This window comes from Taurulus bubalis, assembly GCF_910589615.1.
Source record: "Taurulus bubalis genome assembly, chromosome: 9".
In the NCBI taxonomy this organism is placed as follows: domain Eukaryota; kingdom Metazoa; phylum Chordata; class Actinopteri; order Perciformes; family Cottidae; genus Taurulus; species Taurulus bubalis.
The window spans coordinates 12,443,153-12,650,109 of record NC_136597.1 but is presented as its reverse complement, the minus strand read 5'-3'; the positions used below and the strand labels follow the sequence as shown (position 1 = coordinate 12,650,109).

At 40.2% G+C, this 206,957-nt stretch overlaps 15 protein-coding genes across 20 annotated transcripts; 6 read left to right on the top strand and 9 right to left on the bottom strand.

Annotated features, from left to right (window-relative positions):
- Nucleotides 1-219: 219 nt before the first annotated feature.
- On the top strand, nt 220-4,202 carry LOC306740913 (NAD-dependent protein deacetylase sirtuin-3; the record flags this gene model as incomplete). Its single annotated transcript, XM_079223156.1, has 7 exons — nt 220-455; nt 1,402-1,620; nt 1,810-2,042; nt 2,508-2,608; nt 2,709-2,870; nt 2,981-3,193; nt 3,636-4,202. The coding sequence occupies 7 exons, from the start codon at nt 220-222 to the stop codon at nt 3,831-3,833; spliced, it is 1,362 nt and encodes a 453-aa protein (XP_079079282.1). The 3' UTR covers nt 3,834-4,202.
- A 648-nt stretch (nt 4,203-4,850) lies between these two features.
- Nucleotides 4,851-18,176, bottom strand: ric8b (RIC8 guanine nucleotide exchange factor B; the record flags this gene model as incomplete). Its single annotated transcript, XM_079224183.1, has 10 exons — nt 4,851-7,513; nt 10,582-10,701; nt 11,091-11,235; nt 11,412-11,556; nt 11,811-11,909; nt 12,790-12,940; nt 14,642-14,736; nt 17,029-17,658; nt 17,743-17,790; nt 18,093-18,176. 10 exons carry the CDS (start codon nt 18,174-18,176, stop codon nt 7,408-7,410), a joined length of 1,623 nt encoding a protein of 540 aa, XP_079080309.1. The 3' UTR covers nt 4,851-7,407.
- A 3,470-nt stretch (nt 18,177-21,646) lies between these two features.
- Nucleotides 21,647-39,565, bottom strand: rfx4 (regulatory factor X, 4; the record flags this gene model as incomplete). Of its 2 annotated transcripts, none has more annotated exons than XM_079223758.1 (18): nt 21,647-21,919; nt 24,426-24,564; nt 24,647-24,812; nt 24,923-25,090; nt 25,651-25,770; nt 27,539-27,656; nt 28,176-28,270; nt 28,629-28,773; nt 28,882-28,940; nt 29,063-29,163; nt 29,981-30,144; nt 30,286-30,363; nt 30,846-31,059; nt 31,632-31,693; nt 32,947-33,070; nt 36,757-36,817; nt 37,048-37,134; nt 39,523-39,565. In XM_079223758.1, 18 exons carry the CDS (start codon nt 39,563-39,565, stop codon nt 21,647-21,649), a joined length of 2,217 nt encoding a protein of 738 aa, XP_079079884.1. The 2 variants fall into 2 exon arrangements, with proteins under 2 accessions (XP_079079884.1, XP_079079885.1); XM_079223759.1 differs by having other exon boundaries at nt 24,923-25,087.
- A 2,910-nt stretch (nt 39,566-42,475) lies between these two features.
- Nucleotides 42,476-67,745, bottom strand: polr3b (polymerase (RNA) III (DNA directed) polypeptide B). The gene is made up of 28 exons (XM_079224003.1): nt 67,680-67,745; nt 67,322-67,354; nt 66,868-66,924; nt 66,720-66,784; nt 66,518-66,593; nt 65,942-66,042; nt 63,366-63,457; nt 63,138-63,255; nt 61,870-61,978; nt 60,896-61,018; nt 57,879-57,995; nt 57,658-57,792; nt 56,381-56,542; nt 55,413-55,613; nt 54,679-54,841; nt 53,029-53,182; nt 52,666-52,740; nt 52,452-52,550; nt 52,208-52,335; nt 50,484-50,693; nt 50,192-50,350; nt 49,507-49,624; nt 49,236-49,378; nt 46,797-46,900; nt 45,491-45,657; nt 43,784-43,897; nt 43,491-43,664; nt 42,476-42,855 (listed from the first exon to the last, which is right to left on the bottom strand). The coding sequence occupies exons 1-28, from the start codon at nt 67,719-67,721 to the stop codon at nt 42,726-42,728; spliced, it is 3,369 nt and encodes a 1,122-aa protein (XP_079080129.1). The 5' UTR covers nt 67,722-67,745; the 3' UTR covers nt 42,476-42,725.
- A 1,735-nt stretch (nt 67,746-69,480) lies between these two features.
- Nucleotides 69,481-72,428, bottom strand: endouc (endonuclease, polyU-specific C). Its single transcript, XM_079223831.1, has 8 exons — nt 72,375-72,428; nt 72,080-72,136; nt 71,886-71,985; nt 71,692-71,803; nt 71,467-71,588; nt 70,420-70,532; nt 70,085-70,235; nt 69,481-69,973 (listed from the first exon to the last, which is right to left on the bottom strand). The coding sequence occupies exons 1-8, from the start codon at nt 72,383-72,385 to the stop codon at nt 69,695-69,697; spliced, it is 945 nt and encodes a 314-aa protein (XP_079079957.1). The 5' UTR covers nt 72,386-72,428; the 3' UTR covers nt 69,481-69,694.
- Nucleotides 72,429-73,843: 1,415 nt separating this feature from the next.
- ppfibp1b (PPFIA binding protein 1b) lies at nt 73,844-95,247 on the bottom strand. 4 transcript variants are annotated; one of them, XM_079224218.1, is made up of 27 exons: nt 95,112-95,247; nt 88,830-88,911; nt 88,228-88,433; nt 87,314-87,403; nt 87,110-87,223; nt 86,563-86,694; nt 85,626-85,718; nt 84,187-84,304; nt 83,949-83,993; nt 82,063-82,124; nt 81,877-81,961; nt 81,086-81,225; nt 80,551-80,648; nt 80,055-80,115; nt 79,542-79,707; nt 79,119-79,151; nt 78,381-78,522; nt 77,999-78,130; nt 77,604-77,754; nt 77,352-77,463; nt 77,094-77,182; nt 76,667-76,789; nt 76,428-76,553; nt 76,154-76,342; nt 75,231-75,395; nt 74,890-74,955; nt 73,844-74,789 (listed from the first exon to the last, which is right to left on the bottom strand). In XM_079224218.1, exons 2-27 carry the CDS (start codon nt 88,891-88,893, stop codon nt 74,706-74,708), a joined length of 2,886 nt encoding a protein of 961 aa, XP_079080344.1. In that variant the 5' UTR covers nt 88,894-88,911; nt 95,112-95,247; the 3' UTR covers nt 73,844-74,705. The 4 variants fall into 4 exon arrangements, with proteins under 4 accessions (XP_079080344.1, XP_079080341.1, XP_079080342.1 ...); XM_079224215.1 differs by lacking the exons at nt 88,228-88,433; nt 88,830-88,911; nt 95,112-95,247 and having other exon boundaries at nt 78,381-78,519; nt 87,314-87,973; XM_079224216.1 differs by lacking the exons at nt 79,119-79,151; nt 88,228-88,433; nt 88,830-88,911; nt 95,112-95,247 and having other exon boundaries at nt 87,314-87,973.
- LOC306741831 (guanylyl cyclase inhibitory protein) lies at nt 92,175-100,086 on the bottom strand (the record flags this gene model as incomplete). Its single annotated transcript, XM_079224148.1, is given in 7 exon segments — nt 92,175-92,189; nt 98,407-98,549; nt 99,085-99,151; nt 99,155-99,256; nt 99,332-99,391; nt 99,393-99,465; nt 100,025-100,086. Coding segments are annotated over 7 exon segments (522 nt in total).
- Nucleotides 100,087-100,377: 291 nt separating this feature from the next.
- On the bottom strand, nt 100,378-114,370 carry bmal2 (basic helix-loop-helix ARNT like 2; the record flags this gene model as incomplete). Its single annotated transcript, XM_079224147.1, has 17 exons — nt 100,378-103,316; nt 103,441-103,540; nt 104,201-104,291; nt 104,448-104,562; nt 104,691-104,761; nt 104,871-105,021; nt 105,334-105,440; nt 105,626-105,869; nt 106,552-106,701; nt 106,858-106,975; nt 107,420-107,512; nt 107,810-107,889; nt 109,311-109,468; nt 110,047-110,088; nt 110,185-110,247; nt 110,345-110,474; nt 114,313-114,370. The coding sequence occupies 17 exons, from the start codon at nt 114,368-114,370 to the stop codon at nt 103,159-103,161; spliced, it is 1,929 nt and encodes a 642-aa protein (XP_079080273.1). The 3' UTR covers nt 100,378-103,158.
- Nucleotides 114,371-119,340: 4,970 nt separating this feature from the next.
- slc17a8 (solute carrier family 17 member 8) lies at nt 119,341-129,392 on the top strand (the record flags this gene model as incomplete). Its single annotated transcript, XM_079223863.1, has 12 exons — nt 119,341-119,441; nt 121,229-121,484; nt 121,729-121,847; nt 123,092-123,206; nt 123,492-123,579; nt 124,226-124,312; nt 125,658-125,800; nt 126,174-126,323; nt 126,441-126,573; nt 126,947-127,057; nt 127,438-127,565; nt 129,069-129,392. The coding sequence occupies 12 exons, from the start codon at nt 119,341-119,343 to the stop codon at nt 129,390-129,392; spliced, it is 1,755 nt and encodes a 584-aa protein (XP_079079989.1).
- Nucleotides 129,393-134,020: 4,628 nt separating this feature from the next.
- Nucleotides 134,021-144,707, top strand: nr1h4 (nuclear receptor subfamily 1, group H, member 4; the record flags this gene model as incomplete). Its single annotated transcript, XM_079223903.1, has 10 exons — nt 134,021-134,112; nt 135,844-135,881; nt 137,108-137,485; nt 139,608-139,748; nt 140,859-141,001; nt 141,112-141,210; nt 141,498-141,597; nt 141,704-141,850; nt 144,245-144,358; nt 144,469-144,707. The coding sequence occupies 10 exons, from the start codon at nt 134,021-134,023 to the stop codon at nt 144,705-144,707; spliced, it is 1,491 nt and encodes a 496-aa protein (XP_079080029.1).
- A 1,597-nt stretch (nt 144,708-146,304) lies between these two features.
- Nucleotides 146,305-147,336, bottom strand: c1qtnf13 (C1q and TNF related 13; the record flags this gene model as incomplete). The annotated part of the gene is made up of 1 exon (XM_079224206.1): nt 146,305-147,336. One exon carries the CDS (start codon nt 147,334-147,336, stop codon nt 146,305-146,307), a length of 1,032 nt encoding a protein of 343 aa, XP_079080332.1.
- A 2,952-nt stretch (nt 147,337-150,288) lies between these two features.
- On the top strand, nt 150,289-154,799 carry ube2na (ubiquitin-conjugating enzyme E2Na). The gene is made up of 4 exons (XM_079223155.1): nt 150,289-150,388; nt 153,246-153,492; nt 154,110-154,250; nt 154,410-154,799. The coding sequence occupies exons 1-4, from the start codon at nt 150,359-150,361 to the stop codon at nt 154,454-154,456; spliced, it is 465 nt and encodes a 154-aa protein (XP_079079281.1). The 5' UTR covers nt 150,289-150,358; the 3' UTR covers nt 154,457-154,799.
- Nucleotides 154,800-159,581: 4,782 nt separating this feature from the next.
- Nucleotides 159,582-171,247, top strand: nudt4a (nudix (nucleoside diphosphate linked moiety X)-type motif 4a; the record flags this gene model as incomplete). Its single annotated transcript, XM_079224318.1, has 5 exons — nt 159,582-159,680; nt 164,722-164,832; nt 168,478-168,522; nt 168,841-168,928; nt 170,858-171,247. 5 exons carry the CDS (start codon nt 159,582-159,584, stop codon nt 171,085-171,087), a joined length of 573 nt encoding a protein of 190 aa, XP_079080444.1. The 3' UTR covers nt 171,088-171,247.
- Nucleotides 171,248-172,728: 1,481 nt separating this feature from the next.
- Nucleotides 172,729-188,126, top strand: eea1 (early endosome antigen 1; the record flags this gene model as incomplete). The annotated part of the gene is given in 32 exon segments (XM_079223946.1): nt 172,729-172,755; nt 172,759-172,798; nt 172,801-172,820; nt 172,823-172,873; nt 175,303-175,380; nt 175,498-175,610; nt 175,721-175,775; nt 175,865-175,930; nt 176,055-176,085; nt 176,163-176,267; nt 176,544-176,665; nt 177,034-177,189; nt 178,201-178,317; nt 179,606-179,944; nt 180,135-180,284; nt 180,616-180,735; nt 181,369-181,572; nt 181,874-182,074; nt 182,218-182,331; nt 182,477-182,632; nt 182,745-182,884; nt 183,095-183,425; nt 183,567-183,668; nt 183,760-183,954; nt 184,117-184,299; nt 184,493-184,678; nt 184,772-184,903; nt 185,375-185,560; nt 185,672-185,910; nt 187,462-187,582; nt 187,728-187,826; nt 187,933-188,126. Coding segments are annotated over 32 exon segments (4,302 nt in total). The 3' UTR covers nt 188,056-188,126.
- Nucleotides 188,127-191,240: 3,114 nt separating this feature from the next.
- On the bottom strand, nt 191,241-204,107 carry plekhg7 (pleckstrin homology domain containing, family G (with RhoGef domain) member 7). Of its 2 annotated transcripts, none has more exons than XM_079223772.1 (17): nt 204,014-204,107; nt 202,625-203,378; nt 201,745-201,767; nt 199,335-199,453; nt 197,954-197,994; nt 197,481-197,582; nt 196,860-197,009; nt 196,504-196,599; nt 195,645-195,743; nt 194,840-194,953; nt 194,344-194,518; nt 193,248-193,363; nt 192,866-192,953; nt 192,692-192,771; nt 192,460-192,613; nt 192,185-192,282; nt 191,241-191,510 (listed from the first exon to the last, which is right to left on the bottom strand). In XM_079223772.1, the coding sequence occupies exons 2-17, from the start codon at nt 203,258-203,260 to the stop codon at nt 191,400-191,402; spliced, it is 2,202 nt and encodes a 733-aa protein (XP_079079898.1). In that variant the 5' UTR covers nt 203,261-203,378; nt 204,014-204,107; the 3' UTR covers nt 191,241-191,399. The 2 variants fall into 2 exon arrangements, with proteins under 2 accessions (XP_079079898.1, XP_079079899.1); XM_079223773.1 differs by having other exon boundaries at nt 199,350-199,453.
- Nucleotides 204,108-206,957: the final 2,850 nt, after the last annotated feature.

Genomic DNA, 206,957 nt, shown 5'->3' with positions numbered 1-206,957 from the left:
GGAAAGCAAATCGTTGAAAACAAGTCAATATCTAATTAGTGGAGTAGACAAAAAAGGGTATTTAGAATATTTGTTTCATTCAAAGGACATTTGGACAAATCTCACTTTGTGCTGATAACAGTGAGATTTGTCCAAATGTCCTTTGAATGAAAAACACGTATATAACGGCTAATAAACAGTGATTCATTTTTAATTTTCTTGCTGTCAACAGGTGTTGAGATGAACAGGTCCAGGTCCAGCTGGGATAAAAAAGTCCCCCAGCCTCCAGTCACTAGGATGACCCGCAGCTCCAGCTCCCAGACCAGGCCCACCGAGCCTGCTGAGAACCGGGACGCTGAGACCCGGGATGCTGGGCCCGGTCCCTATGGGAAACAACGAAGGAAGCAGACAGACTCTGCTTTGGCCCAGGACCTCAGTCAGATGAGAGTGAGCAGACAGGACAGCTTACCTACAAGGTGGGGACATATTGCAGTGACTTTTACTTAGTTTTCTATAGATGTATAAATGATAAGGATTAGGAAACATTACAGCAATCAAATATGAGAACATACATAAGAGCAGATGGCCACTCTGACCAACAAAAAAACAAAAGAAAACACATGCACATTAATAAGAACACGCACATACATATACATGAATACCCACAAACATGTGTACATACATGCAATAGACCAAAGGTATCTCGGGTACAAATCCCATGGTTGGACTGGAAGCAATGTCTAGTCCAATATATATTCAAAATGGTTCCAGATTTTTAAATGAACATAAGCTTTTAAACATATGTCATATGTGCCAGATAGCTAGACACGCGTTCTTGTCCTCAGTTCGCCAACATTTGCTAATTGGCACCAAACACAAAGTGCAGCTGAGACTGATGGGCATGTCAATATCTTTTCAGCTATCTGGTCTGAGCCAGGGTATTGGGGTATTGGACAAATCAAATGTTGGCCTGATGGTGGCACTAGAGGAAAAAGTCAAGGAACCACAACAGTCAATAGGATTCATCATCTGGTAATATGTAGCAGGAGGAAAAGATTTGAACAGTTTTTTTTCTCAGCCCAGCAGTTAAACCCAAGGTATTGTTTAGTTCATGTGAGATCTCATGACAGATTTCTTACTATATTTGAAGACAAGAAGCAGTGAGTGAGGCTACAACTCTGAACGTTGTGGACATTGACCCTGGTCCTATTACACTTTTATAAAAGTGGATTTCATTCAGGCATCAACAGTAAAAGAATGAAAATCAACAAGTAATGTTCTTCTCTTCTTTATACAGTACAATCCTTAATTGTCAAGTATCCACAAAATAAATATTCTTCTGGGGGATTATGCCTCTGTTTGTACATTAACTATTTAATATAAAGTAATTATGTCGTTATCTTCTCTTGTCCTTCTCTTCAGTAAAGGAAAGATGCCCAAAAGTAGCAGTGACCCTCTGCAGGCTGGTCAGTCCTCTGGGTCTAGATCTGGTCAGGGCTGTCCGTCTGCGTTAGCTGCCAAGTCCTCATCCCAGGGCGGTCTAGCCTCTGTTGCTCGGCTGGTGAAGCTTGGCCGCTGTAAGAACGTGGTGGTGGTGGCCGGAGCAGGAATCAGCACCGCCAGTGGCATCCCAGACTTCAGGTTGGTGTCTATGGAATGTGGTCCTCTCTTCACCCTCATCCTCACCTTTCTCTTTACTATTAAATTAATCTTTCTACCGAATGTGTAAAACCTGTGAAGTGGATATAGCATCGTCAGGGAAAATATATACTGCTCTTTAATAAAAGCATCATCATAATACCCCAAATATCTGTATTTCCACATTTTCAGAACTCCAGGAACAGGTCTTTATGCCAACTTGGAGAAGTACAACATCCCTTACCCAGAAGCTATTTTCAACATTGATTACTTCTCCAACGACCCGCAGCCTTTCTTCTCCCTGGCCAAGGCTCTGTATCCCGGCAGCCACCGACCAAACTACATACACTACTTTGTCCGCATGCTTCATCACAAAGGCCTGCTGCTCCGAATGTACACCCAGAACATCGACGGACTGGAGAAACGTGAGTTCAGTGAGATCTTGATGGGAACGAAAACTAATAACAAATTAAACTCCGGGCTAGCTGAAAGTGCCTACGTTTTTCTTTACGGATACAAACACCCATAGAACAGTGTAAACGTAGCTCCAAAAGCATTGCCATCACCCGAGTACTTATCTACAGTGACATTGTTAACATGCATGTAACCAAACAGAAATAATTACTTTTTTTTAAACAGGGACAATATACCAGTTATTAACCATCAATGTAATAAAAATATGACCGCAATCCTATCTACAGTATGTCCCCGAACGCACCACCAGACGACATACTGGATGTGAGCAATGTTTTTCTTCCTCACATCCAGTAGTTGTGCAGTGATGATAGCTACTCTATCCATGGCCTGATGTTAGTCCGTTTTGTTTCTCAAAATGGATCTCCTTGTTTGCTCTTAACCTCCGGTGTAATATTGAATAACTTTGTTCCCAGTGTGCGGCATCCCAGATGACAAACTTGTGGAAGCTCATGGTAGTTTTTCTACGGCTGCCTGTCACCTGTGCTACACTACGTTCCCTGCTGAGGAGGCTAAGGTATGTCTGAGCATATTGCCCAATAAACATTTAAATGGAAATCAGTAATTCACTGCATGTGATAGCGGAGTAGCGCCTTATTCTTTTGTTTGTTTCGCAGCATTCCATAATGAATGACAACATCCCTATATGCACTTTCTGTGCTGCAACAGTCAAACCTGACGTTGTATTTTTTGGGGAGGACCTTCCTCAGAAGTATTTCCTCCACACGGTAGACTTCCCCAAAGCAGACCTGCTAATTATTATGGGCACATCTTTGCAGGTAAGCATTTTCTCATATCTGTATTTAGTACTTCAAATGGGTTCTTGTACATTTGGTGAGCAGATAAACCCTAAGCTCAGCGATATCTTTACAAAATGTAATTGTTTCAGATTGAGCCATTTGCCAGCCTGGTGAACACGGTGCGCTCCACGGTGCCACGACTCCTCCTGAACCGACACGCCGTGGGTCCCTTTGAGAAGGTCCCACGGCGGAGAGGAGACCACGTGGAGCTTGGTGACCTAGAGGATACAGTGCGAAGGTTTGCTGAAATGCTCGGCTGGAACTATGAGATTGAGGAGCTGATGAGGAGTCAGGAAACACTGGTGGGTTACATTTTAAACAACAAATGTGTTGCAGGTTATGCAAGAAGTTTATTAACCTTTAGCTTTTGTGCACTCCAAAGGGCAAGTGGGGACCACGCCGCACTGGTGATGTTTACGTATATAGATACTTAGGAATACTCCACTGATGTAGCATTACAATCTTATAACATTGTCAGACTCAGTGCAGCAGAAGCATCCTCTTTTTCATTCCACATATCTTTCCTTGGTGACGACATCACTCATAATACAAGTCAAATAAGGTCACTGTGTTATGGCAAGAGTGGCCATTGAAGGCTCAAGCTAAAGTTTCCGATTTCAACCAGATTTCACAGAAAGCGTTATACAACTTTGTTCACATATGCACTAGTACTACCAATCAGACTTTGATGTGTAAAATCTGTGGAGTTTTTGCTGACTGTGGCACTAATTTAACTTTCTGCAGAGCATCCCTACATTGATTAGCAGCCCGTCAGTGAGCGGACAGACATCTTGTCATAACAGAGGAGCTCCAGAGCCTCCGGGTGGAATGGAAACATCCAAGTCCAGAACAAGAGGTCAAAGAGCATCGAACAGCGGCGACGAGGAGACGGACTCGGAGACGGACAGCAAAAGCTCTGCATCATCCTGCCAGAGCAACTGATGCTGCACGTTCCATAAACAATGGCACTGGAAAGGTTTGAGACAGTTTCTTCTCGCCTTAGTTCACGTTCAGACTGTACTCCGGTAATTGTATACACACGTTACTTTTCAATTGGTTATTTTCAGCTCGTGGCAAAATGTTTTTGTTTCACATTAGAGTGAAAGTGCATCCTACCTCTTCATCTGGAAGTCGCAGTGTGTTATGGTTATGCTATGTTTATATGTAAACCAAATAATCTGTTTATCAAGCTACCAACAACCATATTTAAAGCGTGTGCGTGTCCGTCCCCCCTGTAACAAAAGTCCTGATATTTCTTCAGGTGTTTTCTACGTCCCATCTCGGTAAACTTGTTAATGTTTTATATCAGCACAACACTGTATTTTAAACAATATTTAATAAAAGTATTGTGTGAATTAAATCTTTTTGTCTTGAAAAAATAAATAAAAAAATGTATAAAGTGTATGTAGTTTGGGTCCTGTGTGTGTGTATATATAGAGATAGATAGATAGATATATAGATATATATAGATATATAGATATATGGTTAGGGTTTAGGTTTGTGACCCTTGACCACAATTATTCTAATCGGGTCACCTTTGAGTGGACATTCATGGGTGATTTTAGAATAGTTCCTGAGATATTGCGTTCACAAGAATAGGCCTCGAGGTCACAGTGACCTTGATCTTTGACCACTGAAATCTTATCAGATCATCGTTAAGACCAAACAGACATTGGTGCCAAATTTGAAGAAATTCAGTCCAGACGTTTGTGTTTTATGTCTAAATAAACATATGGCAGTCGCAATGGCATAAAAACATTTGATTAGTTGCATGAAATCCTGAAATTCAAAAAGGTGCGTAAAAAAGTATTTTCTACTTGTGCTAACTCCAGATAGTTTAAATATTCCTTTTATTCTACTAAAGTGTGTATTGCGTGTGTGAGAAGTTAATAGTTGGGATTCACAGGTCAGCTATTCACTATTAAACAAATGACGTGTCATAGTTCTCTCTGGTAAAAGCAATATTTATTTACTCTGGATTGTAATCAGCAATTTGTTATAATACAACAAACTGTTGTGAAGTTGTAACAAACATGCAGCTTTTTTCAGAACTGGCAGCTTTTACATAAAATAAAATGTAACCAACAAAAAGAAATATTAATCAGTTTATACAGACAGTGGGTCTGTATAATATAAATACAATTTATACCTGTGGATTTGTATAAAATTAGCAAAAAAAATAATCTAGAAAAAAAAACAGAACTGATTTAACAGCATGCAGATTTGGAAAAAGTAAAATGGATTAGAAAACAATCATTGCAGTTTACCCTGTTTGTCGAGTCCACAACAGACAGAGATTCAACATTCGTGGCGTTTGATCGTAAACAGTTTGTTTCTGATCATACACTTCAAATGCTGAATCTCTCTATTTATAGTCATCATTTTAAATGAAAAACACACCTCCCAGTGACGCAACAGTAAACCAACAGCCCTCAATTCAGCAGGTTTGCGACTAACTGATAATTATACAAACAACTAGCCCTGTTCCCATTCGATGTAAAAAAAAAAAAAAAAAAAGGTTATGCGAACTTTTGAAGCGTCACAGAAAGAGAACAGCAAATCAAGAGTTTCCATTAACTGGTTTGGAGCAAATAAACTCAGCTACAGCGTAGTTTAGTCAGAAGTTGGCTGCATAGGCTACCCAAGGCTATAATCTGCCAGTAAACAGAGTAGAAGAGGAGTTTTAAGAACCCGGAAACCAAACCATTCTCTTTGGCCATTGAACCCACCAACAAGAGAAAAGGTAGAACGAGAAACCGGAATTTGTTTTATATGGGCACGCTTTAATTGTTCCATCATGTCAGCTACTATTGCCATGTTTTATGATGTCCATATATGAAAATAAGTATTAACATGTTATGGGAATATCCAAGAAGATGCCGACGATGGAAACAGCTGTAATTTGTGTTAATTATGTCCAAATTTATTTCGAAATAGTTTTTCAATGATCTATTTACCAAATTGATTCCATTCCGACAAGGTAGAAACAACCTCATGCAAGTGTAAAACTTGACTTAAAGTTTCCCATCAGCTTTTCTAATGTGATAATTCAAGATGTAAATAAAAATATGTGAATGGAAACGATACTGTGAGCTGCAAGTTAAATCTGTCCACAGGGACTCTGATCTCTAAATATACTGTACATCCATCCTTTGGTCCACACTGGACACAGGCCCCATGACTTTACTAATCATCATGTAGCAGAAAGAATGTAATGTAAAAAAAGAAAAACTAAACCACAAGTGAAGGAATGACTTTCAGACCGAGTGACACTTAACAACCCATTACAATAGTGCTTTCAGTGAGACACATACGATCCAGCAAAGAATTATATTATTACCTCTTTTTTTTTTTTTACTTGGGGAGGGGAAGGTGCATGGAGGCCTCCTGTGCAGCATGATGCCACTTTCTGCCGCACATCAAGTCCACTTCCACTTCAGGGAATGTCTCACTGCTGCAACAGGGCCTCTACAGTGTCCTGGGACATGATGAGCTGTGTCCCAGTTCAGAGCTGGATCACCAGAAGTCACATTTCTAGACTGAATACGGAATAACGGGCCGATATATTATACATGGCTTGAACTAGATCCGACTTAAACTTGCAGATAAATAGAAGTTGTATGGATACACTACTTGCCAGTTGTGCCGCATTTTGTACACAAAAACGTTTGAAATGTTAACTCGGGTATCACAAAACTTGTACCTTTGTCAATTTAGGGCGACTTCCTGGGGATAGAAAAAAGCAAATCCTAAATTCCAGCATTACTTTGGTTTTCTGTAAGAGTAGTCTAAGGTTGTCCCTGACTAAGAATTGACATTGTCAAATACACTCTTTAGTCGACTGATTGTAGAATCATGACTTTTTCTTGCTTATTGATCCCACTCTGTTTAAATGTACCCATTATGAATCTATAGAAACAAAGTGTAGCTGCGACGCTGTATGTAGAACTGACAAGGAGCGGAGATCGATAGACAGAGATATGTGGTTTCTGTTTGAAAACAGAACTTTTGGTCCCAATTTATTTTTCTCCATTGTGGCCATCCACAGACAGAATTGAAAAGACAGGGAAGTGAAGGGACAGTGAGCGGGAGAGAATAACACATGGCTGTTTCTGCACATCTCATCCAGCTGATTTTAGAGAATCGTTAGTAGTTAATGGTGCTATATTCTGGGTTTTATAAATGATCTGATTCATTACCACATTTTCCCATCACTGACGGCTCCAGGCTCATTAGATTAAATGGTGGACTATTCGGAGTCACCCCTTAAATAGTCTTGACTAGAGATCCACACATTGTACTGATAACTGCATGTTTAAGTTAATAGAGTATAATTTATTGGGAGGCATCGGTACAGCGTGTGGATCTTTTGACTGACTTCTGTTACTTTTGCTCAGTAACAGTAGACTGAGCACCTTCCTTCAAAAAGGTCCAAACCTTGAAATAGGACACAGCTCCAGATGTGTTTGGGCCAAGTGGGCTTAGCCTGGAAAATGTGGCCTACATGTGAAGTGCACTAGTCAGAGTCTGATCCTGAGTCCTCAGCTGGATCGCAGAGCGTTTCTTCAAGAGGGGCTAACGTCCCGTCGGGCCTGACCCCCATTGGCCGGATCACGTTCTGCCTGTGGACACAAAAAGAAAAACATCAGATATCCCCCCGAAAAACATCAGACGTGCTGGATAGAAAAAGGCTAGATAGGAAGGTAAAACGTATCAATTATATTTCCAATGTAAACAAAACCCAACTTTGTTCAGGACCCTTTGTATCAACAAAGTCTTAAGAGGGCTTTTACTTTTACATCTTTACTCTCTTACATCGAGAACTCAAGGGTCCCCCCATTCCACCTCAAGGACACTTGCCCCGGTCTGGCCATCCTCGCTGCCCTCCTCCTTTACTCCTCTCTCTGGCAGATTAATTACAGGATCAGCACTCAAACTAATCTCCTCAAAGCCACGGCTACCCCTTCATCCTAATCCAATTATACCTGTTCTGTGTGTCACCACTTCATCTAAAATGATTTATCAGAGAATTACCTACCACAAATATAAAAAAGGACCCATTTGCATTAATTTGTAAAGATATTAAAAAATAAATGCCCATGTAATTCCCACTGATTCCTCCAATTAAATTTAACTCATCCTTGGAAAACTGCAGGTTAGTTCTAAATTCTGGAGGAGACTTGTGGTGTGACTAAATCAGAAAATGTTTCAGCATTTAAAAAAATAAATAAAAGAACTCTGATAAAACCTACAGAGAAGCCCCACCAGTCCACAGCCGTATATCCCTGGTTAAAGTCAGCAAGTAAAATGAGGACAAACAAGACAAACAAAAACATGTAACTATCTCACCCAATTAGCGCACAAATATTCCCTCCTGTCCTACTCAGCAGTGACAGAGGACTGGCAGATGTGAGAGGGGGTGGGCAGAATATGTGCTAATTGGAGGACCAGTTAAGCAGTTAAGGGAGCACATTCTTACAGGGCTCTGACTGATCTCCTTAGAGCCCGTACTGAGGAAGCCCCTCTCCGTCATCATCAGGAGGAGAAGAAAGAAGTTGCAGCCTCGGAAAGGAATCTTCCTCTTCTGGGCACACGTGCCTCATTACAGCTCAACCCTCTATTTGGCTTAACAATAACGAGGTCAGCTTACTTATGTCTGCACATTTGTTCCCCCCTGTCTTTTCCTCTTCGTCCACCCAAACTGCTTTGTTATTAGTTGTACCTCTGTCTCAGCCGTCTGACTGGCTCCTCAGAAGGACAACAATAAAGTCAGGACACGCGTGTCATCGAAAACCTGAATGTGGCAGATAAAGGAACCAGGACCGTCAAGCCGACTTTGTGTCCCAATTAGGTGATAATTAACAGAGCTGTGGTAATGATGCTGCGGTGGCGTGCCGGCAGCTTCCATTTACTCCGGCTGAATGCTGCGGCGTGCTGGAGGCCCAGGCCTAATTGAAGCTGCCGCTAACGGCAAGAGATTCTTCCTTTGACGAATCAGTTGGCAGGGAGCACACTCACTGTTACCTTTGTACAGGCATTGTGACGAACGTGAGCCTCTGCTCAGTAAGGAAAGGTCAACACAAATACTGCAGCGCTCTTTGCAGAGGAAACAAAGAATAATATGAATAATTTGAACAGGGGAAGTTGCTCAAACTGAAAAGGTTAATGATCTTAGTAGGGCTGCAACAACGAATCGATAAAATCGATTCGCAAAAGTGTTGGCAACGAATTTCATTATCGATTCGTTGTGTCGCGCGATTATTACGGCAGTCATAAAGTCGCGGAGAGAAAAAAAAAAAAGAGCGGAGCAGAGCAACTGGCCTGCCAGCGTGTCTGAGATTGGAGTGAGAGACTGAGAAAAGTTTAGATCGGGATCTTAGCAAAAATAGAACATCTTGGATGTGACGTGTCGAGTCTTGGCCAATCAGCGTCAAGATGCCTACAGCGGCTTCATTTCCCCCAAACTTGTTTTTAATGGAAGCTAGTCAGCTTGCTATCGCGTTAGCTAACGTGTTTGGTTGTGTATTGTCGTTAAAGTTACGTTATGCTCTGTTACAGTTCAGTCTTGCTTGTAGAAAACCGTAACGTGGTGAAACATGCCGTCACCCCCCGGTCTGGTTCAGTTCGCGCTGTCACTCGTTAATGGCACACTGGCGGATCTGGCTGCAGGTTGTTTTTTTACTCAAAGTAGAATGAAACAAATCACGTAGTTGGGCTTAGCCAACAACGTCATTTCGTGGTCGTAAGAGGCCCAGAATGAAATAGTTTAAGGAAGAGGACGCTCTATATGTAGCACAGCTTGATGCAGAGCTGAGATGAGGTGGAGCTGAGCCTGGAGGTTTCGGTCAAAACAGACGTAAAAGGAGCAGTACAGCTTCCCTCTGACCCAGTATTTCATACATATTGATAAAGCAGGGCATGCTAAAGCAGCCTCTGCTCCAAGGAGATCAATTACAGTAAAAAAAAAAAAAAAGACTCACATTTGGCAGATGTAAAGCATAGATGTGTATGTTTTTAGTGTTAGTCCATTATAACTATTTTTTTTTAATTAACAGCTCAGGGATGTTCAAGGAGCAACCTGTTAGTGCAAAACATCTTCAGAAAGCACAGTCACTTCTGTTTTTGAATGAAGGGTTGGAAATGAATGATTTTTGTTTTTTTTATCCGATTCATCGATTAATCGAAAAAATAATCAACCTATTAATCGATTATTAAAATAATTGTTAGTTGCAGCCCTAGATCTTAGTCAAGCCTTTGACAAATAATTAATTGTGTTTGATTCTATTGATCAGATTTTATTGAATTTGCTGTTATACAGACGCCAGACCGTGTTAAATAGAGCATCGAAAACTCTCAAACTCGTCAACCAGATTCAAATTAAATTTGCAGAACTTATATTTCTTGACAAAACTAAACTCTTCCACCTTTTTTGTCATGAACTACAGCTCTTATTAGGAGACTGGTGGGAGGTTTAAGATGCTGACCATCGTTTTAAAACATTTCGGATTCGATCGAGTCCAAGCGGAGAACTTTGTTGTATTTCATCCCTCCTTTTATTCTCCTTATTTCCTGTCAATTCTTGTCCACAAAAAAAAAAAAAAAAAAACAGTAAGATTTACAGTATTATTACTGAAATTAATTCAGCAGTCCCTAAAGAGGTATTTTCTCTCATTTATAGTTGTGTATTTACCTTGACAACTTGTCAAACATATTGACAAGTTTCTGGGCTTCGTACTCCTTCTGCTCTTCAGTCATCTCTTCGATGGGGTTCGGCATCGGCTCCTCCACATGACCGGTGATAGGATTGATGCTGGAACAAGCAGATGAGCAAGATTAAAAAGGTGCACAATCCGAGATTAGGAGCAATTTGATTGCCTCTCAACATGCAGCCGTGAGCAAACCAGTGGGGTGGGCTCACATGCACTAACATGCACTAATATGTACCAAATGCATGTCAACAAAGCAAAGAGAAGCTTGGATAACAACACCGAGAAGGATAGCAACTTCACACACACAACTCCACTATATCTTTACAAAGCAAATAGTTGTTTGCTGCTCTATTGTTTAGAATCTTAAATATAGCTCAATAATGAAGAGCTGCAAACAGATTCATACTCAATCAATGTATGCATATCGATATTTAACAAGTTGACACCAAATTGCCAATGCTTTATTCTCAGACCTGTGCAGAGCACTCACAATGGTTTAGCAGATTTGTATTCCTCTGTATCTGAGTCTTCATCTTCGGAGTACTGAGTCTCTCCTCTCCCTCCTGCGAGAAGTCCTCGAGCCACCAGGAGTCCAGCTGCGTTTCCATATCCTGTGTACTTCAACAGGTTGTCCACTACAAGACACCAAAATACCAAAGGTTGTGCAGTTACATATGCATGTTCATGTGTGATAACTCCATCATTTGCACCCAACTGGAGACATCATTCCTGCTCTCTCATTCCCTTTTTTTTTTTTTCATCTGATGCTTTTTTTCATCTGATGCTTCTTCCATGACCGGCCACTGCTCACCGCTTTCTTTGCAGAGGACAAAGAGAAACTCTGCAGCCGTCTGCTTCACACCCATGTCAACATGCGTCATGAGGCGAACCAGCTTGTTTCTGGTGGTGGTGCCGATCTCTGGTCTGATCTTTACATCTTTCAGTGGGGGAAGAACCTGAAGGTATAATAAAAAGTTCAGGTTATTGGTTTTCTGTCATATTAACCAACCTCTGAAACATAGTAACTGGCTAATGAACACACACATTACATAGCTAGAAAGTAACTCAAATATAGGTAGCATCCCTGTGAGCATTCAGTGCAATCCTCAAACACAGATGCTGGTCTTCCACATTAAAAGAGCAACTTGATAAGAAATGTCAGACGCTGTTTTATAATGATCTCTTTTAAATATGTCTGAAGCAACTGTACCTGAGCTTTGATAAATCTGCGGATCTCCCTGTGGTGCCTGGATCCTTCAGTCAAAAGGCTGAGCACCGGAGTCAAACCTTCTTTGTAGTTGGAGCCCTGCTTGGAGTGACACAAACCACAAACACTTCACAAGCTGCACAAGCTGTGGATAGGTTTTATTCAGCAGAGCACTAATATGTAACGAATAAGGGGGTAAAGATAAGATGGGTAAATGAAAAACTGAATGAGATGCAGTAAAGCATTGTGCTATGCTACACTAGTTAGCCAAGCTAGCTAGGCCAAGGAGCCTCCCTGTTTGCTACATTCTGGTCTGAGAGCTACCAGGTCCAGCACTACTTTCACATGCATACAAGATGTCACAAAAAATGTGTACCATAGCCGGCTACAAGTGAGCGTAGTTATGTTTTAAATGTATGCATCTTCTTAATTTATATCTAACAGGGTTCATACGCATTTTGACCAACGGATTTCCATGACTGAGCGAAATTTCCATGACCAAACATTTTGTGAAATCTCGTTGTATACATAAAAAAAAGTGAGAAAATGTAGTAGTATTTAAACTAACAATGAGAATTCCAAAGCATACAGTATAACTTACATGACACAAATTAATAGTTTGATTAAAAGAATAAACATTTCTATAAATGCCTGTATGTATACCTGCTTATATTTTGAGCGTCTTTCTTTTAAAAGCATATTAATTATTTCAAACTCAGCGTAAATGAACGTCATGAACATTTGGGATTTTATTTTTTTCAAGGACTTTTCCAGGCCTGGAAATAACCATTTTAAAATTCCATGATTTTTCCAGGTTTTCCATGATCGTATGAACCCTGATCTAAGCTTGTCCTGCAGTGTCAATTGTAACAAGTACATTTACTCCACTATATTGTAAAATATGTCAACATTATTGAATGTAATTTTCTGTGTTTACCCAGCCAGCTCTCTCTATGTATTTGCTGCAGAGGATGAACTTTACCTTGTCCATCCTTTTCGCCATGAAGTCTATTAACATCTGGACTGCATCCATATTTTTCCCACCATATATCTCTAGTCCGCCCTGGACAGGCACGTCGATTAACACATCCAGGCAGGACACAGGCAGGTTATTCAGCAGGTTGATGGCATGGCTGGAAATACATTAAAAAAAAAATCCTAATTACGTAGACCTTTACAAAATATTTGATATTTAACAGTTGAGTGATTAAAAGGCACTCAGAAATCAGTAGTTACTGAGATGAGACAAAGGATCTGTGGGGTTGAAGAGGTCAATGTTTATAAGTGAAGATGATGATTTAAAGATAAGACTTGGAATATTTAGCTTTAGACGAGTTGTTCCAAAGTCAATGACCCCTAAGGCAACACTTCTTGTTTTTAATCTACATGTTGGAACAGGTGATGGCTGCTAGTTGACCTCAGGGTGCAATCTGGTTCACAGGTGGTAAAAGTTGTTTTCAAGTAAAGATTGATTACATTTTACTTCCATCTGTGCCACACTGTTAAATCTACACACATCTATATTGTCAGGAGAGCAATGTACAGTAAATAAAGTTGTATAATTGAAGTGTTCACCACTACCAAAACCCCCAGCTGTGTTTAGTAAGTAGAAATATCTACCTTCATAAAATATAATAATGTGTGAGAAAACTTGCAACAGCCAACTAGCAACAAATAATAATTAGAGGACAGAGAACCTCTGAAATGGTGAATTTGAGAGGACAAAAAGCTGGTGTCTGTAATAGCTGGACAGCACAGATGGAGTAAAAAGCTTATATGGCGACTACTGCCAACGCCAAATATCCCAGCTCTTCCAATGTGCATACAGAATTGTGAGGAGAACAAAGTGGTGTGTAGCTCCGTTTTAAGAGAAGATCTCAGAAATCTGAAACGTTTTCTTACTTTCTCAATGGATGCAGACTGATTATAAAGTTGGTTTCTCAATTCTAGACAACTAATAAAACAAATTAATTCCAAAGTAATATACCAATTACTTTACCCAAAATAAAACATCAGAAACTTGTCTGATCAATATTTGAATATTGTATTCAATGATCCATTTTATTAAAACAACCAAATGTAACCATACAGAAGGTGCAGAAAGTAGCATAAACATGGGTTGATAAAGAAACGGTTCGAAAATCAAGTTTAAAAGGCTTCGAACAGAAACACGTTCTATGTGTTTGTAATCCTAAGACATCAATGATGAAATTTATATTTAAACACCTCAAACCTGCCTTAATGTGGTTTTGCCGTTTTCTCTAAAAATACAACTTTATCCATTCACACTGCACTACTCCACTTAAACCGGTTCGGTCACATATTCACATTCAAACAAATAACACTAGTTAGGTTGATCAATAGCTCAAATACCCATGACCAGTTCTTGACAGGTCAAGAGAAACATCAGTCTATTTTAGATGACACTGCTTACATTTCTGTCTATGAATTCTTGACATTCCTGCATTAAATTACCATGAGAAGAAGATACTGCCGCAGTATTGCGACAGCTAAGAGCATCTAGAAGATCAACCACCCAGAAAGGCTCCAAAGGCTCTGTTTTTCCCACGCAACCCCAGTCTGCTATCGGACCATGTGCCATCAGTCTTAATTTGCAGGGGCAGCTCTCTCACTCACAGTGCTTACATGCAAATCACAGCAGAACATGGACACAAGTTATTTGACTGACTAGTGGAAGCACTTTGTTAGTATGTAGAAATGTTCTATGCAATTCAGTTTCACAGGGTGCAAAGTGCAGAGCGCCTTGAATCAATGTTCATGATGTAGCTTTCTTAAATAGTTAAAATAATAAGAGTGAAGGACAGACTTCTCACCTGTGAGCTTCCTCTGTTTTCTCCTCGGTCTCAGTCTTCAGCATCAATAGATGGCGCAAGATGGCAGCGATGAGTCTGAAATGGTGGTCATCCTCCTATTAAATCAAGGATGGACAAAAAAGTGAATTCCAATGCATACCGTTCAATTGTTTAAAAGGTAAAGAAAAACAATGAGACGGGAAAAAAAAACCTCAAACTACAAGGATAGGGACCTGGAAGCAAAGGCCTACCTGCAAAACAAGCTGCCTTAAAATGTTGTGAGGCATCACAACCAGTGTGCGAAATACTTGATCAAAACCCGACAAACCCCTGAAAAGCTACATTTTGGGGGTTTCAGAAATAATTTTTAAACTATTATATAAAAAATGCGCAAGATACGCAAGATTGTCCCTAAAAATGACTTTCAATGCGAATTTTTCAAGCAAACTGCAAAACATTTATTGTTTCCTCGGATGCCACCCGTTTGTTCCTCGTAAGGCCTTTTTATGTCAGTGGTGGGGTTGCGAAAGTTGTGCAGTACAAATGTTGTACAGTTTAGAAAACCTTATGTTTCTCTGTGCAACCTGAGAAGCAGTGGATTGTTTTTCTGCTTCGGCATCATGGTTATACTTGGTTAAAAATAGGAACTCTGTACGCATCAAGTCTGGGAAATATGTCAAAAAGAAAGCAAAGTTCATTACATGTGTACAATACATTTTTTAAGTAAGATACTTAGCCTGCATGCATAAGGTTGTACAGTGAGACAAGTGTGCGTGTGTAGTTGCATGGTTGTGGGAGTGACCTTGTTGTAACGATATTAGCTTTGGTAATGTGTGTGCAAAATGTGTATAGCCTAGTTGACTGCCTCGACTTCCATCAAATTCTGTAGGTCTATATTGAGTCTGTCTACGAGTTCAGCACAACCCTGGAGCACTCGGTGGGGGGCAACCCCCGATTGCCACAGGGGATTTCGCACACTGGTCACATCCAGTCTGAGCAAAAAGAGGAGCGCTAAGAGATGGAGTGACATCAGCGCTATGAGTCTAGATTAAAAAAAACAGAGGAGGAGAAGGAGGAAGAGGAAGTTTGGATTTCTAGCGTCAAAGAGGAGAGCAGGATCTAACTTGAGAACTAAGACCTAAATGTAGTGTCATTAAGACTTACACGTTGTCAGATGCAGCCTTGTGTCCCCTTCAGTCAAAATTGCATGAAATGTTTGACAATAATTTTCAGAAATCAGCCTTAGATAAAAAAACTATTACATGATAACTACATCATGAATGACATGAATCACAACTAAATGTAATACTTGACACATGGTCTAAAAGCGTATGTACCAAATATCTTTCCATTTTATTCACAGGTGGTAGCGTTTTGGCATGTGCGTAGCCTATGAAAGAGAGACATGTTGTCACAGTAGGAAAAGCAAAGGTGTGAATACTTAAATTATTGACGGCGCAGTGCTGATAGACACTATGCCATGGGTGAAAAGTATTTTTGCTTAAGTAGGTTCCTAAGTAAAATGACCTGGAAGAATTAAGAGGCAGCAATAATGAGCTGTTTGAATCATCTAAATGCTAAAGAAAGGTGCTTTAATGCTACCTTTCTTATCTTTCCTTTAGCATAGGGTACACTGGACCGACCTTTACGAAAGGAAAGGAGATAATGCCGCCCTTGCAGCAGCAACATTTAAAGCAATGCGCAATTCAGCCTTCAAAACATTCGCCGTTGCTGTTTAATTGTACACTATGGATACATTTAAATAAAACATCCTTTTTAAGAGGTGTGATTCTGTGTTGGGACAAGAATCCTTCCTTGAGTTGTCCAGCCTTGAGTTTTTTACTGTAGCCTACTCATCATCTATGTGTCATGCTTGATATTATTGTTATTAAAGATGCGTGAAAACAAAACAAAAACAAAACTTAGTCCGTCATCATGTAATTGCAGTTGGAGTAGTATCGCGGTTGTCTTTTCCTAAATCTTTTTGAATTCTCCTTCACATCTCCCTTGACCTCATGACATTTTCCATCAAGGAAAAGTGGTTAGAAAAAGATTTGGATGAAATTCTTGACTATTCGATCACAGCCTTGGGAGTGGCCAGCAGCCAAAAGGACATTTTGAGTTGTCTTGCACTGGCCCTTTAAATGCCACACTGGTCACAGGTCATCACAAATTGCATTTGTGTTCCTGACAGTGTAAATTGATGCAGTTGATTGATGTTGACAATCAAGATACTATTTATATTATGTCACATTTACACTGAAATGGTTATATATATATAGTCATAATGTGGCTGTTGTGGGACAGCCTGATCGATAATTGACCAATTGACTGAGCCAGAAACATGCATTCTTGCAAGATAATGAGAAAGGAAACAAACCCAAATTACTAACTTGCAACACACTCACCTCACCACCAGTGTCAGACAGTGTGAGGTTGAATAAGGCTTTGAGCGCCTCCATTGCTCTCTCATTGTCCTCTGCAGGCATGGGCAGAGCCTGTGGATCTGGACTGGCAGCTTCATAGGGACCAACCCAGCTCACATCCAGGGTGTGCTCCAGGACCTCCGTCAGTAGTCTCACAGCATGCCTTTCTCTCCGCAAAACCCCTCTCACATCAGGTCTTAGTGCAGACACCAAGAAGAGAAGGCGCAGTGTGAAGAGGCCCACCTCGTGGTGCCATGTACGGGCTGTACGCAGGGTGGCACAAAGGCCATGAACCAGCTGCACGTCTACACTAACCTGCTGAGCAGCAGGACTATTGTACACCACATTGCAAAGGCACTTCAAGGCCTCCACCACCACCCTTTCCTCCTCCTCTGACAGGGTGTCTTCCTGAAAGATGTTTTGGTTGTCATCGCCTTCCTCTCCAGCACTCAGCCTCGCCAGTCCTCCCAGAATCAGCATGCCCTCCCTGGTGGCTACAGGCGCGAGGACACGCTTGTCTCTGGACAGGATGCGGAGTGTCTCGAGACATGTCTTCTGACAGCTAGGCTTCATCCGCCTCCCGAGGACTGACAACACACTCTGGCACAGCTTCTGAAAGGAAACAAGTATCGATAATAACGTAACTGGGCCACCCTGGTCGCATAATTACCGGCTGCTCAGATAACTAGTACTTACACTGCGCAGGGGTTCTTCTTTCTGGTCAAAACTGAAGGTGTGACTGTTCTGAAACAGATAAGATGCTCATTGTGGACACCGAACAACTCAGCCTGACATATCACACACCTTATTATAAATAAACCCCGGCCTCTTTAAAAAGGATTTAATTAGTTCCCAAATACCGCCAACAAAGACTAAAGTGTGCTAATAGTGTTATTGAAAGTGCAGTGACGTGATTTGTGAGCAGCAGTCGGCTGCGAAGATGTTCAGCTAACTCAACGCTAGTTGTTTAGCTCGCTAGCTAACTCACGTTAGCACGGCTGTTTGTTGTGGTTGGCGTGAAAAAAACGAGCAGAGCTGCGATTTACCTCTCGAATATATTGCCGCAGAAACCTCTCGATGTCTTCCTCGTCGGCAGTTTCAAGCTGTGACAACATAGTGTTCAAGTCCATGGTGGATATCGGAGGATAGAGGAGTTAGCTTGGTTGGGACGGGACCAATGGGTGCAGCTATCTAGCTAACAGCTAGCTGGCAGCAGGCAGCAGGCTCACAGAGGGTGTCAGCGAGCTCTGCTTCTGTCAACAGGGAAACTCCCCTCACTCGCTCACTGGCTCCATCACTTCAGGGCTGCTCTTCACTGACTGGGATTTCGGGACAGTAAAAATATAGTTATCTAATATATATTCATATATAATATAAGCCTGTTGAGGGACTACATGTCAGTTTTATATGTGTGAAACATTTATATTTATATTGAATGTATAAATATTTCATTATGGCAACAATTTTGAAATATATTTGACAGGAAACAAGCAGGGTAAACTTTTAACTTGTATGCAACATATGAGATTGAAGTGATTGGACAAATTAACATAAGTGACTATAATGATAATTTGGAATACCAATGATTGCCTTAAGTCGTACACCCAAAGTCATCACCACATGCTGAGTTTCCTCCCTTCTTTGTCAGGCCTTTACTGCAGCTTCCATCAGTTGCTGATTGTTTGTTTGTGCCTTCAGTTTTATCTGAAGGAAATGAAAAGCATGCTCACTTGGGCTGAGATCAGGTGACTTGCTTGGCCATTGAAGAATAATCCATTTATTTGCCTTGAGAAGCTCTTGGGCTGATTTCACAGTTGCTTTGGGTCATTATCCATCTGTACCGAGAAGCGCCGTCCAATCAGATTTGCAGCATTTGGCTGAATCTGAGCAGATAGTAATACCCTAAACACCTCAAAACGCATCCTGCTACTTCTATCAGCTGTGCCATCATCAATGAACACCAATGGCCCAGTTCCATTGGCAGCCATACCAGCCCATGCCACAGCACGTTCCTCCATGTTAACCAGATGATGTGGTTTACTTCGGATCAGGAGCCGTTCCTTTCCTTTTCGTCACTTCTCTCTTCCTATCATTCTGGTACAAGTTCATCTTGGTTTCATCTTCCAAAAAACCTTCATCTAAAACTCATCAGGCTCATTTAGATGTTTTCTGGTAACGTATAATCTGGCGTTCCTGTTCTTCAGTATTACCAGTGGTTTGCACCTTGTTGTAAACCTTCTGTTTTCAGACTCATGAAGGCATCTCTTGATTGTAGACTTTGAAAAAGACACACCATCCTCCTCCAGAGTATTCCTGATCTCAGTATTCATGTTATGAAGGGGTTTTCTTCACCAAGGAAAGAATTCTGCAATCGTCTACTTTACATGTCTTCCGTGGTCTTCCGGGCCTTTTGGGGCCATTTTTAGGAATCTACCAAACTGTTGATTTGGTCAATCCTAATGTTTCTGCTATCTGCCTCATAGGTTTGTGTAGTTTGTCAGCCTTGTAATGGCCTCCTTCACTTGCATTGACACCTCTTGGTCCTCATGCTGAGAGTTCCCTGGATCAGCTAAAAAATGCAAATACGTTTTTTCAAATCATCTCTATCCTTTTTATCCACTTCATTTGTCATGAAATAACAAGGGAACAGGCCACACCTGGCCATCAAACCATTTGTAAGACAATTGTCCAATAACGTTGAGCCTCTGAAAATGTGGGGTACTTTGTAAAAATGGTTATAATTCCTAAACGGTTAATGCAATAGTTTTGTTATATCCATTAAATTAAAGCTGAAAGTCTACACTTCAACCAAATATTGACTGCATCATTTCAAATCCGTGTTAACCCGTTTTGAAAGTTGAAATTGAATTGTTCAATAATTGTTTTCTTTCTTAGTTTCATTTCAGAAATATGCTTGAATCTGTAACTTATAGACACATTTTAAAGCGCATAAAAGGGACCTACTTGTTGGAACTTGTTCTTAATAGGTTTTTGTGAATTCAAAGTCTCAGTTGTGAATCTTGCAGGATTTTGGAGATGTAATTCAGAGGATCTATGCTCCAATAAAAAAAAAATCTTGGCAGGGGTCGGCGGTCAAAGGTTATTGGACTGAGGTACAATGACCCCAGCACATTCTCGCTATACAAATGTCTTTCTGTAGTGTGCTACTGGCCCAACCTCCCACTGTGTTGTCACTGCATGGAGAGAGAGAAGTAACAATCAGCTCAGACTACTTAAAAAAAATGCTTTTCCTTTTCCAAAACGTAGACTGGAGATTCAATGGGTGGTGAACATGGAGTGATGCCTTTTCCAAAAAGTACACATATCAGTAGTTATAGTCAACATGTTTTGCAAATGAAATCAAACTTATCAAAAAAATGTACCACATAGAAAGTAAAGAAAGTGCAGGACTTAATCGATCAATGAGCAGATGTTGCTCCAGTGCGGACATCGATTATGAATAGACACAATAATGTGTTTTAATTAAATTGTGTTAATATTTTGACATCTCTGTGGAAGATTTGTGGATTTTAACAGAGAAAGAATAAATACATAGTTGAAAAAGAAAGACAATTTGACAAAGACTTTAAATTGTCACGACAGACGGTTTCCAGTGCTTTTATTTACAGAAAAGTGACTAGACTTCATGTTACTGTACACTTTGATAATTTCCCTTTTTATAAATACCCATAGGGTAATAGGTCCTCAGTAGCTTTGAGTGCATTATAAAACACACAACCCTAGGTTAATGCGTCTTTCACTAACCATACAAAACAGAGAACAAAGTACCAATTGTAACATAGAAAATAAAGGATACACCATGTTACAAAGTTACAGAAAATACATACTATATATATATATATATATAGTCACAGTAAAACAGCAAAACATCTTGCAACAGAATGCACACGCACAGTTGTTTTTGAGTCATTGCATTCAATCATTTAAAAAACTATCAAGATGGAGACACCTTAATACGCCAATCAAGGAGTTTATATCTGACATGTGTTTTGGCTTTGTGCCACTGTATGTAACTGGTGTCCCAAAAGAACTTTAAGGCAGTACAGTTCATCCACATCCTGCAGCAAACAAAGCTGCTGCAGCGAGTTCATGACAAGATGCTGCACAATGCTGAGCAACAAGAGGAGACAGCGGTGTCGCTGAGATTGTACTGGTGTCAGTGAAGGCTGACAGCACACTGATCCATCAGTCACTGACAAAACTGAGGGTTGGTGGGTTGATCTGTGTGCTGACTTGTGAGACTGACAAGGGAAATAGAGGTGTACATTCCTTAAAACAAAGGCACAGCTTGGCAGCAGCATTGCACTCCTAAAATGATTTTGCTGCAAGTTCATTCTATATGATTTTCCCCTCCAGCAGTGGGTAAAAACATCTATTTTAATAAACCTCCACACAAGTTACATCACATTCATCAGTGATTCAGAGACTTTTCAAATTGTCAGTACGTCCATACCATGATTCCTATTACCATGCACTCTCTGCTCCTCCGTTTTCATGTACTTGATTGGAAGTGTTCAGAGACTTTGCATCCACCAGTTTGGCAGGCCTGGAGCTTTTACCCGGGTGTCCAGAGCATTGTTTATTTTGCCCAGCCCGTGGTGGCCTCTCCGTTGATGTAGGCAAAGCCGGGGAAATGCTGCGAGTGTTCATACTCTGAGTTCCTTCGTGGGCCCAGGGGAGAGTATAGGTCCCCAGAGGTGGCATAGCGGGATGAATGCATAGGTGGGCTGGTATAACAGGTGTTAGCTGGCGACACATCTGGCCACCGGGGGGCATTGGGTGCAGGGTGTAACCGGGGAGTGCTGCCCATCAAGCAAGGCTCCATTCGAGACATCTGCCCATTGATCTGGTACTGGGAAAGGGAAGAAGAAGAAGAAGAAGAAGAAGAAGAAGAAGAAGAAGAAGAAGAAGAAGAAAGACGTTATGGTGATGCAGCAATACCAACTACTCTTAAGGGTTAAGGGTCTTGCGGTCCATCAGGACCAAGACCTCACGCCACACAAACAATTTTTTCCCGTCGGCAGTCAGGCTCATCAACAGAGCCCAGGTCCCCCACTGACTGACTCTGACACCCCCAGACAATTTTCTACCGGTCACTCCCCTGCACATCCCTCCATCCTTCATATTTAAATACACTTGTCACTTTCACATTACACTTGTCACTTTCACATTACACTTGTCACTTTCACATTACACTTGTCACTTTCACATTGTATATTTCATGCTCCCATTTCTTGCACTCTGTTTATTGTTCAATGTTATGCACCTTTCTTGGATGTGAAAACAAATAGCTATAGTGGCTCTGTCCCAGTGCACATAACCCTCTGTAAAAAATTACTATCACATTTTGTGTTTTGTACTAATGAAACAAACAAGATGTTAGAGGTACTGGTAAGCCATCTCTGCCACCTTAGGACCGAGCCACGCTCCCCATTTCTTCCAGTCTCCAGTCTTTATGCTGAGCTAAGCTAAATCAGATGCTGGCTAGAGCCTTATATTCCATGAACAGATATGAGAGTGGTATCAATATATATATATATATATATATATATATATATATATATATATATATATATATATATATATATATATATATTTTTTTTAAAGGCAAAAAAGTAGATTTCCCAAATTATCAATCTATTCCTTGAGTTAAGGTGAAAATGCTGCAAGGAATAAACTGTTGGAGAAAAACAGAATCATGTATTGACTAATTAAGCTAAAAGTAATCAAACCCTAACATGCTGATTATAAAATACTGTTAAGAACAGTTCTCAATTAGCGTATATAAAATACCCACCATGTGTAACTTTTTAATTGTAGTATCTGAACTCACTCCAGGTGGCTGCACCAAACACATTCCCAGAATATGTACAAAGGACATGACCTCGGTGTCTTCAAAGGTAGCTATAGCCCTCCTGATATCATATTTGATACTGCGTTAGCCCGGTAGCGGTGTATTGTGTGAACTGACCCTGCCGATGCTAATTTCCTGTCAGGGGAAATTGCTTCACAAGTTGAACCACAATGGTCAAAATTGAAAATTAAGTCACTTAAGAAAATTAGACATCAGTGGTTTTCTTGTGTTATTTTTGTTGCCTATGGTGACTGAATACAAACCGCTCTGACTAAATCTGCCTGTTGGCAGAAATATTTTGGACAGATGGGGATCCGACAATGTTTTGTGTTAGTCTCAGCTCCATCCCCAACCTCTCACACGGACAAAGCGCAGGCATTGTGCCCGATTTAAGCTCAGACAGGCTTAAAAAAAAGAAGTGGAAGTAGGACCCTATTTCCCTTTTCTCACTAAATATAAACACAACAGTCGATTCCATTATGAGGGATCACGGCATGGAAAAAGACAGTCAGTGCAGGTCAGAGAGCAGAACAGACGGCTCAGCGGCCTCTTATTCACAAGCAGAAAAGAGACCATTGAAAAACAATATTTTAATAAACGCCCCCTTGCCCTGCTCTGTGGCTACTGGCTCGAACAGATGAAGAGACTATTGAGAGCTGGAAAGAGGAGTAACAGAGCAGGGCCCCTCTTGGCCCCGGCCGAGCCACCTTTCACTGTCTGCTTCCGCTGTGTGGAGAGGGTGATTCTGGGACTTTTAGAAACACTGCGACTGCTGAGGCCCAGCTGATCTCCTCCCACTATGAAGGCAGCAGCGGCTGGAGGGCCCTTGACAGGAAATTACCATCAAAAGAGTAAACTCACACCAATCGCGACACAAGCTGTAACATCAGTGACTCCGTCTCATCCTCACAATCATGTTTTCTCAAATTAAAATTTCCAGACTTCTACTTACTTACAAAGTGTACCAAGACGTGCTTCAAGCATCTCACATGCCTATTAACTATGTACTACATATGTATGCCCTCTTTCTGGGCATATTTATGCACACATGCTTCTTCTTACAATGTAAATAACCAACATAGCACAGTTGTACACAGCTCTATATTGTGGATGCATACAGTTAAGTTACAGTTTACACACAGACACACACACACACACACACACACACACACACACACACACACACACACACACACACACACACACCCTTTGTGTTGTAGATGAAACAACCCAACAGTATGTCAAGTAGTTAAAACGTAGTCCACCTTGACCAACTGTAACTTTAAATTACAAATCATATGTTATGTATCAACAATACTAACACGCATAATAAATAAAACATACTATTCTAAAAAGGGCTCATTTTGCGTAATGATTATCTTGACTTTTGAATGTTAATTTGGAATAATACTAGGTTTAAATAGTATGTAGTATTAGAACATTTCTTAATCGAATTACATTAATTAAAAATGCTATTAAACCTCAGTTCTTGACTGGGACTGACCTGTGCAGACGACCGGTGGTAGGCCGAGTAGTGGAGGGGGGCCGTGATGGCCGGATCATGGGCCAGACTGGGATACTGGCTCTGGATGGAGTGAGGATGCTGGTTGGCATAGCTACCATAGTTGTAGCTACCAGTATACCTAGAATGGAGGAGGTAGAAACCCCATCAAAGAAAATCTCCAACAAAAAGAAAATTAATCTTAATACCAAAATCATAATTACCCATGCTCCTCTCTGTAGACAGGCAACCGGTGGGTGGAGGACGGTGATGGTGGTGGGACTGGAGCGCTGTTCCTCATACAGGCCAGCTGCTGTCCGGCCTCTGGAGTGGAGCCGCCGGCTGTTGTCACTGTGTATGTAAGGGACCAGGTATATGACTGAACAGCGCCTGGTAGACACATATATGGACACAAAGAGAATGTGTTGGCTCAAAGAAACTATGTGCAGTGAGACTTCTGCTTATTTAAGATGTCTGTGTGTCTGTGAGGCATGTCTTACCTGTGGTGGTGGTGGTGGTGGCTCCAGTGTACTCCGGGGACACAGCTGCTGTGGGGGAGCTGGCCGAGGAAACGCCCACAGAGTGGACTGACCGAGCGGGAGAGTAGGCTCCTGGAGACGGGGAGGTTGGGGTGGTTTCTGTCTGCGTGAATTCCTCCTCTCTCTCTGCTGAAGGTGTAAAGAGAGGACAGACCATTACACAATCTCATACAGTAAGAAAATATGCAGTTATGTTGGAAGCGTTGAACTCCTTGTCAGTTGGACCTGAATGTATACAAGTACAATCTGACAACTAATCATTATTAGATTTGTTATCATGCATTTATAAAGGTTAAATAGCCGCGACTTATATCAGTATCCACATGAATAAACAAAACTAGTACAACCTCGGTGGAGCACTAAACATACAGATCAATGTTTTAAGTGAAGTTACAAGCGGTACAATGAATATATTCGTATACGTGCCCACAGAGGTTAATTATTTCTTGAAAAATATATGAAACAAAACAGTAACAAAAGATTATTTCCATCACTGATTACTCTGCTGCTGATTTTCTTAATCAACTGAATACTGCACCAGCTTTATCCCACCAGAAACTGAAACCTGGAACTGAATGCTTTAACGATTAAAACAAACAACAGTACCTAATCCTTGGAAATCTCTAGTGATTATATCTTCTACTGCACAGTCATTATTTACTGATCAGACCCCCAGGTAGCAGTCTTACCTGTGCTGCCCTCTGCCTTCATGGCCCTCATGAGGTCGTTGGATCTCTCCTGGCAGTGCAGGGACTCCAGCAGGTAAAGCACATAATCATCAAACATGAGGTGGATCAGGTGGAAGGACCCTGCGTACGGATAAGACAGGATGAGTTTTCCTCAGATAAAGAAAACTCAGAGGTGATATGGAAGTTATTGTGAGTAAAAACATAAACAGTGAGACTTGGTTATGTCGAAAAAACCAAAGGGCTACTTAGGTTTAGGGATGAGACATAAAGGATGATGACATCACATCCTGCAGACTGACAGGAGGGCCGCTGTTATCAAAAAGTGAAGTGAGTGCGCTTGTTTCCGTGTACCGAGTCAGTGCCAGAAATATGTCAGCTGACCCCGGGGGTCGCACGGAAGATGAGACCGTGGCATGTGAGGAAGTGTCACAATTGTGTCATTGTGTGGGTCGCTGTTGCCGCCGTGCGCACAATAAACACTTGTGGCTATTCAAGGGAGCGGGTTGTAACACTGACCGGTTATAAAATGGAAAAGACAGGCAAACGCATGAAGAGAGGGGAGGGGAGGCTTTTGTTAATTAGCTGTTTGTGCACAGAGACCTGCTTTATCAAAACACTGCAACCAGCTGTGTCTTTGATATTCACAGACAGGGCCAAAGGACACAAGTAGAGGAAAGAGAAGCCATTTTCTTTTCGTTCATTTTTACAACTCTTCACTTATTGCAAACTTGGGGGGTGCACAACAATCTAATAAAGTGGCCATTTTACTTGTTTTTCTGCTCTTTTTATTTTAGACATGAGATCCATACTTGAGAGGAATCAAGAAATGGTTATTTAGTTGCACTAAACCCTGTATTAACTTTACAAACCAGTTTTCAGTTCAGTGATATGGACATCAATGTCAGATGTTTTTGTGAACCTGTCTGAACCGCAGCGCACTAGAATATCGATAACCTGGACATTTTCCATGAACATCTCTGGAATAGGGAGTGCAGAATCTTTATTTTGGTTTGATTTGAGTGATTTCTTTAATGTGTGTATTATTCATTATGCTTAGCGCAAATTATTCCTCATGTGAAAACAACGGAATTCTGCCTTATGTGAAGCAGGAATTACCAAAAACAGGCAGGTTAAATGATATGATATATATATCTATATCTATATATATATATATATATATATATATATATAGATATATATATATATATAGATATATAGATATAGATATATATAGATATATACTGTATTCATCCCCATGGGGGAATTTGTTTGTGGCAGCAGCAAGCAAAGTCACATAGGAGACATATAATATTAAGTATGAGAAATACTCAATATATACAATACAATAGCAGAGCGTATTACATTTAAGAAAATTTAATAATAAAGAAAGTGCAAAAATGTAAGTATATACAGTGTATATGAAGTGTATATAAAGTATATACAGTGAAATAGAAGTATATACAGTGACTAACTAAATGACAAAAGCGGTGCTGGGGTTATTGATGTTGATTCAATTAAAGAAGGATCTAGCCAGAGGTGACTTATTATAAAGTCTTATAGCAGTTGTTCGCTTATGAAGTCATTTTCATGTTTTTTTAATTTTTGCATCGTTATTTAAGGACGACACTTGGAAGATGAGTTCATCTGGATGGATATTAATAAAAAAGCTTGAGTTGTAAGTTAGGAAAGGACCATATATATACTTTTTTGCAATGTAAGAAGTTATGTTTTTATCAAATGTTTCACAGTCTGTGTGGACCCTTGTACGTGCATGACACAATAAACTACAATAAATAACTTTTCCTTATACTCATGAATCATTGTCGAAGTTGTGTATTTCCACCTCTCTGTTGCATTAAGGGATGATAACAAAGCATTAGCAGCTCACCAAAGCTGGGCGCGCTGTGGAGGGTCATATCCCGGATGACTCTGGTCCCAAAACACGACCACATCAGCAGGAACTGTTGGGCCACCTTCTTCAGGCACCCGGGCCTCTTCCCTGCCACCTAGAGAGAACATTTCCATGTGAAAAGAGGGGGAAGGGTCGGGATTCCGGGGTAGAATTAACCCCTGGGTCCACATTGGGGCTTAACCCTCAGGAACGAAAAACATGTCAACAAGTCAACTATTTAATTTGCCCCTAGAGACACGCCCTCCTATTGAACTATTGTCTGGGCAGTCCAAGACGTTGTCAGGGCGACCAAATTTTACAAGCCCATATCTGGCACATAATGGACGCAAATGGGAAGCTTGAAGACATCATTAACTAAGAGGATTGCACCGTAAGTGCCTCTGTAAGAAAGACACGCAGAGACGAGCTTTAAGCCGCAGGTGTATTTATAAGGGAAAAATAACTTCTGCTGCGCAAACACTTGAAACATTTAGTTAAAATCACCTCTAAGCATCAAACATAGAAAATACAGAAACTGTATCGGCGACATATTGAAATATTTTGCAAAAATGCTGAGTCAGTTTTAAAGACCTATTTTTCCGAAATGAGTGGAAAAAAGTAAATGCTGTCTGACCTTGACGACACAGCGATCCACCATCAAGTCCAGCCACTCGATGTACGCCTCGATTGGAGACTGCTCCTCCAATAGACGGTCAAACTCCTGATACACTGCGGCAGGAGGGACAATGTCAGGTTATATTGTACTTATATTGTCACTTGAAAACAAAGAGACAGAAAAATATGAATGCAAATGGCGTCTTTATGTGACAACTGCAATGTATCAGTGACCTCTGATCCTGTCAGGACTGATTCAGAAGAGTGAGATTGGAGTGAATTGAAGATACACCGCAGGGTGTTTCAGAGGAGTGTGAACTTGTTTAACCTCTTGGTCTCCATCATTAATGCTTTGACTCTGCTGGTCGTGGGAATGATTGTCCCTCGTTGGGCCGTTTGCGTGGCAGTAAAGTGTAATTCTCCCTCTGGCTGGGTGTGTTTGAGTGGAAGCAGTTTAAAAGAAAGGACTTACAGTTGATAATAAGCTGCCTGTGCTCCTCTTGTGAGTCCTCCATGGTGTAAAGTGTCTGCTTGGTGATGCTGTTCAAGTCCACATTCCTCCAGTCCTCCAGCATTTGAAAGGTGATGTCGGCACTGTTTATCACAGTCCGTGATGCCTGGGGACAGATAAATTGACAATATTACAAGAGCATACCCATATCCCTTATCAGCTGTGTTTGTTCATATGGATTTTATTAAAAAAACATTCAGTCCACGATAGGCACCTGACATAGATGGTTTAATGATGTTTGCCGCTTTAGAATCTGAGAAAATCTTCTGGATACTGGAAACAAAAAAGGAGAATGAATATGGTTAGTCCTGTGAGTGTCATCATTTAAACTTTGATTAAAAATAGCATTCTCAAGATGTAAACTATTAATGATGAGATGTGGATTTTATACTTACATTCAAATTTGATATTCCTCAGGTTTTCAGGAAGATCATGAAGTGCTATTTTGAGCCACTCATCAAGCTGTTTGGCAAATTTTCGAATAACCTGAGTCAAACTATGTGGATGAGAGAAAACAGGAGCATAATTAGTACATTGGACACCATGTATTATTACCATTCATATCATATTACACAAATTAATCTTTTAGTCTATAAAATTTATAAAAAATGTCAAGTTCACAGAAACTAAGGTGAGGTCTTAAATTACTGAGCAACTGAGCTTTATTGATGAAGCAACTTCAATCTGAGATGTGGTGGAAAAGTGAGTGGATTAAAATAGACAAAAATGAACTTTTACACAAACAAGATATTTATAATTTCGTATGTGACAGAAAATAACAAAATGGTGTGTTTGGGAAGCTGGAACCAGATCATTTATGGTGTTTTTGCCCAATAAACTATAGGACGATTAGTCAATTTTGTCATCTGACTAACTGAAAAATTGACCTATCATATCAGTCTTACAGTTAAATTACAATAAATAAAAGCTACATTTTAAATTGTGCTTAAACATCCAGAACACAGCAAATACCTTAACCTATTCATTTATTAAAGTGAACCTCACTGATGTGCAGATATTTAGGCAAAACCTGCAGTGGAACTGCAAAAAATAGTTCTACACAATAATACTAAATTATGCTGTTAATATGGAATTATTAATTGTTATTCATAACACAATAACTTACAACGTAGCCTAACAGCTTTATTCACTGAACTAAATGATAACTATGACAGTGTTAATGTAGCAGCTTGAATTCACACTGCAAAAATAAACATCTGTTGTAATGTCAATGCAATAAACAAAACATGCCATCCCATGTCATTTCAGTAACAACAGAGAAGAAAATGGTATAAATTCAAACAGGTGCTCACCTGTCAGGCAGTGCTTGCAGGACGGTGGGCATCAGCACCCCAGAGATGGCCTTGTAGAGGATGGAGTCGCAAACCCCGACTATGTTCACCACGGTGGAGGAGCCGAGGACAGGCAGCATGTGGGGGGGCATGCCCTGCCAGAAGTGCAACAAGAAGCTTTGGACCTGAAAGTGCCACACACAAACATACCATTTAATGTTACAGGACATTAAAAAGTAATTTGTTTAACATTTTAAAAGCTATAGTAACTGGTTTGATGCAATCAAACTTTTTGTTAAAAAAAGTCTAAAACAAAAGAAACTTGCCTCATCAAAGTTGGCTCGGATAACAGTGTCCAGTATCCTCTGACAGTGCGTTCTGTACATCATGATGAAGGTTGACACCTGTGGGCAACAACAGAGTATTAACGTAATTGCATCCCAACGTAACTGTTTTTTTTTTCTCTTTTGGGGAAAGTTAAAAAAAACTAAGTGGCACAAAAACAAGAGAATAAATCTTGTACAAAGCATGTGAACCAATAAATTCATGTTACAGGTCTAGGCAAGAGCGGAGTAATATAAAACAAGCTTTAGAGATCAGCAAAACACAAACCATTTAAAATCATGGCCCCTCTTTAAAAGCCAGACAGCTAGTGCCTGTCCTTTGTCCATTGCTAGATCTTATTATCTCCCCCAAAAGATTAAGAGTTAGTGAAGAGCCAGCATATAAATCCTCAAGGTCCTTCTCTAAATGCAAACCCAGTGAAGGTCCCAGGCAGATAAAAGGCTGGAGCCAGAGGGGGCGCAGAGATGGTGAGATGGCAGGGAGATGTGGGAGGGGGGAGGGGTGGTGGCTGTAAGGATGGACTTTTAAAACTCCTGTTTACCCTCTCTTCTGACAGGCTGGCAGGCAAATTTAGGTCTTTGACATTTGGAAACTCTGGCAGGAGCGTTCCCAGTTTGGAGCGCGGTGAATACGCCACTGTCTGTTTCGTGACCTCTTTCTTCCCCGTCTCGTTCACCCACGCCGCTCCCTTTTTGGAGTACATCACATCATAATACTGAGAGGTCTCCTTCACGGCTATGCCGTAGTAGTGGTACCTGAGGAGAGCAAAGGGGGCGAATGGGTGAATAACGTCTTTTAAGTACAAATACATGAAACTAGAGCTATAGAAAACTGTGAATGAAAAAAAAACACATTTTATAAAGACATCGCTTAAAAAGTTAGTTCAATCAGATCATAACATGTTTTTCTCTGATTTTGTGTTTTGTTTATATAGTTTGAAAGGTATATGCAGTCAGTTCTTTACTACCATCAGACTACTATCGAATGTGATGAATGTTTTGCATCAGGTTAAGAAAGTGCAGATTTCCTTAAAAATAAGTAAAGAAATTGATTCTTTTGACTTTTTTGATAAAAACTCAAGAGTCTCAGAAACTCAGGACCACAATGAAATTAAGTTATTTTAACTTTTAGCGTTTTATGCTTCAATCTCATTTGTGTTATATGCCGTTTATACGTTGCTTCATTTAGTGTACTCTTTTCCTGCATGGCCATGCTCCATGTTTGCCTGAATTTCTCTTTCGTTTGGTTTGTTTTGGGAGTAGAGGGTTTTGTGAATGTGTGTGCAACATTTAGGTAGTTTACGAAAGAATAAACCAAACCAACTTACTTCGACTGCCCTCTCGTCCCAAGTCTTCTGGTAGTTAATGCTGGAAATTGTTGCCTTATGATCTGTTCAGTGTAGGAGAGAAAACATTAGTCAGTAGTCTGAAACTTTTGGGGTGTTATTTCAAATAAATAAAAGCATTTCATAGTAATTAATTTGAGTAAAGAGAAAAAAAAGGAAATGTAAACAGGTGACACAAGGGACCAAATAAGATCTCTATAAAATATTAACTTGTGTGTATTGTTCAGGGGGAAAATAGAACAACACGAAAGTCTCATAGCCGTTTTCACAGGGAGGTCTGTGAGGAGTAAAAAAAAAAGCTTTGAAAACCATCCATTTATGACATCCAGGGGTATTACTTTTTTTTGTCCTATATCAACAGTCTCCCCTCATCTATCCACCCACCCATCCTCTCTCCATCCTCACTCTCTTTCTCCTCTCCACTCCCTCCTTCTTCCTTTCCTCTCTTTTTGTCCAAAGAGATTGGCTCCTTGGTCCAACTCCTGGTGCAGAAACTTTAGCAAACAGTGTAGCTCTCCATTGTGTGGGATGAAAAAAGAGGCCAAGCTGTGAAGTTTCTGTCAGGCCCCGCTTGATAAATGAGCAGACAGGGAGGCAGTCCGGGCCCTCTCTCGTTTTTTTGTCCTGAATCAATGAAGCCTTCCTAAAGGACACCCCACACTGCTCCAGCCACTGATCTAACATTCCGCAACATCTCACCCTTCCAAATTTCCTTTAATTACACATTAATCCAGGCCCCTTCTCTTTTTCAATATCTTCCGACAGGAGCTGCGGAGGGGTGGGGGTGGGCCGGGTTGGGGGTTGGGGCCGGAGTCCAGGGTACAGGGGATGGCTGGGGGTAGGAAAGCTGAGGAACTTCTTGGGGTTGTGGGAACAGACGAAAGCACATCTCCTTTGGCTCTCGATTATGTGTTCAGTGAACGGCCGCAGAGCTTTGCTCGCTTCACACTGAGCTGCAGTTGATATTACTTCAACAGCAGCCAGAGCTGCAGCACAAAAACAACTACCCAGGCATGAAATGGTCAGACTATACATGATTTAGTGCATGAAATTATTGCTTTCATCCACATGTTGTTGTTGTATCTTCTTCTGTCGAGTCATTTGGCTTTGGTTACTTTAAACTTACCCTGCATGTATGAACGTAAATGTAAAACCTAAAAATACTACAGATGTAGTTTGTGGCTTGCATGCGTTTTCAAGACAATTCAACAATTATTTAGAGATGAACTGGATTCTGGAGGGAACAATAAATTGCCAGACTGTTTAACCTTCATTTCCACTGATGTTTGAATCCTACCTTTCCGAAGCTGGCTGCGTTCACAGGCTGTGTGTCCTGCTTTTCACTGAAGTCTAGGTAATGCATGTAGAGGGCACTTCGGGGAATGCACACACCCTCAGCTATCTCATAGTTCTCTTCTAGCCTGCGGATGATAACGGGAATTATCAGTGCACAAAAAAAGCTAATATGGTTGTGATGTATCTGGGGAAAAAACTAAAAGGTGAAAAATGAGCAGTAATGTAAGGTGTAAATGTGTAGGTAGCCAGATTACATTCATTCATGATAGCTAAATTAATAAATGTAGTGAAATGAGACTAATTGATCAAATACAATTATTTGATGCTAAAGTATCTATCAATCAATCAGCAGGTGTACTGCAGCACACAACTTTACATGTGTAATATTTACCCGACACTAAGCATGACATCACAGATACCACAATTACACAGACATTAACAACTGCTCCTGGGGGGAATGTGTACGCGTGTAATAGACCAAAAATCCAAAAGATAATTTTCCTTATGATAGAAAGCGATCTTGTTAACAGCCATACTGTAACAATTATGATAAATTCTAGGCAGCACAAAATGTTTGATGTTTTTGGGAGTTGGAGTTGTTGCAGTTATATGGATGTCACCATTTGGCTACCAGGCGCTCTACATACCTTGATTTTTGTGTAATTTTCCCAACATAAAGTGGTTGTATTTCATTATAGCTTTACATTGATTTGTTTAGCTTTGTATCCGTTTTCAGTTCCTGTATATAAAGGGTTGCGTTGGTTTTAGTGTAGTCTTGCATGACTGTGTCCACTAGGTTGAAGTCATTTATGAGTGGAAAAACCTTCAGTAAATGGTTTCCGATGCACATCATATGTCAAGTTGCTGTATAATTGATTGGCATTTAAATACTTAGATTATGAACTATTTAAATTGCCATTAAGTAATACATTTGAATTTAAAATTGAATAAAATTACTCCCTGTGAGTAATGTGAAAGGGTTGCTGGTACTGAAGATCTCACTGAAAATCCAAAGACAACTTTCTGTATTTGTCAGTGTCTCAAAATTGCATTTTGCGTTCTCTGCTGGTCGTGTATGTAGGCTACTGTTTGCTAACGCATTAGCTGTCATCAGTTGTCTGAAAGGCCATGTTGGCATCAGTGTGGCCAACAGGTCCCTCTATTTAACCTTAGAAAAACATTTCTCTTTTGCGGGGTCCCCCAGGGGTCTAGGGCCCGTTTTTATTAAGCATGTGCAAGTCATGCAAAGATATGATATTGTTTTTCATTACAAAGGGGAAGATACACAACTGTTTGTCCCTGGTACTTGTAATGTGTAGTTGATCGTGTTCTGCCTTTGTTTGAATTAAAAACTGAATGTTCAAAACATTTATTTTTTTGTATTTAATATTTTTTTGGCTTCATGTTTAATGTTTTGTATTTGATTAAATTTGTATTCTTTGTTTTTACTGTAAAGCACTTTGTACCTTGATAATACATTAGCATGTCAATGCTGTATTGCTTTAAGTTTGTATTTGAGTATTTTAGCTTAAAGCCTCTTTGCTGCCAATAAATCATCAGAACGTTTATCATAGTTTGCTAATACAAGTATACATCTTGTGTACAACTGACAAGTAACAACAAAAGGTCAAATAACTAAATAAGAATGGACCTACATCTGAGCCTTGAGGTACACCAGCATCATTACCAGTGATTCCTGATGTGGCATTAACCCTGACAACATATTATTCCCTGTTTGAGGTAATATCTCACCTGTTTTGAGGCATATTTTGACGTTACGGTAATTCGATTTTTACCATTTATACTATTGAAAGCTTTTTTTAAATTGTGATCAATAAATACAACCCCTAACACACATACTCTACTCATGCTAGAATGTTATATATTTTTTAATTCAAATGTCAGATAATGCAATGACAAATAAATAGTGCCAATAGCTCCATAGGTGTTATTGATGACAACAATGTGGCAGCCATATTGGAAAATTAGTGTATTGACTGTTTTCCAAATGTTTGGAACTCCTCCTTCACTAATTAATTAACAGTGGAAACCATCATGTGCAGTTTGTACGAGGTCACTTCCCTGATGGTCTGAACAGAACACTTTCTGTTTAAATGAGCAACAGATTGATTATAAAGAGCAATGAGGTCCCATTTGATCTTCACAAGGTCAAACTACATATTGAATCCTGCATCATTACCAAAATAAATGTATATTTTCTATTTTTAAAACACTGACAAATTCTCTGTTGATTTCTTCAGTTGTTATCACATAGATTTAGCTTGTACCAACTTGCGTCACTTATAATGTTGACTTATTTGACTTTCTGAGCCTTTGTAACCTTATTTATCAGTCCTAAAGAAATGCCTCACTGAACATTATTCTTGTAGAATTTATATGGCTACTGTGAGAGCCTGGTCCTGTTGTTTTACGAGCCTGACTGTATTGTTTCAGTGAGCCGTGGGAGATGATCTCTATGACCTGACTGACATTTCCTTTCACTCAGAAAGCTGTTGTCTGAATTACATTCATAAAATAATTATGGCCATTTCATTTTGAGTGAAATAACAACCATTCTACTTTATTTAGAAGTAACTGCATTTTCAAGACTGGATAGTTCACTAATGGCTGTTCTGTACTGCTCTGGTTTAAATATAAAAAGCTAATTGTAGTAACTTCTCTGAAGATCAAATGCAAATTGTGGCCCAACAGTCCTATGACCGAATGTATTATTCCTGGTTGAACAATGAAAAACAAATAATCAATACAAAATTCATAATTATGGTTACTTTTGCTGTTGCATTGTGCTTAACCCTTGTGTTATCTTGGGGGTCAAAATGACCCGTGTACGAGTGTATATGTATGTGTGTTGATGGGTCATTTTGACCCCAAGACAACACGAGGGTTAAATGTAAGTAAAGTATTTTGAAGATTTCCCTGGTAAGAAAAAAGTCTCCATATGCACAGTGCAATTATTACAGAGGCCAATTACATTATCATTTATGTCTATAATGCTTCTTTTTAAAATAGTACATTGACCCAACTAATGTTCCCCACACTGGGTTTCAGCCCCCCACAGTGCAGCTTAAATCAGTATAAATATTCATTTGAGATCATGTTGAATGCTATTAAGTGAATGGGGTCATTGGTCATGGGGCTGTGCAATAGGCAGGCACTTTATAACTGGAGGTATGTGTGGGGTTGGAATTTTATACATGCGGAGGATATGAAAGATCTGTTGCATGTTGAAGCTGCACCACTTTTTAAATCTGTCTGTGTTAGATGTCTCTATTGTGTGGAGTCCAAATCTAATTTCCCCGGGAGGACAAATAAAACATACAATCTAATCTGATCAGTTTATCATGATCAGATACATTTGAAATAAACATGAATAATATTTTTTTTAAATGATCATATATGTTGTTACTATAAAATACAACATTTGTTTAAACAAAAGAGAAATAGACAAACATTTAATGTCGTCACTTACATCTGTGTTTGTGGCTCAATGGCACAAAGTAAATCTTCCCTTTACCGATGTATTAAGACCAGAAATGTAACCAGTGTGTAAAGAAACTGGTGTTCATGTAGAACTATTCAAATAAATGCAATTTTTATGTCAAATGTGAACCGATAAATGAAATTGTAGAGTTGATATTCAGTTGTTTTAGGTTGCACATGGCGAGTGGTTTTACTAATGATTATGACTTTTTTAGAACACTCGCAAAATAGCTTTTACCTTATTCTCAATACTGGCATTTGATTAGCCGAAAGAAAAAGAAAATATACAAATATATTTAAGATAACTTACCATTCCAGAGTAGCCGGTGTCGAATGTGGTTTAGAAGCTCTGTTGTTTTCTTTTTCTTCATCTGTAACATACAACACATTTTGGATTTTAGGGGGAAAACTAATGAGACATCCAAATGTGGAACCACTGAAAGTTGATATAACCAACACAATAATGGGCAAAACCTTTTTTGAAAAACTGCCACCATTAAATTACATTTATTGAACTAAACCCATTGACTATAAGATTGATAAATGATGTTCAACAACAGTTAGGTCAGTAGGTTTAGTGTAACAGTGCTCGCCTGCTTACGTTCATCGTTGGACATGTTCCCCAGAGACGTGTGACTGGAATATCGCTTGCTCTCACTCTCGTTGAGGCATCTTTCAATCCAACTCTCTAAAAAAGACATGATGGACCACAGATCACAGAGTTGGACAAACCCTTTTAGTACAATTCAGAAAAAAATATATTTTAGTTTGGACAGAAGTGATTATGAAAGAATATGATTTTTAAATATGTAATCGTGGGCCTTTTAATTGTCCTTTAGCTAAAACATAAGTTTGTAGCAGTTTGGGTCCATTTCTTTGTATTCATGTTCATTGTAAACAGAAACAGTTTGAAGTGAACTCGTTTTGTTCTGCAGCAGAATACAGCCGAAGCTGTATTTACATAAACAGTGAAAATCACCGCCTATACGGGACACTTTAAATGTCACTAATGTGACAAGGCGAGCGGACTACAATCGATTGTGTGGGCAGCGATGCAGCCATGGCTCTATTTGAGATGTTTTCACCAGGACGGCAGGAATCCAGCATTGTTCCCAGGACACTACGAGCGTACACACTTGCTTAAAAGAGCCTGTGCACATTACTGAAGCTTTCTGGTGGAATAGAGGCCATTGTCCTGCTGTAATTTCTACTTAGAAATAGCTCAACATGTGTGCTTTCTGTGACCGAGCAGCAGCAAAACACCAAAGCTTTCATGTAGAAACAGCCTGATACGTAGAGTGGAGAACCATTTAAAATACTTGTAATTCTTTCAAGAAAGGTATTCAGTATATGATGAATGTAATTAAGAAAGATGTTGCACATTATTGATATTCATCTTGTTCGTTTTTCTGAGTTTTAATAATAAGCTACATCTTCTTTACTCACCACTAAATGTCCTCAGCAGAGCAATGGAATAAAAAGTTAAATATTACCCCATAAACCTGGTGAATAAAAACTTTATCAAACCTCAAATAGAAATGAGCAGTCAAAACTACCTTAGAAGTTTACACAATACGCAGGTAAAACTTCTTAATCAGTTAATTTTAACAAAATAAAACTCAACTAAATATTTATTTAAAATGTGTAAATCTTTATTTTCCTGTATGGGAACTGACAACAACAGCAGCCATAGCAGCTGTTGCTAGGACAGACTGCTGGCAGGACGACCTGTTGGTGCCATGAGGGGATTGAGAGGAGGTCACAGATAATCAAAAGTTTTAGAAGTCTTCAGGCGATGAGGAATCTACACCTCCGTGTAGATAGTAAACGTCCGACTGGAGTTCAGAGTCACATCATGGCTGCAGACTCACGGCCCTCCGAATGGACGAGGAAGGAGTTTTATTTTCTACGCTGGAGAATATTATCATTAGAAGCTCTTTCATGATCTCAACTGCTGTGACTATGATTAGCATCGCCTTTAATATTACCAACTGAGTAATAATACTCTACATGTCAATTACGATGCTTGTTACACAATAATTCAAAAGAATGTCTGTAAATTTAAATTTCAACTCTGAATAAAAGAATCCCAGTGTCACTGACGGCTTTCTGACGTGTCTCATTATTTACCGACAGCGTTTGCTTTTGTCGAACTAAAAAACTAGAAATGAAAAAGTGAATCCACTGAGGTGAAGCTAATTCTCCACAGAGGCTCAGATCTCAAGCTTCATTTGCCACAGGAACAGATAAGTTGGGGATCTAAATAATTGGATTAAATTTGATCAACACTCATTTATTTACACACACGCAGGGCCAAACTAGTCTGCACTGCTGCACCTGCATACCACAAATACAATTATTTAACCAATGATTTAATTCTATTAATCATATTTACTCTTATTTGAATAAATGAAGATAAAAAGAACTGTTGCACAATTTGTTCATTTCAATCTTTTAATCAGATTAGACCGTAATAACTTATGTTTCGGAAAAACAAATAATGCTACGTTTACCAGATAAAATAGTAATATTTTACTGATAAAGTCTCAGTAAAGTTCAGTTTTGAAATTAAATAAAAGCTTTACTTTTCCAATTTTAAACTAAAATCAAAAAGAAAATGTTGTCAAGAGCAGATACACAATACTTTAAAGGCCACCAAGATGTGCACTTTGTTATTTCTACTCTCCTAAAGATGAATCCAGAATGTTGCAATTTGTTTATCTTAAAACAGCACGAAGCTACTTGACCGAGCCAATCATGAAATGTGTAACTTTTCTTGAATCAGCCAATAAGTGACACACATGTGACGTAACAGCACTCCTCATAAATGTGCACGACCAAAAACACACATAAGCATGACTTCATAAATTAAAAAAATTATAATAAGTGATCAAAAGGTTACAAAAATAAAATGAACAGCCGAGCATCCAGACACTTCCTCTGTATGACCCAAGAGAAAGTTTGGGACTTCCAGAGCAGCAGCAGAATCAGAAGCTCACACAGTGTTTGTGAACAGAAGCTGGTTTTCCCAACACATCCAGACAAAGCAAAGCGAGCAGAGATTAACAGGACTGACCTGTGGAATCCATATCAGGCTCCTCCAGCAGCCCGCAATGCATCCTCTTCCCATCAACGACACTGGTTCCTCCAAGAAAATGGCTTAGTGCACGTTTCCCCCTCCTCGGCGGCTCTCCCCTTGTCTCGCTCAGTGTTTCCGTGACCACTGCCCGTCACAGGAGATGTTGAGGATCTGAGGTTTGCCCAGAGAGGGATGGTGTTGGCGGAGGAGGAGAAGGGGGGAGGTGGGAATAAGGGAGGAAAGGGGGGTAGAGACTCCAGAAATCCAGCGGGGGGAAAGCCAGACCCGTCAAAATGTTTGCTGATGTTTCATGGGAAAGGGGCTGATTTTATAGGAGCCCTGATGGGGACATGTCATTGATAGGCTTGGAAGGCTGATGAATGGCCCCAAGTCAGATGGGGATGTGGCAAGGCTCACTGGAAGTCTTTTGTGGGGCTGTTTTGAATAAGAAAAGCTCCCTCCCAACGAAAAAAAAAGAGGCTTAGATCTACGCAGTCCTAACACTGTGGCCTCCCCGTCTCCCATTATGGCATTTAATACGTTTTTATACACCCCAGAGCTCCATATAAACATACATCCCTACACAACCGCCGCGCCTGCCTTTGCTTCTCATTTTAACTCCCATTTCACATGGCACGGACACTTGTTGCTGCATTTGGTGTACTTTTCATCTCACTCCACCATTAAAGCATCTTTGTGGTAATTTCGTCAGAGATTTGACATGTTGTGCGCTCAGACACATTCAAACATGCTAACAAATTGCACCAGTGTGGATGTTTTGGTGGATTTCTCACCTGTTTTTCGCTCACTCTTTCGCTGTGGCAACCTTATTTTTGGTGTGCCTCTGAGAAGAGGGAACGGTCACAAAGGGGGGGAAGTAAAAGTGCAAAGCCCGAGGCTGGGAGGGCTCTGATGGAGTGCCTGAGAGCTGGAGAAGCGAAAGCTGTGATTAGAATATGAATGGAACCACGGGAGAGGGGGAGAGGAGAGGGGAAAGAAGAGGGGAGAGGAGAAAGGCGGATTATGGCTGAATTACTCACCACACCATGGATAGCAAAGGAGGACTTTCTCCACCAGTGTGCAGGCGTGGGCACCACTGCTACTACTCACCGACGGATACCGTGCAGATACCTGGGAGCTGTGTGTGTGGGACGCTGTGCACGGGTCACACTTTAGAGCAGGTCTGTGCGTCCATTCAGACTCATGTGGAAGAAAGAAGCTGCTCGGATGAATGAAAAGGTCAAAAGGAATTTGGATTTTTTTTTTTTTTTTAAAGAAGCAAAAAGAAACCCAGCATCATAATAACATTTTATTCATTTTGACTCGTCTGCAAAGACTCTTCATGCTTCAGATTAAACAATAAATACACTTTAACAACCCATTAATGACAAACTATTTCAAGGCCTACATGGGGGCTACTACAGAGCTGTGACCTCAAAGGAGGATCTAATTAATTTCAGTCAAATAAGGAGAAGGTGGAGTCTGCAGTGGATGACATCCTTTTTTCCATCCTGTTATCTGCTTATTAGAGCCTCATAAAATAGGACAGGTGCAGCCACCAAAAGAGCCTCTTCCACTCTTCCCATTCTCACAGACTCTGCCCGCACAAACGGATGTGTACTGCTTTTGTTCAGTGAAAAGGCCCCAATTGAGTTGTGTGTGTATGTGTGAGTGGGGGGTATGGTTACGCTACATACTACATGTTGGTGGTATTAAGGCTTTAGCTTAAAAGAGGAAACCATATGACTCAGAGACTCTCTCTTCCTATTGACATGAATGACTGTGTCGCTCTGCATATTTCCATTTGTCCTCACTGAACATCATGTCGGCTCATCACATGAAATCTACACGAGAGAGATATCTTCTATGAAACTAAAATTATCTCAAGTTTTAAATACAAACTAACTACATTTATTCTGATGGTTTAATGAGCATCTAATTAGTTTCTAATGGACTTCATCAGGACGCAAATGTGAAAATATTTCAGCTGAGTAGTTTGATATGAGCAGTATTAATGCTCATTGATATTTAGGAGATTCATATCATGATGATGTTATCTAATGTTATCGCAAGATGTAAAATAAACAAAGTGCTGCAATGATTAGTTGATTAATCTATTAGGCAACAACTTTAACAATCACTTCCAGTCTTTTTAAAGATTTGAGCTTCTCAAATGTGAAGATTTACTGTTTTCGTTGCGTTTGTTCCTCCACAATTTGTAACTATTTTTAATTATCTTTGGGTTTAGGGAGTTGTGGCCAGCCAATGCTTTGTGAAACAGACGACCATCTATCAAAACGCCGCGACCTAAATTCTAATAAATTAATCAAGCAAATAATCAATACATTAAATGCTCATGAAAAATAATCATTAGTAGCAGGCCGCAAACAAAAATGAGGTACAAACATTTTTGTTTTACACAAATGGACTCATGTAGTACTTTTTTTTGCCAATTTGCATTAGAAGCAGAGAAGCAGACAGGAAATAACATGAAACAAAGATCTGAGGCTGGATTAGAAGTGTGTGTGTGTGTGTATGTGTGTGTGTGGGGGGCGGGTCGTCATCTTGACGTCCCAACAGGAAGACGACTTTGGAAAACAAGATACAACCTCTTTGCTACAAAACATTGGGTGCCTGAATGGTAAGAAAACTCATTTAACAATAAAACAAACACTTGTTTTTTTTTTTTAAGATTGACTTAACTGAATTTGTAGCATTAAAACGCAATAAAAAGGTGATGATTTTGTCTTGTAAGAAACAAAAGAAAAATAAGTGTTTATGGATTATTGCTGTTTTTGTTTTTTTAAACTGTGTCTTATTATTTATGCTTAAACAGAAGTTGTATTTAGGTTTTATTTTCCAAAAATCACCTACTTAAATATTTGTAATCAAACAGGAAATGCTGAGTTAAAAGTAACCAAATAGCAGCACACACAGCAGCTGATTGTGAAATAATCTTTTTTGTTTATTATATACACACATAGAAAAACAAAATGGTGAGAAAGTATAAACATAAATGAGAAACTTCTCATTCTTTTGGTTTGTAAACACCAACAAAAATGTCAATAAACTAATTTCTTAAAGGCTTAAACCTGTTACTTCTCATTCACAGCTCTAATAGCGTTAACAATTACAGTTTCAGACTATGTAAATGAAACCTCTGAACCGTTCACTCACACAGACGTGTGTTTCTGTGCTGGTCAGTCGTTGTAGCGTGCCAGTTTGAGTCGGGGGATGATGTTCATGGACTGCATCTCCTGGAACAGCAGCTTGCAGGCGTACGGGATACGCAGGGAGGAAACGTGGCAGGAAGACTTACAGTAGTGACACCTGGAAGATTGAAACTGAGAATCAGACTGTGGACTCGCAACTGAACTTCCATCAGATCTGAGGACGAGAGCAGGTCAGAGAATTGGCAAGAATTACCTCATTTCTTATTATTAAGAGATTCAATCTGTAACCCCTCCTGTAACTATGTCAGACATTTTAGATATTTACAAACCAACATCCAGGCTCCACGAACGCTTCTGGTCTGCATTACAATATGTGCTAAAACATCTTGTTTTACGTATGCTGAACTATTTAAGCTTTAAAGACATCATTGCTTGTTATCAAGAAAATGATCTGTCCTAAAATTTAACTAGTAACTTCTCAGTTTACTGTCAAGCTTCAACTTGTGGTGAACACGGACCAGAGTTTCAATGCAAGTGATGAGTCATTTAATAAAAGGATGATGTGAATTATTATTCATGCTAAACGTTTTCCTGAAAACGACGACGCTACATGAACTTTCTTGCTCTTTCAGTACACAGTAATGTACACCGGTCCATGAGAGGGAAAAAAGCTGACGTCCATTGCTCCAGCCAGAGGTGTCTTAATGGCTCTTCAGATCTCTAAAGCTTATCCTATATATTGGCTTCCAGGAGAAACAGATCTGCAGTTGTTGACAGAAGTGTTCAACTTACCACCCGGAGTATCCTAACAGGCCGCATTGCCCGCACACGTCCACCTCAAAGGCGTCACTGGAGATCATGAGGCGCTCCAGCAGCAACATACTCGCCCCGTAGCCGATCAGACAGTCACGTTCCATCTCGCCCAGACGCAGACCTCCGTCTCTGGAGCGGCCCTCCGTCGGCTGCCTGATAACGAAACAGATGCATAATAATATTGCCAGAGTTATAGAGGTATTGGTATACGAGAGCAGCACAGTTTTATTTTTGTTATTTCTATGCGTTTACAATGAGAACATTGATTTTACCTGGTGAGAACGGCTCTGGGGCCACGGGCTCTGGCGTGCATTTTGTCAAGCACCATGTGTTTCAGTTTCTGATAATACACCGGTCCAAAGTAGATATAAGCCTCCAGAGGTTCCCTGAGGAAAATACGCAGATTTCAAGCTAATGCATCCGTAAAGATCTACGTCACTACAAAACAGAATATCTCAATTAGCACTCAATTCAATAACATAAACATAATTTATCAAGTACAAATATCAAACATTTGGTGTTTCAAAATATATATTTGTGCGGGTTTTGACTGTTGGTTCAACAGTTTGAATAATTTTTTGCTCTGTGAAGTTCCGAGTTGCATTGGTCATGACTGGTTTATACTGAAGGATTTGTCTATTAATACAATGTACATTATTGTCTTATTGTCAAGCCGGAGGGAGCAGAAGCTGCTTTAAAATGACTTGATGCTGAAAACATCATGAGGGCGATGGTGCATTCAGGTGTATCTGGGAAGCTCAGGCATCCTGCAATCGACAGTCAGCTGCCAAAATGCTATACTTTGACAAGCTGTGTTGCTGGAAAATCAGAACCAAAAGACAACAGCAGGCCTGAACTGTAGTACTACGAATCAAACAAGCCGACAGGTTGGAAACACTAAATAAATGACAAGTGCTCACATGCAGCCAGCACCGAAAAACATGTTCCAGTCTTATGCAAATATGGACATTGTGAGAGGGATAACTTTCTTTCTCTTGCATAACGTATTTTTAAGAAACCATTAAGGAAAAGTTATCAAAACAGTTGCTGTTGTTAAGATGCCTCTATAAAATAATTGTTAAACTGGACTCGGATCACTTTTAAAATCTGGAATAAAATAGTCAGAGCTGCCGAAGCTAGTCTCGTCATTAATAAGCATTAGATGTGAGACGTTTACACTTAACAATTTAGATATTGGCTTCAGAAAATGGACAGACCATTGACTTTTTTTTTTGCAGCTGGAGACGATCTTAATTTGAACAGTTGAAAAATTACTTTGATAGATTTCTTTAGATACAAGGAGTGAAACAATTCATAAAATCTACTCCCATAGGAAACCTCTTCATTATATTTTGTATCTAGAAATCCTCATAATTCCCTTCAGATAAAGCAAAGATGGGAAGCAGAAACAAACATGGTGACATCCCAGGACACCTGCATTGAGGAGGCGTGCACTGAGACACACCTGGTTAAAAACACATGAATTTAAGGAGCCCTGTCATATCTTTATTAATACCATGAGGATTGTTCCCCAGTGGTGCTCAGCCCGGGCTCACTTTCACATTTCATGGATACACATATCACACAGCAGAGTAATATTATGATAAATATTATTAGCTTGGAGTGAACAATCTTTTTTGTTTATTATTATCATCATTGATTGTTTGTTTACATATGCATGTATACCGCCACTTTGTTGTTTGATCTTGTTTAATACTTAAATATTATGCGTAAAAATGCTATATACAGCTGACAAAGGAAACATTATTGTATGACAATGTATATATTGTTTTGGCAAACTCAATACAAATTTGAAATCGCTCTGAGAAAAGGGTTTTAATATATGTCAGATATGATGATGTTCTATCAAAAGATAGTTTTATGCCTCTTAGTAAAAGAAAGAAACATTGAAAAAAGCCATTTAGAAAGCAGCCAATCATGTGAGTTGTGTTTAAGGGGATGCATGAGCTCTTTGTTACCCAGTGATTCCTGAGGTGACGTAGTCTTTGCCCTGGTAGTTGTATCCATAGCGGATGAGATCCTCGCACACATCCTTCACCTTGCTGCCTCCGAACGCCGTACCGTAGTGAAACTGTCCGTCCAGGACTCCAGCTTTCCCGGCCAGCAGCTCAATCAGCTTTCCCACCTGGCAGAATCAGACACAATGGCTCTGTTCATAACATACATCTTTTGTGTTTTACACTCTCTCCTGGCACCAAATGTTGATATTGTGGGTCAGAATAGATTACACATGTACCCCGTGGGGTGGGACCGGCAGTCTAAGGATGACTGATTTCAACAATTCCCTCAAAGGTCCCACCCAGAGGACCCCTGACCCCATCACATAAAAGGAAACACCTACTCTCATTTCACTCTCAGGCCACAGAGACATCTTCCCGAGCCAAACATTTCTGAGTCTTTTCCATGACAACCACAGTGCGAAAACACACTGGCACTGACAACTTCAGCAGTAAAGATCATTCAAGTTTTTACAGTGCAAGGGACAAAAAGCTGGTGGAAACGGGGCCAAGTTTCATGTCATTCACATTCAGCACCATCCTGCAGTTTAGATGTACTGTGCATGTTTGATAAAACGTCCACACGCTGCTACAGGCGGCCGTCTCCACAGCAACAAATATCTGTTTGTGAACAGTAAGATTGCTGCTTAGTGCCGTCAATGGACGTGTGCTCTGGAAGCCAACAATAACCCCGAGAGCAGAGGAACGGGGAGAATGACGGTTTTGTCTGAGAAGAGTCGACACAAATTTATGAAGAGCAACGGTCAACGCGGAAACGGAGGTGATTCAGACTGAACTTTGGATTCAGTGTCAAATTACAGAACCTTCAACAAAATAAAAGTTGATTTGATCCATCTGACAAATATTTCATAGAATATTATAGATTAAATAATTATTATAATAAAGAATATATACTGGTTCAGCAGCTCAAACGTGATAATTTGTTTCTTTTTTAGTCCTGAATGATAGTAAACGGAATATCTTCGAATTTTGGACTGAGGTCAGACAAAGAAAGACATTTGTAGACGTCACCTTGTGCTGTGGGAAAGTATACCCGCTAAATATTCAAGAAAACAATCTGATTAATCAAGAGTAAAAAAAAAAATCATCAGTTGCAGCCCTAATTACATCACCTTTTTAAAAATTGTTATGGAACTTTTATTATTTAAACAATGAAATGACCTGTTGAGAAAATACAGCAATGTAGTTTCTCCACAGGTCATTGTTAGATTAAACCCAACAAAATATGTTCTTCCACAGTTCGTACCGTCATTCTGGAGGGATATCCGTGAGGGTTCATGATAATATCTGGACAGATGCCTGTGTCACAGAATGGCATATCCTCCTGTGGAACGATGAGGCCACAAACACCTGATACACACAAAAAAAATGACAACATATTAGTCAATGCACATATCTGTACACACAGCAGAACGACTATACGTTTACAGGAAATGCAGATGAAGCACAACAAGCATTTTAAAGTGATTTATGTTAAATTAATATTGCAAGAATTTGTCCTAAAGAGGAATCATTCGAACAAGAAAATTCTACTAAAATAATCTAAACATTTACTTGATTGTTTAGGTCATTTATCAAGCAAAAATGTCCAATTTGATGATATCTTCTTACATGTGAGGATCAGATTACGTTCTGCATTCATCATCATTGTAAATTTCATAACTTTTTTGAAGACGCCATTTTGGGCTCTTAGAACTCATGATGAGCATTTTTCATTAAGACTTAATGATTCATCTGAAAAATAATCAATATAAAAGTCAGGAATATAATAGGTAGTTTTAGCAATGTCTTCAAATGTCACCAAAAAGTCAAACCGGCTTTGCCCTAACTGACCAAACAGTACCGACTAAAAATATAAGAAAACTTCCAGTTATATTTTTTGCTGCAACAAGGCCCGGTGTGGACCTCTGACAGAATGACATTTCCATACTCATGTGGACAGACAGGGTCCTCTTTTGATTCACATGATGTGGGGGACAAGCGCTCTGGTAGCCAGGAGTTTAAGTGTGAGTGCAAATGTTTGCTGAGGGGCCGAGGCACTCTTCCCTGGCCAGGGTAAACAGATTGTAGGCCCATTTGCAAATGTAAAAAAGAGAGAGAAGAGGAGAGAAGAGAAGGAGAGCAGGAAGTGGAGAAAGGTGCTTAGCTTGACAGGGAGACCGGGATTACACATCCATGACTTTCAGTTTAACTCTGAGGAAGTGGAAGGGATCAACTGGAGAGGAGAAATTGAATCCGTGCACGTGGGGAAAATTCACTATTAGCCGACCAGTCAGCAACACAGCAGACTGTTGATGCCATACAGGATGTAGTAGCAGGATGTTGACTGGGAACAAGTAGAGCCATTTGCTGGAAAGTCATCCAAGAGCAGGAAGAAGGTGAAAAGGAAAAGAGAAAAGGCGAATACGGCTGAGCCAGAAGAAAAGGTAAAAGGGGAAAAGAAAGAAAGAAAAGGCAGTAAAAAGAAAAGTTTGAAAATCAGGGTAAAAGTAGGATAAAAGAGGAAAGAGAGGAGGAGGAAAGAAACTGGAAAATGGAGGAGAAGGTGATTAGAAAGATTCAGAGAGAGAGACACTAGTTCCCATAGCAGACATCCTCGGTGTTGTTTGTTTTGTGTGAAAGTGAATGATAAAAGAGGCATGAAATCAGCAGAGAAAGGCAAGACAACAGCAAGGGTCCAGAGCCCTCCATCACAGCTCATACAGCCCCACGCTGGCGGCTCGCACAATGGGCCCCTACTACTGACAACCCCTCCACCTCCTCCCCCACCTCCACAGCTGTGTGTGTGTGTGTGTGTGTGTGTGTGTGTGTGTGTGTGTGTGTGTGTGTGTGTGTGTGTGTGTGTGTGTGTGTGTGTGTGTGTGTGTAAATAATTAACTTATTCTGCTCTGCTGACCAGGACTTATGAGAGTAGCTGTAAGATCTATTGCTGCAGCCAAATTCCAATAAAATAATATAATTCAGTTTGAAACATTTAGGTGGCTAATTCTACATACAAATACAAGTCCACTATAGCAAAAAAAAGTTTCCCCGAGCATTTCTTAATTGTATAGTGTCTGTGAACCCCTCAACATGACAGTAGGGAGCTTCGATTAACCCGACTAGCCGTACATCAGTTGCACATCTGGGAGTTTCCATCCAGGTCTCCAGCTAACCCCCCGACGACCTCTCTCTTCGTCACTATCTGAGACAGAAGACATTGTCCCACCCTGAGCTGACCGCTCAGTGGCCACTGCGTTAATGAGGAGAGTAAATTATGCATGGCGCCAGTTAGCTTTTTGATTAAAACATCATACAAGCCCTCAATAGGGGAGGTGCTGCAAAACAATGGAGGTTGTAAACACTTTTTCTCCAGCAGCAGCAGAATACTGCTGGGGTGTAATAAATTTGCATAGTCTGGCACAGGACAAAGAGCCAATTAATTGAAAAGAGCTCTTGAAAGATGAGGACAGGGGGGCAGTGACAGAGCAACAGCTACTGGGACTTGACTCAACAAATGCTCCGGCACAGAGACGACCAAAGTTCTTTCCCCCCAGTCATTTACAGTCTCTCATGACAGGTTCAACTTTGGGGCTTTAAGTGGTGGGTATTAGTACAGTGCTCTTTATTCTGCACATTTAGGTTTGAGCTCAACATGCTGCCCCTTTTTAGTGAGATTACGTTCCGTCGGTGCTGAGGTTGGCACCTTTCTGTCCGTGTCGACTGCTGAATTTGTCTCCTATCTCTGGCCGCCTGGTCTGCCTGAGGAGGATCTTGATGAGGAAAGCATCTTCGGCGTTGGATGAAATCATGACCTTCTCGACGTACGAGTCTGTTGAGCCCTTGTAGCTGCAGAAAGAAAAAGGAAGCATACGTGATTTTCTTTACAGCAGGATTTGCAAGAAATCAAAAGAAAGTTGAGCTGTTTCTGCTTTACATACAGAAGCTGAAGAGGTGGGCAGCAGAAGTGCACTCACCTGATGGGCACGTCTCTGTACTGGGGCTGGCCTGGCTGGGTACTGCCCTCCAGTGGTGCCTGGGTGACAGTTGGCATGGACTTGTTCACCAACACCTGCTTGTTCTCCACTTTCTCACCTGTGCCCCACACAAGACGCATTACGTCACAGGTTTACGATGGCCAGCACAGGCCATGACATGCACTTATATTATGTGACTCTTACCCACCACTCTTTTTTAGGAGGACGCTTGTCACTCTCTAAAACTAAAACAAACACAGTCTAAAAACTAGACCAAGTTTTTAATGACAAGAAGAACAGACATGCACCAGGATGTGCAGCTACAAGTGCATTACATGTATATTTAAATCATTTGTAGTCTGTATATGAATCTGTTCCAAACAATTAATTCTACGAAATTCTACGGCCCATTAAGTGTGCTAAATAACTCCCACCTCAACATGTTTTAACAGCAATTACATCACATTAAGTAATGTGATAATTTCATGAGGCCATGAACCTAAAACATTTGCGTAGAGTAAAACATCAGTAACAAGCCAATGCCAGCAAAATAGACTGACATCCTGTAAAAGACTGCACAGCCAATTATACCTCAAATTAATGAAGTTATAGATGAAACCGGTTGTATTATTAATAATACAGTCAATCACAGTATTGGGTCTCTTCCAGTCCTGCTGGTACTCACCGGGGGAGCAGATGCCATCAGCATCCAGGATGCTGTGCCTCCAGATTGGCTTTCGTGTGGTAGCGTCTAGCATGGGCCCCATCACCTTGTCAAAGGTCTGGTTGGTGTAACGCCGCAACGTGCACTTCGCGTTTTTATAGACGAGGCACCTGCCAAATCCTGGAGGGAAACGTCAGGATTACTCAGTGTCTTGTGACCTGAACAGGTTGTTGTTACACAAATATATTGTAATATAGATTTTTTTTAAAGTAAAATCCAGTTCATAATTTAGATTAAAAAAAACACTAAAAACCTCTGTCGAGCGAGGCTTTGTTGAGAACCAGAGCGTCCTCAATGTCGTAGCCGCTGTAGCTCATCACGGCCACAGTGGCGTTCTGACCAGCAGGCAGCTTCTCAAAGTCAATCAGCTCGATGGTTTTTGTTTTGACCATGGGCTTCTGAGGGTACGCTAGCAGGTACATCAGAGTGTCGATACGGTTCCTCTGGTTGTAGCCGATAGTACCTGAAGAGAGCAGGCAAGGAGATGAAATACTTCTTCTTTGGCATGGCGAATTTACTTCTGCGACTCACTGTATGGTTATATTCAAGGATATATGGAACTATCTTGTTAGTGTTTACTGCATGTGTATCAATGTTTTTAAAGTTCCCGTGTCAATGTAGGGATTTGCAATAATCAAATATGATAATTGATCATCTTTAAATATAATCATATTTTGATTAAATCATATACCGAGATACACAATTAAGTCATCTAAATTGATAATAACAAGCACATACTAACAAAAGGCTCCCAGATTATTTTGCACTAAAGTTACTAATTAAATTAGAAACATACTCTGTACCTTTCATTTGTCAGTATAAAATTCACACAAGACTATACAAAACCATGTGGTTATTTCATCTAGACTATTTATTGATATACCAGAAAAAATGCCATGTAGTGATATATATCATTATCGACATATATTACCTGTATTCTGATAGAAGAAATTGTCCCAGCACTATGTAAATGCACACAATTTGTAACTGTCTATAAAACAATTATGAGTGGATTATACAAGTTAAATCCTCCTGTTGGGTGGGTCGTGGGTCGGGGCTGGGTCTGGTTAGCACCATCTCAGGGCAGCGGAGTGGAGGAGCGGGCTGTGTTATGGTATAAAGCCCGGCCTCCCTGGAAGCCTTGACATTTGTCAGATGCTATTACTTCACAATCGGGCTACAAGCACAGTCTGTGATAATAGGCCCAAGCCACACAAGCAGATTTGCACATGTATAGGGCTGACCACACAAAACAGACAAGGCAGAGGATATTGGGCCAAATATAGTTCCAGTCTGTGTTTTTGTAATAACAGGGGGAAGGGAGGAGGTGAAGGACGGAGGTAAAGCGGCGGGGTGGGGGTGACCGCAGCTCTTACGAATGCTAGCAGGGCCGTTTGGGGAAGTTTTGGTTACCAAGGAGCTGCGGGTGCGCACTCTGTGGTCTTTCGCAGCTGAGCACACTGACCCCCTGAGCACAGCCAGAGCAGACACAATGAATTGCTAATGACACTCTGGGTGACTGGCAGGGAAAGGGCCTCCGCACACACACAGTACAATAGAGGACCTACGCAAGCGCCCCATGTTTGATGTCCATGCGCATACACACACACCGACGCACACACATACACATAAGACAAACACTCAATCACACATACAAATGTATTCTGACAAGAAGTAGAGCAGGAGCAAAGTTTTGGGGGAGACGAACCAGCAGGTTGCTTGTATCTATACTGTTTGTTATTCTAATGTGCTTTTGAATGATTTTAACTTGTGCAAATAAAACTCTAAACTCTGAACCAGCAGATTTAGGAGGCTGATGAATAGTCTTGATGCAAGATTAAATTACTGTCAGTATCTGTGCTTGTGTGTATGCATGCACAGAATTAAACACTGTCGCTGTGTGGAGGAGGGATTTGAGATCTTTACAGTTTAAAGACCTGCTTGCTGACTGAGGCTACCTGCTCAGCTGAGTCTTACCCATGGCCTGCTTGCCCATAGCACACTGGTATGTGTTCCTGGGTGACTGGTTGTGATGCGGGTAGGGAATGAGTCCTGCACACACCCCGAGCAACGTGAAGGGCTCGATCTCCAAGTGTGTTGTGACTCTGCAGAAAAAAAAACAAAGAGGAGGCAGTGAAACCAGTGCGTTGAATGACAGAAACAAATCAGGAGAACCATTTCCCATTTTCTGAGTGTGTCAGGGGAACCAGGTGCTGCTCACTTGCTAATCATGTGTTCATAAAGGGCGATGTGACAATCATTCTCCTCGTTGACATCCAGGTACTCCACCAGGCCCTCGTGCAGAAAGTCTTCAAAGGTTCTGGAGGCAAGAAAAGTGTTTAAGTTATATATAAATCAGCTCTTTAAATTGTTATCATTATTATTATCTGCAAGCAAATAGGCTCTTAAAAAGTCCTCCTGACTCCCAGCCTCACCTGTAGCCCTGTGACAGGTCTTCAATGTGTTTGTTTTTCACCGTGGGCTGTCCCCTCTTCACTATGATGTACGGCCTGATGGAGAACAACACAGAAGGAAGCAGAACGCTGTCAAACTACTAAGGAGAGAGAGTTTACATATTCTTTGTTATTAAACACCACCTCATTGTTATGAAAGATTAATACATTTTGTCATTTTAAATTAATAAAATAATTCAAACTTCCTGTGTAAGAAAATGTGATTGTGCTGTACAAACACCTGGCTGATGTAGACATTTTGTATTACAGAATGTGTACCATAGCAGAAATGTGTCTTGCTTTTTTTAATGCATTGTGTATCAGTCCAGGTTTAAACTTTCCCACCTGCAAAGACGTCCTCCATCAGAAGAGATGTAGACACAGCGGTCGGTCAAGTTGGTGGAGATTGAAACAAACTCGTTGATAAAACCGGCCCTGCGCATCAGTCTGAAGGTGTTGATCAGCTTGTGATTATCTCGAATCACACCGAGAATGTTACCTGTCGACATTATACAGACAGACAGAGATCATGCACATACTTTAACTACACAAACCCTCAAGTACTGCTACCACTTCAACATATCCTGGTATCAGTCTTGGAAATGAAGATATTTTTTGTCCTGCAATGTCCTTTTTCCATTTCAAAATAAAAGCTCTTGTGTGTTTCTGTGGATAGAATCCCTTCAGTTGTTAACGCAAGGCTTTTATTTTGAATTATTTGCAGGACAGTGTGTGGAAATACAATGACTTGCACATCTCAATAAACTAATAGAGTACCGACTTTTAATTATGGATTATTATTATTATTATTTGCAAATGAGCACACTCTTTAATATTTTTCTTTCTAAAATCAAGTAAAACTAACATTTATAATTAAATTAAACATTATGTGAGGCAAACAATCTAAATAAAGAAAGGGCTGGTGGCAGCTGCAGCGCGGTCTGTGTGAACATCACACGCATGAGAGTTGCAGCACTTCAATGAGGCAACTGTCCCCGACATAAATTAGGGTTGTAACTATTATTTTCTCAATTAATCATCCTGTGTATAAAATGTCAGAGAATGCACATCAAAATGTCTCAGATCTCTTGTTGGACCTCAGATCAAGTAAAAAAAAAACCGAGGGTTGGTGGTTCGCGCCCTGGCCCCGGCTCTGCTAGTCCATGTTGATGTGTTCTTGAGCAAGACACTTAACCCCTAATTGCTCCACGTTGCCGTGTCTACGATGTATAGAGCATAAATGTAAGTCGCTTTGGACAAAAGCGTCAGCTAAATGAAATGTAATGTAACACAGACATTTTTGGTATGTGTGCTTGTAATATGACTTGCACTATTATTCTAAATTGCATAAAGTCAAAAAAAAGATTCATAAGAAGTCCAAAAAAGTTGCAGCAGATAACTTGTAATGAACAGTGGGCAAATTCTACTTATGTTTTAAATTCTGAACTTCCATTCACAAACTTTAAATGGAAAGAAAAAGAGAAACAGCATGTGTATACAGTGGTGTACTCGGCTGGTGAAAGCAGAGCTCAGGCTGCTTGCAGGGGTTTGCTCATATCAAGTCTGACAGACAAATGGGTGGAGAACAGAGGAGGCACTGTGCTCTGCCTCTGTGTGAGGGCACATTTGCAGTGAGCACACTCTGAAGGGCTTTGACACCTGCTGCTACTAACTAATTAAATGGTATGGCAGCTAATATAAATTTGACAGTTATCAGTGGCGAGACAAACATATACAGTAATTAAGGGGCCAAGTTCTGACTCAAGAATATTACCTACTGCTGCCATGAAATTAATGACTTATCAGCCTCCCAGCAAAACACAAAATTGCTTTCTGTAAACTAAACAGAATATTTCCCCTTCATGTTCAGAAGCAATGCATTCAAAACAGGGAGGATTAAACTTTCTTTTCAATTGATCTAAGCAACAGCATCCACTGTAAGTTCTCTTTGTGTTTATTTATTTATTAGGCTACACTGGTGCAGAGGAGTTTTACCGTTGAGGAAGACAAGGAAGACGCTTGGGTAGGAGAGCTCCTCTCCACACAGCAGGTTGACGTCCTCTACTCCCAGGTTGAAGGCCAGTTTGACGATCGGACCGTCCTCCATGTCGGTGGTGATGTGGGTCATCAGAGCCAAGTTCTTCACCAGACCACAGGCCTACAATCCAAAACGAGGATAGAAACCTTGAACAGTTACTATATTATATAGAAGGTTACGTTTCTTTGTTATTACACTAGAGACGGCAATATAAATAAAAATCTTCTTTCACGATAAAGGTCGTTTTCTAGTAATTCAATAAATAAAAAGTCTATGAAATAATTTCTTGATTTGTCTACTCTTACTTGACAAATTAAGTATTTTCTCATTAAAAGGGAAAAAAACAAAACATTTTAGTTAGTATGTACTTGGTATTTTCAATTAAGACAACGTAATTGTGTAGCACAATATCTTGATGTATGATTTCATCACAATTTTCATTAATTAACATCATTAATTATCGCCCAGCCCCAATTTACATGTTACGCCCAAAACAACACTGAACCAAAGATCTTTGTGAAAACCACACCCATCTACCACAATATTTAGTGGACACCTAATGCCGTTTGTACGATGCTGTTCTCCACAAAAAGAGCTGTAACATGGTACCTTGTGGCTCATTCAGCTCTGCGTGTTCCATACAAACTCTGATTTCAGCATTTAGCCGATATTCAGCGTGCAGCTCACTCACCTCTCCCTCAGGTGTGTCAGACGGACACAACATGCCCCACTGGGACGGCTGCAGGGAGCGCGGCCCGCTGACCTTCCTGGTCTTCTCGAACTGGGAGGAGATCCTCGTCATCATCCCGAGGGCCGAAATAAAAGAGAGACGAGACAAGACCTGGGTGACGCCCTGACGGTCCATCTTGAATCTCTTCAGAGACCAGTTACCCTGTGGACAGAGCATTCTCTATTATTAATTAACCTGCCTATTAATACATTTTTAATGAACAAAAAAAATTAACTCAAAGATTTAGGATTATTATATTAATTCCACAACAAATATTCTGGCGCTTTTACAGCTTTTCAATTGGAGGGGTACAGCACGCACGTTTTTATTTTGATATGAATCAATTTCTGTCTACATTGTGTATTTAAAAACCAAACATAAACACATGTACACAGTTACAAAATGTGAAGGTTACTCTTTTTTTGCTTTACCTCCTCCACAGGTAGTGTTGGAGTAACTTGGTAATTATTTAAACTATCTTGTTGCTTTACTTCTACCTGCTACTAAAGTTAGGCTTTCATTATCTATCTAGCTCATGAGTAATTTCAAATAAATCAATGATCAAAGGACAGAAAGAAGTTTTGCTTTTTTGGTGAATCTGAAGTATGCACTATATTTGTATTTTTGTGAAAACTATACTCAATGTACGGTTACTTAGCAATTTCAAAATCTTAGTTCCGAAGAAGATTAAAGTAAAAGATCATTTAAAAAGGTATGTGGTATTAGATTATGGTTTGTAGTAGTAGTCTAGGCAATACATGTTCATAGAGACAGAGCAGACAGGGACTGTGTTTGTTGCGTACAGACACTTCAGGAGGCCAGATGTTTGTTGGCAAAAGGTTTTAAATCTGGTTCATCCATGGGTGTGGTGCTTCCTTTTTATTTAATGATTTCTCTATAATTAGGGTGTGTGACTGGCGCACACTCACAGTGGATATGGCATTGACCATGCCGTTGGTGATCTGATCCTGCCGCATGTGCTTCACCACATCAAACTGAGCTGCTCTCTGCTTGGGGATGATCTGGTCAGCGATTTTCTTCAGCTCAGAGTTGAACTTCTTAAACAGATCTTCAAACAGCAGAGACAGGAGCTGAGACAGAGAGGGACAATCATCAGTCAGAACGTTTCCGATTGATTTTATTCCCTTGTCACGTCTCCAGCCAGGATGTTGAGTAAGAACAGTGACTTCAGAGAGTTGTCATTGTATCTTCATCGTCAGACTCTCAGATCTACTGGCACCTCACATATGTTGCTGCCTTTAATACCGAGTACTGAGGTGTGTTTGCAGTCAGATTTAATAACCAGGTGTGCCGGCTCACTGATAAGCCTGACCTGGTCTCCATCCCAGGTCCCTGTCCTCCTCCGCCAGGCCTACAGGAGGCAACCTCTCTCACAACCCCCTCCCACCCTGTGCATTAGCATACATCAAAAACAAGCAGACAGCGCTGCTTAAAATTAATAAAGAAATTAAGCTTCCGTTGCGCAGCCAGGCCAATTAGTTGAATGTCAGGGAACCATAATTGGAGAGTGAGGAGAGATTGCTGGCGTTAGTGTGTAAGCCCCCTATTGAAAGAGGGGTCTGTGCACCCCCTCCTCCATCTCCTGCTCCTTATACAGAGCAAGTTGGGGGGGAAATTAAAGGCCTTAAGACAGCAGTAATTACATTATCAGAGCCGGGCCTGCGGATTAGCTCAATCGCTCCAGTCAAGGCAGCAATTCTATTGTCACGGTGCTGAAAAATCCCCATGCTTCCACAGCCTCTGGATTTTGGTGCCACTGCATATCTCTCTCCTGACAAAGCCAGGCTGAAATACAGGCGGGTGGGCGGGGGGTGAAACAAAACAGGGAAAAACAAAGCTGAATAGAAATAATGAGAGTCTTATTAAAAGAAGGCGGCAGAAACAAAGATGCAGGTGAGAGATCGTGATATTTGTTCTTTTCTACGCATGTATTATTAATTAACATCAAGCCCGTTTTGTTTTCTAGTGAGTAAAGAAAAGGTAGAAAACACCTTTCAGTTAGAAACACCCAGTTCAACAGGGTGCCTTTTAATGTCAGAACGGATTTCCTGTTGATTCGTTGACAAATAAATGAACCTGCATGTCTTTGTCATGCAATGTGAAATGTATAAGACTGGGTGAATGGCAGATTAAATATGGCATTACCCCAACAGTAAATGAGACCACATGGAGCATAGAGGCTTACCTGTCCAGCCAACTCGAGACGTTTGTTGCCATAGTAATCTCTGTCGTCCACTTTGTGTTCCCCTTGAGCCAGAATCACCCTCCGAACCATCACAGCCAGGTAAATACACTTTGCCCGAAAGTTAAACTCTTTGACCTGCAGACAAAATGCACAATGATAACACTTTGCGGTATTTACTGAGTATACTCTGTGACTCTTGTTCCGTCTGATAACTAACGTACAGGCACATGTGTGAGGATGAGAGACGCCAAAAGCTCTCTGGCCTCCTCCATCTTGGTCTTCTTGGGGCCTCCCCACATGCGCTGTCTCCGCACTTTATTCCCCAGGTACCTGAGAGCCTGAAACACAGAGCAGCAGATACAGACGAGGTCAGGAAGAGCCGAGTGCTGATGTTAGTAAACATGTAATACCATAATAACAATAATATTGTTTTAGTTTGGGAAGTTTTCTTTTTAACACAATTTATTTAAAATGTTTAATTTGCAAAAGGACATCTACCCACACACCTGCTCCCTCCCACCCAAATACAACCTCTTGGCTATAAGAGCTCGACGAAGAAATAAACAAAAAGTTAACAAATAAGTAAATAAAAAAAAATAAAAAAAATGTAACCATCAGCGAAGGGAAGAGGATGTGTCGAGGATTATACTTAATTTGGCATATACAATGTGTTAAGGTTCACTACCCAGAACTGGTCAATAGGTCTGCATTAAAAGGCATTTGGTGGAAGTGTGTTTGAGACTGATTGAAAAATAATTAACATATGTGGAATTTTCTAGAAAAAGAGCGCATAAAAAACATGTCCTGTGGGAGGTCAAGTGACACACACACACACACACACACACACACACACACACACACACACACACACATACACACACACACACACACACACACACACACACAGAGAGAGAAAAGGTCAAAGGATAATGAGGCTGAAGACTTTTTGCAAGACCACCCACCCTGGTATCCGCAATAGATACATTTTGCTCTTTATACATATATATTATATACACATAAATACCCTGATGTTGACTGTGTAGAAGTTATCGTCTAATTCAGAGAAATAAAAAATGAATTACATATATATACACACACGTACATACATATTGTAATATCATAGATTTATACTGATGAAATCTTCCAATCTGATTTATAAGTATGTGTGTGTGTGTGTATATATATATATATATATATATATATATATATATATATATATATATATATATATATATATATATATATATATATATATATATATATATGTGAGTGTATTTATTTTTAATTTCTCTGAATTAGACGATAACTCCTACATATATATATATATATATAACTAGAAACAAAGATGACAGGCAAATATAGTTTAAGCAGATTACTTATCATAATCTGATAACAATGTTTCTAAAGCCTTATCTGCCTTTAATTATATAGATTTAGGCCTCATTGTGCACATTACAATGACCCAATGAATACCATGAAAAGACATCACGGAGGCTGGCAGACAGAGGAACATGAGAGCTGCGCAGACCGGTTGCTAGGAAGCAAATATGGCCTCATCAATGCATCAGTGGTTCCTCTAACAACATAATCTTTATGAAAAACAAATTGGGCGATCGCATTCATCTGTAGATGTCAAAGAAAACACGCGAGCCTCCTGAATAAACCACCCAAAGCATTACTTGACTGGCTGTAAGACAAAACCTTCGTCATCTGATCACAGAGAGACAAAGAAAATACCTTCCGTCAGCAGACATGAGCTGCTTGTTTGTGTCTGAACAATAACATCCTCAGACAGACTTAATGGGCATATTATGGCCGGCTGATAATTCAATAACGCCGTTTGTTGACTTCCAGCTTAATCATACTGTAATGATGTTATCGTTCTACCTATTCTGTTGTCCAATTTAATTACACTGAGCACACTGTAACTTAAACCTCAGAGAAATATGCTTGTTTTACACAAAACGCTCACTAGCTAGAGAGTCCCATGTAATGCGTAACAGAGGGACAGTCATTGCTTTCCAAATCATGATATGTACTTTTTCTTATCCTCAATATTTTGACATTTTCAGACATATGCTTATTCACTTTCTTGTGTCAGATAATGAGATGATCACTGTGATGTCTGTACGCTAAATATGAAGGCGGTTAGCTTAGCATACAGCTAGCCCGGCTCTGTCCAAAGGTAACATTCTGCCTACCAACACATCTGAAGCTCACTAATTAACACACTACATCTGGATTATAGATTAATACAAAAACCGAAGAGTGAGAATGACAGTTAGTGGATTTAACGGGGTAATGTGATTTCCTGAGTCTTGTTGTCCCTGTGAGATCTCCAGGCGACCAGCAGAGACTCCAATTAGTAAGCTTTATGCTGCGTTCACACTTTACTAGAGTGACTAAACAGGCTACAAGTCATTTTTAATGGAAGCCATCAACATGGAGCTACAAACTGACGCTCGACACTTATCGGTGTGTGGCGGGCTACAAAACGGTGCTACGGTGAAGCGTCAACCAATCACATGTTTTTGGTAAAACAATCCATCTCCAGAAATGCCTTCAGCCCGTTCCCAGTGCTATTCAACTACGTCAAAGAGCACTTGAGCAACACTCAAGTGCTCACCAACAATGTAGCTTGCCACACTTGGCCGTTTTGTTGCTTTTGTCGCTTGTAGTGTGAACACAATTAGAGGTGCTGGGAGACAGATTTTCTAATCGTTGGCGAGAACCAGGCTAACTGTTTCCCGTCTTTGTGTAAAACTAAATGTATCAGCTGTATGTTTATATTTACTGCACAGACATGAGTGGTATCAATCGTTTCATCTAACTCTCAGCAAGAAGACAAAAGTGTATTTTCTAATATTTTGAACAACTTCTTTCATAAACGGGTTTAAAAAAAGGGATACAAGTTCAAAATCAATGCACGTTTAATTTGTGTATTTACTGGCCTCTCTTTTTTTCTTCTTATTTCCATGTAGATAAATATTTATGGATTATTAACTATTATATATAGCAGTTGTAATTTCATAATTTGCTCATATTTGTTGTTTAAAAAATGCTCAATTAAGGCTTGTATGTTTTGTTAGCTTTGTAAATCTAAATAAAAAAGACAATTGAAGACTAAAAAGGATTCCCTTGAACTAGTAAATTGACTATAAGTGTAAAATCAGTGGAGTATTCCTATTTTCCTAGTTTTATGACAGTTACTTCACCACGCATGGACCACCTGAGGTACCTGAGTCTGTGTGAAGATCTGGGCCTTCTGACACTCCTCCAGGCTCGGGGCAAAGCTGGCCATGACGTGCTCCTCCGTACCGATCATCTGCACTATCTCCTGGTCACTCTCTACGCCCATACCCTGTGTGAACGACCAGCAAAGAGTGTGTTATGGGAAGTGAGATGAGAGGAACAAGTGTGGACTAATAAACATATCATTTATGCAACTGTATAAAAACCTGAGGAATTAGACAAAATGTACACAAAGTAGACTGCAACTAGTAAATGGAACAAGAGGTGAGCCAGGAGGCATAAGGAGCAGCAGTGTGTGTACACGGAGGGAGGTGTGGACTGGAAGTCAAAAGGTTGTCTGACATTTGTTTATGGAAATGTGAAGCTGTGGGAACTGATCCGTCTGTCCCACACTTCATCGAAGGTTGTTTCTGCAGCCAAACACGGGGAGGTACGGGGAAGAAGTCACCCAGGATTTACAAAAGCACTGCAAACAGAGCGAGCATGCAAACGGTGTCCTGCGGATAATGACTTCAGCTCCAAACACTCGACGATCATGAGTTGACATGTTTGGAGAGATTGGTCCTCAGTGGAGAATGGAGTTCATGATTGCCAGCTGGCTAGCTGACATTTTCATTGAGAGCAAAGGGCAACATATGAAAATTAATCTGATGAAGAATTACTGAAACTACTGACTTCTAACTGCACACTAATCTGCAATTAACAAATCAAAAAATGCAATATGCATCGTTTATGTGGTGTGAAATCATGTATTGCAGATAATTCAGGAGGCTGCAGTAAAACAGAGCGAACCAGAAAAAGTTATTTCATCTGATGAAGTTGCTTTGGAAAAAAACTGAGCTTTTTTGCCTCAAGCAACAACATCAGTACAAACAACTCATCTAGCTGTCTTGTAGCACCCCCTAGTGGAGGTGTTGTATCACTTTGCGGTGTCATTTTAATCATGAACAACTGTTGCACCTTGAAAATGATGGCAATGGGGGCGTCCTCCGACAGCGTGTTGTGTTTCAGGTAGAATCTGCCTTGTTTGACAATCATATTAGTTCTGCTTTTCTTCTCATGAGTGGAGCTGAAATTGAAGACAAGATTTAAAAAATAAAATCAGAGCGGATGAAGAAGAACCAGGAGGGTTGACAAAGAAAGCGAAATGTTTCACAAAAACATAATAAATGGAAACGTACAATATGTAATTCCATCTTTCTTGTAAGTGCAAAAATAAAACAGCTTCAGATATTAAAAGATGTTATGTGGAGTATTTGACCTTTGGGGCGGTCTTTAATGAGTAGATCCCTGCTTTGTTTATCGTGCACATTCTAGGGCGTCTGACACACATTCCTACCAAAGGTTTCCCATTACTCCACTGAAATACAGACATGGATGCAAACAATGCAGTTTGCAAAATGTACAAAAAATAAAACTGGCTTTGCAAATGCTTTGAGGAAAAATTGCAATAAACAAGTTTGTTAGACATCAAAGATACACACAATAGGTTTGAAGCACTGCATCTATACAGACACTTGTTTGTTGACAAGGAAGGTTGGGCTTAACTCCTGGATCACAAAGCCAGATCAGTTTTATCAGGTGTGGATCACTAGGGTAAACTTTGACATTTACCTGCAGCCATGCAGCAAAGAATTAGGTCAAAACCTGCCAACAACCCAACCACTGATCTAAAAAATAAAGCACTGACTTTATAGCAGTGACAAGTATACAGAACTATTTTAAGAAGTCTGAATCATCTCTTTGTGGTTCCAGGCTTTTCCATTCAGATTTTAACAAATTGAGGGAGAGTTTATGACACCGAATACATAATGGCAGAGAGATGCATGTTATTTGCTCCCGACAGTGTTGATACTTTTACACTCCTTAACTTTAAGCATTACTATTTATGTATTGATGGTAAATCTACACACAACTCAAACAATCTGCCTCTTAGACTGTACAAAATCTACTGAGTTCTGTTAACATTTTCACAGACTTTTTGGATGTAGATTATTAGGAACGCAAATGGAGCAAAGGGCAAAAATGAATGACCACATTTTAAGAACTCATTTAACATTTGAGACTGATATTGTCTGTTGACTTCTTTTTTTTGTCACGGTTTTGCGTGTTTCACAAGCAGTTGCCTATAAAACCTGCAATCTGCACTAGTATTAGTAATGGCGATGTTTTTTAAAAACTCTGTCACTGCACTGAATGGATGACGAGGGGAGAAGTTATTACAATACCTGGTGACTGAGGCTCCAACTGCACCCTTCCTGTCTTGCTCCACAATGATTCGATTCTTTGACAGCTGTTCCTGGATCAGAATAACTTTCTCCTGACCTTTCACAATGAAATAACCCCCTGTAAAGAAATACCACATGGAGCATATAAACCACTAATACAAAAATAAAACTGTATTGATAATTGTGAGGATGTGTTATTGCTCTCGTTCTGTGTCATCCTTTGTGTACCTGGATCCAGAGGACATTCATTGAGTTTAGAAACCTCCATGGGCGTCTTTCCTGTGAGAACACAGTTTGAGCTTCGCAGGATGATTGGCATCCTGAGAAAAGCAGAGTTAAATATATTAATACCAAGAGCCTATGAGTGACATGATACTAGCACTTTACATGTTATTATCGTATATTGTATATGTTTGTAGATTAACTCGTTAGTGCTCCTCGTACTAATGAGTAATTCATCAAGACTTTTCTCAGTTTTTTTTTTTAATAAAAAAAAAATTGCATGCCTTCAGAGTGAAAAACTTAAGAATTCAAGGTAACACAGGGTGAGTAAGTGATATACAAATGGTCTATTTTAGAGTGGAAGTATACATTTAAGATGAATTAAAAGGAGACCATAATTAACGGCGAGTAAAAGATGTTGTATCCAGACTGATGAAATGGCTCGTAAAGTTTTGACTACCGTAATTTCCGGCATATAAACCGCTACTTTTTTTCACATGCTTTGAGACTGCGGCTTTTACAACGATGCAGCTAATTTACTACCATAGTGCAGTGTTTTAGCTTTTAGAACAAGGCCTTCAATGACGTGTGTCCACATCAGATGCAGACTGGGGAAGAAAAAAAAAAAGTGTCCCGGGAGTTCCTGTCTGACCCGTGCATGTATTGAACACGGCGCTGCCGCGCTGTCCACTACATGGCGCTCTGCCCACTACACGGCGCGTTCATACAGACTGTCATGTGTGGACAGCAGACGCTCACATTTCTTTGCACTATTACAGGCATGGAGGGCACACGCTGTGGACCGACCTGCAGAGCTGTTTTAACCTTTTAAGCACCAAGACACATATGGTTTACCATTTTGTATTTCCCCATATTAGCAACTGTAAAGTCACAAAACGCGCCGCGCGCGCCCCCGTGAACAGCGCACCCTCCGCCTCTCCAGCGCCATCTGCGTTCTCAGATGCAGCGCCCCCATCTGCATCTCCAGCAGAACCTCCAGCAGAACCTCCAGCAGAACCTCCAGCAGAACCTCCAGCAGAACCTCCAGCAGAACCTCCAGCCAGCACAACCCGTGGCTGGAATCATCGGGCTCTGTTAATCCCTTTGACAAGAAGAAAAGGCGCGGCCACTGTTCCATGACGCAGCGCTCGCCTCACGATGTTGTGCACCCATGTTGTCCAAATAACCACCAAACAACCAGTCACATTTAGTAATAACGAAACAATTAAACATTAAAACACTGCAGTGCTGCACTCACACACACACGCACACACACACGCACACACACAGACATCTCCAGCTGTCTGACCAGTAGCAACAAAAGCGCTCTGTATGATTAAATATGACTGCAGATTTTTTTTTTTTTAAGTAACACAGCAAGCATTTAACTCACCACATGCCCGTAATCCTCTGTGCGAAAGACGTCATCAGTAAATCCACCAGCAAGGTAGCTTCTAGGTTCTAGGTAGCAGCTAGAAGTTTCTAGTAGCTTTGTGCCCCTTTGACCAATCACAGCACATGTTAATGGTCACGCTGGCGCGCTGACCAATCATACATCTACGCCACCTCGCAGGCCCTGCACGTCAAAGAATCCGCCCAGTTTGTCAAACTAAAGATCTGATTTGTTGAAGACTCTGGCGTAGTGTAACGTCCGCAGGAACGACTCGCAGACGTTGGTTGCGTTAACTTGCAGGTTTATTGCACGAGTGTTTACAGAGTTGGCAACAGGCTCTTCGCTAACAGTAGCTCCGGCGTAACAGCTAACAAGCTCAACTAGCAGCCCCACTCTAGCATAACATCAACAACACAACGTCACTTCCTCCGACGAGCGGCGAGAAATCCTTTACAAAAACTGGCCGCATGCGAAGAGCAACTTTTCCTCAAGTCTGCCAGTGGATCCTAACAGCGTGGAGCAATGTCAAAGAATCCACCATCACCAACGGGTTCCGAAAGGCTGGACTGCTGCGTGATGAGGAGGACAGCACAAGCGGATTTGCCTCGGGAGGAAAGTGACATTGAGAGCGCAAACGAAAGAGAGACTGAGTGCAAAGAAGCAATTCTGAGGCTGTTTAATTCCGACACTGAAGAAGAGGACTTCAATGGCTTTAGTGCACAGGAGGACGATGGCGATAGTGATCAATGACTTTTTCTGGTAGGTTCCTATATTTTCGCCGAGAAAATGTGTGACGAAGTAATTACAAAGCTTCAGGCTGTTCAATTCCGATATGAAGAAGACAACTTTAGTACTGTTCTGAAAAAAAGCATTTGCCGTATGTATGTACTAGTTGTGGATGTTGCCAGCATTTATTTAATTAAAAGTTTTAAAAAATCGTTCCTGTAACATCTTGCTGTGTTCATATCTCATGTTTCAACGGGGACACCTGCGGCTTATAGACAAGTGCGGCTTATTTATGTACAATTTCTTTTTTCTTTTAAAAATGAGCAGGTGCGGCATATATATATATATATATATATATATATATATATATATATATATATATATATAGGTGCGGCCTATAGTCCGGAAATTACGGTACAAAAGGTCATAAATTAAATCTGGGCAGGATGTGACACTACGATACCTTCCGATGGGCAGTGCATTGCGGATGATTCTCTGGCTGCCACGAGTGTACTCTATGTCCACTGTGATGGGCGCTGAATAGGTCATGTCTCTGAGACGACACTGTAAAAACAACAGGAACAATGAGTGAAATGTTCTTTTGCGTTTGATGTCGTGATAGGTTAATATATCTTTGCATTATTATCAAATATCCCAATGACGGATTTTAATTATTCAATTCATCACAGAATCCATGAAATATCAAAACATAGTAAAAAATGTCTTTCATATTTTAAGTTTCTGGAACCCAAATATTTTGTAACCACATTACTTTTTTGTCCGTTTAAAAGTTAAAATACAGAAATGTTATTAATAATGAAGTGATACAGAGAAAGTTATCACATTTGAGAAGCTGCAACTTGCAAATTATTGACATTTTTGCAATTATGAAATTTGTTGACCATGAATTATCGTGGCATCAATTGGCAAATTGTCTCTAATTAGCAAAAACTAAGATGTTGAACTGCAGCGGCACAAACGTTTCTGCCAACAAAGGTTGCGAATATTTTCTTAGTATTACACAACAAACTAAGCTCACTTCATGAGGAGACACTGGTCTGGTTACGTTGAAGCTTTCTTCAACATCAGGCATGCCAACGTAGATATTGAGGTATCTGCAAGGAAATCATTCATAAATATTAAAACCATCATTCAATATTCTCAACAAAAGCTCCTTCATGCATGTCTGCGGTGTTAGATTACTGTCGGTTCACCCAAACAAAGATGTTCATGTGACTTACTTGAGGTACCACATTGGATCAGCATCACTTGTGATCTTCTCGTTTGCTTTCATTATTTTCTTTATCTGGAAAGCCAGACATAAACAACATGAATATATTGACACAAAGATATAGCTGTACACACATTCAAATTGGAGTTGTGTATTACCTCAACATTGATAAAGTAGTTAAAGGAGTCGATGTGCTGCTTCACCAGTCCTTTCACCTGGAAAACAAAAAAATGAGAGGGCAAGCTTAACAATGTCCATGGTGAAAATAAATACAGTTTGTGATGTATGTAGTGCTGAAACAATTAGTCCTGTTAGTTGATGAACAGAAATTCAAATGCCGTCAATTATTGCATCTATCCCTTTAATAATTGAGTGTGTGAGGCAAGGTTGCAAATCCATGATTTTAGTGTAATTTCTCCATTAACGTGACGCATTTCATTTACTAGACAAAACACAAACAGACTCTATTCTCTGAAAATGTACAATCTTTTCACAACATAAAATGATGCTACATCATATATCGTGAAAGAGGATTTATAGACTGCATGTAGGATATAATTCAATATGGGATATTTGGGGTACACAGCAGGTGGATGACGGTTGGCATGTTACCTTTAGAAAGGCTGGTAACAGTTTCCATTTTTCCTGTAAATAAAAAGACATAAAACAACACATCAGGTTTTACTCTTTACTATTGTCATCAACCAGCAGTGAGAGCAAATTGCTTGAAACACATATAGGGCAACCGCAAGTTAAGTGATCAAAATCTCTTCAATTTGTCAACTGACACTTCCCCCGACCACATGTGGATACGTGTGGCTCTACAGCTGCCACACTGCCTGGGGTTTAGGTTCATACAGCACGCCACAAGCTGGTGGTTGTGTTTTGTCTGTCGTGATAGCCGAGGTGCTAACGCTCGCTTCTCCACTCGTGGTGTGAAACTTTCGGTCTTTACGTCCTCGCGACTCACCGCTATGGTGTTGACAGGAGCCGCCAGCTCCTGAGGAGTCATGTCCCCAAACTCTCCTCCAAGTACCTCCATGCTTATCTCTACTGTTCAACAGTAAACACATAAGACTCTGCTCATACTGTCAATGTTGATAATATTGTGTCGTCGGAAGTCGCTCCAGCGTGCGTCCCTCTCACGTGTTACACTGTAAAACGTCCGTGTGCGCGGGCGGAACAAAAGAAAGTGGTCCGTCTTTCGTTATTTTCTTCTGCTGAAAAAACATCGGGTTTAATAACATATTATTCTGCAATAATCGGGTATAGAAATCCATGTATGCATGTTTGTCGGTTTGACTATCTGGCACGTGTCTGTGAACATCAGTATAAACTCATCGCACAAACAACATTGGTAAATCTAAGCACATTTAGACAGGTATAGTGGATTCAAAGTACTGGCACTTTATGTGTGTATTTCTATTTGTGGGAATGTATTTGTTTGTTACTCAAAGTAATTTGGGTTCAGAGCCTGTATGATGAGCCCAGAGTAATGGTTCACCTTTCTACCAGTAGATGGCAGTATACGTGTATGTAAACCATACATTTAGTTAATTTACCTGTGTCTTTGTTAATTAACTAGGTTGTTGATACAGATGTATTTAATGCCGTTTATTTCTTCTGATATTTAATGTTCATGGTTAATTTGCAGCAGTGGTGGGCCGGCAGGGCCTGCTAAGCCTTCTCTGCTGGCCTAAACAGAATCACAAAGTTATAGATATTTTATAATTGAATTGTTTTTCACAAATACACTACATGTATTATAATAATGTTTCCCTAGGGTAATCAACTTATTTTCTCATTGCAAAGCTCCTGTCTTCCTCTGTTGCTCTGCCTTCAGCCTTCAGCCTGCAGCACTGCTTTCAGTGCAGCTGGTTCTGAAGGAGAGTTTCATCCAATCAAATTTCCCCCTCCTGTGTATCTATGGAAGCAAAGCAGTTTAAGTAGGCTTTTGCAGATTAAAGTACATGGAGAGTGGCCATTGTCGTTGATTGTCATAGACTTCAACAAATCAGATCTTTAGTTTGACAAGCAGGGTGTATTTTGACGTGCAGCGCCCGCAAAATGGCGTGGACGTGTCATTGGTCAGTGGCCCAGCGACGTGACCATTAACATGCGCTGTGATTGGTCAGTGTGTCAACAGGGAGCTACCTTGCAGCATAGCTCAGTAGAAGCTAGAATAATTCAGGCTGAAACAAGAGAAGTTATGACATGTTTAGTCTTTTGCTTGTTTTAATACTCAATGGCTGAAGGAGGAGGAGAAACGGACTTGGTGGCGGATTTACTCTATGCCTTTCTCATGGAGGGTTACTGGCATGTTTGGCAGTGACGATCCCCACGTCATTGACAGTCAAGGAGACGACAGATGCATCCTGCATCTTGCCTATAAATAAAGTGCATTAAGAAACTGCAAACGTGTTGCCCTCTTTGTGCTGCCCGATACTCACGAGGTAACGAGAATCATTACATACATATAACTGCAGCATTACAATTTTGCTCAAATGTTAATGTATCAATAATGTCACACTCTTCCTCCCAATCCTTCCTCAAAATAAATAATTTGTTGGTACCTAAAAACACAGTATACCAATTATTTACAATAATATAATTTAAAGGAGTACTTCATCATGTTATTGACGCTTTTACGGAAGAAAAGGATTTGAGTGTTTCGTCCACATACTCACGACAACTAAATTCATTAAAACAGTATAATAAAGTGATTTAAATGTATTACAACAGTTAAGACATTTAATAAATACACCAAATAGTTGACTTTCAAAACCATCAATTATTTTTATTGAAATGTATGACAAAGTAATCAAGTTCACAGTGATCTTGATAAAAAATTACAGATGTTTACATATATATGTCCTATACTAAGAAGGTCTGTGGCGTCTCTACTAAACCACAGTGCATTTCTGCGTCAGCTTGTTGGGCATGAACATTATAATGTGAGTATCTCTTTGTGTTAGATATTCCACATCACTGTGAGTGCTGCGGCCTAACATGTCTGCTGTTGCTGCTGAGCAGTTTTGGGTACGCTGTCCCGAGGGAGCGTCCATGTCGGATGACCACCAGCTCCAGCCGACACTGGTCGATGTTGACCAGCACCGTGGTGCTCCTCTCTGTGTTAATGAGGAAGACGATGGTGAAGATCGCCATCTCAAACTCAGGGCTTGTTCCGATGAAGGCGCTGCCAACAGGCTTCACCAAACCGTGCCAGCTGAACTGGAGGTTCAGAACGTGGTCGTCTTGATCGGGCTGAGGGCAGAAACACATGAACGTTCATTTCATAGGATGAAGGATTATTTAGCCGGTTATGTTGCGACAGAAAGAAAGGCCTCTCTTTGTCTGATGGACTGTTATACTCACTAAGTCTTGGTCCCTGGCCTTGTATCCTTTGTAGTCCAAGTGACTGCTTTTTTCTTGCAGGTAGAACTGGATCCAGTTGTGGAAACCGATGATTTCTGATCCAGATTTTGTCTCCCCAACAAACACATGCTCGAATCCACAGGAGTCCAGGCTGGTGAATGTTTTAGTTTAGAGATACCAACAAAAAACAAAAATATATATATATATTACTTAGAAACAATTACATCACTTTTTACTCAATCAGAGTAAATCCCTTGATTGCTTTCGGTACACACATATTCTCTGATGAATTCAACAACCAGACAGGATCATCTGCTGCTGTTTGGGCCTCTCACCCTGCGTTTCTCTTCCGGTGGTAGAGGTGGAACCAGATCAAAAACAGCTGACTCTTGAAGCGCCTCAGGTCAGAGCTGGACTGAGCTTTGCTCACCAGGTACTGATGAGCCCTCTGTGGACAAATCACAATTATGACTTACGGCTCTATTGAGCTGACCAATACAGAGAACAGGCAGGCATGGACAAAACATAATCCATATTTAGATGCATCTTATATTTAATTATGTCTAACCTTATTATACACTTTTTAACTTCGCTCTTCACAAATCTTTTAAAACCAGTAAAAATGTTTGTGTAACATTTATACTAAATCAAAGGCCTTTTAATGTTACAAAAGTCACATGATTTAAAAATGTATTGAACTTCAGTGTATATTTAACAGTATTTAGACACAATACTGCTCTACTACTGGTACAGTGCCAGAGCTATTATCACTTTACTTCAATATGTGTATATTTACTGTCTGTCTATTATCTGTTTAAAATGTTTTAAATGTCTCTCTCTTGGGTTAGACCTGCTTTATACACAGTCTCTAAAGAGATGGTTACTAAGTACTCCACTGCACACTCCATGATTGTGTATGTGACAAACATTGTTGTTGTGAGAAGATCTTCTAACAAGCTTGATTAACAAATACTAAAATATTTTATTGTACTCTGCAAGAAAGTTAAGTCCTGATGTCATCTACAGCCTTCAGGTCCATCTAACAAGTACAGCATGTTTTTCCCAACCGATCCTCTTTGGGGAGCAACACAGCATTCCACAGCTGCACACAGATGTTTTTCTTGCTCTCACATCCTGAAGTTATGTTCACTGCTGAAGTGTGGCTCACAACCACACAACATGGGGAAGCAACACACTGGAAAGAGTAGTCAGTGGGGAACAAAACTACTTAGAAAATATTATATACATTATATACATTATATTACTACTCCGAGAAGACATCCAGACAAAGAAAAAAGGTGCAAGGAATGAAGTGTTGTGCAATATAATTGTCAAAACATGTGGCTGGGTAGATACAACTGGTTGTAACATGTCAAATGTACCTTCATGACTTCTGTCTCTAAAACGGCATCCAGGAAGAGATTAATCTCTGCCAGCTCCTCTGTTGTGACTCGTTCAGCCACGCCTGTGGACCGCTCATAGTTGTCCAGGAGTTTTATCAACACTGCAGGAAAAGAAGTTGCAACACAATGAAGTCTGCAAAAGAGCTGCGTTTTTATGCCCAGAAAGAGAACGTGTAGCTTTCTGTCCGCTGAGGAGACACTTACGGGAGAAGGTGGTTGTGTTCGTGAGTTTGCTCTCGTTAACGTTGGAGAACAGAGGCTGTGCAGCCCGATCATGCACAACATGGCTGCCTTGGCTTACAAAACCGGCTCTGCCCTGGACAGTTCAAACACAGAATATATCTTTGTGAAAACAGAAATGGAGCTGAGTGTTGTCAGAATAACAATGCGCTTCGTACCTGAACAGAGATCGTGTAGTCGGTTTCAGGAGTCAGGCGATTCACATCCAACGTCCACAGCTCATTGAAAATATTGGACAGCTCCTGGTTCACAGCTGGCCTGTGACACAAAGGTGTGACACAAAAACTGACAAATACTAGCAAACTCAATAAAGACAGTAACTCATGATAAATGTTCTGGTTGGCTACTGTACCTCGATGCGTCCAGTCCACTGAGACACACAGCCAGAAGGGCGAGAAGTCCACAGAACCTGTACACCACACGTTGGATTTTATATAATATATTATTAAATATTTTCTATAAATACATCAGTGAAAATAAAGGAACATTCATTTGATCAAATGTATGTGTAAATATGTATATTGTCTACAAAAAAAAACCTGTTGTTCTACAGGCATAAAATAACTTAAGAAACTTATCTTGACTACAGTGAGAAAATTAATGTATTACTAATTATTTAAAAAAAAAACACAAAAAAAACAACACACCTTGCAGCCATGATGCTCCTTCCAGTCCTTTAGCTCAGACTGCAGAGTGCTCTCTGGTCTGTTTCATTAATACTCTCGTCTCAACCCGCTCTTCATATCCCGCAGGGGTTGTACCGTGTCCAATAAATGTGCATATCTGAACCAACGCGCTCTGGTGTAAACGTTTTGACTTTCTAGCCACCAGAGGGCGCGCTCTCATTGATTTGATACACTTCTGCCAAACGTGTTCATAAACTGCACATATAGGCGAGTGCTGGTGCTGCAGTGAACACAACTTAAAAAAGATAAAGCGAATGATCTTCTGTTTTTACACAGCTTTCTTAAACGGCTGGCACATAGAAAGCCCGGTTTTGACACCAATCTGTGTGAATTAATCTGCTTCACTGGCGCTCAAATGCAGGGAGGGACAGCATTCACAACTTTAATTCGGGCTCTTGTTAAATGCATCAAAACAATGGAGAAAACTGGAAGCCAGCAGGCCCTGATGCTGTCCCCCTACAGCAGTGGTTCTCAAACTTTTTCTGTCATGCCCCACTTTGGAAGATAAATGTTCATGCCCCACTGCCCCAAAACAATTGTAACAAAATGGTCCATGCTGAATTTTTATTGAAATAACTTTTTGTGACTCCATCTGTGCTTTTTCAAATAGAATAATGACAATTGAATCCCTTTGAAGTAAACCAGATTGCTCTATCAGACAAAAACAAATACAATGTGCAATCACTTTGTTCGCAAATAAAGTTATATCTGTGCAAAAAATAACTAATATTTGGCAAAAGAATTGCCTATTGTGGCTGCAATTAACCTGTTTTGCACTGAATATCTTTAAGATAATAACGATAACATGCAACCTGTGCAACACAAAGTGGAGAATGTGTGAGCCATTACATTTTATTAGTGGCTGCAATGAGCCTCTACAAATCTTTTTTTAAACGGGGTTGCAGGCTTGAAAGGGCCACTCTTAATTCATGCTCAATGTTGAGCTTAGATTTGTATTCTATTTTGAGAGACGCAACAGCAGAAAAGCTGACCTCACGGAGATGTGTAAAATGCAGAGAATTTCTCTGTAATACCTCCCCACAGTTTGAGAACCACTGCTCTATGGACACAAGAGAAACCTCTGATTAAGGTCACCCTCAAAGCTTGTGCTCACATGCAGGATATTCCCAATAAAGTTGTCTTTCATTAAATTGCCACAAACTAACAAATGGCATTGGTTGATCTGGACTCAATGACAACTTTGAGGCTAGAAATGTTTTCAAAAAAAGGACCTGATGATTCCCCAGCAGTTGCTATTTTTTGGCTACAGGCGCATCATTTAGACATGATTGATAATAGTTTAACATAAATATTGTATAACAGTTTAATAATCAGAAGATTTCTACTTTCAGTCTACGATTTCTGTGAGACAAACACCAACAAGCGATTTTTTTTTGCAGCTGGACCACTATTGTTGACAAAAATCCAAACTGATTTAAATAATTTTATTGATCTAAGAAATGAATAAACGTAAAAGAAAAAGAACATTATTTCGACTACATCTGACATGTTAGATTACAAATCTGAATTTGCAACAACGCTTTTCCAAAAATACAGGTTCAGTTAAAAAAACAATTTATAGTAAAAAATTCAAAATAAACATAAAGAACATATACACTGTAAATGTGTTGAATTCCAATACCATGCAATGATATTCTTTAGGCGTTGTATGATATGCATTGGTGCAAATACATGTAGAATATTACTGTTGAGTAAAAACCTGTAAAATGTTCAGTGTAGTATAAAATATATGACAATTCCCATGTAATTAGCAGGGTTTAGTTATTTAGAAAACATAGCAGCTGTTTCGGAGTTATTACTTTACACCAACTTCTAAAAATGGGAAAATCTTCTCAGCAAATCACTTCTTTTTTCAATATTTCTACAGTCAGAAAGAAATTTAAAAGACATATATTAAAATCTATATAGGCATATTTCTTCTGCTGGTTGACACTTGTGTTCTATCATATATAGAAATGTGCCAGTACACAACAGAGTCCAAAATATCTCCAGAAACCAGCTGGTAGGCAAGCAGTGGTGTTGCCCTAAATGTTCCCTAGCTGTCCACAGACGACAAAGTTCAGGAGTGATAGTGGCTACTGGACTGTAGGCTGTCACAACGCCATGGTTTAAAACTAAAAATGAAAGCAGAAAAACACGGTAATACTTTTGGCTCATCTTTGAATGTAACACTAAGAAGAAATGTGGAAGCATTGTTGGGGTTTGTTGAGACAAGACTGTGTGCGAGTGGAGAGGATTGGCACAGAGTTATATTCACAGCACGACCAGGTCTCACGCGTTGGAGTCCTCATCTGTTACACTGAGGTTTGGTGAATTTGAAGCCTCTTGGAAGAATTCATCATCTTTCAGCATGCTCTGATAAAAGGCACAAATAAATAAATAAATAAATATATACGCATGTGAAAACAATATTAACAACGAGTACAGCGTGCCCTGGTCATTGTTCAATACTTACCGTCAGGTTTTGAATACCCTCAGAGAAAGCTCCGATCTGTCTGACAGTTCCCTCAGAGTCCTCCATCTGTGAAACAAGAAGCAGCTTTCAAAGTCAATTAACTGAAACCCCCAATAGAGTATGGAAACTTAAGTTGTACAGACTACTGAGAAACACCTTTCAAGCAAATTGGTGACAATTTACACACAATAAAAAACGACAAAGGACCAAATTGGGAGAGTTTTTTTCTCTCCATATAATGCACAAAATACATGTCTTTGACATATATTTCAGATATACTGTACATGCAATTAGTTACATAATTGTTCATTGTCTATAGTCCCTTTGAAGAACAAGCTCACCTGTTCGAGTCTGTCAAGGTCATCCTCGTAGATTTGGAGCTCGAAGCCTTTCTGAAAGCTTCGTCCCTTTGGCATCTCCACATCCATCGGACACACGTACTCCTCCGTCTCATCTTGCTTTTTCCTCCTCAAACTGCCAAAGTTACCAAATGACAGTTTTCTTGGCTGGTATGAGCGAGGAGAGAGAAAACAGGGAAAGTATGTTTTGTAAAGCTACACTCCTTTTTGACAATTACAATCTTAAACCTTTCAATAACTAAGTTGCCAGGTTTTAATAAAGCAGTATAATAAAACAAACTTTTTAAAAAGTTAAAGAGAAAATGTGCCACCTTTTATATGCATGTCTAATCGATGTTGATTGTAAATGTATTTAAATGAAACAATGAATTCCTGCTAGTGCTACTATATTGCCAGCAGTGCTTAGACGTAACAAAATGGATTGGAGGGGTCCCCGTCATCATATGCTCTGGCACAACTAGCTCTCACATGCATTTTTTCAGCTGCATAATCTGGCTCAACTACTGAATATATTGACTGTATGATCCAGCCAAACCGCTGTAAAACGTATCCTCCATAACATCTTCTGCACTATATTTTGGGAAGCCATTTTTGTAGTTGGAAACCTAGCTAGTTTGCAATACAAGCTGAGAGAACAACAAAGTTCATCCACTGATCAGACATTGTATAGGTTTAGAGGAAGTAGACAGTTTAAAGAGCCTGTAAAGTCTTTAGGTAGTCTTTTGTATTTTATTTGAATTTACCATTTATAAGATGTTTATTGTCGTGTCAAAAATGTTAAATCATTATGTAAAATCCAAAGTTGGGATTTTCTTACAAGCTAACCTGTGTAACCACTGGAAGAGGCGTTCTATCAGTACTATTTTGAAGCACAGACAGTCTATCCTCAAGCACTCTTGCGTTACCTTGACCTTGGTGGTGGCAGTTAGCAGAGTGTAGTCAGGGTTTTCTAAACACTCCTGTTTGAGCTGCTGGGCCTCTGAGCCAATGAGCAGGTGGAAATGTGTGCCGAGGTGACGGCGTAGCAAAGTCTTGTTGGGTGGGATGTTCAGCAGCAAAGCCATGGTCTCCACGTTGAACCGCGGCTCCAGAACCTGAAGAGAGAAGAAATGTATTAGGAGTGAACACTTTCAGAAGAGAATCTCTGTTCCTCAGGAAGACTGAACGCCAGACTCTCACCATCAGGCCTCCGTGCACACCGCTGCCTCTCAGGTTGGGAGCGTATTCAGCAAGGTCTGCAGACCGCAGCCACTCCATAACCCGATGGTTGGTCCATTGGGAAATCTCTGCTGGAGAAATATTGTTCTGCGGAAAGGGGAGAAAATAAATAAAGTAATTAGAATTGGAGTATGATCACACACACAGCTATGTAATATAGAACAGGCTGCTTATTACTATTATTGTTAAAGTGAATGCACCTCGTCAGACGGCCTACGACGCAAGCAGTTGGGCTCATAGTTGTTAAGTCGGAGCACTTGGATAGCTCTCTTGATACTGAGGTGATGGAGGACACTCCCCACTTTCAGAGAGAGCAGGTCATCCTGAGGAACAAAGTAAGACATCAATCACTTACTGTAAAATTAAAACAATAAAAGCAAAGTTCAGCTGTGACAAAATATACATTTTAAAACCACATTATAGACTTTTGCAGTAATATGAAAATTTCCTGAAACCTCTGAAGAATCACAATGTGAACAGAGGTTTACACTGTGGTGTGATGTCAAGATTGTCCCAAATAGGGAGGGAGAAACCAGGCCATCCCCAGTGGAGCTCATCTGACTCTGAATGCAATAACCCTAATGAGAGCTGTCAGACCGTCTACAAAGTCTGTGCAGAGACACTCACCACTGTCATGTAGTGCAGCATGCGACCGTCCACCTTCCCCTCATCAAATTGGGTCTTATACTGAGGCAGACCAATGTCATCCAGCCATCCTGACAGTGAACAGAAAGAGCAAAATGTCATAAGGAAGAAGTCAAGTTAACAGTCAAATATAATTCGACGCAAAATTAGTCAAGAAGAAGAAAAACAACGAAAAATAGCCCAAAAAGGATTTCGAAGTTCCTCTGACCAGAAGATCATGGATAACTCGCTGGTACTCACTCGTCACCCAGTTGTAGTCCAGCTTCCCCTTATTATCCTCCTCCTCTGAGCCCAGGGCCTGCAGAGCCAGCTGCAGCTTCTTTCTGTGCAGTGGATGTTTGATGCCCAGCTCCTAAACATCCACCAGAAGGCAAGTAAAGATTACACAGACATCATCTGACGGACTCCGTTCTGTAGTAAGTTCAACAACAAGAATGCTTTGGCAGTTTGCCAGCTTTGCTAAACTTATTAAACTCTTCTGCTTCGTCTCACCCTCTCCAGGTCGTGCTGTGAGGCCTGCAGCAGCGTCTGTCCATTGGAGATCCATACACGAGCCATGTTCACATAAAGGCCGAGACCCTGCTCCTGCAGCCAGTCGCACACCTGATCCTTTGACCAGCGTGCAAAAGGAGCATCAACATCACTAATAAAAAACAAAACAAATGAATAGAAAGTCAAAACTTTCAAAAAGGTATGCAGGGACACCCTTGTAGTAGTCTGAAAAGGAAACCAACCAATGCATACAAGTTTAAATTGTGTGAATAGTATATGTATTTTGTTATCCAAACAAAAATCATCTCCTGGTTTCTGAATTTCATTGTACACCAGCGGTTCAAACAAGCAAACCACACCAAGTCTCCTCAGTCAGGCTGAATGCACAGACTTACTCATTTGCCGTTTTGAGGTCACGAGACCAACCCAATCTGGGTCCTGCTGTGGCTCGCACTCCACCTCTCTTGAAATCCCCTTCTGGGAGGTTGTCATCCAGGTTAAATGTGGTAGACTGACTCCTTTTTAGCCTTAAAGATACAACGTTCAATGTTACATCCTCACGATCAAATTATGGCCTTTGGGATAGAATTCTCTGTACATTTTTTATATTTCCAACTGAATCTGAAAGTGTCATATATACGTAGTATATGCACATTTATAGGCATTATTCTAAATGTATTCCAAAAAGTTATTTGTATTACTTAATAAAAGAGTTATTCTTAAAATCAAGAGCGTAAGATTCTATATGTTGTTTTCTAGATGTTATTTTCTACTCACTTCCCAAAGAGTTTCTTTATTCCTTTGGACTTTTTCCTGCTCTCTGGGGTCGTGGACAACGTGTTGGTGCTGTCACCGTTAGCCGACCTCTGTGGCAGCCCGGCCAGATCCAGATGGTCAGTGCCCCGTTGCTCTGTTTCTGCTGTACAAACAAATGCCCACAGAAAATAAAATCAGCATCGTGAGAATCCGTGTGGGAGACAGAGCTGCTGCACACAGTGTAGAGACCCAGAAAACTCAGACAGACACATGATGTCTCCTAGACCTAGACAGAAAGAGAGGTTATGGTGGTGGGCATCAAAAGCAATACCCTCTCTAGTATGCATGCATCAGACACACCTGACGTCTGACTAAGTCTGGAATAAATATAGTCGGAATTTATTAGATTAAAAAGAGGTTCATTAGTTTTGTTTTAGATTGTTTTGTCGGATGCCTTCAAGATTCAAATAAATGATTTGATCTGATAATCTGGATCTTGAAACAGATGCGTGTTTGGGGAAGGGTTTAACACAAAAAAAAGGAAGAAGAGTCTAAACAAATACATGCAGGCACACAGGCAAATGAACACACTCTCTGTGTGTTGGACATTTGTGCAACAATGGGTAGTGAGCAGGGTGTGGCTGTTGAAGCACTGAGACGGGATGATACAAATAAGTCAGCTGGATGGATGAGTTTAGAAGGGGCAAAGGTGTACTCAGTATTTCCTTTTCCTTCAACGACCTGTGGTCTATACTGTACCTAGCATCGGCGCACTTGCACTCCGGCTGCGGTCTTCATGTGTTACAAAGCCCACATTACACACGACACGGTCCAACAGAAAAAGAACAAGACAAAGGGCAGACATTATGATTGAAATGAGAACCGGATTGTAGAGGTGGAACAAACACAGACAGACATACATGTGTAAAGTACACAGAAAAAAACACATGAAGGAATGAAGGGCATCCATCAGCACAGAAACAGACTTCCATAATTAAATGGGGACCACAGTTTGTGTGGGCCTATGTTCCATGGGTGTGGCTTGGGAAAATAAAAAGTCATTCATGGTGGAAGAAAATAAAAAGTCCCTCAATTTTGCACGGCCGCTATCTTAAAATGTAGAAATGGCATCAAATACAGGGAGAGTCACCTTTTCTGCTATATCATATGGTTTGTGCTTACCGAGGTTCGGGGTACCGGCTGCCTTCTTGCCTCCACGGATCTTGAAGAAGCCCTTTCCAAAGGATGAACGAGCCTTTCTTGAGCCAAAGCTGTCATCCTCTGTGGTGGCAGGCAAGGTGGCTGAGGGACTCATGGGCGGCTTTTCCCTGGTCTCTTCACTAGCATTCTTGCAGAGGACAAACAAAACATTTCTCCTACATGACTGTCATGTTCATACATACTGGCCTACAAGTACTGTAAAGAAACAGAAATAAGCAAGTGGACTGCACACAACATATAGGATAGTGTCACACGCTACGGTGCATTTGAAAGACTAAAAGAACAAACAGTATGAGGCAAAGAGAAGAGAGAGGATGAGTAAGACATGTAACAAATAGACATTTTGGTGAAGGTGAAGGCTACTTGTATTTTTTTACAAATCAACAACTTCCTGGGAAGTAATGGTATGCATTAACATTTTGCCAAAGTTCCCAGACAAAAGACTTTGTTTTGTTCAAGATTAGTAATTTTTACCTTTTGATTATTGCTCCTATCCAGCTGGTCCTGACTGCCAGTCTTTGTAGCACCTTGGCTGCTGAAATGCCAAACCATAACAATATACACTTAACTGGCAGTGTAGTAGATTTGCGCATTAGAAGCATCAGCAATAGGTTTTCAAATAGTTACAATGTTAGGTCTAATTCTGTTAAAATCAAATCTAGTAACTAAAATTATGTGGAGCGCAGAACAATATGAGAACCTCGGCCTTAAGGGGTGTGATTACTTGTCACGTAAGTGCACACTACTCTGCCTTACACTGATGCATGGATACCTTTGTATTCATTGCACGACACCACATGTGCATGTTACTCGCCCCAAATCAAATGAACATGAGTCAGTACCGGTAATTGTCACTGACTATACTGAAAAGTCTTCAGGTCACATTCATCAGTAAAACCGTCAATGATAGAAACTTGAACTGCAGTAAATAAATGCATGTGAAAGAGGGTACAAGTCTCTTATATTTAACCTTTCTACATCTGTTGGTGCCGACTCTGATACTCCTTCTGGATCTGAAGGGCTAGGTGTGGGTGAGGACTCTTCATTCAGTCCATTGAGGATCTCCAACTAGACACAGATCAGAGCGAGGAAAGAAGACAGAAATATACACTTTCAAAAATCTAAGTCTTATGAGACTACAGCAGCCTATTCATCTCCACACATGCTTAGAGAACTGACAGCCGATGTTATTCATTTAATGATGTCAAACCTGTCAACACTCATTTCGCAAGTGCAAAATCTATGTGAGCTATTAGGGTTTTATTGAGCATTTCAGAGTTTAATGATATTTGAAGTTGCTTGAGGGAAAACAATGGAAAAACCGACAGTACAAGAGTCACTAGCAACCTGAACAATACATTAGAACGATAACAATCTGAATTTCTAATTCAAAGTTTAGCATCTTACATCTCATATCAACAATGACATTTCTTGGGATATTATTGACTGTTAAGATTGATTTTTAGATGCTAGCGTTTGTGTCACACACATTATGGCACACAAACCTCATCTGGGCTCCTCCTTTTCAGTTGTTCAACATCTGTAACTTCATACTTTTCTGACTCCGCAAACACAGGGATGGTTGAGAAAAATGCAATGGATTCATCACCATGATTCTCGATGTTCTCGGTATCTTTGCTTTTCTCTGGAGTAGACATTGATTAAGATGCAGATGGAAATGTTACATGTACAATTTCAGAATCAGCGGTTTTATTTAGCATTGATCAAACCTCAAAACTGAAAAAAAGTCTATCTGAGGTCTAACCGTGTTCATTATCTCCAGATAGATTTTCTCAAAGAAGACTCAAAGAAGACTCAAATGAAATGTGTTGCAGAAAGACGATTGAATGAGTGTATCATCAAACAGCAAGCTCAGGGCAATACAAATACACCCATAGGAAAACCAGCAGACAAATTTGCCGTTTTTGCCGTTTGGCAGCTGTCTCGAATTTTAAATGTTAGAGTGTCCTTCAACACACCAACTGGCGCAGTTTTCAAAGCACTCGACCAAATAGACTTGAACAAAATAAGGCTAACCAGATGTTTCCTGTGTTGGATTATCTCTAGCTCAAGTCTGTGCAAGATGATTTTTATCATATCGTACTGAAATAAATCCAGTGGCCACCTAGATTGGATATCACAATAAAACATATGATATGCTGTGAAAAATACCCTTCAGTAATGTTAAGTATCTATAAAGTGCAGTTAATGGGCTAAACGATGCAAAATAAACAACATAGCATTATAGCCTTTGAGTACACCATGTATCACTCATTTACTCTGACAGATATCTCACCTTTCTTCCCTTGCACTGACATCACCATCTCTTGAACTTTCTTATACCGCAGCAGCGACTGCTTTAGTTCATCAATCTTTCGATCCTGCAAAGTCAAAGACAATTAAAACCACAGTGAGGCAAATGTTCCAGGAGCGTTGAATCACTTGCTTTGGCACAAAGAGAATCACAACTCGTTCAACGTACCTTCTCTTCATTGGCTGCCATCAACGACTCAACTGCCTTTTTCATTCTCTGCACTTCCACATCTAGTGAGGACAGAAAATTATTCCAGACAAAGAACTGTAGTGTTGACAGTGTGAAGTTTGAGGAGGGTACAAAGAGGATATGGATAATGAACCTGAACACACATGATTAGAAGACTTAACACAATCAGACCATACAGGCCACAACATTGCTGACCGGCATTCCAATAACATCATAGCCACATTCTTTGTTTTTCCAGAGTTCTCCAAATCAATTAATTACATCCTTGTGGGAGCAGATTTTGCACCTTGGTAGAACATTTTCGCTTTTCAGAACATTCACACTGCTAAGACACTGTGTGTGGTCAACCCTCAACATTAGTGATCTTCTATTATTCAGCCTGTCCGCCCATAGGTTTGTAATTTTTAAGTAATTCAACAATAAAAGGTATTTCTATGTGATCTCTAACCAGAAACTAACGCACACGGGCCCTTGCTTTTAAACTTGTCTGAATATGCGTGGGACATAAAATGTTAAAAACAAATTGTTTATGTCCCACGCATCTTCAAAAAAATATTAAAAGTAGTGTTGATTAAGGACTCTTCGTTCACACTGCAAGCCTTATTGCTCAAGTCGGATTTATTGCTCAGATATGATCACATTGTTTTTAAAATCAGACTGTCCTAAACTGACCTGCATGTGCAAAAAAACAATAACTTCACATGCAGAATGCCGTTGTACAGAAGTGAACATGGAGGCCACGGATGTCAGTGTTTACGGTTTAATTTATAAGTTAAGTGCAAGATAGCAAATCTGTGAGCAGATGATAACAAGGAAGATGATGAGGGGATAGAGAGACAAATTCTGAATTATGGCTTTTTTTTTGGAGCAATGGCCACATCTGTATGGGGTGGGGGGGGGGGGGGGGGGGGGGGGCGGGGTGTAGATGTGGAGTCTGAGCCAGATCTGTCAGCACCTCTCGCGGCAAGAAGACATATCATGTCTTCCATGTTTGCGTTCACAAAGTGACAAGTGCCAGAGCAGAACTGTGACAAATGTCGATGTAAAGTGACATAAAAGTCGCAAGAATTCTGATATGGCCGAGGTTAAATTGCAAGAAGAAAGAAATTCCATGAAATTTGTTCTGTTCACATTGGTATGATAAAAATAAGAAGATCTGAGTCACACACGTATGCGCAAAAAAGAAGAAGATTTGTGCAACTTTTACCAGCAGTCTGAACGCAGCCTTAGTTGCAAATTCCAGTCTAGACTAGTGAACTCTATGTGGGGTCATGTTGAGGAAATCTGTGTACTGAATGAAAAATGAAATTGTTCTACATACGTGAAAGATCACTGATGGGGTATGGCTCAGATATGAAGGCAGCACTTATATTATATAGATATTGAACTGTCAAACAACACTGAACTTAGCAACATGACAGGTTAGCAGGACAGACTGGTTGTTGGTGTGAGCAAGGGAAGGTTGAGAGGAGTTTGAGGAGAGACATTGAGGGGTATAGGAGGGGATTATTATTGTTGGAGAACATGAGGCAGGAGGATGAGTGAGCAGCCTGAATGGTTATGACAAACAACACAATACATTCCTCATTCCTGTTGAAAACACAAAGCAGACATTCCTTGTTGCCGTTCCAGGTTGGACAGTAAAAACACAGCTTTTGGATGACTTTGGTCTTCAGTTCAAAGTCCTCAAACGTTGACAAAAGTTTAACAGATTGGTGATGTGATGCTTTGTGGTCTGGCATTAGCACTCCAATGGGTTATAATGGACAAGCTGAGTTCAGATGGCTCATGCTCGTTCATGCAAACAAGGGTTGAGAGGGGTGCAGTAATAAAGTGCAATAATAAAGTATAAAAACCCCCCTTACGTTTTTCTTTCAGCCTCTTTCTAAGAGTTTCATCTGGATGAGAGACTAAACAGGACAAAGAATTATGAAACAAAAACTGGTTGGCTGCAGATTCTGACTTCTTGCAGAATTAAGCCTACTGCTTTGCCAACTATCCATAGATATTATAACTCAATCATATGACCAGGTTGAACATGAGTTTAAACATCATGCATGCTGACATCTTCAGTAACGACTGTGATTCGACTGGTTTCCCCACCTCTCTCTGTGGGATCTGAACTGCTCGAGGCGATGATTTTGAAGCCTGTCTCATCCTGTAGTCTCCTCACATCTCCGTCTTTGCCCTCCAGCTGCCTCCTCAGTATGGCTAGCTCCTCCTGTCCAACAGAGGACAACAGTGAGGGTATTTCCTCCACACAGACACACCCTCCCCCACCCCCACACCACACTACAAACAAACCACAACACAGAGTTTCAAAGATGCCGACGTGGTGCACAGGCACGCAGGACACACCTGCCTCACATGTGTGAGGTGGGTGTGTGGGCACTTATGACTGGAAGGGCTGAGGTAATAACAAATACAGGCCATTATATAAAATAAAAAAGACATGTTTAGGTGACCACAATAGGAAGCAAGCTTAGAGACAGACAAATTAAATGGTAAGGTTTTAATAAAGATGATCAGAAAACCAGAAATGAGTGCAATGAGAGATGACGAAAGACAATAGAATGCTGCCAACTCTAAAAAAAGAAAAGAAATTAAAGCATGCCTGTGGTTTGAAAAATGTGGATGTTTTCTTTAAGTGGTCCCTTGTAGCTGCAGAGTTAAATAAGTGGTATTTTTGACTAATCCTGACTTTAAACATTTTACTGTGCTGCATGGTTTAGTAAATAAAGAGATTCCACTGTTTACAAAAAGTGACATCATTTTGCTGAAAATAATACTGCAAACCCTCAAAAATAAAAACAGACGAAGAGCCAAAGGGAGAGGTCAAAAACCATAATCATACAGCAAGCAAAACAGTTGTCCTGACAAAAGCCAACCTTCATAGCCTGGAGTTTGTGCTCCTTCTTCTGTTTCTCAAACTGCATCTGCCCCATTTTGATTTTCAGGCTAGAAAGCTTGGCCATTAGCGACTAGCAGTTGAGACAAGCCAAGGAAAGGAGAATATTGAGATGCAAGACGTGAAATATAAAAGATGTCAAGAAGATGGAATACCCAAGATTCAAGCCAAGATATTTACAGAACAAAGAACATTAAAAAAAATAGACACTGCTGACCAACAGACGGGGATAAAGCGCTGTTTTAGCTTGATGGGTAACTGCAAAGGTGCAATTTCTCCTGAGGTCGCAACCAAAATAAGTCAGAAAATCTAACACAGAAAAAGGTCTTGAAAACAGCCACCAAAATCTCCAGAAAAGATATACGAATAAATCATACTGAGAGCCGTTTACAGAAGCGGCAGTATATTTTAACCAGTACACCACGTCAACCTTCTGTCAGGTTAAGCTGTGAATTGTCCCACACAGTTTTAACTATTTTGACAACCATGTGAGTCGATTGTGAAATGATAACCAAAAAAAAAGTGTGTTTAGCTGGAGACCACTCTTGAGGCTTCATAAACAGCCGGGAAATAATGATGTAAACCATGAAGAGTTTTTCATATACACAGAGAAAACTTTCCTGTGACAACTCACCTTTGTGGATTTAAGTTTCTTTTCATACTGTAGTTTTTCACTCTCCAGCTCTGTCAATCTGTACCGCAGTTCATTAATTTCAAGAATAAAATCCTGAAAATAGAAAGTGCATATCACAGAATTGTAGTAGAATAGCAAGCAGAATCGTACAATGTTTATTCGTCTTAAAAAATGGATAATGCACATTAACATGAGCCATAAAGGCTAATTTTCATCTACAGTCCCTGGCTGGTTGATGGCATGAAAGAAAGAAAAGATACACTAGTAATACTTGATTCTTTCCAGTTTCATTATGGCAGTGCTCAAATTCAACAATATTAGTTCATTAGTTTTCAAAGTATGAAGCAACTCTAGATACGTTTGAAGGGACTGAATTCCTTGGAGAGTTGATGCTTCAAAGGAGCAGCGGTTGTAAAACAAGAGAAAGCTGCAGATGAGAAGTGATTTATGTGCTGCGAGGCGGAACATTGACAGCAGCTTTTTGTTCCAGCGGGGTGGAAGACGACCTCGGTGCTACAACAATAACATCACGTGTTTGACAGCTTTCCAAGTATTCTGCATGGTTCCTCTGGGAGCAGAAAACGCTCTAATCTCGTAAACAACCGATTGGCATCTTAATGTTTGTCCAGCTTTTGACCGGAGGGCAGTATATTCAAATAAGAGTAAAAAAATAGAGGTAATCCACACATTTCCCAGTGAATGATTAGGGTTTTCTCTAAGTGCAAGATCATTCATCTGACATTGTTACTCAAAACACAGCTGTAAAGGAGATGTTACTCCCCCACACAGGTGTCAGACAACATGAATGAGAGCTAGTTTGCTGTGTGTGGTCATGTGTGTGGTCATGTGTGTGTGGTCGTGTGTGTATTGAGGTGAGAGAAAAAAGGACAAAGGCAGAAACAAAGAGAATTCCTGTCCAGAGAATTAGCTCACATACCTCACTATCCCTAAATCTATCATCGAAATCAAGTCTGTCCTTCTCGATGGTATTCAGCTTCAGCTTCAGGTTGGACACTTCAGAAATCAGTTCTAGCTTCTGGTTCTCCAGTGTAGTTCTGCACAGAAGCTCCTACAATGACAAAAGAAGGAGCGTTACAAAGGAAGTTGGTTGTTCTTTGGTCAATATTGGCAGCGCAAACAACATTAGCAGTATAGGCATTCTTGTTGTTGTAAATGTAATAATAGTGAATATTCAGTGCTTTGTGGTAAAGGTAGACATGGGAATTAGACTGCATTATTTCAGTAGTTGACAACAAGCACAACGAAAAGCCCTTGCTACACCCAACACAAGCACACTAGTAAATATGCATTTATCAAACACAGGTCTACAGAAAATGTTGGTCTACAGAAAGACGTGAACTCGGCTCTTAAAGATAAAAGTAAGTGTCCCCTTCACACATGTGAACCATCGATAGCTTTCTCTACAGGGTGGCTGTTTGTACTGAGCTACATTACAGATGAAACGCACACAAAAGCACACACACCTGTTGTAGCATCTCCTCAGTGGCGTTGAGTTTGTCCCTGTGCTCATCCAAACACAAGTCCAGGTCTCGAATCTTCTCTCCCTGAGCCTCCACCTGGTCTGTCAGCACACTCACCTGCAAGGAACCAAGAAGTAGATTTTATTTCCATTTAAAATATGTCTTTGTGATACTGGTAAGATTATTTAAGAATTGTTGGATGGATACCTGAAGAACCAGTGACTCCTTATCACTTTCTATTCGGCAAAGCCTTTCCTGGTAGTGGTCAGCCCCACTCAGAGCAATGTGCCCGTTGGACTATGCAGACAGTAGAAAATATGGATTAGACAAAGAAGAGGAACTGACCTTTGCCCTTTTAAAGTGCAGACCTGGGTAAGCGGCACAGGTAAGTTATTTATTCTGCTGATCTTAAAAATCTTTAAGGTTGCAGCACCTAATAATGATCTCAGATTAAATGCTTTGCATCAAAGTGTGACCAACAAAACCTTACATGGCTGAGAAGGCGACTCACATTCAGACAGCTGTGCAGAGTGACTTACTGCATTGTACAAAAACTCCATCGCTCTCCCAAACACCACTATGGTTCTCAGGAAATCCACCTGTTTCTTGCAGCACACTGGCTGGGACATTGACCATTGGCTTTCACACAGGACTGTTTGCCCATGCTTGTTTGCATTCATAGAGTTTTATTGCAGCACACAGAGTGAGCACAATCAGAAGCAAACCAGATGTGCTAAAGATTGTTTGCAGAACATTCTGTACTCCCATCACAGACTAAACCTCCTCCATGGAGGCACAAATTAAACTGATTTAGACATCGGAAGTGTTCCTTTGTTTAGTTCTAACTTTTTCATCTTCTACGTTTAGATAAATCAGTTATGCGACATTACCAGTGAAACTGATCTGACCCGAGGCTACAGTATTCTGATGAGGAGAGAAAGAAAGTAAATGTTAATATATTTTAGGATATAATTCCAGTTATTAAACTAAAAGAATAACAAGAAAACAAATGATAGATCTCAACTGATGCCCTTATTGGTTTAATATCTCAAACACTGTTCTTTTATAGATCTGAGAGTCTCTTGTAGCATGTATGGGTCTTTCCTAAATCTACATCTTACCAAGTGACCATGAAGCCACTCGACCAGACTGTCTGCTGTGGAGTCAGGGATCTGGCAGCGTAGACTCTCCCTTTCCTCTGTGTCCATTAACTCCAGGACGCTCCTGAGATCTTCCAACAGGTGAAGCGCCCGCAGGCTGCCCATGAAAGGAGAGGTGGGTGACTGGCAGTCATACATCCCGTTGGAGTAGTCCATTGCCTTGGAGCCTGAGGTGAAGAAGCACAAACATTAGGACTCAAGCTCAGGTTCTGAGGTAATTCACTGTACATACAAATAACACAACTTCCAACACTTCCTTATGTAACTCCTTAACTAAATGGCAGTATGCCTGCCATCACAGGCTGGACTGAAGTGAATGATGATAATCATAACAATCATGTTATTAGGAGATGACCAATAATGGCACTTGTTTGACATCTGATCCTGTGGAGCCACATCTGGTGATCCTTGCAACAACACAGTATGAAGAAAATTAAATTAAATGGTCCATTAAGACACAATCAGAGCTCATCACTCACTTTTAAAAGTGATTGCCTGTTCATTTTTAAGTTGATTTTACTGATCACTTTTATGTGATGCTGAATGCAATATGAGAACTATACCTGCTATAATGCCATCCATCTGCTCCAGGGCGGCTGCCAACATGTCGCTGGCATCAGCCATCATCTTCAGTCACTGATGAACCTGGAAGAACAATGATACCATGTAAACAAACAAAGAATTATAATCTCTTTAGTAGAGAAGCTTCATAAAAACCTCCACACTTGCATGGTCACACAAAACGACAACAAGGAATCTCACATTAAAGTTAACTGAAAGGAATTTACAATAAAAACATCCCCAATTATTGTGACCCAGCAGCATAGTGCAGTGAATCACAGGTTAGTTGATGGAATAAAAACCATTATGGCAGCTGTACTGTGTGCTCAAGATCTGAAAATCAACAGTGCAGGAACAGGACATATCCAGCAAACCAGTTACAGTAGTGGTCAGCTCTCTAGACAAAAAACGCAGTAATGTTGAAGTAGAGCATGTGGTTACAAAAGGTTCCCACCCAGGAATTAGGCTGTGAATGCAGTACATTCTCAACAACCCTCTATGCCTAAATGGGACATTACCTGCTAAAATACTATGTTTCGGAGAGGGTTTTGACTGTTACAGAAAAGCAACCAACTAAACAGTTGAAACGAAACCATCTGAAATAAAATTATATCTGCTCTGCTGATTTGTTCTAGGTTCCCTGAGCAGGTGATGAATAATGCATTTTTTTTTTTTTTTTTTTTTTAAATCAATCAGGCCTTTTACGTACAATATTGGCAGCATGAATGTCCTACCATGGGACACTGGACACTCTGTTTGGATGGGAGTTACATTTTAGTGCCCCAGTCTTGGACATCTGCCCCAGCAGCACAACAGACCCTTTATCTTTGTGCATTTAATCAAAAGACACACACACACACACACACACACACACACACACACACACACACACCTTTAATCAGCTGCCTCATATCCTGGGAGTGCCTGTCACAGGGACGTAGCACCATTTACAAACTTTATGTAAACCACCTACAGACCTAACACTGTTATTTCAGCATTTCTGTGGGCACATTTTCCATTATGTGTAAAATAAGCATGCACTTAAACACAAGAATCACAACACACACACACAAAATAGGCTGAGAAGAGATGAGAGGAACCAGCATGCCACCAGTCAGCTCCCTAGTAAACTGCTGAGTGTTTTCCAACAGTAAAACTGAATGAGGGTAAAAATGCTCTCAGACTGCCGACAGTGACTGCTTGTCTCACTTATACAAATGGGAAAAGCAGAATGCAGAGCAGAAAACAGGATATAACAGTTATCTCCATAAGGCAATTACAATGTTCTACTAGCATTTTAGAATGTCTTTTTTCTTAGGTTAGAGAACGATGTACTTAAATTACTTAAAACAATAACATTTCAATGGCTGTGTTTTCAGAGGGAACCTACAAATATCATGCCCACTGAAAAAGCAGTAATGGTGCATGACCTAGTATCCACATGGCATCTTACCAGAACAACATGCAACGTTAGGCAGAAGTTAAGAAAAACAATATGAAAATAAGCACACCATATTTGTGAAAACATTGATGAAGTTCTGAAGCAGACATATTCTTCTAAAAGAATATGAAAAGAAAACAGTTGGAATAGACTATTATATAGAATTACATTTTTCCATACTGGCATTACGTATTTCAAATACAATCCACAGCAGGGCGGACCTTCATTGCTTTTCTTGAAATGTTTATTTGGAAAAGCACAAATAAAGTGAGCATTCTTAAAATAATATTTCCATGTTTTAAATACATACAGCAAATATTGTGCCCACCAACATGTACCACCTGTCTTACTTGCATAAAAATAAAAAGATATCAACAATGTCACATTTTGCCCCAATCAATATATATATTTTTTTAATGCACACATGGTAGATATTTACCCCCCAAAAAACCTGTTTAACATTTGGATTGGCATGAGGAGAGAAACAGGGCACCTAAACTACTCTCGATCTGGGTCCTGTCATAAATACAGATTGAAAAAAACTAATATTGGTATAGAACAGACAAGTGTTATAAAAAATAAATACCTAATAATAAATACTAGAATAATATTCATACAAAATTATAGATCTGAACGGTTCTATAAGTTAAACTACTGGTATAGTAAAACAAAATTGTGGTCTACATGATTAAATATCCTCAGGAGGGAAAAGGGGTAACCGGCATCATTTTAAGTCAAAGCTGAATCCCATATGGAGAAGCATTTGTCTCTAAACCTATGCGACTGTTTTATCTTCTCTAGTTGTAGGAGTTGCATCAGGTCACTCAACCACATAGAGGCTGTAGGTGGATTTGTTTATCTCCTGTAAATTTCCCCACTGTGGGACTAATAAAGGATTATCTTATTTTAACAATTATTCTACATGCAAGCAGTGTCGAAAAAAGTGTCGCAATTATGTTTTTACGAGTGTTTTCTATCTATGATAGCAAATATGGCTGCTGCTGCGTTGGGTTGGAAATCAATATGAAGTGCCTCTGATGGCGTTTAAGATCACAGACCAGCAAGTTGCAGGAGTAGGGCTTGACCAAAATACATGGGTTGAATTGGCGTGGGGGTATTACGACATCGGTTGCAACTTGCGTCTGTTTTTGGATACATTTGTGTTAGTCTTGCTTTGGACAACGTGAGCTTAATGTTGGTCTTTAATTGTATTTTACTTAGTTGTGCAGAGGAAGTACTGTCATTCATGCCCTTTTCAAGCTTGACCTCTGAACAGGAGGTTAATACCAGCGTCGCTGTCAAGAAGCTTCAAAACTCACTAGACTTTAAAAGACAGAGGTTGGATCACTATGACTCAAAGTTGAATGAAGGCCTGCAGGGCATCCCCCTAAAAAACCTGAGTCAGCTCTTCTCTCACAGCAGAGAAACAAATACGGGTAAGGTAAATGGCTTTCAGCAAACAGACTTCAAACACTTCAGGTCAAGAACAGACATGCTGCTCAGAAACCTGCCGTCCATGTGTCAAGTAATGCTAAACAAGTGTAACGATGTAAAGACCATCGCTGGGCACTTACATGGCATCATCCTGGGTTCAGTGGACATATGTCTCCAGAAAGATCTCAGCAAAAAGAAAGCCTATTTACAGAAGAGCACTGTGTCCTCAAGTCCTGGGATGCCTCCATGGTATGTTAGTCATAACAAAAGAGGGTTGTCTCGCAACCAGCAGGGTGACTTTGCCTATTTTGTCTCTTCTAAACAAAAGCAGTGGATCAGAGGGTTTTCGGGCTGCAACTAATTATTTTCTAAATTAATCCATTAATTGTTTGTCCATAAAATGTCCATAAAATGTCAGAAAATAGTGAAAAAAGTGCCTATCATGTTTTATGAAAGCACAAAAGGGGTATCTTCACATTGCTTGTTTCTGGAAGAGAAAACAAAAAAGAGTTAACTATTTAAAATCCTTACATTAGAATTTTTGGCATTTTGCTTGGAAACCGATTGATTACTAAGACAGTTATAGCAGATGCTGTTTTTTCTTTAAATCCACTAATAATTTAAGTGTATTTAAATGTGTTCTGCATTAAGGATACATTAGGGAGGAAATATCTGCACATGTATTTCATCTGTTCTAGCTTGCTATCCAAGGAGACATCTCAAAAATCCCAACAAGCAAGCATCAGTCTCAAAAACAAAGTCTCACTGTCTGCTCCTCTAAGCACCACTTACACCAACCATAAGACACAGAGGGGGCTATTGTTCATGATAGTGAGGTATTTTGACTGAGACGGATGAGAGGACAAAAACATAGAAGAAAAATGATGCCATGCTCCCGCTACAGTACACACTGCATTTGCAACAACACCTGCCTGCATACTCTTTTCAGACACACAGTGACTCAAAGCAAAAAGAAAAAAAAACGCATTAAAAAAAGCAATCTTGCCCTTTGGTGAAAACAGCCATATAATTCATTGAGACATGCAGAGAACAATGAATACAAGGGGGAGAGTGGATCACAATAATGGCTTTTTATATCCTTGAGCTCTTGTCCCTTCAGGCAGGGTGAACCATACCCCATCCTCACTGAACACTACAGAAAGCTGCAATATTTCTGGGAGAAAGAAAAGAAAAAAAAAGAGAATATCTTGTAATTCCTCAGTCCTGAATGCAGTCAACTATACTCTTGCACACACAGAAAATAGAAAACTAAATATAAGCCTGCGGGCCACTTGTCTCTGATGGGAGAACGTGTTTACAGTAGCCATGCAACAGCTATATTTCACTAGTGGTAGTAAAAATAATCTCAGGGAGAGAAGAATTTACAACCCAAGCATATATCATACAGCCGTTTGCTTTACTTGTTCTTTTTATATCCAGGTAACATTAAAAAAAAAATATGTGTGGGCACAAGGAGATGGGTCCAAGTATCACCACATGACACAATGACACTTTCCACGTCTTGAGTCATGCAGGCCTTGACTCAGTCTTCACCTTCCCACAATGTTTCCATGGGAAAAGCTTGATGAATGCTCTATTCAGCTCTGAAAACCTCAGAAAAGGCTCAAGTGCAACAAAGCTTTTCCTTAAACGTCATCTAAGTGTGTTTGGGCAAAAACCATGTAGGGTGTTGTGCCACACCATAAAACGTGCTTAAAATAGTTATAGTATGAGCGAACTGCCTGCTGTGATTTCCTCTCGTGACCGAGCTTTTGTTATTGTCTTCAGGTTTAAGGGTGCATGAGTGGTGGTGCAGTAAGCAGACCGTGTGTCCACTGATGCACCAGCCGCCGGCAGGGCGCTGCTCTCGTATAACCTGCAGCTATTTACAACCCAAGTGAGCAGGCAGAATACATCATCACTAATTTTATACCATCAAAACAACGTGGCTTGTATAAAAACCTGAAATGGGAGCAAATCTGAAGGAGCCTTTTCTCTCTCGTTAAACCAGCTAGAACTAAAAGTAAGAAACTAACTAGGTGACTGGGCATTGCAGTGTTTACAAACAATTTAGTTTTTGCAATAAAGATCTACCATGTGATAAAAACTTCAAGAATTGTTCCTGCTCGTATGTATGCATGCAAAGGAGCATAGCTGCAATTAATTTATGTTGGACGGCAGCACACATTCTTTTCATATTACTCATGGCTAAACTACTTGAAGTCTTTAACAATATGCTAAAAATAACATTGAACAGAGCACATGCGGTACAGAGGGTTAGGTTATGTAAATCAAAACAGCTTAAAGGTTCACATACACATTTGATGTTTTGTTGTGTGTGAACCTACCCAGCATCACTGTAGAAAGGTGAAATGAAGAGCCCTGTCTGGGGGGCTGGTCCCAAAAATCTAAACAATAATTAATATTTTGAAGGAAAACCCCCGAGTGAAATTAAAAAGTTTGACACAACACAACTTCATAAACTGTCCCAAACTAAGCCTAACATAAGATGAACATTTGACTGACAGGTGTTTGTAGGTTCTGCAGCAGAGTAATTACCTTGGCATTATCTAGTATTTGATTTTGAGAAAATTAATTTGTTTTGGAAAGCATTTCAGACAGGATGTCAAACGGTTTAAATAAGTCAACTGAAGGGCATTACAACAGCTGATCAAATTTCACAGCTTAAAAAAACAAAAACAAAAGTACAGTCTGGGTCAATTCACCTTGTACAACTCCGTTATTTCTGTACCAAAGTACGTGTATCTCACCAACAGTCAGCACCACCTCGGGGCCACAATAAATCACATTAGTGTAGTCTGTGCAAAGAGAGGTGGCCTGAGGCTCTGGGAGTTACTAGCTAACCACAACGTCTGTCAGAGTCTGGAGCTGAGGCAAAGTCACAAAGCAACGTGAGACCGACTCTCACACGTCAGACACCTTTAACCCCCGTCAGATCGTCTGGTTCTCTGAAAGCCACGGATGTAATGACGTCACACCTATGATGAGACCCCGTCGTTGTGGTGGTGGAGGGTTATTTAATATGTTGGTGTAAATTAAAACGTTAACGTTACATCCAGATGAAACTCCCATCACTTTAAAGTTAGGCTGAGACGTCACAGTAAACCCAATTAACGTCGGCTGAATTAGGTGAAAATACAAGAACATTGACGCTCAACCTTTTTTTTTTATGCAACAAGTGATATACAATTGAACATTAACTGGCTCAGCTGAACCAGTCAACTTGTCCCAGGACCCTGGTAACACCAGTTATCTCACGGTGGGAACCAACGACAACGTGTCTGTTAACGCCACAACAGCAGCTTGTTCCGACTAGCTAAGTTAAACGTTAGCAATTTATGAACCGAAGTTAATGGAAATAATAAATCACAGCCAAACATCAACTTACCGAAAGTCCGCTCGAGGTGATTTCGAAATGTCCGTTAGTTAGTTGATTGTTTACAATAATTCCGCTGCAACGCTACTTGCTTTCTGAACTTCTCCGTGCCGACCAGTACTGCCCCGTCCATCCACATTTCTACGCCATGATGTACCGAGGTGACGATGGGATTGTTGGATATGGAAGTTGGAAAACTTGGGACGTCGTGGCAGGAAAACCCCGCCCCGCTGCTGGGATTGGCCCGGGAGCAGGAATTTATTAAACGATGGGCGTTCTGGTGCCTTCTCGGTACCGTTGGGAAGATGGGAAATGAGATAGTCGAGCAGTGTAAAACCACTCACTGTTGACATCAGCAATGCACAGGTCGCGAAGATTATTTAAAAACTATTCATCTTTATTTATCTGTTTATCACAGGGGGACGATTATAATAAATACCTGGAACAACCACAATCAACAGTTGTGTGACGTCCCTAAACGCGTTGAGCTCAATAACAAGGAAACAGTCCATATTTTTGCCGAAACCTGAAAGCAGCATATTCCTCAAAGTATGGGAGGAGTCTGTGTGTCAGTTTTAAAAGCACTGGCGACATCAAGTGGTCTTTTGTGTCAGAGGCGGAATACGTGTATACTTTATCCTGTATTTTAATACGGGTAGATCAAATCAAGCATTCTGATTGGTTGAGAGTGAGTCACGAGGTGTAGTTTATTTAAGCAATAAGGTACGAGAGGCAGTAGTGTCGTGCAATAATGTACTGTTCAAGGGAGTTGTTAGGCCCGAGGCGCAGCGCAGGGCCGGCAAACCCTTGAACTGTACATTATTGTAGACACAGTACTGCCTCTCGTACCTTATTGCTTTTATAATATGGGTACCTGCGACTTTATAAATAGTAATAGTAAGCTCCCTTTCAGCACAAAATAGTTGTAGCCACCAAACCTTGTGTATCGCATTTCAGCAACAGAGAAAATAGTCCCGTACGTGTTTGGCGGTTGCATAGCAACCGCCATACACGTACGGGACGCACATACGGGACTATAAAACTGACTGCCTGGTCAGTAAATCACAGGTCGGTTGGAAGCAGGTGGAGGATGACACGCAGCCACCGATGTAAAGAAGTGCTCTCGCTGCTTCTGTCCGTCTTTTCTCCGTCATTTTTCTCCTCCATTATGTTTAGAGAACTTGCCTCGCGTCGGGAAATGACCGACGTAATTATCTCTCACGAGAAATTATCACGATTTTCGTTATGCTAGTGTGGGGGATGCTAAGTGAGCGTGTTCGCTGTTCCGTTTGAGCTAACGTTACTGTTAGCGAAGAGCCCCGTTGCAATACTGTGAACACTCAAGCAATACACCTGCAAGTTAAGGAAACCAACGTATGCGAGTCGTTACTGCGGACGTTACAATATCAAAGTTTACACGAAACATGTTTGGTAACTGTCAAGCTTGAAATGACAACTAACAGTCGCGCAATTTAAATCTACCTGTTGTTTTTAAGTGCTCACTGATATGGAACGTTATGTAGCTGATCAAGGTAGAGCTAGTTTTAGGAACTTAAATTTTAAGCAAAGTAATTAGTAACTTTAGCTATCTGGTAAATGTGGTGGAGTAAAAAGTACAATATTTCCATCTGGAATAAAGTGGAGTAAAAAGTATTACAATACGGGTAGATCAAATCAAGCATTCTGATTGGTTGAGAGTGAGTCACGAGGTGTAGTTTATTCAGCCATAAAGTACTGTACAGCCTGTTTACTTTTACAGCGTTCCATATCAGTGCGCATCTCAAAACAACAGGTAGATTTAAATTGCGCGACTGTTAGTTGTCATTTCAAGCTTGACAGTTACCAAACATGTTTCGTGGAAACTTTGATATTGTATCGTCCGCAGTAACAACTCGCATACGTTGGTTTCCTTAACTTGCAGGTGTATTGCTCGAGTGTTCACAGTATTGCAACGGGGCTCTTCGCTAACAGTAACGTTAGCTCAAACGGAACAGCTAACAAGCTCACGTAGCATCCCCCACACTAGCATAACGAACTACAACACAACGTCACTTCCTCCCTAAAATGAGACGAGAAATGAAAAGGGTTTGACCACAAAATCGTGATAATTTCTAGTGAGAGATAATTACGTCGGTCATTTCCCGACGCGAGGCAAGTTCTCTAAACCTCATGGAGGAGAAAAATGACGGAGAAAAGACAGACAGAAGCAGCGAGAGCACTTCTTTACATCGGTGGCTGCGTGTCATCCTCCACCTGCTTCCAACCGACCTGCGATTTACTGACCAGGCAGTCAGTTTTATAGTCCCGTATGTGCGTCCCGTACGTGTATCAAACACGTACGGGACTATTTTCTCTGTTGCTGAAATGCGATACACAAGGTTTGGTGGCTACCACTATTTTGTGCTGAAAGGGAGCTTACTATTACTATTTATAAAGTCGCAGGTACCCGTATTATAAAAGCAATAAGGTACTCGAGGCAGTACTGTGTCTACAATAATGTACAGTTCAAGGGTTTGCACAACTCCCTGAACAGTACATTATTGCACGACACAGTACTGCCTCTCGTACCTTATTGCTTAATTACGTGACATGAAAATAGAATTACTGCAGAAACGTGTTGAATTGGTATATGTCAATCAAGGTAGACTGAGAGGAGCAGTAAACATAACAATATATTTAGTTCGAATTCATTTAGGATCTGTGGCCGTCTGAAAGTTAATCTTGCCACAAGTGCATAATGGATATGTAATAACATCAAATGAGAAGGACGAGGCTGCACGGTGGTGTAGTGGCTAGCACTGTCGCCTCACAGAGGGCCCCGGGTTCGGATTCTGTGTGGAGATTGCATGTTCTCCACGTGTCAACATGGGTTCCCTCCGGGATCTCCGGCTTCCTCAGACAATCCAAAGACATGCAGCTTTGGTTAATTGGACTATAAATAATAATGGAATGGAGAAGGACAAATACAATTGCATTGTCACGTGATAGCAATGACTTACTCTATAAGAGAGATGCAATCAGACACAGCAATGATCAAAACTACAATCAAATAATGCAGCAAATAAAACAACAACAAAATAACAAAACAAAACATTGATCCAAAATACAGTAACAAATAAATAAAACATGGCAGAAATTAATGCTTTTCATCTTGTGATAACTTAACAAAACAATATCTAAAAGCTCCTCAACTCCATCTCCAAGTTATTGCGATGTAGTTTGTCACAGGGAATATAAGATATGATGCTGTAACGATTCCTTGAAATTTCAGTCCAAACATTGGCTCCCAGTGAATAGAAAAACCCACTCCGGGTCCCCCATGGGCCCCCAAAGCGGTGTCCCTCCTCAGCGGCCTCTCCACTTTCACTATGCTGGGGTCACATTCCATCATCTCCCGGATCCAATCATCATCCAGCGCTCCCTCTATGAACTCCTCCAGACTGATGATGGCTACAGACATAACAAGGACAGAGAGTGATTACAGACAAAGAGCAGAGGACAATGTGGTTTACTTCCCAACTTAATATTTGTCTGCAACAAGTGTTGGTATTAGTGAGCAAGAGCATAATGTTTTTAATGTTAGTCTGCCAATTATTATTATATAACATGTGTAGGAAGAATATTAGTTGTCTTTAATGTTTTTCTAAATGTAAGCAGTATGTGGAGGCATATGTACACCATTTACAACCTAAACTGTATCCTCTATGGAGATGCAAGATTACAGGGCACAAAAGCACATTCCATTCTGAGGCCCTCACTACGCTTTAGCATACATGATAAATGTGTTGAACTTAATAACTTTTAGCTTCAGGATTCATCTCATATATGTTTCGTGGATTCAGCATTATTTAACATTACACAAGCTGTGGTTTATCCTCAATCAAATGCATTACCTCAGCTTTAGGTATGCGTTTTCTTTATCTTTTTTAACTGTCATTAATTAAATCTTAGAGTCTTAGACTTGTCTAAGTTGTCTTGTTGGTACATTCCTCAGATGTAAGAGGGTTGGGTTTGGTTAAAGCAGCTGTCCCGCTCATCGTATACACATCTTGTCAACAAAAGAGAAGCGCACACATTAACATCCAGATTTGCTCTTCATTCTTCCTGATTGTTGTAACTTTATAAACCATTACTATGATACAGCATTTATTATTGTCCTGTTCCAGCTGTAGGAAAAGTATATCCTCCAGAATCACGTGGTATCCAACAGAAATTCATTCAGTGTAGTTCACCCCATTATTGTCCAATGTGCGGAACATCTGTTCCACATACTCTGCCGACTCACTGCCCACTTGTTCCATTGCAGAAATGCCTTTGAAACTCATGAAGAGGGATCAGCCCACTTGGACATTCAATAATAAACGTTCTATCACAAAAAGACAAACAACACATTTGCCTAATAAAGAGAATAACAATGTATGTTGCTGTAATACACATGAAAGCATAGGGCATTTTGGGTAAAATGTCAGATTTGAGAAACATGTCCTTTGATATTAAGATAATTAAGGTCAACCTATCCTCTCTCTGTGGGGATTACACATGTTACTCACAACCTGAGACTAGAGTGCTAAGAGAATTATGGTATATGATTTTGAACCACTTCACTACAACACGGCAAAGTGAAGCTAATCAGTTGTGTGTAGTCACGGAAAAATAAAGTAGAGCTAGAGACACTATCCCTGAACCGAATACAGATATAACATGAGAGAGAAAAAGAAAAGAAACAAAAGGCAAAGGATGTGGTTTGTAGATTTTTCTGGAAAATACCTTATTCTACACAACAAAAGAAGATCTATAGTGTTCTTAAATACTGCTAATAATAATAATTTACTTGAACAGGCATCTTCTACCTAAATACACATGGAGCATGTGGTTAATTAACAGCATCCCTGTAGACAATTTTAAAAGCCAAATGAAAATCTTACCTGAACCACTCGTACAGCTCAGTAACACAAGACCCAAGGTCTAGAGTAGTAGCTTGGCCCATTCTGGAAAGGAGCAACAGCTTTGTATTTACCACTGACTTTATATGCATAACAAATCCCAGCTTATGCCACACTTTCTTAATTGCATCAACCACTGCCTTACCACATTTGTTAAATTACTCTAAACTAATCTCCTCAGGGGGGAACATAAAGGAAGGTTGTAAGTAGGTTCAGTATAAGGCAAATGTGATTACTCATAAAGCAGGCTGCTGATTCTCGATTAAGAGAGGCTACTCACCAAGCGTGCTGTCTGTTCAATCCAAATGTATCTAAAAATATGTCCCACGTTCCTGTTGATGGTTTGGTAAACTAATATTTATTAACAACATAATAACAAGATAGTCCAGACATGTTGACAGAATAGCAGCAATATACATATACAGTAAAGCTTTCTCTGGGGCATAAAAATTAAACAAGAATGAACTTATAGAGTGGCAGGAAGTGGTACACTGGAGGCAGTAACAAGCTGTCAACAGCCCAATACAAGATTAATGTCAATCTTACTGTGCAGCGATAGCTGCCTGTGTCATCAGTCTGTTTCAACTTTCCAGGTCTAGTGATACAACTAATAATAAATTGTTCAAAAGCGTCATGCAACTAGTAAGAAAGCCGGGCATCAAATCAAAACATAACGTTCCCATCCTTAAAAACTCTACTGTTGTATTTCAAACAGAAACAGAAAGGAACATGTGACCTCTCAGCAAGGTTTATCACTCAGTCACCACCAATTAAGCTGAAGTGGAAGCAATGTTTTAGATTTCAGGGGGAAATTACAGCTACAAGAGTACAATGATTGATCAAGAAAAATAACAATACAAAATGGACTTGTTGCCTTTAAAAAGACCAGCCTGTGTCTATGGCACGACTCCGTAGCTCTGCTTGTTTGGTTAGGTTGTGAGTGAGTGCTGACATGTACGACACAATTCCTGTTTTTATCTGTGAACAGGCTTCTCCTTCTTCCATGATGTGCACAGTATGCGTCAAGTCAATCCAATGATACATTTTAGCCCTCCTTTCGGTTGCCAGGCTCAAGGCAGTCTCCATAAGCAACATGGGTTTATCGAGTGTCCGAGCAGACATGTCCAAAGGCACTTCGGACACAGGCAGGAGGGTCCTTGTGAGCTCAGCTGGTCCATCCACTGGCTCATTATTCAAGCATTAGATAAAAGAACACAGTTTTCGTTGATTCACAACAGTGTCTTCAAGAGTTCTTGCTGGAAAAGCCTCAACAGTCCTCATGAGGTGGTTCTAAATTGTGATAAATATAACAAAACAGTCACAAAGGTATCAAACAAGCCCATAATCAAATCATTGTAGCCAAAACAATAATTTTCTTGAACTGAAACTATGTATATCATGTTTGTATTATTTGGCATCAGCAAGGCTGACGTGACAATAATTTGACATATTTGGATAATTCTACATGTGTACCTTATATATTTACCCGTAAAGCCATCTGGGTCCCACATGATACTGATGTATTAATGACATGATGACATGATGACTGTCAATATTTTGTTAGTAAAATCCAAGATTTGCAATTGTAAAAATGAGCAAAAGGAAATTCAACATGAGGTAAATTGCAAAAGGGATCCACACAACTTAGTGACTCATCCAAGTTCTCACCAAATGTCATATTTCAAGTAGCATATAATCATCTAGCTTCAAGAGTTTTTGAGTCATGCATGATATAGGAGTGACAATTACATGAGTTAGAAAGGAACATACCTTAACATTTTGAATTTATGGAATGAAAGCTCAGCATAACATAATCCCTTTATAAATGTATGCAGGAAAAAATTGTGTGTCTTTGACAAGCAAATTAAAATGACCATATTTTTTTTAAATTGTCAGTGCGTAGTATCAAAAAAATGAGAAAAGGCTAAAGTTATGGCTTACCTGAAAGCTGACAATAAGTGTAAGAACATGGACGCACAGGTAAAAGTACAGACTCTTTAAACTGGAGGATAAAATACTGCTAGTTACTCTCTCTGTTTCCATAATTTCCTGAGTTAACACTTCTACCATCAGACTCAGCGATCAACCTCAAACATGTATTGATACAATTTCACAATTGTGGAAGGAAGTAGTACTGTCATGCCCAGAAAGCTATATTGATTCATGAATGTTCAACCATCAAAACTGGCTGCTCTCTGACAAATGTATGTAGGTGGATTATCTCTGCCAATAAATATTTCATGTTTAGAGTTAGGAAAAATCCAATGAAGGGCAGCCAACATTGAGGGTTTAATGTCTATACAAGGGTACATACTAAAATATTTTTTCCACACAAACTATGCCTTCAAGACAGATATAGTTTGAAGACATGGTGTTTGTAATCATACCAAAACCACACATACAGTTTTTTCAAGTCAGTGTACAAGATAGGAGGTTGCTGGATTGTTTTCACGGAGAATGTTCAGATACTGACAAGAGGAAATCTCTGAGCGGCGCATCATTCGGTGACTCAAAGTTAGAGGTTATGGAAGTGTGGTCTGCTGTGGTCTACCAGCTGTGGCCTAACAACAGCGTGGATCCTGAGGGGCAACACAGATGGGCCAGGTTGTGAAGGGGTCTTCCTCACATTTGAATTAAACAATATAGTATAATCAAAAGACAACCTTTAAAAAAACAAACATTGAATCGATTCAGTGCAATTCTTTTTTTTTGCATCATCACTCCTAACCCGCTCAATTGTAGGTGGAGGAGAGAGTCCCGAGCCATCATGCCACTGTCATTTGTGTTCATGGGTTCTTCAACCTTGTGAGGCCTCCTCAGTTAAACAGAGGATGAGAGTAAATGTGAGGAGAGCAGTGAAGAACAGCGTTTCAGGGCAGGCAAACCGCTGTAAGGCTTTAGAGGCACATCCTCCTTCTGACAACGAGGTGTCTCTTGTTGCTGCCGATCCCTGTTAGAGCAGCCACACGGAGACTGCACAGCGTAGGTGGAAAAAGGTTACGAATCAATTAAAAAGGAACGCTGTCTGAGAGAAAAGCATTTAAGTAGTTCTCATCACAAAAATGATGTCCTCAAGTTTTTCTTGCAGGGCTACAGCGTCACACTGTAAGAGCATTCTATAAAGACCAGTGCATCTCTTCGAAGTCCACAGGCTCGCCCAAGTTTGTGTCCGTCTCCAGGAGGCTCATGATCACTGCCATGGCTGCTTCGTCATTGCTCAGGCTACTAAGGCCCGGTCCGACCACGCTGTCCAAATCCAGCTGGGTGTTCTCTTCTGAGGTGAGATCGGAAAGAAGTGAAAGAAAAGAAGAAATGTATGGATTCATAAGAGGAGATAACTAAATATGATCCTATATCAAATGTATAAATAAGGTCACAAAGAGGAGCAGCGAGAGTACCTATGAGCGATTCTGTCCCTGAGCATGCAGCTCCCTGGGGCTCATCCTCTGAGCTGGACTTTCCTGGAATCTCCATATCTGTTGCCTCTCCATTTGGCACCTCACGACCAAAAGAGGAACAAATTATAGCCCGAGCAGGAACACGGCAGGACTTAAGTCATGATGTAAAAAAAGAGGAAAAAAATGTATTCTGTGCAGGCTCAATTATGCCTTCAAACTTTTGGAGGATATTCATTATCATTTCCCAGTACATACAGCAGATTGTATTACTTTATGGTTTTTCTAAGGAAATCTTTTGCCATTACTGTGAGATGTTTAAACACCAACACCTGACAGAGCCTCTTTAGCCAGAATACCAATTTGAAACATGTTTTTCTGCTTGGTAAATGAACAGTGAATAAATCATTGGAGGGGAAAAAGATTGTATTTGCAAAATGATTTCCCCCCCGATATAATTAACACCTTATTGAAGTAGTGAGAGGTACTGCATTTCTATTGCATTTTGCAAAAATAAATGGGGCAACAGCAATAATGTTCCCATTGATTTGGTGTCATTTCAACTTCAGTTGTTTGACTGAACTTGAACACAGGTGGATATCCACCAAGTAGGTACTGCCCAAAGTATACTCTAATGTAGGCCTAAACCCCTACACCTAGAAATATATTGTTTTTTTATTTTATAATTTACACTCACACTGAATACAAAAGCATTTGAGACAGAAGCACAAATGATTGAGATATGCTTGTGCATGCAAATTACATTTTTGCTGATTTGATTGTGAGTTTGCGGACACTTATCGTGTGGTAGACTGAACGGGCTGACGCTACCACTGGAAGGAGAGGAGTTCATCCTGAAGAAACACGGACACAGATCAACTTAAAAACTGCAGTAGTAACAGAAGTAACATTGTCAACAACTTCTAAGCATAGCAATTGTCAATCAGATGTACTTATCTCTATCACTGTTACAAAAAGTAAAGAGGACTTGCTCTCTTGTGAGGCCACACCTGTTGTAATCCAGCAGTTCATTGGCAATCTGGGTCCCAATGCTTCCAGCATAAATCATTGTTCCAGATGTGGTGGAGATGCCTGGTATAACTGGCGGGGACTTCTTGCCATCTTCTGCAGAAAAGACAGTGAAGAGTAAAATGAACAGATGCTTTACAGTGTGCAATGGCTTCACCATCCGTCTGTATTTTCAACTATTACAGGGCAAAAGATCTTTATTGTCTTTCTTCATTTTAACTCACCGTCAGAAGTCTTGCAATTGCTCGACTGTTCAGACTTGTTTCCTGATTGACTGGTTCGACTGTGATCGCTCCTTGTTGTGGGACAGAAAAAACGATGAAGTACCGATATATATACAATTTATCTATCTTGGGTACAAAGATATATACGTAACGCACAAAGGGACTGACACATATACTCACGATATAACCGTGTTAGTTGAAACTATGTATTCTACTTCTTTGGTCCATGGATTCACAAAACTAAACCACTGACTTTGCAAAGTGACAAAAGAGCCATATTTTGTTTTGAACTTGTAGCAGTTTGTTTCTATTTTGTCTTTACTCCGCAGCACTGTGAAGAAAACAATGAGAGGACGAGTTAGAGGACTAAACAGAAAGTAAAGCATCTGTATGATCTGCTTCAGGCAGAGAACACCAAAAGCAAAAGGACCAGCTGGACATCAGATGTGCAAAAATTCAATAAGTGATTTTCCTCTGCATCAACACATCCGCTGAATTGTGAATTCTAATTTAACCTAAATAGACCGAGATAATTGAAGAATGTAGGTGTCATCTTGGCAGACATTTAAAAAAATAATAATAAAGGATCCAAGGCAATTACAAAAAAGATAAATGGTATGTAAGTCAATGAAGTGTTATTTGCCTTTTCGATGCCTGTCAGCTAAATGCGGTAAATCATCTTGATGGAAGTACTCATAGCATGATGTCCCGAGCAATTCTTGAGGAAGATAACCAAGAATGGTTGTGGCTCTGCAGGAGGAAATATAAATATAAGTGTTAAAAGAGCATTCAAGCATTTCATGCTTGTATGAAATACTTTAAAACAACCATTGTATTATCTAGAATCACTATATTTGAAATGTCTCAATAATTGTACATGTTATCAAAGCTGTGCACCAAGACAATACAACCCCGTAATTGAAATTAAATTTGACCTTTGATCGACGAAGGTGAATTTGCCATCCATGGCACAACGTGTGAAGAACTCCGTGGGTTTAATGCTGAATTCTCCATTAACCTGGGGAGATGAGTGGCAGTGGACGCGTCCCACCGCCACCAGGCAGCTGAAGTGGGAGCTGTCCTGCTTGTCTGCCTCGCCCTCCCCCTCTGCTCCCAACTGACTGGTGGGCCAGCTGCGCATGTAGCCTGTGCAGTGGACCGTGCAGTACTTCTGCGACTCTGTTGTCACATGCAGATACAAATCACAACATATATATATATATATATATATATATATATATATATATATATATAAACAAAACTTAAACCAGGGTTTTCACTGTTTGCCCTCTTTCAGACAAAATCAAGACAACTTTGACATTTTGAGCCATAGAAATATTCAGATTGTTTCATTCCTCTAATGTCTTTGTCTTACTTCTATGAAGGGGAAAACAACTCTAGGTTTTGTAACTACAGTTCCCATAATGCTTTGGAAGATCTTAAAAGAAAATATAATGTTGCCATGGATTGTGGGAGTCACCGTATTTGTTCATATTTCGGCAAATTGGCCTCATTAAAAGTATCCTGAATAAGCAGCTCACTTTTGCAATCTGTGAACTACTTTGATACTGAAGATCACTTAAAAACATGATGATGCTCATGTAAGTTCAGGAGCCAAAGAGCATATTTTTCTCTGTTGTCTATGGAATCGCAAAGTGTTTAAAGGATTTGATCCGAGTGACTGATGGCTGAGGAATCGTCGGATTTTTGACTAAACCTCTGCCTCACAGTTTGAACACGTCTGCTTTACACTAATACTTCTCGTGAATGTTGAATATCATATTAGCAGATATACATAAAACCAAATACATTGACTGTACCAAAGTGATCTGCTGGATAAACCACAGGATATTTTCCCCACCTTTCTTTTTGGAGGTGCTTGCTGGGAATTCCTTCTCTTCCACTTTGACAGAAATGTTGTTGTACTTCATGCGGCAGAAGAATGAGCGGCGTGCACCTGAACACAGCCGCGCTGCACCGACCGGGAGGTCAGCCTGGACCTGCAAGCCCGCTGAAGACATGACAGGAATGTTACATGCTCTCTCTCTCTCTCACTCTCTCACTCTCTCTCACTCTCACTCATTCTCTCACACACACACACACACACACACACACACACACACACACACACAAAACTATGAACAGACAACAGAAATCATTCCTTTACTTTTAGCATCTATCAGGCGTTCACGAGGGTATAATTCAGAAGCTGACAGCTGCTCCTTCACTTTTTCCATGTCCTTTGGGTGTATGTAATCAAACAGGCTCTGTCCAATCAGCTCCACCTGTAGGAAGAACAAACAGCCCTAAATATGGCGCCCAGGGCTGATGAAAAGAATTGTCAAAACAATTCTGCATGTAATGTAGTTTCTGCTGGTAAATACAATAATTTAACAAAATATTTGATTGATTGACAACCAGATACTTAAGGAAGCATATGATGTCCTCAATTAATCAAAAATATGGTCTATATACTGTGCTCTCGTGCCCAAATACTTAGCTTTTTCATCATCAGGAGTCAGGCGTGTCTGCAGTGGATTATTTTCACACAATGCTAGATGTGGCGCTTCAGGTGCATGCACGTGCTGGTGATATTAGTTTATGATAACAACCCTGGTGGCTTCTAGTTTGTTAAAGGTTGTGCCGCGACAACACAATCCATCTGGTGTGTCCGGGTTATTACACGAACAAAGATGTTGCTGATACAGAAACAAATGTAAAAATGTTACCCGACTATAATTTAATATCTTCGTGACGGACTCTGAGGCAAAAACTATTTTCCCACGATCACAGCCCACGACAAACAGGAACCCATCTGCAGCCTGCACAACAAAAAATATGGGAAAATAATGTGATCCAATGTGATGTCAAGACAAATGTACGAGGCAATTGTGCATACATTTTTGTTCTATTTATATATTTAGTTGTGTTTAATATAGTTTTTAAACTAAACAGAATAATATAAAATGATTATCATAAAAAATCAGCGCATCAAATTAAAAAAGTAGACAGTTATTAAAACTAAAAATGAAATGCATGTTAAGAATTTTGATAATCTCTAGCTATCAATATCCTTATTAGACGAGCAGGACCCTCAGGAAAGCAGAGGAGTTGTTTACCCTGAGGACGAGGTGTTTGAGCTCCTCGTTGGGGAGAAATGACGGCTTGCAGCTGGCTTCAGAAAAAGAACTGGATGAACCTGAAAACATGGAAAACATTGTTACACGGCCAGTCCAATGTAAGATTACTATTTAAGAGTTAGGCATTAGCTATGAGTTTATTTCAACATAGATATCATTATCAACGCAATCGTTAACAACATAGAGCTCACTAAATCGACTGTTGAGATTCAGAAACATTATGAAATTGCTAAAAACATGTCAGAAGGGAGGGCAACTAAAAGACTGGACAACTCCCATAATCCTCCTCTCCTGTTCTCACATGCTAATTAACTTGCTAAGCTTATGTGTGAAGGCAAATAATGAATGCTTACCCAAACTGTCAGACACTGTTTACAGACACACTTCCTCAATCAACTTGAACCTGCCATACTTGCTATAGTTTTCCTGCTCAGTGAGGGATTATTATCAAATTGACTTTCAAATTGTCCTCCAAATAGAGTTATCAGCTGTAAGAGCTTCAACTGGTTGTATTTCATGCAAACTAGCGAAATCGGCATCTGTCATTATGACATGTTTTGGCAAATTAAAAAGTTGCCAAGATGAGCAACCTGTGCTGACGTCACGGCACTAAATCTGACTCATACGGCATCCATAATAAGCAAAACGACAACGTGATTGCCATATTATGTTTGTAAACGGACTAACCGAGCCACTAGTGTCTGACAGGCTGTGTGTGATTCACTGCAGAGGCGAGTGTTTCTGCTCACATTCATGAACCTACAACAGTGGAGCAGCGCTGACACACCGCCCTCGTCTTATACACAACGCTTACATATGTATGCATGTACACACATATATATGTATGTACAGTATGTACACACATACATATGTATGCCTCCTGGTGCACATTTGCATATGCATCAGGAGGCGGTACTGGTGCACCTATCTGACAGTGGACTTCCACCTGCTGTTAGAAAATGGCATATGCCGTTGGAACAGGAGCTGAATTCCACTGCAGGGATCGATATATGATGATATGATGAGAGACATACCATCGGACACTTTTTGATCTCGGTGTTACTGTAAACGAACTGGAGTGGAAAAGCCGATTTAGTCTGAAATGGTCAACATTTGACAGTGTTTTGGCTGAGTCAGATATTCAGCCGGAGGAAGGCTGCTCGCATCTACACCAAGAGACACAGCGAAGTAATAAAACATGATTTCAGGCCCTTTTCCTGTGTCATCTTCCTAGTCGCTGCTGGATGTGGTACTGTAAAACCATCTGATTGCCACTTTGCAGCTGCTGAATGTTGCCAAATATCAACATTGTCTAAACCGCTATAAGCGGCCAACTGGAAGAACAAACACAAATGCAAGAGAAACAATGTGCGGGGCAGCATAAGGTGAATATAGTACGCACAGGGGAATTCATTATTTTACAATAACCTACATTTATTATCCACACAAAACGTGGCGAATGTTCTTGTTAAAATGGTACCTTTGAGAGATTTGAGGTGCTGCACAGCCATTCTGAGCACAGTGAGTTTGTCCACTTTACGGGACAAGGGGTTACAAGAAGGGATCATGGCTGAGAGTTTGTCAATGAGATTGTTCATTTTGTCCCGTCTCCTCTTCTCAATTTGGCTATGCGGTTCTCTGCAGAGACATTAAATAAGAAATAATTCACACAATTAAAAGGAGTTTTCTCCTTTCAGTTTACAGACCATCTTAACCTGTGAAATATAGCATATTATATAGCATAGAGAGATTATCTACCTCCTTCTGCTTAATGGGTCGTGGCTATCTGGATCATGGACCATGCATACTACTCATTATATGAATCATTTCTGTCACATTCATTGAATGTGCTGTAACTCCGTTACGTTATTCATTCTGGCCACATGACATCTATTGCTTCTGTCCATCCGGGGAGAGGGATCCTCCTCTGTTGCTCTCCCTCAGGTTTCTTCCCCTTTTTTTCCCTGTGAAAGGGTTTTTACTATCTTTATTGGGGGAGTTTTTCCTGATCCGATGTGAGGTCCCGGGGCAGGGATGTCATGTGTACAGATTGTAAAGCCCTCCGAGGCAAACTTGTATTTGTGATGTTGGGCTATACAAAATAAACTGAATTGAATTGAATTGAATATAAATATATAATATTTTAAGATGAATGATAATATTACAAGAAAATAGGATTGTAGGTTATAAATATGATGGTGTCAAATTTAACCGACCTGAAGCATTTCATTTTGAGATGTCGGTCCTCTCCATCTGATCTGTAGAAATGTTGAAAGGTATTTATGCAAAGCAGCAATATGCAAATAAAGAAAAGTCCTCAATAAACAGATCAGCCCAAAATTAGCACACAGTACCCATTTTGCTCATCTTCCATATCTTCCATATCTTCCATATCCATTGAAACAGATTTTGTATCCCTAGGAAGAAAATGCATCAATAGCAACTTGCAACAATTTAGGTCACCCGATTCAAGAGGTTTTCTGTCATTCAAATAAAAGCAATCACACTACTCACTGGTTGTCCATGCTGCCCTTGCGCTTCCGAGGTATCTCCATGCTGAAGGACATGCCAACAGCTGAGGATGGGGTCATCACGCTGGGCAAAGGAACAGAGCCACTTTGGTTTTCTTTAACCAGCACCTCTCCTGAAACACACAAGACACAATGAGCTGCAGGACTTGATTTCATTTGATTGATTCATTTCATTTCACAGCCTTGCAAGTAAATATGTAACACTCCTTACGCCTTATAACTACCATCAAAGCACCCATCAACTTATTGAGCCCAAGCACACATGATCAGCCTCTGTGTAAGTCCATGGACATAACTGGTTGTTCTGGTATAGCTGTGCAACATCAGGTTTCACTGCAAAAGAGGTGTGGTTAAGTTCATCACTGCAATTTCTTTTTGCAGGTGAAAGTTACAGGAGTGCCTGTGATGTATGTGCAAACTACCGCTGTAATGTGTTATCAACTGGTGTTGCTCCTAATAGCTAACTTGGCTGAAGCAAACCCCATCATCTGAATTGCTGAATGTAGAATAACACACACACACACACACACACACACACACACACACACACACACACACACACACACACAAAAAGGTGGAATCAGTGACTATTGGAGCATTGATGGCGGAAGGAGTTGTGGCCGATTGTTTTTGACTGCAACCAACATATATTTTTAGTTTTCATTAATAAAGATCTTTTACAATCAATTTGATTATTGAGTAATGCAGAGACTTTCACTTGTGTGACATAGCAGCGGATTTTACTGATGGAGTTTGAATTAAAGAAGTCAGCTGCTGTCCTCTCAGCTGCAATGGAAACTTATATACACTTAACCCTCCTTGACTCATAAATGAAAAGCCTTCGACTAACCCATCAATAAACTAATCCTTTCAGCCCTACGTCTCAGCCCAGCTCAAAACAATCCATCTATGCTACAAAAACGTGCATGCTGTCAATGCCTGAATGTTGCTGCTTGTCAAAGCTGCTGTGGTGGAGCTGTGCAGAGACTACAGACAAGAACTTTGCAGCTCTACGGCCTCCTTTACTGTACCTCTAGTGTATATTCAGATCAAATGTGGAGCTGCCATGACTGTGGCCTCAGAAGTATCACAGGGAGAGAAACTCGGGAGAATGGTACGAGACAGACCAAATACAGCTAATACCAATGGCACCTATTTTCTCTGCTCCACAGACCCTGTGACCCAAATAGCCATTAACAGATCAGCAACAACCTGATTTTTAATCCACCTCCCCCTGTCAAGATCTGTTGGATTACAGGTTTAAGCTTTGTTTATATTCGTGCTTGGCACTGCAGTGCGAGCCTCTGCAGACGGCGCAGAACGCATACGCTATGCGCTGCAATATTCTCAGAAATGGCAGAGGTCATTCACACTAAATGAACTGTGAGGAATCAGAAAGACAACAAGTGTAACCCATAGATATGCTCATAGACTAGGTGTAACCTGCAAAAAGCCATAAATCAACGTCCACAATGCAGAGGAGGGATTGTAAATACCTGTAAACTCATATCTCATAGTCATGGCCAACTTTATTGCCTTTGTACAAGGCCTGTCAAGAAAAAAAGTCAAGTATTATATGTATGAGATAGAAAAAAGGTGCATGCCAGCTGTTATTACATCATTTTCTGGCGCATACCTCGCACCAACTTCACTACACTGAGTATAAACTAAACTTTACAGTGAAGGCAACTAAAAGACTGGACAACTCCCATAATCCTTCTCTCCTGTTCTCACGTGTTAATTAACTTTCTCAATCACTCAATCCATCAATGAGCATCTGCTGCACTTGAATAAACCCATGAGCTGTACTGTATGTGTCACAGCATCACAAAAAAAAAAGGATGGATAGTTTACTATGTAAAAATGGCAATTTATTTATATACATCACCAGCAAGGTATTCATATTGAAGCATCAGACGAGGGACTTAGTGTGCGCACTTTCAGGCAAAGATTCACAGATGTATTCATAATCATGCAGCAATGGTCAGCTGAGCCATCCTACGTAAATTATACACACAAACATCTGGGATCCGCGCACTAAGTCCACAGTGTTTCATGGTTGCCAACACAATAGCTTGATTCTATAACACTCAAGTCACCATAACGCAGTTATGCTATTGTAGCACACAGCTAACTACATGCTTAGTTAATGCCAATTAGTGTTTGTTAGGCAGAGAAACCCATGTTGTATGGAAAAACAATCTTAATATGGACAAGGAGGAGAATCAACTAGATTCTTCTTTTCAGTTGACATATTGTTAACATGGTATATGATTATTTCATTTATGTTTAACTGCTCATATAAAAAATTTAATTAAGATCCTCTTTAGATTACGAGTTCCATATAGTCCCTTTGAAAGGCCCACTGTGGCATCCTGACTGGGCACTTCCAACGAGCACACCCTACAAATCCTTCTCTAATTGACAGACGCTTTCAAAAGGGCAGCCATTTTATTACTTTAACAGCAAAGCTTCCTCACAGCTTTCTTTTGTGAGTAACGGCATGCTAAAAGCCTACTGAAATGGAGTATCCTAAAACAATAAATCAATTTGCCAATCGCCTGAGCAAAAATGACAAACAGTAATTGATTCCAGCTTCTCAAGTGTGAGGATTTGTGGCTTTTCTTTGTCTGTTTGCTGATGTTCCAGTAGTTTCCCAGAAGTTTACTGAAAGCACAAATACTTTATTCACCTTTCTGAGGAAAGATCACTACTCAAAATGGGTTGTAATCAGTTCCCAGAACTTTATGTTTAGTAACTGGTCTTTGCCTTTGAAAACTAAACATTTTGCCCATTGAGGCTAATATGTTGTCAAGTATTTCAGCAGTCTCCATATTATTAAAACTAACTTACTTGTTTTGTAGTTTTACAATATGTTATTGACAAAAAGCGTAGTTTAACTCAATACATTTACACACATTGACCTTCAAAAAAACCTTCTCCACTAAAATAAACTGGCAGTAGTATACAAAAAGTGACCATCTGAGCAATTAATAAATTAAAGTTAACTGTCCTATTTTGTTTTGTTCGATTTACACATTTGTAACAACCATGCAATACGCTTATAATCAATGTCTTAATGCAAAATGCAGTATCTTAACCTTTTTGTGCAGGAAAGATATTGTGACATTGAATGTAACATGTATGTCTAAATGATGCATAATGGCTGAGGTTGCTGATTGTTATCACAAGTCATCGAAAAGTATCAAAAACCTTAAGGCCATAGTTTTGATCAGATTGAGCCCTGTGTTAACCTAAAGTATATAAATGGCCCTTCCACAGTTTACCATATATTTATGTTTACAAGGATAACTCGTGTTTATTTCGACAAGTGAAATATAGTTGGTTCTTAGACTTGTTGATTTCAGTGGCATTAAATGGCAGCTGAATATGTGTTGACAAGTAGAGACGTAACGTTGCAGTCGCGATGTGACAACAAGGACTTAAAATTGGCCCAGAAAATCTGTCAGACCGATAAATTTACGCTCGGCCTAAAAGGCACCGAGTACTAACGCTAGTTTAAACTAGTCTGGGTCGTAAGGCACGAGATGTCAAAGAGCCAAAGACATTCACGGTGACACATGATCATGGCCTGTAACGCCGCCTCTGACTTGGTAAACAGGTCTCCCTGCCAGATATAAACATGAACATGTCATTCGTGCTGTCATTGAAGACAAGTCGAGCTGTAACCTTCGTCATATTGTGCACAATACGCAGTTGAGGTGATGAACATCGTGTAGTGTTACATCAATGGCGTAGATGGCGAGTTTGCTCTACTGATCTACTGACCTAGTTTCGGGAATAGCGCGGAGTTGCGGTCAACCGACGACACAGATTGCCAAACACGTAAACACGCCGCTGCGCTTCTCTCCTTTTCCGATGTATGTCAATGCCGCGCGCATATACGTGAATATTCATACTGGTAAATATCTGAAGTAGTGTTTAAATTACCTGCCGGGTCGCCTCCCGATCTGTCACCGCCGCCGGCCGCTGTATTCCAGGCCGACATGGCCGGAGCCGGAGCGCTGGGGCCCGGGACTCCAATGCATGGATGAGGCACTCGACTAACGTTACTGCGGGGTGTTGCTGTGTTAATACGACATATTATGGGGGAGACGAGACGGCGGCAGAACAACTGCCTTATATATAGAGATATATATATAAATATCTATGTGCAGAAAAGAAGAGGGAGAGAGCGCACAGACGAGCACCGAAGAGCCAATAGGACAGAGCAGAGAACTGGGGGAATAGTCTCCTCCTATCGCCGCATCAAAATCACCGTTGCAGCTCCATGAATCGCTCTGCTTCTTCTCTATGTTTTAGGAAGGTTGGCGAAAAATATAGGTGGTGCATTACCGCCACCAACTGGTATGAAGTATGCACGTGGGTGTACATTCACTAAGTCTAATAATAAAGAAAAGGAAATGGCAACAAAAGCGTAACATAATTAAGTAGGTAAGCAAGATAAATTCTCCCATATCAGGTTTGTTTTTATAATCGAAATACAAATAATAGCCTGGTTTGACTCTTGACCCGCCCGCTGTGGCAGGGCCTTTTTCAGACATTGCAGAGGCGCCTCTCCAGAGAAGGGATGCACTGACACCACTTTTTTTTAAGACCAATTATAAGTAATTCAATTCAATTCAGTTTATTTTATATAGCCCAACATCACACATACAAATTTGCCTCGAAGGGCTTTACAATCTGTATACAAAACATCCCTGTTGTTTTTACAAATTACATGATTTGAGTGTGTAACATAGTTGAATAGGTGCGTGTTAAATCCAGCTAAAATGGGAAACATATGCCACCTGCTGTTGCAAATGTGTACCTGCGCTTAATATAAGACGCAAAGGACTCTGGGAAATCCTCAGAGTAACGGAGGATCCCTTGAAGAGCACGCGCTGTCCGCAGGAGCTGACTGTTTATGTGTCCTTTTCTGTCATGAATGCAGAAACATAAGAAACCTGCTGTTGCCACAAGCCTGCCCAGCTCCAGGAGATTCATTTGATCAGGAGACATCTCATAGAGGATACAAGTGCTTGCCGATACTGAGTACCAATATGAGTAACTTTGAAAAAGTGTTTTATTTTCATCAGATGTTCCTCATTACCCGTTAAGCTCTATGGCATTTTTTTAGGATTTAGCTCGAAATAGCATACCCAAACTAAAAAGGGTGTATCTCTGCAACCACAAGGGCTATTTGAATAATTTTGGTGTTATAATAAAGGCAACCCTTGTGAGCTTTTGGTCAGATGTGTAAATATTAGTATATATGTTGCTGGCTAAGAGTAAATAAAGATTGAAACACAGAAAAAAATAGAAGTTTCAGGTCCGCCTATAAAAAAAAGCACTTTCAGGATGATTATCTCCTTGAAATGATGCTTCACTAAGCCCTGTGGCTCTCTCAAATCATAGCACAATATGTGAACAGTCTCTCTGCAATGTTTTCACTTGAAAAAGTAAAGCAGAACAAAGTCAGAGAGGTAAAGTACAAAAAGAATTCAGGCGAGGTTTCCAAAATCTCCATTTGGGCACATTAGCGCATATTTTCGCGCATCTGTGACATTTTAATTTTTTCATGTAGCAAACCTTATATTTCACTTGTATATGACTTATGGTGTTCAATAAACTTGTAATAGTGGGGATTTACTGAGGGAAATGCATTTTTTCTTTTATTTGCTATTTTCTCAAAAATTTGCTGACTCGGCGATTTATGTTGCCGTGTTCTTTGGTTCATATCTCGGTGATGCTTTGCAGCAGAGGGAATGAATGAGGTGAATAGATTTGGAATCTGTGTGGAATTGTCTTCCTTTTTGCTATTTGTCTTTTTCTGATAGCACCAAGCTACGTGCTGCTAGTTCCAGAAACATGCAGAGTGGGCTGACTCCTGACAAAATTATAACTATTTTATTTTAGAAATTATTTTAGTTGGTGTTTGAGTTGTGTTGAAAAGGCTGACTAATTATTGTAGCGTGTTATTGTGAATGAGAATAGCGGGTCAGTCCACATTAAGTGTGCCAGAGCAGCCAACGTTGTTCCTAACTTTCGGGGCAGGTAGGGCAAAAAACTCATTCATTTATGGTGGTGTGAGGAAGATAAAGTGGAGTAGCAGAGTCCCACAGCTTGAAAACTAAACTACCCAAACTCCCCCCTCAGCTATAATTGATATGATAGATATGACAATTCATAAGCCCAGAAAGGGGCAGGGGTATTAATAGTTATCTGGAATATGATAATTTCAGCATTTAATGTGAACCCAATACTTAAACTCACTCATAGGACATATTACTATCTTTATTTGGCGGTGTTTTTTCTGAACCGATGTCAGGTCCTGGGACAGGGATGTCGTATGTGTACAGATTGTAAAGCGCTCCGAGGCAAATTTGTATTTGTAGTTTTGGGCTATACAAAATACACTGAATTTAATTGAATATCACTTTTAAGTCATACACTAATACCAATCATTAATTGGCATAACTTGTAGTTTAACAAAATAAACTGGTAATATCTAATTAACAGTGTTGAAAGTGTGGAAATATTGTGAAGCAAAATGTAGAACAAGAAAAAATGCAGGACAACATACAATTAGACTTATGTCCATAAATCTATTGCCTCACTCAGTGCATGCTGGGAGTGTTACCAACACACCTAACTCGTGTAGGTGCAATCTATCAATACCTACATACCTCCATCTTATCACTGCATCCTCCCCTCAACAAGGATGACATGCCCGAGGTAATCCACTTGTGTGGAAAACAAGTTACACTTGGATGGATGAACTTTGGCATCCGCTCTCATGTAATGTCAAGTGAGTCCTGCCTGAGCCGGTCTCCCCCTGAATAAAAACAGATGTGCCGGTGCAGTAACTGTAATTGCGTTTAGCCCTTCTCTTCCATCTCAAATTGCCGAATCCTAATCTCTTCCCATGTTAGTTTTAGTTCCACAGTGGGTAGATGGTAGAGGTTATACACAGTGTATTGATCTATGTGTCTCTCTGCAGAATCCCCTGATGATCACATCTGTTACTTCCTCCTCCAAACACTAGATGGTAGACATGACTCACTCAGAAATGGAAAAACCTGGGGACTATGTTCAAAGCGTCCTTGGCTTCATGTTCAGATATTACATCCAGAAATAATGTTGCATCACAAGGCATTAGATTACTTTGAAGAAACTGTTTTCCACTTTCAGTAATTACATGACTGTGGTAATCTTACAATTGCAGGGAAGTAGTAGAGTCAAACAGAAACAGGAAGGCTATCAACTTGAATATCATTTAGTTGAGCGTTTTATCAGAAAGTGTTTGGTTACACCGTTTCTTGCTCCTGTTTGCCATTGTAATGTATGTCTGAGCCTTTTTGCCACACTGCCACTAAGGTTCTTTCCCCACTTCTGACCCACCTTCTTCCAGCACCCATCTTCAAAAACTCTGCCTTCATTTTGATCTCAGCCCCACGTCTGTCAAATTTGTGACTGCATCTTGCATGGTTGCGATGCTATTGCGGTCACCATAGACTGTGGACAGCTGTCCACAGACAGACAGCAATTATTTTTTATTTTTTGTGTGTGTTGTTCTGTTTGCAAAAGTAATGCATAAAGTGACAGGAAGGTAGAGCAAACAGACAACGTAAAGTGAAAAATGAGAAGAAAGACAGACAGCAATTTAAACATTTAAGCTCTGTGGTAGTTCCTGCTACAGTAGGTGTCTCCAGGACCACATTTTAACATGATGACACAGACTCACAGAGCATTACCAGCGTTGCTGTCGTGGCTGGTAAATACACACCTCAAAACGTACATATTTAGTTTGCACAAGTACATACTTTTACTTATATAACCTTGTAATGGTGTGTATTTTGGCCAGGTCTCCCTTGAAACATAGATTTTTGTCTAAAGGGACTTCCTTGGTTAAATAGATTAAGTATATGAGATGAAAACACATCTAATTTCAATAGTTTCTGATGTATCTGATGCCATAAGGTACTTACATTCGTGTTTTCTGGAGCTGTGATATTTCTGCCACAAAGAACCTTCCTTATTGAAAGAGTGTCCACTAGGGATCGAGCTCTCAGTTCAGACTGTTGGGGCTCAGGCCCTCACCATCCACTCTACTGTTTAAACTTTAAAATCTCCCTTAAATGCTGCATATTTGAGTATCTGGAATGAAGGAAACTCACTGTGAAAAATGTGTCAAATAGGAAGAGATTGGTGTTGTTTCTAAATCCATACAGCCTCATGGCAGCGGTTATGATCTATGTCACACCCCCAGAAAAATAGTCCTCATAGAAAAGTGGGAGTCTTAACCTGGAACCTGATGGCTCTATCTTGGGTTTCACCTGCTCCCATTTTACACCACAGCAGTCTAGCTTCTCCTGTCTCTCCTCAATGCCGCTTGTCAAGCTCATGCATATTTCACCGTTCGGGCTATCAGATGAACCTAACTAGCTGAAGGGGTGGAGCTGGGGAGATGATGATGATGTGTTAAGCGAGGGGGCTGGGTTTCGTAAAACCAGCTACACCTGCCCCTCCTCACCACGAAGGGATGCGTTATGCGATGGAGAGGAGATCTAAGCAGTTCATTCAGATCAGCTGCAGGCAAGAGGGGGCTCACATGCCTAGAGACTAAAGCCTGGATTCTACACTTTGTTCACATTGGATCTTCAGAAGATGAAAATAGTTCCAGAAACTCTGGCTGAATGGTACTTTGGACATTGAGGAATACTTCAACATCATCTCTCACTCCACTTCGACACTGAATCCTCACACGAGAGAAAAGTGGAGAGGAAAAGTCTGTCTTACCTCTGAGGGACCCGTGGCACCACTGAACGGTGGAGCCAAGCCCTGGTGCCGCAAACTCAGGATGATGAACAGGTTCTAGGGGATTTATTTTTCTCTTTGTCCGAAGAGTGTGTTAGTGAGGCTTCAAGACACTGTCTTCAGATTTTGTTGGAGAGAAAACAAAGACACAGAGAAAAAATGCCTTTTGGTGGGTTAGCGGGTTTGAAGGAACGGGTGCTTAAACCTGGGAAGGAAGAAGTAAAAAGCACAGTGGGGGACTCTCTAGGAAAACTGCAAAGGTGAGAGGGTTTTCTATGGAAAGAGGTGGGCTGGAGGCATAAAGACTGTGTGTGCAGGGTGCTTGATCCACCCCACAGCTTCTTTAGATGTAGTTGGACTGCATGGAGTGAGCATGTCACTCTTATTGTTTTCATGGTGGAGATTCATTTTTTATATTGCTATGTAACTAAGAGGGAAACATTTGTCCCAGCCCAGCGTGTTCTTAGAGATCCTGATGATAAATACATATTTGATTCTTCTGCTTGCAGCTAGCAATGCCAGTGATGTAATCACAGATTTTATTTTAAGACCTTAATATATATTTCATATCTGATACAACCTTAACAGAGAGATGTGGGTGGCGTGTTGGAGACCCCATTCTGTAAAGAAGATTACGACTAAGTAGACAATTTCCTGGAAAAATATATTGTTAATGTACATGTATTTTTGTCATGTACGTATAATAGGAATGCCTTGACTGACATTACAGTCAAATGGAAATGTAAGATATTTTTGTTCATACTGTATTTTTATACTATGCACATATATATATATATATATATATATATATATATATATATATATATATATATATATATATATATATATATATAACAAATTATATATATGTGGGGGTTCACATATAACATCTTGGTCATGATCCAGCTAACGATCAATAAACCTACACGTTAGCAGGTTTGGGCAGACTTGTTGCTATAATAACATTTCCAGATGGATTCTATCCCAGTTTTGAGGAACAAACGTATCCTATAACAATATATATAATATATATATATATATAATATATAATAATTTATCAATATGTTACTTTTTTGTCATCCTGCTAAACCAAATAGACTCATTTGATATTTATTTAAAAATTAAACAACATCCTTGAGAATCAAACTTCCATAGAGGATAAGAACTTACTTTACGTTGTGTTGGCCTTTTTCGGTTAATGGAAATGATATGCCACATTTATCTATGGAATTAGTGACCAGACTAACAATTAGCGAACAGACTTTTAACCCTGCTTTGTTGTTTTTCTTTTTTTCTTTTCTTTCTTACAACTTATACATTTGAGACTGGTTGCATTACGTTAACGGTGAAAGAATTTGAAATGGGGCTTTTGTATTTTTATGCAGTTCAGGATGTTTGATGGAGCTGTGAGACACCTGCCAACAATATTAACTATTGTTTCATGACATGACGCATGTCCACAACAGGTCTGCTATTAGACTGTGTATTCATTTTGTATTTTATGACCAAAACATAAATATGAAATACTCTGTTTTCCATAGCAGTGTAATCTTTTGTAATATATATTATAAGACACAACAGGTGTTCCAACTGTAAACACAAAAAAGGGAAAATGTAAGTGCTTGACATCAAAAGCGGATCCCAGTTTCTAGTTATTTTCTGTCTTGTTGGAAATTAACTGCAGTAGAAATCTGCTGCAAGCAGATGAAAGCAGTTCATGGGATCGGGGAGACAGTGAGACAGAGATGGATTCTGGGTAGTGAAAAAGGTGTGGAGAGTGATGCACCTGAAAGCAACCTGATAACAGCACTGCTGTGATCTTTTTAGTTGTGTCTTGGTTTCCCCTTCTGCCCTCTGTAAGAGAGCAGAGAGACTTATGTTACTGTAGCCACAGTTTTTACAAACTTACAGAGACGACCTGTAGACCATTTTAACTTAAAAAAAAACAGAGATTCTAGGTAGCCAACATTTTGATATATTGCGGATGGAAGAATACAGTAAGAACATGTTCTTACTGTGATTTATTTTGCTGCTATTTGCATCATAGGAAAATAGATGGTAGTAATGTAGAAGAAGAGGACAACATTGAGCTGACAGAGGATGGCCGTCCGGTGGCATCAGCTCCACGACCTGCCCCACTGCTGGACTGCAGCTGCGGCGGGCTGCCCAAGCGCTACATCATCGCCATCCTCAGCGGCCTGGGCTTCTGCATCTCCTTTGGCATCCGTTGCAACCTCGGTGTGGCCATTGTGGAGATGGTGAACAACAACACCGTCTATATCAATGGGACTCCTGTGCTTCAGGTATATATATCTGAATCAAATCAGACAGGACCCATGGGCTATTGACGTTGCTGGAGTTTGTATAGCATGTATCTATTTTCTTGTTGCTCATAAAATAGTCTGGCCGAACAGAAGAAAACTAGATTGGCGTTTAAAAATTTCAATCAACTCTTTAAGGGATGTATCTGATGCAACCAGGTAGATTATACCAAATTAATGCAATTTAGTGGTTAAGGTTTTTTTTCTTCTCTCTCTCTCTCTCCAGCAAGCTCAGTTTAACTGGGACCCAGAGACAGTGGGGCTGATCCACGGCTCCTTCTTCTGGGGCTACATTGTCACTCAAATCCCTGGTGGTTTCATCTCCAACAAGCTGTTTGCCAACAGGTGACATGCACTTCATGACTATCAATAATTCCACGGTGACACTGTAATCTCTGTTTTATGTTATTGAAGATTGAATATCAGTTGGATTTTAGGAAAGAAAAGCAATTTGATGATGTTTTCTGATAGCCACTTTTAACCTTTCTCTTTTCAATAACGGAGATAATCATTGGTGGCAGCCCAAACACAGTGCAGAGACAACAGATGATGTGGCCCGTGAGAGAGAAGCTGTTCGATGTGATGCACTTGGAAGGATTATATTTTTTGTCTTTTGACATTTTTCCACGAGTTGAGGGTGAAGTCCTGGTCGCTGCAGCCGTGTCACGTATGTTAAGAAAGGACCACAAGAAAGACACAAAAAAAAAAGATAGGATAAGAAAGGTTTTGGGGGAGCGTACGTGGTTAAAGGGTTAAAGCTGTACGCTGTGGTGAGCGGTGCTGATAGAGCAGATAGCAGTCCTGTAATAAAAGCTTCACAGGAAAAGAGGACACGCCACTGACAGAGTTAATAATGAAAGATCCTGCCTCTGATTTCTTTCTGAAACACCAGCCACTGGAATATTACAAGTGTCACTTACACACTGTTTTGGAAAAAAAGAAGGAAGGGGGGGATGAGGTGAAGGAGAAAATCGATGAAACATAAGCGGCACGGTGGTGATGAAGCAGAAACTTGCAGACTGAATGGGATGTCTTTATCTCAGTGTGTGAAAGGCAGAGGCGTGATATCTGTCTCATTATAAGGCTGACTGAGATGCTTTGACCGTCAGATATTTGGAGATATACTGCCTGACAATATGAGACATCCACAGCAGCTTTCAGACACTGTGTGGTTGTTGTCTTTTTACCTGTTACAGACAGATATTAGGAATATTACAAATATTAGTAGTTTTCATGGAATAGTATTCTGCAGTTTGGTTCTATTTATTGACGAAATAGGAACTTCTTATAAAGAACGGATCCATTTAAACTCAAGTAAATGATGCATTTCACATAACAAGCTGTGCACTGACTAAAATACTTTGGTATTTGGTTGGCTACATTCGCAATTAATTGGAATTAATCAATTAAAATAAAAAAATATAGTATTTTAACATTAAATCCCTTTTTCATAAGAAAAGGCTTTACGTCTGTAAGTGCTTCAGGTGGACGCACACGCACACGCACACGCACACACACACACACGCACACACACACACACACACACACACACACACACACAATATAATGACATTGCTGTATTTCTACAGGGTTTTTGGGGCTGCCATTTTCCTGACGTCCGTGCTCAACATGTTCATCCCATCAGCAGCGAGGGTGCACTACGGTTGTGTCATGTTTGTGCGCATCCTGCAGGGCTTAGTGGAGGTAAGAAAACACACGGTGGGGGTCTAACAAGTGAAATTGATAAAGCAATACTATAGAAAAATAATAAAATATGCTCATTTGATTTCTTGTTGAGAGTTAGATGAGAAGATCAATCATCAACCATGTATCAAACATGTATCTCATTTAGCTCTCAACAACAAAGCAAATCAGTTTATTTCCCAAAATGTTAGACTATTATTTTAAAGTCTTTCCTCTTTGTCAGATGAATCCCAAGTGTCATCTTAGATCAATATTTGACCTTTGACATCTTCCACTCCCTGCTAGGGTGTCACCTACCCAGCATGTCATGGGATGTGGTCCAAATGGGCGCCACCTCTTGAGCGGAGTCGACTGGCCACAACTTCATTCTGTGGTGAGCAATGCCTCTAGTTTATACTCCCAAACTGACCACAACACAAAGCTTTTCATTGATCCAATCCAGTTTACACAACCCGATAAATCATAGTGGGGCTGGTCAATAAAGGAACATGAGAGGTCATTTTGTTTTGCAGATTTATACTGTTGTCTCTCCCGAATTAAAATAACCACATTGCACTTTAAACTGGTACCATGACAACCCACACATCAAAACCCTCTTGACATTGTCTGTAAATGAACGCGGGCTCACCTGCGTACTCACAAGGAGCTTCTCCCTCCATTCACCTAGATGAAGCGTCACAGTGCTTTCCGTCCAAAAGCACTCTCATGCTCCCTGCTCTATTCAAAACAACAGTGTTCATGAATCCGTCTGATAATAGAAAACACATTAAAACACCCGCTCTGTATAGGCAGTGTCAACGAATGGCATTTATTCAATGAAACTAATGTGTTTCTTTGATGTTGTTTTTATTAGGACGCATTTTCACTATATGGTGTAGTTTTTTGTGTGAAACTGAAGGCTGTTGCACTGTAACTACATAAAGTTAAGCATTTCGGTTGTATAATATATTAAACAAAAGACAACCGTCCCAATGTTACTGCTTGTGTAATCATACCTTGACACTGAAATTTGTTCCCAGGATCCTACGCCGGAGCAGTGATCGCCATGCCTTTAGCTGGAGTGCTCGTTCAATACGTCGGATGGCCTTCGGTCTTCTATATCTATGGTAAAACTCATAACAAACACTTCAGTCACTTTATCGCATCAACAACAACAAGCAATAAGATAAATATGTTTATATAAAGATAAAGACAAAGATAGTGCAGAGACTGTGATGGGAAGATCAATACCATTTTCATGTCTGTACAATAAATATGCAGCTGCAGCCAGCAGCACGTTAGCAAAGCTTAGCATAAAGACTGGAAACATGGCATTTATTTAGTGAGGACAAATACAATATATATTGAGAATGGCACAACAATTTTCCATTGCAATGTATCACAGCATTTATAGCTACTGCTAGTTTCCAATGTCCGTCCCTGAAAGGGGCTTAAAATATCAAATGTAAAACATGAGTCCACAGTGTGTGGTACATTTCGTTGCACTTATCAGCAGTACGACATGAAACGCCTCACTACATGATTGATTGGCTTAAAAAGATTCCTTCAATTTAATTTAATTTTTTTTTTTTGTTCAATGGGCAGCACATTAGCTCTCTTTATAGATAAAGACATCTGGCCAAAGGAGACATTCCACTATAACACTGTAGTGGTTGCACCATGTTACAGAGAGTATGAGAAGCATCGCCGTATAAATACTTGCAGATAAGACTGGTGTTTAAAAATGCAATGTAGTTTAAGTTTTATAGGATGGACCAGGCTAGTTTTTGTGTTAAGCTAACTGTAGTTATAAATTATACTTGACATATGTGTTGATCTCTTCATCTAACTTTCAGCCAGTAAATATATAAATATATATATATATATATATATATATATATATATATATATATATATATATATATATATATATACATATATATATACATATATATGTATATATATATATATATGTATATACATATATACATATATATACATATATATATATATATATATATATATATATATATATATATATATATATATATATATATATATATACAAGGTGTCAGTTTAGTGACATGCAAAGTGTTTTGTAATCCTTGAATGGGCTACTGCTCTGGCGGTTGTACTTTGTATGCTTTGCACACTAAGCGTTATCTGAATTGCTTTAGTGTTTGATTAAAATGATTAACATTGCCAAATGTGTTTTAATAAAAATCTACTCTGGTTCTGCTGTGATATAATCTCATGATTTATTGATGTAAATTAGCATTTTTCCTATCTGGGCTCTGTGACTCATACCTTGTTCATTTCATTTTAATAATGAAAATTCTTGTGGTCCAGAGGAGGTCGAGCTTGTTTTAATCAGGCTATCCTGTTCCTTACAAAGCCTTCAATACAAATATAAATATCTATAAGTGTATATGTATAAAGGAATGCATTAATTTGTTGTTATTTCATGAAAAGGTGTTTTTGGGATCATATGGTATGTCATGTGGCTGCTGCTGGCATACGGAAGTCCTGCTGAACATCCCACAATCACAGACGAGGAGAGGTTGTACATCGAGACCACCATCGGCGAAACAATGCGTCAACTGAGTGTGACTGAGGTATGTTTTCCTAATATGCTGCCAGAATCAGGTTATTGTAGTGAATTTTGTTTAACATGATTGCACTGAAATTTAGACATAAACAAACACAGTTGTGTTTCCATCAGTTTGAAGGACATTGACTTACACTAATTTTCTGGAGACTTACCCGAACCATAATCCTAACCTTCAACCAAGTCTCCACCCTTAAATGTAATGATTTATGTTATCCCAAAAAGGAAGGCAAGTCCCCACAATGGGACCGTGTAAAACAGATTTTCGTCCCCACAACATGAGTAACACATGCTCTCACACACACACACACACACACACACACACACACACACACACACACAATAAACAACAGACACTGGCTTCTGTCTCCCAATCACAGAAATTCAAGACACCGTGGCGTCGTTTCTTTACCTCCATGCCCGTCTATGCCATCATCGTGGCCAACTTCTGCCGCAGCTGGACCTTCTACCTGCTTCTCATCAGCCAGCCGGCGTATTTTGAGGAAGTCTTTGGCTTCCCCATCAGCAAGGTTGGCCTCAGTTTCATTGTAGCTATGCAACGGGCAATGACAAATATCAATAAAGACAGAGGACTACACTATGACTGATTTACATGATGGCCTCCTGAATGTATCATGTCCCAACAGGTGGGGATCCTGTCCGCTGTCCCCCACATGGTGATGACAATAGTAGTTCCCATTGGAGGACAGCTTGCTGACTACTTACGTATTAACAAAATCATGTCTACCACAAATGTGAGGAAAATCATGAACTGTGGAGGTACGTTGTGGTAAACTAGAAGCAATATGTTTTGTAATTTTGTATCTTTATAATGGACACTCTTTGGTTTTACCGTTACTGTGCACAATAAAGGTCCTGAACCATTAGTCAGCAGTAGTAGTAACATGTTAATTGTTTCTACTGTGAACAGTAAAGTGATGTCTTTAAAAAAAAAAAAATCCATATTGCTATCAGCCATTTCCATTGCGCTCCTAATAAGTATTTAAAATATGGGAGTGTCAAAGGTCCTTTTAGAATGATGCAGGTATTGTGCAGGACAATGAACTCAGTTATTTATTACAGATCCGAGGAATGCATTTGAAAGTGTTTTACATGAACCAATGACTCATTCTCTGGTCCTGTATTTTGACAGGATTTGGTATGGAGGCCACGCTGCTGTTGGTGGTCGGGTTCTCTCACACTCGAGGGGTTGCCATCAGCTTCCTAGTTCTGGCTGTAGGGTTCAGTGGATTTGCCATCTCAGGTATCACCACATTTGCACCAAAGAAACAATTTGATTCTCCTGATATATAAGACTTAGTTTTGCATCCTACTAAACCTAAAAGCATAAGGTTTTGGTAGACAATTTCAGGATGTTGCTTTTTCCTTTTGTGCCATTTTCTCTGTGTCCTCCTTTAGATTATGAAGGATTGTTTTAAAACCTTGGTGTGATACCATTTACACGCACTAGCTTGCCAAACATTCCCACAGGCACTCCCTCTGAATATTTCATAGCTTCTTTTCAATGCATCCAACAGCTAAACGTGCAAGTGGATCGAAGCCATGTGCACTTTGGGAGAATGTATTTGTAACGGTGTCACGCCCCACTTAATCAAATATTCTTTGTGTGTTCTGTGTCTTCAGGTTTTAATGTCAATCATTTGGATATTGCGCCTCGCTATGCCAGCATCCTGATGGGCATTTCTAATGGGGTGGGAACGCTATCAGGAATGGTGTGTCCTCTGATTGTTGGAGCACTGACTAAAAACAAGGTATAACAAGTTGATTTGTAACAGTTTTGCTTATGTAACCGAGGCAAAGTAAAGAGGTTACTGGGTCCTCAACGGGAGACAACTCCATCTAGGGTTCGAACCCCCAGGAAAACTAGATAAACAGGTTGACATGGGTTCCCCACAGAGAGTAACAAAACAGAGCGAAGTCTGTCGACTCTGAATGGAAATTTATTCAACAAGTTAGTTGCTTAACAAAATCTTAACAAAAATCAGGTTAGGGACAGTTTATTCAATACAGTCACACAACGCAACAGTCTAAAAACAACGTTAATGCAAACTTGCCAGAGATGCGTCAGAAAAGGATACAATCAGCCCGTGATAAAGGGCCAAAGGGCTGTACAGGAGTAGAAAAACAACAACAAGGGGCCAAAACATTACAAGAGGTAAGAAAGCATGATCATAGGAACAGCATCATCAGGTGCAATAACCAGAACCTCCGTCTTATCATTCAGTTGTAAACAATTGTTTTGCCTTCCAAACCTTTAATAGCATCGATACAATCTAGGAGCCTAGTTAAACTGAAAGCCTCACTGGGTTTGAAGAAAATATGGAGTTGGATATCATCTGCATAGATGATAAGCAATGTTCTAAGTTTTAATAATCTTTCCCAAAGGTAACAAGTATAAAGAAATAACAGAGGCCCCAGAACCGAGCCCTGTGGTATCCCACAAGACAGTGGAGACCCATACACAAATTCTCCCAGAGAGAAACTTGTGTCATTCTATGATGAAAACCACTCCAACGCTGTGCCACATATGCCCACCCAATCACGCAGCCTCTCCATCAAGATGTTATGGTCTACGGTGTTAAATGCAGAACTGAGGTCGAGGAGCAATAAAACAGAACCGTCATCTGCGTCAGAGGACATTAATATGTAATTAGAAACATTTGAGATAGCAGTGCAGAATACAGGCAAAACCGCAGTGGCTAGGACAACCCTGCGGTGCTACATTCATATGTCAGCTCCTAATGAAACAATTGTCTCCAGGTGTGTTTGTGCAGTAACAGATGCAGAGGGTGGAATTAACATTGAGAGGGAACACTGATGGTAGCATTACAAGGCCAAAAGCCTACCTATCATTTATGTATTTTAACAGTTGCACATTGATTAGTCTATCTCAGATATTTTCCTGTTAACTTGCCTTAATTTCAGTCCTTCAAAGTCATATTCTGATGAAATTATGTTATTCTTAATTAGGAGTCTATAAAACATGACAGGAAACTCAGAAACAGTGTCCTTCACTGAGGCCTTTCCCTCATGGCTTATATAAAACACAGCAGGTTTGCTTCTTAGTCAAACACAGAATAACTGTATGTAATTTTGCACCTATCAATGGCTGTTGTTAATAATGTATAGCCCTATAGAATTTATTATACATGTTGTAGTTGATAGTTTTTCCGGTGCCGTGCCATGAGTATGGCAGTGGATTTCCAGCGTTACCTCAGGCAGGAAATTCATTCACTCTATTCATCTCCCCACAGACTCGTCTGGAGTGGCAGAATGTCTTTGTTATTGCGTCCATGGTGCATTACTCAGGGGTCATTTTCTACGCTATCTTTGCTTCTGGAGAACAGCAGGACTGGGCCGACCCTGAGAGCACCAGCGAGGATAAACGCGGCATTATTGATGAGGACGAGCTGGCTGAAGAATCAGAGCTCAACATGGAGAGCACAGAGGGTCCCAAAAAGAGTTACGGAACCACAGACTCTGGTGGAAAATGGGGCTGGAAAAAGAAGGGAGGGGTGACTATGCAAGAGGAAGAGGAACGTTTTGGGAATGGCGACTACCAGGACCGGTACCAGTGAGACACCCTGAGGGGCAAAGGACTTCCAAAAAACTCAAGTCTGGTCGAGGCTTAAAGTTTGATTACAAACCTGAGGAAAGTTTAAGAAACATTGGAAAAGTGACGAGGAGCAGCAACATCATATGTACCTCAAGATATTTTTCCTTTTTGGTCAATACTCCAGTTAAACTGTGATGTCCTGGAATATCATAAATCATAAGGGAACATGGCACAAAAAAGTAAAATCAATTATAGTTTTTATTAGAAATCCACTGAGGCAAAATGAGAAAACTAAAATATAAACAAATACATGATATACTCAGAATTTAAACAATATAACTACACTGACAATTTAGTTTCGACTAGTATTTTTCGTATCATGGAAAGGAAACCACAGACAAACATGTATGAACCAACTAGTGCTGTGTTAAAAGAACATCAGAAAAACACTGATCAACTTTCAAACCTGACTTTTTCTGCAAATTGCATTGATCATACTTTGTCTGTGTCGTCAAACGTTGACTGAACTTTATGTAACTTATTTTGAACAGTTTTTGAAATGTTTTGTGTCAGCTATGCAACATGAAAAGATATGTGCTTTTGGAATGTAATAATGAGTTCGACAGCAGTGTTAATGTTATGAGCCTTATTTATTTTTGCTTGTATGTATTTGCTGTTGCTGAATGATTGCACTTTGCACCGCTTAGCCCGCTCCCTGGACGCAGCAGGTCTTAGTTCACCATCTGTTTGTGATGCACTTCTTCCAGGATTATATCATTTTCATTATTTATACTGCTTTGAGCTCATAATGGGACGTAATGGATCGTGAGTTCAGTGATGACGTTACTCCATGATGCATTTAATGCAACTATATATTCTCCTGGTGTTTGTCTTTTTTTTGCAATTTATCAATGTTTTATCAATAGAGACCTAGTTTGTTTCTAAAAATAATGTACTGTAATGTTTAATCCTAAAAGAGTATGGGGAATTTACACTCACTGTTTATCATTACTGCTAAAGAAGGGGGGGGGGGGGGTGCGGCCGGGATTACATTTCACCCAGATACAACAGATACGTTTTTCTGATTGGCTATTCGTGTCGCCCATCTCTTTTTATTGATTGGCAGGGGATTCGGGGGAGACGTGCTTGATTCCTCCATGGTGAGGGCAGCGCGACCAGGTCATGTTTGCGCGCTGCGGCACATTAAATAGCCTAGAGTTTTTTTCAGCGTGAGAAATACGATGTGTGGCGGGAGGGCGTGACTTAAGACCGAAATGCGTACGCACGCACACACACACACACACACACACACACACACACACACACACACACACACACACACACACACGATTTAACGCATAATCTGCCCCCAGATTTTTGCCTGGCGGAGAGAACTAATAACCAAATTGCACACAGTGTATGATGGAAAACAAGACTTCGCGTCTGCAGTCATGCTAATAACTCTGCGGGGAGTATCTAAATGCTGAATGGCAATATAATCAAAATGATAATGCTAACGTGCTGATTTTTAGCAGGTATAGTGTTGGCCAAGTTCATTAATTGCCTTGATTTATCATGCTAACATTTGCTAATTAGCACCAAAAAGTTGAAGCTGATGAAAATGTTGTTACAATGCAGTTTTGCTGCTATTTCATCGTACAGTATATGAATTGAGATTTTGAAGTGATGATGCTACTATGGAAAATGAGGATCACAAAAAATGTTGTTCTCTTGAGACAAACATGATTATCATGGACCACATTTGATTTCAGTCTGTCTCAACTGCTTTCACTCAAAACTAGAAATGCCAACCTGCTTCTCACCAAAGTCGGAAGGCCTCCTCCTATGGGAACCATGAATGTCATCGCAATCCATCCAATAATTGTCTGGATCAAAGAGGTGGACTGACTGACCCACCAACCAACACTGCCATCTAGCTGTGTTGTTAGCGCGACTGAAATAAAGAAAGAAACTGTGTTTAAAGATGAGAGGAAGTAGCAGAACATGTTTGAGCCTTCTCCCTCTTGCTGCTTTGTTTCTATCGCTCCAGCTCATTTTTTTTGTATTTAAATCTTAACTATAAAGCCTCATAAAGAAACAATGTGCCCTGTCGATTACTGTTATCTTCTGTAACTACTTGACAGAATAGACTGTCCTTATTGCTGTCTGTTTATGTTAGAAAGCTCAAATTAGGCATTTTTAAATATTCCAAAGACTGTTCTGTTTCCCATCACGCTGTGGTAAACATCCTCTGTCTTATCTGTCTTTATCCGCCTGCTTCATTTTCACCAAGAAGATAATTACTGGACAGGATATTCCTCTCCAGTGTCAGACTGGCCAAAACTATTGCCGCTTTATTAAAGGATGACAGTTAGTGGGAGTCTTTATATTGGGAAATATTCACATATATTCAAATGTTTAACACTTAAAGTTGATGCTTTGTGCATTTGTTGATGAAAACGTCAAGGTTATAGACTTTGTGCTGTCCTTGCGGAACATGAGCACGATTATGTCACTCTCCATGGTGTGTAATTTTTGTTATTAAACACTAGAGTGAAAGGCAACAGACTGATCTTTTCTCATTCTCTTTAAACCACATTAAGATAGGTATTTAGAACAGGTTTAAATCAACCCCATCATAGCTCGTGAGAGCTTTGACTGCTATACATGTAACTTGTTAATATAATCAGTGTGTCCGTCCTTTTTCTCGAGGCCATTGCTGCCAGCTCATTCACCACATGCTCTTAAACACAGACCAGATAGTCCACAATCAGCCGGTAGCCAATGGCAAAGGTTTTGTTTATTTCAGAGAGACTGTCTGTTGACTCAGGGCCTCTTTGGATGGAGCAACAACCTATCAATGATTGAACAATTGTTTTTTTTGGGGACAAATTAAGGATGATAAAGACAAGAAGAATGAGATTTCCAGCGTGCGTGTCAATCTTAGAGACAACAAAACAAGAGGGCAGATACGCTGAGGTATGAAAGTGCCAATATAAACAAATCTGGTGTAGACTGACATGATAAAATGACTTTGATTGGTTCAAGGTCGGATGGCAACGATTGCTACAATCTTACTTGCAGGGGTTTTCTATGAAAACCTCTATCTGTGCTTCAGCAAAATTATTATGGAAACATTCACAATTCATGTATGCACGTACAAGGAATTAGACTTAGTTGTTTGTTGCAGAAATAGAAATAACAGCTATAGAGACAAGGACAACAAAGCTTGAAAGATGAAGGTAAAGCATAGAAAGAACTGTTATTTACCTTATTAGTGGAAAAAAAAAATAGACTCTAAACGTCTAAAAAGTAATATACTCCTTAAATTATATATAATCCAAAATAAAGCAAATAAATAAGAACTGAATGGATATACAGGGACTGGATGATTGTGTACAGCATGTACAAGTAAAGAAGTCTATAGACAGTATAAAGAGTAAGTATCATTTGTTTTGACAGTGACGAATGATTTACAGTGTCTAACAGTTGCAGTGAAAAGAAGAAGACACCATGATGTTCTGTTTGTAATCAAAGATAAACAATATAAGCTTGTGGAGGGGAGGTTTCTGGTTTGCTGGAGAATTCATGAGGCAGCCTCTTGTCTTGGTGAGAGATGGATTTTTTTTTGCTGTGTGTGATTGGTGGGGGTTGGCCGAGGGCGGAGGGGTAGTGTGTTGGGAGGGAGGATGACATGGACAGGAATGGACAGTTTAATTAATAACCACTATCCATTTCTCCCTGACCTCAACTGGTCAAACATGCTATCAGTGTCCAGACACAAGCAGCTAAATGTTCATTAGCAAATATTGATTGAGCTGTAGCTCACAGAGTGGATGTCAGAAAAAAGGCAGGAAAAAAGGAAAGTACGCGGGCAGGAATTCCACTTCAACTGACTGGGAAAAGGTAAGAACTTTGATATGAGTCTGAACATAATTCATGTTCACTCGTGAGCAGGCGACTCCTATTAGTCCACTGCGTGCCATTGTGTGTGAGGTATGTTTGGATGTTGTGTGGGTTTTTAAAGTGGACTGGGGGTTTCTGACTCCTTGTGGGTTGCTCTTGGATCTCAGGGGAAATTACACTGAGTTAATTAAAAACAAAATGTGGCGGATGAAAGTAATGTTTCCCATGTGAAGATGTTTGGTCTTGACACTATAAAAGAAAGGCCACAGGCAAGTTTAAAAACATGTCTGATATTCACGAGACACCTTCGGTCTATTTTACCATTTTATTAAATGAGCCTCTAAGACAGAAGGCTTGCATACATTATGCTTAGTGAGGTAACATTAAGAAAGACAACATGAATCTTGTGACATATCCGAATGTCTACTTGAGTTTGTGATATAATGACTGCTTTGACAAAAGGTAGAAAAAAAAGACTCTTTCCATGACTCGCTCTACAGCCGGCCTCGTTGTGGCCTGACCTACATCCCCCACCTCCATGCAGGCAGAGCTCTACTGAACATCTCATGGTGGTGGTGCAGGTTTCAGAGGATTCTGCAGACCTATAAAGGTGTTCAGGAGATCTTCTCAATGGATCACAAATCACACCATTGTTATGATTGTTACAGGAGTAAACTAAGGCTTACTACGACCACTACCCAGTCCAACCTGGTTTTCTGAGTTGGTGACCAACGACCCTCCTAAATGAATGAGTGGGTGGGCCCTGACATCAATGTGGTGGGACCGCTGCCAATCCCACCCTGCGATGAATTCTCCATCTCAGAGAGCTCCCACTTGTTTGGTAAGTCAACTTAGCAGGAGCCAGCTCACAGAAAGACTAGTGTACAGCCACACTTTGAGCTCAGTGCTAACATTAGTATGCTAACATTCTCACAATGACAACAACAACATGCTGATGTTTCAGCCCGGTGTCACATAAACACGAGAAAAGGCAACGATCTTTTAACAATGCGTTACACAACCAGCAGGAAAACAATACCAGTGGAAATTCAATTAGGATCCTTTTTCGTGGTGGGCACGCAAATACAATGCATCCGTGTGACTGTGTGTGTGAGAAGGACTACTTACGGTGTGCTGCTGGGGAGGTGGATGGGCCAGACAACACAACACAGGACTTTCAACCCAAAGTATACCCAAAGTGCCCAAAGTGTTGATATAATGTAACGCGTTCATGGCATTTTACCCAAACCTAATTAAGTTGTTTTGTGGCAGGTAAAATGTTTAACATGTTCTCTATCGTAGTTTAGTTTGTTTTTGCAGGTATTTGCTCATAAATCAAGGTAGTGAACAAATTGAACCTGCTGGTTCTAAATGAAAAGTCAGGGTCCAACAAAAATATATTGGCGCAAAGCTTGTTCCCGATTAATTTATTCTACATGGACATGACAATATTTGTACCAAAAATGATCTTCCACCGGAAAAGATAAAGATGTGTGCACTCCTGTACACATACCTAGGTGAGCTATGATGCCATGTCACACATCCACTGTGAATTGGCTAATTACAGTAATAAGATACACAAAATAACAATAAACTGTGATCACAAAAGGGAAAGGAAGAAGAAAACTAACACAGTAAAATACATTTTGAAGTGTTGTAGATAGGATTATAAATAGCGTGGTGTGAGGCTGATCTGTACATTTACTGTCACAGCAACCAATCAACTACCTGCTATTATAGGCTGACTGCACAAGACACACCTCTAACCTGTCTGAGTGAGTTGTACCACCATAACAGCACGTGTTGCACTTAAGAGTGAGTGAAAATGAGTAAGCAAGCAAGAAGAAAAGTAAAAAAAGAAAGCCAATTTTTTTTTTTAAATATCCATCTTCTTTCACTTTAAGAGGTTGTAGTACAAATGCAAACTCAACTGAGCCAACTGAAAAAAATATTGTCACAGTATCCACTTTCATATGAAACATTTTCTAAATCAGTTAATCTGAACACATTTGGAACATGATGGTTGGTGGCGATGGAGGGGTACAGGGGTGCATACAGTGCAGTTTTTCTGATATTTTTCTGAAATATAAAAATTAAATCAGAGCACATCAACTGTAACTAACGATATCTTAGATTTTAAAGAAACATCCGAAAATAATTACCCAACATCTGTAAAAAAAAATGTATGGATGCACATGTCTTCTTATAGTTGCATGAACCAGCTCACATCCATCTCACCATACAGTGGCGGTCAGCTGGTACCGTTGTCCAGACTTAGAAATGACTTCACACTTTAGCCAGCTACTTGTAGATGAAAAGAAATGTATCCGTGTGGTTAATGAGTAGCCGGTGGAAACCTTTGCTCCCCTTGGGATTTCTCAAGCAAACGTCAAGGAGTTCGGTACTTGAGTTGCTGTTCTCACCTCTTTAAAGGGAGGTTTCCCAATAAAAGAAATAAATGGATGATGGTTTGTTAGTTAGACGCGAAGGAAGGACCAATCTACGAAACACAGCTGGACTGGTGGGATCAGAGAGTATGGTCTCTGAATAGTTTGCGTGTTTGGTAGCACGGAGATGGCCATGGTCCAGACCAAGTCTTCAAGAGGTCAGCATTACACTTTACAGCTGTTGCATTAGGGTTGGTGTGTCAGTTTGCTTTAATGACTCATTTGATTGAGGGATTATCTTTTATACAACACCAACTCCTGTTTTAAAAAGGAATCTTATGTTGTGCACTTGTTCTCAAAATCAGTAGTAATAATACTACACTGTAATCATGCTCACTAAACTTATATCTGTTTAAAAAGTGCCACTCGTTTGAAGTGGAGGTTACATGTCATTCTGAAAGACACAGTATACTTGTGAAAGCGAGTTGTTAATCATTTATGGGTTTACAATATCTGTTGTAAGGTTTATCGACTACCGCTGAGCCAGTGTCTATTCTGACAAGCTTCTGCAGGTAAGCAATTGAAATAGAACTGTCTCATGGAGTTTATGATAGAGGTTTTTATTATGAAGGGACTGTAAAGCCCCTGAGAAAAATACATGACTTCTGCGTGTAAAAATAAAAGTAATTCGACTTGACTTGACATATCTTAAAATAGATTTAATTTGTAGCCATTTGACTGCGTCTGACATTTGAGCTTAATCATTGTTAAAAAAATATATTAAAAGCTGCTCTAATTAATTTATACGAACAATGGGTGAGTCACTACTTAATGTGAAAGGTGTCTCTGGCAGTGTTGATTCCACAGACTATTTATCACCAGGCTCTGCACCCCACAGTTCTATGCAGTGTTTTAGCATCTTTGAGCTCATTGTTTGGATTTCCTGGTCCACAACTTCACTGTTGTGGCTCACTCTCATCACTCTTATTTGCGTCTGTCCCAGATGCAACCGGCAGCGGTTTTCAGCAAAAAAGCTATAATAACCTGGTATAACTGTAAAATACCTGCCTTGCACCACAGGGCAGAAAAAGTCATCAATGAGCTGGTACTTGTGGAGTATTCAGCAGTTAGCACCAGATTTTTCCCATTGAAGTCGGTGAAGACCAAAAAACAGCGAAAAGATAGTGAATATTTGACTTACATGACTCACATCAATTTCACTTAGTGTGAAAGGGTATTCTTGACTAGGTAGTTTCTATCTTAAGTCAAGGTCCATTTGCAAGCTTTTTAAAAGCTATTTATGACAACGGAGCATGCATTCATAAAAAAAGTCCACGAGACGCAGCTAGAATCTAAGAGACATATAAGAAAATGGACCGTGGGTTAAAGATTTTGTACATGCGTTTTTTAAGCACTTTTATAATCCCTCTCCTACTTCTCTTAGATATCCTGGCGGATCAGGGCAGTCCCCTCTTGCAGGATCCCGACATCCTACCCTTCACCGGCTATCCCAGCATGCAGTATCAGTCCATGGAGCCTAACATGTCTTCCACACCATACTACTCCAGTCAGAACTACTACCCTCAGTACCATGGAGACGAATGGTTCTCACACACGGGGATATATGAACTGAGGAAAGAACCCTTGGAGGTCAGCTATGATGCTGAGATGGAGGAGGTCTCTGCTGTAATGCCCGCTGTGTGCAAGAGGACCCGGCACATGTCGCAGGCTGGAAGGGTCAAAGGGGAGGAACTGTGTGTGGTGTGTGGAGACAAGGCCTCTGGATACCACTATAACGCTCTCACCTGTGAGGGATGTAAAGGTGAGGGAAGCTGTGCTGTAGTGACACAAGTTCGCTGGATTTTAGTTATTGAAAACAAATAGTGATTTTATGAATCCCTTCTGTTCAAGCAGATTTCCCTGCATTTGCTTGCAAAATGCAAAGTCGGAGTATCTGGTTTTCAACTGTTTAATATACATTTCCGGGCACATAAGAAGGCTGTCTTGTGTATAACATTTGCTCACATTTGTCCCATATAGCAAAATGTATGTTATTTTCTTTCGCTGTTGCCTTTAGGGGCCATGGACTCCCATTACAGGGATGATCATACAGACCAAACAGTCGCTGGTGAAAAGTTATTGATGAATGAGCACAATTTGTAATTAATGGAGCCTTGGGGTAATGTGGTTTGTGCTTATTAGGCCTGACAGACAGCTTGTCAGTAATACGCTTCAGTGCTGCATGTCATTGACTGTTTGTGTGCTGTTGATAACATTTGATTAAGGGATTTACAACACACTTTACAACTAGTACTACTACTGCTGCACACTGTGCATAATGTAGTTGATTAAATATTTGATTACATGCACGGGAAAGGCAATGAATCCATGCAATCATATCGTACATCAAGGTCAGCTCCGACTTCTTGAGCTGAAGAAAAGATCAAGGCTGATTTGATATGAGCAAAGAGTATATGAGGAAACATTACAGTAACTATACAACCCTTCGCCATGTAAAAACCATGCACTTGGTGACATTGGAGTCATGGCCTTTAGCTGATCCTCCCCTTGTTTCCCCGTAAATTTGCTGTGATTCCAGCCAAACCACTGGGTGAATGGATATGAGTGTAATTCCACACTATGAGGTTGGACAATGCCAGCAGTGCAACAGCTCAGAGAATAGGCTCAGGTCTACCCAGTACTGCTGCCAGATTGGGTTCCCTCTCAGCTTTCTGTTTTACAATGCAGGAGCAACCTGAGCTCAGTTACGCTAATGCATGTCATTCAGCTTAATGTTCTGTGTCAGAATGTATAATAACTGTTACAAAGTTATTGTGTGTGTGTGTGTGTGTGTGTGTGTGTGTGTGTGTGTGTGTGTGTGTGTGTGTGTGTGTGTGTGTGTGTGCCTGCCTGCCTGCCTGCCTTTCTGGGACATTGCCAGCCGGGTTCACAGGATTCTCTTTGTGACATTAATAGAACAGTGTGTAACCTACACATTTAATTTATATCACATTTTCTATAATCCTTCCTAGTTTAAAAAAAATGAAATCTACATGAAATACATACAGAGCAAAAGTAGAGTTTAAATATAGACATACCACAATGAAAAAAATATCCTAAAAGTCCTGAATTCTAAACAGTTCACAAGTTATCTACTAAAAGTTCTGAAAGCAGCTACAGTTTAATCCATATGTTCATAATAACAATGACTCACATGACAATGTGTATGTGAAAGGTGTTGCTTGTAGTGATAGAATTATCATTTGACTCTGCAGTTCCCCCCAACTCTACAGAGAATTTTAGAGTTATTTAATCCAAACCAGATCTAGAGCCATTGTTTGTCTGTTCTGGGCTCCTGTAGAAACATGGTGATGCAACATGGCTGAAGGGCTCATTCGAAACAATGAAAACATTAGATTCTTAGTTACAGATGATAGATAATACACTAATGAAAACACAGTTACGAATATTATCTTCCATTCTAGCTTATAAATACCCCTAAATCCTGCACACTGCTGCTTTAAGTATCAAAATCACGAGCACTTGACATGCAGAATGGGTTCTTTCAAAGAGTTGTATTACAATATATATTTAGCATTCTTTTATTATTTTTCCTGATACATTTTTGAGTACGAAGCCATTTACTGTTGCTGTTGGTTGAGATGGAGATACTTTGGATTGCATCATATCTATAAAATAAATGCAAATAACTAGCAACTACAAATGGCATTAAATGTATTTAGAAACATGAATTTAAAGTATAATCTGAAATATAATCTGCATTGGAGCAGAGTTATAAAGTACTATTACATGGAAATAATTAAGTAACTTTAGTGTGGCCCAACAGAAAATACTTTCAGTAGTCCATAATGTACAACATGTCTTGGCTTTGTATCGGCATCTTCTGTCCCTGGATCACAATAATAACTTGTTTTATCAATCAGGTTTCTTCAGAAGAAGCATAACCAAGAACGCTGTGTACAAATGCAAGAGTGGTGGAAACTGTGAAATGGACATGTACATGCGCAGGAAATGCCAGGAGTGCCGGCTAAGAAAGTGCAAGGAGATGGGCATGCTGGCTGAATGTGAGTATTGCTGGTCGTTAAGGGACTCTGCTTCCTGTTCATGCTGACAGGATGCTAACACAATTAATGGGATGAGAAATGTATACACATTTCTGTTTACTATCAACCATCAATTCAAACAGATTTGCACCATCCACATATACACAGTCACGGTCTATTTAGTCGAGTCGAGACAGGCTGTCAAAGGTTGCTGTGGTGAGCCCTCATTTCACATTCTGACCTAGCCTGTTGGATTTAACTGGAGGATCGGGTGTAACATATCACACAATAGACAAGTCCAGCCTGTGTTACTGTTACAGGAATAGAAGCAGTTAAACAGACACCTTAAGATTAATTTAGAGAAATGCACACCTACAAAGTGGCTGCTGTTTTTAAAAACAATTTTCTATGGAAAACCCCTTTCTATTTGGGAATTTAATCTTCTATATTTTCACAAGCTGAACATACCTTAACGTGAAGACGGAAGTTATGTGAACATTAATTACATTCATTATTGGGTCTATAAAGAGCTGTCGGTCAAAAAACAGCTGGAGGATGGCTGCTCATAAATAGTGCAGGCAAGTTGTGATGAATATTGCAGGGTGGCAGGCATTCATGACTCTACCTGTTGGAGCCCAACAAATTAGACTTGTATTGGTCATAGTGGAAAAAGACAGATATTAAATTGGTTTTGTACTCGCTCACTTTTCCTTTAAGTCCAGAGAGAAATTATTTTCTGATTGAACTTAGAAAGTTAAATAGAAACATAATTTGCAACAGCAGAAGTAAAAAAATAAAAAGCATCAAATGGACACATTATTAGATTATAAAACAGAAGTTAGAACAGTTGAATTGAATGAAACAAGACAATACATAAATATAAGGAATAGAAACATGCAATGACATCAATGTAGCCGTGACTTATGACTCACTGACATGCATAGATTTCATTAAACTGGATATAATATATGATGTTAAAATGAAAGTTAAGATTCTCGCTTCATTATGCAGTATTGGTACTAATGCCACTATGGCATCAGGATAGATGAAAATGAACATTTACCAATACTGTTGAATATAGAGCTGTGAGGTATTTAACACACATAGTGAAGCCTTCATCACTGCTGGCAGGCCTGCTGACAGAGATCCAGTGTAAGTCTAAAAGACTGCGGAAGAACACCAAGGCCTCCCCGGGACAGTCGACCGGCGACGAGACAGAGGGGGCGGACAACACAGACAACAAACAGGTCTCCTCAATCACCAAACTGTCAAGGGTGATCACAGCCTCAGCCGTGTCGTGGACATTTTTTTCTCAAAGATCACATAAACTGTGAAAAATAAAATGTCACTCACCAGTTAATGATGTGTTCAGTTTTCTCTTCAGGAAAAAATCGAAATGACCAAAGAGCAGCGGGTTCTCATGAAAGCCATCGTAGATGCTTACAACAGACATCAAATTCCTCAAGACGTGGCCAAAAAACTGGTATATACTCAATATCACTTTAAACTATGCATTTATGTTTAACCATTGACATTTAAAGATCCAATGGACGAGTTCCTGAAGTTGACACCAGAGAGTGAAGCTTAAATACACAAAGCCAGTACAGAAAGATGCCACACTCGGACCATTTGGCTGACAACTAAATTTCAGATAGGGATGTTCACATCACATAGTAGTTTACTGCTGGTGGGGTTTATGCAGCGTGGTGTGTTTTCTGTCTATTGATCTGATATTTTTCAGTGCTGTTTACTCTTGTTTTGTCCCTCCAGCTGCAAGAACAGTATAGCGCAGAGGAAAACTTTCTTCTCTTGACAGAAATGGCAACAAGTCAAGTTCAAGTTTTGGTGGAATTTACAAAAAATATTCCAGGTATTGCTCCCTAGTTTGCAGGTATTAGACTTGCATAATATATACTATGGATGATAACAACAGGATTATTTGCTGGATGTAATGAGTGTCTTGTTGCCTTTGGCAGGCTTCCTCTCTCTGGATCGTGAGGACCAGATCGCTCTGCTGAAGGGTTCGACCGTAGAGGCCATGTTTCTACGCTCAGCTCAGGTTTTCAGCAGAAAGATGCCCAACGGACACACAGTAGTTTTGGAAGACAGGATACGCAAGAGTGGTGAGTCAACTGAAGTGATCCCTAAAAACACAAGGCACTCTCTGCTACAACATACTGTACTTTTGGATTGAACAGCTCCCTCAAAAATCAAATGGTGCAACCCAGAGAATTCGTGACGTTTTAAAAGAAAGGCCTTCTACGCTTTTCAGAATGATCTTTGTAATTTCAAAGTGTGAAACTATTATATCTTCGCTCTTAATTTAAAAAATGTTTAGTGCTTCGCTCTCACAGCAGGCTGCACATGCAGCATCATGACATTTGTAGTTCCACCTGCAGCCAAGAAGCCAGATCTCATCAGATCATCCTTTAATAATTGATCTGCCTGATCTGTCTGATGTGGCTTGGAGATGTGTGCTGACCTGTTGATCTCTGGCTGGGTGTAGGTTACACATGCAACACACACCCTCAGTGGGTACAGTTTCACTGTGAGGCCGAGGGAACTCAGTGGCACTCCTCAGTAGCACTGAGACACGTTTATTAAAACACACACATATAAGTCTGTTTTGGCAGCCTCTGTTTACACATGACTCCCATATAAAATAGTTTACCAGCTTGGTGGGTTTATGAATGCAAAGTGTCATTATGTCAACCAGGTTGGACAGTTAGACAGAGAGTGATGGCAGCAGTGTGTGTGTGTGTGTGTGTGTGTGTGTGTGTGTGTGTGTGTGTGTGTGTGTGTGTGTGTGTGTGTGTGTGTGTGTGTGAGTCACTGGGTCCCTCAGTGCAGCTGTGGTGTGAATGGTGGGGATAAGAGACATTCACACTAAAGGCCAGTCTGGGAGAATAAGGGAGCAAAGCTGTCTAAAGAGACCATTGTTCCTTATCAAAACATCAAGAGTGCCATTGTCCACTTTTCTCCCTCTGAGCCCCACTGGCATTTCTGAATGCTTGATGATGTGTCCGAACAGACAGACACACTCTTCTGGAATAAAGAGTGTCGGAAGTAAGAACTGTTGCAAGAGCAAACTGGATGCAAACATTTAAAATGATCTACAGAGCAGTTTGTATTAATCATCCGTATTTATTATTGAATCATTGCATGAAGAAGAAAGCAGAGTAGTTTATATTTTATATGATATTGGTCTATATTTTCCAATATTGGTCTATATTTGCTTGGCCGTTTTGCACCTATAGATTCACATGACATGAGGGAAGAGAGCGAGGGGAAGACATGCAGCAAATTGCCAGGGCTGCTGTAGTAAGGACTCAACTTGGGTACATTGGAGCCACTCTAACAGGGGATTTGTCCCACTGTAGAGATGAATGAGACGGATCCCTCTTCTACTGTATTGCAGCAACTGTATTTTATTTTATTTAATTTTATGTATGACTAGGAATTATATGATCAAAGCTGAGTTAGGACACAATGCAGTCAAAGTATTCTTGTGGAATAATGTACATTGAAACACTGGTCCAACCCCTCATTTAACAGTTCAGATTTTACAATTGTAATTACTTTTATGTCTCTGAAACTCACTCCTTTTCTTCATTTTTTCTTTTTATCTTAGTAAATCGTATAAATTTGGATCACACTCAGGTTCATAAATAAACTGTACAGTATATTAATAAACACTCTGTTCTTTATCCTCTTACATGTCTTCCTCATCTTCTCTTCTTTTCCAGTTCGGTTTGAATGATTAGCATACCAGAAAGGTGTCCTGTCTGTCAGATTCATAACAGAATACTCACTTTACTTGGAAAATTACTTGCTTTCCTTTTATGCAAGCTTGAGTTTATTTTCCTTGTGATCATATTATAGGCGAAGAATACTACAGAGTAGGGAGGACTGTTGGTTGAATGTCCTTGCTCAAAGGGCACTGTTATGTAAGACAAGCTCCTTCTACTCTTTCTCTTGCTCTTCCTGTACAATTTTCGGTACATATATTTTATCACATAAAAATACTAATAATGTGTTCTTAGCATTGGTTTGACTGCGTTGACTGATCTCTGTCCTGCTCCGCCCTTGACACAACATTTGCACCATCATTCATTAGATTAGTTCATCACATGAGCAATACTAACATCATCTGCATACAGATACAGATACGGATCACTTCATATTATGAAAGGTACAATTTGAGAAATGTATAAAGAAAGTTGAATAACAACAAAAGTGGTCCCTGAATTTACCAACTTTGCTCCTGCTTTTTTACTTTTTGTGTGTGTTGTAACCACTTATCTTTGAGCCAGACTAATGAATTGTTAATGTAGTACTGGAAATGTACTGAAATGAGTGCAAGTAATTAAACCAGGGCTTAAATGACAGCTCATTGTGTTATCACTGACCCAAAGTCTGTGTTTGACTCCACCGTATCATAGCGTTTTGAAGGGGAGCTTGATTGTGTCCATTCACCAGACTTGTATTTTGAAAATGGCATACATTTCTTTCTGCAGGTATACCAAATGAATTCATGACACCCATGTTCAACTTCTACAAAAGCATCGGTGAACTCCACATGGTGCAGGAGGAGCAGGCTATACTCACTGCCGTAACCATCTTGTCGCCAGGTGAGCCAGCATCAATGGCTATCAATGATCCAGAAGTATTTTGTGATAACACTATGCAATGTATTTTTTATATTTTGTATTCTAAAATACTAATGTATCATCCTCTCCAGATCGGCCTTACGTCAAGGATCATCAGGCAGTCGAGAAGCTTCAGGAGACCATGCTGAACGTGCTGAAGAAGCTGTGTGTCCTGCAGCACCCACAGGAGCCGCAGTACTTTGCTCGTCTCCTGGGCCGTCTGACGGAGCTGAGAACACTCAGTCACTACCATGCAGAGATGCTCACGTCCTGGAAAATGAACGACCATAAATTTACGCCACTGCTCTGTGAAATATGGGACGTGCAATGACACACCGGGAGAGGCGGAGAAAGCAGTAACATAGCAATGAAAACATGAACATTTCAACTTGCAAGACAAAGTCATGGTGCACATTTATTTTGGATGTGGAATTAAATCCCTGCACCACCTGTTGATGGCATTTGTTATGATTCAGTGACTTGTTTAAAGTATTGCTTGTGTTTATTCTGCCCACAGTCCCAACATCTTCATGTCTATTTACTGTGTGACGCAGCCAACTCATCGTTGTCCCACTGTTGAGAGGTTATGAGACATTATGGCAGGGGTTTCAGTACAAACACTGAAACGTATTCACAGCAAAGATGGTGCTCATAAGGAATGTAAAGTTAAGATCAATTCTTTCTGCCTCAATAAACAAAGTTTACGTTGGAACATTCTTCAGATAATTTTCATGCCTGTTATATTACTATTTAGGAGTTCAGATACAGACATAACATGTGGTACATCGGAAAAGAATATCTTTCTGAAACAATATCAGAATAAAAAAAAATTAAAAAAAACAATCAACTAGATTAGAATAAGAATATCTGATGGTTTCCCTGATGAAATGTTGTCTTCCCACTATATGACCTGGATAAAAAATACTTCTTATGCGTTATTTATGCCCACATTTAACTGTTTTTGAACGCTAATATTTAATTTCAGTGGGGTATCAGAACAAATACCATAACTGTGTTTTTGCATGTTTTTGACATTTTTTTTATATAATTAAAGAAAATCCAACACAGACTTCTATTTATATTTATTTCATGCTATACTGATATTATTGCTGTCAATGTTATTAATTGTAATAGTTATGATGATTTTGCAGAAGCTTTTACAGTTGGAGCAGCAACACCACCACCTGGAGTACGAGTGAGGATCCATGTTTTCAGAACTGTGCTAGAGGAATGAAGATGTCATCAGTTAGATCACCTAACTTTGCCTTTGAGTTCAGACAACATTAATTGAACTGACAGTGAATGTATGTCAACAATAGGTCCTATTAGCATTGGGCTTAGAAGAAACAAGACCGTTTAAGTGTATGAATTTATTTAGTTAGATAAGAGATAGAGATATATATCTACAATATAAAAGTTTCATAACATGACTATCATCACTCACATGACCAAGATGCGTCTAAATATCATGTTTACAGGAAGTAGATTTCGTACACTATACACCATTTACATAATATTCCTTAGCATGCAATATTTTTACATATAAAACATGCCTTTAAAACATTTAAAAACTAATTATTTTCAAGGTAAATAAATTTATGAACCAAACCCCAATTGCATTATTTAACTGCAATGTTTTTATACAAACACATATTTGTGTGTGTGTGATTTCTTACAGCTAATTGCACAAAAAATAACCATGTTGCATGCTAGTGTCCATATTTGTATCATAGCACCATTTGGTGGAGTAATTTGTGAACGAACGGTATACCTGGAGTTACACTATTTACTGAGAATAAAATGAACAAAGCATTACATGTAGTTACACTATAGTGACCATAGCATATTTTTGTCTGCACCATCAACATAGAAATAATCTACAGATTTTCTACAAAAACATCAGATTCTGTTATGAAGGTTGAAGACATTCAGAGGGGAGTTCTGTCCTGAGTGGTGGGAGGTGGGAGTGTCTCTGCTTCAAGATAAACCAGGAAGCCAGAAAAGGTGGTGTACCTCCCCTGGTTGCTGTAGACAGCATAACGCTCATCTTGCTGACTGTACAGCCACACACTGTCACCCTGGCGGAGAGACAGCAGCAAGCTCTGACTTTGCATTTCCCTTCTCTTCGATGTGTCCTCATCAAACACCATTGCCTGCACCTCGCCCTTTCCAGTCATCAGCTTCACGGAAACAGCCTTACGAGGATGTTTCCCCACAGTGAAGGCGAAGAAGTAAGCGCCTGGGAAGTGGCAGGTAAACACACCTGAGGTTTTGTTGAAATGGCCCCCGATGTTGACGTATTCCACATCAAAGGTCAAAGGTGGCTTGTCCGGCTGTCTGGTGCTCTGACCCATGAGTGTGGATGTCCGTGCCACAGAGAAGGCAGACTGCGACTGCTCTGACGTCTGACCTCTGGCCACGGGGTCAGACTGAGGGGGGCAGTTTGGGTAGGACAGTCCTGATGGGGACAGGTGGTTGCTGACGTAGCCGGTTGGGGAAATGTCCGGAAAGACAAGGTAACCAGAGAAGGTGATGTAAGGGCCGGCATTGCTGTACAAAGCATATTGAGGACTCTGCTGTAAAAGCAGCCACACTGTGTCCATTTCCTTCAAACTGATCATTATGCTTTGGCTTTGAACTTTCCTCCCTTTCTTGCGGTAGTCATCATACGCTATAGCCTGCACCTCCTGTCCATTCTTCACCAGTATCACAGAAAGCATTTTCTTTGGAAACTTACCCACGGAGAAAGAGAAGTAGTAAGCCCCAGGGACGCGGCAGCGGAAGTGACCGGTGTCTGGATTGAAATCCCCTCCAATGTTGACCTTGAGCCTGTTGAAGGTCACTTCCTTCTGCTTGCCTCCCACGACACTGTTGGTTCGTGTGGCAGAGAAAGCAGAGCGGAGACCTGTCGTCACTGGAGGGGCATGAAGAGGTGAAGCTGGTCCGGAGCAGGCGATCATAATGAATACACATGCCAGGTAGCACTGTGTGCCCAACTGAGCTAAAAAAAAATTGAATGAAAGAAAGAAAATCCCTTTAAGTATTAGAGAGTGAAATATATAAGATGTTTTAGCTGTACAAAATAAAAGTATAGTCTTGTAGTTCTCAACCTGGTGGTCAGGACCCATAAAGGGCTCACAAGATATATCTGAGGGGATATATTTTAATTTAAAAACATATAACTGAACAAGTATTTTTTCAGAATGAAGTATATTTCTTTTAGTTTGAGACTTGTGTCTCAAGCTAAGCTTCACTCACAATGCATCTGTATAACAATACTCCAGGTTGATAAGACAGTCTCGTTAAGCCCTGTCAAGATAGATCTTGCCACTCAGATCAGACACTGTGGGAGCAGAGCAGCCGCTGTAATGTGGCTGATATTGTCTGTTCTCTCTGTGCACTGAGAGAAAGGACTAGATTAGCTGCTGGTTCATCTGTTCCTGTGTGTGTTGAACAATGGACAACTTTGGAGGATTGGTGAGGTCGGGGCAGGGCAGAATGCTAAAAGATACCACCTCGATCATTTGCTGAATATTAGCTGTTATTATTACTATTATGTGAAAATCTATATGAAAATTGTAGTTTTTGAATATTTTTGGGGGACTTTGTTTGTTTACATTGCTGAAATTCAGCTATTTTACCGTTACATACATTAGTGAGCGTGTCATATTCAGATTCAGATAGGAAGGTATCATCTGCCTTAAACAAAATTACTATTATAATACTATATTACTAGAATATTTTAAACTCCTGCATGAAATCTATAATCCCATGAGCTCAGATTAGTCTGGGAAGCTGATGATGATCACAACAATACAATGCAATGTAATGTAATGTAACAAAAAACCTTGCACCTGTAAGGTGACAGACATGAGTAGTAATTAAAGGGTCAGATTTTACACCTGGCTGTTTCCCTTGTTGCCTGTAATAAACATATTTAACAAAACACTAATGATAGATATTTAGTCTTAAACTGTGGTGGAAAAGCCACAGTCAGCGTCAGGAAATGAGTGAGTTGGCAAAAGAATAGCTATATAAGAGTCAGAGACTGTCATAGGTTGCAATACAATTCTAAAAATAAGATTTTAACATTTTTAAACAATCTACAGTGTAACATAATGTATTCTCGTTGAGATGGAATTTACTCTACCCTTGCCAAGACAAATAAAAACACACATAATTCATAATCAATAAAGTAACCAACAGAAATATAAAACCAACCTGTTGGGCTATGGTGGAGCAGAAATTGCATCCTGGATTTTGTTTTCTTCAACAGTTTTTTAATTATAGTTCCTCTTAGTTTACTCCACTGCTAATGCCCATGCAACAGTCCTGACCCAAAGGAACAAAGCTGCTGTCCATGCAGACAAGTCAGGAGGAGGAGCTCCAAGTCCGCTCCAATCTATAGCTCCTGTTCACCCTGCAGAGCAAAAAAAAGTGAAAATACAGCTGTACCGTATCAGCTTATTGGCCCGTGGAAGCGGAAGGTCTAATTTGTGCTTTGTTATGTCTATGACAGATAGAGTAGCTGCACACAAAGTAGGTAAAGCATTCAAATTCTTCATTCAAATTAGCAATATCGCAGTGTAAAAATACTCAAAAAAAGTCCAATTATACTTAAAATTAAAATGATACCAATAAATATTGGTTAAAACAATCTTAAAAGTCCCAAACAAAAGGACTTTCTAACTCTGCTCAAATGATTGTTTTATGTGTGTGTTAAATGGTTGTGACCTACTTTATTGTTGTAAAATTGATGCTATGATATTATTGGAATTTGTGTGATGTTACAGTCTGCTCTCATGGTTTATTTGGTTCAACCAAAGTCTCACAAAAGGGTAAAGGTTAAAAAAGAAAAAGAAAAATGTACTTAAAAAAGGGTTTCGAGGCACTGTCAGTCTTGATGGCTTTGCAATTTGTTTGTCTGTCATTGTGTCCATGTAGCCTATGTATATACAGCTTTGTGTTTAAAATGAGAAGATGTTGAATAAACACACAACTTCTCTCAATATCATAAAATCTTTAACGTTTTCTCCAAAATATCTTTGTTCCGCTTGTTATTAAAAACAAATTAATTTCCAATAAATTTAGCCAAAGTTAACATGAGGAGTTGTAGGGCCACGAAGCATAATTTGATTTATCTCTTGATAAGTTACTACACTCTATATTAATTATTAGTAAATGCAACATATATGTACATACACAAAATTGCAGACTCGCTCTATCAGCTTTTATTCTGTTATTTGAAATGGTATTTCTGATTGTTTGTAAATTGGTTTTAAATGTACAAACCATCCGACATATCATTTCAAATAACAGAGGAAGAAAATAAGCTACATCAGAAGGTTATAATAATAACAATAATAATAATAATAATAATAATACAAATAATATACAGTAACAATGGAACAAATATAATAATATAATTTTGGTGCAGACCTATTCAGACAAACAAATGAAAGACTCAAACAACATTCTTCAACTTAAAAGATGGTGTTGAATTAGGAAATTAAACTTTATGAATGACATTTTCCAGATAAGATGTATTTTATCATCACATTCAAATAGGTTATGATACATAGATGTGTTTTTTTTAACCTTAAATGCTAATTGCATGTGTGTTTTGCCCAATTTATATTTCCCAGTCTTTCCCAATTGTAATGCAATATGGACAATCAAACAGATACATTAGTTATACCATTATACCAGTCTTGCAGGAAGTACATTAGTTATCAACATCTGAAAAAAATATGTTCGTTTGTTAATTACATATCTTGTGTGATATTTGTCAGGTGCATATCTCTAATTTGTTTCTAATGCAGGATCTAAAAGGATCTTTTGTCTTTTTATAAACGAGTTATTCTCCATCATCATCATCATCCACTGTCATGACGTAGAGAACCCGGAAGACGTGAGTTTGCTGTCAATGCTAGCGACAGAGAGGAGGTACTGAGAGCTAAACAATCCCGCATTTAAGACAAGATGGCAGGACTGCCCCGCAGGATCTCTAAGGTAATATTTCACACTTTAAACAGCAGCACATGTCCCTTCTCCGTCACGGCCCAAACTCTCCATCCACCGTCTAAACTCCCACCGCTCGGTGCCCAACGGCTCGTCCGCTTCACGGGGCAGTCCGCGAGCCGCAGCGCCCAGCTCGCTGACGTTAGTTTGCTAAACTAACTTCCGTGACACGGCGGGTTAAAAATACATCAACGCTTTGAGAAAATGGCGGATAAATTCCCTGTGATATATACTTTTCAAGCATAGTAATGTTCTTTGACTGCTTCTGGTCAGCTTGTGTTGAGGATGCGGGCTAATACCTAGCTAACGATGCTACACCAGCTAGTTCATGAGCTTTGTTTGTGTTTATGACATAAAGCAGGAATAAGCTAGAGCTAGCATGGTAGGCTGGTCCTCCCAGTGTTATGCTTTTCATTTGAGCATACGGGATTTTAGCTACGGTGGGAGGTTTGCCTCTTTTCTTTTGGCACAGTTTCGTCTTTCATTGAAGTTCTCAAGTTTGTCATAAATGTGGTTAACCTAACTAGGTTGTATGGATGAAACGTTTGCTACTGTGGTCAGAAATCACTTCCAGTGCAGACTTTTGCCCCCTGATTCTTTGGGGCAACATCAGCATCTTTGGCCATCGAGCTAAAGAGGCTTTGCTCAGCAGACTAAAGATGCTGCTAAATTGGTGAATATTGTTCATTGGCACCCCCTGCCTTGAACAATATGATACAGTGTGGTCACTGTCGCCTGGGAGCTGTCTCTTCCTTTGAAGAGTTGCCTTTTATTTCCTGCACGTCCCAATTCATGTTTTCACTATTAATTTTAAATGTAATTCTTAATCATTTGGCCTGTAAAATGTAAAAAGTACCCCTTCATTTACCCCTCTTTTTCCAAGAGTGTTGGAGAACTACGGTGGCCTTCAGGTAATGTAAAAATGCAAAAGGCCCTTTCTAGAGCCAGTGTTTGGCTTGTCCGTTCTGGGCTACTGTAGCAACATAACAGACATCGTGAACAGGTCCTGCTTCCTATATGAAGGAAGGGCTTATTCTAAGCTAACGGAAATGCAACATTTTTATTATAATAAGGGTTGTATAAATACTGTGAAGGTTTCAAAACGCTCAATCCATGGAAGAATACACACAGCCCATTTTGAATCTGTTTGTCTAGCGTCTCACCAGCAGCCAAAATTCCCCATTTATATAATTTGTAATCTTCTGGAGAAGACTTCACTGGTCTTATTTTTGTGAACTTAGTTGATTCGTAGTTATTTTTTAATATAGTTTGAATAGGCCTTACAGAAACCTCGTACTCTTTCTTTCCATTTTCTTTGCGTACCCTAGCTGTAATTTTGCATCATGCATTCTGTGTATTATTATTATTATTATTATTGTTATTATTATTATGATTGTATATATACCATATTCTTTAGAATTACAGCTTATGATTGGTAAAGGATTCTATAGGAAAAGCATTAAAAATAAATGGTGTTCAAGAGAAGTTTGCACAGGTGGGTGAGTAAGCAGATCCCAGACTAGTGTTGGTGGGAAAAGGTGGAAGGGCTGGGAACAGTACTTAGCACACGGAGCCCTTGAGCCCTCAGAGCGTGTGACTGGGACTGGGAGCCCCTCTCCCGTCTGTGTTTTCACTGCATGGTTTTGTCTATGGGTTATCTGAAACATTTCAGGAATCTCATCCTCAGTTTCATTCAGGAATAGAATGCCAAAAACAAGTGCTGGCTCTTGGCAAGCTTTATTTAATGCTATCTTTCATCCCTAGTTGCTATTTATTTATTGTTCCTTTGTTGTCAGGCAAAATGCATCTATAACTAAAGCCTGTGTATCAAATAGGTGTGTTTTTAGATTGGGGAAATTAAAGTGCCTCATAGCAGAATAATTGTAGTATCAGTACTACAGTTTGTACATTTGAGAGTTGAGAACCCTGCAGTTTATATAATGATGTGGTGCATATTTGCAGCAAGCTTGAATGTAGTTTTCTTGTTAGTATCAGGTGTCACTCATGCTGCCTCATGCATGCCACAATATATATTTTAGATACCTGCTCCTCTTTTATAGTAAATATTAGTTTCTGTAGGTCACTTGGCTGCCACTATGAATTAGGAGAGGCCTTGCTGCAGTGGCTGATGGGAATGAAAGTCATAGTCTCATGTGGTGCGCAGTTCGTGTCACCTCTAAATGAGTGTTGCAAAGTGCACAGAGTCTTCAGAATCACAGCACTGAGCCAATACTGCGGTCAAAGCCGCCCTCCCTTCTGTGTGAGAGGATAAAAGCCAAGCAGCTCGTCTCCTGCCACATCTCGGTTGTGAGAATAGTCGTGGCTCAGAACTTTGTTGTAGCTCTCAGGTGGGGCAAGGGCTTTTATACATCTTTTGAATGAGTAATTTTGAATTAAAACGTTTTACAAATATGAATTCCTATGGCTGTTTCTTTTAATAAAAATGCAGATAGTTTTATATTTACTGCTGTGTAGTTCCCACCAGTGCAGTTAACTGCAATGCTTGATACACATACTTTATAACTAAGCTTTACACAGTTTCCAACTGTCTGCAGTCACTAAAGGCGATGAGCATGTAATACTTCAACCCCGATGTGAATAAATGGCATCCCCCTTTTAACTAACTGGTTGACGTGTGACAAATGCTCTATAACTAACTATTTTGTGCAATTTCGTCTCAGTGCAGCTGCCCTACCTGAACACTAAGAGCTGTATCCCTCTACTGAAATATAGAGTTCAAGAATTCCTCTTAGCACACACGCATTTTACAGTGCAAAGTGAAAGCACTTTAGCACCAGCTTGTAATATGGTGCCACCAACCACAATTTTTTTTCTTTTTCTGTGGCAGGAAACTCAACGTTTGATGGCAGAGCCTGTCCCAGGTATCAGGGCAGAGCCAGATGAATGCAACGCCCGCTACTTCCATGTGGTCATTGCCGGACCTCAGGACTCACCTTTTGAAGGGGGCACATTTAAACTCGAGCTCTTTTTACCAGAAGAATATCCCATGGCAGCTCCTAAAGTACGCTTCATGACCAAAATATATCATCCCAATGTGGACAAGTTGGGGAGAATATGTCTGGACATTTTGAAAGGTAAGTCAATACTCTGTAATGTCACAGTTTATGCTCGGCCAGCTATGTGTAGTTTACATCTCGCTTTAACTTAAAGGGCAAGTTTTCATCTGACAGAAAATGTCTTTTCCCTCTCAGGCTTGTTACTGTAGAAAAGCCTGTATGTATTGTGTTCTCTGATGTTTGGCCTGTGAGTGAAGTGAGGGCTTTGCCAATTTCATCTTGCTCAAAAGATCAAGGGCCTTATTCTTTACACTTGTGTCCCCTAACTGGAGCTTTGTGCTACTGCTACTACTGCATCATTGTCTCTTCATTGCCTTTGCAGCTTAAAAGTCTCTATTGTTACTCACTGTACATGTTTACGCTTCATACACACTACACATACTTTGCATTTTTGCACTTTCTCTATTGTTTAAATTGTATTTCTTTAATTAATACACTGCTGTTTCGTTGTACATATTGAGTTTTGCTGTATATATTGAGCATCTTTCATCCCTGTTATTTTTCTAAGCTGCTACTACGACAAACAAATTTCCCCTTGGGGATGAATACAGTATATATCTATCTATCTATTTATCTATCTTGCTTTTCTTGGTCTCAATTTTATTCCTAATAATCCCTCTTTTTCATTTTCTCAGATAAATGGTCGCCAGCTCTCCAGATTCGCACTGTGCTGCTTTCAATCCAGGCGTTACTAAGTGCACCCAACCCTGATGATCCTCTTGCAAATGACGTTGCAGAGAAGTGGAAGTCCAGTGAAGTTGAAGCCATAGAAATGGGTGAGAGCTCTGATCTGGTTTATTACACTTTCCATCATTTCAAGGGATGATACAATAAACATAAATACAATAATGATACAATAATGCAGTCTTTGTAAAAGTGCCATATAGGTATAATTTACATGGGCCGTGTTCATTATGTGTTTTTTTACTTTACAGCCAGGTCATGGACCAGGCTTTACGCTGGAAGCAAAAATGACCTGTAGAGCAGCCCAGCAAGTGGAGATACAAGTGGAAATCAAGTGTGAATAAAACTCTGTATGTTCTGCCAAGACCTTTACCTACTTCATTTGCATTTAAAGAACACAGTGGTAAATATACATGCATATATATTATAAAATAAACATGAATATATTGTTAAGGAAAAAAACAACTGCTGATAATTGGTCATATAAATGCTCACTTGATGAAATGACTCATCTCTGTCCTAACTCACTACTTTTCAAAGGCATGGTCAGAGGTTTTTAGATCTACTCGCCACTCTTTCTTTGCCCATTGATGTTGGAAAGTGTTTAAAAAGCACGTTAAGGGGGAAAAGGGTCCTACGCTTCACGTTTTTGGGGGGTGGGTGGGTTTGGGGGTACTGGAGCAGGGGAGTGGGTGGGGAGGAGGGATTGGCGAGATGTTAATATTGTATACTTTTTATATTTCTTTTAGCTTTGTTTTCTTGTGTCGCTGTTTTGTTAAAAGTTATGTTATTAAAAGCAGCTAACTACTACTAGCCCACTATGTGTAGACACTCACCTGGAGGCTGACTAGAGTTTTTTGCTGTGTAGATAGCCCAACAGGATGCATACAACTATCGTAGCCCTGCTTCTTTAAGTCACATCTGGCTGTGTTAAATACATAATAATATGACTAAAAACCCAACTAAGCCTGACACTGTCACATTAACCTTTTCAACTGAGTAAACTGTAGGCTTGTGGAGGGTAGGGTGGACATCGCGGACGGTTCGTCGTTTTAGCATGTGTTTTATTACCATATCCAGTCTTTTATATGTGAATCTTTCTTGCTACGTCCTACTAACTTTTCTGCTTCCTCACATACTGCTACAAAACGGTGGTTTACTTCTTCCAATGGCATTCATTTCACAATGCAGTGGTTCCATTTGAGCTGTCAGTAGTTCAATGGCAGGAGTTTGGTGATAGGGGGGGGGGGTTGGTGTTGAGGGACTAATGAGAGGAGATGCTTAGTTGTTACAGGATCAAACTCCAAAACATCAGTGAAGGCTTTGACTCTCACCGGCCGTGAATGGTTGTTGGTGCTAAATTTACGGTTTGTAAAGTCATTATTTCTATTAATTTGGGGGAGGAAATGCTTTCCTGCTCTCAGAATGCTATGAAATGGCCCACCTGCATACTTTTATGTTCTGTAAATAAAATCTGTTGATTAATAAATAGTTGGCTTGGTATAATTCTTTATGGGACAAGTATGTTATTTTTTGCCTGATTAGACTTTTTTTCTCAGGATTGTGTTTGTGTGTACAGACGGGAAACGTTGCACCGTAATCACTTATTTAGTGCATGGACTTCGTAACTACACAATTCCCATTATTGCTCAACATTAACTTGAGGTCTAATCAGCAAGATAAGTGAAAACACCTGTGTCGGTGTGCAGGTCTTTCTCAGTCAATTTTATGTTTTGTATAAATGTAAGAAACAAGTACCTAAAGTCTAGTTGTTGAACAAATATAGTGGATTAAGTGGCACATCATTTGAATACTCAAGTAATGTAGAATTATTAAGTAAAGTAACATTTTCATTAAATACAGTATGTGATTTAATTATTACTTTCAACCACTAAGAAAGGCTGTAACTACACCAGCAAATCTTTATTTTTAGGTGCATTTATTCAAGACTGTACATGTGTGGTTGGTATTATAGAATATGTAAGTTTGTACTAAAGATGAATTACCTCTGGTAGTTATGACTACTTATCTACTAAATCTTTTTAATTGTATTTATTCAGTTTTCCAAACTCTTTCCCAGTGAACTGTTAATTCATCAGTGTGTGAGGGTTGCAATGTGCCCAGTATGAAGTCCTGCTGGGTACTGGAGGTGTCCATGCTGGGCCCAACAAAACACATCTTTGTACAAATGGTTAAAATGATTAGTATTACCATGTTCTGGATTCAAAGCATCAAGAAATCAGGACTCTCCCTTAATGCACTGAAAGTTACTGCTGTAGTACATAACGCAAATTTCACCAAAGTCATACTGTTATCTAAACATAATAATAAAACCTGAGATGCAGCCTTCACGCTCCCATGGCCCTGGCATTTTAGTAATTATATCTGCAGAATGTTACCTTTTTACCTCAATCGAGCCATAGTGCTGCTCTGGGTCAAGATAATTCGTTATTCCATAACAATCAAGACTTTTGTCTCTTAAAAAAACACTTTCTTGTTCGGGTTTCTGCCAGATACCAGTGTCCTTTTGATACACCCAGCTAATCAGACATTGTCACTAACACCTCTCAACATTTTCACCCTTGAACACATCCTGCGGTTTAGAGACAGTCCACGTCCACGAGAGGGGAGCCTTGAGCTTTGGTACGTTTATACTCAGGCAGCAGCAGCATTACAAGCTTCACTTGGAGAGGAATGCTGCTGTAAACAACAACCGGTGAATGTTACCACCAGGCCGCCTCACTGAACTGAACTTTGTTTGGTTTATTTGACCTTAACTTTAAACTGCGGGGAACAGCACTGCCTTGTTCAGTGAAGTTTAGTATTCATGCGAATCTAATTGCAACTGGTAAAGATTTTTGAAATGGTTGCCAAGATAGGAGTTCAGGCAGCGTGTCAAATCTATATATATATATACATACAGGACTGTCTCAGAAAATTAGAATATTGTGATAAAGTTCTTTATTTTCTGTAATGCAATTAAAAAAACAAAAATGTCATGCATTCTGGATTCATTACAAATCAACTGAAATATTGCAAGCCTTTTATTGTTTTAATATAGCTGATTATGGCTTACAGCTTAAGAAAACTCAAAAATCCTATCTCAAAAAATTAGAATATTTCCTCAGACCAAGTAAAAAAAAAAGATTTATAACAGCAAAACAAAATCAAACATTTGAAAATGTCCATTAATGCACTCAGTACTTGGTTGGGAATCCTTTTGCACGGATTACTGCATCAATGCGGCGTGGCATGGAGGCAATCAGTCTGTGGCATTGCTGAGGTTGTATGGATGCCCAGGATGCTTCAATAGCAGCCTTTAGCTCATTTGCATTGTTGGGTCTGGTGTCTTTCAGCTTCTTCTTCACAATACCCCACAAATTCTCTATGGGGTTCAGGTCAGGGGAATTGGCAGGCCAATCGAGGACAGTAATGCCATGGTCAGTACACCAGTTACTGGTGGTTTTGGCACTGTGGGCAGGTGCCAGATCATGCTGGAAAATGAAATCCTCATCTCCATAGAGCTTTCCTGCAGACGGAAGCATGTAGTGCTCTAAAATCTCTTGGTACACAGCTGCATTTACTCTGGACTTGATGAAACACAGTGGACCAACACCAGCAGCTGACATAGCACCCCAAACCATCACTGACTGTGGGAACTTCACACTGGATTTCAAGCAACTTGGATTTTGCGCCTCTCCAGCCTTTCTCCAGACTCTGGCGCCTTGACTACCAAATGAAATACAACACTTGCTTTCGTCTGAAAAGAGGACTTTGGACCACTCTGCAACTGTCCAGTGCTTCTTTTCCATAGCCCAAGTCAGACGCTTCTTCCGTTGTCTTGAGTTCAGAAGTGGCTTGACCATGGGATTACGGCTATTGTAGCCCATTTCCCGGACACGTCTGTGAACAGTGGCTTTTGATACCTGGACTCCAGCTTCAGTCCACTGTCTTTGAAGCTCCCCCAAATTCTGGAAGTGACTCTTCTTCACAATGCTGTTAAGGCTGCAGGCATCTCTCTTGGTTGTGCAGCGTTTCCTGCCACATTTCCCCCTTCCAACAGACTTTTTGTGGATGTGCTTTGAAACTGCACTCTGTGAACAGCTTGCTCTTTGATAAATTTCTTTTTGTGTCTTACCCTCCTGATGGAGGGTGTCAATGATGGTCCTCTGGACTGAAGTCAGATCAGCAGTCTTCCCCATACTTGTGATTTAGTTTACTGAACCAAGCTGAGTGTTTTTCAAGGCTCAGGAAACCCTTGCAGGTGTTTTGACTTAATTAGACGATTCAAGTGACTAGTTGAATACCCTACTAGTATACTTTTTCATGATATTCTAATTTTTTGAGATAGGATTTTTGAGTTTTCTTAAGCTGTAAGCCATAATCAGCAATATTAAAACAATAAAAGGCTTGCAATATTTCAGTTGATTTGTAATGAATCCAGAATGCATGACATTTTTGTTTTTTTAATTGCATTACAGAAAATAAAGAACTTTATCACAATATTCTAATTTTCTGAGACAGTCCTGTATATATATATATATATATATATATATATATATATATATATATATATATATATATATATATATATATATATATATATATATATAGGGGACTATGTAGCCTATTTGCGTTTGGTTTCTGTGAACATGAGTGACCCACTTTGACCCACTCCCCCGTTTAAAAATAATGCTATTTCTATATTCGTAACAGAATATACAAATGGGAGAATTCATAAATTGGAGGATTAGGAGCCTCCAGTGTGTTTGTTGGAATCGTTTTCAAGAATGCTTTCTGAAATAAAACTATGTTTTTCTTTCTGTCTCATGTGAAAAAGGCACTCAAACGATCTTCAAAGTATCTTACTTTAGGATCGAGGTGCTCAAGAGTGGCACTTGAAAGCAGCATCACTCACGCGCGTGACGATTTGTGACAATTTCTCGTGCTGAAATCCCCGGGCGCGTAGGACTGTGGATAAAAGACACTTTATCCATGTGTTGGCTCGTCGTCTCGCTAATGATGAACGTGAAACTCTGTGTAACGCGGAAGCTGACAGGCAGCTTGTTGCGCAGCTCTCAGGTCAGCTGGTAGCACCTCCGACCCCAGATGGGAGCGAGTTAGTTGAATCATGCGTGTTGACAGCGGCACCGAGCCACCAAGGCACAGCCTCCGGTCCACGACCACAAGCACTGAGGGATGAATGGAGCCTAGCGCACGCGTTGCAGCTGGCGCTATCTGAAGAAGCTCCAAGTCGGGAGTATATTTCGGGAGATTCGCTGCTCTGGCTCTCCCACCCTCTCGGACAGACACTTTTCTTCAGCGTCTGGTTGCATCCAGGTTTTTCGCTTCCCTCTGCCCCACGCCAAAAAAAAAAGGAGAACAAATAAAGGAAACTGGACGCTAGACGATTGGAAACATAAATGATGAAGTTTAAGGCCAACCAGACCAGGACTTACGATGGCGAGGGGTTCAAGAGGAGAGCGGCTTGTTTGTGTTTTAAAACTGAAAAAGAGGACGAGGTAAGAGCGGTGTCCGTCGACGGCTTAAGTTGGTGGTTATCCAGCTGTTTGCAGAGGGCATAACGGACTTCATATTTAACAAAGTCTCCATTTTACTACTTAAGTCCACCAGTACCAGACTTATCGGTTTTCGTCTCTATTGGACGTGTTGGGCAGAGGTGGAAATACCTTGGCTGAAATCCAAAATATTTGACCTATGAAAAAACAAGGGGTCTCAGAAGCTGGCACTCATTGTAACCGGTTCTCTGCAGGAGACCATCATTTTAATTTCCTGTCTACGAGTAACTCATAATTCATAAAGACACGAGGCATCCTCATTGTGTCCTGGCCGTGCAAACTGTGCTGGCTGAAGTGTTGTCATTGTGCTGCACCTTCAATAATGTATTTGGTTGATATATCTCTTCAACGTGCACCCCAGCCTTTTAATTACATTTATATTTTCAATATTGCATCGACATCCATACACTAGGTGGTGTTTGTTTTCTAACTTGCACTGGCATCAGCTGATGTGGTTGTTATTGTACAGGGTCATTTCCATATCAACACATGTCATTGTGATCACTAATCCTCTGCTGAGGCAACATGCAACTCCTGCACTCTGTTGCTGCTGCATGTCTTAAAAATATCCATTTTTTTAAAACTGTAGTATGATTGCAATGGAGTGCTACAACAATTGTCTCATCAATTTGTATTCACCTGGTATTACATTATGTGTCATACAGCAACATTAGCGTATACATCCGCTCAGTTTGCACAAACACACACACACACTCACACACTCAAAAATGTCTATCTTTAAATCCAAAAAGTGGATTCTACAGTCAATCATCAAATGTGACATGTTACCTCAAATATTCATATCAAATGCATCCTGCCGACTTATGTGGCCCAGGAGGAACTTTGAGATCATTTCAAATGGTGATAGACATCACCATAGACATATTTGCACAATGATATTACAAATAGCTAGCTTTGAACATTAGACTCATTCTGCAGCTAACATTAACTCTTAAAGATTAGCATGTAAGGAGTGCAGTCATTTTCTAGAACATACATTATTTTAATTTGATTCTGATGAAATTCTTATTCTTGTTGTTATTTGGGTAGTAATTAAGGCTCCATTAATATAGAGGAAGTTATACATTGCTACACTGTCTGATCGACCTTTGCCTTGTGACGTCGTAGGGGGCTGGTTGGGGGTTGAGTGTTACACTGTGTGCTAAACACCAAGTGACCTATCCGCTGCAATTTATAGAAACAAGGTGCAGGCCCTTGCTGTCCCCTGACAGATTGACTTTCCTGCTCCTTGTGCTCCCACCCTCTCCTCTTCCCCATCACTCACTCTCACCCTATCTCTCCTGCGTGTCTGGAATAGAGTGGTGACATATGCTAAAGGTTATTCTTATTATTGTTGATTGCACCGGAGGATGATGAAAAGGTCTCAAGTCACATGCCATGCTGATCTCGGCCTTCATTCTCACCATCTACGCTTTGATTGCACATGTCACATTTTATGTGGTAAACTATCCATCCAGTCTGCATGCCTGGTGTGCAGTCACTTCCTCAACATGCCAGCTGGAGTCCAGGAGGACAGGACCAGGTCTGCTGATAAACACTAGACAGGATTACTCAAAATTGTTAGAGCTCAGAAGAAATCATGTAATCCGTACATCAGCAGAGTGGGTGTCACTGATATATAAAGTATTAGTAATTATGTTGTCAATAAGAAGCATGTATCTAATTAATCAGGGTCTTCTCGTAGAATGCATTCTAGTACAAAAACAGTTTCCAAAAATATAATCAAATTTGGGTTTTTGGTGAGGAAATATGTTTGAAATCGGTATATTATTAATATACATATCAACAAGATATGTAAAATATGATAGAGCTTCATCAATCCCAAAGAAAAACATTCTAGAGGGATGAATTTTTCACAAAGTTACATACAAGTATTCACAGTTTTATGCATTTCATCAGACAAAATCCTTCACAATCAATAAAGTAAAATAAGAGCCTAAATAGCTCAGTTTATTATTACAATCAGCTCAGAATAATTCATTTGGGAAAAACATGCAGTAGTCAGCCAGTATGTTCATATCATCACAGTATGTTTTCACTGAAAGTCAGTTAACAATAATGAAGAATACTAAATAGATTGTATTGAGTCCTTCAGTCTTTGTTTGCATTTTATTGTACAGAAGTTCATATTAGGCCAATCACTGTATATCTATGTCACTCCACCATAAATAATAGTAATATGAAAGAAACAGAACTCCATTGTTTTTAAAATGTTGATACTTGTGATCCGGTGTTGATCACCTCTAAAGCTCATGTGGATCTATACAGGCAAAGAGCTCTCACTGAGGTGTGTGCCGCCGGTTGGGGTCATTAACCTCCTCCACTAAGCTCTCTTGTTTTCATACAGAAAAGCGACTGCTGATCCAGTAGTTTTTGAAAGCACACAGTGTGTGTGTGTGTGTGTGTGTGTGTGTGTGTGTGTGTGTGTGTGTGTGTGTGTGTGTGTGTGTGTGTGTGTGTGTGTGTGTGTGCGTATTTATGGGTAGCTGCTTAGGTGGAAATGCCTACGTGTGTCACATGCCGTTTGTGTGAAATTGCGCATGCATGTGTGTGTGTTGTGTGCATTTGTGTTATTGAGACAGCTTCCAGTGTCTCTGGAGCCCCAGGGCCCTGCACTATCTGTGGGGCGTTTACAGGGCAGAGTAGATTGCTCTCAACCTCTGCAGCGATTAATTTACCACCTCCTCATCAGGCATTACGCAGCAAACTCTTCACACTTCATCAATTTCACATACAGTGCAACATTCTTTTGCATCCTTTTTGGCATCTATATTTTGCCTTTTTCATAAAATTGCCCATAATAATTTTCTCATGACAATGTTTACCATGCACTCAAGTTAATGTCTTGCTTATTTAAAATTTCTTCATAAAGAGTAGGGTTGTGAACCGGTAAAGTTGAGATCTAACTGCAGGTTTTAGTTTGTAAGTGGCGACTGCAGATTCCGTTTATTGACTGTGGTATTACATGACCGCTGAATGACTTGTACCTTCTATCTTCACCTGTTATCCATACATAAATATTGACAGAGTTGCCTGTGTTAAGAATATTCTATGCAGCCTCCAGGGTGTTTGCAAAGGCAAGAACAGACACACCCACATGCATGTAAGGAATTATATCAATGATTCGAAGCAGGAAAACAGCAGGTCTTTGTTTGTTTGAAGTCGTAGTTTTAAAGTGTTTAAAATAATGACTAGGTTGGTGACTCAATAAGCCAAGTGGACAATAAGACTGTCAAAATAATGTTTGAATGAATTTCCTGAGAGTTCTTGGTTTTATCTTACTCCTGACCTGGAGTTGAGTTACAGTCGAGCGAAGTCCGACAGCGTGAAGTTTCACTCATCACATTCATTTCTGGGCAAAAGAGTTCACCTTTGACAGCAGTGAAGATGTTATCATTACTGCTCTTCACAAATCTGCCATGCTTGCACGATCAGGTCTCAGAAGGAATGCAGATACATCTTAACGCTGTGAAACCTCCGCTGGCATAGTCATGTTCACCTATAACATGAAGTGTGTAAGCTGCTTGTTTTTAGTAAATCTTCGCTGTCAAGAGAGCTATTCCTTACGTGTCATGTGTCCAAAAGGGTTCGGGAACTATTCACACGTGAACTTGATGTGGGTCAGTGTGAGGCCAGAATAGGGTTTAAGGTCAAGTGACTGCATCTCTAGAGGGTCACTGTGCTCAAAAAAGACCAAACTGCATTGGTTTGAGGTCAGTTAAACATAGTGTGTGGCTTTGGTTGGATTATTTCTGATTTGACTGCAGGTTTGTCACCTTGTCATGTTTTATAGCACCTCAAGTCTTTTAATGCCTTATCGTTACTCGTTTTTCAAAATAAAGTTTGTTTATTAATTGATAGCCAAATGATGGCTGAAATGGGTCACTGCAATGCTACTTGTGGGACTGTTTTGGAGAGGTTATTATTTTACTTCCGACTGTATTCAAGACAGTTGAAGGTAGTCGACTTCTCAGTTGTTTTGGTCTTTTTCCAATTAGTCATTCTTTATGCTTTTTTCATTCTGAATGACTTATGCCCAATAAACTAATATCTACTAACTAACATCTCTGGTAAACAGACACACTATTTAAAGTGGTGCTTTTGTGTCATTCTTTGAGGACAAACTCAATTTTACAAATATGTTGATTAAATCAACTAATCAATAACAATAACTAATCGACAAAACATATATATGTAAGGCAACTATGAATTTCTTTGGTCGAGGACAGCCCTACTGTATTCTATTTTGAAGTTGTTGTTCATAATATTTAATTATAGTATTATATATATATATATATATATATATATATATATATATATATATATATATATATATATATATATATCCAAAATGTTAATCTGCAATGCTTGGGATATAATAATAATTTATAACCGCCGCCTAACCTATGATTAGGTGGATGATATATATATATATATATATATATATATATATATATATATATATATATATATATATATATATATATATATATATATATATATATCATCCACCTAAAATGTTAGGTATTCCTTACTGGTATTTCTTTTATTGTGTCCTCCTGTGGTCACACATACTCTCAGGCAGGTAAAGTGAGTTTTAGTGTTGGAAAGTGATATCAAATGTAATGTTGTAAATCTAACGGTGTCTGTATGTGTTTTTCTTGTGTATCTGTTTGCACTTTTAATTAGGAAACATCAACCGTTAGTTACGCTGATTCACTTATTTTAATTATGTGGCAAACAGCGTGACATGCTCAGCAGCCCGATCCCCAGCATGCTCATCTTGCAATAAGTAAATGAAGTGAATGCCTGGCAGGACATGTGAGATGTTTAATACGCATCCTGCTGAATGACTAGCACCACACTCAGCCGCCACCAGACACCTATAGTGGTGACGAACTCTCAACATGGGCATGCCGTTGGCGTGTTTTTGGCACCCTGAACTGAACGTTTTCCCTGGCAGGTCCTACTGGTGAGCAGCAGTCGCCATCCAGACCAATGGATCGTGCCAGGAGGAGGAATGGAGCCTGAGGAGGAGCCCTGTGGGGCTGCCGTCAGGGAGGTCTACGAAGAGGTAAGCTCATCCACGGAAGAGAGGAAGAAGGCACAAACATCATGTAACTGTTCTCTGGCAAGAAAACCATCAAATGTCCATAGAGGTGGTTTCACGTTTCATGTTTCATGTTTCTCTAACGGTTGCATACACTTGACATTACTGCTGACCATTTTCCAAAGCAAGATTCTCGACCTCTCAGGGAGCCACACACACCTTGAACTTGCTAAGGTATCAAAGCTGTATTAATATTTAAGAAGGTCAGGTAATAACAATAATAATAATAAAACCGCTGCAGGACAATGCAGGTGAAGGAAGGGCTGTCTGTTGGTGAGCTTAACTGGTTTTGGGAATTTCCAATATGTGAGTAATGAGAGTCAGCTGATCAACAGCTCTGCTTTCAAAAGCTATGCTGTTGTAAAATGAAAATAGAAGATAAGCAGTAAGCAAACATCGTTATTGTGATTGATTGATTGTAAAAGGTGTTGTGAACTAGGTGATTCTCAAAAGGTCTCTGGTGTGGAGGCAGACTCCCCAAAAATCAGAACTTGTTGGAACTTCCCACAAGCATGTGACTGGATCAATTGAGAAGACCGCCGCTACAACATGCATTGTGTGATGTTGACATTGTTAAAAAACATAAAGCAGGTTAAGATATCAATGTGTTTGATAGTGCAATAAAAATCAGCAAAACCACATATATTACCTGTAACCTTTTGTATAACACGAGCAGAAATGCAACACTGTCACAGATGGTGACGCTGGATGCAGGAGGAATTTCTCATATCCCTAACTTAGATAGGTAGAGATAAGGTTGAAAATCAAAGTGAATGTAGCAATGATTTTTGAAAGTTAGAGTCTACTGTAGCCAATACTGAGGGACAAAAGTATTTAACAATGATACATACATTGCCAGTCAATTGTTCTGTGGTTGAATCAGTGAGTGCTGCTGGTAGTTGGAGTGCAGTGCGCTGTGAGCCTCTGCCTTAGATAGAAGTGTGCTGACAGTTTTGAAGTATGGCAGTGGCATTTGGGAAGGGTTTCCAGTTACCCATATCCTCTGCCTCCCAGACCAGACATGTACCTGAATATAGATAGCTGCAAACCAACTACTGTGGCAGGCAAACAATTCAAAACGTCATGTTCAACACCCTGCTGTCAAGTTCAATGTCAATGTGATGGTTTTAATTTGTGCTCGTGTGAGATTTGTCCATACTATCGGAAGATTTTCAAATTCAACTGTTATCTTTTTTTTTTAAATCACAAAGCAAAGATAGTTGCAAATATTATCCCTTAGTATAGCCAATAGCTGTGTTTCAATTCTACACAATCAATTCTCAGCAGCAATGTGTTCACACTGAAAAAAAGGACAAAAGTCAAGAGCATGCATACTGAAAAACCAGCTTGATTTTTGAGTGTGTTGTTGATCCAGACCATTTACCACAGAGTTATGAACAACGGAAATTGAGGAGCTGCTTGCAGCTGCAGTAAATTAAAATAAATAGCAAATCATGGTTAAACTGCTCCAGAAAGATCTTGGAAAACATGCATAAAAGTAGTTAAAATATATGAGTTCCATTTTTTAAGTTGTATGTGAATCTCTTGTATATTTAGTGCAAAACACAATATACTATAAAGACAAGTAGGAAATATACTGTATACAATCAGTGTGTAGTATGGAATTGGCAGCAATGGTCTCTGTCTGTTGTGGGTTCAAGACGTCCTAATTGATCCCGGCATTTCTGAAATGAGATGCAAAGTCTGAAATATGCCACACAGCAAAGGCCGAACACAGTCATGAGCTCCTGGAGTGCCTTTCGTGTCTCTCAGCCAGCAACACAAAGGTTTCTTTTTTATTTTATTACTTTATTTATTGTTTTTACAAAAGTTGAGGATGCATGCCATCAGTATCTGCTGACTTTGAGCATGCTCCTCAAGCTGCCGGGCTCCATTGATACAGTCTACTATGGCTCTTCCAAATCTAGTTTTTGCTCATGAAAAAGTTCAGTATCCAATAGGAAAGGTAGACATCTGAATTTGAGTAATTTTGTTAAGCTGATTATTTACCCCACTAATCATCTCCATTGATTTTGGAACTTATTGTGTGTTTCCGACCACAAGGTTGGAAACAAATGTTAGTCCATTTCCACAGCTAAATTCAGTGGCCAAGTACATTTTCACACAAGCAGAACAGGATCTTATTTTTATTCTTCAGACGACTTTTTACTTCTACTCCTTACATTTTCACGCAAATATCTGTACTTTCTACTCCCTACATTTTAAAAATAGCCTCGTTACTATTTCATTTTGGTTTGTTTTCACTCCGGCTTGTCATCGTTCAAAAACACACACACAAAACCTCTCCGCCCCGTTGCCCACAGATACGTGCGCGCGCACACAGGTGAGCACTGAGCACACACACCAGCGGACAGAGAGCGTCGAAAAATATGTCGCGTGAAAAGTAGACCGCTATATCTGCGTTTTAAACGCTCCCAGGGTGAAGATGCAACAGCAGCTCTCCTGTGAGGAGCAACCGGAGTTCTCCTCGCACCGGAGCAGCTCTCTTCACATATTACAAAAGTACAAAGTACACGGATATAAAACTAAGTCATTAATAAATACATGGACAAATGCCTGTACTTTCGGGTAAATGGTTACGGTACGCCGTTAACAGGTTACGCTTGCGCATGCGCGATTTGACGCGACGCCGTGAGCTCCGTGAGCTCGTCTTTTCCTGCTGTTGCCTTTCTCAAAATAAAAAAAGAGATCTAAGCTCAATATTGAGCATGAATTGAGAGAGGCCGTATCAAATCTACAACCCCGTTTATAACATATGTGTCGAGGAAAGCAGGTCACTGCAGCCACTAATACTGATACAATGTGATGGCTCACATATCTGCACTCATTCTGTTTTGTTTGGCAAAAAAAATTAAAAGCTTATTGTTTTCCACTATGAGCTATTTAGTAGTGACTAAATATGCATATTTTTTTGCACAGATAGAACTTACACAAAACATTGTCTGATGGATCAATCTGATTTACTTGAAAGTGATTGCAATTTTCTTTATTCTGTTATTTATAAAAGCACAGATGAGTCACACAATTATGTTATTTACAGAAAAAGTTTGAGAACCACAGCATTAAGTGTTTGTGTCGGAGTCGCTGCCACTATTACAATACTTATAGGCAACTAGTTATCATGTCTTCCGCTCCATGAAATGCATGTTAATGCTCAGTAGTACACATATGGTACTTTATGTATTTGCATTGTAATAAAATGTGATCATTTTAAATGGGCATATATGCAGCTGAAACGGGTAGCCTAGTGCATCCCACATTTTTCAACATAACATTTTAAAACATTATAGTCATTATGGCCTTTATAAAAATGATTGTTTTGGGGGAGGTGGGGTAGTGCACTATAGGCCCCTGAGACGCGGCTTAAGAGTTTGTCCTTCATGGAAAAAAAACATTCCCCTTACATTACTTTTACTTTTATACTTTTAAGTAGTTTTTAAACCAGTACTTTTACACTTTTACTTAAGTAAAAAGCTTGAGTTGATACTTAAACTTTTACAGAAGTATTTTTAAACCCTAGTATCTATACTTCTACTTGAGTAATGAATGTGAATACTTTTGACACCTCTGCTCATTATGTGTGTACAGGCAGGTGTGAAGGGAAAACTTGGCAGACTACTCGGGATTTTTGAGGTAAACTTGTCAAACTTATTTAATTATAAAAAATTATAATATATTCTTACATGGCAGTAACTCATGATATAACACTGATTTAAATATTGTATTAGCTTAGCTAGTAACCCTACTATCATGCCTAGGAGGCCTACGTAGGCATGTCTCCTGCTTTTGTGCCAGTTCTCAGAATCAGCCAGTGTGTTCATGTAGGCTATAAAGAAGCTGAGTACTGTGTTAACATCATGTCTTTGTTGTATATGAAAGCTTTGTGTTGCATTGCATTTGCACGTTTTATTGCAGTGATGTGAAGAAGTGTCTTCGTCTAAACCTTTGCAGCACAATAAAGACAGAAAGCACAGGACGTACGTCTTCACCCTCATAGTGACGGAAACAGTGGAAGACTGGGAGGACTCTGTCACAATTGGTATGTCTCGACGTAGGAAAAACTAACTTTTGCAACAAATTAGTTTAGTTTCAGGGGTTTATCAAATCTAAATTAAGTGGATTGAGGTTATCAAACCCATACATTTGTGTTTTCAGGCAAATTAGAACATTAATGCATAAATCATATCATCACACAGATCATAATATTTCTGTGCACAATCACAATGGCACACAGACGTTTGTTTGACTCTCAATCACTGTAATTGATTTTGTTGGCTTGTTGATGTTGATGAAGGTTGAGAAAGACTGTCGGGATCTCCAGTCATCACTTTGTAAACTGAGAAACTGGGACACACACTTAACCAGGAAGTCAAACCAGCCGAACTACAGTGTTACAGTCCTACAGCAACACTTTGTTCTCCTAAATGAACTACCACTACACAGGTAGAATTATATCTGAAGATGTAACCCGGGCTTTAGCATATTTCAGTATTTCAGACATTTTGCAGTTCAGATATAATTTATTATGAAAATAATCATCAGCCCTAAAAAGAATATCCTTTTCCTCATTGCTTATTTTTGCCCAATCATTGAACAATAATGTTGCCTGTAATCTGGAGTATGTTTTGACATGTGATCACTATTTGTTTTAAATATGTTTTTTATTTCAAATCTAATGCTTTTCTTGGAATTTAATAAACAAAAGGTTAACTATCGCTAATCTGGTGCTAGTCTGGAAAAAAGGGATTGTGATCATTTATTCTCTTCACCAACAAAGATCAAATGTAGTTCCAAAGGGGAGGAATGCTTGTTGTTTTCCAGTTCTCGTCACTCACCACAGCCCCCTCCTTCCTGGTCTAATTTACTCTCCCCCTCTACTGAAAGGCCAGTGTACTTCAACATGATAATAGTAATATAATTCCTTTCTAAAATTCTATTTGGAATAGAATTGGAGAAAATGATGGGTTTGAATTATTAATATCTCCCATCTGACGATTTGCGGGACATATCGTTTTTATGGAAGGTGTTTTTCTGAGGAAAGTTTGGCGACATGAGGACATAAACATTAACTGAAGTAGGTCAGGAATGTCCATTTCCACTCAGACTTGAGTGCTGAACAGTTTATTCTTCAGCGTGTTGTATACTATTGTGGCTTAGCAATATTTTGCCTTTTGGGCAATCTTACACATCACTGAGCCAGACGCTCAGTAACACTACAAAAGAGTTTTAGTGAAGAATGTTATTAGAATTACTTGCGGTCAACAAATCATGCTAAATTTATGCTAAACTGAGTGAGGGTATGCCAGGGATGAGTGGGAGTAACAGATTGAGAAGGACAAGAAAATAGAGGAGGGCAAAGGAGAAGAAAACTCTGAAAATGGTGGCGCAAAAGGAAGGAAATTGCACAGTTGAATCACAAATGGAAAGTACCTCAATCATAAAAAAAATATAATGTAAAACAGGCTTCCGGCAAGAATGCATCCACCACAAACTCATGGCTAACAACTAATGTGTAAATTTGTCAGTAATTAATAAAAATATATAACAGTAGGAAATTATTTACTTCTGGCTTCTTGCATATCTTTTCTCAAGCTTAAACACTAAAGCTAATTATCACTGAAGTGAAAAATATGAACGACGGCAGTTCATATTATTGTTATGTATATAGTGTCATCGATTGTGTATTCATTCTGTAGTTGGAAGGGTAAATATGCTTGAAACAGAGGGCTTGTTCGATCAACAGCCTCTGAAACCTCTCTGACTATACCGTTCCAACATTTGAAAAGGGAAGGCTACATCCAACGATTGTTTTTCCCAAAGCCGAAATTCTGACAGATTAATAACCACATGGTCTCAGGTTCAATTCCAATGACATTCAGTATAATCCATGGTTGTTGATGAAGGTTCACTGAGTGCAGCAACAAACATCTAATGATCAGTCCCTGTCCTCTCTTGAATGTTTTCACAGGAAGGAAGAGGAAGTGGTTCAAGGTGGACGAAGCCATCAGGGTGCTGCAGAGCCACAAGCCTGTCCATGCAGAGTACCTACGCAGGCTCACCAGCACCTGTATCTCCCCTTGTGGTCCTGTGTGTAGCCCGACTAATGGCAACAGCCCGAGCTCCCAAGTGATGGAGAGCAACACGCCTCATCACTATGTTGTTTGCTCCACACAGGGCTCAGATGTAGCCAACAGATAGGACCATCCCCAGCAGCAAGCAGTTCTTTTAAGAGGACAACGCAATGGACATCTGGAAAGGACTTTTGCATTGATTGCATTACTAACGCAGCCTCTTAATATGTACAGTATGGACTTCCTTTAAATTGATTTGAAACCCATTTTTAAGGAGTGCCAACATGTTTTCCAAGTGTATTTAAGATTGTATATGTATGTTTTTTAACAAATATAAACAGCTAATGAAGCAAATGTTTCCTTTAAAAGCATTCAGCTTTCAATGGATTTTCTCAGTGAGCTGCTTCTGCTGTGTCGGTCCTGTTTAGTCTTTTGTGCAGAATATTTGACGAGCAGTGCATACAAGTATTTGAGTTGTTTCTTGGGAAGTGTTTGCTCTTAGAGGAAGTCATGCCCCCACAATGACTCAGTGCCAAATAATTTCCCTCTTCAAGCTGTTTTGAAGAGATACAATTACATGTGAATGAGTCACTTATTGCAATACTTTTTTTGTGAATTTTTAGGACACTTTTGGGCAGCAAAAACTAATGTCATCTGACTACAACTCAAGTCTTGTTAAGGTATTTTTCCCAATGAACGCTGAGGGCAACGTCTGCTTTGATACAAGTGTGAACAACATTGTTTGTCCTATAATTACCAGTTTACAAGTGCACACAGTGTTATCTCTAATCACCAGTAACAGTGTAACGCTGTCCTAAAGATAAGACATCATATCAGCCACCACAATAAATGGAGACTTAGACTCTTCTTCAAGCACCATTTGGTCTGTGTATATATAGTTAATGTTGTCAGGCTGGCTGTTAAATTAAATAAATAACAGTGTATTGGTAGTTAGATAAATATCAGCTACTGTATAATGGAACGGAACTGCAGTCAGCATAATCAAAACTAGCAAATGTGCCAAAGAAAGACCATTCAACAGTACAGACTGTACCATACAATAAATAATACATACATGCAGAAGACATAAATATTAAGTCCATTTGACAAATTGTCCAGTTATTGTTTAGGCTGAGAGGCCTTTTGTTTACCTGTGAATTACAATGTGCTTTAGTCTGATTCTTCCAAGTGCCTTCATAAACAATAGTACATTGTGTTTAGTTTCTACTAGACACTGCACCTCACACCCAATAGCCCTTGCTGGAAGCAGTACAATCTGCACTGACACACAATGTCGAAACCAGCCCCTATTTTTCTCAGCAGTGGTTAGTTTTAAACAATAGGATGTTGAAAGAATTGTTACAATTCAATGTAGAGTATTTAGTTTGCATTGAAGGAAATTATTTATTTATGTTTCAAAGGGAAAAACTCCCTCGCTAATGAACAGGATACTATGACCAGAAGTCATGGTCAGTGTGTGCCAGACTTCTTTTGTCAGTGCAATTTTTTTAAAATAAATTCAGTTTCTTGAATATGATTGGCTCTTCTTGATACACTTCATGATAAATCCTTTTTTTGTATTTGTTTTTGTGACTGGACTTTTCTGCAGTGTGCCATGGTGTTGTATATAAAACCTTTAAATAAATAAAAAAACGTTTATTGATCACCCTCTTTGCGATATTGTTTTAATCAATGTAGGACTATATGGCTACACTTTATTGTGTCATCTTGAATACAGCCAGGCTGTGTCCTGCTTAACCATCCTCCCATGACCCGCCCATTCGCCGCTGCTGTCTGAGCTCGGTCAGGTGTTCGTTGTACAGCGACGGAAACTTTGTATTTCGAAAACTGATTGGATTTTGTGCTCGGGGAAAAACACAGACGAGGCCATGCTCAGACGGATACTTCAAATGGTAAGCTCCTGGTTCAACAAAGTCAACCTTATCGCTTTTGTGTGGTTAAAGTCGAGTCGTTTTCTTCGGGAGACACAGGCCTATCCTTGTCTGTTTTCATGGTGGGGACGCATGTTTTAAAACACAGCGTGGAGTCGGTGGGCGGGGTTATTATTTTCGCAAAGGAGTTCCTCGATTTAAAAAAAACAAACCGCTACATCGTCAGATCGGAATGAACATATCAAGCGCTCCTTGTGTGGGGTTGATACGGCTAGCCGTCAAAAAGCTAACTTGGTTCGGTCAGTTGACGCTAACGTGACTCCTGACAGGGATGTCGCAAGCTAGCACCTGTAATCTGTAATGCAGTAGAAAACTATGCGCCGACGTGTTCTACGTTCCAGTGTTAATTGAGGCGTACGTTCGCTAGCAACGTACTTTAATCAATTCATTGTCCCGGTTATCGGTTGCTAGCTATGTTATAGCAGCAGGTTAATTCATCGTCCACTCATCACATGCTAACGCTGACGTTAGCCAGAGATTGACTGTTGGGAAGTGCCGTGTCAGTTTCGTTTTACCGCAACTTGAAATATAGCATTTGTTTTAATTAACGCAAATAAAGCTTGTACTAATATTAATGATGGTATTGTTGTCTGGATAAATGACCAGCTTGTCACTATAATTAGCCTTCATGTGGGAGTAAGAGGTTAGCTACTTGGCTAGCTGTAGGACTACATTTACCACAGTGCTTTGCGAAAGTTAACTGCATCATTGTGTACACTTTGTAGTTCCGGCCTTGTAACCAGGAAAACATATTTTACAACATGCATGTAGGTCAGGGACTGTCAGACCGGGACCTGTAACCTCCCGAGGGATTTTAATGCAAACGTCAAGGAAGTAACACAACATAAACATATTGCATGTTAAGAATGACGTAGCTTCTTCATATAGACCTACAGTTGTAGTTAATTATTAAAGCAGTGTAGTTGACAACACATGCATTATTACGGGTTGAGGGGCAAATAGGAAATAATTGGATGGTCTGCTCTGGGCCACATCTGTCCTTTATCATAACGTTAGTGAGCCACTGAATTGGTTTACAACATCTGTCAACATCACAACATTTTATTATGTTATACATTACATATCAAATTGCCAAGATAATAACACTTAATTGTATTCCAGTATTATGTAGCTATCTCTACTATGACCATAATTTGTTTATTTTTACACGTTGTATAAATAATTCTTGTCGTTTTTTTTGTAAGTAAGTGTATTGCTGTTTTTGTATGTAGTTTGGGTGCTTTCTAAGGTTGTTCAATGATGTAAAATACTTAGCCTGCCTTCACAGGGGTGTTTGTCTACTGTCTTATAGGCTGTGAGATAACTCTGTTTGCTAGTGCTTTAAGTCCCCCTCCCAACACACAAACCCAAGTATTCACCTGATTCATTCATGTAGACTATCACCAGCCCAAGCAAACCCTTTTTGTGAATGATCCATCAGTGGCACTACCACAACATGTAGTTGTGCTTCAGGCCAATGGACTGAGCAGATTTGAAGTAATGCATATACAAGCAGCTTATTCATTTTTAATGTCACATACTGTTTTTTAAATTAAGAAGTTGAACTGGAACCACGGCCGTTTACCGTCAAATGTTCTCGTTATCCGGAAGGTGGCCTTGCTAACATTGTATCATGAAAACAAAACTTTGCAATAAGGTTATATAAAAGTCACAAGGGAGGACAGGTGAAGGATACAAGCAGGCTCTTTGAGAAGAAGAGCATTAGGAAGGGAGACGCTGCGGCTGCGCATACTTTTGCTAAGGGAGTTCACCAGTCACAGCCTTGTATTTCTTGAAAATAACAACCGTTTATGACATTTGGGCTATTGTTTGCCAAAGTTAAAGAAGGTTCAATGCTCATGGGATATTACTATACTACATGTTTTTGGCCAAGCCAAGTACCATGCATCACCAGATCCACACCATCCCTCCCATAAAGCATGGTGGTGGCAGCATCGTGCTGTTGGGATGCTACTCTGCAGGAGGAAGGCTTGTGACGGTCAAGTGAAACATAAAATTACAGAGAAATCTAGCAGTTGCAAAACAATAATGTTAGTGTCGTGGCAAACTCAGAGTCGGCCTCAAGCCAATGAGGAATTTGTGGCTGGACTTAAACTGCTGCTCACTTACAATCTCCATGCAACATGACAACGTTTCAGCAGTATCATACTTTTTATAGATATTATACAGCAACGGGAGGAACTGGTGTTACCACATGCTACAGGGTTGTTAATCTCGATACAACTGTCTGAAATATGTATGCTTTCAAATAGACAATACAACAACATTCTAGGGTAGAGCTATTTGTTTGCACAACATTTGTTTCAGGTTTACAGTGCGAGAGAGGTGTTATACATTCAGATTAATTCAATCTATGTTCTGCTCCTCAGACTCCTGGGAAGGGAGGCTCCCAGAATGCAGAGTCAGAGCAGCCCAGCACAGACCTCAACCACGATCAGACGTCTGAGGTAACGTGGATGGACGCCCGGTTTTACTAGCATTTCTTTCTACCCTTGAAGCAGATCTGCCAAATTTGAGAAGTTATTATGAAATGATTGAGTCCTATGGTGTGTTTCTGTGTTCAGGGCTTCATCTGTCCTCAATGTATGAAGTCTCACAACTCTGCAGAGGAGCTGTTTAAGCACTATGAGCTGTTCCATGATACCGGAGACCTACCCGCTCATATGGCCCCCACTCGGTGAGATTTAGAGATGTTACTGTCGCATCATTTATGACAATGAGTGACACTTATGGTGACAGAATCTTAGTTTGTATATTTTTGTGAATGAGCTATTTCCTTCTTTTTAGGGAAGACCTTACAATGCTGCGGCAAGAAGTTCAGGACCTGCATGTTTCTCTCAAGGTGAGGTGGAGTTTCTCAACCCAACAGAGGTCTATAAATGGTCTGTTCATACAAATACTATATTTTGCATCTCTGTTTCACTTGTTTAGGAGGAAAAGTGGTTCTCTGAAGAGCTCAAGAAGGAGTTAGATAAAGTCCAAGGACAACTGAAGCAAGTAATTCCTTCAAGATGTTTAATATATTTTATAATGAATTTCCAAATATATAACCGCTTGATAAAACATGATGGAAATGCTTACTCTTACTGTACATGCTTCTCTATTTCCCTCCTTTCCACAGAATGATGGACAAATGAGCTCAGATGATGCAGGTATGGCATTATACTTAAGATAACTGTGGAAAAAGATGCCAAGCGTCAATCAATAATATATGGTGCTCTTTTCTCAGCCCTTGAAAAGAAGTTGAATGAAGCAGAGACAGAAAAGTTCAACATCAAGCAGATGAAAGACCTGTTTGAGCAGAAGGCTGCCCAGCTGGCCACTGAGATAGTAGGTTAGTGTGGCGCCAGGATACTGGGAGGCCTGTTTCTGTGGGTTTGCATCATTTAACAACACTAAAGTACTCTTGTACTACACCACTATTTAGCTCAATCTATCCATTGTGTTTTGTCTTGCATAAGTTGCCCCTTTGTTTGTTTTTATGGGCTAAAGGCATGGGTTTTTCATTTTTCACTGACAGTGTTTTCCTTAAATAATTTGACTGATGTGAACAAGTTGGTGTTTTTAACGTTTTTATTGGGATATGATTAAATATTTTTAAATTTGACAGACTTAAAGTCTCGCTATGATGAAGAGAAGAGCCTACGGGAGGCTGCTGACCAGAGGCTGGGCCAACTGACCGAAGAGCTACAGAAAGAGAAGCAGGAAAAGGAGGGACTCCAAACAGAACTGGTACAGCACACACAACGTTTCCATTAAGTATTTATTCTCTTCTCACTAGGCTTAAGTCATACTTAATACTTTTTGGAGACCTTTCGTGAATGTTGTGCTTTTGTTTGAGAGAATAACGTTGAACCGATAGAATAAAATCCTTTTGGCTCAAAGCTGTGTAGCGGAAGACTCAAAGCAGATTTTACTCGGAACATGCGTTCATTCGTATAGTTAAAAATAGGTTTGATTGTGGCGCTTCAAGGAGACATCCATATACACTTGATCCTTTCAGCTATCACTAAGAATCTAGTTTTGATTGACTTTGATACCAAAAATCCTGTTGTTCCCACTGTCTGCCACTAACACAGTGTCTCCGTTCTGCCCCCTAGCTGCAGCGGCCGGGAGTGGAGGATGTGGAGGTACTGCAGAAGGAGCTGGTGCAGGTCCAGACGCTGATGGACAGTATGACCCGCGAGAGGGAGGTTGAGTCTGAACTCCTCAAATCCCAATATGAGCAGCTGCAGGCTAACTACACTACCTCAGAGGTGAGGAAACCAAATCACACGGTGTAATGAAATGTAGTTCTGCAGATTCTCACTTTAACTTTTTCCTGATGTGTTGCAACATGTTGCCACTCTTCCTTCCTAAATTACATAAACATGCACACTGATTCCCACAGTTTGCATAATGATCTGCAAGATTGTAGTGTTGATGTGAAATACAGTTGTAGTTGTTTAAATTGAACCCGTCATTTACTCAGGCCCACCAACTGTAGTTGTAAGATACATATTCAGAAATAGCTCTGAAATAACTGACGCACTTTAGCTATGCCATACCTGGTGGCTTTGTGCCTATTTCTCACTAATTAATGCATGATAAATAATTCAGATTGACAAGTGACTTTGCTACAGTCTGAAACTGTAGTTGCAATTCATTGAGGTTTAAGTTCCACAGTATGAACGTGTTGGAGTTTTTGCAGTCAGTCTCTCGGTTGGCCAGTGACGTGTGAACATTGCATCTAAAACACAACACAACAGTTCACCGGACAGTCATCTCCTGCCCTTGCAACAGTATACAAAAACACAAGCCCTCTTTTGAATACAATGTTCTGCGTAATGCTGCCGCAGCACAACGTTGTCACAATTTAGTGTGGTAAATGTTTGTGAATTGGATAATTTATTCTCTACTCCCCGTAGAATCTGGCTCTGAGTTGCAAATTAGACGTTTGCTGTTGTATTGTGCCACACCTTTGTATGTGTCTCTCTTTCCCTCCCCTTCTTATTTTGCTATTTACACACTGTATCCTTCCACAACACTCACTCTTTCTTCAAGATTCGTAAACTGGAGGTAAAACATGTTGTTAGCCCCAAACTCAGATTTCATCTTTTTGAGTTACTCAACGTTTTTTTGTGTGTGCATTTGAATCCTTGTTGTTACTCATCCATGTTGTTGTTTTTTCTTCTTTTATGATATTCCTTCAGTGTTGTTTCAGTTCTTTAAATGTCCACTCAATGTTTTGCACAAAGAGTGTAACATGTGTGTCTATTGTATTGCAGATGACCATATCCCAACTAAAAGCAGAGCTGGAGAAGGGTCCACAGGAAGCAGCTGTCTACACACAACAGATCCACCAGCTGCAGAGCGATCTGAATAATTTGCAGCAGCAAAGCCAGGTACCACACACAACAACAACTACAAATATTATCATCATGAGACACGGACATCAAGCAGATTAATGCAGGCGCAAACATGTCTGCTGAAGTATCTGCCACACATTGTATAGCATATGATTTACTTTTATTTCAGTAATGTTAATAAGCCTTGCCCAGCCGCCCCTCAAGTACCGAGCACACCTTCTCAGTTTCTGTAAACCTTCCTCTGTTGCCCGGCATCAATCCCATCACAATGCCCTGCTGTCACCAGCCCTCTTTGGCAACCCAGACATGTTGATACAAAAACCACATGCAGCTCTATAATTAAACCAGCAGGGGGTACAATCACAGGTAACTACACTGGTGCTATGGGAAATAAACCATGGAGGCCGAGGGTTCCTGCCAGAGATTGAATCCTCCCACATCAGGCCTGTCAGTGCTGTCTCTGCCAAGTAGGTTTCCGGGTAAGAGGGGGATTACAGTGTGTTGCTCTCACCCCAAGCTTCTCCTCACAACAGGATACCCTGAGATCTGATACAGATACTTATCTCATGAGAATGGAGACAAAAGAGATGGAGCAGACAGTGAGGCACAAAGGATTAGAACTAAGAACAGACAGGTGAACGACGAACAGGGGTTTTCATTGGTCTGTAACTCCAGGATTAGAGAGCAGAGAGCTATCACAATGACACAAGAGGAACTCGGCAACGAGGCCGTGATGGATGAACGGAAGAGGAGGGGATAAAGTGTCTGCAGAGGGTTGTTAATGTTGACCGACTGATGTGGTGGCCTGCAGAGGTTTATTGGGAAGTCCAGGTGACCTGTCACACTCCCTAGTTAGCAGCACACTCCACTTTTAACAACATTATGTTCTTTATCACCATGTTTCCAAGTTTACTGCCAGAGCTTAAACCCGGGGCAAGTGCGGTTCACGTGCCACGGTATTCCAAGTCCTGTGTCGTAAACCTTTCCCTCGAGATACCACACATCAATTTACTCTTGACAGCTGACTGTTCTTTTCCATAGCGAATATATTGCATTAGTTATTTGTGTCTTGTTGCAGCTCAGAGGAGACAAATGGTTACAGTGTGGCCTAATCGTTCAATCACTGTCAATATGTTTCCCTTTTCTTGAGACCCTACTCCATCAAACAAAGTCAGAAAACAATGATTTTACTTGCTAGAGTTTATAGTTTTGCTTTCATTTATTTGCTCCCTGACTTTCCTTCCGACGCAGTGACATCTATCACTCTCATAATTCCCAGACCTCTGGGAAATCTGCCTCATGTTATCCTTTTCTGTTCTCACAGAGCCTGTCTGAAAAGCTTGCACGAAAGGAGAAAGCGTACCAGGAGCTGGAGGAGCGTCTGGGATCTGAGAAGGCTGCCAAGAAGGGAGCTCAAGGCAACCTGAGGGAGAAGGAGCTTGAGGTTCAAGAGCTCCAGGCTCGGACCACAGGCGCCGAAGCCTCCCTGAAGAAGGCCCAGACGGAGCTTGGAGAGAGGGTTGAGGAGGTGGGAAAGTTGAAGAATGACATTACGGAGCTGGAGGTGAAGCATGCAGAGCTGAAAGTGGAGAGGAAACAGTTGGAACACCAAAAGGAAGAAAAAGACAACCAAGGAGCTCAGCAGCAGACTGAGATCAGTCAGGTGAGTTGGTTGAACAACGATCACACACAGTGCATTCAAGTATCTGCTGAATTTCTTGCTATTAGTGTTGCAACAAAGTGTTACAACAAAATGTAAATGCAAAAACTCAAATACATATTCAAACCAAGACTTTGTGTTGCTATCCTGCGCCTTCCTACTTAATCATCACCCCTCTATGTGCTCTTCCTAGCTGCACGCCAAACTGCTGGAGGCAGAGAGACAGCTGGGCGAGGTGCAAGGTCGTCTTAAAGAACAGAGGCAGCTTTCTGGGGAGAAACTAAAAGACCGCGAGCAGCAAGCCGCCGACCTACAGCTCAAACTATCCCGTGCAGAAGAACAGGTGGGCATCAGAGGAAACTTAAATGATCGCTACAGGGAAACTGAATTAATGTGATAGATCAGACAGAACCTCTGTTAATAGATAATGATGATTAAGTATGCATTGTAAGATACAATGAGTTGAAAGAAATGCAAGTGTAGTTTAGATAAGATTTATTTATTGATTCCATTCGTGATTAAAACTCAATGATCAATGCAGTGAAAAAAACTTGATTATATTATATTATCTCCTAAAAACAAACGTATCAAGATACAAACGCATTCATGAAACTGTTGTATAGTGATGATACAGAAACCTCACAATGCACAAAATGACTGTTTTGCTTCTGTAGTTGAAGGAGAGTGCCAGTAAGAATACAGACGTGCAGCACCAGCTGGAGAAAGCCAAGCAGCAGCACCAGGAGCTGCAGGCGCTGCAGCAAAACACAAATGGCAAACTCCGCGAGGCTCAGGTACTGACTAACAAAAACCCTCTGTTAACAATATTGGAGAGCGTAAAGCCAATAGAGGCTGTGCTGTGCAGTGAGTTTTAAAATCAGCAAGAATTTCTTCTTAGAATATTATGTACAAGGTCATCAAATGACCTCAAACGAGTGTTGCAACAAGCAATTCAGCTAATAATACTGTGATGATAGTTTCATCATTTTAATTTTAGTTTGAGCTCCCTCACTCATGAAGCTGTCCTCTGTCAGTGATGAATAACAAATGTAGGTAATTACATAGTACAAAGTTTTTGATCCATAAAAGTACAGGTCAGAATGCAGATTTTGAACGTCCCCCATATTGCACCCCTAAATGTTATTTTGCTGTAACTAAACAAAAGTGGTCGCTACATGACAATGTTGCCCTATATATTGATAAGACTAGAAATGTCAGTAATTGGATTATTATTAAAATCCCCTATGTGTAGTGGCTTTATAATATTATAGCATATCTTGCATTATTCTGATGGTTTAATGTTTTGTCTGTTCACAAACAAAAAACATGTGCATTATGCCTGTTTGGAAATATTAATATACACCTCTCACGCAACATAAAATGAATTAATAAATGTGATCCTTCTGCTATGCTGTTTTGTGCTGTAGAGTGACCTGGAGCAGGTGCTGCGTCAGATTGGAGACAAGGACCAGAAGATCCAGAATCTGGAGGCTCTGCTGCAGAAGAGTAAGGACATTGTGAGCCAGTTGGAAACTGAGAGAGAGGACTTGTGTGCCAAGATCCAGGCCGGTGAGGGAGAGACGGCTGTGCTCAACCAGCTAAAGGAGAAAAACTATGGATTACAAGAACAGGTGGGTACACACACACACACACACACACACACATACACACACACACACACACACACACACAGGTCCAATTTCAAGTTGCAGTCACTTCTCTGTAGTACAAAATTTATGTAATTTTAGAAGACACATGCAACACCTGACACAACTAATACATGTGTTGTCACTAACAAAACCTGCTGGGTAGATTTAAATTATCATACGAAATGGTATCATAAAGGATGGCACATTTTATTTAACAATAACTACAAGGAACCATTGGTAATTTTTAGCTTATAAAACGTCTTTGTTTATGTGGGTCTTAAAGGTCACACAGTTGACAGACAAGCTGAAGAACCAATCGGAGAGCAACAAGCAAGCCCAGGATAACTTGCATGATCAGGTCCAGGAGCAGAAGACCCTGTTGCGTTCAGCTCAGGACCGAGCCCTCACCCTGGAGACCTCCCTCACTGAACTCACCACCCAGTTTTCAGACAGCAAGGAGAAAGTAGCCCAGCTAGATGCTCAGGTGAGCCTTTTCACAAGCATGTCTGTGTGTTTTATATTTTTATATATATATATATATATATATATATATATATAAACAAACAGTATGTCATCATCCTATTTCTTTGAAATAAGAACAGGTTCTGTGGGTCTTTTTTTCTTCAGCTGAAGGCAAAGACAGAGATGCTGCTATCTACAGAGGCATCCAAGGCTGCACAGAAGGCTAACCTGGAAAACAACCTGGAGACGGCCCAGCATGCACTGCAGGACAAACAGCAGGTTTGCGCCTTTTTTATGCCACTGATGTTGTTGTATGTCTTTACTTTGAAAATATTTGTCAGTTACTGATTTGTGTTTTCTTCCTTCACCACTTTACTCACTTTTTCCTCTCGTATCTTGCATCCTCTCCCACCATCTTATAAAGGAGCTGAATAAAGCTCAGAAGAAGTTGGAGGAGGAGGACCAAAGGCTCAAGGAGAGACAGGAGCAGTGCACACAGCTTGATGCCAGTCTGAAGGAATGCAAAGACAAACTAATGGCCTCAGAACAGCGTATAGAGCAGCTGGAGGGGCTCAATAAGGTTTAGAATGAGTCTTTATTTTGAGTACCTGATTTTTGACTGAAAAAGGGTAATTTCAGGCAAAAAAAAATCTTTCTCGTGTGACTACGTACATCTTGTTTTATTCGAACAGAAATTCGAGACACAGGTTGGGGAGTTGCAGGCCACTCGGGACCAGGTGCAGCAAGAAGTGCAGAAGCTGCAGAAGGATGGGTCGGAGGTCAAACGGAAAGCAAAGGAGCTGCAGCACTTGCTGGAAACGGAGAAAGCAGCGTGAGTTAACTGTACTGGTGCATTTGTTTTATGAAAATGGGTTTAAGAGTTGCAATTGAACAATAAATGCATGTAACTCCAACTGTAACTAACTCTGTCGTGGTAGTTTAGTGATGGCACAACAATATGATAGTATTTTGGTTTCCTCCACTGTATTGAATATGTATATGAATCATACTTAACATATATAAACATCTTTCTACTGTTAAGGGCTACAACACTACAAGAGAAGTTGAAGAAAAAAGCAGCTGCTGTGAGTGACATTCAGCAGCAGCTGGAGCGCAGCGAGCAGGACAAAGCTGCTCTGAAGGTGAACCTGGACAAGGTGATCCAAGAGGGAAAAACTAAGCATGCAGATCTGGACAAGAAAACCCAGAGCCTGACAGTAGACCTACAAAAGTCCCAGCAGGAGAAAGAGGCTCAAAAGAAGGAGCTTTCCTCTACACAGGAGAGCTTAGGAAAGGCTAATAAAGCACTGAAAGAGAGTCGGAGTCAACTGGACACAGAGAGGAAGAACCATAAGTCAGTCATGGAGGACAAGGTAGGTTCAGGAAGCTGTGGTTTAGACCACTTTGATATTATTTTTTAACTCAGGGAAATGTGTCTTACAACAAGGAGTAACAAATAGCAACCTAATTACATCACCAGGACATTCACAAGCTCAATCGGTCTTAATCCTCAGGAAAAGTCCAATGAGAAGGCCAAACAGGAGCTTCTTAAGATTAATGAGGCCAACGCCAAGTCAATGAAAGAATCGCAAGAGCAGTTGCAGCAGATGGGAGAGGTAAGCTTCTGATGAAATTGAGTCATGCATTATTGTTTTGAATGTTTGTTTGTTTGAACCTAAACCTTTGCTGTGTGTCTACAAATTTCAGGCAGAGAAAAAGTTGAAAGTGCAGCTGACCACGTTGGAGCAGCAGTGCTCTAACACTCAGGGGGCTCTGAAGGAAAAAGAGAAAGAGTTGGAGAAGCTGCGGGCACAACTTAAGACGGCCAAGGGGTCCTTTGAGGACGAGATGAAGAAACTGAAGGGCCAAGTGGCAGAGTTACAAGAAGTTAATGTCAAGAAGGTAAGTAGCATTTTAATATTTAAATACAAACATCGATGCTGTTGACAACTGTCATCGTACATAACAACACGGCTACACCTATTTTTCTTGAGCGGATTGAGAGCAATTTGTGTGTTAACTAAAGTGTGTTTATGAATGTGCATATATGACTTTTACCTCCAGACGGAAGAGGAGAGTAAGCTGAGGGCCCAGGTGTCTGGGCTCGGCCAGGAGCTGACCTCTGAGAACAGCCGGACAACAGAGCTGCAGAAGGCCTTGGAGCAGAGCCAGGAAAGCCTCGCTAAGCTTCAGTCTGAATCCTACGGCAAGGAGTCTGAGGTCTCTGCCCTGCGTCTAGACCTGAAGGTTGGTTTGTGCTGGAGTCGAGACTAATTTAAGTGTTAAATTCAGAAGATGTGATGCTGCATCATTTTGAACTAATTCACAAAGATGGATTAAGGATAGGCAGGGGTGTAGATGATTCTGAACTGGCAGACCGATGAATAAAAGGCTTGCTATCCAAACTAACAAACGCATTTGACCTTTTCTTTGAATGTAGGCATCAGAGGAGAAGCTAAACTTGGCTCTGGAAGAGCTGGCCGCTAACCAAAGCCATCAGACGGGTTTAGAGGCTCAGATCCAGGATCTGCAGAAAGGCCAGGGCTCGTTGAAGCAGGATCTGGAAAAACGGGACCAGAAGCTCCAACAGCAAGAGCAAACCCTGACGGCACTACAGAAGCAACAGGTCAGACAAACAGATTAACCAACACGGACCAAAACACTGAGATGACGTTATGTGATTAAGTTCATGTGTTGTAAATTGTACTTCCACGCTCAGGATCAAGTAAAGGAGGAACTGGAGATGGAGAAGAGCAAAGTTGAGGAGCTTAACAAAGCCAAGACTGTGCTGGAAAAGAATAACACCAGGATGACTTCTGAATTGAAAACACTAACGGAGAAGAGCGAGAAGGTCAGTCACCTTTTCATGAAAAGCAATAACTAAAAACCTCTTTCTTTTGATTTTTTTTTTTTTTTTTTTTTTTTTTTAAAAGAGTAATAGATATTATAATAGTGTCAGAGCCTGGGCTGATGACCATCAATTTCAGTCCCATTTTGGCTTCCCATGCCTTATTGTACAATGTAAACAGCTTTACTCGGGAATACTGCAGGTCATCAGGGTCACATTCTTCAAAGTCATAACTGTGCTTGCTTGAGTCCACAATTTAACGCAAGCATTGGATTTTTCAGTTCTTCAAAGCTGTCTTAAGATTGATTTGAAACTATTGTCAAAGCAATAACTTCCGAAGCTCAAACCTTTTCAAGCCCTTTGAAGTTTAACCCCATGGGTGAAATGAGTTACTGCTTCTCTTGATAAAGACACTAAGTGCCTTTTTTAAAAACCAAACCTTGTTCATTGAGCTATATATTTGTTGCTTTTCAGGAGCTGCGTGAGTTGCGGGAAGCAAAACAGCTGTTGATCCAGCAGAAACTAGAGCTGCAGGGTCAGATTGAGGCAGCACTGAAGACCCTCGGGCAGGAGCAGAAAGAGCACCAGGCCACCAGGGACAACCGGGGCCAGAGAGAGGAGCAGCTCCTTGCACAAACCAAGACTGTCCAAGATCAGCTGGTGGGCTCACTTGTCCAATTCCACCAACATTATTTTAAATTTGTGGATTAAAGTTCATCCACTCACCCTTCTGATCCTTTTTTGTGACATGATCGATGCTTTCTCTCAAAGTCGGCAGAGAAGCGGGCCAGAGAAGAGCAGGTGAAGCGCGGGGAGGAGGAAGAAGCTAAGATGGGTGTGCAGGTGACGGCTCTGAATGAAAACGTGGCCACGCTGAAGAGAGAGTGGCAGGGCAGCCAGCGGAGAGTCGGTGAACTGGAGAAGCAGACCGATGAGCTGAGAGGAGAGATCGCTGTGCTGGAGGCCACCGTCCAGAACAACCAGGACGAGCGACGGGCTCTTTTGGAAAGGTGAGCTGAAGTTTTCACTTGATGTATGTGGAAGTAAAGTGAGAAATGGCTTTAATAGCTGTATTCAGAGGTGGTGACTTGAGTCAGCTGCTACAAGGTTAGCAATGAGTAGCTAACACATCTCTTTAAAAGAGGCCCTTGTCTTCAGTTCCAAGTTAGGCTGTGTGATATTTATTTTGGTTAAAATATTGATTGAAATTGAGATACAAGATATCTTTTTCCAGGGAGTTCTGTTCAAGGTGGCAGCACAAGCAGTTTCTTATAAAAGCAGACATACAAATGCGTAAAGCAACACAAAGGAACTAATCAAAGAAGAGAGGCACACAGACCATACCAGCGATATCCATGACCCCTCAGTCAATTATAATGTAAAACAGCAACATGTTTCCTTCAGAGCAGTTTGTAAAAGACCTCTAAAGGTATTCAAAAAAGGAAGTACTCATTCCATGCCCAGACACTTTTACCAACTCAGAGTGCACCATGGGGAAAATTTAAAATATTCAGATTTGTAGATCTAGTGCTATAGTTGCTGTTATGAAATGGTAAAAGGCTGGAAATATAAGTACGTCTTTTGCCTAACAATGTCTTGGAAATAAGTAGCAACGTATGCATTGTTCTACTCTGAGAGGACCATCCTAAAGATTCAGATAAAATGCAATCGTGAGTGTGTGAGCCTGTATTTCTTCCAAAACGTAATGCAGCATGATGTGCGGAATCCAGCTGCAATAAGGATGAATTTGCATGCTTGTAAATCACCATAGTCTAATTATTATATAAATTGGCTTTGCACAGTTTTTGGCCATGGCTTATTCATTAGAGTATCAATAGCACATCAACTTTTCATCAAGCCATATGTCTAGTACCTTCTAATGTCAAAATAGTGAGGACAGCTTTTATTCCATAAGATTGACCAAGTAATAATATTCTATGACCTTGCCATGTGTTATTCAGTCACTGTGAGCTGCTGAACGTTGCCTAAAGAAAGTTTTGCCCTCATCTCCCCTACAACTTTGAATTAATTTATACATAGTCTACTTTCTTTTTTTTTAAAGAACCTAAATCCCTTATGCATAAAAAATGGTAATTCAATTATCCGGTGAAATTCATCATATATTAGGCATATTATGGGCTGCTGCATGTGCCACTGCGACACACTCTCAAAGGAAAAAAGGAAAACGTAGAATGACCCTGCAAGAACGCATCTGTGAGGGCAAAAGTAGCAGAACACGGAGGGCTGACGACATGAACATACTGAATGTCAGTTAGCAGGTTTAAGTCAATATGTCTAATTTTTGTTAGCTTATACAATTACCTGCTGTGATCTTCTGCCCATCATGTCCACAATACAGCATACAATGCAGTGCATGCAATACACAAGGCTGTATTTGCAGTATATATAGTACTTAAGTGAATGGGTACAATGTGACGAGTCAAACTTGAATTGAAATATAACAATAAAATGCTGTATAGCACAGATGTGGTCAATAGAAATTAAATAATGAAGTGGTGCTGGTACACACAAATCACCCTTGCTCTGTGGTTGTGTTTCAGGTGTGTGAAGGGTGAAGGTGAGATCGAGAAACTGCAGGCCAAGGTGGTGGAGCTGAGGAGGAAGCTGGACGACACGACAGCAGCCATGCAGGAGCTGGGCAGAGAGAACCAGTCGCTCCAGGTCGGTCATAAAACATTAGGCATCTCGTAAGAATTGTACAATAAAGACAAAGATTGTCAGCAGGTTTTCTCAGGATGCTTTATAGCATCACCACTCAAATAAAGTGAAATGCTCTGGTTGTAACTTCTGCTGTTGCTGTTTTTAGATCAAGCAGTCCCAGAGTTTGACCAGGAAGTGGACCGAGGATCACGAAGTGCAGAATTGCATGTCCTGTGGGAAAGGCTTTAGTGTGACTGTCAGGAAGGTAAGAAGGACGTTGTCTTAGAGATCGATGCTTACAGGCAACAGGCCACCCATTGAATTGTCTACTTTATAATGTAACACTCTCCTTCTCTTCTGTGAACATCCAGCACCATTGCAGACACTGTGGCAACATTTTCTGCTCCGACTGTTCATGGAGGAACGCCCTCACACCGTCCTCTAAAAAGCCAGTACGGGTCTGTGAGACGTGCTTTGAGGACCTCCATGGCTGATTTCCCTCCTTTCCCTTTTTCCTCCCCCAAACCCTTCACCCCTTTTCCCTCCACTTCCTACTTCAGCGGGCAGAAAAAGGCGCGTCTTTGTCATATTTAATGTGCACTATTAAGGACTGACCCAGTGCAAAGACTCCCATCTGCAGGTGATTTCTGGCTCTGGTGTGGAGGGGAATAACTGAAGGCTTTTGATGATGTCACCAGAGCCTCTTGATGGGATTGGGGTGGGATTGGTTGGGATTGTCTGTATCTGTTTTTGTGCCTTTGCTACTCCTGTGGACTGCCAGAGAGCGGAGACAGTGAGAACTCAACACCATCCATCTCTTTAAGTTCATATTCACGTCTCCATTGTTGTTTGGAATCATTAGCAAGTGCAAGGTGGTTGGTGTGTACGTTGTAAGGTGTTTGGCATCAGCTGTCAGGAGGTGAAAGGTCAGTGTGACACTGCCGGAGTGACTGGGGGAAGTAAATATTGTAATGGCGATGTTGAAAATCACTGCTGCCCTACAAATGTAAATGCAGGTAACTATTTTGTAAAGAAAAGAAATATCTGTGACGTTTTCTGTGTAGACTACATCGATCTGATCACAAAAAGTGTTTTATTTAATTTTTTTTATTGGAAAAAGGCTAATAACTCAAGTAATCAGTGGGTACAAAAATATTTTTCTGATATTTTTTTATTGAATGTGTGTAATGCAGCTTTGACATGTAAATAAGAAAGTGTGTTTAAATCAGTTGAAATAGTTTTTTTTTTGAGGAACATACTTCAAATTTACTTTCAGGAAATCATTATTTTCTTCATGCAGTCGGCAGTTAATTTGGCCCAAAAACAAGTCGACCAAAGCTTGTTAGTTTTGTGGACTAGATTTCACAACAATATTATGATTTTAAATTTAAGAATATATGTATTCAGCACTCAATCCTTTTTGTTAACATTTTGTTGTACAGTGTAACACAGCAAAAGCAAATTAATTATAGCTCAGCTTTGTAAATGTTTAAAACTTTAAGAATCTTTAAGAAAACAACTCATCAGTCGATGTTTGCACCAGCGTGTTTTCTGCACGGGACTTGAGATCAACTTTGACGTTGAATCAGTTACTGCATGTTTCCTTTGTGCGGCAGCGTGTTTGTTGAAATTGATGTTTTCAGCCTCTTTCATGACCAAAGAATGTCTGCAGCAGGAATACAGACGAGATGAAAAATCTGAGCTTGTTTCATATTTCAGTATTTTTCTAAGCGTGAAGCTTTTGAGTTTTAAGTCACAGGGTCCTGCATTTTTATTTTGATCACAACATGTATGACGATCTGAGAGGCTTTTATGTAAAGTCAGTTTTTGCTCTGCCACATTTCTCTTTGCGTGTTAATTTCTGCAAACTGTGGTGCTTTTTGCAGACTGTTAATGCAGTTATTGCACTTGCCTGCATGTGTATTTTTAAATTAGTTTTTCCTGCTGCTCGTCTACGCTCAGCGGCACTAAATACAATACTGTGTGTGTGTGTGTGTGTGTGTGTGTGTGTGTGTGTGTGTGTGTGTGTGTGTGTGTGTGTGTGTGTGTGTGTGTGTGTGTGTGTGTGTGTGTGTGTGTGTGTGTGTGTGTGTGCGTGCGTGCGTGCGTGCGCGCGCGTGCGTGCGCGCGCGTGCGTGTGCGCGCGTGTAGAGGTGAACGTTGGCTGCTCAGAACCTCAGTATCTCTCTGGCGTGGTGTTCGGGATGTCGGTGCTGCTTTCAGGTGCAGCGGTTGCTGCTGTGTCTCTGTCCAACCTGTGTGCAGCTGGTGACACTGTAAAAGGTAGTTCCTGCTTTGTATAATTTATAATTGTCGACAGAATCTTGGTAAGATCTTTTGTGCAATTGTCTAAAGACTGGAGCAGATGAAAACACTGTAAGCCGGGCGATAATGCAGGCTGTTCAGACATTTTGCCACAAGCAGCTTGTTTCAGACTTCCCTACTTAGCTGTATATGCTTGTATGTGCAAACATCGTCCATTTTAGTTGCAAGCTCTCAAGGTCACCCGTCTCTTTTTGTGTTGCATTGGTTTGTTATGTCTACCTCAGATTGGCACAGGAAAAGCACTATTTCTAAACTTGGAGATCACAAATATTGTATTATTGCCTGCATTTGATCAAGGATTTGTGATTTTATCTATCAAGCTGTACAGTCCCATAAAACCCAGAGAGATGATTTGCACCTTATTGTATTCTGGGCTCGTCCCTATGAGAACCCAGCCATGAACGTAGGACCGCCGACTTTATACAGGCTTCAGCATTTCTAGCCTCGATGTATTTAACTGCTCATTAATAATAAGGCTGTCATAATTATCTTTGTAAATGTTTGTAATGAAAGAGAACATGGAAATATATAACACTTGTGGATGTAGAAACATGACAAAAGTGAAAATGTGTGGACTCAGTGTCTTAAATTGTATTTAATTATAATTTTTACAAAAAAAAGGCACCACCGATCTGAACACAGTGAATTGTGGCTTGCTTCATGTTGCTGCCAGTGATCATGCATGGTGACTTACTGGCCTGTGGATCACACCTTTTCTCAATGTTTCAGCATCATATTTGATGGTTGTGAAGCCTTAGGCCAACGTCTTGTACGTCACTGCTCACAGTTAGCGGTGACACGCTAACCACAGTTAGCAGTATTACCAGTCAGGGTGACCTACGTTTACCTGAAGTGACGAGAGAAACAACGTATTTTATGTTCACATGCACCATATGATTTTTTCTAATCCATCGTCATGACAAACATAAATAAAACCTACAGTATGTTTCTATTTTCTTGTGTGCTGTGTTTGTCTTTATTTGTAGGCACAAATAAATACTCTGAAAGTTTGTTAGTTTTAGAAATGCATAATGCTTTAAAGAAGAGAAAAAAAAAAGTATTTTATACCCTGATCAAATCTTCGAGTTTGTTCACAAAGAAAGGCCTTTTACATTTGAAGTTAAGTCTTGAGTCTTGGTACCAGTAGTTGACATTACATTACATTTAGAGTACAAACTCGGAACAACAAGAATCAAGAAAGCCAAACTACAAAGTGCTATAACTAAGTGGCATTTGACCAAACAATCTGACCTTGAGGTCCATTTAGTTGCTCTTCTACAGCCTTTGTTCAGACATTATCAGAGGATCTTGACCACACAAAAAAACACACAAGAGAACAACTTTTACTAAATAATGAGATTTATTGAACACTACTGCAGCAGCTGTCTTTAAAAGGCAAACATTAACTTACAAAATGATCCTAGTGCTAGTACAGTTATTTACAAGATGTCAGGAGACAGTGAAGTGCACGTTTACAGTAGAGACGTTTCAGATGGCTTCTTGCTGTTTCTCGTCATATCTGAGAAGACTCCAGCCACAGGGAGGAGCTCTTGCCTCGAGGCTGCTGAGAGACCAGCTTCAGCAGCGCCGCGACAGCGCCCTCTATCTTTGACATCCACACTCTCTGCAGAAAGACATGAGGAGGTGTTCAGAAAGAAGTAGCAAGTTTATTATCAAGCAGTTAGTTGTCTATAATTGTAAAATAGATATTTATAAGCCATCACTAACTCTGCTAGAGCTAGAGCATGGATAATCCCTCAACAGTGACGTTAACCTTTTTCCTCCATTTTCAGAAAGGACAACATTACTTGAGATATACACAAGTAGTAATGTAAATGATTTCTTATATGCATACGTCTGAACTAATGAGTTCTTGAATGGCAATTTATAACATAAAAGACTAACTTACAGATAAAATGCATGCTCATTTTAACACAAAATAAATTATAAAAAAGGAAATCCCCTCCAATAACATGTTGTGTCCGTAAGTAACTGCGAGCATACGAGGTAAATCAAAATGTCTGCAAGTGATGAGTGGGTTTACTTGACAATCCTCAAACTAAGCAAAACATAAATGTATGACAATTCTTTTCGTGGTTCCCAGTGTAATCCTGTGCTAATACTACACAAAAAGCAGATGTTTGGAGATAATTAACAAATCACAATGTTTTGTTGCACATCTGCATGTTATACGCAATACATATTTATAACCAAACTTAATCAGTGCTCTGCCAGCTCTTATAAGTTTGCACGCCTTTTGAAGCTTCAGAGAAATTGACAGTTGAAGTGATGATGTACCTTGGCAGACTCTGACGCAGCTTGCAGGATGAATGCACCGATACACTGCTGGTAGCGGTTCTGGTGCATGATGATAAAGGAATGAGGCAGCCCCGATGCTACAAAGGAAAAACACAATTGCAATACGGCCATTAACATCAACTTAACACACTGATCTGTGAACATCAACAGAAGTTCATCAAGACCCAGCATGACGTTCGGTTCTTCTGTGAGCGCTCAACATATCCTTGATGCTCGAAACCCAATGAAATCAAATGGAAAGAATGCTATATTACCTGAAGCATTGAGCTGATCGATGTTCTTGAGCTGGAGTCGGTCCAGAGAGATGGGCTGGTCCAGAACCGTGAAGGTGCATCCCTCCTTCAGGAGCTGATCCAGCTCCTGGTTCTGTGGCATCCTGAGAGGATTTTGTTCTGGACCAATAGACCGCTACACAGGAAGACGGGGCACAGTGTGAACAAGTTATGAAGCTCCCATACAGCCTCACACTGAATGTCTGTGACATACCTTCTTGTTTCTCTTTATCCTTGTGATCAGCAGGAATTCATCAAACAGGAACAAATACACATCGATCAGCTTGGTGTTCTCTGGCGATGAACCAAAGAAAGATGGGGTGAGATTTTACTCAAATCAGAGCACTGAGCATGTGAAATGCGTTGGAGCTCGTCCAGAGGTACACACCTGTAAGCACCACTTTCCCTTCATGCAGCAGACTTCTGTGAGAAATGAGATTCTCCAGAGTGACAGCCTTTAAGAGATGTTTCAGATTCTGAAAGAGAAGCAGTCAGTCAGGCAAGAGGAAAACAGTTTGACCTTTTGGAACATGTTCTGAAAGAGATGAGTTGCTAACACAGCCAATGACACACTGCATTGTAAAATGTGAACAGTTTGCTTTGCTTTGCATGATATCTGATTTCACATGCAGATAAATGATTGGACTATCTTATCTGCACACGAAAGCTTTTGGAAGATGAAGTGTTGGTGTTCTGCCAACACAACTCTCACAGACACAAACATGAACAAATATAAATCTATACACACAAACACACAAAACCAGACAGACCTCAGGGACGAAGGCACGCTTGTCTCTCTCCCATACAGGCAGCCACACCACAGCATCTCTCAACTGCTTCACCTTCTGGTAGTTATCCAGCCATTTCACCTTTCCTTCTAAATCACCTGGAAGCAGAGAGGCATCCTTTCGATCAAGAGAAACAGAAAAAAACCTCTGACCCCTAAAAACTATGACTCCATAGTTTTAGGGTCAAGTTGTTAAGTATTTCTAATAACTATCATGTAATTAAGTCACATTAAATGATATTCAAATGACAGATAAATTGTTCTTTGGCACTACTTTATGATCTTGTGTTTTCCTGTGTAGTGCCAGTTTCCTGCTGTATACAGTCGTAACCGTGACCACTCCTAAGCTTTTACAGTAAATATCTCACACACCCAGAAGACATTGACCTACGCATCTTAGCCGTGGTGACACTGCTCCGTGTCACCTCCTGTGCTGCTCCACCATGCCTTTATGGCAGGTTATATGAAAGTCTGTCGTTAAGTATTTGTGAGCCAACACTGTTTGTTTTTGTTCAGTTATTGTTTCAATCCAACAAAATGCAATTGGAGGTGCAGTGCTGCAGCACATTTCCAACTAGTTGTCCATCTAGTTACAGAGTAACCCGCCACAACAGGTCCTCAGGCAGAGGCATGCTTTGAAGAATAAACGGTCAGGGCTCCTGGCTGCTGTTCAAAACATGTAGCCTGTTGGCTCAAAAGCAAGCTGTTTGTGTGACACGTACACTCTACACCTACATCCGTTAACATGCTTCTTGATCTTACTTTGCTTGTCAAACACCCGACTGATGTTTGACAATTGAGCAGTGAGCAGCTCAATGACATAACTGAGACGTGTAATACTTGAAGCTCATGTTCAGCTTGTCATCTGCAGGTGAAAAGGGCTTATAACACACACACACACACACACACACACACACACACACACACACACACACACACACACACACACACACACACACACACACACACACACACACAGAGTCTGCTGAAAAGGCAGTGTTGAAATGCTCAGGTGGTAAATAACATCACTGTTTTATGTAAATAAGAGTTTTAAATAACGAGTAGTTCCGGGTTCTCACATATGGAGGTGTCCACTTGCTCCGTTATAACCTGTAGGCCTCCGGCCTCGTCCTCTCTCTGGTATCTCTTCGCAATATTCCTCAGTAGCAGAGGGTATCGAGTGAGCCTCTGCAGCGGCACCACCAACAGATCACGCAGTTGCAGCCTTCGGCACTGTTCGTTCCTCTCACACCACTTTGGGGCGAAAAAAGGGGAGAAAGAGAAAGGACAGGGTGAGAGGAGGGCTGTCGGTGGGAAAAAGAAGAAGGTCAGAGGGGTGAAAGTGTGTTAATAGAGGGGTAATGAAGGGGGGGGGTGGGGGGGGGGGGTCAAATTCCCCTCTTTTGCTGGCCTTGGTGACACTGAACTGGTTGTTTGCCGTTTAGGCCGCAGTGTTGCTGTGTGTTCTCTGTGATACTTTGTACAGCTCTGCCTGCCGTGCTGTTAACAGTACATCGTGTCCTCGCCACCGCTCTGACACGCACACACAATATTCAGCAGCCCCTTCAGCGGTACCTTCACATAAGATCCAAAGTCCTCTCTGGGCTTCAGGCTGTCCAGATAAAGCAGAGCTGTGGAGTAGTTGAGGCAGTACTTCTGCAGGCAGTGACATAAGCTCTCCTGGAAGGCCTGCAAACAGATAGGAGTGTTATACAAATATCAGGATCAGACTTCCTGGTCACATCAGCCATTAGGCTGCAGATAAACAGGTCATAAAGAGGCGTACATGCACAGAAATGACCCTGTGTGTGAAATATATATTTCTAGCTGCTTCTTGTGATGCATTATTTAACAGTAAGATGAAGAGGCTTTTATTATTTTCCTTGATCTTTGGAGCAAAATGATTCCTTCACAAATAACAAAATATTAAACTAGGATTGTTGATCTTGATTGTTGTGTAGATTTGTGTTTTTTTTCGTGTGTCAGAAAAAGTGTGAGCTCTTCAAAGCAGTAACTATCTGTAACTATGTATTTTTTATGCCGCTGTCTGTCTTGGCCAGGTCTCCCTCGAAAAATAGATTTTTAATCTCAATGGGACTGCCTGGTTAAATAAAGGTTTAAATAAATAAATTTAAAAAAGCAAATTGAACCGTATAAATAATGTGTTAATGTTGTATTCTGAAATATATTAATACATTATTTATATGTTTGTTAAAAAACATGTGGTGCATCGGTCCAGTTGAGTGTGTTTGCATTGTAGTGTGAAGGGTTTCCTTGTCTCCCTTGTCTCTGTTTAACAATCGGGAGAAAACTGCGCGTAGACTGCGGGCAGAGTTAGCGTATTTGAGTCGATGTGTGTTCACACGTGAGTGACACTTGCTTTGCTCAGCAGCTCCAGCAGGGTGGGCCCATCACCCTCCGTAATCTCCAACGTGTCCTTGATGACGCGGAGGAGGTTGTTCAGGAAACCAAAGCTCACCTGCAGCAGAAAATACTTGTGTCAAGTATCACCGCACAGTCTCGTACCTCGGTCACGCTCAGCTCGTTAACAATAGAAGAAGAAGAAAAAAGAAACATGCAGGCCTTCCCAGTAACTGTAGTGTAACCGTGAGATGCTATGGCACAACTTCGGTTTAGTAAATTACAGGAAACAAACAAAATGGATTTCCAGTAAAAGAAAACCGTCTCTACGTGTCTGAGACACACTGTAACTGATATGGTGAATGAGTGATGGATTAACTAACGAATGAATAGATATCATCAGAATCAGACCTGTTTATTGCCAAGTAGGTTACACCCAATTTCATCTTGGGTGCCAACAATAAGAACACGATGCTTGCACACATAAAGACATTGTTTTAGATCGGTCTTTATAGGCATGGTTTTAAAAAAGGTTGTTTTGTTTATTTAGTTTATTATATTATAACAAATGATTGTATTACATACTGTATCTTGTGTTCTGTTTTATGTGGTTTGTCTCTCACTCGTTGCTATTGGTGCCTCTTGAAAAATAGTTTTTCCTGGATAGATAAAGCTTTCATAAATAAATAATACATCTTTTTATTTGGAACACTTTTTCCAAGAGTAAGACAGAGTTAAAGTTTGCTGTCTTCTACCTTTTGATGCTGCACAAACAAACATGTGGTATTATAATGCTGTGCAGGCTGCTGTTGTTTGTAATTATTTACATAACCTAAAAATAACAGGCTACACGCAACTTTATTTGCATCATGTCTCACCAGGCAAAGCTCATTGAGGTTCGCAAACAGCCTCCAGGAGTCAACATCAGCCAGGCAGTTCCTCGTCTGCAGGTTGGTGAGCGTAGCCAAAAACACCTGAAAGCAACAAAGAAGTCAGACAGAGATGATGCTCAGGCTATCTGCTGCACCAGCAGTACATTTCTAATCATCTCTGTAAAGAATGAAATACTTGAAGAGACTTTTACATGAACCTCAACCACAGGAATTTGGTGACAAGAAGAAACACATAAAGCAGAAGGCGTTGGATTTAATTTGGATTAGGTCGATTAATTGTCTGTGTGTTTGTGTTGGTGTGTATTTGTGTGTGCATTCTGAGGCTTTGTTTGGACCGTCACCTCTTTGAGAACCATGAGCTGATCCAGAAAATAAACGCACTCGCTGGTGAAGAGCTCCCAGATGGCCTCTTGTCTCTTGAAGCCCTGAGGGTCAGAGGCGGCGCTAACCTGTGAAGACTGGTCCAGCAGGAACTCCGCCAGAGAGTAGTCCTGCACACAGACACAAAGACAAACCAATGCTTTGGCTTGAACTAAATAACAATAAAAAAAAATTAGAAAATTAGATTTTTTTTTTATTAATCCCTCAGAAAACGTGATGTATTAAAACTTCATACTCTGGCCGTGTGAAGTTCCCACCACCACCACCACCACCACCCTGACGGACTCAAACGAATGTCAGTGTTTGTTTATACACGCGCGCAGGGTCACGCTGACTGGTAACTGCCTAGAAATTCTGGTTCTTGCACAACTTGCTTCATCTGAATGGTGCAGGAGCTTCCCTCAAACTGCCATCATGTTACTTCTGAGTCACTCGTTAAACACAGAGATCTATTTGGACTGGAAATCTGGAAGTCTTTGTTCAAACTCTGACAAGTCACTGCACAGAATCAGCGTGATGGTTTACATAACAAACAGTCTGGATGCCTCAGGGCTTTGCTGCTGATGGGGCTCATTTCTCACCTTAAACCTCTGAAGATCAGGGTTTCTCCAGTCTTGAATCTGTGATGACGAGAGATATTTTTCAATATCTGATGCTGTGCCTGTCTGTGACTTTCCTTTAGTCTGAAAGGGGAGAGAAAAGACACAGTTATTATATTGAGCACTGAGCAAAAAAAAAGAAAGCTCTTTCAGTTATTGATGTGTGTTGAAGAAGAAAGAAAATGACATGTTTGCATAGCTGTTTAACTATCTATCCATAACTATGTTTGAAAACTGACAAGTTTGGTTCTGCATTTCAAATGTTGACCAATTACAAAAGCTGTGTGGGGCAAAAGGGATAAAAGGGAAGCACATTAATCTGCTTTGGGAAGTGGGTCAGAGAACAATGTCCACACCAACTGCCCACAGCTAAACAAAGTGCATCAAAACAAAACCACAAGCACGTCACTGGCACCAGACACACACACAACAACCACTGACAGACGAACACCTACCGTACTACGCCTTGAAAAGGGCCACTTTGACTTCTTAGTATCTGTACAAGTCAGAAACATAAAAAAAAATAAAAGGATTATGAAAAAAGATCAAGCAAGAATGTGTGCTGTGCAACAGATGGGATTAGAATCAAACAAACAAAACAGTGTGTGGGGGTTACAACTGGAGTGGACTTTTTTTTGTTATAAATGAGAAGTTGAATTACAAACAAAGCGACAGAACATATAGTATATGTGTTGAGCACGATATGTGGCTTTGCATCAAAAACAGACACACTGTTAATGTGCATCCTTTGAAGCTCCGACACACAGAATATGCAATTTATTAAAATTCTGAAGTCTAGCATTTCATGAGCGATAATGACAGTAACTACGGGCTTTCAACGGTCTTCTGACTAGACATTATACAGGTTCAGTGCAAAAAGAAACATTTACTCAAAGCAACTATTATTCATGCTTTTCTCAAGTCAAACCCGGTTACTAATCTTCCTGACTTCAAAAGGGGTCAAGGGTCAACACCTGGACTGTGAGTAGTTTACAAAAGCACTTTAAATAACAAAGGAAACTCTTTTGTGAACTTCCCCTTCCTTTAATAATGGCAAACATGAAATGATTTAAACTTTGACAGGGACATGTTGCTTGGATTGCCATGACGACGTGCAAGGACGGGTTACTGCCAAGCGCGATAGCTCATTTTGCCCTGAAGGACCGGAGTCCATTTATATGTTGACCGACAGCAACATACACCAATCGGTACATGAGAGGGAGTCAATTCAGTGATTAAATCAGCTACTTGATTTACAAAACGAGACCATCGGAAACAATTATTATATATACACACACACACACACACTACCGTTCAAAGGTTTGGGGTAACTTCGAAATTTCCTTATTTTTCAAAGAAGATAACATTAAATTAATCAGAAATACACTATACATTGTTAATGTGGTAGATTAGTATTCTAGGTGGAAACGTCTGGTTTTTAATGAAATATCTACACAGGTGTATCAAGGCCCATTTCCAGCAACTATCACTCAGTGTTCTAATGGTACATTGTGTTTGCTCATCGCATAGAAGACTAATGGATGATTAGAAAACCCTTGAAAACCCTTATGCAATTATGTTAGCACAGCTGAAAACAGTTATGCTGGTTAGAGAAGCTATAAAACTGGCCTTCCTTTGAGCTAGTTGAGTATCTGGAGCATCACATTTGTGGGTTCTCAAAATGGCCAGAAAAAGAGAACTTTCATGTGAAACTCGCCAGTCTATTCTTGTTCTTAGAAATGAAGGCTATTCCATGCGAGAAATTGCAAAGAAACTGAAAATTCATCTGGGTGACCCCAAACTTTTGAACGGTAGTGTATATATAAAGAATTCTACCAGAGAAGTTTGAACCGTTTAATATGTCAGCTGCTCCATTCGATACAAAAAGATCTCCTGGTGAAACGTCCAATCCAGGCAAGCTGACCACCACGGAGCTCCGTCTCCTTTCCTGAAGCCTGAGGGAAAAGTAAACAGGTGTTTTTAGATGGGATTCCGCTTCTTTATTGGCTGACAAACACAGAGATTAAAACCGGAAGTAATGCTCCACATGTTCAAAAGAGCCTCACTGGACATTTGACGTTCACGGGTACAAGAACCACTATTATTCTATTGTAAATGTTATACAGCACAAAGAAAATAGACTTAACGCAAAGCCCCAGGAAATAACTAAATTCCTTTTGTCTTTTTACGTGGGTGAAATACCACTGAAATACCATCTGCCTTGTGCAGCAAATAGGCGATTAACAGGAGTAGCAAGAAATTATAAAGGATAAGTGTTATGTGTCTGGCTTATGCGTGGACAGCTGCTGATTAATGGATCACCCTATTTGTGTGAAAGGAGGCGAGCTGTCAATGTGTGCCAATTCTAATCCTCTTGGTCTCCTTCTCACAGCTAACCGATGCATGGCTGTGGCTGGAAAAACACAGGCCTGCCTTTTAGCCTCCGGCAAAGCTCAAACAGCCACCGTTCAAGTGTTTTGACTTGCTGTTGTAGAAATTAAAACTCAAAGAAGAAAAGTTATAAAGGTGAGGCTGATGTTAAATGTGCCGAAGAAATATCTTGGAAGGGCATGGCTATGTTTTTTTAAATGAATAAAACAATTCTAAAAAGGTGGTCAAACTTGTTGAGTGTCTGACTCCAACAATCACAATCCAAACTGCGCCATTGCTCACAAGACGTCTCTCTTCATTCAACATGGCCGCAGTCAGCAGAAATAAGACGCACGGCAACCAGACAAGCCGGTTTGGGAAAGGTTCAGTTTTGGAACTGTACACTGATCGACAGCTGTTCAGTGACCTGCTTACACGTGCTGCGGTTTCACTTCGACTTTTTTAGGGTCTTGCCTTTGAAAAAAATAAATAGTCTGGAGTTCAAAAGTAGATTTTAACTGATCTGACACAGGAGAAATAATGACACAAAGTCGGAGTTCTAGAATCCATTGGTAGATTCTGAACACATCCTCATTTGATCGGGTTAGAACAACACATAATCAGGACATGATCGGACCAGGAGGAAGCCTGGCGTACAGATGAAAGCTAATGAGTCTGTTTATACAATGAAGTGGAGCAGAAGTACAAGCAAGGGGAACAATGCTGGTTCTGGTTTGTCTCTGTCCACTATTATATGTAAAATCTGCTTTGTTAGACTGAATTATCTTCCTCTGAATATCTCCCTCGTATTGCTCATAGTATCCCCTCAAACAGTTCCTGCACAAGAAGCAAAAGAGACTAACTTGAAAGCACAAATAGGCCACATGACTCCAGGGCCAACCTGTACACTCTGAGGAAAAAGTACACCGGTACGTTTTTTTCTCCCTCCAGGACACTTTTGTTGAACTGTGAAAGTGCCAACTGTTCATTGCTCTCTCTGGTAAACTGATACAACCCCCTCTCCAGATCAATGTATAGGCAGGCAAGGCTGAATGAGCTGGAGAGACAATAGTCAGCAGCAGCACCTGAGCACTGTACAGGATGCGTGGGGATAATGGGACAGTAAGAAAGGCACGATTACTCCTCTAAACCGGGTCAGTGCCTCCTTGCAGTTCTTACCACAGAATCCTCACAATGACATCTTGTTGCTTTGTGAAAGCGTTCTCTGTGTCAGCCTCTCTGCCACTGAGAGAACTTGTGAAAGTAGAGGTTTTGTTCCCGCTCAGCAAGAGAAATAATGATGCCCATAAACAAAACTGTCCCAACCAATGGCTCGCAGGGCTCGGTCACTGTAAGAGGCACAATGCCAGGGTGCAATTACAGGGACAATAGCTGCCTAATTATCCAGTGAGGGGAAGAACCCGGCTGCCCATTAGGAGGGGTGTGGGTGGCAGTAAGAGAAAACAGCCTTAATGAGGGTTTGTCTAGCCCATGCATAACCATGGGACTCTCAAAACTTAACCCACCAAGCGTATGCTCCATTAACAAAGACATGAAGGACAATGAATGAACAATGGGCTCCTTAAACCAAAAGGTCCAACCATCCTCGCTCACAAGTGTCCTGAGAGCACAGAAAGCATGGCACTATGGGGCTGAATGTAACCGCTCAGATTTCCATGTTAAGACAATGATTTGACTCAGACAGAAGCAGCTGTGGTTAAAGATGGTATAGCAGCGTATTAGTTACAGGACGTGTCTTTACCACATTCCAGATAGGCAAACATGTTCTCACAAACTTGAGAGTGAAGTCTTGGTGTTTTGGGCTATGATGATGCGGGACACAGATAACCTGCAAAACAGTCCAAGGTGCACCTACCTATTATGAAAATGCTCTTTCTCCTGCAAAAAGAAGAAGATGAAAACACTGCATCAGTGAACAGAAATCTTGAATTTATAACAATTCTATCAGAATCTGCAGAAAAAAAACATAAATCACATTAAATGTACCGAGGTGATTAACGGCTTCTCGAGAATTAACAGGCTCTGTGCCAGCATGTTATTAAATCCACTTAAATCAGATCATTTGACACAATTATTTATTTATACTTAATACCATTTAGTTTCCAAAGCTGTAATTGTTATACTAATAACATAACCACATAAGCACCGTGCGCTCAACATCAAATAGAGGGTGCGATGACCTCCTCCTGCTCACGAGACCGCTGTATCACTTTCGGAGACGTTCAAATTTGAATCAGTGATTTAAGTGGTCGCTCGGATTCAAAAGCCTCTGATATCTGAGGAGAATGCCGGGACTCTATTGAGAATGTGCTCGGTTGAATACCACGAGCTGATGAATAGATCTCCCCATTATCTTTTTCCATCGCTCACTGACCCCTCCATTATTGGGTGACTGCTGACTGTGGTGAATAGGGGCCCAATGAGTGCACTTCCCAGGGTTCTCCAGGCACTGGGCTTGGTCAGAGCTGTCAGTGCATGTAACTGCTGATTCATTAGCTGTCAAAAGCTCGCATTGTGAGTAACCACCGCAGGAGGTAAGAAAGAATGAGGGAGAGAAGATTTCCACAAGGAAGGAATGTGTGGCCATTTCATATTATGGGCTCCCTCACCAGACGAAAGCACATGACTCGGTGGTGAGGGTGGGGAGAGGTTTGTGTGCTGATTAGGGAATCATAATGATTACACATGCGGACATGCTTCCATTCAAATCACACAGACAACTGGTAGAAGCTCACCTGTACTCCACTATCAGGAAATCCAAAATCTTTAATGAGCGTAGGATGAGCACTGCAACATTCTTGTCCTGTGGAATTGATACCGTTGTCAAACGTCTTTGATCTATGCGATCTGGTTCTCTGTCGGCCAGAGGATGAAATGTGCTGACGATCGGGACAGATCTCTCCATCGGAGAGGGGGCTCGCTGCAAGAGGAGACTTGACTCGGTGGACTGGGGACAGGGGGTTAATGGGAGGAGGGCTCCCTGAGGAGGGCTCCTCCTGAGTGCTCCCCATCATGACGGGATCCATCAGAGGACGTCTGGTGCTCCTCATTCTCCTCAAGGTGGGAGACGTGGAGATGCGGGCCGGGGCCTGCCGGTCAAACTGGATGAAAGGCGCCACCAGGCCGCCAGTGTCCCCCAGGGACGAATGTCTCAGCTTGGAGTGTGTCCGTGTGAGATCTATGTGCATTATGATGGGGTTGCTGGTCTGGCACTCCTTGTGCTCCAAAGGCCCCCAGTCCGTTTGCGTCTGTGCATTCGCCACACCTGTGGTGACAACTTCATTTTCAACCCACTCAATGTAACTCCAGTCCAGCTTCTTGTCAGTGTCCTGGTCCTTCTCCTGGAGAATAACGTGCTTCAGCGAAGACATTACAACCTCAAAGGCATCGTAGTGCAGCAGAAAACGTGTGATCTAATGGTCGGAGTTAAGGTCAGAAGATAATCCTGTTGCATTCCAGCACTGTTCACACCGTTCACCTCTCAAGCTTCTGGGGGGGAAAGTAGAAAATGTGTCAATACTCACAAGCAAAACGAGGCAGACTGGGCCCAAGTTGCCCACTAATCTCCTGAAAGGGGATTTGAACTGGGTTGAACATGGTCAGTTGGCAGTGAAGTAGCCTTACAAAGTTAAAGTACATAGTTTAGTATGTATTAACACGTCTGCATGCGTGTGTGTCTGACTGTGTGAAGGGTGGGAAGCCAGGTAGGGTAGAGGGCTCAGTGAACAATCTAACTAGCCCACGTTAAGAGCAGAGTTTGTCAATAAAAGTCTTGACAATGTGGAGTGAGACACAAAGAGCTGGAAGCAGCCATGCACCTTATGTCATGTCTCCTGTCTCAGCCCATAGGGTCTTCTCCACTCTTTCTACACTGATACTAAGTGTGTCTTTTGGTCGCTGAAGATACCACACTGTCGTTGCTATTAACGTTCCCCCATGTTGGGTTAATGGCATTGTTTATTCAAAGCCGCGCGAGCGACCTTAACTCGGCACATCCACGAGGCCACGAAGATACAAGAAGAAACAACGTGTTAGAAAGTACACAGCGGGAATCCCCCGCGCTGGATATCACCTGTGGGAAAGAAGCTCGCGACCGTTTAAGAAGGGAAGGTAGGTTTACTTACATCACCGGCGCCTCCCGACGACTTGAACGACTGGCGGGGAAGTGAAGTGGGACCGGGAGAGAGAGAGGGAGAGGGAGAGAGAGAGAGAGAGAGAAAGAGAGAGAGAGAGAGAAAGAGGAGGGGAGGGTGGAGCGTGTCATCGTCGCATCGTCCGGAGCTGCTGGAAAGGTGCGACTACTGCATGGGAACAGCAATACACACTCTCTCTCTCTCTCTCTCTCTCTCTCTCTCTCTCTCTCTCTCTCTCTCTTTCTCGCTCTCTCTCTCTCTCTACTATAATCCTTTGTTCAGGCAAGTTTCAATTATCTTTTCATCACTGGTTCTTAAAATAGATATTACAATGATGTGAAATGTATCTCCGCTCATTAACTTGGTTTTAAACATAATTGTAATACAGTTGTTTGCAACGCTTTGTTGTTTTCATTATAGTTTAGTAGGCCACAGTGGAAGAAGTAATATATTTAATAATAATAACAATAATGCAAACATGCTTTGCTACAAGTACAAAATATTAGCACAAACATATACTTAAAGTGTCAAGGTCAATATAGTGGAATAATGTGAAAATCAGTTGTTGCAATTTTTTTCAATAAAGCTCATTTTAATTTTGCATTTTTTTCTCTCTCATCATATGAAATGATAAATGGTGACTGTACAGCATGGTACTATTGATTGGTTAGAGGAATTGTAACAAATTACTTGACGCTCATCAATGTTGTAATAGTACTTCCAGGCAGTATTCACACAGTTAGTGTGCCAACATTAAATAATTTTAAGGAATAAATAAGCAGAGGAGCAGGCTATAAAACTCAACAAATCTTTCAGGGTTCTCATGGCATTTTCCGTCTACCATTATGCAACTATATATATATATTCCAATAGTTTTTGAAAAGTGTTAGTGTTATTATATTTTGTTTCTATTTTGTAAATTTTAATAATTTTGAAAATGTTTTGAGAGAACAAAAGCTGTTCTTCTATCTTCTTCTTCTTCTATCAATGATTGGTAGTATTTTTTGTGCTCTTGATTTGGCCATATATATTTAAATGTGTCACTGTGAATATTGGCTGAGGGACCTGTCGGTGGCACATGAAATAACCTTTTCTGGTGCATTTGTTTGTATTTAACACAAGCACAAAGTTAGGAGAGCAGCATAATTGCCTGTTGATCCAGTGAAATGAACACTAGGGGGCGATGTAGGTCAGTGGATGGGACTGCCTGTATGACGTTGTGTCCAATGAGACTAGATCTCTAGCGGCCTCTGGTGTGTCAACATGGGTAGTACATGAAAATGTCCAGAAACAATACTCTGAGTCATTAGGACCTATAAATGAGAATCGTGTTGGCACTTTCTTTTAAATATTTGTTTAATCTATGTGCCATGAGTATCACAGATTTGGCAATTGCTATATACCACCTTCATTATAATGCATAATACAATATTCAGAACCTTTACTTAAGTACCAATATAACTCTATAAATATATCAAAAGCCATACTTTCAAACCCTGCTTAAGTAAAAGTACACAAGTTTATCAGCTAAAAACTTGTAGCTGGTTGAGGTGGAGCTTCATTGAACAACTTTAGATACAGTTTGGTAGTTTATTCCATGTGTTCTAAACCCAGAGTGTCACGAGACAAATCTGAGAAGCCGTGAGACGCTTCACCGGGGAGGAAAGAATCAAATATGTTCTCATCTAGAAATGTGTTTGTCCTTTGAACGGTGTTTCTATTCTTTGCTTTTTGTGAACAACTGGACTTTTTCACCTCTTTGTGCCTTGAACATCAGTTGAAATGACACGTTTGGAGAGTAAATGTCTCTTTGGTGCAACACAAAAACATCTGAAATGTGACAAGGAGCACCAACAATGATCTGTTCTTTGTACCGAGCCGCAGGCAAAAAAGGTTGGAAACTACTGGTTTAATCTTTGACAATGCATTGCGTTTTATAAGCTCATCTCTAAAGTGTTATATATAAAACCCTGAAAAGTTACTGGATACTACAACGTTCTGAAACATTTAGTGGAGTGGCAGTGACATAAAACACCCAAGTAAAGTGCAAGTGTCTCACAATGATATGCTTATGAACAGAATTGAGTAAGTGTGTTAGTTACTTCAGGCTAAAAACTACTGTGACTATAAATAAACAGAACACACCAACATTTCTAAACTCAAATCACACCTGTTCAACGGAATAATTGTTTCCCATCAGCAACATTTTGTCACTCATTATTTATTTATTTTACAAAAAGCAAGTATCCATGAAAACAATAATGGCACTTTCTTATTAGATTGTGCTAAATTACAGTATATTTAACGGAAATTAATCAGAAATGCTGCAACGTATTTCAGTAAGCTTTATTTGGTTGCCATTTTTGCAGAGAGAAAGCTGATTTTGAGTGCACAGAATGAAACTAAAGTTATTGCAGGGATACAATACAGAACCTTACATACACATAGAAATACAAAAGTGCAAGTCAACCCTGTCCTCATCCACCTTATCCATAGCACCTTATGTCCTCTCTTGCAATACATCTGGGCAATACTCTTTTTTGCATGCCTGATCAATCCATGACATGTACTAATATCATGGAGAGAGAGAGAGAATTAATAGTTAATTAAATAGTTTCTCAGTGTTGTATGTCCCAATTAGTAATTCATTAATTAATTGGAATTGAATTGAATTGTGAAAGATGTGGTCACTGCATTGCACATTTTGTCTCAAAGCAATGCAAAAAGATCCACAGTTTAGTCCACGTTGACTTATGTTGTGCTGACTGTTAAAAAAAAAGAAGTAAAATCACGATTGGGAAACCTTTACTGTATATTCCCAAGCCTTATCATGCAATATCCCATTAGAAACAACAAGTATGCATGCATAGGCAGTATGTTTCCAAACAGCCTTTATGATACGTATACTACTTCTTTCATATCCCTGAACACACAG

What these genes read in the sequence shown, in the direction of transcription:
- ppfibp1b (XM_079224218.1), bottom strand. Translation starts at nt 88,893, where the DNA reads ATGATGGCTGATGCCAGCGACATGTTGGCAGCCGCCCTGGAGCAGATG. An exon ending in TGGCAGCCAATGAAGAGAAG is followed by an intron (nt 81,962 to 82,062) that starts GTACGTTGAACG and finishes TTGACTTTGCAG; the next exon opens with GATCGAAAGATTGATGAACT. An exon ending in ATAAAGAAACTCTTTGGGAA is followed by an intron (nt 78,131 to 78,380) that starts GTGAGTAGAAAA and finishes TGTATCTTTAAG; the next exon opens with GCTAAAAAGGAGTCAGTCTA.
- plekhg7 (XM_079223772.1), bottom strand. Translation starts at nt 203,260, where the DNA reads ATGTCTTCGCTGAAGCACGTTATTCTCCAGGAGAAGGACCAGGACACT. An exon ending in AGCTCATGGTTCTCAAAGAG is followed by an intron (nt 196,600 to 196,859) that starts GTGACGGTCCAA and finishes TGTTGCTTTCAG; the next exon opens with GTGTTTTTGGCTACGCTCAC. An exon ending in TGCTGGAGCTGCTGAGCAAA is followed by an intron (nt 194,954 to 195,644) that starts GCAAGTGTCACT and finishes ATCTGTTTGCAG; the next exon opens with GCCTTCCAGGAGAGCTTATG.
- ube2na (XM_079223155.1), top strand. Translation starts at nt 150,359, where the DNA reads ATGGCAGGACTGCCCCGCAGGATCTCTAAG. An exon ending in ATGTCTGGACATTTTGAAAG is followed by an intron (nt 153,493 to 154,109) that starts GTAAGTCAATAC and finishes TCATTTTCTCAG; the next exon opens with ATAAATGGTCGCCAGCTCTC. An exon ending in AGTTGAAGCCATAGAAATGG is followed by an intron (nt 154,251 to 154,409) that starts GTGAGAGCTCTG and finishes TTTACTTTACAG; the next exon opens with CCAGGTCATGGACCAGGCTT.
- endouc (XM_079223831.1), bottom strand. An exon ending in AGTGGACTGGACGCATCGAG is followed by an intron (nt 71,986 to 72,079) that starts GTACAGTAGCCA and finishes TTTGTGTCACAG; the next exon opens with GCCAGCTGTGAACCAGGAGC. An exon ending in TAGAGACAGAAGTCATGAAG is followed by an intron (nt 70,533 to 71,466) that starts GTACATTTGACA and finishes ATTTGTCCACAG; the next exon opens with AGGGCTCATCAGTACCTGGT.
- polr3b (XM_079224003.1), bottom strand. Translation starts at nt 67,721, where the DNA reads ATGACTCCTCAGGAGCTGGCGGCTCCTGTCAACACCATAGCG. An exon ending in CCATTGCCATCATTTTCAAG is followed by an intron (nt 61,019 to 61,869) that starts GTGCAACAGTTG and finishes TCGTTCACACAG; the next exon opens with GGTATGGGCGTAGAGAGTGA. An exon ending in GACCTGTCACAGGGCTACAG is followed by an intron (nt 52,551 to 52,665) that starts GTGAGGCTGGGA and finishes TCTTGCCTCCAG; the next exon opens with AACCTTTGAAGACTTTCTGC.